The sequence below is a fragment of the Natator depressus genome, chromosome 2, assembly GCF_965152275.1.
Source record: "Natator depressus isolate rNatDep1 chromosome 2, rNatDep2.hap1, whole genome shotgun sequence".
Taxonomy (NCBI): Eukaryota; Metazoa; Chordata; order Testudines; family Cheloniidae; genus Natator; species Natator depressus.
This window is the reverse complement of record NC_134235.1, coordinates 121,029,587-121,317,944: the sequence shown is the minus strand read 5'-3', so window position 1 is coordinate 121,317,944 and position 288,358 is coordinate 121,029,587. Positions and strand designations below refer to the sequence as shown.

General features: G+C 42.7%; 1 protein-coding gene and 2 long non-coding RNA genes across 3 annotated transcripts; 2 read left to right on the top strand and 1 right to left on the bottom strand.

The window, feature by feature from the left end:
• The first annotated feature begins 133,405 nt into the window (after positions 1 to 133,405).
• Positions 133,406 to 258,760, top strand: CDH6 (cadherin 6). Its single transcript, XM_074944985.1, has 12 exons — positions 133,406 to 133,684; positions 184,611 to 184,964; positions 219,861 to 220,155; positions 222,602 to 222,721; positions 225,876 to 226,043; positions 227,486 to 227,673; positions 230,018 to 230,271; positions 237,055 to 237,191; positions 240,602 to 240,723; positions 241,590 to 241,707; positions 241,802 to 242,053; positions 252,242 to 258,760. Exons 2-12 carry the CDS (start codon positions 184,734 to 184,736, stop codon positions 252,730 to 252,732), a joined length of 2,376 nt encoding a protein of 791 aa, XP_074801086.1. The 5' UTR covers positions 133,406 to 133,684; positions 184,611 to 184,733; the 3' UTR covers positions 252,733 to 258,760.
• LOC141981538 (uncharacterized) lies at positions 194,080 to 204,090 on the top strand. The gene is made up of 3 exons (XR_012637815.1): positions 194,080 to 194,226; positions 195,452 to 195,517; positions 203,832 to 204,090. It is a non-coding gene; the product is annotated as an uncharacterized LOC141981538 (long non-coding RNA).
• LOC141982692 (uncharacterized) lies at positions 233,652 to 284,706 on the bottom strand. Its single transcript, XR_012638177.1, has 4 exons — positions 284,635 to 284,706; positions 281,091 to 281,240; positions 261,778 to 261,846; positions 233,652 to 234,934 (listed from the first exon to the last, which is right to left on the bottom strand). It is a non-coding gene; the product is annotated as an uncharacterized LOC141982692 (long non-coding RNA).
• Positions 284,707 to 288,358: the final 3,652 nt, after the last annotated feature.

Sequence of the window (288,358 nt, the reverse complement as noted above, 5' to 3'; positions counted from 1 at the left end):
GTGCCTAAATACCTTGGAGGGTCTGGTTCAAAAGTAAGGAAAAGGTGGTCTTTGAGCCTTCCTAGCGGTATAAAGCTGCTGTTTCTACCCCTAGGGATTTATCAGACCTTAACCCTTTCACTGGTCCAAGACAAAATATCAGAATATTGTCACTTTCCACACAAAGCCACATGAAATTTGGCAGTTTCAGCTGAGTTTCACACTGAAGATCTTGAATTGACTTCATGCCCAGATTTCAAAGCAAAACTTGGGGAATGTGAACCCCATATATGCCAAAGGAAACAAAAATATTCACATACACCCCTGTGAAATGAAGCTACAGAAGTAGTGGCTATATTGGGAATTTGCCCCATTTCCAGCAATCAATAGCCAGCCACATATGTAGCTGCACAAATGCAAACCACAAGTGTTGACTAAAGAAGCTATAATTTACCTCTGTTTCAATTATTTACCCTCGTCCTCTCTTTCCCATATGTCCAGAAAATATTTAAGGCCCCTTTGCACTGCCTGAAGAAGCACCATATCTTACATCACTGCACACTAGTCACCAACAGCTTTCAGATTTTTTCTCCCCATTGATTGATCGGGGTTGTTGTGTCCTGACTAGTCACTGCTAGGCAACATTTCAGCTCTCCAATGAGGCAGGTACAAAGACCAGGTATTCCAAGGCTACAGCTCCAGCCACAGATTAGAGTGATGTGGGCTACTTTATGAATTGCTTGAGCTCAGCCACTGCGAGTCATGACACAATTCCAACAGAATCAGAGCAATGTCTAAGTAATCCTAGATGATGGTATTCGGCTCTAAATAAGTTTGATGAGTTCTTGACATCAGGGTCTCTTGTTCACCGTATTAAATAGCACCATGCCTGACAGGATCCATAAGGAGGTCATGGTATGTTTATGGAATTAAAAAAATGCAGCATATTTAAAATGTATCCATGCATAAGTATTTTTATATGTTGAAGGATGGATTTTAATAAGTTAATTACAACTTCACAAAAGAAAGAATCATTACTCAATACACATTCAGAATCCTTCCACATCAAACATGTGTCTCTGAAATTGCCCTGTACATGTATATTAATGATACCGTCAGATGTTTAAAAGACATGCTTTGAATAATACATACTATTTAAATTAACTTCCAGTCTTACTGATCACAGTGAAAAGTGAAGGCAATCAAATTTTAAGTCAGGTTGCCTCACAATTACCATCATTAATATAGTATTTTTATTTATTATTAATATAAAATACAGTGGAAGGAGTATATTTTCTAATCTCAGGCATCAATCCTTAAATGTCACAAGCACTGCAGAACAGTTCAAGGCTCAAACACTGAAGAGAAAACTCCTGGATCTGAACGCTGAGAAAAGCTGTGCAGAGAATTTATAAAACCAAAGACCACTTGCTCCTCTTTTTTGGCGTCGCATCTTTCTGAAGATGTGACTGTCAATCTGTCCTGTAGTGGCTTAAAAGCGTGAGTACCAGCCTCAGGGCAGACTGTTAAGAGGCAAGGCACAAACCCCAAATTTCTTGTGAGTTCTACACTTAGATTTCACCAACCAAGTATCAAGTGTAAACTCCTCAGGCACTCTAACAGCCTAACCATGGAGTCACTGACAGTAACCTTGGTGCTCCAATTTATCTTGTCACCTAGAGAAGCTTGCCTTTGTGATAGATGGTCCCTGAACACACACAAAAAAAATCACAGAAATATTCAGGTTACTCCCAGTCCCAAAGGACTGGTCACTTACCCCAGGTCAATTGCACCTTAAATCTCACACCAAAGACAATGCTGGTAGGCAATCCTATAAATAAACTATTTAAAGATTTAACTAGGAAAAGGAAATAAGAGTTATTTACAAGGCTAAAGCAGATACAAATACACACAAACAATATAGTATAATAAAATGTATAATATAATAAGCAAGCTCTATATGTCCCTTAGGAATAACCCAAGCTAAACACTGGTGCTCTCTTGCTTATGCCTAGAAAACCTTGCCCTCAAGAACCCAAGATGCATAGAGATACAGTTTCTTCCTGTTGGGGTGTTTATCTCATTCCCCCTTTGTGCTTCTCACCCGATGGGAGGAATTCACTTGCAAGATTCATTTCCAGGAGAGAGGAAAGAGCAAATCAGTGAAGTCTTTTTTCCTCTTTAAGGTTCCACAATCGTTTGTCTGGCATTGATGGGCCTTCTTTATTAGGCAGGATGTAAAACCTTCTGCTGGAAGCCACCATTTCACACAAGTTAATGTCTTTCTCCTGTCTAGAAATGTACACAGTTGCAGAGGATTACAATACAAATACTTAAACATTACCTTATAACATGGGATACAGATATGATACATCAGATTAATGCACGCAGCAATATACAAGCTATTAATAAAGTCTAAACACATTTGTATAACTCTAATACCTATTGTAACCATGCTAACACACAGGTGAGCCAGACTGGTTCTAGCAATGGATCTGTCAGTGTCCAATTGAGACCTAGGGGCCTTGGCATGATCTGGCACCTGGTCTGTCAGCATCACAGAGAGATCCTAGGCTGCAGCAATCAAGTATGAATAGAAACAAGGTAATGACTAGGTTCCAATGTTACTTTCACAGCCCCTAACTTCAGGAACTTGTACCTTGTCATGGTGGGACTGCTTGCATGTTCTAATGATCCCCAGAGTCTTTGTTGGTGGGGGCTTTTTGCTCCTGGTAGGTTCAACCATGCTGGATTGATCTGTGCGGGAGGAGTCAGACAGAACAGACACCCTGGTCCTCCAGGTTGAGGGTTACACACAGGGCTAACAACCCTGTCCCTTAAAAAACCAAAATATATTACAGAAACAGTGATGGAGAAATTGACCATTACTGTGTGTGATGGCCTTCAGGAGTCAATGACCCGTATGAATGCCAGTAATGAAAGCCAAAAGGAAGCCACTGGCATGAAGACTGAAGTGCTCAACACCAAGACGAAAACCAAACTTGGTTTTTGGAACTTACTGACAATGTACGAAACAGGGAAGCTAGCTCTGGTCAGAGCAGAGATGAGACACTACAGCTTATACATCCTGGGTGTCAGTAAGAGCAGGTGGACAGGATCAGGAAGATTAACAACAGCCTCGGGAGAAACTTTGCTGTATTCTGGACAGGATGATGGACAACACCATGAGGGTGTTGCCATTCTTTTGAAGAAGGAAATGGAGCATTCCCTGCTTGAATGGAAATTCATGAGCATCAGACTTATGAGAGCCAGACTGAAAGGGAAACAATAATATCACCCTAATTCAGTGCTACACTCCGACAAATGACCGTGATGAAGAAGTAAAGGACAAATTCTACCTTACATTACAGGCAGAGTTAGAGAGAGTACCACGTCACAACCTAACTATCATCATGGGAGCCCTGAATGCCAAGGTCGGTAAGGACAACACAAACGACAGAGCAATAGGAAGACATGGGTGTGGCACCATGAATGAAAACAGAGAAAGGCTTGTTGCTTTCTGTAATATGAATGACCTAGTCATCGGCGGAACCCTATTTGAACATTGTGAAATTCACAAGCTGACATGGTGTTCTCTAAATGGCAGAGATAAGAACCAGATTGACCATATCATGATTGATGGCAAATGGCCTTCTGACAGATGTGAAAGTGAGAAGGGGTGCAGATGTTGGCAGCGACCAACACCTTGTGATAGCCTCCATCAAGCTAAAACTGAGAAGTGCGAGTCCACTAAACAAGGGACATAGATATTATGACATTGACAAGCTAAAGTCCCTTAAAATACAAAAAGCCTTTGTTCTGCAGTTAAAGAACAGGTTTCAAGCACTTGCAGGCCTTGATGAAGAGGAGGGGACTGCAGATGAGGAGATCAACAAGAAGTGGGACAAAGTAACAGCAATTTATAAACAGAGCAGTGAAGCCTGTCTAGGCTACAGGCAGTAGAGAAGGAAGAAGTGGATTACACCCAGCACATGGAATGCCATAGAAACCAGATGAGCCCTGAAGAAAAAAGTTTTAGACACAAAATCCCAGAAGCTAAAGGACAAATACCACGAGCAGTATAGCAAGGCACACTGGGATGTCAAACGCCTTGTGAGAGCAGACAAATGGCATTATATTGATAATCTGGCAACACAAGCAGAGGATGCAGCTGCTCGTGGTGAATGAGGAACTGTCTAAAAAATGACTTGGCTTATCAGTGATAAACGGCCGATACCAACAAGGATATCGTCAGGAACAAACAAGGCCACCTACTAACAACCAAAAAAGAACAAGAAATGTGCTGGATAGAGCATTTCAAAGAATTGCTGAACAGAGAGTCAGCTAAAGAGGAAGCAAACATTCAGGAGGCAGAAGAAGATATTGATATCAACACAGACACCCCAACTAAGGAAGAGATCATTCAAGCCATGACATCTTATAAAATGGGAAAGCTTCTAGCAAGGATAACTTGAATGCAGAATTGTTCAACATTGCCATGGACTGGGTAATGCAGCGTACAAGAGAAGACATGCCAAGAGGCATTAAATGGACACCCTTTTCATCTTTTGAAGACCTGGACTTTGAAGATGATGTTACTCTCCTATCACATACCCAACACCATATACAAGAAAAAACGACTCGAATCAACACATTCAGCCAGCAAATTGGGCTGAAAATCAAACACAATAAGACAGATACCATGACATTTATTATTGCCTCACCATCACCAGCATGGATAGAGGATTATGTTCTCACCAATGTAGAAACATACTTGGGCAGCACCATCAGCCAGGACAGTGGAACAATCCAGGACATCCGGAACAAAATCAATAAAGTCGGGAACACCTTCAGAAGCTTAAATACAGTCTGGAAATCATCCAAATACAACATCAAAACCAAACTCAAGATTTATCAGAACTGCGTACTTTCAATACTACTTTATAGTGCAGAATTCTAGGGAATGAGTAAGTCTGACATGTCCAAACTGTCTTCACTCCATACAACCTCCCTCAGAAAAATCCTCCGTTATCTTTTGGCCCAGAACAATCTCAAACCAAGATCTATTGACACAGTGCAGCTAAGAGGATCTGAGCAACGTCATTGCCAGGAGGTGTTGGAGGTGGATCGGTCATGTGCTTCAGATGGAAACTGATTCCATCACCAGAGTAGCAATAAGATGGACACCTGAAGGCAAGTGAAAATGAGGCCGTCTGAAAACGACATGGCGAAGAGTTGTGGAAGCTGAGCTAAAAAACCTGGGGCACAGCTGGGGAACCATTGAAAGACTTGCCAGAAATAGACACACGTGGAGGAGCTTTGTCACTGCCCTAAACTCCAGAGGCGTAATAGGAACATGATTGATGATGATGATAAACTACAGGAACATCAGAGCATATGATCCATAGCTGAGCAGTGGATTTTCTGACCTCTTGTCCCTGACATTTGGAGGTACAAAACCCTGCCCCTAGAAAGCATTCAAGAGTGGGAGAACTCCCAAGACTCCAGCAGCCTCCCTGCCCCATATAAGGAGAAGCATCCCAGGTGAGAGAGGCTAATGTAGAGGGAGGAGGGCCCCATCATCTGCAGAAGCATCTTTGGTGCTCAGATGGAGCAACAGAAGAATCTAGCTATATAGTTAGAGCTGTGGAGACAGCATGCATATGTTTTAAAGCAACCAAGAATACCAGGGAAATGGCTGGGGAGAGCCTGTATAGAAGGTCAGGAGAACAACAAATAATTAAATAGGCTGTGAGCACAGCTTCATTTTTTCTGGAGGACAAGGTTGGAACCAAAATGTTAAGAGAGCTTGGGGTGTAATGACCTGAATCTTTGCAATGATTTCCATCATTCCCTACCTTTTCAGGCCCACCAAGCCTGGCTCTGCAAAAAGGTCAGATAATCGCAAGATGAAGTCCTTTTTTTTTTTTTTTTTTTTTTGCGGGGCCTTTTGGCACTGAGTAATCCCCCTCAGTGTGTATCACAGGGTAGCTGCATCCAGCAGAGGGCCTGATAGCATGTTCCCACCCCTTGTCTCCCTATAGAACAATTTGGGTGGAATTCTGCAAGGGGAAACTCCCAGACTTCCTCTCTGATAGATCTTCTTGCAGGAAGGGATGATCTAGCTCTGAGTAAAGACTTAAAGGATTTGCCCCATAGCTGACAGCTATCAGTTAACTACATGGTAAATACGTCACTACATGAATCTTCTACTTGATAATTACTTTGATACCCATTAGAAGGAATCACCAAAGTAACAGTAATAAGATGTATTCTTTGGGAAATATTATAGAACTCTACAATAGTGGCCCCAAATATCACAGTCTGTAATAGTGTCATTGCATTAAAGCTAGGTGAAATGTTCTTCTCTTTTCTTTTAACAATCAGTGGTATGACTTCAAATCTTGGAATCCAGTCCGGCACCCAATGAAACCAATCAATCAAGTTTCAGAGTAGCAGCCGTGTTAGTCTGTATTCACAAAAAGAAAAGGAGGACTTGTGGCAGCTTAGAGACTAACCAATTTATTTGAGCATAAGCTTTCGTGAGCTACAGCTCGCTTCATCGGATGCATAAAGTGGAAAGTACAGTGAGGAGATTTTATATATACACACAGACCATGAAAAAATACACATTGTAAGGAGAGTGATCACTTAAGATGAGCTATTACCAGCAGGAGAGTGTGGTGGGGGGAGAGAAAACCTTTTGAAGTGATAATCAAGGTGGGCCATTTCCAGCACATTTCCAGGAGTTAACAAGAATGTCTGAGGAACATCCGATGAAGTGAGCTGTAGCTCACGAAAGCTTATGCTCAAATAAATTGGTTAGTCTCTAAGGTGCCACAAGTCCTCCTTTTCCTTTTGTGAATCAATCAAGTTTGTCATAAAATTCAGTGAGAGCAGGACTGGGCTACTCACTGCTACAACTCTCAGTGAAGTTGATCTCTGTTTTGTCATTGGCAATTGGAAAAGGTCCTTCAGTTTGGAGGGATTTTAACCAATAGACACCCAGTAAACTTATTGGGGGAGGGGCATAAAATTTTGGGCAAAAAATTGTGAAAAAAGGAAAAAAATCATAAATGTCAAAGATTTTCAAACACCTTGGGAACAGAAAAATTTTCAATTTTCAACCAAAAACCCTGCTCTAATCAGTGGCCATAACAAACCAGAACTGGTTGGCTTTTGTTTTGTTTTTCACTCCCAGTCTTTCAGTCAACGAACTGCAAGCAGCAACTCAGAAGACAGCAGGGTTAACTATGGCTTTGGCTTTACTGGAGTGGTTGAAGCAGAAGCACACAGGGTCACAGGCTCCGTCTCAAAACTCATTGATGGGGAGGGAGCATGCCCAGGCTGAGAACAAGGACTCCAAAGTAACTTTCTCTGTGTTACTGAAAGAGGTAGAAAAGGCAGTACGTTCAATTAACTTTAAACCAGAGCCACAACCTAAACACAACTGCAGCAACTTCATCTCATTCTAGCTGTGGCAGTCATAAGGGTACTTTGCTTGAGATTATGCTTGAGTGTGTCCCCTGGGATCTATCCTATGGGGATATAGCCATTCTCCTCTCTAGCAAATACCTATCTCAGTGGTGACTTTTTCCATCAGAACCCTCAGAGGCAAATCACTGATGCAGTTATTGGCTCTGACTCTGCAGCACTAGGCAACAGGAGTGACACCAGTGAGAAATGTGGTTATCTGCATACATCAAGGTATTTAAAATGGAAATGGAAAGTATATTACAACTCAGTGTGAACTCAGATTAAATAAATAAAAATCTGATCCAAAATAAAAAAGAAGATTAAATTTCCCCTTTTAAATGACAGTATCTGTCTGTTACAGGTGTTTGTATCAGGAGACTAATTGACAATTCATTTCTATATTCCTCCTGTCAAGCTACAATCTTGTAATATGATGACTCATGCATTCAGAGACACTGAGTACAGGAAAAAAAAATCCCAAATTTGAAATCTGACCTTTCTATCAGAGATCACCCAAAGATCATCTATTTCAATTAGATTTCTATTGCCCTTGCAGCTTATGTACAAGAGAGTATGAGACCTTAAATATAATTTCTGAGGTCACCAATTCTATTTATCAATGTTTAGATGCAAAAATTGCCACTGGGGAGGGAATGTGCCTGAAGCACTGCCTTAATAGCCACATCTGTTCAAACAATGGACGATATCAACTATCATTACCATTTACTTGGTTGTGAAACATACCCCACACATAGCTTGGTAAAACAAAGTTGGTTGACCTTCATAGCATATTGCAAGGTCAGTACCTTTTCACAAAAAAAATGGGTTGATCAGAATGAGTGAGGTGGAATGTTTTTAATCTTACTGTGTTTGGAGTGACTAAATTTTTAATATTTATGTGTATGTTTTCAAGATTGAAATATGCATGCACCTTTACCCTGGGACAGGCACATGTTATACATCAAAATAGATATACAGAGATACACACAGTGAAAATATATTTTGTCATAATAGCCAGACTCTCAGTTGTGTACTGCCTACCCTTAAAGCCATGTGTGGAGTTGGGGTAACAATGTGGTTTCCTTTTTTGCTTTTCTTCATTAGCTGGAAAATCATTACACTGATTCAGATACATTTCCAATAACTAAATAGCCAAACTACTCTTGGGCTTTTCTCTAATGAGATCACATGATAAAATGAAGGGGGATTCTCTGACAACCATTGTCATACTATCATAAGAGGGACAAGAAGAGCACAAAGACATCATCCTCTCTTCTTACTGCTTGCCCATATGGGAGTGCATCTCATAACTTCCAACCCACCAAAGCTCAGATGTAGAACACTGTACGGAACAGAGGGACAATGTAAGTCGACAGGGTTTATATCCATTTACATACTATCTGAATTTGATTCAAGGACATCAGATGAGGTATATAAATGAGAGATGTCAAGAAAACCAAATTAACTCCTGCTGTAACTCCTTTGGCACCAGAGTGACTTCTAGCTCAGAGAAGCTTAGCAGAGTTCCCACTGAACTGGTCATTGTTTGGCTTCCTTTTGATTAACTGCTTATGGAGTACAAGGCTCCTGGTTTGCATCTCACTTAGGCTACATCTGCACTTGGAACTAGGCATGTGATTCCCAGCTCAAGCAGACATACTCGTGCTAGCTCTCATCTGAGCTAGTGCACTAAAAATAACAGTGTAGCCACAGTAACACGGGCAGCGGCATCAACAGCCCTGGCTATCACCCAGAGTAAGTACCCATCGGGTCCAGGTGTTTTCAAATGCAGAGCAAGGAGCCAACGCTGCCACTGCCTGCACTACCATGGCTACACGATTAGTGCACTAGTGTGATGAGAACTAGCATGAGTCTGTCTACGCAAGCTAAGAAACACGCCTTGAATGATAGATAAGCCCTTCATCACATTTGTGTCTGCGGTGATGTACACAGTGAACAAGATTCGGATTTCACACAAGAATAGATTAGAGCAACTCTATCCAAATCTATGGAGTTAACTGGGTTCTACACCAATGTCGGGGAGATCAGAATCCAGCTACCAGATGATGGATTTTAAATGGACTTGTTAAATCTACTCTTTTGTCTACATCAGTTAGCAGACACAGCATCTGACTTATGTATTTAGTGTCAACATAATTTTCTATCACCTCAGTGCGATGATTCAACGTTAGTAATGTAACTAGTGTAAGACTTGTGTGAGAAAGGCAAGTTTATGTCTGTAAGGAGGAGGGACATCTTTCATGGAGTAGAATGGTTGAGTGGTATTATAATAGGTGGAGTTGGGGCCTAAGCCTGCTCTCATTGACAATAAGGGGACCCAATTCTCCATCATTCACATCACAGAAATTCCATAACATTCTAACTCTAGTGATAGAATTGAAGTTACTCCTGATTTACATTAATGTAAGAAGAAAATGAGTACCCCATTGACTCCCTGGAAGATAGGATCAGGCCCTCATTGCCATCAGCTTACAAATGCAGGTATACTGTTCTCAGTCAAAGGCAAATGGCCAAGGTTTTCTTTACCATTTCATCAGTGGTTGGTAATGGTTAATACAGTCTGTAATGATTACGTTGACTAACACCTGTTTCCACTTTTGGGAGGATGCGTCTGCTCAGGAAACCCAGAAGTTGCTTTTGCTCTGGAATGCTTATTTCTTCCTTGCCTAATTATTGAATACTCTGCACTAAGATATGTATTTTCATCTGTTTTCTTTATATAACTGGGAGAAACTAGCAAAAACCTTTTCTGGCAGATTTAGTAGTTTACACATTTTTACTATTAAAAGGTTTTGGGGGTTTTTTTGGTATTCAAACTAAATTAATCATAACAAGCAACATCTGATCTAATAATGGCAATTTTGTGACTCTTAGTTTCATTGCAGTTTGTTTAATAAAAAACTACAAAGGTTTGCCCTAGCCTTGATAGAAAGCAAAGTTCTGTTCCCAAAGCATTTTTTTCTTCTAAAATATGGTTTCTTAGAATTTTAAGACTATTAAACACGCTTAAGAACTAAAAAAAGCCAGCTTTTTAGGTCAACATTTTAAAGAGTGACTAGTAATTTTGAGGGCCTCGGTTTTTGGGTTGTCAATTTAAGACACCCTTGTGAGGGCCCATGTTCAGCATTTTCTGAAAATCGTACCCTTTTAGGGAGTCTCAAGTTGGACTGTAAAAAATAGAGACATACAGAAATCACTAATCCCTTTTGAAAATCTTAGCCATAATGAGAGAGGGGTTCTGAAAATGATCAGCTAATAGGACTGGTTTAAATCAGAAATAGCTTGTGCAGGTACTCTACAGACTTTCCAAAATAGTTCAGATATACTTATGGAAGCATCTATCATTTAATGGACATTTTTTTTAATCGAACCATCTTATAGAACATTATAGCAGAGATACAATGCTCTGTTAAATTCCAAAAGATGGTTCATAAAGCATATAGAAAACACCTATTGAATGTTTCTATACATTACCATACTGTAAAGCATAATGCAAAAATGTTTCCCCACTGTAGCTGCCAGCTTGGAAGAACTTTTAAGAAAACAAAGAGAAGAAGGAGGACTTGTGGCACCTTAGAGACTAACAAATTTATCTGAGCATAAGCTTTCGTGAGCTACAGCTCACTTCATCCGATGCATGAGCTGTAGCTCACGAAAGCTTATGCTCAAATAAATTTGTTAGTCTCTAAGGTGCCACAAGTCCTCCTTTTCTTTTTGCGGATACAGGCTAACACGGCTGCTACTCTGAAAGCTTTTAAGATAACAGTAATTCTGTGATGTGCAATAGATCACCAAGTTCATTTGTACTGGGGCATAAGACACGATTTGGACTCAAGCCTTCAGAGATGAACAGCTAAAACACCAGTCCTGTGGTTTTCTCATCCTGGGTACCCTATCCTGCTATTTTTTTCAGCTAGCTCTGTACTGGCGGGGGAGTTAAGACTAATTACATTATTGATACATCCTAAAACAGTAGCTAAAAGGGAAATATATTTTCCCCCTATAAATCAATGGAGAATAATTAAAAATGCTCAGAAAAGCAGTTCTAATCTGGTCTATATCCCACTATCAGCCGGCTTTGTAAGGTCTTGTTTTATGATGTCCCCGCCATCCTGCCTTTCACCTGACTATATCTCTGTTCACTCTCCTTGTGGATAAATGATTGCTAGCTATAATCTGCAGTAAAGCTGTTACATCTGTACCACATGCATTGCTTTATTCCAGGTCAGCTTTCACCTCCTGGGCATTGCCAAGACTAGATGTGTTGTCTCTGAACTTCTGTGCTTTTCATTCCATTATCTCAGGATCAGTTACAAGGTTTGCCTTTACAATGCTGGGTCTAGTGTTTCTCTGTGTCCCTGGTGACCTGCAGAAGGAGCACACACCTGATGAGAAAGTAAAAACAAGAGGAACAGTTTGAGTAATGTATGTACTGAAGGAGCAACTAATACACACACACACACACACACACACACACACACAGAGGAGAGAGAAATAAAAATTGCTAAATTATCAAAAGTCTGATAAGGAACAGATATGGTAACACAATCTCCTCCCTCTCCCTTAACTTCTCCTTCTCAAATTTCCTTCTCACATATATACTTACACAAATCTTTTCTTACAAATGTCAACACCTGAAACCTGGGTTCTGCCATCCTTTGCCCAGGTATTTCAAGCTGGAGCTGTGATTTTTTCCCTGCTCAGCCCCAGCAGCAAAAGCATAGAACCTGCATCATTCGTGTGGACTATAAAAGGTGGAGAAGAAAAGAAGACAATCAACTTATGTGTAGTCAGAGGGTCTCAGTTTTTGTTTTGGGGTGTTGGAGGAAAAGCATAATGAGTTAAGTCATTTGAGAAGGGGATTGTGATTTATCATTTCATTCATTATATTGTAAGATTATTACTATCATTATCATATTAGTCTACTCTTAGCCCCTTTCTTAAGAGAAATCTGAAAGCACTTGAAAACATATTAATTAAGCTTCACAAAGGCCTTAGAAGGTAAGTAAGCACTACTACCCCCATTTTACAGAAGAGTAATGGAATGGCACAGAGAGGTTTATATTTAGGGAAATACTGCCCACCTTTTTCATACACATGGGTAATTCACCAGATTTTTTAAGGGCTGTTAGATGAGGGCCAGAGTTTCCATCACATAAAAAAATGTGAATCCCCATCCTTCTGTATGAAGGAGGCATACCAGTAAAACACTACTGCACTGATCCAACAATGTGATTCACTCAGGCAAATTCTTACACCTAAACAGAGTTCTACTGAAGTCAATGGAGTTCTACAAAAGGGCATAGATCAGAATACAAGTTTAGGGACTACCTTTTCAGCAAATGCCTTGCAAGATAAACACGTGTATTAAGTATTTGCAGGATTGTGGCCTTAGTGTTGTTTCATGTGTATATCTATTTTAAAAACACCCATTACTGGAGTAAAGCCCCTTTACATAGACAAATGGAAGTTTCAACTTTTGACCCGAGGGACTCTTTAGTCTTCATCTGTTAGCTCTTAAAGATTTGGATGAGTAACCTGACACCTGAGTGCCATTTTGTGGTCATCTTGAGTTTGTGTTGAAGTACCACAGCCTCTCACAGCCTACCTACGTTTTAATCATTATTGAAATGCCTCTGATCAGCCCATGACGCTAGCCTCCATTGCCTACTTGTTAAATTCTCAAACAAGCACCTTTGTGTTCTCTTCCATGCTGCCCCTCATGTTTGGGAGGAGCTCCACATAAAATACACAAAACTAGCACACTATCCACCTTCAGATCTAAAGCTCTCCTTTGCTTGACAATAGCTAGGCTGCTAGTGTGCTGAGACCACTTCCAATTATGCTGACCAATATGGTCTCATCATTTCCTTGTACTCTCCCATCAGCCTATATCCATATGCTGTCTCTTGTCTTACACATAAGTTGTAAGTTCTTTGAGGCAGGGGGTTGTCTTTTTTATCTGTGTTTGTACGGACCCTAACACAATTGGGTCCATGGCTAGGGATACTGGGCACCATCTCAATTCAAATACTTGATAGATTTAATAAGCGCATTTGTCATTCTCTTTAAATAAATTGAATTACGTTATCTTAAAAATCATAAGTCCTCTGGTTTTGGTCACTTGCACAAGGGTAACCCAGCAAGTAGTGGCAATTCCAAGATTAGAATGAAGGAGCCTTGATTCCCATACTGCGGCTGTAAGTGCTGTCTCGGACTTATGATCAACAGAAGTTTTTTTTACACGAGCTACAATTGTTGGTTTTTTGCTATGGATATTAATCAAATTACTGTAATCTACTAAGTATTGTAAATCATAGGCATGATCCTTCAAACTCTTTACTTAGGTGAGTAGTCCCAATGAAGTCAATATGCAGCACGAGTCAAGTGAGTAAGGATTTGCAGGCTTAGTCCTCTCTACCTATTGCTAAAGTCTGTTGTCTGATTTATTCAGAGCTGTAGTGAGAATTTTCACTATTGCCAACCCCCCACCTTCAAAAATCATGAGTCAGGCCTCAAAAAAGATGACACTGAATTAAAATAATAAGATACTATAAAAATAATAAATTTGTGGTTCTTTTCTCTTGTCTTCTGGTATCTGAGCTTTCCACATGCACTCAGGTCATGTTTTCATGCTTTTCTCCAAACTTTTTATTTAAAACTTAAAGCTAAGATTCTCATGAAAACTAGAATCTGAGGATTGAAGAAAATCATCAAATATCACAAGAGAGCAATAAAATCACAACAGTTGACAACACTGCTTTTTTGCAAGGCTGATACCATGAGCAATATCAAACTAACTTGTTTCCATAAAAGATCCATTACCCATCAGTGCATTAGACTGTTTGTTTTGAGACTAGTTTTGAGAGAGCTGTTACAGTTTAATTCAAAGAAAAACGTATCCTGGAACCAATTAGAAGCAAAAGTTTTTAGACGCACACAAAACATTGACACACAAAGTGTTTTACAGATTTTTTTAATTTGTTTCAATGAAGATACTGGTGCCTTAAATAGGATTCCAGTTTTTTTTTGTTTCCAAGCCACCCACAATCTCTCCCCTCTTATTTTTTTCTATTAAACAAGCTAATTAAGTAGTGTGTGATTGTGATAGATACAATCCTAGAGCTCTCTTACTCTCTCTATTAAAAAAAACAAAACAAAAAACAAAAGAAACAGGTCCACAAAGCATATTATCTTTTCAAATCAAAAGACTTTAGGGTATTTGGGAAGCATGAGACTGTGCAAAGTTTGAATGAGATGCACTGCTGGCAAGCTTTCAAACTTACTTGCAGAAAAAGACCTCTTTTGCAAAAGTCTCCCCAGGAGTAAAGCAGTTAGGCACCTGCCAGTCGCCTACAGTGGCACCATCCCACTGTGATGTTAATGAGATGAACGAGAGCACTACCAAGAGCTGCAATAATTACAGGGTGAAGAGCTTGTCTTTTCCTGGACCTCCACTCTGGGCTGCCTGTTCTTTAAAGCAGGGTCTTTTGTAATACTAATTACAAATGTTAATTAAACATTTCTTTGGAATTTTGCCCTCCATTAATAGGTCAGATAAACAGGGAATAGCAATGACAGACACAAGTCGTTAGCAGCCATATGAGAAAAAATACAGTTTATTTGCTCCCTTGCAATTTTTGTTCCTGCTTTGAGATATTAAACTGATACTCTAAGCACTGAAGTATAGTGTTTGCTTTTTTTTTTTAATACAATAAAATAACAATAGTTTCAAATTTCAGAGTAACAGCCGTGTTAGTCTGTATTCGCAAAAAGAAAAGGAGTACTTGTGGCACCTTAGAGACTAACCAATTTATTTGAGCATGAGCTTTCGTGAGCTACAGCTCACTTCATCGGATGAAGTGAGCTGTAGCTCACGAAAGCTCATGCTCAAATAAATTGGTTAGTCGCTAAGGTGCCACAAGTACTTCTTTTCTTTTTGTGAATAGTTTCAAAGTTAATGAGAATATACAGCTATTACCATTTTACTCACATTGAGAAGGCCTTATTCTGCAAGTAATACCATTAATTTCAGTAGAACTACTTGAAGAAGGCCAGATTTGGTCTCCCTTAGTCAAGCTGAGTAGTTCTTATTACATATATCTTTCCACTGATTTCATTATTATAATCACATGAGAAATGTTAGCAGAATCTGGCCCATAGTAAGGTACTATTCAGCATGCCCTATATTTATTATTAATTATACTATTAGCAGGCCTAATCTGTTTTTTATGCACTCCTTAATCTAAACCATTCATTTCAAGAATAGTATTGTCTGCCTAAGAATCAATTTAAAGATTTGCCCCATTATTATTAGGCATGGACAAACCCAATTGGGTCATACTAAGAACAGACTCAGATCAATGGATGAACCTGAGATGAGTTTTGAAACTTTTGTAGAATCAGAAGATCTTGGTTAAGTAACCCCCACCCCAACCGTCTCTTTCTACCTTTACTTTAGAAGGAAAGTCACAACATAGCAACCAGGCAGACCCGCCATTTCTGAAACACTCTAATAAGCCCCACAAACCTCACCTACTGCCAGTGACCCTAACACTAAAGGAAAAAGAAAACAGCATTTTGACTCATTGCAGAGCCCATCGCATGTGGCAGCCCCTCTATACTAGCACAACTTCTGTGGAAATGAAATCTCACCGGCTTTTTGGAGGGCAAAGTTTCCATTCACTAGGACCCAGAAAGTAGACTAACAGACCTGCTTCTTCCTGAAGTTGCCACCCCAGCTGAGGAGTAGAATAAACTGGCCAATTCCTAGGGTAGAAATGGGGAGAGGTCTACCCAGTCTCACTCTGAAGATTACCACTGGAGGAAGGTGCAAATAGTTACCAAACCTCTACCCAGAGATCCTGCTGCCTTGCTGGAAGTTTATTCATGCTAAATTTACTCTTGACATCTTCTGTGGTTCACCTGTCTCTACTTATTTAGCTCCTGGATTCAATCTCCTGATCATTATTACTCAGAGGTGCTCACATCTTTCAGGATCCTAACATAAGTAGGTAATTTGTGGTGTAAATGTGAATCTTAAATGGATTTTAAGGCCAGAAGGGATAATTTTGATAATCTAGTTCAATCTCTTACATAACACAGACCATAGAACTTAATTGAGGAATTCCTGTATCAGGCCATATCTTCTGGATGAAATAGAGTATATCTTTCAAGACAAACATCCAAACTTGACTTAAAGACTTCCAATGATGGAGAATCCACTACATTTCTTAGGCAGGTTCTCCAATGATTTATTACCCCAGCTATGAAAATGTGCACTTTATTTCCAGTCTGAATGTATCTAGCTTCAGCATCCAGCCACTGGATCACGTTATGCTTTGTCTTCTAGATTAAGGAGCTCTTTTTTACCAGAAATTTCCCCCCTGTAGGTATTTCTAGACCAGGACCACGTCACCTTTTAACCTTCTCTATGATACGCTAAATAGATAGAGTTTCTTAAGTCTCACACAGTGAGAGGATGAGCCTCCCGCGACAGGGCAAGAGTTATTACTGCACTCAGACTCCCCTAATTATTACAGTAAAGTTCGATGTCATTTAATAGAAAATGATAATTTCCCTGCAGGTTTTTTAAACCATCGTATAAAAATAATAAAGCATTATATTTTATATACAGAATTCTATACGAAATTTAAAAACAAAACAAAAAGCAAGCTCAAGCGCAGTGGAGCTCTGTTATTTTTCCCCAGCTGCCTTTGGTGGAGCAATGCCAATTTACACCAGATGAGAATCTGGCTCCATGAGCTTAGGAAGAGATATAAACCCACCCCTAACTCATAAGGGTTCAGAAGAAACTTTACCTGTCAGCAAGCTATGCTATTATTGCCTGCAGTGCATTCCTCCACAGCATCTGGCACAGACCACAGTTAAAGATGTAACACTGGGCTAGATGTACCACTAGTCTGATCCGGTATGGCAATTCCCATGTTGCTATCATTAGAAAGGGTTTCATTCTTCAATAAATTCTAGGTTTTTTAAGAATAATTTATACAGCCTCTATTGGTTTCAGCCCTATTACATTTTACAAGACTTTACAATAAGGGGAGGTTACAGCAGGGAACCTAAGGCAGTTTCACAAGAGTGCTGGGAGAGTCACTGAATCAACACATCTGTCATCCGATCCTCTTACCTGGGAATGTGCCTGGCCTCCAGCAGAGCAGGGCTTGCAGGAAGCCTGTGCCATCATAACCTCTCCTTCCACCAGACAGACTTTCTGTGGCTGGAGACTAACGGCCTGGCTTGCAACCTAGCCTAAGAGCTTTGTTATGTTCATACCAGCCTCCAGTTCTGTTAACATTATTCTAATGAGCCTCAATCTTCAAACTGACTGAACTACCCCACTGGAATAGAGCTTTGAATGCAACATTTTGGATCAGGCGCAGATTGTCTAGTCCAATTCTGTTTTCATCATTCTGGCCTTTAGAAGTTATTTGAGAGGAAACTACTTTTGTGCTCACAGTTTTCAAATGCTTTCTCTGCTTCTCTAATTCCAGCACCATTCTAATGTAACACAAATTCACTCAGCTTACAAATGTGTACGTGTTCCTGTGGGTACATAAATTGAAGAGGCAGAGATACAGAGGTTTAAGAAGGAAGCACGGCACATGTACTCAGTGCTTTTTTATAGACCTTTTTAGTGCACACACTTACTGTGAATGCATGGTTTATTGTGTCAATGGTCTGTGGATAATACTCCCTATATACCTATTGGCATGATAAATTATAATGACTTTATATAATAAAGTTAAAACCCGAACACAAATGCAAAAAAGCAAGGAAATTTTATTCCTAACATATTCTTGTTGTGTCTAAAGTGGGATCTGTGTGTACCCATCATTTAAAAAAAAATGTGACATGAATGTAAACATTTTGAACATCTTATGCATTCTGAAACTTCTCCAGCTTTCAACAGACTTGGCCTATTTTCCATCATTTTGTAATTTGGGGAAAATGTTATCCTTGATCTCATTGACAACTATCCTGCATTCCAATGAGTCGAATAACTTGTTGGGTAAAAAAAAAAAAAACACCTAGTTTAGCTGCTTACACCATTGATCAACATTTTAATAACAGAAGAATGGCAGCTCATCTACCACCAGCTAACCCTGCATTGTGATGCATGTGACATTGACACCCAGGAAGGAGTCATAGTTCCAGCTTTTGGAAGCTGCTAGGATCAGTGGCATGCTTTAAAGTACACCTCAGCCAAGAAGAGTTTTTGTTTGTTTTGTTTTCTGAACAGGAAATGCTTCTAGCTGTGTTTCATTGTGCGACTTACTGATTGTCAGCAGGACTGGGAATCAGGAGAAAGAGCTCCACCACAGATTTCTTTTGAGACACTGAACAAGTCACTTGGGCCAATATTTTGCAAACTGTTCTTGGACATCTCATTTTCTAGGTGCTGGACCACTTGAGCCAGACTTTCAGAGATGCGAAGCATAATTCCAGCAGGTAGACAGCAGAACTGCAGGTTCTCAGTGCCTCTGAAAATCAAGTCCCAATGTCTCTTAAATTTAGCTTCTCCTCAATGTATTCAGCATGAATTAGGATATCAGAATCTGGTCCTATTTTGGTATTTTTCAGACTCACCTCTGGAATCTTATAATTATTGCTCCAAAAATATTTCTCACTAATATGTATCTTACCCCTTCCTACACAAGAAAAGGTAAGAAAACATTTGCATTTTATTAACTGGATCTGAAGCTGTGGGACAAGATTCTCCTGACCTAAAAGGGAAAAGTTTTCAAATTGTTGCAAAGAAAATCAGCTGAGAGACTTCTATTGCCTTTAGCGGGGCTAAATAAGTAAATTGTCAGGCAATGCTTTGAAAATTTACCCCAGAATGACTAGAAAGTGATCAGATGGACAAAAGAAAATCTAGTAACAGAAATGGATGGCATTTCCGACCCCAGCATGCTACAGTGGGAGCTTCTGAATCACCATACATAGTATCATACTACTTACCTATTGTGAACCAATGCATCGAGTGCAACTGGCTGTACAAAATAGAATGATATCCGCGTTGCAAGAATATATGATGCCAAAATCGGCTTCTTAGAAGTGCCATTACCAGAGCTGGTTGGGAATTTTTTAACAAAATGTTTTTTCATCAGAAAATGCCAATTTGTCAAAACTAAAACTTTTCTGATGAATTTTTCAACTTGGAAAAATGTAGATTTTTTTTAATTGTAAAATTGTTATGTTCCAACATTTTTTAAATGAAAAATTCCAGTTTTCTGGTGCAAAATGACTTTTCATTCTGAACTGTAAGATAATTATAGTTTAAAAATTAAAATACAAAATAGTAGAAATCAAAACATTTCAAAATTATCAAAATGAAACATTTTGGTTGACCTGAACTGATTTTTTTTTTTTTTGTATTTTCAATTCACAATTTTTTTTCCCAAGATGTTGATTTTTCATCCCAATTCAGAAAGGGAAAATTTTTCAATATCTTAGAAATGTTCACAAGACAACAGCTTCCCACAATGATCTACTCTATGGCTGTTGAGAATGCTGGTAATGTGCATTTTTAAGCACTTGTGATAGGATGCCTGGAAAGAATTTCAAAAACATCTGCATAGGAAGCAATGGGCATCTTGAGATTTTTGGCATCTGCCTTTAGCTGCAAATATGAATTTTACAATCTGAACAAATAAAGAGCTCTGGCTTCAAGCAGAGAGTGATGTTTTCCTGGTACTGTCACTAGAATGTAAGATACCCCGATACAAAATAAAAGTAACTTCTCTTCATAGAGGGGAAAAATAGACCAATATTACTATTTCTGGCTGTGAAATTAAAGCTGTGAAAACATCATTCTCTCCAATGACTGTGCTTTGCTGGTGACTCCCACTGTATTAGAAGCATTCATACTATCCCGTATTTAGGGCCTATTGTGTCCGTAAGGCCAGGGCTGGTGCACCAGGGAACTACCCAGTGCAGCTAGCATTCCAGCAGTCATTGCACCTCAAAGAAGCACAATGCAACCAGAGTCTCTCAAGTGCACAGTAAGAGTAGATCCATTGCTATACCTCTTAAGGGGATGCAGGTTGTCAAAGGTCATGCCGCAAGGTTGCCCTGTTGGTGTGAGGACGGATGCCACAGTTACCTCATACGTCATTCGTTGGGCAGCAACAACCCCGCAGTTTGGCTCTGGGTGATGGGGTACAGCCCTCCAGCTGTGCCTCTTGGTGTGTCCACTCCCTTACGAGGGATATAAAGCAGTTCAAACAAAACGGAAATTCTTCCATGGCCCTCAAAAGGCCAGGCCCTCTTCCTTGTGCTGGGGCTTTCAACAGATCAGCTTGTTTTCTTCCTCAGAGGGCTCAGGCTAGTGGCATTCACAGACTTACTTCAGTTAGTGCCACCAGTCTGAGAGCTCTGGGTCCTAGCTCTGCTTCCTCCAAGTACCACCCTTATTGCACTGAAAAGGCTCACAGGGCTGATTTGACCACAGGAGTTCCTTAACACCTGTTTTCCTGGTGGGTGGTAGTGGAGGTCACTGGGCCTACCAAAAGAGGACATTTATTTCCACAACTAAAAGAGATGGCTGGCTGATACAGGGGGAGGTCAGGTCGTGGCTCCACCTATTTCCAGCTTCTTTACTGGGTGGCTAGCAGCACCAACCAGGAACAGCTTTTGTACTCAGAGAAGTGCAAGGAAGGACCACAGTTATGTCTAGCTCCTCATGGAGAACCCAAGTGGGATCCTTGTGCCATGCCCTCTTCTGCAAATCCACACAGTGGTTGGGCAGATCATGTTCCATAAGAAGGGTGTGGGAGATCTTTATAACTTAAGCAGTACACACTGGGAAGTATAATAGGCTGGTTTGTGACAGTGGTCAGCGCTGGAAATAGAAAAGGAATAAGCTAACTCTCTGTAGTGGAAAAGAATTAGGTAGGGAAATTCAGCAATCTTCTGAGAAAATGTAATGCTCTGTTCTTGTTATTCTGTGATAAATTACACCATCAGATATGCAAAATCACTTCTGAAAAAGAACCTTTCATCATGAAAATGCAAGTTTACATTTTCATAATTGACTCACGTTGTAGAACTTCCGTATAAACCATGACATATATTCTCAACCTACTGCATGGCAAACACAAGGTAGTGATCATAAATATTTTATGTCAAAAGTTCAATATACAGAAAAAGGGATGATGTATCCTCATTCAAAATAGATGTTACCAAAGCATGTGCACAGGAATATCCATATGCAGATATGATCTGCTCCTCCCACAACACACAGCCACATACCACCAACAGTTACTTAGGGGTGTTTTTAAAGATACAATTCCATATTTAATATTGTAGTTGTAGTGGAAGCATGGTGTGATTCATCAACCACCATTCATATAAAAGGAGCAAAAAATGACAAAGATTAGAAAACATTCTGTTCTTCATACTAGATCTGATTCTGCTCCCACTGAAGTCATTGGCAAAACTCCCATTTTCATCAACGTGAACAGGACCAGTTCAAACAGGTAATTGTACAGAGGTTGAGGAAATTGCTGATTTTATGTGCCATTCTTATTTGAAATTCAGCTAGCAATGCCATCTCATTCTTTGATCAGAGCTCATCATCTCAGGCCTGCATATAAGTCTCTGAATCTATGTTCAGCTCTGCCGGTCTCATTCAGAAGGGACACAATTGGGTCCTATCCCACTCTGGAGGGATTTTTTCCCTATAGAGCTGCAGGCTGCAATAACTGCCACAGAAGCTTAAGATCACCATTCAAGTGCCCTCAACAACCCTTTTGGGCTAAAGTCCATTGTACATTTAAAAAACCTGAAGTTACTGTGATCTCCTGGCCAGTGGGTGATATGGATCTTCAGCTCCTGAATAACAACTCTAGCCTTTAATTCACCTTTTCAGAAAATGAATTCAATGCTAGTGAAAACTATCAAATCCATATATTGGGAAACTAAAGTCAATTTATTTCTAGACCAGATACAATATGGAGTGAGGCAGTGCAAGCTCCCCAAACACTGTACTGCCAGTAGGCTTCAAAGTTGTCTCTAGAGTTGAGTGAAGATTTCAAGTCACCAGCTAAATTCGGTCCTTAGGATCTTCTTTTGAGATTGGGATTAGAAGAGTAAACTCATGCCAAATATCCTGGGGAGTTTTGTGTGTGATGTGGACACTTGTGCCCTATGAACTGGACTGAGTTCACCTTATTAATTCTCTGTACATATCTATAGGTTCATTTTTCTTCAGTATTCCTATCCATCAATCTCAGAAAGCCCTGTCTCTCTGTGACAATGTCCATAACCCTAAGGCAGGCAGTAAAGCAGCTCTACCACTCCAATGCCTCCCTGTATTGAATGCAAGAGTTACAGTAGGAATATATTTGGCCCAGTGTCCTTTAAATCATCCCATATGGCCTATATTTTGTATTTAGAATACATTATAAGCCAGATCTTCAGCTGATGTAAATCAATGTGCCCACAGAAATTCATTTCTGCGTCCATATTCCAATGATTTTGTGCACCATTATTTTCCTCTTCCATGTGCAATAATTGTATATGTTAAAATATTTTTAAGAGAGATAAGGTGAGGAGATAATATGTTTTATTGGACTCACTTCTGTTGGTGAGAGAGACAAGCTTTCAAGCTACACAGAGCTCTCAGTTCATAGGGCACAAGTATCCACATCACACACAAAACTCCTCATGCTATTTGGCATGAGTTTACTCATCTAGTCACAATCTCAGCAGAGAGAACAAGAACTGAATTTAGATGGTGACTTGAAGTCTGCACTCACCTCTAGAGGCAAACCTGATGATCACTTTTGAAGCCTATTGGCAGTGCGATGTTTGGGGAAGCTCACACTACCTCAGTCCATTCTGCGCCTGGTCTAGAAATAAATTGACTTTAGTTTCCCAAGATATGGATTTGATCGTTTTCACTAGCATCTAATTTATTTTCTGGAAAAAGTGAATTAATGGCTTTGTGTAGCTCGAAAGCTTCTCTCTTTTACTAACAGAAGTTGGTCCAATGAAGCTATTACTTCACTCAGCTTGTCTCTCAAATATCCGGGGACCAAGAACACTGCAAAAAATATTTTTAAAATAAATAGCTTAAAACACACACTGTTTAATCTGATCTTCAAATAAGTATGATTGCAAATGATGAAGGAAAATATTTCATTTCAACAGCCATGGAAGAAACAAAAAAAACCAAAAGAAAATAAACATTAGAAGATATGTCAACACTATTAGGAAAGGCTGAAAACAACAGAAGACCCCAGAAAAGACAGTGGCAAATGAGAAGTAACAGCTGACAGAGAAAATGAAATTTGAGAAATTCACAGATAAGAGAAATGAGGATTTTTAGAGGGTTTGATATATGTAGTATGATGTCAGTGCTCTAAACTTATTTGTCAGGGCTTTAAAGATACCAGGACATTACTGATGTTTATTTCATCTCAGAATATTTCATAGAATCATAGAATATCAGAGTTGGAAGGGACCTCAGAAGGTCATCTAGTCCAACCCCCTGCTCAAAGCAGGACCAATCCCCAATTTTTGACCCAGATCCCTAAATGGCCCCCTCAAGGATTGAACTCACAACCCTGGGTTTAGCAGGCCAATGCTCAAACCACTGAGCTATCAGTCTTAAAACCTTAGCTTCACCTTCCCCACTTCAACACATATACTTTTGAATCCCTACAGGTCCTATCAAAGAGAAAAGAGTTTCAGTCTCCCTGCCACCAGCTCCAAGCAACTCCTGGAGGATTATCAGCAGAGTCTACTAATGTCAAAATATGTCTTTATACATGGTCTTCGAGAGAGCCATAACATGAGCCTCCATGCAGTTGGCAGAGGGGTGATTTGGCAGCATCTGATTTTACAGAACTTGAAAGACTTACATCTCAATCAGGCTCCACCACTGCTGAGTCACGCAGCCTCCTCACTCAGCATCTGCAGAGCAAGACTCTTAAGACAAACAGTGCCGTTCATAGACAACTGCAAGTCAGCTATGCTAAAGATTGTTACTAACCATTCCTAACCCAAACACATATAGAGTGTGATATCATTTTAAGCAGAAACTGCTTTGATGTTTCCATTAAAACAGTTTTAGAGGAAAAAACATACCAAGTTCAGAAACAGTGAAAATTTTCCAGATTAATCCAGGCTATCTGAGTCACATTTATTGTTATTTGCATTACCTTTAGCTTTTAACAAGTGGTTGGCAATGATGGTGGTTATTCAGTGGCCTATGTGAAAGGAGTTGGGCAGGTCTCTGTCCATTTCCCAGTGTGCAAATGTGAACATTCCATATCAGCATGTGGTTTGTTTGTTTTTTATAATGGGCTGGATTGTATGTGTAAGCAGTGTCAGGATGAGCTCCACCCTGACATCTGGTGGTGAGGTGTGGCAAGTTGTGGAAAAAAACTTCAGGGGCTGAGCTCATTTGCATAGGCACACTCACCCCACCTAGAATGAGGCCATAGCTGCCCAAATGGTCACTTTGGCTGCTGTGGGATCCCCAGTGTCTCTGTTATTGGGGCAGGAAGAATAAATTGTTATTACCCTGATTATGGGAACTGTGCTTGGAACTGTACTTGGCCTTTTGTTATGATGGAGGGACTCACCATCAGCTAAGTAGCACTCGCTAGGCAAGGGTCATGGGTTCCAAAACTCTGTGAATTGAGAGAGGTTGGGGATAAGTATTAATACTTAGTGGTATGGGCCCCTTGGTGAGGGCCTTACATGCTAATTGCACTTCCTCCTCTCTCCACTGTGGAATATCAGAGCTAATTTTGATTTCATTAGGAGTCTAGTTACAGGCTGCTGAGCTTACTTTGGGCTAATGGTGCACCAGCACTGAGGCTCCCCTACTACAAGCTGAATTCACCTAAGAGCTGAAATCACTGAGCATTGTGTTAAGTAGTGGGGGAGCCTGAAGATATATTGTGGAGAAGTTTGCGGGACGGCTGGAGTGCCTTGTGGACAGGCTGGTGGAGCAGTTCATAGGATGGCGGGAGCTGCTGGTGGGATGCGGAGCAGTTCGTGGACCGGCTGGTGCAGCAGTTTGTGGGACGGTGGGAGCTGCTTGTGGGCCGCAGAGCGGAGTGGAGCTGAGCAAAGCAGTTCGTGGAGCGGCTGGTGGAGCGGAGCGCAGCGAAGGCCTATGGAGCTGTGGGGCGGTCAGCTTCAGATCATGTAAGGTGCCTTTTACCCCCGCCCCCATCTCCACCCAGGTTGGGAGGTAAAGCTCTGCAGATAAACTTTTGAACTCTGGGGCTGCCCTGACCAGGGACAGAGACTTTTGGGTCATTGGACTTTTGGGACTTTGGGTGATTTGGGGTTGCTGGACTCAAGAACCAAAGGGAAAGGGCATGCCCCAATTTGCTTGGGGTGGGTTTTTTGCTCATGGGTTGTGTTATGAATCCTGTTGGTGGTGTTTCCCCAACATAATGCCACATTGTTTCTCTCTGTTATTAAAAGGCTTTTTGCTACACTCAGACTAGGTGCTTGCGAGAGGGGAAGTATTGCCTCTTGGAGGCGCCCAGCGGGGGTGGTATATATTTGTCCCAGGTCACTGGGTGGGGGCTCAAGCCGGTTTGCATTGTGTTATTGGAATGGATCCCCTAGATATTGAACCTGGCCCTTGTTGCTGCCAACTCTGACGGGCAGAAGGGTTACATATGCAAGGGTGGGTGGGTACTAGCATAAAAAGCTCCCCAAGTTTGTCATTCATTTAGGGGGCTGGCTGAATAGCATCCCTTGTAGATATCTGTGCAAGGGCTAGAACCACTAGGCACCCTGCAGGAAGTTGCAGAGAAGATGAGGCTATAGCCTTTCTCTACCACATTGACTGCCCCTATTTAAGAGATGGCAAAACAACTACACTTCCCTGTACTTCTTAGCCAGCAGAAGCTATAAGAGCCAATGTGCCTCAAGACGGCACCATGTCTGCTTGAACTCTAAGTACAGCTCTCACCATCCCAACACAGGGCAGTAGTGATAAGACATAGAGTCATACTATTATCATTAATAATACTATTATCACTAATGCAAAAAGCCACAACCTCAACTGGCACTAATTCACACCACTGTTTTCTGTCTCAGAAGACAGGCCAAGGGCAATGGAGGCTGAACTATAATCTTACCCATCTCCTGACCCAGGAACGATCCCTCCAGCTCAAGTTTGAGGCACAATGGCTGGGCAGTGTGACAAATTTCCCTGATACTCTCTGTGCTAGGTGTACTGTGTGGAAAAGAGGATTTCACTTTCTAGGGCTATTGATCCAGTACTTTTCAACAGCACTAAGTTCTCTCTCACACACACAGACACAAACACACAGAGAAATGGCAGAAATGTGTTGTTTTGAATTTTAACCAATTGCTCCGCAACATACAACAGCATTGGGTGTTATTCTTAATGGCACAGGAAGGGAGGTCAGGACAAATCTTTGTCCTACTGGTCCCATTGCAGGCAGACAAAAGGAGAAGCTTTTCTCTCTTTTTCATTCATTCATTCATTTATTTATTTATTTCTCTGAATAGCTTGACTGGAAGACTGGAGGATAATCCTGTTCACAGTTAATATGCAGTAACAGGATTGAGGAAAACTGACTTAAGCAGCTTTCATCTGGGTCAGGCCACATCGATATCATATTTAAAGATATACTTTCTGTTCTCCTGAGCAAAGATAAAGGACTCAACATCAGACTTTAAAAAGAAAACCCCTCGGAGACATGGTTACTTAATTATTTGACTGAACAACACAGCTTTCTCCCACAGACCATGTTTGCTTTCTTTACAGGTGATGGAGTAGTGTGAGCCAGTCAGTGAAAATGCTTTTCCTCCCTTACAAAATGTAATATACAATAGAAGCTTGATTTGCAGAGGTGCTGATAATCAAAAGCTCCAGTTGAAGACAATGAGAGCCTATGAGTGCTCAGCACGTCAGAAAATGAGGCCACCATAAGTGTTTATTTCCCAGAGTAGCCCATTATCATTGCCATCTGGTGACAGAAATGGAACCACTCACACTATGGGACCAACAGACTTGTGTCACTTCACAGGGACATGGATGGCTATTTCACCATCTTGGATTTTTATCACTCACAGACATGATTCACTCGGATAATTCCATGGGGAATGGGGGTTCTTTGTTGTTACAATAATGGCATTAATGAACTCCAACAAGCTCAAATCTTTCAGTCCTGGATTTCCTGTATGATGTTCGAACTGAGGGATTTTTTTTTTTTTACAGTTCCAAAGATTCACAGATTTTAAAAAGAAAATAGTAGGAAAAAATTCAGGCTGTAATAAAGCAAATTACATTTCCAGTCCAGTTTATGAATGGCCTTAGCAAGCTTTTCAGAAACCTTAATATCAATCTTGCACAGCTGGACTATAAAACATTCATATTGGACATTTGCTTTGACTTTGATCCCAGCGTCTTAGGACCAAATTCAGCCCTGGCAGAAGCGAATGCAACTCCATTGGCTTCAGAAGTGTTGAACCTACTTACATCAGGGTTGCATTTTGCTCTTAGGCCCTTTGCTTCCAGGAGTTACATTGGCACATTATAGTGGAGGTCAGTTGGTAACACTGGATGAAAATTCAAGAGCCAGGTAATTTTACTGGAGAATCATTAAGCTTATCAATGTTATTAGAGGACAGACAATATGGACCTGATCTATCTTCTGTTGAAGTCAGTGGGAGGTTTTCCATTAACTTCAGTGGAAATTGGATCAGCCTGCAAGAAATTTGTGGGGTGAATAATCACTAGCCACCTAACCAGGATGGCTATCCACACTCTACCTCCCTCCCCAACTTTGTATTCTGAGCTACAAGGTTTTTTGTTTGTTTGTTTTGCTTTGTTTTTGCAGTACCATAGCACCTGGAGCCAGAACAATCACTGACCAGGACCCTGTTGTGCTAGGTGTTGAAATTAACACTCTAACACTCGTCCTCCTGTAAAACAAAACAAAACACACTTGGGAAAGGATCAAATTATACATTTTTAAACAATTATCAGTGACTATTTAGGGGGAAACAAGCTTTATTAAAAATATATATATAGCAAAAATGACATATACCATTTTCCTTATTGGGTGAAATTCTGGTTCCATTGAAGTCAATAGCAAAACTCCTACAAATGTCAATAACACCAGGATTTCACACCTAATTTCCTGATAATATCACAGTATTCAAAATAACCATTTGTATGTGCCCTTATTCCTTTAACTACAAGGAGGCAGATTCTGACCCCATGCTCACATTTTTGTAGTATCTTACTCATATTGAGTAGTCCCACTGAATTCAGTGGGCGTGTTTGCAGAAAAGATACTATTCAGCATGAATAATGATGATAAACTGTCCCTATGGAAAGTATTTTTGAGAGCTTTGATACATTTGGTACACAATCTTCTCACACTAGCCTCAGTATGTTAACAATTTGCAATCAGCAAGTTTTTTTTTTCCTTGTTGCTGGATTTTATTTAACCACATGAGATTATATCTGATAATTATTTGCTAGAAACATTAATAACACTTCCAAATTAGCGGATGTGAAATTTGCCTTTATATTTCCAAATAAACAAAGGCAACGTCCTTCCAAAATAATCTGCATGGACTTCAGCAAAGGTCCCTGTTTGGCTGAAAATTTAACAGGAAACAGAATACTTTCAGAAGATAAGGACTTTCAGCTACTTTCATTCCCTGTTGTTGCAATGTGTGGCAAAGGCTGGAGTTTAAGGTAATCTCAAAACTGTGTAGTGCAATTTACAAATTAAACAACTTTTTGCTTTGCAAAGTCTTTTGCTGGAGTTGCTCTGGTGGGATTGGAGGGTAATCCGTCAAGAAGAGTCTAAGATTTCTGTGTTGCACTATATGGTGAATCGAGTACTGTTTGGGTATTGCAAGCTATCATTTTAAGGGTATGTCTACATTTGAGCTGAGAGGTGTGATTCCCAGTTCTCACAGAGGTACCTAGGCTAGCTGTTGCTTGAGCTAGCACCTACAAATACTAATGTGTCCACAGCAGGCACAGGCAGCTGCTTGGGCTAGCCACCTTGAGTACAATCCTGCCTGACTCCCTGGCTACGTGTTTGGGTGGCTAGCCCAATCACCACATGTGCCAGCACAGGCACACTGCTATTTTTAGGTCCTAGCTCATCCAGAGTCTGAGTATGTCTTCATGATCTGAGAAGTACATTTCCCAGCTCAGTGTGGACATTGGCAGGAGGGATTCCGAGTTCTGCTTGCAGGTTGCTGTAGGGAAGAGTCAGCCCAAAAAGAGAGAGCCTAGAACAAGGTGGATGAATTGTGCCTCTCAGCTTCAGGGAGCAACCTTATTGTGTCTCTTTGTTTTGGGGAGGTTTGTGTGTTGTCATTCTGAAGTCTAAGAAAATAAATTGCAACCTTCCCTCTAGATGACTTTGTTTTTATCTAAATTCTCTCTGTGTGTGCTGTGAACATAACACAGTAGGTGTACAAAATAAAAGATTAGAACTGTACTGTCTCTGATCTTTTAACCTTTCAAGATCACCTCTCTCTCCAAGTGGTCCGAAAGCAGAATTCAGAGCTCCTCTCAATAATCGCTAGGATGGCCACCACTTCAGAAATTATTCCATAACCTAAGACATCTTCATCTTAAATTTTCCTTTTTTTAAAAAAACCTTTATCCCTTTTCTTAATACTTTAACTTGTAAGTCATGTTGCACAGTTTAGAGATTACTTTAAGCCCCAACCTTTTCCACAGTGTGTAGCAAATGTGAAGGAAAGAATTAAGAGTCCTGATCATTATTAATACTTCTTGAAAGTATCCTGCCACATGTTACGTTTTTGGCTGGACATTACTCTGAATTATACTCTTTACTATGATTAATAAGTCCCCTGCCTCATTTGCGAATAGAGCCTTCCAACATTTGTAGATTTATGGCCCATCTTATCCATTGCTTAGTCATATATATTTACCTTATCACTTTGTACATATTTGCTATGTTGTATTGTACATATTTAACTCTTTCACTCTTTCTTCTTAGGTCAATTCCTCCAGTCCCTGATCATTTGGGGGAATTTTTTGAACCTCCCCCAGTTTGTCAATGGTTTTCTGGTAATGAGGTGCACACCTCTCAGAGTGTTATTCCAGAATATTGCATCAGACATATGAAGTTTTGTTAGCCGCTGGTAGGTGGTTTGCTCTGTTCACTAACAATGTAAAAACATGTCTATATACCTACCACTAGGCAAAGGGTATTCTGAGTGTGTTTTTGCTATATAGTATATGTACTGTAACAGTACTGAACATATTGAAATTTATCATGAGATAACTGTGAGGTAAACATCACTCATGAGAGGCATATCTGCTAGTGGATAAGGCAGATACCCCTACTGAATGGTAAATTCCAATCCTCAGTCAGTGTCAACACTGCATATTTAGTTTACCCAACTTCCTATCTTTAAATCTGTCCTTTTGGTAAAAATCCTCCAAGAGTTGTAGCTGCTACTATATGTTGAAAAAAAAAAAAACCCTATCCTTTTAGAGGAGGTCCACAAAGGTACATGCAAAAAATAAAGTAGAAAAATAAGAACAGATTCCTTAGCTACTCTCCCTGTTTTTTTAATGTTAGAGCCTATGGATAATTCAGTGTTGCCAACTCTCACAGTTTTAGTGCTAGTCTCACAGTAAGTGGTGTCTTTCTTAAAGCCCCAGTTCCCAGAATCAAGTGATTGTGGGAGAATCTCAGCTTTTTCTTTTTTTTTTCTTTCCATTCTTTCTTTCTTTTTAAACAAAAGTTTCTAGCCCCCATGGTTGTGGAGAAAAGCTTGAAAATGTGCTTCCTTAAAAGCACCCTGAAGGCTCAGAAACCCAAAGACAAAAATAATCCAAAATGAATTTTTAAGTCAGTTTCATGATTTTTTGAGGCCTGCCTCATTCTGTTTGAATGCTTGGAGTTGGGAACATGGAGATATAAACACATGTTGCTGTAAATGGGTGGAGTCCTTATCCCACTCTAAAGAAAAACACCGAGACATTCCAAAAGATACCTTTCTTGGGGACTGATTTACTGATAGAAAGGCACTTTTGGAATAACTGTATGAAACACAAGCCTAAAGACTTCTCTTTAGTGTTGGCTGCTCCTATGATTTCTTCTTTCAGGACCTGTCTTTCCCAAACCCTAGCTCCCTGTGCCAGAGGCCTACTCCCACTTCCTCTGCATTGGTAATGAGGCAGCTGCACCCCAGAGTCACCAGAATCCATTGAACAAGGCAGAGTGCCAGAGGCAAACATGGCTAGTCTATTACCAAAGCCCTGAGGTAAGTGGGGAAGTGGGATCCCAGTAAGAAGCACAAGCAGGAGAGCGCAAGAGGGGAGGACTCCTGCCTCATACTGAGAAAGCAGGACAATCAGCGAGTGATCTTAAGTGCCTATACACAAATGCAAGAAGCCTTGGAAACAAGCAGGGAGAACTGGAACAGTCAAGGAATTATGATGTGATTGGACTAACAGAGACTTGGTGGGATAACTCACATGACTGAAGAACTGTCATGGATGGATATAAACTGTTCAGGAAGGACAGGCAGGGCAGAAAGGGGGGAGGGGGAGAGTATTTATGTAAGAGAGCAGTATGACTGCTCAGAGCTCCGGTATGAAACTGCAGAAAAACCTGAGAGTCTCTGGATTAAGTTTAGAAGTGTGAGCAACCAGGGTGATGTCGTGGTAGGAGTCTGCTATAGACCACCAGACCAGGGGGATGAGGTGGACGAGGCTTTCTTCAGGCAACTAACAGAAAGTACTAGATCACAGGCCCTGGTTCTCCTGGGGGACTTCAATCACACCGATATCTGCTGGGAGAGCCATATAGCAGTGCATAGACAATCCAGGAAGTTTTTGGAATGTGTAGGGGACAATTTCCTGGTGCAAGTGCTGGAGGAACCAGCTAGGGGCAGAGCTCTTCTTGACCTGCTGCTCACAAACAGGGAAGAATTAGTAGTGGAAGCAAAAGTGGGTGGGAACCTCGGAGGCAATGACCATGAGATGGTCGAGTTCAGGATCCTGACAAAAGGAAGAAAGGAGAGCAGCAGAATATGGACCCTGGACTTCAGAATAGCAGACTTTGACTCCCTCAGGGAACTGATAGGAAGGATCCCCTGGGAGAATAACATGAGGGGGAAAGGAGTCCAGGAGAGCTGGCTGTATTATAAAGAATCCTTATTGAGGCTGCAGAACAAACCATCCCGATGTGTAGAAAGAATAGTACATATGGCAGGCGACCAGCTTGGCTTAACAATGAAATCCTTGCTGATCTTAAACACAAAAAAGAAGCTTACAAGAAGTGGAAGCTTGGACAAAGGACCAGGGAGGAATATAAAAATATTGCTCAGGCATGCAGGAGTGAAATCAGGAAGGCCAAATCGCAATCGGAGTTGCAGCTAGCAAGGGATGTTAAGGGTAACAGGAAGGGTTTCTACAGGTATGTTGGCAACAACAAGAAGGTCAGGGAAAGTGTGGGCCCCTTCTGAATGGGGGAGGCAACCTAGTGACAGAGAATGTGAAAAAAGCTAATGTACTCAATGCTTTTTTTGCCTCTGTCTTCATAAACAAGGTCAGCTCCCAGACTACTGCACTGGGCAGCACAGGATGGGGAGGAAGTGACCAGCCCTCTGTGGAGAAAGAAGTGGTTCAGGAATATTTAGAAAAGCTGGATGACCACAAGTCCATGGGGCCGGATGCACTGCATCCAAGGGTGCTAAAGGAGTTGGCTCATGTGATTGCAAAGCCATTATCTTTGAAAACGCATGGTGATCGTGGAAAGTCCCGGATGACTGGAAAAAGGCTAATGTAGTGCCCATCTTTAAAAAGGGGGAGGAGGAGGATCTGGAAACTACAGGCCAGTCAGCCTCACCTCAGTCCCTGGAAAAATCATGGAGCAGGTCCTCAAGAAATCCATTTTGAAGCACTTTGAGGAGAGGAAAGTGATCAGAAACAGTCAGCATGGATTCACCAAGGGCAAGTCATGCCTGACTAACCTAATTGCCTTCTGTGATGAGATAACCGGCTCTGTGGATGAGGGGAAAGCAGTGGATGTGTTATTCCTTGATTTACAGTCTCCTACAGTATTCTTGCCAGCAAGTTAAAGAAGTATGGGCTGGATGAATGGACTATAAGGTGGATAGAAAGCTGACTAGATCATTGGGCTCAACGGGTAGTGATCAATGGCTCCATGTCTAGTTGGCAGCCGGGATCAAGCGGAGTGCCTCAAGGGTCAGTCCTGGGGCTGGTTTTGTTTAATATCTTCATTAATGATCTGGAGGATGGCGTGGATTGCACCCTCCGCAAGTTTGCACATGACACTAAACTGGGAGAAGTGATAGATACGCTGGAGGGTAGGGATAGGATACAGACGGACCTAGACAAATTGGAGGATTGGGCCAAAAGAAATCTGATGAGGTTCAACAAGGACAAGTGCAGAATCCTGCATTTAGGATGGAATAATCCCATGCACTGCTACAGACTAGGGACCGAGTGGCTAGGCAGCAGTTCTGCAGAAATGGACCTAGGGGTTACAGTGGATGAGAAGCTGGATATGAGTCAACATTGTGCCATTGTTGCCAAGAAGGCTAACGGCATTTTGGGCTGTATAAGTAGGAGCATTGCCAGTAGATCGAGGGACATGATCATGCCTCACCAGTGCCGAATAGAGGGGACTCATCTGGAGTACTGTGCCCAGTTTTAGGCCCCACACTACAAGAAGGTTGTGGAAAAATTAGAAAGAGTCTAGTGGAGGGCAACAAAAATGATTAGGGGGCTGGAGCACATGATTTATGAGGAGAGGCTGAGGGAACTGGGATTATTAAACCTGCAGAAGAGAAGAATGAGGGGGGATTTGATTGTTACCTCCATTCAGGTAGTTGAAAGCAGCTAAGAGGATGGATCTAGACTGTTCTCAATGGTAGCAGATGACAGAACAAGGAGTAATGGTCTCAAGTTGCAGTGGGGGAGGGTTAGGTTGGTTATAAGGAAAAACTTTTTCACTAGGAGGGTAGTGAAACACTGGAATGGGTTACCTGTTTTTAAGGCCTGGCTTGACAAAGCCCTGGCTGGGATGATTTAGTTGATCCTGCTTTGAGTAGGGGGTTGGACTAGATGACCTCCTGAGGTCCCTTCCAACCCTGATATTCTATGATTTTATACCTATAATAAAGTATCATCCCATTACATTTGTTCTTTAAGGCTCAAAAATAAATGCATCTTCCTATCTACAGCCTGCAGTTTAATGCAAATATGTATGCATTGCTCTTGTCCACTTATGCAGAGATTGTCTTTGACTTGTGGCAAAAAAAGAAGTTGGACCCCTTCTACCAGAATGGAGTGACACTACTCAGCGTGCTAGGGCTGTGTCTTTCTAATGAGTCTTTTTTTATCTGGCAACTCCACTGATTTGGTACCATGGAGATTTGCAAGTTTGGTCTTTCTGCTGGACATCTAGAGACATGCAAGAAGTCAAAGTTCTGGCCCCAATGCCTTTGGGCTTTACAATAAGGGCACTGGCACCACTAATATAATGGAAAGTATTCTAGTACAATGAGAAGTTTAGCTTTTTGGTGCCTGGTGCTAAATTTAGACAAGGCCAACTGATGTAAATGAGACCTCTATTTGTTATTCTCTATGGACTACTGTTGAGTAACTGCATTGCCTCAAAATCAGTATTATTATCCTCTCTGGTCAGACAGCAGGTGAAGCAATACAGCTTCCCCACTGCTGTGGATATTCAAATTCATCTTCATGAATACAAGCTATACATGTTCAAGGGGAGGAAAAACTGCTGTTAATTAGAACTTGGTAAGGATTTAACTTTATATAAAAAAAATGATTTGCCTCATCATTTTATGCTTCCATACGATCTCATCCATCATGCAACCCTGCTTCCTGAGATAGAGAGGGACTGAGAAATAAAACAAATTCTCACACCAGTACAAAAGCATATTTCTGGTCCATATATATTAGCAAGATAACATCTTGCACTGATTCCTTATTAGGCAGGCTGCAGCACTAAAGTGTTATTCATGAAGCTATGCATAATGATAAAAGCCATCTACCTGACAATATTATGGGTAAGTAAATGTGGAAACAGAGTGGGGAAAAGTATTTCCTTGCTTTATGATGCAAAAAAATTGTTTTCAGCCTATTGGTCCTTGAAAGACAGATGGTTCTAATGTGGAAAGTTCCACTATGCAGCACATTCTATTAGAGCAAAGTGTAGCTTGAACCACCTGAGTTTTTAGGGCCACCCTGGCTCCCATTTCACCTGGGTTACTACAAATGCTGCCAAGTTTTGGCCAAGTGCAGCCAAGAGGAATGAGATGTCATACAGAGAATTGGGAAAAAGGTAATCTCCGCATTCCCAAAGATGTCTGACATGGAAAATATTTTGCTTTATTCCTCTTAACTTTGCGGCTACATTCACAAGCTACATTCTGAATTACTAAGGAGTTTAAAGACAACATGCCTTGGATAGTTTTGGAAGAAGGCAAAAAAATAAAATCTATTTTCTACTCCTAACTTCTATGGAGTCTAATGAGTGGATATGATCTAGTAACCTTTTAGAACCAGAGGAAAAATAATAAAGCACTGTTACTGGCTCCTGAATAGGATTCATTTTCAACTAGCTTGAATGTTTGTCATTGCAATAAGCAAGGTCCTAGAAACTGCTGTGCTCTTCAGTTATAAAACAGACATACCTGAGGTTTCTTCTCTTTTTTTTGAAGGGCTGATATCTGTCTGATTGGCAGACTGGCTGTACAAAAGGGGCAAGTGTCCGGGATTGGGGTGAACTGCGCCAAGTACATGCCCGTGCTCATGGCCCCGTGAAGGAGCCACCAACTGATATCCCCGGCAGGCCTCGGGACCAAGGTGGAATATAGGCCGGCCCACCGGGGCTCCTCACCCTCTAGAGGTGGCAGGAGGTCCTGCCACTTTGTGTCAGGGTGGGACACGAGGGTGAGGACGTGAAGGGTGTGGAACACGAGCGTGTATAGATGTTTCCTTGGCGCGGTCTGGAAACGGACTGGCTGCAGCTCATGTAGCTGGCTCACGGTGAAGGGGCGGGGGGGTCGGTTGGGTCCACGGGGCAGGGGCCTGATGAAAAGGTCCAGAGGGCCTGGGGTGGAGGGTGGGCGGGGCATGCCCTCCCTTAGGACCCAGTTGAGGTAGACCCGAACAGCGGGCGGCAAAGCGGCCCTCACCTCCTGAAGTACGTGCAGGGGAGTACGAGGTCTGGAGAGCCCCATGCGCTGAGTGAGCGTCAGGGGATCCAGCCAGTTTCCCCGGTCGTAGTCCAGGAGGTCTCCGACTCTGGTGACTTCTGCCAGGACCAACCTCTGGCGCACCGAGGAGGACTCCACCACCTGCACACGGAGCTGGGTGTTGTGTAGCAGGGGCTCCGTGAGGAGATCTTCCCCCACGGAGGCCGCCACAGACCTGCTCGCTGTGAACAGTTTCCAGGTCCGGAGGATGTCCTGGTAGAAGACCAGCAGCCCAGAGAGGTCTCATGGAAGACCTCTCGGATGGAGATAAAGGAGCTGCCGGTCATATGGGAGCCCTCGGAAGCGGTGCAGGAAGGCGTGCACCAGTACGCTCCACGCCAGACTACCTGCACCATAAAGGAGCCTCTGCAGGGCCTGGAGGCAGAAGACATGGACCTGAGTGCGGAGACACTTCAGGCCCTGCCCTCCCCCCTCCAGGGGTAGATGGAGAACCCCTGCAGAGACCCAGTGCAGTCCTGACCAGAAGAACTCCAGAATCAACGTCCGGAGTTTTGCCAGGAAATCCGGGGCCGGCACCAGAGTGTTGAGCCAGTGCCAGAGCATGGACAGGACTAGTTGATTAAGCACCAGTGCCCTCCCTCGAAGGGAGAGACACCGGAGTAGTCCTGTCCATCTCCGGAGCCGCTCTACCACTCTGCCCTCTAAACCATGCCAGTTCTCTGGCAGAGACGGATGCGTGGCAGAAAGGTAAACGCCGAGATAGAGCAGCGGACCCGCGCTCCACCAGATGGCCTGAAGCGCGGGTGGGAGGGAGCTCGCCTGCCGCCAGTCCCCTACCACCAAGCCAGAGCTCTTGACCCAGTTGACCCGGACGGAGGAGGCTGCCGAGTAAACGGCCTGGCAAGCCTCCACCCGCGCCAAGTCACCCGGGTCCTGGACCACGAGGAGCACATCGCTGGCGTACGCCAGCAGGACCAGCCGCAGCTCCGGCTCCCGCAGCGCCAACCCCATCAACCTCCTGCGGAGGAGACAGAGGAAGGGCTCGATTGCCAGAGCGTACAGTTGGCCCAAGAGGGGGCACCCCTGCCATACTCCTCGCCCGAAGCTGACCGGTTCAGTCAGGGTCCAGTTGAGCCTGACCAGACACTCTGCAGAGGCATACAGCACCTGGAGTAAACCCACAAACTGGGGTCCGAAGCCAAACGCTCACAGAGTGCTCAGGAGATACCCATGATCCACCCTGTCGAACGCCTTCTCCTGATCCAGGGACAGGAGGGCGAACGACAGATTGTCCCTACACCCGAGTTCCAAGAGGTCCCGGACCAGATACAGGTTGTCGAAGATGGCCCGGGACGGTGTAGGTCTGGTCTGGGTGGATCACGTCCGCCAGCACAGATCCTAGCCACAGCGAGATGGCTTTTGCTACGACCTTGTAGTCCGTGCTGAGGAGCGAGACGGGACGCCAATTTCGTAAATCGCAGAAGTCCCCCTTCTTCGGCAATAAGGCGAGCACGGCTCGCCTGCAGGAAAGAGGGAGGACCCCACTCTGCAAAGATTCAGCCCAGACGGTGACTAGGTCTGGGCCGAGGATGTCCCAGAACACGCGATAGAACTCCACGGTCAGCCCGTCCATGCCTGGACATTTATTGGTGGGCATGCGGCGGAGGACTTCCGAGAACTCGGCCTGAGTGAGAGGTAGCTCTAGCCGGTCTTGGTTGCCTGCGTTGACCATCGGGAGTTCGTCCCAGAGCACTCTGCAAGTGTTAGGATCGGTCGGATCCAGGGAGAAAAGGCCTGCGTAGAAGGCCCTGGCCCTCCCGTACTTCTCCGCCGGATCCGTGAGGGGGGTGCCATCATCTGCGAGGAGGCAGGTGATGTGCTTCTTGGCCCCCCTCTTTTTCTCCAAGGTGTAGAAGAAGCAGGAGCCGCAATCCATCTCTCGAAGGAGGTGGATGCGGGATCGAACAAAGGCACCCCGGGCCCGATGGTCCTCGAGGGCCCGGAGCTCCTCCTGCTTCTCCCAGCACGCCCCGCAGAGGGATGGATCCTTGGGGCTGGCAGCCAGATGCCTCTCCAGCTCTAAGACCTCCCATTCCAACTGCCCTATCGCCGCATCCCTCCGTCGGCTGGCGCCCCGGGTGTAGTCACGGCAGAAGAGCCGGACACGTGCACCTTCCCCAGGTCCCACCACCGCCGCGCTGAGGGAAAGGCACGCCGCTGCCCTCACCAGGCCAGCCAGAACTCCCAGAAGGATGCCACGAAGCCCACATCCTCCAACAAGCTGTTGTTAAAATGCCAATAGGCTGGCCCCGGCCTCTCTGCGCAGAGAAAGACCATCACAGTGGCTAAATGATGATCAGAGAATGGGGCCGGCCAGATGCTGGAGGAGTGGGCCAGTGAAAGGTGGAAACGTGATAAGTAGAGGCGGTCCAACCGGGAGTGGTGCGACCCATGGGCCTCCACCCGGACAAAGGTGAACGTCGAGACGTCGTCCGGGTGGTGGTTGCACCAAACGTCCACCAAGGAGGACGTCCACAGCGGCCAGGCACTGCTCGGTCCCCGAGCGGTCCCGCTCCCTGAGGGTAGTATTAAAGTCCCTGCCCAGGACCAGGCACTCACGAGGATCCAAGGTGCCGAGGAAGGCGGACTCCTGCTGAAAGAAACGCAGCCGCTCAAGGCCCGATGTCGGGGCATAGACGTTGACAAGATTGACCACGAGCCCCTCCATACGGACCCGGAGGTGCAGCAGGAGGCCCGGCACAGCCTCGGCGACCCCCAGCACCTCGGGCCGTAGGTTGGGGGAGAACAGGGTCACCACTCCAGCCGTACGAACTGTGAGATGGCTAAAGTAGACTCTGTCCCCCCATTCCAGCCGCCAGCTATCTTTGGCGGTCGGATCCGTATGGGTCTCCTGCAGGAAAACCACAGAGTAACTCCCTCCCGAAGGAAGGAGAGCACCTGGCACCTGCGGAGACCCATCCTACAGGCCCAGGTGTTCAACGTTGTGATGGTGACAGGTGCCATAGGGAGGGCTGGGGGGGATCCTTGCCGGCAGGGACGCTCGCGGTTCCCAATGGGCCGCGCAATAATCCGTGACCTACCCCGTAGGTGAGTAAGGAGTCACGGAAGAGGCGGACCCGCTGGTAGGCTGCGGCAGCCTGCTTCCCAGTCCTTTTACCCTCCCCCATGAGGGCCCTTGCGGCCCGGAGGATTTGATGGAAGTCCCCCCATTGCTGGAGAGCGAGCTGCACCTTGTTACGGGAGCCCCGGACATCTTCAAGGAACTCCCGCAGCTCCTCTCGCAGCGTATGGGGGGCCGGGGTCACTAGCCCCCGGCTTTCCTCCAGAGGGACCAGCGACACAGCCCCGTGGCCCACTGAAACGGACAGGCAAGGGGCGGACCCCTGACGTGGCGCCCGATGGGCTGGCGCCACGCAGCCCCCCTCAAACCCCGGCTCAATTGGGGGCGGCACAGGGAAGATAGAAGCCCCTAGTGAGTCGGGACTGGGAAATACAGAGGCCGCTCCCTGGGGGCTGTCCTCTAGGAGCGATTTGATGACAGCCCCAGGGGTGGCAATGATATCACCGGAGGTGGAGGGGGCAGGGACGGGGTTGACATCAGGGGCAGGACAGGGATCCAGAGTAGGAGCAGGGCAGGGGTCGGCTGCAGAGTCAGGGAGAGGGGCAAAGGCAGGATCCTGGGCCCCAGTAGCCAGGCTGCTGGGAAATGGCCCCTCGCGATCGAGCTCAGGGAGCTGGGAGCGGGGAAGGGGGCCCTCCGTGATGCTGGGCTCCGGCACCACGGCCGGCGTAGTAGCCACGGCATCTTCAGTGGGGTCCCTGCCCAGGAAGGAGGTCGGTCGCCCCATGCCCAAGAGGGACAGCCCGTGGGGCTTGGGTCCCAGCCGCATGGCACCGGCGGTCACCTCAATGGGCTCGGCAGCCAACAGCAGGGTGCCACCCGTGGCCGGGTAGATGGAGGAGCCCAGGGAACCCTCGGAGGCAGGAGCAGAAGCAGCAGTTGGGGGAGAGAGAATGGAGAAGGCAGGGCCCGGGTGAGGTCGCTCAGATTGAGGCCCGCTGGCAGAGGGTCATTCTCCCCCTGGATGACCGGGGTCAGACCCAGGGCCTCGATCTCCTCGTAGATGGAGGGGAGTTCTCCTTCCACCACCCTGGAGGTCTACCCGCCAGTGACCGAAACGACGCTCGCCCCGGGGCTCACAGGGGCTCCGGATGGTAATGGCACAGGAGGGGCTCTGTCGGGGACCTTGGAGGGAAGGGACTCCAATGGAGGGATGGTACTGCCCTCCCGTGCTGCCACGTTTTCCCCAGCTGGTACCGGGAGATGGCACGCGCCTGCCGGCAAGGCAGAGGGCTCGGCATTGGTGCCCCCCTTTCTGGTCTTCCGGGGGGGCTTCCACATCGGTGGAAAGGAGCAGAGCCCAAGCCTTCCGCTTGCCCCATTTCCCCTGGACTAGGGCCCAGCCCTCCATGGCATCATCGGGGGGCCGGCTAACAGGGGTCAGGGGGCGGGGACAATGGCTCAGGGACTGTGGGAGGCAGCAGTGGGGTGGCATGAGAAAGGGAAGATTCCCCTTGGGGCGGGCCCTCTCCCATGCTCGGCGGTGTCCCTGCTGCACTCTCCTCTAGGGGCCCCGCCAGATTGCAGGCAGCAAAGGCGGGGCTCTCCCGCTCGTCTGGGCGTGCTGGGGGGAGCACCCCTTGGGCCCAAGCGGGAGCAGTGGTGGACTGAGTAGGAGGAGGGGCGGCTTCGGGCGCCGGGCAGCCAGGGGCGCCGGTGATGACGAGGCTGGCACCCTGCTGGGTTTCGGGGGTCCCGGATGCCTCTCCGTGCCGGGCCAAGGGGCAGTCCCTCCGGACATGCCCCATCGCCCGACAGAGGTAACACCGGGCCTCCCCCGTGGAATAGTGCACCTGGTAATGGGCCCCCTGGTAGGGGATCAAAAATGACCCCTCAAGCACCTCTCCGTCACGCGCCGCCGGCGGCAGTTGCAGCTGCACTTGCCGGCAGAACGAGAGGACGTGACGGAGGGCGGGGTCCTTGCAGCCCAAGGAGAGAGGGCTCAAAACAGAGATGGGCTTCCCCAGGGTCGAAAGGGCGGGTACTAGGGCGACGTTGGGAAGGAAGGGAGGGACGGAGGTCAGGACCAGGCCGACGCCTAGGTCGTCCAGGGGCTCCAGGGGGACGAACACGCCCCCCACCGCCAGGCCCTTCTCCAGCACCTCCTGAGCGGCGGCCTCAGCTGCCAGGAAGAAGACCACCTTCCCATACATTTTGGAGGCTGCCACAATGGCCGTGGGCCCCACCGCACTCGCCAATGCCCGCAGTACGTCTCCACGTGGGGCAAGGCGGGCACCAGGAGGTGGGAAAGGGGCCCCGGCCGCTATAGCTGGTAGCGGAGGCGGTGGGCGGGAGAGATGACATAGCAGCAGGTGGGGGGGCTGGCGCCACCTGGGCATATGCCCTTGGGGCCGGGGGAAGGACACCCGCAGAGCTGGTGGAGGGAGCAGCGGGGAGGGACGCCGCGGCCGGTGGCGGGGCCGCGGCAGTGGGGGCAGTCCCTGCCATGGAGGGCCTGGTCTTTTTGGCTGGGCCCTTCCCCTTCTTCTTACCCTGGCCCTTCCTGCCGGCTTGGGGGGCTCCCCCAGAATCTGAGGGGGCGAGGGACGTGGCAGCAGTGAAAGTCACCCCGGTGCCCGCCGCTGCTGGCACCCCAGTGGGGGCGGTGGCAGGTGATTTGGCAGCAGCGGTTGAGGTAGAGGCTTGGGGGTAGACAGAGGGGCAGGTGGGGGAGGGGTATCTGGGGCTGTTGGAGGGGCCCCACCCGCGTGTCCCCCTCCATAATGAGCAGGGAGGGAGGGGAAACCACCAGAGAGAGGAGGGGAAAAGGGAAGCAGGTGTTGCCGGCACCCAGTGCCGAGAGGCTGAACAACAGCTTGAGTGGTTCGTTACCCGGTGTGCTACACCCAATAATCACAACGGGGTGGAGAAGCAGAAAAGTTTATTTGAAGCTTCAAATAGGTACAGGGAGATTTGAATCTCAAATCCTGTACCCAGAGCAGGAAGTTACACAGGCTTTTATACATCCTTTTTCCCAGCATACTTATCCAATAGCAAGCTGCCCCAAGTATCCATATAGCCAGCCAATCTAGTTCCCAGCTAGTTCCCTGGTTCTCTGTATCATTTGTTAAACTATACATAAAGCTGCTTTATTCAGCATTGTTCTTCCATATCTGCCCTGTGTGGCCTTGCTTAGTTTCAGGCAGTCTGACTCTGCAGCATATTGTTGCAGATTCTCGGCATAACTGCTGTGTGGGCCAAGGACACCTGGGCCTAGTGCGAGGGGGCTTCATCGACACTCGTGGTCTTCCATTCCCTCGAGTTACCTAGTGGCAATGCCCCAGTGTCCCCAACAACTCCCCCCTTTGAGAACACTCAACAACCTTGGCTCTGAGTTTTCTCACTTGGGCTACTTATTTCTTTACAATAGAACTTTGCATAAGCACTTTGTGATAGCCCTGAAGAGAATGACTTATTAACTTTTGCAAAAGGGCCCTAACACATGATACTGCACAGCATAATACCAGTAATACAAGCAATACAGGAAAGAGAATTTTCAATAGCAGGCTAAATAAACCACCAAGCCAAGACGACAAACCCCAGACTGAAAACATGGTTTGCAACCAATCGTTCTCTGGGGCAGTATAGGCAACCTGTGCTCCGGCTCGGGCATAGGCCTCAGCCTGTACCACCTTTTCATAGATCTCATAACTGCTATCATTTACATATACACAACATCGGGGCCCGACGAGGGCACAAACCCCTCCTTGGGATGCCAAGAGATAGTCCAAAGCCAGCCTGTTTTGGAGGGAAAACGTCCTGAGCTGCTGTACCTCTTTATTTAATGTTTTTACTGCTGACCCTGAATCACTAACCGAGTCCTCTAACTCTAAGGCCACTTTCTTAAGTACCATCTGCAGCCTTACAGTATAGCAGCCTATGCATGCCATGGCTGGCCCCGAAACCAGTGGCGCTATTCCCAGTACAAAGCACCTTACAAGCTTCTCAGTTGTGAGGGGATTCTTCATATTGCCCTCCAATGCCGTAGTCAGTCACCGCAGGGTCTTTTCTCATGACTCAACAGAGGTGTCTCGGGCATTTCTAATCTTTCCTTTGGGCAGTGTGGCAGTTATGGAAAGATGAGGAACTCCATGAGCTATATAACAGCTACCTGTCCAGTTGGCTGGCAGCACCTTGTAAGCCTTTTGGCCACATACAAAACAGTGACCCTGTAGGGCCCAGTAAGGACTGTTTCTTAAGGGGATTCCTGGGGTATTTAAGGCTGCTTTTCCAAACAGTTCATATGCCCCTAGGGGGGCATCCCATCCTCCTGACTGGGTACAAGTGGGGGCGTTTCTAATTGTGCCGTTCAAATTACACTTGTCATAGGGACCACTACAAACCCACCAGTGGCTTGCTACATTGGAGATGTTAACTGGATGGCAAGTTACATTTCCAAACCCCTCTTTTGTGGTAAGATTATTTGTAAGAGTTTCCCTAAAAGGGGAGGAATCATTACACCCACACTGTTGGCCTCCCCTGTTGGTCTTTATCCAATATGCATCAGCCCACTGTGTAATAACACAGGAGCTTTTTCCCACAGGATGCCCATAGTGATCAGATTGGTTTCGGGTAAAACATAACACTCCCTCAGTGAGTACTGCAACTGAATACTCCTGGTCCTGATAGGTGGCCTGCTGTAAAGAAGTCTTATTCCAATATGGTGAGTCTGTTCTTTCCTGCTCTTTGGTGGTGGCTAATTCTGCTAGGATCAAGGGCAGCATGTCAAGGGGCATTCCCGTTTTGGGGGACAGTGGAGTTGGAGCACATACCCAGCAATCAGTCTGGTTTGTTAAATTAGCAACATGGTGCGCAAGCGAAACAAGGGAGTTATGCTCCCGATATGCACAGTTTGGAAATACCCATACAGAGAATAACAATGTTACCCAATTAATTATCACCAGGGTCTTCCCAACCCAGGGTCTCCAGTACCGGGGTGGGCCCATTTTAGCATTAAGGTGCCTGCTATTTGTGTCTTTTAAACAGTAGCTTTAGCCCAAGATCGTCACTAGATGAGGAGTCAGCAGGTTGGACGGTCCACTGTTCTGCTGACGAGGGGGCGGGTACTGCCTTCAGACGAGAGTGATGGATCCAGTTCTTGTGTCCCTCAATCTTTGCCGCTGTATGGGAGATCAGCAGGACGGTATAGGGTCCTTTCCACTTTTCCTGGAGAGGCTCGTCTTTCCAGGTGCGAACAAGCACAGAGTCACCGGGCTGTAAGGAGTGGACGGGAGTGTCCAAGGGGAGAGGCTGGGAATCCTTGGTATACCTGTGAAGAGACAAGAGAACAGCAGACAGGGAACACATATACTGTGACAAAAAACCATTACCCAACTCCCATTCCCCTGACAGAACCGGGGTGCCATTCATAGGCCATGCCCTTCCAAACATAATGTCAAAGGGACTGAGCCCTAATCTACCCTTTGGGAGAACGCGGATACGGAGTAGGACGAGGGGCAAAGCACCAGGCCATCGCAGTGAGGCTTCTTGGCACACTTTTGAGAGATGCCGTTTAAGGGTCTGATTGGTACGCTCCACTACACCACTGGCTTGCAGTCTCCAGGGCGTATGGAGTTTCCAGGGGATCTGTAAGGCATGTGAGATGCTTTGAATGATTTTTGACGTGAAGTGTGTCCCGCTGTCAGATTCCATCCACGGGGGAGTCCAAAGCAAGGAATGATCTCCTTAACAAACTTGAGGGCCACTGTTCTGGCAGTGCAGTTACGGCATGGGAAGGCTTCTGGCCATCCGCTGAACCGATCCACTATAACAAGGAGATATTTGAACCCTTGGGTCCGGGGAAACTCAGTAAAGTCTATTTGCCACACTTGCCCAGGGCCCGGAGTGGGTTCTAGGGCAGCTGGTGGCACAGGATGTCCCAGTTGGGGGTTATTCTTTTGGCAGACTAAGCAGTCCGCTTGTACCTGGGCAGCCAGGGGTCGGAGTCCGGAAGTGATAAAGTATTTTCCCATTAGTTGGATAAGTGCTTCCCTGCCAGCATGAGTGGTTTGATGTAGTTTCTGCAGCACTGGCCGGATTAGGCCCTTTGGTAAGAGGACCTTCCCTTCTGGGGAATGGAGCCATCCCTCCTTTTCCCGGAGACCGAGTTTGCCAATTAGCTGTCTCTCCTCCCCAGAGTACTGAGGGGTTGGAAGCTCCCCTACTGATGGGATAAGGGCATGCATATGGGCTTTCTCAGTCTGAGGGGATGGCAGGGTGGCAGCATGCTTAGCCTCTCTATCTGCCCGGGCGTTACCTCTGGCCACATCTTGATCCTCCCTTTGATGGGCTTTACAGTGTACCACCGCCACTTCCGAGGGAAGTTGTACGGCTTCTAGGAGCCGGAGGATTTGGGGCCCATACTTGACTGGGGAGCCTTGGGCTGTCAGCATTCCTCTTTGTTTCCATAGGCCAGCATGAGCATGCAGCACACCAAAAGCATACTTTGAATCAGTAAAAATGTTGACCCGCTTTCCTTTTGACGGTTCAAGTGCACGGGTCAGGGCTATTAGTTCGGCAAGCTGGGCAAAGGTCCTAGCAGGCAAACCTTCAGCTTCCACGGTGTCATGGAGGGTCACAACAGCATAACCCGCCCTCCTTTGCCCATCTATTACAGTACTGCTACCATCAGTGTACCACTCATAATCTGCATTTGGGAGGGGTACATCCTTTAAATCCGGACGGCTGGAGTACTGGACATCTATGATCTCTAAACAGTCATGTTTCTGTTCCTCTGTTTCTGGCAAGAGAGTGGCTGGGTTAAGGGAGGGGCAAGGCTGTAAGGTGACTTCAGAGTTCTCTAACAGCTTAGCCTGGTACCGAGCAATCCGAGCCTGGGTGAGCCAAAGCCCTCCCTTTGCATCCAATACGGCTCGGACCATATGGGGAGTATAGATTTGCATAACCCCTCCCAATGTTAGCTTCTCAGCTTCCTTAAGCACTAGGGCAGTAGCTGCGACCGCCCGTAAACATGCCAGCCAACCCTTTGCAACCTGATCCAATTGCTTAGAAAAATAAGCCACGGGACGTCTCCATGCTCCTAACAGCTGTGTAAGCACTCCTAGGGCCACCCCCCTTCGTTCATGTACATACAACTGAAATGGCTTAGAGAGATCCAGCAGGCCCAGAGCCGGGGCTTCCATCAATTTTCTTTTCAGGATTTTAAATGCCCTGTCAGCCTCTGGGGTCCAATAGAAGGGGTCATGATCTGCTCCTTTTACACAGTCGTACAGGGGTTTAGCCCACAGTCCAAACTCTGGGATCCATATCCTGCAAAAGCCTGCCATACCCAGAAATGCCCTGAGCCGCTTACGGTTACTTAGGGTAGGAACTTGACAGATAGCTTCCTTTCTTTCATTTGAAAGCTGACGCTCCCCTTGCCGTATGTGAAACCCGAGGTACCGTACCTCTGGGAGGGCAATTTGAGCCTTACTCCGTGCTACCCAATATCCCCGGAGTCCAATAAAATTCAGGAGGCTCACGGTGGCTTTAAGGCAGGGGGTTTGGCCCACAGTGGCAATTAACAAATCATCTACATACTGCAGAAGGAGGGCCTCCTCATTATCCCACTCCTCTAGGTCCCTGGCCAAAGAGGGTGGGGGAGTTTTTAAATCCCTGAGCCAACACTGTCCAGCAAAGTTGCTTTTTAACCCTGTTTCGGTCCTCCCACTCAAAGGAGAAGATCTCCTGTGATGGGGTGGCAACTGGGATGGTAAAAAAAAGCATTTTTCAGATCAAGGACTGAAAAAATGGGTATACTGTCCCCCTATAGAAGCCAATAAGGTATACGGGTTAGGGACAAGAGGGTGCAGAGTCTTAACCCGTTCATTGACTGCCCTTAGGTCCTGTACCAGCCGATACGTGCCATCAGGCTTCTGTATGGGTAGAATGGGAGTGCTCCAGGCTGACTGACATTCCCGGAGAATACCATACATTAGGAATCGATCTATAGTTTCCTGTCAATCTTCTCTGGCTTCCCTCTTGATTGGATACTGTTTTACTTGCACTGGGCCTTTCCCTGGTATGAGCTGAATAGTAATGGGGGTCTGGTGGGTGGCCTTTCCTGGAATCCCTGATGCCCACATGAGGGGGTACACCTGGTCTTCCCACGGGCTCCATTCTGGGGCTTGCATGGCTGAGGGCTCAACTGCAAGGGTCATGATCCATGCATTCTCAGGGGGTAAAGTAAGGGTTATTTCGTCCTCAGTAAAACACAGGGTGGCACCGAGGCGACAAAGTAGATCCCGTCCCAGCAGAGGTGTTGGACACTCAGGGAGGTATACCAGCTTGTGGGATATAGTCCTGTTTCCCAAAGCGCATTCCACTGGGGCATACACTGGGCACTTGGTGTCCCTGCCTGTGGCTCCCACCACAGTAAGGGAATCTGCTACTGGCAACTGAAGAGGCTGATTTACGGCAGTTCGGGCCGCTCCAGAGTCCACTAAAAAAATCTATTTCTGAGCTTCCCACCCGCATCTTTACTCGGGGTTCCGGGGGTAGGGTGGTCCGTCTCCCCTGACACCCCTATTCCTGCTCCGCCATCGCCATCATAGGGGCACCCCCCTTTTCTTTCCTCTTTGGGCACTCATTTTTCCAGTGTCCCTCCTGTCGACACAGGGCACACTGGTTGCGACCCAGTCGTCTCTCCTGCAGGCCCGGACGGTCGCGTCCACGGCCCCTTCCTCCCCGGCCACTTCTCTTAGTTACCGCTGTTACCATCAATCTCACTTGCTTTCTCTCCTTCTCTGTCTCTCTCAGACTATAAGCTTGGTTTGCAGTCTCTGAGATTTGTGCCATGGTCATGCCCATTAAATCCTCCTTTTTTTGTAACTTTCTCTTAATAACAGGGGCTGCTCTGCTTGTAAAAATTCCCTTAATAATTGACTCAGTTGCCTGATCATTGGGGTCTGCATTAGTGTTCTCTCGAATGGTGTCCCGAATATGCTGTAGAAAGGCCCCTGAGCTTTCTTTTAAATCCTGCGTTACTTCATATGGCTTTGCCCAATTATTATGTCGGACAGCCGAGTGATGGAGTCCATGCAAAAGCAACTCCTTATAGGAGGTAAGGCAGGTCATATCCCCATGATCATTTGGATCCCACCTGGGGTCTGCTCGGGGGACTTGTGCATCCGGGTCAGGGACATTAATACGATCCCGGTCGTACTGTCTCTGCGCCTCCTCCCTTGCCTTGGACACAACCTGTTGTCTTTCAACCTCAGACAATAGGGTTCGCAGGAGGATGTTACAATCATCCCAGTCTGGCTTGTGACTACTGAGGCACCCTTCAAAGACTGATATAAACCTGCTTGGGTTGGTGGAAAACTCTCCTGCCTGTGCTTTGAAAGCAGCCAAATCCACAGGATTAAAGGGCACATGAGTATAAACCTGCATAGTCGTGGCCGGACGCCTGTCCGATCCAGACCGGGCGACTTTACTTTCGGTGATTAAGGGGTATAGGCCAACCATTGGGGACTTACAAGGTGTGGGTGTAGGGGCCGAAGGGGACACCGGCTCTGCCATTACAGTGGGGGTGGGGGTCTGGGGACTAACATTAGCTGCTACCGAACCAGTCGGAGTCAGATTACAGTGCTGTAAAATATCTGGTCGAGTACATAAAGTCAGAAACAAATGCGCATACATATGTTCATTCCATTTCCTTGTTCTCTGACAGAACAGGAGTAACTGAAGGATCATGTTGTAATTAATTGACCCTCCTAGTGGCCACCACTCCTGGTCCTCTAGCTGATATTGAGGCCAGTCAACTGAACAGAATCGTTTTAATTGGCTCTTAGTCATCGGATCCGCACCACATACCTTCCAGTTTGCTAGAATGCACTCTAGGGGCGTACACCATGCCCTAACCCCTGAGCTCTGTCCCTGTCCCATACCTACAGGGTAACTCTGGGCGTCCCCAGGTTCCAACAGAGCATACAATCCGGATTTCAAAAGGTTCCTACCTTATCCAAGGGACCAGTTCTTCACCGTCGTCCACAACTGCAAGGGACCAGTTCTTCACCGTCGTCTACCACAACTGCTTCTCCACTGTATGAGTGTGTTGCACCGTTGTGCCCTCCGGGGTCAATCAAATCGCGTTTCCTCCGAGGCCCCGGTGAACTCACCGGTGCGCACTGGGTGTTGGTTCTCGCCGCAATCCTCAACCTCCAGGAGGGGTCCGGGCAAGGCTAAATTGCAGCCTCTGGCCCACCCAGGGATGCCAAAAGCTGCTGCCAGCACCCAGTGCCGAGAGGCTGAACAGCTTGAGTGGTTCGTTACCCGATGTGCTACACCCAATAATCACAACGGGGTGGAGAAGCAGAAAAGTTTATTTGAAGCTTCAAATAGGTACAGGGAGATTTGAATCTCAAATCCTGTACCCAGAGCAGGAAGTTACACAGGCTTTTATACATCCTTTTTCCCAGCATACTTATCCAATAGCAAGTTGCCCCAAGTATCCATATAGCCAGCCAATCCAGTTCCCAGCTAGTTCCCTGGTTCTCTGTATCATTTGTTAAACTATACATAAAGCTGCTTTATTCAGCATTGTTCTTCCATATCTGCCCTGTGTGGCCTTGCTTAGTTTCAGGCAGTCTGACTCTGCAGCATATTGTTGCAGATTCTTAGCATAACGTTGCAGATTCTCAGCATAACTTCTGTGTGTGCCTCCAGGAGGGGGGGGCCCCCAACGACATTTGGGCCTAGTACGCAGAGCTGCTGTGAGTGCCTCCAGGCGGGAGGGGGGGCCCAAGGACACCTGGGTCTAGTGCGAGGGGGCTTCATCGACACTCGTGGTCTTCCATCCCCTTGAGTTACTTAGTGGCCACGCCCCAGTGTCCCCAACACAGGTCAACCACACCTCCCCGCTAGGCTGCAGGCAGGGGAGGAGAGCGCCAAAAGGGGGTGGGCTGGACAGGAGGGCTATCAAGGGCTTGTGGGGGACAGTCACCAACTCAGGATAACAATCCGGTTCCTCTAGCTGCACTAGGGGAGGGGGGTCATAACGTTAGGGGAGTACAGCGAGATCGGGGCAAACTCAAACAGGGGAAGGGCACAAGCGCATGGGAGGGGGCATGGACGCACTGAGTAAGGGGCCAATCAGGGCAGGGGTACCACATGGGGAGGGGGGAGAACTAGGCTGGAGGCAGGACAGGGAACCAAGGGGCTAGCTTCAGAGGCGGGGCGGGGCAAACAAACAGAAGCCAGCGAGGTGCTGGGGTAAAGGGGAGGGCAAAAAGGCTGCAAGGGACAAAGCTGGGGGCTTGCTGAAGGGGGCCAGTCCAGGATGGGGGGGGCACGTGCACCCACATGCGCTTGCAAAGAGTCAGTGCGGGCTGGCTGCTGCTTCAGGCCCAGAAGGTGGTGAAAGGGGACGGCAAGCCAAGCAAGCAGTGGAGTCCCAGAGGCAGGAGCTTGAGGCACATGGTAAGTGTCTACTGGGGGTGGTGGAGGGGGCAGCGACGACAGTGGTGGTGGTGGTTGGGGGGACACACACAGATGGAGTGGGGGGCAGGCTCCACGCCACACCCCCTGCATCCCCACACACACACACACAGTGAAAACCCCCACCACAAGAGCACAGTTCAGAAGTTGCTCAGCCTTCAGGCCCCCTCCACAGTGGTCTGCAGAGTCCCTGTGCACTCCCCCAGCAGCAGATGGCCTCGTCCCCTCCTCCTTCGGAGTCCAGCAGCTCCCAGGCAGCAAAGGCGGCAGCAGCCCGGTGGCCAGGCAGGCAGAGAGGACCCCTCACAGATGGTGGTGGTGGTGGTGTCCACAGCAGCAGTAGCAATGGCTGGGGCAGGGGTCCCTCACTCCCCCCCTCTGGGGAGCGGGCCAGAAGCCCCCCCCACCCCCACAAGGGGCTGTAGTTGGAGCAGCAGCAGCACCCAAGGGTGTGGGAGTCCAGCAGCTAGTCAGCAACCAGGTAGCAGAGAAGGGGGGTGGGTGGTGTCTGGCCCAGCCAGAGGAGTAGCTGGGGCAGCGACAGCAGCGGCAAGAGCCCAAGGCCCAGCAGCAGCAATCTCCCTCCTTCCTCCAGGCCACTTGGGTTCAGCAGAGCAGTCAAAAGCAGATCTACTGGCCACTGGATGAACAGGTTTCTGTTTCCTGAGTGACCAGAGCAGAGGCTGCCCTAGAGCAATCAGGAACCTGCTAGAACCAATTAAGACAGGCAAGCTAATCAAGAGACCTGGAGCCAATTAAGAACTTTCTAGATTCAATTATGGCAGGCAGGCTAATCAGGACACCTGGTTTAAAAAGGACCTCCCATCAGTTAGTATGGGGGTGTGCTGCTGGAGGAGTGAAGAGTTCAAGTGTGATCAGGCTTCAGGAGGAAGATCCTGCAGTGAGGATAAAGAAGGTGTTGGGGGGAAGGCAATGGGGAAGTAGTCCAGGGAGTTGTAGCTGTAGCTGTCACGCAGCTGATACAGGGAATATTGTGGACAGTGGGAACCCAGTGTAGAGGGTGGGGCTGGGTTCCTCTGATGCCCCCCAACTCCTGATTCAACACAGGAGGAGTTGACCTGGTCTGTGAGAAATACCAGAAGGGAAGGTCTAAATTGGAAAGGGATCTGCCCTGTCCCTGACCCACTAGATGGGGGACACAAACTGCAGAGATTGTTCTCCATTTCCCCCCATGCTGGCCAGTGATGAGGTTAGCTGAGTGGACAGCAGGTTTGAGCCACTAGCAAGAGTGGCCAAACTGAGGGCTGCCGTGAATCTCTGAGGTGAGCAAATCTGCCAATAAGCACAGGACCCACTGAGGCAGAGGAGGAACTTTGTCACAGTAGGTGGGAGATGGGTGGAAGACCGTTCTGCCTAGGCAAGTGAGCTCTCCTTCCCCACAGAAGTGGGGAGATCCAGGTGTGAGAATCCTCTTCACAATTGTTCAGGCGGGGGGGTGATCTTAGCCTCAAATTTGCTCATTTGTTTTGTCTTCATTTCAATGCGAGTTTGTCTGAGCAAGATCTGAGTGAGGCCTAAAAGCTAGTGGTGTTTTTAACTAATTTTATTTGTTCTGAAATTGAAATGCTGAGGTGGATGCTTGATACACAAACCAAATTACTGTTTGATTTACCTGCTTTTTTCATCATTTTAGTTTCTCATTAGTAATTTGAATGGAGCCTAATGACTGTGGAAAAAGAGAGACTTTTTCACTCCCCTTCCAAGTGGGCAGATCTTGGAATTATTTCTCATCATTAAGTTTAAAAAAAAGTTTTACTTTTGGCTGGCATGACAATGACCTAGGATCTCTCTACACCTGCTTCAAAGACAGCTAGAAATTGAAAAGCTTTCAGTGTGGGAAACAAGAGTCAATACTGTAATGTTAATGGGAGTGAGGTGGGTAATTCCCCAAGGCTTGAGATAAGAATATGCTTTATTCAGCATCAAATTAATAGCCAACATTTTGCTGCTTTCCCATGGCAACAATGAAATAATGGCACAGGAGTGCAGAACAACCTTGTAAGACAGATTGTGCATTGGGGACCAGGGCAATTAGGAAATTGGGGGCAAACAATGGTTTATATTTTAAATTCACTCCGATGCGAGATCAGCACAAAGATCAAGGAGAAAATATAACCTATGTAGCAATAATCAGTAGTCATTACTGAAATGTATAGAGGTCATTCCTATATGTCCCTCGTGCACTACTCTTTCCTGCAGGGTGAGACCAAGTATAGTAATGGAGAATTCCTTCAGGAATGGGCTGTGCACTTAATGATGGCCATTAACTACAGACCCTATATTCCCAGGAGACTCTGTATATCTGAGGCTAGGGAATTAAATGATTTACTATAAAACTTGCTTCAAAAGATCAAGTAAAACCTTTTACTTAGCATACCTCATAGTGAGTCACTTCTAAAAGAACACACTGTGATACCACCTGCAGAAGATAGCACAAATCAAAAATAGGGATTGGTTTATGGAAGCAAACAGCAAGGGAAAACACAATTTAATACTCAAATGCTACATAACTTACTATTTATTGGTGGCGTAGGAAAAAGGAATTTACTTTTCCAACTGCGTGCTATATAAGTTACATTATGTACATTTTTTGCTTCATATTGCCTAGTGGATAGATCACCAAGACTGGTTGCTCAGGACACCTGGGTTCTACTCCTGGCTCTGCTAGTGGCCTCCTGGTTGACCTGGGCAAGTCACTTCAATGCCCCGTGGCTCAATTTCTCTATCTTTAAAATGGGGTAATAATACTGATCTCCTTTGTAAAGTGCTTTGAGGCCTACCAATGAAAAGGGCTACATAAGAGCCAGTTATTAATGTTGTTGTTTCCACCAATGGGGGATAATTATGGAGCTTTGAGTTTGAGTGACATCGTACCATTGTTTATTTTTAAGCAGAATTCCCCATTAAAACAATATGCCCTTGAATTTAGGGTGAAATTCTGGCTCTATTGATAATGGTAAAATTTCCATTAAACAGGGCCAGGATTTCACCCTGAATATCCAGTACTCCTTCACTCCCAACGCATTTTTCATTAGACTCAAAATATGTTTCATGCTTCTGTAGTAGCTTCAAGTGGTTCCTCCTGGCCAGCCTCAGAGGGAGGCCACTAGGCCTCACTATGCCACCTAGCTATCAATAGTCAATTAATTGGCAGGGGATTATCAAGGTATAATATCAGTTAATGATCTGGGGCCCTGGCCCCCTGGGGCAGGGGTGGGTAACCAGCAATCTGTCACACAAGCTCCCTTGCTTGGGGACACAGTCCAGCACAGTCCAATTCTAGCCCTCTGGGCAGAGCAGTCTTTAGCCCAGCTTCCTGGCTTGGGCAGACTGTAAACAAACACAGGCCTTCAGCCTCAGGTGGGTAGGCTTCCCCCCAGGGGTGGGGTAAGCAGCAGGAAGCAGGGGGACCCAGGCCCACCCTACTCCACTGTGTCCCAGCCCAGGGCCCTAACAGTGGTGAGTGATCCTACCACTGGGTCAATGGAGATCCCACCACAACATACTGACTCAACTCCCAGTTATGCAACCAGACTAATGTCTGGTTTCCCTGTGCCACTTCTTACCCCAGTCTGGTCATAGAGCTCCATGGTTCATGGGCCCTCTGTCTCCTTGAGGTACTCGACCAACAGCAGTCCCAGAAGCTCCTCTGCCATCTACCAAATACCCAATCACAGCAGCTCTTCCCTGATGTCGGTCTCTGTTGTAGATCTAGCACTGTATCACTCGGTCCCCAGTCTGGTAGCAAGGCCAGGGCATCTGCCTCCTTCCCTTGCATTCGCCCAACGGAGCAGGAGGCCCCGCCTATTATATTTCCTGTCCCACCCCTCTGCTTCCAGCACTGGCCTGGCTCCATCTACCTGGGGGTGGGGAGTGGTTCCTCTGGGCCAGACTTGGAGGGAGGCCACTCCTCCTAACTCCAGATTTATAACCAAACAGGGTAATTATCAGGAGAAAATAGCCACGTGTAGAATCTTTATAGGCACAATGCTTATTCAAAGGAGTCAGTAAAAAAAATGGGAGCAAATATCTTTAAGATGGTGCTATGTATCTCGAACAAACTGGAGAGCATCCTACAAATTGACTTGTTTTGGCCCGGCCAGTAAATTTTAATCTTTGTCAATCACAATTGTATAATTCATGACCAGAGCAAGTCGATCATAAATGTATGATTCAAAAGAGCCATCACCATGTTCATCTAATTAATCTGAATTATATTTATCTATCCTACCCTAGCGATGAGCACCAGTACAAAACTCCAGATAAGAAGACAGATGAAGGGGGAAAGATATGAAAAGAAAAGGATTGAAGATTATAGAAGGGGGAAAATGTTTCTTCCACTGTTAACCAGAATGTCCTGGTAATGTCATAACTAGAGAACTTTGCTTGGTGCTGGCTTTTACCCATCATATAGCATCCAGAATCTTTCCCTATACAACCAGTGATAAATTCCAATAACCTCACATACACCCATGCCACTGAAGTCCATTTCTTGTTGGTGGGTTGTGCAAATGGAACTGGAGGCAGAGTTTGACCTCTCATCTCCTCTGATGAGTAACTATAGGGAGTGACACTGACAGCAGCCCTGGTTTACCCCCACAGGTTTTAATCTGGGATAAATACTTTAGTTAGGGGGTGTTTAGTTAGGTTTTTTGTTTTTGTTTTTTTTTAAATCAAAATAGTTATAATGGTAAAACCCAACAGTGTGCACACAGTTATATTGATACAAAGGTGCCTTATACTGGTATAGCTTATTCCCCTTACTGCACTCACACACGTGCACAAGGGGGATTCTACCACTATAACAACACCATTGTAGTTAAAACAGTGCAATCTGCAGGTTTAGACAAACCCTGAGTGGCATGTGGTAGTTCAGAGACTGTGGCACTGTCACTATTTTTTTTTTTATTTAGATCAGTATAAGTGCAAACACTAAACAAATCCCCCAAAATCCACTCATCTTGTTGATACATAAACAAAAAATGCCCTTGGGTAGTATTAACTCATGCATCGTTGACATTAAATTCTATGTTCACCAATGTAACAAATTGCAAAAGCACTCCTTTTTGATCTGTGCTTTATGGACTGATGCATACATTTAAAAATCCATGTTAAAATGCGGATAGTTTTCATCATCCTGTTTGTTTGTTCACAAGTAATTTCTTATTTACAGTTTCACAAGGAGTGCCTGATCCTTTTTTAGAGACAAAAATATAAAACATCCTGACTTTTATTACTTATTTTTGTCACCTTCTACAAAGCTCATACACCGCATGATGATAGATCGATATGAAACTTATGAAATGATTCACTTTGTAAATGCCTTTAACACACTGCTTTCATATGTAAAGTGCCATAATCTGGTATACAGGGCTGTTGCAGCCATGTGAGTCCCACGATATTAAGAGACAAGGTGGATGAGGTAATATCTTTTATTAGACCAACTTCTGTTGGTGAAAAAAGATAAACTTTTGAGCTACATCGAACTCTTCAGAAGAAGACCTGAAGAATAGCTCGATGTTGCTCGAAATCTTGACTCTTTCACCAAAGTTAGTCCAATAAAAGATATTACCTCACCCACCTTGTATGCTTAATATAATCCGGTATAAGCAGGTGGTAGGTATGTGTTATTGTCAATCTAGCCACAATATCAAGTTAAGATTTGGCTAAATATCTGTATCATGATAACCCATTTAAATTTTATCTTTCCTGCCATACCTTCAAAATTTCATCATCCTCTTGTTTCCAGGAACCATCCTAAGTCTTTCAGGCAGATAAAAAAGCAGTTACAGGAGCACAACATGCTTAATAGCTTCCTCTTGCCTGCCTGTGCCCTTTTCTGCTCAACCCTCTGCATCCAGTATCCTTTTGGAATCAAAATAATAACAGCCCTATATAGCAATGTGTCTCAATCTACTATGCCACTTGGACTATAGGTAGTTTTTCCTCCACCTCAAATATAACAGTCACCTTTTCTTAATTAATTCTTTAAGCAAATCTATTTGCCTTATCTCTCATTCCTTATGAAACCCTTTAATTGAGCAATGGCAAGGAACCCAGTAGTGTTGTGGTTAGCACATAGTAAGGATGTGTTTATTCCTCTGCTCATTTAAGCCTATTGAGGCTTATATTAAAGAGTTTTTAAAGACAAGTGAGGATCTCAACCTTTTTGTTTATCCAAGCTCTTGAAAACCTCACCTTCCTTTGACTTTAATCTGGTAAACCTTTGATGTTAGCTCTTAACCCGCTTGTATTTATCAACAGCTGAAAATCCACTTTACTTCAGGGATGCTGTAAGAATCCACTCAGTTCTTCCTGGGCTTCTGAGAAAGGGGAACAAAAGGTTTATTGAACCAATTTTCCATAAACACATCCATTACGCTTGAAGTGTTTCCTGTTACTGCAGGATATTTGTGCAAGTTACTGCCTTGAAACAGTGTGTTGTAAACACAATGGTGTTTATGGAGTGGGAAATCCCAAGACCAGCCATGATGAAAAGGTGCAGTTTCAAGGAAAATAGAGGTATAATTTAGCTGACAATTGTCTATTTCTTTGACTTTTCCCCCCTTTATATGCCACCAATTGCTGGGATCATTTTTGATTCCCTTTATTTTCTACAGGCATTTTACCATTTGCATTATAGAGGTTGTTTCAGCCTCCCTTCTGTGGGCCAGATTCTGACACCCGCACACACACTGAGTGGCTCCTTATTTCATGAATAGTCTTGTTGACCTCAGTGGAAGATGAGTAAGTGTAGCTGACTTTAGGATCTTTGTAGTTTGTTCTGCAGTGGCTCTTCTTCTCTGTCTACGACACAGGAACATAGGATTGGAGGAATTACCTTTGTTCTATCTTCTTTGGAATTTTCTCCAAATCAGTAGTCAGAGTCAGATTCTTCTGAGCAGAAGGAAACCACACATGGTGATGACTGGGTCTCACAGGGCATTTTTTTCTTTGTCTTGTCTTCTAAATTGTAAGTTCCCCAAACCGGGACTATCTTGATTACCTGAGCATGTTTTCTACATTTTATAAATAATCACCCTGCAGCATCTAGTGCAAAGTGAATCTTGCAGACCTGTGGGCTACCCCTGATAGTTCTCAAGCCCCAGTTCTCGTTTCTGCAATCTTCTGTCTGCCCCTAGCCCTACAATCTTTTTTGCAACATAGGGAACCACTTGCAAGGGCCTTTTGGACCATCCCAATTTCCCTCCTCTCCTATGGTCTTTCATAGACTTCAGTGGAGACAGAAAGAAGTCTGTCCTTCTCCACAGAAGCAACGAGAGAGAGAAGACCCCTCTTTCCTGACTCCCAGCTACTAGAACACTAAGGAGAATATGATTCACATTCAGTTGCTAGGGATTGCTTATAGGATGTCTGTGGCAGGAGGTAGTGAGTGAGCTGTACAAACAGCATTGACTCGCGCCGAGGCTTAAAGGCTTGGCCAAAACCACTCTAATTGTTGGTATCTATGGGGAGGTTAATGGATATAGGTGGGAACTCTGTGTTATAGGGCAATGAAAGAAGAAATATTTGCAATGGGAGAAACCACCAGCTATTCAAATCCCAACCATTGTGACTCTGGGAGGAAATTCAATACCTGTAGCATGACTTTAACTTTTCAGCAAATGCAGGTAAAACAAGGATGTTGTTGCTGCTCTCAGTAGGTGCCACTGAGCCAAATAGACCAGGTGTGATAAGGCTTCTCTGAGAAACATGCCATGGAAAGAGAAAAGGAAAATTGCAAAGGCACTCAGTGAAATTTGTTCATATTTGACTTAGAAAATGACACATGACTAAAACCTTGTTAATTACAGTCAGAGGCAGGGCTGTAGCACACTTCCTCTGGTCTCCCCTCCATCACCTACAATCTCTTAGATTTTGTCTACATTAGGAATTTGCCTGGACACCAGCAATTGTTACCCAGCCACTGACTGTCCTGGTGCAAAGCCTAAATGTAGAAAGGGAGCTTACTCGTGCTTGAAGTCACAACTTGCCTTGTCTGCTAGGGGTTTGCATTGGTGAAGCAGTGACTAGCCATCAAGAACTAAGGTCATCAAGTGTAGGGGAACATCAACCAAGCAACATCAAAATGAAATGTCTCCTTCCTCCTTTGCCATTCATTCATGCACAATATTTTTCATTCACTACAAGATAAAGACACCCCTCAGGGGAACCCAAAATCAACTCACTTGACCCCACCCAGAGTCAGTAGTATGTGTAGTTTTATGGTTACCAGGGTGGCTGTTCAAATATCCAAAGAATGGCCTCCTAAAGATCTAGGGAAGTGTGAATGAAATGTACTTCTGACAGACCACCGGGAAAGGTATATTTTATACAAAAAAGGTAGGAAAAGATAGTTTGGGTCAAAGGGAAACGCTAATTGCTGATCTTTTCAAAAGTCCTTCTCAAGGTTCTAGAAAGAGAACTCGATTCTCTCCCGGTGTTCAAAGCACCCTTGCTGGGCTGAACCAACAGAGGAACACAGTTTGAAGTTGAAATGAGAGATGGCATGTCTGCTGCTCTTTGTAGCATAGAATAAGTAGTAGCAGCATTTAAGAAGCTTGGAAAGGACTTTTTTTAAATATATACTTTTTTGCAGAAAAGAATGGTAGAAGTTGAATGAAAACTGGAAAAAGACGTTGAGTTCAATGCTACATTTTAACGCTGACTTCTTCTTCCTTCATTATCCCTCTGACCCATTAAGGAGAATCTAGGGCTGGACTGATTGAGGATTCAAATAAATTACTACACTGATTACTGTAATTTTTACCATTTGTTAATGAGTCAGGGATAAAATATTAGTCTTTCAAAGAATGTATTTATAAAATGCCTGCTTCTGACCTCACTTAGGCCTTGATCCAGCAGAACACTTGAGCGCACACTTAATTTGAACACAAAAGTAGTTCAATGGATTTCAAACTGGTTTAAAGTTAAGAACATGCTTAAATTCTTTGCTGGATCAAAGCTTTACAATGGTTTATACCTGTGTAACTATATTGACTTCTTGTTTTACCCCAGCGTACGTGAGATCAGAAATGGAACCCATATTTTTTTTCCCCAACTAAATGAATAGTTAAAACTCAGGTTTGTAGATAGTAGCATAAGAACATAAAAATGGCCATACTGGGTCAGACCAAAGGTCCATCTAGCCCAATATCCTATCTTCCAACAGTGGCTAATGCCAGGTGCCCCAGAGGGAATGAAGAGAACAGGTAATCAACAAGTGATCCATCCCCCGTCACCCATTCCCAGCTTCTGGCAAACAGAGGCTAGGGACACCATCCTGCCCATCCTAGCTAAGAGCCAGTGATGGACCTATCCTCCACGAATTTCTCTAGTTCTTTTTTGAACCCTACTACAGTCTTGGCCTTCACAACATCTCTGGCAAGGAGTTCCACAGGTTGACCGTGCATTGTGTGAAAAAATACTTACTTTTGTTTGTTTTTAAACCTGCTGTCTATTAATTTCATTTGGTGGCCCCTAGTTCTTGTGTTATGAGAAGGAGTAAATAACACTTCCTTATTTACTTTCTCCACACCAGTCATGATTTTATAGACCTCAATCATATCTCCCCTGAGTTGTCTCTTTTTAAAGATGAAAAGTCCCAATCTTATTAATCTCCTCATACAGCAGCCATTCCATACCCCTAATAATTTTTGTTGCCCTTTTCTGAATCTTTTCCAATGCCAATATATTTTTTTTGAGATGGGGCGACCACATCTGCACGCAGTATTCAAGATGTGGGCATACCATGGATTTATATACAGGCAATATTTTCTGTCTCATTATCTATCCCTTTCTTAATGATTCCCAATATTCTATTTGCTTTTTTGAGTGCCACTGCACATTGAGTGGATGTTTTCAGAGAACTATCCACAATGACTCCAAGAGCTCTTTCTTGAGTGGTAACAGCTAATTTATACCTCATCATTTTATATTTGGGATTAGGTTTTCCAATATGCAATACTTTGCATTTATCAACATTGAATTTAATCTGCCATTTTGTTGCCCAGTCACCCAGTTTTGTGAGATCCCTGTAGAGCTCTTCGCAGTCTGTCTGGGACTTAACTATCTTGAGTAGTTTTGTATCCTCTTTAGATTTTTGCCACCTCACTGTTGACCCCTTTTCCCAGATAATTTTATGAATATGTTAAATAGGACTGGCCCCGGTACAGACCTCTGGGGGACACCACTATTTACCTCTCTCCATTCTGAAAACTGACCATTTATTGCTACCCTTTGTTTTCTATCTTTTTAACCCATTACCAATCCATGCAAGAACCTTCCCTTTTATCCCATGACTGCTTACTTTGCTTAAGAGCCTTTGGTGAAGGACCTTGTCAAAGGCTTTCTGAAAATCTAAATACCCTTTATCCTATATCCACTGGATCCCCCTTTCCACATGCTTGTTGACCCCCTCAGAGAATTCTAGGAGATTGGTGAAGTATGATTTCCTTTTACAAAAACCATGTTGACTATTTCCCAACAAATTATGTTAATCTATGTGTCTGACAATTTTGTTCTTTACTGTAGTTTCAACCAGTTTGCCCAGCACTGAAGTCAGGCTTACTGGCCTGTAATTGCTGGGGTCACCTCTGGAACCCTTTTTAAAAATTGGCATCACATTAGCTATCCTCCAGTCATTTGGTACAGAAGCTGATTTAAATGATTGGTTACAAACCACAGTCAGTAGGCCTGCAATTTCACATTTGAGTTCCTTCAGAACTCTTGGGTGAATACCATCTGGTCCTGGTAAACAGAAAGGTATTATACTCGCAAATGGGCATCAATATGAAATTATCAAAATTATAATAAATACAAATATGCCTAATTCTCACTCATACTGATGTAAATCAGGAGTAACTACCTTGAAGTCAATGGAGTTACGTCATTCAAAACTGGGATGAGAGAAGAATCAGGCCCAACAACAACAAATAATTGAGGGTCATGTTAAAAATCACTCTTCGGCAGATAACATGGGTGGAGCTACTATCTACCATAAAATCTGGGGGGCCAAATTCCACCCTCAGCTACACTGTGGAAATTGATGCAGTGGCATGGATGTCTGTGAGGGGAGAATTTCTTCCTGTGTCTATAATAAATGTTTCCATTTGCTGTCATAGCTGTGTAGTGCTCCATGGTGAGAGTTTACATGTTGCTGCTGTCTGTATTATTTGCAACTTATTATGAATAAATAGTATCAGAGGGGTAGCCATTTTAGTCTGGATCTGTAAAAGCAGCAAAGAGTCCTGTAGTACCTTATAGACTAACAGACGTATTGGAGCATAAGCTTTCGTGGATGCATCCGACGAAGTGGATATTCACCCACAAAAGCTTATGCTCCAATACGTCTGTTAGTCTATAAGGTGCCACAGGACTCTTTGCCGCTTCTGTGAATAAATAGAGGACTTCAGCTTGCAATGTTAGTGAGCCTTTAGCTTCAGACCCAACTCCCCCGCACCACCATCAGCATTCTCAATACGATCTCCTAATCTGTACAAGAGTGGGGAGAAAGGTCAAAATGGCTTTGCTCTAGCAGTTCTCTTCACAAAGAACTGCATAGAAGAATATCTTTGTCCTTGCCTTCTAAGCTAAACTCTACTGCATCACATCACAATAGCGAAGGATTTACTGGGAAGGCATAGGATTTCAGTGAGAACAATCAGCCCCAATCCATGTCAAACAGGAACACAATCTGAAATTGCCTCCACTAGGATTCAAAAGCCTGTTACCAAAAAAAAAAAAAACCCAACAACCACAAGTTAGCAAATACTGGTCACTAAGGTGTCGGTATATTTTAAAATAAAACAGTGATTGTCCACTTGTACTTTCTGTTTGTTTTGCTGCATTTCATTGTGTGTTATAGTTAGGCTTGAAAGAATTAGTTTTATAATTGATAGATAGTATTGATAAGATTTTTTTAAATTTGTATCTATTTAAATTTTCACAGTTGTGCAAAATTACGGATATTAAGCATTTGTTTTGATTGGTATCTATTTAAATTTTCATAGCTGCAGGAAATCATGGGGAGGATCTAACAATGGGGGAAGGGGTTGGACAATAATTTTAATGACAGTAGATGTTGAGATTCAAAATGTTAAAGTGTTAAAACACAAACTGTCAACATCGCATTTCAAAACATACAGAGTAAATATCCTTAAATCAAGTTCTCAAGCAGCATTTTTTTTTACTTGTCTGTAAATTTTAATTATGATCAATGGAAATATTTTTTTCATCAGTTTGTGTGTGAATGGTGATATCAGTGTTTACAGACAAACATTTAATCCTTCAAAGCCTACTTACACTGATGTGTATTTCAGGATCCCTTCAGTGTAAGGCAGTAGAGAATCAGGCCCATGACCTTTAACTGGGTGTATAACCAGTGCCAGGCAGGAGGATGATGGCTATAGCCTTTTAAAGGGGAATTCTATTATAGGGCAAGACCATCATTTGTTCTATTTCTCTGCATAGAGGGACCCGCATCATGGGAACAGCACAGAGAAGAGCAGTTTCCATGAGAATGCACAGGCGCGCTGGCAGTGGGAGTGCAGGAGTAAGGAATAGGCAAAGCCTTGACCCTGAGCATCACCATTTAATGTGCCCAACAGCAGAATGGAGCCAACATGGATGGGGAGGTAATTTGCTACTGGTTTGGACCAATAACTGATTACCTCCCTACACGAGCAACAGGGAAAGACCAAGGAAGGAATTGTGCCTCCAATTCACAATTTCCTCTCTGGTCTACTGGGACACCACAGCTGAGCACTTGCCCTTAATCAGGATGGATTGCATTGCTACTGCTAGCCCATAGTGAGAGAGCATTGAATCAGGATTTTTGCTGATAACCGTTTTAAAAGCTGTCCATTAAAGCTGGTTCTGAATTCCTCAAGAGTCACCAGGCCTGAATTTCTCTTCCATCATTACAGTGAGCTCAACCTGCTCAGTACTGACAGTTTTTTTGCACTGGGGCTTGATCCAAAGCCTATTGAAATTAGTGGAAATCTTTCCACTAACTTCAGTGGGCCTGGGATCAGGTCATATCATTTGAACTGAGATGGGTTAAATTGTCTGAACTAAACTCCTACACAAAAACTTGTATTTGAGTTGATACTGTGTGAAAATAGTGGCATCATTTTAATGTCAATGACAGCCCGCATAGGATTGCCATTCAGGATCAGACCAATGGGCTATACAGGCAAGAATCTCATCTCAGATAGCAGCCAGTGCCCAATGCTTCAGAAGAAGGTGTAAAAAATCCTGTAGCAGACAATTATGCACTGACATCCCACTGCGGGACACGTCTTCTAAACCCCAGGCAGTAAATGACTGACTTATGTCCTTGAAGCATGAGGGCTGATTTCCCTTATGAATCTTTACTCTAGCTAGGGGAACTGCAGGTATTTTTTTATTAGTCACATGTAAGATCAGATCCCTTTTTCAGTGCTACTCAGTTCATTGCCTGTGTTGTAAGCTCTTTTACACTGCAAGCTTTTTGGTGTGGGGACTGCACCTTCTTTTATGTTTAAAACTTATTTAGCAGGTGGGGGGAGTACTGCTGGAAAGATGACGACAACAACAAGGTATCTAGCAGCAGATTAATTCTGTGTTATGTAAGAAATTTCTTTTTATGAGTATTAAGTGTATTGATTTGTTATCTCTTTGGGTCTCGTCTTTTTCTTGAACATGAAAAAGGGAAAATATCACACAGGAAAACCTTGGCTTCACGTGGGATTTCCAGCCCTCTTGGGAAGCAGAAGTCTGAGGACACACATGGATAATCTAAAACTCTGGAGAGGCAATGCCATTACCACTGAGATATCTTTCCATCTTTCACGAGGGCTGTCCAGAGGGAATATGCTGGATTGGTCCTATTAGGAAGATATTTGAGTTTGCATTATTGGTTAAGGCAAGCACAGTCAGAACCCCACACCCTTAAAGCTACAAACAGTAAGATTATTTTCAGCACACAGAGTGACTCTGCACATCCCATGAGCTGATTAACTCATTGAAAATGTCCCGGGCTAACTCAATGTAATTTATACATATTCTAGTAACTCATTCAAATGTCTAGGGCTTTCTTATGAGGTCCAGCACTTCGTAAAAATATTCGTGAAAGCAGACAGTAAAAGTTAGTCTGTAGCAAATGCATTAAGTATTTTTAGCAGAAGACACACATAACAATGCAGTTTGAGATCTTGGTTGTAATGCATTTTTTTTCTATTCTTTTAAAAAAAAAAATCATGGAAATTAGAGATCAAAAGAAAACTTATGTCTTGTACTCCATCCTTCAGCCTATGCAGGATTGTTCCATATTGTGTATATAACCTAGAATACACACAAACACGCACAATTTTAAACAACCCAGGTAATGGATTTCTACAATGTCTCTTTGGAAGCTATTCTACAGCCTAATAGAACTGTTTAATTTTTTTCTTGATATTCAGCCTAAATGTTCCTTTGTTTAATTTTATTCCAGTACTACTAGTCACAGCTTCTTTATTATACTAAATAATTCCTCACCCTCCTTGGTGTTTACATCCTTATGTACTTGATTATCCTAACTCATTTTAGATACCAGCACACATGGCACCAATCCCTACAGCATCTCTCTACATACTTCCCCCAACTCAGTATATAGTAGTTTTTATTTTTATACATTGGCCTTTGTGAATTGTGGGTCACTCAGCCATTTCTCACTCGATGCAATGGTGTTAACTTCAACTGGAATTACTTTTCAAGTAAGATGCTGTGGGATATTTACAAATGTTTCACAAACGATCATATATTTTGCACCCACTGCATTCCCTTCACTCACTAATTCTGTAATTCCATCCAAGAAAGAGATCAACTTTGGCTGGCATGACTTATTCCTCAGTATTTCTGTAAGGTCAAACTATAAAATGTAAAGCTGGTTTCAGGTTTCTGTTGAGAATCCTTTTGTACCATTCAGGTATGTGTTCTGCTTCTTCACAAACTCAACTCAGTTGCATTAATTTAAACAAGAGATTCCTGAGAACTAAGCAAAGCATGACTAAATCCTTGTCCCTGATCCATCTCAAGCCTGGTTAAAAATTAGACTTCCCTTAGAAGTTCCGGAGACAGAGAAAAGTCGTGTCACAGTATGGGGTAGTACATCTCATATTGGTTTTAACGGATTCCTTAATTAAGCTTCTCTGTTGTGTTTCACAGCATGTAGTTTGTTTGGGAAGTATGGGGGGTTGCGTTTTCTTTCAAAGAAGTCTGCCTTAAAGGACCAAATTTTATTGATGTCATTAGGAGTCTAGGCTGGTGATGGATTGAGCAAGGATGGCAGGATATGGCCCTAAGTCAACTTGGATATTTCACTGAACATGGTAGAGAAAATAACAAAAGCTACGAATCAGAAATTAGAAAGATCTACATCCAGTGTTGGGATTCTGCCAAGACCCACCAGGGCTGATGCTAAGTAAATCAAGCAGAAGCCCTGATACTTCTAATGACAGTATGTTGCACTGAACAATAGTGCCCTTCCTCCCAATCCCAATGAAGTTCCAGCACTGTGTGCCTCCAGTATCACGCTGATTAGCAAGCAGGGACAGCATCAAATTCCAGGGATTAGTGTCTGCAGATTAGACACTCAGATGGCTTGAGAAATATGCCTTATCAATCATTAGAAAAACATCCACAACTTTGAACCCTTGGTTTTATTTTGGAGTCCTGTTTCTTTTGACATGTGCTTGTGGTATCAGATGGCACAATACTGATGAAAGTTCAAAGGCCGTATACTGTCACTTGCACTTTGCAAACCAAGAACAAAAACCCAAATGGCCTGTGATGCATTTTAGGCTTGATGCACTTGCAAGCTGAACCTGCAGGTTTCTTGGCTCGATCATATGTTGATTGAGATATATGTTGTTGCGCTTTGAAAATCTGCCTCCGTGGTGGTGGGAGGACCGGAGGAGTGTGATGGGGAGGTTCCTTCCCCTTTCCCTTCTTCAGTTTAAAAAATGCATGTAACATAGTAAGCAGGCATTAATAGAGATCACATTCATCATCTTTAGAAATGAGCAATCGCTGTCTTAGCAAAGCTGCTGTTGACGTTTTGCCACCACTTTCTGCTGCCAGTAAAATTTGAAGCAAAGATCTAACAAACATGCAAACCTCGGTGGATTATTCAGCATCCAGTTTTGTATTACAGCATGTGAGGAAAGGATTAGAGAAGTACTTTTTAGTTATAGAGAACCCTGAGCTCTGGATTAAAGCAAAAAAGAGCTGGCAGAAAGGATTCTGTAGCTATAGAATTTGCTGGTAACCTGACCCTACGGTTTTAATTTCAATACGGAATATTTTTTAATCCCTTGTTTGCCATCAGTGTTGCTATTGGATTAGAATGACCGCCAGGCTGTGACTATTGACACAGAAATTAGACAAATGATGCCTTTAATAGGGAAAAAATTACATGGCTGCTGATTATTAGAAAGGTTTTATCGCTTTGAATCCTGCTGCTTCTGTGCATCTCTACCAAGTTTAAAAGATCACCAGGATTCCTTATCTTTCTTACACAATTACTTGATAAAGTTCCAAGGCTGAACCTATTCAGCCTTTGCTTATGCTCTCAACAAATGTGTCTTTGACGACTAAAATTGCCTTTTACTTAGCTCCAACTGCTGAAGCATCTCGTCACTGATCCATGGTTGATGTTTGAAGGACTGAGGACCCAGCACTGAGCTGACAGTAGTCAGCACTGATGACTTGAAACAGCACTATTCCTTCATCCAAGGAAGTGAGACTTCAGTCTGTAATGCTTTAATGGCCTTAAGTAGTTCAGAGCAGAAAGAGGTTGAATACCTCATTTTTTAATAGGAGCTTTTGTTTGGAACGGACTAATTTCAGCCCATTAACTGGCTGTCTTCTAAGTCGGAGGTGCATTTTGTCAGCAGAAGCTGATCACTGTCAAGTTCAGCCCCTTTGCAAACTCATACATCAGAGACTACTGACTACCAACCATTGTTAATGAGGACATGATCAATAACAGTCATGGTGAAACCATCTGGGCTATACAAGGTCTGCTTGTGAATCTTTGGGTGACAGAAGAGCAAATCAGTGATCACCATGTCATTGGGAACTGCAAATTCCAGCAGTCACTGCCCATTCTTGTTCTTTTTGCCCCATCCCAAACTTTCAGAAAGTACTTTCCCAGGATTCTCTAGCCTGTCAGTGGCAGATACAGGACATGATTTCCTGTCTCCACAGGAGTTCAGTAAGGCTGTGTTCTGTCACCATTGTTGTTTGATAAGATTGAGGAGACAGCTGTCAGTGGCATTGAGCTGAACATCATTCTGCTTTGACACAGTGAATACGCTGCTGACATTGTCTTGTTGGCTCAGTTTGGTGAATTGCTACATCTGATGGCCAATCTGGTCAGGAAAGAAGCTGCACACGTTGGTCTGGTTGTTTTATCTTGATTAATAATCCCTGGCCATTACCATCAAGCAGCCTGCAGCTCCAGATTACAAACAGCTATAATTACAAACAACTGTCTTAGTCTGTCCAGGTGGGACACTGAACAGGTGGCACCTGTCAAATACTTGGGCAATGTCATAGATGGTACTGGAGGTAGCTTGAAAGATGTGGACACTCATATAGCAGCAACTGCTGTCATGTTTCAGGCCTTTCAGCATCCTCTGTAGGGACGTCCTCACATCAAACTTTCTTCGAAGCTGCAGATCTATAGAACCACAGTTATACCAAGTTCAGAAATGAGAATATTCAAAGCTGAACCCAGCAACTGCCTCCATCAGCACTGGTTCAGTTTCAGTGGCTTTCTTGGTATGGATACATTATTAGAATGGAAGGCCAACGTATTCCAAAGTATCTGTATCAAGCAGTGCCACTTCATGGCTGGTGATCACATGAGGGTGAAAAGTTTTGGTGGCATGACAAGATTTCCAGAGACGGGGACAAACTGAATATAGAACTTAAGCACCTAGCCAGAGACTGATCCAGGTGGTGTTTGATGCTTAATTTGCAAGGAGGCCATATCCCTTTGTGATTTGTGATGATGACTGATGAAGAAGAAGCTAGAATGGAATAAGGAGCCAATCTCACTTGTGCCACTTGCATGAAATGTAACAACAATTGCAATGCAGGTACCGCTACCAAAATGTCCTCAGTGACAGGATGAAGTCCTGCTCCTGTCTTCTGCTCTGTCTACACAGACTGTTTGGAGACCTTCAGTTGTTAAAGGCCACCATGTAGTTTATTTACATTTCTCTTCCCACCATCTTTACTGATCCATACACCACAACATTTACAATATGTGTTCCTCCTCAGACTTCAACAAAGAAGGGGAGAGGGAAGAGATACCTCCTTAGTTCTGACTTCACAAGCCTGCCTCTCCCTCTAGCACTTCCTTCCTGTGCCACCTTCTACATTCTGTGCTAATGGGCTAATTAGCTCTTTAGTCTTTCCCAGACCATTCTAATCTGCTAATTAGGCACAGTCAGCTCCTCCCCCAGGGGAATTAATTGGTGGTTATGTGATCAGAATGCTGGCTCAGCCATTGATTCCCAGCATTCTGTAACACCCCTCCCATGGGAGCATCTCATTGGAAGGAAACAGGGGTGGGTGGAACTATGATTCTGTCCCTCTGCACCAGCCATTAGAGCTGGCTGGCCACATGGAATGGGGGTATGCCGCAGTTCTTAAAGCGGCACAGCAGATTGTGCTTCCCCAGCACACCATGTCACTCCTGGCGGCATTCTGCACTAATACATACTACATGCACAATCTATCCTGAAGTTCACAGCAGGTCTCACACGTGTTTATAATCCAGAAAATAGTCTACCCTTTCCTCATTTTCAGAATATGCCATTTCCCTTCACAGTTTTGTGCCCCTTGTTGTGAGCAGAATATCTCATGCTAATCCACTCAACCTTTTTTGGAATGAATGAATAGTTTTGATTCAGTCACCTCAGCGTAAGGAAAATAAGGGGTTAACCTCAATCTAAGCTTTTCTTGACACGAGTTCCTTAAAATCAAATATCACCATAATTATTTCATACTACAACATACCTAAGGCAATAACATTGTATATATTCTATAGCAACAATATCTCATACTCCTCTTAAAATCCTCCATTGATATATCTTTTTTTCAAAAAACTTACAGCTATTCCATGATTGATAGCTTCCAAGATCTTTCATCACAAACTCCAAGGGGCCAAATAATGCTCTCAGATATTTGTCTGCTTCTCCACTGGTGTCAATAAATTGCAACTGCATTCCACAGAATGATCTGTATGCATCACAGAGCAGAATTTGGCTCTAACATTCCTTTCCAGAGCATATGGTTTTATTTTGCATAAAGTGATTTTGCTATTGCAGTTTGTTGCCCCCATCATTTATATTTTACACCTGATTAAGCTAAATCTTGATTTACTGGTCCTTCACCAAACATTCAAATCTCTTTGAATCTAATTGCATTGTTCTTCATTGTTTGTTTGTCAGAGCAGCAGAGTTGCTATCATCAACAAACTGACATCTAAGATGAAGAGTTCAGAGACAAACATCTCCACGGTCTCACAATAGGTGCCAGCAATGATATTTACATCTAGATTAGAACTTGTTCAAGGTTGATAGGATCCAGGATTACGATTTTGGTCCGTCTTTATGAATACTATTTTGAAAGCTTTAAGGATCCTTTTCATTTTGTTTTTCTCCCCACAATTAACATTAAGCTATACCACAAGATAAGTTTACTTTTTTATCATGGGTTTCAGAGTAACAGCCGTGGTAGTCTGTATTCGCAAAAAGAAAAGGAGTACTTGTGGCACCTTAGAGACTAACCAATTTATTTGAGCATAAGCTTTCGTGAGCTACAGCTCACTTCATCAGATGATGATAGGGGGCTTATTCCTTCACCCACTTACTTCTCTGGTCCTTCTCGCATGAACAGAGAGCAACAATACCCGAAGTCCAAAGGTGCAAACAATTCGATGTTTATTGGGGTGAACTTCCAGCAAGCATGATTCCAGTTTCCTTCCTTAGTATCCTCCTTCCCAGCTCTGACACCACAGAGCCTTACACCTGTGTCCCTGTTCCCATTCCTGCCCTTAGCCAAACATTATTCCAATTTCCTTACCCACATTCCCTGTTCCCATCTCCCCCACCCGCATGCCCGTTCCCATCCCCCTACTTCCTGATTGACTGCAGACTATATAGTAAAACTTGAGTTCTGCTTGGCTATACCTTAACCAATCATTTTCCTGAAATTTAACTAACCAATCCTAACATGATTATGTAACCAATTATATCCCACCACCTTAATTAGTTTACACCCAGCAAAATTAATTATACAGCAGACAGAAACAATCACAGAACCAGACAGAGATTATACAGACAACCAATAGCAAAGTGGGAACTATAATGACACAACAATACAGAAGTGAGGATTTCACATCCCAGCTATTGATAAGTGAGTTCTTGCCAGACAGGATGCTATCAAACTAAGTTTCCTTTTATATTTTCTAGGCACTTCCCTTTCTCTGGAGGTCATACTTTCCACAGTGTGCATCCGATGAAGTGAGCTGTAGCTCACGAAAGCTTATGCTCAAATAAATTGGTTAGTCTCTAAGGTGCCACAAATACTCCTTTTCTTTTTTTATCATAGGGCTCGTTTCTGAACTATGGTTCTAAGCTGTCATGCTCCTCTGCTCAGAAACTTGATCCATGTATAAAGAGCTTTAAAATAATGGGAGGGAAGGAGTCATAACTGTTAAAACATCAAAAGTTCTTTCTTTCTTTCTTTTTAAAACCAGAAGCTGCATGCAGTAGCAGGTAGTTTATCTTAAAGAGGGCAGGCTTTCCCATTCTTATCTGTAAACGAGCTAACTCCTCCGATTACTTTACTGAAGGACAGGGTGGTTGACTAAACCTGCTCTCCATTCATTCCCTTCCAAAAAGGCAGAATCAAAATCATTGTTGAACAAATCTGCCCTATCCCTGTTTCTGTTCCCCACTATCGTTCTTATTGGACCACATCTCTCTTGTCTCTTCTATCTACTGTGAATATATTCAGTGAATCATTATTTTTTAATTATCTTACACATCTAACAGAATGCCTGTCTCTGGCTGTTGGAACCCTAAGAAAATTGTAAAGGTTTAATAGAGCCTTTACACTCAGTCCACAATAAAGGATGGCACATAATTGTTGTACCCCAGGATCAGCCAAGTATTTCTCTCCTGTTTCCCTCTTGCTCAAAGGGAAGTAATGACAGGTTTCAGAGTAACAGCCGTGTTAGTCTGTATTCGCAAAAAGAAAAGGAGTACTTGTGGCACCTTAGAGACTAACCAATAATAATTAAATAATTAGTACTTACTTCCCTTTACCACAAGTACTCCTTTTCTTTTTAAAGGGAAGTAAGTTACTGCTTCTCTTGAAAAGGTGCAGCTTACCTTCCCCTTGTTCCTGGCTAGCTAGTCTGTCCAGAGGGGGCAAAGCTAAGTCTCTGCTTGCTTCCCAATCCATTGTAATCTCTCTCTCTCTAGCCATTTGCTTACTGGAAAGGAGTGTCCATAAAGCAAGAGCCATCCTACATACACGATCTGGACTTCCATCCTGTGTAGGATGAGCAAGGGGAAAGGTCCTTGTTTAGCTGAGTAAAACATGGGCATACTCGAGCCCTATGAGTATAATCCAGAATAAAATAAAAGGGAATAGTTGAAAATTATTCTTTGGAATACAAAGGTAAAGCCACCTTTTAACTTACCTCTTCTTATTTCTCTATATCACCTTGTCCTCCTCCTTGGTCAGTTGATTATACTGTAGTTTAATAAAGCACCTGTTTACTACTTTGTGCCAATTTTGTTCTGACTTTTCCCCCACTGGCCTTTAACCTATGTAGATTTAACCAGGCTGCATTTTCATTGTAGTCTGTCTGACAGGTTTTAGGTAACTCTCACTTGTACTACAGTAGATTTTTTTTATATATACTCCGAAAGAATCCTCATCAAAATTCCTCAAGGCATTGTTCCTCAACATCAGCTTTGCTAACCCTCAAATACCTGTGTTTTCTCCTCAAGTACTCACTCTTTTTTTCCAACATCTTTCTTTTCGAGTATTAGGGTGATCCCTAGATACTAGCTTCTCTCCATGCTTAGCCTGAATTATCATACTTGGCTCAGTTTCCCAGGGCTAGGTCCAAAATAGCTTGTGCCAATGCAAGCTAGCAAACAGCATAAAAATGCAATCTTGCCCGAAACCTCTAAAGCATGCCCCCCTTGTTAATTTGTGCAGTTATTATCCTAATCAATATCTAAGTAATTAAAATCCCCCATGATCAATTTTCCAGCCTTCCTACAGGACTCTCTAAATTAGAAAAGCATTTCCTGATCTCCTTTCTCTGCCCTGATTTCTGTAGCAACATCCAAGAATCACCTACTCTATTTTTACTGTCCTTGGCTGTGTCAGCTAATATATTTCTAAAATTTCTCTCCACAGACTTAATAACATCACCTACCAATATCATCACATCCCTGTTTGATTCTGCTTACTCTTCACTAAATGCAGTATTGTGGTATTAAGTCCCCAGTCATTTTCCCAATTCAGTCATGTCTCTGTTATTTCAATAATACAAACCTTCTCTTTGAAACAATGTAGCTCACAGTCAGCAATTTTAGGCCCCAATCCTGCTCCAATTCTTTGGGCCATATACTTCTTTCAGGAGCACCACTGTAATTTTTTTTACAAAGTGTTTAGATGAATACTTTATTCATTGAAAAAACATAGTATTGATAGCCCTAAAACTATTCATAAATTTGACACAAATTTACCAAATAGTTTTGGCCAATTTGTGGGGGGGAGCAGCTAGATTCATGGGGGATTTGGGCACCATTCACAAAGGAGGAGTGTCTCTCTTTCTCTGGCCCATTGATTATTCAAGTATCTTACACAAAGCGGAACCACTTCAGCAGGAAAGATGCCACTCTAAAATACCCTATAGCCAGGTGGTTAGAGCACTAACCTTCAGGGTGGGAGACCGGGGCTCAAGTTCCTGTTCCAGAGCCAGACTTCGAACTTGAGTCTTCCACATACCATGTAGGTGCCCTAATCCAGTGGGCTAAAAGTTATAAGACCTTATACTACCTCTTCTTCTTACCTAACCCTTTTAACTAAATGTTTTGTCTGACCCAAAATGGACTCTTTTCAATTCAACAAAAATTCCAAAACATTTCAGATTCAGTTCAGCTTGACCCAAATTTTTTTCCCGATTTTTTTTTTTTGCAGAACTGCCACCAAAACAAAAAATCAGTTATTTTCCCAGCTCTAATTGTGACCCCTTTGACTTACCTAGTACCCATTAAGTGCAGATTTTCAGGTTTTCTTTCTGAGCTCTCTTTTTGATAACCACTGGCTAGGAATACTAGAAAGTTAATGTTAACTAAGGACTTAATTGCTTAACTAGTAATTTAAATAAAGGCAAAGGAACTTTCTGTCTATTGGACCCTATTCTCTTCTCATGCTATGTGAACATCCATTGAAGTCAATGGGAATTTTGTTCAAACATCCAGGGTAGAATGAAAATCTGTTTTAGCAGTCAGTCTTTGCTACACCACACTCCCCTTCCGAATGGATTACAGTTGTTAAACAATCCTTACCCTCTGACCATTACCAAGTGTTCTCATAAATGGGGATAGTAGTACTTACTTTATCTAGTCTCAATAATTTAAAGAATTGAAAATGTCTGTATATAAAAATTGACTATATTTCTTTCTTCTCCTACCTCACTTGTCTTAGATTGCTTACAGCTGTTCAGGACTGGGACTGTGTTTTGGTCTGTGTATGTACAATGCCCATTACAATGGACCCTAATCCTAATGGGGCCCTGTGGGTGCTGCTGAAATAAAATAAAATATAGATACATAAATGCATATTCACCCACAGACTCCTGCTTCTGAAACCATAACTTCTACCAACCACTGAGACCATACAATGCTAGAAAATATAAATGTAGAATTCCCTTTTTCTCATTTTCTGGGCAAGCTTCCCTTCGAATATCTCTGATCTCCTTTCTGTTAAATTATTTATATCAGCATGTACAACTGCAACAGAATTCTCCTTTTTCCTAACATACAAACTGGTTCAGTAATACCACAGAAATTACTTTTTTGGAACACCCTTTTAGTTTCACACTAAGAGTCAGGGCTCTTAATCCCACTCTGATTGAAGTCAATGACAAAATTCCCTTTCAATTCAGTGATCCAGGATCAGCCTTAATCATCTTCCCTGATTGCCAGGAGATGACTCCCCCTGTTTCTTTTGGTTGGTGTTGTAGTGGTTTGGAGATTTTATGGGACAGATCCTCAGCTACTGTAAATCAGCATAGTTCCATTGAGGTATGCTGATTCACACATTTCCTTAAATTTAAGGAAAAGTGTCCCCCTCCCTCCCCCCCCCCTTTTTTTTAAGCAATGGAAAATTAGTCACTCACTAATTAAGTGTCTACATTCTTAATCCGCTTCGCCCGTGAAGTTGATTTAATGCACCATGCACATTACAGAAGTAAGAATAGCAGCTGAAGTACTTACGAATGGGATTTTCAAAGGACCCTAAATGAGCTAGGTACTCATCTTCCTTTGAATTTCAACAGATGTTTTGCCATTGACTTCAATGGGGCCAGGATTTCATCCCGGATGTTCAAACTTTAGTTAATTTTGAATTTAAAAATTTGAATTCACCAGCGTGCCTGAAAATTCTTTAGCTGGAGACACAATGAAGTTGAACTACCATAGAGCTTTGATTAAACATCAGATTTTACCACTTTAGAGCGCTGAACATTATTTGGCTCCCTGGGAAGTGACCCAGTTAAGTAACATTTCCCCATTAACTATATCCTGATTAAGCAAAGTGCCCTGTATCTGTAAGAAATTGCACAGACTTCCAGTTGTGCCCTTGGCTCAGACTTACATTGAGAACTAGAACAATGACTATTCATGAAACAGAACATCAGGTTTGCTGCTGAAAATGTTCCACTCCACCTCACAGGTCCCCCATGCACAGTCCTGCATTGTACAATATTTCCTGTTAGCCTGTTACATTCAATAACTAGAATTTATGGAGCAATGGGCCTTATTATTCTAGTCATCCTTTTACCTCATATTTTTTCACCCTTACATGGTATCTTCACTGTGGTTGTTTCCTCCCTCCCCCTTTCAGGCATCCCTGTTCTTCTATGATGTGTTTCCAGTGCACTCATCTGCCAATTTACATGGCAGCTCTGCCACTTCCCCTGCCCAGAGATTAAAACACACATCAGCAGTGAAACTCTCATCTTAACTCGTCTTCTAAAAACACCATAGCTATTCAGCTCCCATATCATTGTATAATACTCTGCCTGAACTAACAGCCACAAACAAGGGGTCTCTTACCTCATCAGCCCCAACAATCACTAAACATCAGTGGTTACGGTGATGAGCCCTTTAGAAATACCTATCAAGAAATATGCAACCTAGTGTAACCTGTTGGCTCGTTAACGGGTACTTTCAATCCACCCTGGCTGAACTGGAGGAAAAGGACTAAGGCAGTGGAGCACACTGTTACACATTTCAACATCTCGCCTGTATGTGGCCCCATAATGACCAGTGAACAGGAAAAGGATATAATAACTTGAAGTCAGAGGGCAGAAGGCTCAGGAGGGAGCCATAATCTGCATGGAAGCAGAAGCAACAGCCTGGAAATTGGCTTTGGAGGGAAGACTGGTTAGCAGATAACCTAAGGTGCAGGATTTATAAACTTTATTGTGCCTAAGGTATTTACACCCTTTATTTCTGGAAGCCCTAGTAAAATAATCCTGCATTTCAATAGTATATGATTATTTATGGGGACCCACCAAGGGTTAGAACCTATTTCATCCGGTGGTTAGACCAACTACAGTACCTGCCTCCAAGATTGTGATATATGGCACTCTCTACTAGACATCAGAGGGAACTGGGATCTCTCTTTCTCTCTGGGTATGTCTACACTGCCATTAAAAATCCACAGCTGGCCCATGACAGCAGACTCAGATTCATGGGGTTCAGGCTAAGGGGCTGCTTAATTGTGGTATAGACATTCCAGTTCAGGCTGCAGTCTGAGCTCTACGACCCTGTGAAGTGGGAGGGTCATAGAGCTTGGGCTATAGCTCAAACCCAAACATCTACACCACAATTAAACAGCCCTGAGCCCAAGTCAGCTGGCATTGGCCAGCTGCAGATATCTAATTGCAATGTAGATATATGCGCTCTCTCTCTCTCTCTCACACACACACAAAGTGAAAACCTTGAAAATTTTCATGAAAAAATGAACTTTCATTTCCTGGCCAGTCCTACTAATGACCCACACCTCTTGGCTAGACAGCCAACATGTGGGAAGCATCAACAGCCAAGCAGGGATGAGTGAGACCTAGTCATGCTAGTGCAAGCACTCTACCCAGTTTCCCTTTTCTCAGTATCCTACAAACTCATAGACTTTAAGGCCAGAAGGGACCATCATGATCATCTAGTCTGACCTCTTGCCCATCACAGACCATGGAACCTCACCCATCCATTCCTGTAATAGACCTATAACCTCTGGCTGAGTTACTGAGGTCCTCAAATATTCATTTAAATACTTCAAGTTACAAAGAATCCACCATTTACTCTAGATCAAAACAGCAAGGAACCCATGCCCTGTGCTGCAGAGGAAGACAAACAGTCCACTCTTTTGTCTCTGCCAATCTGACCAGGGGGAAAATTCCTTCCTTACCACAAATATGGTGATCAGTTAGACCCTGAACATGTGGGTGGGACCTACCAGCCAGACACATAAGACAGAATTCTCTGTAGTAACTCAGAGCCCTTGCCACCTAGTCTCCCATCTCCAGCCATTGGAGATATTTGCTAATAGGTCGTGGCTGTGCCATATGCCATTGTTGGCAGTGTCATCCCACCACTCCCTCCATAAACTTATCAAACTGAGCCTTAAAACAAGTAACTGTTTTGCCTCCACTTCTCCCCTTGGAAGGTAGTTCCAGAGTCTCCTCTGATGGTTAGAAATCTTTGTCTGATGTCAAGCCTAAACTTATTGATGGCCAGTTTAAACTCATTTGTTCTTGTGCCAACATTGGCCCTTAACTTAAATAACTCCTCTCCCTCCCTGGTGTTTATCCCTCTGATTATCTCTATTTATAGAGAGCTATCATACCACCCCTCAGCCTTCATGTTTGTCAAGCTAAACAAGCCAAGCTCTTTAAGTCTTCTCTTGTAAGGCAAGTTCTCCATTCCTCCGATCATCCTAATAGACCTTCTCTGCACCTGTTTCAGTTTGAATTCATCTTTCTTAAACATGGGAGACCAGAACTGCACCCAGTATTCCAGATGAGGTCTCACCAGTGCCTTGTATAATGGTAATAAGACTTCCCTATCTCTACTGGAAATACTTTGCCTGATGAATCCTAGGATAACATTAGCCTTTTTTTTTTTTTGGCCACATCAGATTGGTTGCTAATAATCATCCTGGGATCAACCATACACTCAGGTCTTTCCCCTCCTTTTTGACTTCCAACTAGTCATCCCTATACTTCCCTAGTTTACAGCCAAAATTATTGTTGTTAGTCCCTAAGTGTATAACCTTGCACTTCGCAATATTCAATTTCATCCCATTTCTATTACTCCAGTTTTCAAGGTTGTCCAAATCTTCTTGTATGATATCCTGGTCCTCATCCACATTGGCAATATCTCCCAATTTTAAGTCATCCACAAATATTAACACATTCCCACTTTTTGTGCCAAGGTGATGAAAGAAAATATTTAAGAAGACTACCCCCAAGACCAGTCCTTGAGGAACTCCACTAGTACCCTTCTTCCAGCTTGAGATTCACCTTTCAGCATTTACCACTGTAGTCTCCTCTTTAACTAGTTTTTTACCCACTGTGACAGGGCACTCACTTCTTGAGTGCTGCCTATCAGCTGGGCGTGGTGCTGCAATCTTTTCCTTGCTCCTGGCATTCCCTCTATGTTGCCTACCTTGCTAGGCAGGTCTTCAGAGGTGCGGCCCGCCAGCCAATTCACACAGACAAATAGATGAACCCTTTCTGGGGTAGCAAACAGTTCAACAAGCTGTCGGCCCTCACCAGGGTCTTTAGTCCCGTCTCTGGACCCTTTAAATCCTGCCCTTCACTCAGGCTTCCCAATAGGTCCTTGTTCCCTTCTTGGAGCCTAGGCCATTTCCACAGTGACAGTGGAGGAACCCAGGCCTGCCAACCACTCTGAGTCCCAACCCAGAGACCCTGTAAATACCAGCCATATACCATTACCTCCAGTTCACTGCTTCTGTTCCCTGGGCCTTTTTCCCTCACAGCCTCTTTCTCTTCACCCTTACCTCAGGGCTGAAGTTCTCAGATCCTCTTCCTCCTCACTGAATGCACATGCCATCAAAACTCATCTTCTGGTTCTCTCTTTTCTGTGACCAGCAAAGAGCACCCTTCCTTGCTCCTCTGGTCCAAGTCAGGACCTGACCTGCTCAGGTCCTGCAGCTCCTTTGTATTGAACCTGTTAGTCTCTGATTGGCTAACTTCTGTGGCAGCATCTTAGGTAGGTCTGGAGGACCCATCTCTGATGCTACTTCCTGAGATGGGATGTAGTAGGACCACAGACCAGGACACACAAACTCAAAGCATCACCAGACCTTGCCAGAACAACACATGCAAAATCTGCGGACATATCTCCACTGCTGCAATGATCAACAGCCCCCACAGCACACCTTTCAAGATCCATCGGTCCTACACATACCTATCACAACATGTGGTGTACCTCATCCAGTGCACTAAATGCTCCAATAATAACTATGTGAGTGAAACCAAACAATAACAATGCTCTTCAATGAACTCACACAGGAAAATGATAAAAGGCAAAAAAACTGCGTCACCTGTGGGTGAACACTTTTCTCAAAAAGAAAAGGAGTACTTGTGGCACCTTAGAGACTAACCAATTTATTTGAGCATGAGCTTTCGTGAGCTACAGCTCACTTCATCGGATGCATACTGTGGAAACTGCAGAAGACATTGTATACACAGACACCATGAAACAATACCTCCTCCCACCCCACTTTCCTGCTGGTAATAGCTTATCTAAAGTGATCATCAAGTTGGGCCATTTCCAGCACAAATCCAGGTTTTCTCACCCTCCGCGCCCCCCCCCCCCCAAACTCACTCTCCTGCTGGTAATAGCCCATCCAAAGTGACCACTCTCTTCACAATGTGTATGATAATCAAGGTGGGCCATTTCCTGCACAAATCCAGGTTCTCTCACCCCCTCACCCCCCTCCAAAAACCACACACACAAACTCACTCTCCTGCTGGTAATAGCCTATCCAAAGTGACCACTCTCCTTACAACGTGCATGAAAATCAAGGTGGGACATTTCCAGCTTTTCTGAAAGCTATCACTCTATATCTGACCTATTGCTCCTCATTCTCAAAGGAAATCTGCACAGCACTTCCAAAAGACGAGCCTGGACACTGAACTTCAGAATTTTGCTAGACACTAAAAACCATGATCTTAATATAGACACTGGATTTATGGCTTATTACCACAATCTGTTACCCACTAAGACCCCTTTTTGTCCTAAGAATACAAAGGTGTCAATAGGCCACTTCACCTTAAATAGTCCCTTAGAATATGTGCTAAATACTTATGCTAAACTATCTGTTCAATCTTGTATTTAGCTGTGACACTCTGGGTATGTCTACACAGCAACTAGACTCCTGCAGCTGGCCTGTGCCAGCTGACTCAGGCTCATGGGGCTCGGGCTGTGGGGCTATTTCATTGCTGTGCAGACTTCACAGCTTGGGCTGGAGCCCGGGCTCTAGGACACAGCAAGGTATCTAGGCATATCCCCTGAGAACCTTTATCAGACCTGAGGAAGAGCTCTGTGCAGATTGAAAGCTTGTCTCCAGTCCAATAAAAAATATTACCTCCCCCATGTTGTTTTACTGAAATTCACATAGACTAGAACTACTGCATTTCCTTTGTCTAGAAAATCAGTTATCCTCTCAAAGAAAGAGAGCAAGTTGATCTGGCACAATCTACCTTTTGTAAAACGGTGTGGCATTTTATCCCAATTACTGTTTACCTCTATGTTTTTAACTACTCTATCTTTCAAAAGTTGTTCTAAGACCTTGCATACAATTGGGCCTGTAGTTTCCCAGATCACTTTTTTTCCTTTATTAATATAAGTATTATATAAGCAATTCTCCAGTCACAGGGTATGACCCCTGAGTTTACAGATTCATTAAAAAGCCCTGCTATTGGGTTTGCAATTTCATGTGTCAGTTGCTTTAACATTCTTGTATTTAGATGGTCTGGGACCCCTGATTTGGTCCTATTAAACTGTTTGAATTTGGCTTCCATCTGAGATATGGTAATTTCTACTTCCATATCCTTGTTCCCATTAGCCATTCTGCCACTGCTCCCAAGCTCATCATTATCCTTATTAAAAAATGAGGTCTAATATTCATTTAGGTGATGGGCCATTCCTAGATTATCTTTATTCTTTATCCCCATCCTCAGTGCTTAGTGGTCTCATTTCCTTTTTCTGTGTTTTCTTTTTATTTATATGACTAAAGAATCTTTTACTATTGGTTTTAATTTCCTCTGCAAGGTCCAATTCTGCTTGGCTTTTGTCAGTTCTCACTTTTTCCCCTATACTTTCTGACCTCCACAAGGTAGCTTTCCTTGCTGGTCCATCCCTTCTTCCGTTCCTTGTAGGCTTTTTGCTTTCTCTTAATAATTTGTTTGAGATTAAGTTTCATCTGCAACCCTTCCCTATGAATTTTTCCCCTTGCTTGGGATGCAGGGTTCAGATGGTTTCTGCAACTTTGACCTAAAGTATTTCCAAGTCTCCTCCACATTCATATTAGGGTTGCCAGGTGTCCAGTTTTCAATCAGAATGCCCTGTTGAAAAGGGACCCTGGTGCTCCGGTCAGCAGCACTGACTGGGCCGTTAAAAGTCTGGTTGGCTGCGCAGTGAGGCTAAGGCAGGCTCCTTGCCTGCCGTGGCTCCCAGAAGCAGTGGCATGCTCCCCACCTGGCTCCTACATGTAGGGATAGCCAAGGGGCTCCACACACTGCCCCCACCCCAAGCGCCAGATCTGAAGCTCCTATTGGTTGGGAACCAATGATGAGGCAGCGCACGGAGCCGCCTGGGTGCGCCTCCACATAGAAGCCGGAGGGGGGACATGCCACTGCTTCCAGGAGCTGCTTGAGGTAAACGCCACCTGAAGCCCACACCCCTGATATCCTCCCATGCCCCAACCCCTTGCCCCATCCCTGATCCCCCTCCCACCCTCCAAACCCTTCATTCCCAGCCCGGAGACCCTCCTGTACCCCAAACCCCTCATCTTCAGCCCCACCCCAGAGTCTGCACCCCCAGCCAGAGCCCTCACCCCACACACACATCCCACACACCCTTCCCCAGCCCGGAGTCCCTTCCTGCACCCTGAACTCCCCATTTCTGGACCCACCCCAGAGCCCGCACCCCCAGCCAGAACCCTCACTCCCTCCCATGCTCCAACACCATGAGCCAGCCTGGTGAAAATGAGCGAGTGATTGAGAGTGGGTAGAGCAAGCGACAGAGGGAGGGGGAGATGGAGTGAGTGGGGGCGGGGCCGTAGAGAAAGGGTGGGGCGGGGCAGGGGCGGGCAGGGGCGGGGCCCCAGAGGTGGAGTGGGGCAGGGGACAGGGCAAGGTTGTTCGGTTTTGTGCGAGTAGAAAGTTGGCAACCCTAATTCAGATCTTTGAGTTCTTCCGTCCAGTCCAGTTCCCTAACTAATTCCCTGAATTTTTTTAGGTTTGCCCTTTTCAAATCAAGGACCCTATATTTTTTTATGTTTCTCCTAAAATGGATGCCAAGGAGAGGCCTCATCCCCTCCCTTAACCCTCCACACCAGGGACTCTCTAGCCATGAGGGGGAAGAGGGATCACACTCTCTAAGAGTCTCTGCTGCCTGATATACTCAGGTGCCAGCTAGAGGCTGGGATAAGATGACAGACGGGAAAACTATGTCACAGATATTTTCAAAATAAAATTACAGAGACTATAGCTACCTTTGAAACAGTGAAAGTGTGAATAGAGATGTGAACCTTACCTTGGTATGTATCTATATTAAATGCATTCATTATTTTAAACTAGGGATTGGTGAGGAAAACCTTCCAATAAATAGGTTGGGGAAGAACCTTTCCTGGCTTAGTTCTGTGAGGGTGGCCAAAGCGTCCTTGCCTATTTCTGAAAAGCACCATGGGAAGACAAAGAATTCAATATGTGCTATGCTAATTTCCAAACAGAAAATTCCTTTGATTCACCCTCCGAAAAATAACTTGTGGCAGCAATTCATTACATTAAGATACCACTGTCCTCCTAACACTCCGCATCTGTCAGTAGGGGTACGTTTGCTTGAACAAATGCCTCTGGTGGAATGTTGCTTGGGCCAGCTCATTTCTATGGTGATTAGAGGTAGCTGGTGCCCATCAAACTCTGTTGCATTGTTAACGCATCAACAGCAATTCAGTTGAAGAGAAAAGGATTGTCATAATATTGCAGAAGGGAGAGAAGGACCATGTTTTTAATGCCCAAGAAAAACCATTTGCTTGTCTGATCTCTTTCTTCCTTTGGTGGTAGTAAGTCTTTGCAATCGAGTTCAGAGAGATTATATTTTTATCTCAGTTCAAAAATAAAACAGAAGAGCTGAGCTATCAGAGGAGTTCCAGGGCAGAGAAACACCTTGCAATTACTTTGGTTTAGAGGCATTAGATCACTGACATGGTGTTTCCTGATGTCTTTGTCTTTCAATCATGAAAGTCATTCTCAGGTTTCAGACATTTTCGGTTTGAAGTGGAAAGGCTACATGAAAACAAATGTGCATTCACAGATACAGCAGAAGCATTTTTTCATGAGCTCAGATTTATATATGGTAGTTTTGCCTGTGAGGGGACTACAGAAATGGGCCCTTGAAGGCCAAATACCAGTTCATAGGATAAGTTCATAATGCTTAAGTTCACAAAAACCAGAATTGCAGTTTGCAAGTTCTCATCTCTATAAACAATAAGGGATTTCCATTCTACTTTACTATAATGGAATTTCACTATGAGTGAATCTCACAAGCTACCTACCTCTTGCTCAGAGTTTAAATAGGTGAGCATTTTATGGGTGCCTGATACTACTAGGCGCCTGATCCTACAAGACTGCAGAGCTTTCTGAGAGGTACTGAGTGCCCTCAGTTGCAGGGACTTCATTGCGAGTTGAGAGTGTTCAGTAGCTGCCAGCATTTGCTCAGAACCTCACAGGATTAGGGCCTTTATGGAGGTGAAAAATTTGAATCCCTGTCTCCAGCCTAGAGGCAGACTTCAGCACAACTCCTTCACACCAGCACATCCAGAGTTAATGAACCCCATCTCCATGGCTTCTCTGCTCATGTCCCCTGATCCAGCAAACACTGACATATCGCACCAAATCCGCATTCCTTACTTAAATCAATGGGATTCTTGAGCAAGGTAAGCAGAATTTGCCTCAGATTTGCTGTGATGTAACAGACTTGTCAATGGTTAGGCCACTGGTGTGCAGAGACCAGTGCATCTCATGCTGACCAAAATCATATAATTGTTTTCTTGTATTCCACCATCAGTCTGTATCCATCTGTTGTCTCTTGACTCCCGCTCCTACAATCTAAGTATAAGACATCTTTTTGTTCTGTGTTTGTACAATGCCTAGCACAATGGGATCCTGGTCCATAACTAGGGCTTCTATGTGCCACAATAATAAAATTAAACAGTTAAATATATAGGTCATAATCCAATTTATATTTGTGTCACACTTTACTTTTTGTATTGCACTTGTAAAATATATAACCGTTCAGCTATATATGAACATATATGTTTCCCCATAGAGCTTTCCACTGTTTTAAAAGTAATAGCAAAGTAACCAGACAAAAAATAATGTATTCTGTTTTTCAAAATAGAAACTTGGCATATGAATAGTGTAAAGGGCAGATGACACAGTATAGTTTGCCATACCAGTTATCCAGGGAATGCATAAAAGGCAGATTCTGTAAGATTTTCTGGAGTATGGGTGATGTTTGGAAAAAAGTTGGGAAGTCTGAGTAAACCCTTTTAGTCAAGCAGAAGCGAAGTCCCAGGCTCATCTGTGGAGTGAAATAAAGATTTGACTACTTTAAGACTCAGTCATTCCTCCCAGGCAGTAATTGGCAGATTCAATTTTGAGTTTGACACCAAGGCTACCAATTCTCAAGAGAGAAATTGTGAGTTTGGGAAACTCATTTTATGAAGTTAGATAACTGTGTTCCAATCATGTATAATTTAACATTGTTTCAGTTTGGTATTCCTGTTCTTCACTGTTGATTCTTTTAGTGATTTATTAAAATATTCTCTCCAAAATGAATTGATTCTTCACTTCTGATTTTGGTATGCAGCCTTTTATCAGTGTTAGACTCTAAATAACTTTTTGTAGACATTTTCCCTTAACTGATGGAAGCTGTTTTATTTGATATAATTTATGATTAGTATTATAAAAAATGTGAGAGACAGGTCTTAGATGAGTCACACACACCCCTCCAATTCCCCTCCTTCTCCCACTGGTCAACTAGTTGCAGTGTTGACAACTTAGTTGTTTTCCAACTCCCCCTGTAAATTTGAACACCCCCTCTATTTTCAATTCCTGGGGAAAATATAGTCGATGACTATCTCTGAATCATGTTACTCAATAGCTCAAGAGGGATCTGGGGAGACAACCTTATTCCCAACTAACCTTAATCACTTAAAATAAGAGTTTATTTGGCGACAGCAAAAGCCTCAGTTATTTTCTATCTTTTAGCAGATCCACCAAATTGCACTGTGTGACTGGATGTTCAGATAGAGACCAAAGCTCATCACAGCCTAATATTAAATAAATTCTAAACATTTATAAATAATCTTGAGATCGTACCAAAGAGACATTAGTGTAGGCCAAAATTTGACCTAACTAAAGTAATAATAACTGGATGGAGCAAATGTTGTTTATTCCAGAGGCCTAATTCATAGAGTGAGTCTCGGAATTCAACTAAGTTGTAAAGAGTCTAACTGATGAAATGTTCAAAAATGCTGAAGTGACTTCGGCTTCTAAGTCACATTTTCAAAAATGGCTTATGTCCCACAGATTTTCCAATGTGGTTACCTCTAATGGCCAGATTTTTTAAAGAGTATTTAGACACCTAAGGATGAAGATAGGTATCTTATGAGATTTCCAAACTCCCACTGAATCAATGGAAGTTAGGGACCAGGCCATTTTGAAAGTCCCATGGGGCACCTATCTGCATCTTTAGGCACCTAAATATCTTTAAAAACCTGGACCTAGCTCTCTCTTGTAAATGGGACTTAGTCCCTTAGTCACATAGGCATTTTCGAGTAATTTTCAAAGTGAGTACAAGTTAGAATGAGTTACACCGTTAAATATCACCTTGATTTTGGAAACAAATATGTAGTTCTATTTAAAGAGTTGTTCTACTATCAACAAGGACTATGTAAACATTATTTTCTTGTTGAACAGTTCTGCTCCCTGTGTAGATTCCATTTTATTCTATATAGGTTCTTAGAACATGCTCATCACCATAGTGGTTGAGCCCTTTCTGGTAGTGGATTAAGCAATGTCACTAATATATATTATATGCTTGTTCTATCATGATTTCCCTACAGGGAGAAGCATATGCAGTTTTGGAATTTTATATTATATACATATACATACAGACAGCAGTGTGAGTGAGTGAGTGTGTTAAAGAAGGCAAGGTCAAATAAATGCACATTACACTTACAGTGGAAGGTAGATTCTGAATCATATCTGCCAAATCTAATGCCATAAATAAATTTCACTATTTTTTACTCCCACTAGCCCTGCAGAGCCAACATAGCTGAGTAAGAGTGAGATGGATTATATTTAATCCTGTGTATCAACATAACTTGTGTGCTAAATGTCAGTCAGTCAATTACACCTGCAGATAACTGGTTTACACAGGTGTCTCTGAGGGCACAGAATGCAGAATCTTTATTAGTGCTGCTGATGCCTAAGAAGAAAAAACCTAGCTTGACTCTCAGATCACAGGATAAGTTTACAGGGCTGGCAAAACACAGCATCATTTTTGCTTGAACAGTAAGAATATTTGATGTGTAAATTATTGTCAAACAACAAACATAGAACCGCATGATGAGTGTCTACAGTTACTTTTTAAGAGTGAAGCAGCACTTCAATCACAGAGAAACTAAACAAACAAAAACAAATAAATGATTCCCAAAATAAATCAAAGTTTTGTGCCAACTCTGCAGAACCTGTTAGCACAGTACCAATGGACAGGAAAAAGACAAGACAATAAACTGAAGATATGGCGCTTGTTAAACAAGCACACCGAACATTGTTCATTTCAAAACATAGAAAAAACCGACCAGTATTTGCAAATGAAAAAAAAAATAGAAATGAAAAGTATTTTTCTTCCTTATTATTATAATTTTTTGAGTTTCTGCCAGCATGGAAACAACAGAAAATAAATAATATTATAAAATATTACTTGACATTTCCCCCCTCAAACTTATCCACTCTATAGAAAGATAACTTCCAGAAGTATTATTATATTGTATAACCTTTCAGCCAGGATGACTACTGTTAATAAGAATGAGACACACAAAGAAATAGTGTATTCAAGCTTGAAGATATTCTAGTTTGTTCCTGTTCTTGAAGTTCTTTAAGGCAACATGTAATTTAGTAATGTGTGTCTACTTGGTAAACTTTGGTTGCTGGACAAAGGTAGATGACAAATATATTGCTAATCCAACTTGATCTATTTTTTAAAGACATCTAATGGGAAAGATAATTGAAGCGTATAGCTTTTAGTTTTGTCTTTTCACAATCTTGAAGGGCCCATTTTGATACCACCAACCAGTTTAATCTTCGAGAATCTATATACCTTTGTTTGGGAGGCTTTATCGGTGTGTAGAAACTTGTTCTGTGGTTGGAAGTTGTAATAGGAATTCAGACCTGCTGTGTTTTAAGGAACCAATGTTTATGCAATTTAGGCAGAAGGCCATATAGAGCTTAGCATATAGAGCTATATGCTAGGTTTGTGGAGATGAAGTGGTTAGGCTACCAACCTGCCAACTCTGTAGATGCCTCCAATTCTGTTGAAAAAGTCCCCTAAGTGCCTTTGTTTGTGTGCACCCCCACTACCTAAGTTATTGGGGTTAATTCCAAAGCCCTAGCAGGATACAAAAAATAGACATTTCCCCACCTAGCTCATCTGCAGAACCCAAGCCAGCAGATGCATTTAGAGTCCCCCTTCATTCACTAGAGTAAGGAGACTAGCACCTGAGTCTCCCATCTCCCAGGTGAATTCCCTAATTACTGGACTACAGAGAAATTCTCACTCTGTCTGGCCAAATGACCATTTAAGTATTTTATATAAAGTAAAATCATTTCAATAAGAGAGACACCCCCGAAGCTACTGTATAGCCGCATGGTTAGGGCACTCAGCTGGGCAGTGGGAGACTTGGGTTCATAGAATCCAAGGCCCAGAGATGGTGATGGTGGTCATCTAGTCTGACCTCCTGTACAACACAGGCCATAGAACAGTGGTGGGCAACCTGCCGCACACAGCCCGTCAGGGTAATCTGCTGGCAGGATGCCAGACACTGGGCACTGCTTCCCGCAGCTCCCATTGGCCGGGAATGGCAAACCACAGCCACTGGGAGCTGCAGGCAGCTGTGCAAATGTAAACACACAGTCTGGCAGCCCGCCAGCGGATTACCCTGTCGGGCCACATATGGGCCACGAGCCACAGGTTGCCCACTACTGCCGTAAAACTTCCCCAAAATAATTGCTAGAGCTGATCTTTTGGAAAGACATGGAGAATCCACTGCGACCCTTGGTAAATTGTTCCAATGGTTAATTACTCTCACTGTTAAAAAATGTATGCCTTGTGAATTCCACTGTGTGACAGGGTGCCTAAAGTTAAGAGCTGCAATGCTGAACCTGAGTCCTCTTTGCGGGTCTAGACTTTAGGCTCCCTGTGCCTCAGTTCCCAGGTGTAAAACAGGAATAACAACACTTCTCTGCCTCATAGGGATGTTGTGGGAGTAAACACATTTCAGATTGTGAGCTGCTTAGATACTACACTGCGGGGGGGACACATAAATACTGTAGCTAGTAGTACTCTGTACAGGGGGGAATTTTGTCCCTTAAAGATTTTACCTGGTAGAAAAGTCTAGCTGTTCTTGGGTACAAGCTGACTTAGGCATATTTTGACCAGCACTTTAAGATACATCTTCGTTAACGGTCATGAAAACTTCAGAAATTATTTACATTTGGCTGTTTTAAAAATATTTGTAACAAATCAGAATTCACATCAGCAATCAGCCTTCTTCGTAGCATGGCTTTTTTTATTTTTGTCTTCTAAAAGTAGGTGACTAGTGTATTCAGGCATTTATTTATAGAGGAAAAAACTGGTGATATTTTCTCCTAAAATAAGTAAATGTCACACACACACACACACACACACACACACACACGTCTGTATCCTTGTCTGTATCCAAGCTTTGGTTGCTACAGCTCAAGAGGAAGGTGGGCAAAGGTGACTTGAAACCACTCTCAGGGTTCACCAGCAAATGGGGTGACCTTGGCCATGCTTCTTTTTCCCTTGTCACAACCCCTACATTGGTCCTTTGGCACCAGAGAATTTACTTCCACAAAGGGAATTCTCCAATGGCTATTTAAGATGGGTTTAAGGCTGCTCTGCACTGCCAGAGTAGCATAAAGCTGCTTTATAAGAATTTAAGATGTAGCCCCTTACCCTTAGATCCTTCCATAACTTCTCCTCCAGGGAATATATTTTCCCCTTCTCTATATATTTTGCATTACCATTTTCTAGCTTTATTATGACATGTTATTTACCTGGGTCTTGAGCTTCCCTCACCCTAGGACTTTCATCTGTAAATTAATGAGGACATGTTAGGGAGTAAGGGAGTACTCAACATGAATAGGGTTGGCAGCACCGGGCCCTGAGTTTGGATCCAAATCTGCATTCCTTGTGTACCTAAAGTATCAGGGTGAATCGTTTGCATTCTTTGTGCTCCCAAAACACTCACTCATATCAATGGAAATTTTCAGTTTTGCAATGAGAGTGAAATTCATCCCTGTGCAAAAGGTCCAGCATGTACCAATTAAATCCCATGTAAACCCTGAATTAGTGGGGTTTAGGCCTCAGGCTAGGCCTCTGCAGTGGGAGAATTTCTAGCGGAATGCATTTATTTGATTCTCCCTAGGTATCTAGAAAATATAATCTGAAGAAAAATACATTTGCCTGCAATTAAGCTTATTTCTCCTACTTTCACAAATCCAAATTTCCATCTATAATATCATGACTTTGAAGGGGAGGGGGACGCTCCTGCATGTGCAACTCATTTTTATTTGTTAATTTTTAACCTTGTAATTGTGTTAAGATGAGTAAACTGTTTTCATGGGAGTATCTTTTTCCCATGAAGGGCTTATTTCCTTTGTTTTCCCACATCTTTGTCTTCCTTTAGCTGTTTGCCTTATTTAAACCTCCCAATTTTCCCAAAGACTTGCTGAACACTAAACTTTTTGGGACAGTTCCACACCTGGTATAAATCAACACAAGTCTATTGATTTCACCAGTTTATACAGAGACCTGTCTCTCAGTAGGTTAACAGACAAAAAATAAATGAACATAGTAGGTTTGCCTTATCAGGCAAATAAATACTCCATGCTGTGATTTACCCGGAGTAGCAAATATGACATTTTCCTTCAAATGAGAGGGTTAAAAATGACCTAACACAGTGTAGCAAAATACTGAAGGTAATCAGTAAGACTGTTGTTATTTCCTGAGATGGATGCAATCTGCTGTTACTAGCTTCCCTACCAATATCCCGAAAAATAATGATGTGATTTAAGACCATAAAACTTGCTGCTCAATTGTGGCAATTTATGTTCCTGTAAATGTGATATAAGCCTGAGTTGCCCAATTCTTTGACTGCATATTGTAAAGGATTTTTTCATCTCAAAGGTCAGAGCAATTTACACAATTTTACTTTCAAATTTTTTTTTTAAGTGAAAAACCTTTGTTTCACAGAAGGATGTTGAGATATGCCTCCATCGCAACCTGCAGAAATGGAAATATTTGTTCAATGGATAGATTTCTTTCAGGGTGACACAATTGAAAGACAAATCATAAGAAGGTATAATACAACCATCAATGTGTTGCAGTCCCCAAGTGGGAATGCTAAGCAACCTCTTGCTCTAAACTTTTCTCCTTCTTCACTGAATGCAATGTTTTCAGATTCTGTTAGGAGTGTGTCTAATTCATTTTCCCAGCTTAGTAAGACTAGCCCCAAGTCATTTCCTATTTGCTGTCTTGCTGTGAGTGGAGCCACATTCTCTGTGAGAAGTCACTTTGGTTCTAGTGATTATTTCTGGTGAATGAACATGCTCAGACCCGATCCTCTAGTCAATGGATTGAAAGGATGCCTGCTCATGCTGGGAATATAGCTTAACAGTATGTTAATAAACACACAGGAAATGTGTCATGCAAACAAAGTCACACAGCCCTGAGGCTACAAACATAGATTCAAAGACAGTAATAAACTTTGAAAAAATACACAATGTTATAATTTAAGGAACAGCTTTGTTATAAATGTGCCTAGGTTTGCAATGGGAAGAGTTAGCACGAAGATGCACTATCATTTTCCCTTGTGCTTGCTTTGATGAGCATTACAGTTAGGACTAGGAGGAGTCAGATGGATTAAAGGGAAGTAGGTCCATTCTCACTTTTCGGTGAAACAGTTTACAACACAAGGAATATTTCTTACCAGGCTATTAATTACATTCCATTAAATTCTTTAAAATGTGGGTGATTGAATGCAAACCTTCACTGTTTTCCTGCAAGAGACCTTCGATTTATAGGGTTGCTACTGTAGCTAATGCTAACATTGAAACTTGTCTCTCAACTACCGTCCTTCAAAACCTATTGTACAAACACATTTGTTCTAACTTGCACTCCTGTGCAGTATCAACATCCTGTTACACTCCCACAAATAAAACAAAAGTAGAAGCAGGCACTAATCTTACAAAAGGATAAAATGTTACCCCTCCACCTATATAACACACATACATGTTCCCCTTCCCCCACAATGATCCACTCCTAGACACTCAGAGAGAAATATAAAGTTTCTCATTTTAATAAATCACAATAATGCAGGAGAAAGTTAATTTTAAAGGAACTAAACACAAAAAAATGATGCTGGAAAGATAAGAAATATCCACTAACTGGAGACTGTTCTGAAATCAGGAAGAGAAATGCACAGCAAGATGCAGCATTTACACACACACACACACACACACACCACACACATACACCCCTTTTGTTTTCATTATTTGCATAATTAATTAGGATGGGGGAGGAAAAATAAAGCTACGTTTTACACATTTCTTTAGTTCTGAAAAGCAATCAAGATCTATAATAACCTCTTGGTTCTGAAGTTTAACATAAGCTTGTGTGAGTGATGGAGCAATTGTTTTTGCTCTTTAGAAAAAATGGAATTTAGAACAAAATAAACCATGGCTTTGAGATTAACAGCAGTTTTGAAAACCTGCTCGCGGTCCCAGTAGCAAGTAATAGACTTGAGAGCTTAGTGGCAAGTAAACGTTAAATAACTTGTATATTTCAGTTTAGAAATGTGTTATTTACCAGCCATTCAAATGGTATCAAATACAACAAAAGTAAATAAAAAGCCAACATCACTACATGCATTAAGAACTAATTCAAAGCACAGTAAAGTTGATGGGAATCTTTCCACTGACTTCTATGGGCTTTGGATCAAGACCTAAAGACAATGGTCCTATACAGCGGTGGCAGGAAGTGCTATGGGCCTCCTGAAAAAACTCTATGTTGCACACACCTATGGGCATGTTTTTACAGCAAGGTGTTTTACAGTAAACATGCTTTACTCCATGCAGTGATGCAGACACCTCTGCATCCCCAAAGGAGGAGGACTTGTTCTCAGCTGAAAAGCAAGGCACAAAGGTTTGGTCTTGGACCAAGAGTTAGCATGTCTCTTGAAAAGACTCATGTCTTTGAGTGCCCCAGGGATCAGTTCTGGGGCCGGTTTTGATCAATATCTTCATAAATGACCTGGAGGATGGTGTGGATTGCACCCTCAGCAAGTTTGCAGATGGCACTAAACTGGGAGGAGAGGTAGATACGCTGGAGGGTAGGAATAGGATACAGAGGGACCTAGACAAATTGGAGGATTGGGCCAAAAGAAATCTGATGAGGTTCAACAAGGACAAGTGCAGAGTCCTGCACTTAGAACGGAAGAATCCAATGCACCACTACAGACTAGGGACCGAATGGCTCGGCAGCAGTTCTGCAGAAAAGGACCTAGGGGTTACAGTGGACGAGAAGTTGGATATGAGTCAACAGTGTGCCCTTGTTGCCAAGAAGGCCAATGGCATTTTGGGATGTATAAGTAGGGGCATTGCCAGCAGATCGAGGGATGTGATCGTTCCCCTCTATTCGACACTGGTGAGGCCTCATCTGGGGTAGTTTGTCCAGTTTTGGGCCCCACACTACAAGAAGGATGTGGAAAAATTGGAAAGAGTCCAGCGGAGGGCAACAAAAATGATTAGGGGACTGGAACACATGACTTATGAGGAGAGGCTGAGGGAACTGGGGATGTTTAGTCTTCAGAAGAGAAGAATGAGGGGGGATTTGATAGCTGCTTTCAACTACCTGAAAGGGGATTCCAAAGAGGATGGCTCTAGACTGTTCTCAGTGGTAGCAGATGACAGAACAAGGAGTAATGGTTTCAAGTTGCAGTGGGGGAGATTTAGGTTGGATATTAGGAAAAACTTTTTCACTATGAGGGTGGTGAAACATTGGAATGCGTTACCTAGGAAGGTGGTGGAATCTCCTTCCTTAGAAGTTTTTAAGCTCAGGTTTGACAAAGCCCTGGCTGGGATGATTTAATTGGGGATCGGTCCTGCTTTGGGCAGGGGGTTGGACTAGATGACCTCCTGAGGTCCCTTCCAACCCTGATATTCTATGATTCTATGTCCCTATCCTGGCCTCCTTCTTCCCTGTTCACTACTATCCAGCAGTTGATGTGCACAATGCAGCAGATCCTCAGCTGGTGCATATTGACGTCAGCTGAGGATCTGCCCCAGTGTAAGAGGTGCTAAACATGAAAGTCCAGTCAAGAAGTTGGAGTAATAGGCACTGTGCAGCTCTGAGCTCACTCAGGAGAAACCCCCCGGTGGACATAGCTGGACACTGCAGCAGCATCTCATCCAATTAACAAATCCCTATTCCCTCAATGTGCCTGGCTTCACCAACAGCCAGGTATTATGAGTGGGAATGCTTTCCCTAAAACAGTCATACAAAACAACAATTCAATGGAGGGAGAAATCTGGATACATGAGCACAGTGCGTGTGTGTGTGTGTTGCCTCCAGGGCACAGTAACAAGGAGAAAATTGTAATGTGCGCTGGGAGTTGTTGGGAAACAAAATAAGTTGATTTTACATAGGCCTATTTCAAAGTGTTTTGCTTGGGTGATAAAGTGCACTGAACCACTGGTACCAATTTACCATTTTGCACATTGGAATCATTCATTGGTTGGCACAATCAAACCTACTTAGCTCCACCCCCTATGTTTCCTAGGGGGCACTTCACAGCTATGCCAGCAGTATCATTGTACAGTGAATGACTTACCTTAGCTGAAAAGCAGGTCTGTGATAACTCCTCTCATGGACATGCTGCAGCTTGCAGCAGAGAGCCATAACCGCTATTGCATAGTACGGCACTGCAAAAGGTCAGGCATATTGTATTGCTGGGATATAAATAATTCAGTGTTTGGAGATGTCCCAATAATCTGATGCAGAAAGCAAGAATGGGGCACAAGGCTGCTGTGCGGGCAAAGGCAGAGATTCTGTGTGCTGCTTCTGGAAGCTGCAGGTCAGAACTCCCAGCCCAGGGATAATAAGGGAAAGGTGATTGTAACCTCCCTTTGCTCTCTCCTGATTCCAGATTGCTCCAGTAGAAACCATGGCCCCCTGGAATAATTTTGGGAGCTTGATATGGGCTGGCAGCCCTACAATATTATTGCCACAGGCCCACTCCCTCCACCCCCTATGCTAGGGCTTGTGGTGAGAGGGGAGAGGTCATAAGCCGTCTATAGGAATTCTTCCATAGCTGGCTCTGGGGCTGTTCCAGCCCTTTATAAGGTCCTGCTGTAGTATATAAGAGGCACAGAGGTAGTCTCTCTCTCTAAGTCTTTAAAAGCCTTTTATAGCCTCAGGCACACAACACTGTGCCCATTACATATGCTTGGCCCATATTTTCACTGTGTGACATGTAGCGAGCACTGTGTAGGATATCTCTTTGTGGAACAATCTTTCCGGTTATCCTTTGGCACAGCTGCCAAGTTCTGTGTAGCTCCTTGAGCGACATTTTTCAAGGAAAGTGAAATGAACAAGCTTTTGATCCAGCCTGTCTCCTCTTCTGGTAGTAATGTCTTAATGATAATGCATGACACATCTATATCACCTTCCATCCAAGGTGTGAGAGAGGGATGGGCAACTCTCCCTAGTGTATGGGTGGAGAAAGTGAGGCACAAAAAGGGTGAATATGATAGGCATACAAGCCACTTCTCCTCACAGCCAGGACTCTGAGGGTTGAAAACTCAGGCCACATACTTAGGAGTCCTTACCCTCAAAATGGATTAAATTGCTAAATGTAGGCATCCGAGTTTGAAAATGTCAGCCTTTCTCAGTGCACTGCCAGGTAAGACAATTACCAAGAGGCAAGTTCTGTGTTTTAAATAATATCAAGGCCATGAGAGAGAGACCCATAAATGCAGCCCCAAATATTATTTGAACATAGGCAAAGCAGCTCTGCGTACAACTTCTCCACAATCCTCTGCCTCGCCACAGTATAATCCCCACACTGAGTTGTACATTAGTTAAAAGGCAGAGCAGGCTACAAGTTCTACCGCCCTTATAGCAGCACAGATCAGCCAGTGTTTTCAGTTAAATCATTACTTATTTACTTTTATTCCCGAAGCAGCATCTGGTCCTTAATCTCCGGAGCAGAGGGAACCATTTTCACAGATCGTAGTGACTGCATGCCAAGGAGACGTTTCCAGCGCTTCGTGCGCTGACCATATGCTACATCTTTCTCCAACTGGAGAAAAGCCATACAGCCACCACTTAGTTCTTAACCAGTATGAGTAAAAAAAAATTAAAGATGAAAGGGAAATCACTGTGTGGTGTGTGTCAGCATTGGGGTGGGGTGGGGGATCAACATGCAGTGTGTCTGTGTAATGAGAGAGAGAGAGAGAGAGAGAGAGAGAGGATTACACAGGTAGGAACTCTCCAAGAAATAAGGGGTCTTTGTTAGGGTTTCCACAGAACCCATAACCACCCTGAATCAGGTGGGGGCTGTAGTTCTATGATGCTTGAATTGAATGGGGATACACCAATTCAAGTCCTTCCAAAGGTTCGATTACTTAAGCAAACCTCAGACCACATTTATAGAAAAGGTTCCCAAATAAAAGTGAATGAATGATAGGGGGCAAAAAATGGAGAATAATTTAATTGAATGACTGATGGGGAAAAAAGTCAAAAATAAACTGGCATTATTCATTCCTCACTAGAGCTGTGTGAACAACAAACAAAATATTCTTGGATAATTTATCATTTGGTGGGGGAAATAAATCCAATCAAAAAAATCAGTCACAAATATTATTTTACCAGTTCACTTCCTATTGGTGGGACAGCAGTGGGGATCTGGCTAATGGGAGGATGGCTGGCGGGAGGGTGATGAGTAGGGCTGTGCAGACCCTACTTATCACCCTCTAGGCTCTGGGATTCCCCTCACCATTGCCAAAGAGATTATTAGAGCAGATGGGTCTGAGTTGCAAAATTTTAATCTGGATGCAGGTCTTAACCTTCCCAGTGTTAAGAGACATCTGGCTACAGGGTCTGATTTGAGCCCATCTCTGGGCTTGATAAGGGAGAAACAATGCTATCCTCCCCTATGCCCTTATGCTGACCTTCTGAGTCTGGTAGCCCCCTCTACTACCCTTGAGTCTAAAGAGGGTGCCGGTTGGCCAGTGGCACATTCTTCAGGGGTGGATGTAGCCACCAAATGTAATGGATGCACTTGACTAAACTCTTTTTGTTGTGGTCAAGGGGGTCACCGACCACCCAGAATAGCACCCTTTGCCCTGGCACCCGGCCCAGTTTGGAGGGCAAACCCTGGGTGGGTGGGAGAGAGGGTGCAGAGCAGGCCTGCTCTGGACACACCCTGCAGCAGCTCCTGTCCAGTGGGGGTGGGCCCAGCTACCCACTGCAGGCATTGCATCCATTATGACAGAGGGGCACTCAGGCCAAATTTCAGAGAGTGGTGTTGTGGGGTTGCAGTGCCACTCAGTCTGCAGCTTTAGTGGGGGTTGATGATTTCTGTGGAGGCAAAAGAACCCATGATCCCCCACACCTCCAAAGCCACTACTGCTAGCACAGAAGTAGGGTCAGCTTCAAACTCCAAAGACTCCTGCAATAAATTAGAACAATCCTAGTTTTTTGGGTTGGAGAGGACTGATTATGATGGTGGGATAGGAGGGGGGTGTTAAAGAGTGTTTTGCACGTTCCAAGTAAGCTTTCAGGAGTTGTCCAGAGTCAGTCTCTGCAAACAGACACTGCAGGATCTGGTTTGTGTGCCCCACATGAGCCACCCCTGCTTTGTAGCCATTTTTCTGGGGGGTGTTTGAGAGTAAGGTGTGTTCCTAGAGAAATGATATTAGAATCTAAAGAGAGCTGCTTTCCTTGTACTGTAGCAGATAGTTAATACAATAGCAAAGTAGTGTGACTGTGGTGATATTCACTAGGGAGCAGGCTACTTCCCAGGGCTCAACTTATCAGCACAATTTCACTGCTGCCTCCAGAAAGATATATGTAATGCTGGCAGATGCTGTTGAATTAGGAGTTTTTAAAATGAAGAGATATGTATGTATTAAATAGATATATATTTACACAAAGAAAAATCCCATTATGAAATATATGTGCTGGAATTCCATTGCTTAAATTTCTTAGTTTGAAATGTTACAGGTGGGCAGTAAATCATCCAGTGTTCAATCCTCCCCTCCCTACCCTCCGTTTGGTTGATCATATATGAATTTTGCATGCAATTAAAGTTGTGCCTATAGCTGCTTGTCCTTTATATCATCACCATGATGAAAACAGACCTGGTCCAAGTAGAATAACCCTGATTCAGACTGGTGTTTGCAGAGCAACAAGATTTTAATGAAATAAAAGGCACATCCTACCAAGCCCGGCTTGAGAACCTGTCAATGGCTACCCTGTCGCCATTACAGACAGAGAGACAGAAATATATCAAAGCCACCTAGACACTTAAAAGGGAATAGGAAATAAAAGGGATGTGTCCAAGCAGTGCTGGTGGCAGGTGTTGGAAAGCGAACATCAGCAGGATCAAATAGAAGAGTTTTTCTCTGTTGCTTCTTGAAAGGAAATAAAAAAATCTGAGACCCTTACATTTTGATTAAATACAAAAGTAAGTTATATTAAGGGAACACTCAAGAAGACACTGGTACCAATACATTGGGATTCAGAGTTTGGATCACTCACCTCCTAGTACACAATACAAAGGCACAACGCTAAGCTTCACACCTCTCTCCTGGCATGCTCCAGTGATTCCCTCGGGACTCCTGAACAAGTTTCATGGGTGGGCTGGGGGAAATGGCAAAAGGGTTTAAGATTCTTGGGATGCATCCTTGAAAGCTTCTTGACTGGTAAATGGCCTTTACTTTCACCTGGCTCAGTACAATCTTTTACAGTGCCCTACCAAGCAAAAAGCAGAGGCTCTATATCAGAGAGATAAAGCCCATTGGAGGATAGGATGGAAGAGATGAGGATTTGAATCTAATCTTTTAGCATAGCACCTTTACCAGTTTGCCTCTGCTTTCAAAGAACTGTTTTAGCCCCCCTTTGGTTAGTGAACAGGATGAGGGCTCAGGAAATCTGGGTTCATTTCTCTCCTCTGCCACTTACTTCCTAGGTGACTTGGGGAACTCACTTTTGCTCTGCGAGTACTGTAGGCAGGGCTGTTAGTTCCTAATTTGTGAGTGCTTGAAGTTACAGCCTCCGATGAAGTGAGCTGTAGCTCACGAAAGCTTATGCTCAAATAAATTGGCTAGTCTCTAAGGTGCCACAAGTACTCCTTTTCTTTTTGCGAATACAGACTAACACGGCTGCTACTCTGAAACCAGCCTTAATAATGTTCTTTTATAATAGTTTTGTGTGTGCAATTTCCTAGATTTTTAAAAAAGCAAACTGAAAATACAGTAATTTCATCCTGTGGCTTCACATTTACACCCACAAGGGTCATCAACATAACTGGAACTCTTAGATCAAGCCCACAGACTCCTCTCCCCCCGACCCTCAGTATGACTTCATCTACCCTGTCCTCTCCAACTGTCCTTGCCCCAGTCCTGTCTCTTCCCTACCTCTTGCTGCTCATCCCAGTCCCGTTCTCCACTCCTACTCAGTCCCATTTCTCAGGATTCTCATCACAGTCCCAGTCTCCTTGCCCAGCAAGTCCTAACCTCACCCCTTCTGGACTCTCTGTCCTAGTTTCCCCTCCACTCCCAACCCTAGTCTCTTAATGTAGCCATTCCCTGTTCCCCCAAACTCTTTTCCCCTCTCCTTTGCTTAGCCAGTCCTAGATCCACCCTCCCCAACTCATCAGCTGATCTCTCTCTCTTCCCCACCCTGGCTTCTAGTTGTCCCCCAAGCCCTGTGTCCATGTTCCCCATCCCCAGTGGCTCCCAATCCTTATCTCCATTTCCAGAATCCTCAACCAAACTCAGTGCTCCCCTCCCCACTTCTTCATCCCCCAGTTCCTTGTCTTAGTCTTTTTGGACACCCGGTACCAGTTCTCCCCTTGCACCCTAGCTCCTCATCAGATCTGTCTCCCATCTTCCAACCCCACTCATTATCAATCCTAGTATTCCCCCTCCGCATCTGATTTTAGTCACCCCCCAATTTACTGGCTCCTAGTCCGCTCCTCCCCTCTCCCTTGGCTCATAGTCTCAGTCTTCCTGCCCAGTCAAACCCTCTCTCCCCTCCCCACCCTAACTCCCGGTTACAGTTTCTCTCTCTCCCGCCAGCAGCCTTCAGTCCTAATTTCTCCACCACCATCACAAGGCTCCCTGTCTGAATCTATCCCTCCTCTGTCCCTCAGATCTGGCTTCTATTCTATCCCCTCCTCCGCATTCAGTTCTGGGAACTTCCTCCTCGATGTTGCATGGGCCCAGCAGAGAAGTCACAGAGAGTGAACCCCCCCCCCCCGCCCATCTCTCTGCTCTCATTTCAAGTGCCTGTACCTGCGTACAGAATATCTTGCAGCAGCCCAGAGCTGCAAGTGCAGAGAAAGTCCATCTCAGCCTTAGGCTGGAATATGCTCAGTATAGACAAATTTTATGAGGAATTTAGCTGTTAAAATTTAAGACGTTTCTACTGAGCACATGCAAACTAAGGAAAAAGGCACAACGCCACCCACTGCCAAACTTTAAGTCCCTGCTCCAAACCCTGGGGGCACTACAAAGAAAAGGTTGCACAAATGTTATTAACATGGAAAATCAATGTATTTTTCCCTAGCCTTGTTCTTGGAAATGGTTGACCCATTTTGACTGAATGTTTCCAAAAATATTCACCCTGAGTCAGATATCTGGCATATAGAATTTCAGCCTAAGTGTTAAAATTTGGCAAAAGTTATAAGCAGCTGAGAACAGGACATTATAAGTGAAAATGTCAGACAATCATAATAATAGGAGGTGCTACCATCTATAATATACACTCACTAAAGGTCTTGTAATATGAGTCTTGGGGTGTGAGCCAAAGTCTGTTGAAGTCAATGGGAAAAAAAAAACCCTCATCTTGATTTAAATGGGCTTTGTATAAGACCCTTCTGAGTGCTGGTTGAGGGGGGGAAAGGGGGAGTGAAATGTGAAGGATCCCTTTAAAAATAATAATGTAAGTGGCCTCATTGTGCTTTGTTTTACTGAAGTCAGCTGTATAAATGAGATCAGAATTTGATCCTCTGGATTTGAACATAAGGAAGTTTAGAGGCAAGGTCTCCCATGTAAGCTACTATAATACTTGGGTTAATTTTCCATGGACATTTGTGCGATTACATGTATTGGCCTGATTGTTTGACGGATGTGAATTTGAAAAGGGCATGCATAAGATTTTAAAAGTGTAAGTGCAGGTATTTATGCACAATTCATCCAGGCAGGAAAAAGAAACAGCACCCTGTGATTTAACTGACCAATCAGAACTAGATTCCTCAGCTGAAACAGCAAATAAAATATCAAATATTCAGAGAGAAGCATTCTTGATCAAATCCTAAATTTAAAATTGCTGCAAAAAGGTATCTAACAATTTCAAGCAAGGAATGGAGACTAAACTCATTAGATAAATTATTAGTTTCATATTATTCACTTAGATCTATTACTGATGACACCACTTTTCCTGACCTTTTTAGTATTTTGGTTTGTTGTTTTACATTGTTTGTTTTATGATTTTTTTAATTATTGTTGTTTATTTATTTTAGTAATTTCATTTTAATTGTCTTTGGAGCATTCTGATTGCTTTGCTAGGGAGGCACTAAATAAATAAAATCATTATTAGAATAATAAACATAATAGATTATAATAGTTATTTCACCATTTATGATTAGTAGGAAAAAAACCCTAGTATTTCCTGGAGGTTAGAATAGGGCAGGTAGGATCCAAGACCCCCAGGTTCTAATTCCACCTCTGCCACTGATTACATCTGTGATCTTGAACAAGTCACTTATAGTCTCTCTGTGACTCAGTTTATTCATCTGTGAAAGGATTATCATAATGTTTACCTATATCACAAGGGTAGGAGGAGAATTAGTTAATGTTCATAAAGCATTTTGATCTCCTCAGATGAAAGATGCTATATAAATACAAAAATAAAATCCTTAATCTTTTAGATTATTAATGACACTATATAGAGACACTATTACAATCTCCCATGCCAGTGGGAGCTACTGTAAGTATTGTTTGGTTGGTTTAGAATCTACAACGAGTGCATTTTACTCTGCTTACACAGCAAATGGGCTAGTTTTTCCTAGATGCACCTGTATTACCATTAACAGGAGACATGCATACACACTGGAAGGAAAACGAATTCCACCACAGGATTCCTAAAGGCAAAAACTGTTGCTGTGGAGTAATGATATAAAAAAAGTCAAAAAAGTACTGAACACCAAAACTAGGATAACCATTCTAAGTTTTTAAATCAAAGCCACTTTGAAAGTTATGGAAGCACAAAATAAACTTTGAAAATGCCCATTCTCTTTTTTTGTAGTTGTTATTGGAACATTTGTCATTTAAAAATACCCTGACCTGATTTAAACTAAATGTATTGAACTAGTTTTTCTTTTGGCACTGAAGCCCTGTGCCAAGCTTTAAACAAGAGAGACTTTTTTTTGTTAACAGCTCATTAGCAACTTGTAAAAACTGGAGGTTATTTTAATACCAGCTCCTTAGCTTTTGTGGCATTAGCAGGCACTACTAGCCATGCATTACAATCCTTACTCCACCTGCTGTCACAAACAGACGGCCCCAAGGTGGTGTAATTGAGGCAGCACTCCTCTGTATGCTGCCTAGAGGCCAGTATAGTGCCCTTGTCTAAGCCACCTGGGGTGGCCAGATGTCCCGATTTTATAGGGACCGTCCTGATTTTTGGGTCTTTTTCTTATATAGGCTCCTAGAAACACTCCCAGCCCCAGTCCCGATTTTTCACACTTGCTGTCTGGTCACCCTGAAGCCACCAGACGTTGGTGCAAGGATGTCCTGCCTAGAAAGGACAGTCAAATTCTAAACTATTCCTATCACAGGGTGGTTTGGCCCCATTAAATGAAGTAGGTACATCTCTCCTGTGCCAGTTTGGTCAATTATAAGAACATAAGAATGGCCATAGTGGGTCAGACTATGGTCCATCTAGCCCAGTATCCTGTCTTCTGACAGCAACCAGTGCCCGATGCTTCAGCATGAGTGAACAGAAGAAGGCAATTTATTGAAAGATTCATCCTCGTCATCCAGTCCCAGCTCTGGAAAGTCAGGGCTTTAGGAACACCCAGAGCATGGGCTTCCATCCCTAGCCATTGCTGGACCTATCCTCCATGAATTTATCTAATTCTTTTTTTAATCCAATTATACTTTGACCTTCACAACAAACTCTGGCAATGCATTCCACAGATTGACTGTGCATTGTGTAAAGAAATACTTCCTTATATTTGTTTTAAACATGCTGCCTATTAATTTCATCAGATGACCTCTGGTTCCTGTGTTATATGAAGGGGTAAATAACACTTCCTTATTCACTTTCACCACACCAATCATGATTTTATAGATTTCAATCATATCCCCCCCGTAGCTGTCTCTTTTCTAAGATGAAGAGTCCCAGCCTTATTAATCTCTCCTCGTATGGAAGCTATTCCATACCCCAATCATTGTTGTTGCCCTTCTCTGTGCCTTTTCCAATTTTAATATATCTTTTTTGAGATGGGCCAAGCAGAACTTCACACAGTGTTCAAGGTATGGGTGTACCATGGATTTATATAGTGTCAATATGATATTTTCTGTCTTATTTTTATCCCTTTCCCATGGTACCTAACATTCTGTTAGCTTTTTTGACTGCCACGGCACAGTGAGCGGATATTTTCAGACAACTATCCACAATGACTCCAAAATCTCTTTCTTGAGTGGTAACAGCTAATTAGATCCCATATTTTGTATGTATAGTTGGGATTAGGTTTTCCAATGCACATTACTTTGCACTTATCAGCATTGAATTTCATCTGCCATTTTCTTGACCAGCTACCCAATTTTCTGAGACCTCTTTGTAGCTCTTTGCAGTCAGCTTTGGACTTAACTAAACTGAGTAATTTTGTATTGTCTGCAAACTTTGCCACCTCCCTGATTACCCCCATTTTCAGATCACTTATCAATTCATTGAACAGCACAGGTCCCAGTACAGATTGTATTTACCTCTTTCCATTATGAAAACCATTTATTCCTAACCTTTGTTTCCTGTCTTTTAACCGGTTACTGATCTATTAGAGGACTTTCCCGCTTAGCCCATGACTGCTTACTTTTTTAAAGAGTCTTTGGTGAGCAACCTTATTAAAGGTTTTTGAAAGTCCAAGTACATATATCCACTGGATCTCCCTTGTCCACATGTGTCTTGACCCCCTCAAAGAATTCTAATAGATTGGTGAGGCACGATTTCCCTTTTCAAAAGCCATGTTGACTCCTCCCCAACTTATCATGTTCATCGATGTGCCTGATAATTCTGTTCTTTACTATAGTTTAAACCAGTTTGCCTAGTATGGAAGTTACTTTTGCCCGCCTGTAATCGCCACGATTGCCTCTGGAGACTTTTTCAAAAATCAGCCATAGTTATCCTCCATTCAGAGGCTGATTTAAGCAATAGATTACAAATCACTGTTAGCAGTTCTTCAATTTCATATTTGAGTTCCTTCAGAACTCTTGGAGAAATACCATCTGGTCCTGGTGACTTATTTCTGTTCAATTTATCAATTTATTCCAAAACTCCTCTCCTGACACCTAATATGGGACAGTTGCTCAGATTTGTCAGGTAAAAATAATGACTCAGATTCATAGATTCATAGATATTTAGGTCAGAAGGGACCATTATGATCATCTAGTCTGACCTCCTGCAGAACGCAGGCCACAGAATTTCACCCACCACTCCTGCATGTGGGACTCTCCCTCACATCCTTTACAGTGAAGACTGATGCAAAGAATTCATCTAGCTTCTCTGCAACAGCGTTGTCTTCCCTGAGTGCTCTTTAGCACCTTGTTCATCTAGTGGCTCCACTGAGTGTTTGGCAGGCTTTCTGCTTCTGACGTACTTAAAAACCAAGAGCAATTTTTTTGTGTGTCTTTTGCTAGTTCTTGTCAAATTCTTTTCTGGCCTGCCTAATTATGCTTTTACATTTGACTTACCAGAGTCTATGTTGCTTTCTATTTTCCTCAGTTGGATTTGACTTCCAGTTTTAAAGGATCCCTTTTTGTGTCTAACTACCTTTGTTACCTGCTGTTTAGCCACTGTGGCTAGAAAAAAGAAAAGGAGGACTTGTGGCACCTTAGAGACTAACCAATTTATTTGAGCATAAGCTTTGGTGAGCTACAGCTCACTTCATTGGATGCATACTGTAGAAAGTGTAGAAGATCTTTTTATACACACAAAGCATGAAAAAAAGATCTTCTACACTTTCCACAGTATGCATCCGATGAAGTGAGCTGTAGCTCACGAAAGCTTATGCTCAAATAAATTGGTTAGTCTCTAAGGTGCCACAAGTACTCCTTTTCTTTTTGCGAATACAGACTAACATGGCTGCTACTCTGAAACCTGTGGCTAGGAAGTCAGTGGAGGTGCTTTCCAGCTGTCCTTCCTGAGCCAGAGAGCCAAGGACAGAAAAGGATGGAAGGGGATGAAGGCTAAGAGTAGCAGAAGGGTATGCTTGCTCGCTCTCAGAGCCAGAGAACCACAAGGGATGCTGTGGTTGCATAGGAGAGCCGGGGCAGAGTAAAGGATGCTAGGGATGCTCTTGATGCATTGCCTGAATTAATAGTGTTAGGATTTGTTATGTGCACTGGGTTTTCTTCTGTAATAAATTAACCCCATTATATCATGATCAGTGGAACTAATGTCAGAAGGCCCACGTTCTCTGGAGGATTGTTATTGATGTGACACCATGAAAAGACGGAACGTGAGGAGTTGGAAGCAACTCAACTACATGGCAGAGCAGTGCACAGGATTTAATAAAGTTCCACATGGTTAACATAACCTGCATTCAGCATCTCTCTTTGTGAATGAAACATGGTGGCAGCAAATGGAGTTGTGAGTTCTCTGCAGCACAGCAGCTGGCAGCATGAGCTGTAGAACTTGGTCTGAAGACCCCCCCCCCGGTCCCTGGATTTTCAAGACAAAAGCATAGTCCAGCAATGAACCTGGTGGAAAGAAAAGTTTGAGGTGTACACAGATCTGGCTGTGCAGAGGATGATGACGACAACAGCAGGAGAATAAAACTGTTATTTTACCTTATTTGGGAACAAGGTAGAGAAATCTGCACCATTCTGAAGCTTCCCACTGCCTCAAGCCTCACAGCAATCCTAGGAACCCTGGAAACCTATTGTTCACAAAAGCAGAATGAAATTGTGGAGTGACACATGTTTTTCACAAAAGACCAATCTGAAGGGGAGGGCATAGACCTTATATTTCCTTATGCACACTGGCTACTACATGCAATATTGGGAACTTGACAGACCCCCTGGTATGGTACAGGATAGTCTGTGGCACTTGGGATCAAGATATCACATTAGACAGATACTTAAACATGGGGTGTGCAGAGGGAGCCTCAAGAGAAACGATGAAAGCCCTCGGAGGCGCCACACTCCCAGAAGTACATGCAGTGAGACAACGGCAAAGGAGAGCTGGTGGCCAGGGTTCCCTACCCAAAGTGAGATGCATTTACTGTGAGAGACAGAATGACCCACACATTAGGATGGCAGTGCAAAGAATGTAGCAAGCTGATTGATTTTAGCAGTGTGTGCAAGAGCAGAAGAAGCTCTCAGAAAGATTCAGTCAGTCTTCCACAAGAAAGGGATGGCACATCAGAGAGTGGTGATGATCATGACTTTATCTGTGAGTCTGTGAGCATATCAGGTTCAGGCTGTTGGGACAGGAAAGCAACTAGGGGTAATACCAACCTCCATGCATGTAAAAATGTTAATAGGGAAACACAACATGCAATTTCAGTGGGAAACTCTCCTGCAATGTGATTCTTCGGAGTGAGTAGAAGTCAAACACGCCCATTACAAAAAGCAGTTGCAATCTAATAAAGTACAATGACAGCATAATGTAGCCTGTGGGGAAATGTGATTTTGTAGTAACTAACTTGAAAAATAAACGTACCAACTGAAGTTTGTGGTGCTGGATGGTAAACACCACAGACCCTTCTTAGAGAGCACAACCATATGAGCCATGGATCTGATCATGGCGCAGCATCAGAATTTTATAGCTGCAAGGCAAGAAGAAAAATGGGGAGTCCCAGGGACACAGGAAACAATTTTAAAAGCATAAAAGGATGTTTTCAAAGGTGATGGGTGCCTTGAAGGAAAGCTGTGATTAGAGGTAGACACAACAGTGGAACCTATGTGCTTAGCATGAAGGAAAATTCAGTGGCATTACATATTTGTGTATGTAAGGATTGTGAAAATCTGCAGGCAGGGGGTATCATAGAATCATAGAGGTCAGTACAGCCTGCGTGAGCAACATGGTGATGATAAAGAAGCCACCAGGCAAAATACACATCTGCATAGACCAAAACCTCCTGAAAAGGCTTTGAAAAGATGCCACTATGCACTGCCCACAATTCATGACATCTTGCCAGAACTCTCCAAAACCAGAATCTTTACAGTCTTGGACGTAATGAATGGGTTTTGGCACGTAAGCCTGGATAAAAAGTCCAACACACTTTGTAATGCCATTTGGTTGCAACAGATTGCTGTATATGCTAATGGGCATAAGGCCAACACCGGAAGTATTTCAGAGGAGACTCAGCCAAGTGCTGTATGGACTTTCTGAGATGAAAATAATTGCAGATGATATCCTCATTGTATGAGAAGAAAGTTATGATACAGAAGCTGAACAAGACCATGATAGCAAACTACAAGCTTCGCTACATCAATGCAGGAACAAGAACATAAAATTTAACCCAGAAAAAAATGCAACCCAAACAGTGTGACGTATCATATATTGGACATCCGCTCACAGTAGAGAAACTGAAAGCAAATTCAAACAAGAGCAAGACAGTCAGAGACATACCAGCTACATTGGATGTGAAAGGGATATAGCATGTCATAGAAGTGATACATTTTCTGTCCAAGTTCTGTCCACACTTGGTGGCTATAGCAGAATGCATGTGTCAGCTCAGAAGCCAGGATGTTGAGTGGGAATGGGTGGGTTCCCAACAGCAAGCATTTGACATACTGAAATAAGATAATGGCTGCCTGCTCCTGAAGTACTACCAGCCAGGAGAGCCACTGACATGCTAGCGTGAAGAACTTGAGGAAGGACTGGGTGTAGCTCTTTTGCAGGAGCAGCTGTCACTTATGCCAGCATAACCTTACCAGAGACCGAACAGGGGCACACCCAAATAGAAAAAGGAGCTTCTGTCTGTGGTATTTGGAGTGGAGTAATTCCATCAGTACACCTGTGGCCCCCCAATAATAGTGCAATCAGACCACAACTCCTGAGAGACAATCATGGCAAAATCCCTTCTTAGTTCTCCAAAGAGATTGCAGTGCATGTCGATACGACTCCAGCAAGTCCATGTGGAGATCAGATATTGTCCAGGGCGATTACTGACACCCTTAGCAGGGCACATATACCCAACATCAGCAAGCTGGAGGAAGGGGATCAGAACAATGAATTCATTAACATGTGCACTATCTCCCAGTTTCAAGAGTGAAGCTGGTATAAATCAAAGAGGCTATGGAAAAGGACATCGACTATAAGCAGTCAAGGAAGTGATACTAGCAGGGTTACCAGAAGACAAAATCCAAGTACAAATAGGAGCAGAACCAAATATTCAAATTAAAGATGAACTGGATATGCAGACTGGAATCAGATTTCAAGGACAGAGGGCTATTGTCCCTGCCTCGTTACATAAGCATGTCACGCGAAAAATACATGCCTCACAACTGAACATTGATGGGCTGAAGATGTGTTTATTGGCCAGGGAATGAATTCACAACTGTGCTTTTTGATAGAAGGATGCAAGACTTGCCAGTTGTGTGATAAAATTGCCAGCAGAGACTCTTACCACATGAGCTGTGCCCCTCCCCCTGCCCCCAACCATGGAAAAAAGGTGGGAGTGGACTTACTTATCTCCAAGAAAAAGCAGTACTAGATTAGTGAACTACTATTCAAATTGTTGGGAGATTGATGCCCTGCCTGATACAAGAAGCAAGTCAGTGATTAGCAAACTGAAAGACCACTTTGCAAGAAATTGCATTCCAAACTCCGCATTCACCCACAACAGATCCCAATGTGCCTTGGAAGCATTCAAGGAATTCGTGTGCAAATGGAAGTTTGACCATCATACCTCCTTCCCAACATACCCTCAGAGCAATGGTACAGTGAATCAGCTGTGAAAACAGCTAAGAGACTGTTACAAGGCTATTTCTTGTGGTTCAGCCCCCTTGTTAGCATTTTTGGTACACAGGAATACCCCATCACAGGATGACAAAACTTCTGGTGCAGGTGCTGTGAAGTACCAAAACCCTTCTGTTAGGCAGAAAGATGGAGACGCCGCCAAGAGGAGAAGGCCAACAAGCAGGTCACTTAAGAGGTCAGCAAATGACCTACCAGCCCTGGATCCAGGCACTCATTCGAGGATCCAGCTGTTAGAGAGACACCAGAAGGAGCAGAATAAGGTAGTCATGAGGGGTGCAGTGGCACCCAGGTCATACAAGGGAGTTACCCAAGAAGGGACAAGTGATCCAACAGCGTGACAACAAGATTCCAACTTGGCTATGTGCTAGCAACCTCTTGCTGAAGGGACATATGGTCTGGGCATCAATTATTTGTTTTTAATGTTCATATTAAAAATATTTGTGAAACAGGGAAGATATATCAGGATCAGTGGAAATGGAGTTAGAGGGCCCCATGTTCCCTGGAGGGACTGATATTGAGGGGATACTAGAAAAATAAAATCAGAGGAGTTGAGCTGGAAACAGCATCGTCACAGGAACAGAGCAGTGCACAGGGTTTGATAAAGTTCCACTGAGACAACTTAAACCTACGTTCAGCTTCATTCTTTGCTAATGTAGCACCCACTAAGGACATTTACACTAAGGCCTGGTCTACCCTGGCGGGGGGAGGGGAATCGATCTAAGTTACGGAACTAAGTCAACGTACTTAGATCTACTCACCGCGGTGAGTCGACTGCTGCCGCTCCCCCATCGACTCCGCCTGCGCCTCTCGCGCTGGTGGAGTACAGGAGTTGATGGGAGAACGCTCGGGGGTCATTTTTGTCGCGTCTAGACTGGACGTGATAAATCGACCCCTGCTGGATCGATCGCTGCTGGTAGTATAGACATACCATAAGAAAGACTGTTTGGACGGTTTCTGGTGACTCTGAAGGAGGGAAAGTGCTGCACAGGGGCACTCCAAGTGGGGCTGCTTTGTGACAATTCCTCTTTCTGCGCTCAGTAAGCAAATCCACCAGCTTTCTCTGTTCTGAGATACCCAATTTATTTACTGTTCTTTTCCTCCTTTATCCCCTTACTCATGTGTGTTTCTCTTATATCTTTTCTTGTGGGGCAATTAATGACCAGCTAAATTCCAGCATCAGAAAAAACCCACTAGCCAATACAAAGTTTATTTCCCTGCTATATAAAAGGTTCTCTTAACTTCACCTAGATTCATACTTCTTCTCATTTCAGCAGTCTAGATCCAAAGACATGATGCTCTCAGAAGTTTGGTTAGAAAATGATGACTCATCATCCACAGCTGCTTGTTGCTTTGCAGTTATTCCCCCCCTTTGATCTCCTCTGTCTTGCAGTATTTCACTTGCACACATCAATACTGATGCCTGTTGACAGCCAAATTGCTGTTCATACTCCTATTAATTAAAAATGTATGCAGATGATAATTTGTTAACACTAAGAATATTGCAGTTATTATTAATGACATTTGGCTTCCAATATTTTCTCTCTTGCTGCCATTTGCGGTCTTATTAATATCACCAACAGGTCATTGTCAAGACAAATCTGCAAAAGCAATTTTATTTGTGTAGGTTATATGTCTAATGAAATTAAATAAATCAAACAAATATTGTAAAATATATAATACTTTGAACTTATACGTAGGGCCCTCCAAATTCACAGCCATGAAAAATGTGTCATGCACTGTGAAATCTGGTTTCCCCCTGCCCCCCCCCCGGTGAAATCTGGTATTTTGTGTGCTTTTACCCTATACTATACACATTTCACAGGGGGAGACCAGCGTTTCTCAAATGGGGGTCCTGACCCAAAAAGGAGTTGCAGGGGGAGTCACAAGGTTATTTCAGGAGAGTCATAGTATTGCCACCCTTACTTCTGCACTGCCTTCAGAGCTGAGTGGCCAGAGAATGGTGGCTGTTGGCCGGACACCCAGCTCTGAAGGTGGCACCCTGCCAGCAGAAGCGCAGAAGTAAGGGTGGTAATACTATACCATGCCATTCTTACTTTTGCACTGCTGCCTTCAAAGTTGGGTGGCTGGAGAATGGCAGCTGCTGACGGAGGGCCCAGCTCTGCAGGCAGCAGCACAGAAGTAAGGGTGGCCATACCATCCCATGACATTCTTACTTCTGCACTCCTGCTGGTGGCCTCTCTGCCTTCAGAGCTGGGCTCCTGGCCAGCAGCCGCCACTCTCCAGCCGCCCAGCTCTGAAGGCAGTGCTGCCGCCAGCAGCAGCACAAAAGTAAGGGTAGCCGTACTGTAACCCCCCCTGCAATAACTTTGTGACCCCCTCACAACTACTTTTTGGGTCAGGACTCCTACAGTTACAACACTGTGAATTTTAAGATTTAAATAGCTGAAATCATGAGTTTTACAATTTTTTTAATCTTATGACCATGAAATTGACCAAAATGGACTGTGAATTTGGTAGGGCCCTATTTATATGGCACCTTCCATTCCAGGATCTCATGTAAATTATCTTAGGGTCAGGATACCCCAGTTAGATAGGTAATATCATCCTATTTTATCGTGGGAACAAAGATACCAAAAGGTGAGGCCTCTGATTTTGGGTGACTACACTCCTGGGTGTCTAACATGAAATACCTGGGGCCCAATTTTCAGGAGAGCTCAGCACTCAACTCCAATTGAAGTTAGTGGGAACTGCGAGTGCTCAGCACCCCAGAAAATTAAGCCCAAAGTTACCGTAAGTTGGGCTCCTGAGGAACACAAAATCTATGGCTTCTTTTGAAAGTATTCAATGATGCAACTTGCCCAAGGTCACAGAGCAGGTCATTTGCACAGCTGGGTATATAGTCTAGGTCTCCTGACTTGCAGTTCCATGCTTTAGCCACGAGACAATATTCCCTCTTAATAAGAAACATGGTTGTCTTTAGTAGTGTATATCCTGCAAATCCAGTGCTGGAGTGCTTTTCACCCAAAGACAAAAGGATCTTTTCTCCCCCTGGATCCAAACCCTTGACTCCTATTAACTTCCAGCAAGGGCTGAGCATGCTGGCATGTAGGGCCAGCCTTAGACATGTGCGAAGTGTGAGGCTGCGTGGGGTCCTGTGCTTGAAGCAGGTTCACTCTGTCAACATCCTTCTTAGCAGGCATCTACACAACCCAATGACCTCCCCACCAGGACATCTCACTTTATTTGTACAGGCCCCCTGCCAAACCTAAGGCTGACTCTTAAGGAGTCTATCCTCCCCTCTCATTAACATGAATGGGAGTCATATGCTGGGGTCTGTTGTCCTCTTCTTACATGTGAATAGCTCACCTTGATATTTATGGGGTGTATGTACATTTAGAGAGAGAAGAACAGAATCCAGCCAATCTATCCTTGTCATATTGTGTGCTTTAGTTTAGACTTCAGAAGTATTTCTGAAGCACGACTATCCAATATGAAAGTTTTAGATCAAGTTCTTCCTCCATGGAAGCAATGCTTCTTGAATGAGAAGGGTTACAAGTAATTTCTTTATTCTCCAGTACATCTAAAGGACCAGATTCTCTCTGTGTACACCCATCTGCAACTCTAAGAATTCATGAGTTTATGAGTGTAACTAAGGACTGGGCGACAAAACCTTTGCTGGAGTAAGTGGGTACCACTCCATTGACTCAATAGAGCATCTCTCCAAGGTCAGCATGTTTCCTTGCACATGTGCTTTTTGTAGCTAATTTTATCTGCCAAATGATTATATGATTGACAGACCTTGAGTCATTTAGCATTTTCCTGAAAATTTACTACTTTAATGGCGCAGCTCTACCGATGGTAATAGATTAGTCACCAGTAGAATGCTCACTGTGACATCACCAAAGTTAGGTGATATGGTGGTTAAAATGATTGCAGCTGGCCTATATTAGTCCTTTCACTCCTGCTGCCATAAAAGGGAGTGGAATCAGTGCTGGTGCAATGGTAGGCAATCTGAAGAAAATGTTAGCGTAGACACTGGCAAAGAGGCTTAATTGAAGTGCTGTTGAGAATACCTTGGACAACAAGAACTGAAATCACTGCTAGAGAGAAAAAAAGCTTTCTGGGCTTGTTTTTATTTTTTAAAAGCCTGCATGAAAGTTTTCATTAGCCTCTGATTTAAAGTTTTGAATATTTTTAAGGTTTATGGTTCTTTCTAGTCTGTGAGCTAGCATCACTGGTGTGATCACAATTTACAATTGATATCAAAGGCAACATGTAAAGATTTCTTCTCTCTTCTTCACATTCATGCCAAAAGAAAGATATCTGCAGATTTCTTTAATAAATGGGTCCAATATCTCCTTAACTACATGATGTCATCTATCAAATGTAGAACTGTGGGAGAACAGTCACAATCCACTCTGACTTAGCCTAAGTTAAAGGTCTGACACAGTCACCAGGCAAGAGAGAGGATGATCACCCTTTGCTAAAAGTTAACACACCTCATGTGACACTCCCAGCTCAAAGACTGAGAGATGGTGATGATAGATCTTAGAGGAAGGTCAAGGATAGGACAAATGCACACCCTCTCAAAACAAGATATCTACTGTAAGGTCCTGGAGCTTGTTGGGAGGAAATAAAAAAGGGACTTTGCAGAGGGAGGTGATGTTCCCCTCCTCAGCCCCTCCCCCCTTTTTTAGAATTTGGAGGTCACTGAAGTCCAACTGCAAAGTGAACCTGGAGGAATTGGTTCTCTTCCAATGGGAGAACAAAATGGCAGAGCTCATTTTGAAACCAGTTGCAAACCACACCCTGCATGCTTCACACAGCTATAGTCAGGTTGCTTATCTAATGAAAAGACATCCAAGCTTGTGAATCTCTTGGGGGGGGGGGGGAGGGGTGGTAGTGTCAGAGAGGTATACTAGGCCAAAGTCACTTTAACTTTTGTCCCTTGGCTGAGGTATTAAAGAGGACCATTCTGCCTACCAGGTGTAGCTATGGAGGTAAAAAACAAAACAAAAAATCTCATGGCACAACCTTACCCCCTTAATTAAACAGATGTTAATGTCCAAAACTATGAATGAGCATAGCTGAGCTGAGAGTGTAATGGAAGCTCAATTTGCCTCCTCACTACAATATTTTGCAATATTGCAAAGCACTTTGAGATACACCTTAAGTATGAAAAGCACTGTTTACAAAACACACTGTATTTTCTTCTCCTGATTATGTTTGGTGAGCCCAGAGAAGAGCTGTTTCAGTACACCAAGGTCTGCCGGCCTCAGAGTAAGGTGATATAGATGAGAACTTGGAACAATTAGCTCCCTGTTCTAGTTAGGCCCCCATCTACACTACAGCTGGAAGTGTGATTTTGTAATCAGTGAAGGGCACAATCAGCTTAAACAAGTTAGACAGGTCAGTTTGCATCCACAACCGTGTCCCAGCTCTTTGCCTAATTATATTTTTAGCAGTGCCTCCCGGAAGTTGTCCCATAGTCCCTCAGCAGAAGCAGCTGCCCAAACCAAGACCATGCTTTAGAGTGCCTCCTCTTCCACTGAAGATTATGATGTTTCCTACTCAAACCACACAATCACCTGCCTCACAAGTCACAGTGGCCGTTTTCCATCATGGAGATCCCACTGACATTGCAGATTGCTGCACTGTTTGACACGCACACCAGGGCAGAAATGGCATTTCAATCTAAATGAGAAGAGAATCAGGTCTTGTTTTTTTAGCTAAGCATAGCCCTTCCCAATTAGTGGAACAATAAAAAGATGCTGTGTGGAAGGGGCCTTAATTACACCCAGAATGGACTGGTAACATTGGTAGTCAATTATCTTGAAATAGGTGATCAATAGTCTAGTTCTTCTGTTTTAAAATCACTATTGATATTACATCTTAAATTAATCCATCAATTGGTATATCTCCACCTCTTTTAGAACAAAAGCACACTTTCTAGATGTTTAATTTCTCTTCACTGTCTTTTTTTTACACCACCATATACTAAAAGCAACAATTGAAAGGCAGTGAAAATCTAGCTCAGGATGTATTTGTTGTGCTGAAACATTTGTAATTAAGCATGGTAACCAATTACAGAAATACCTAGAGTAACCCAAGTGATTCGCTCTCACACATCAGAGGCTTCCTAATCAATTTGAAATAACCAGACCCTGCTATAGAAAATAAGCAAGATCACAGCACTTGCTAATGAGTCTCAAAAAATGGATTTCACTGCATGAAAATGTTCATTGTCAGGAGAAAGACTGTGTGTGCCCAGAATCTTTAGGGTCATTTTCATTTGCATTTGATTGGAGAAAAGTCCCCTTTGTTCTTCTCGGTTCTCACATCCTCTGCAACACTGCCTCCCCCTGCCCCCTTCAGTGATTTAGTATTATTGTATCAACATGGTATATCAACTGCTAAAAATATACCCAAATAAGACCCTTTGTGCTGAAGCTGCTAGTATCTACTTCAATTATTACTTAATTTCACTCTGTTACAGTGGTTTCCTTGAATATAAATTTGCAGATGCAGGACTTTTGGAAATTGTTTGACAGAAGATACAGTGGCAGAGCTATGAAGCACACACCAGAGTAGTGTATTATGCCATGAATAATACCACTTAAACATTTGAACGATTTAAAGCTGCTCTGAGCTTTTCCCCATGGGGACTTGAATTCCTAGACAACAAGCAGTTCCAAACTCACCAGTCTGATGAAAACCTACCCCAATAAAACAGTGTCTAAAAATCACAAGGCTTGCAGGTCACTTGTTCTTTTCACAATAAGAGTGAGGTATCCACCTTACCTACTCACCTTCCCCAACCCAGCTGCATTCAGAACAAGATAAATTCATTATTGTATTTCCTTTTAAACAGGAACTGCAAACTATCGGCCATACCCTCTGGTCACCTATGCATGCGAGTAACTCTGAAATCAGTGGAATTACTCACAGGGGTGTCGTTGGCAATATCAGGACCCAGCTCAGAAAAAGAAGACAGAGACAACATAAACCATGAACCTTCTCCAAGTCTGCTTACTTTTTTTTTTTTTAAATTCTTCCTTGTCCTCATTATTGTTCATTTTCATTTGATAGCCGATTTCCTAGTTCCAGCTGGGACTGGAAGTGGAGATGCCAAAATACAAAGAGAGAAGTTGTTCTTATGCTTAGCTGGAAGAGAAAATATCAGAAATCTCACAAGACAGACAGACATTTCCAGACCAGACCTCAAAGGCCCGGATAAATCAAAGAAACTTCATGTAATTAGTGAGGGAAAGAAGGGGGGAAATGGTGAGTTGCTGGTGTACTGAAATTGGTTTGCATAGCATTCTTGTACCTAATGTCTAATATCTCCCTTATCGCTGCTCCCCAAGTTGATCAGTAAGCTTTCTACTGGAAGGAGGCTTTATCTCAGCTGAAGGTCGTACTATGAATCACTATGAAACTTGCATGCCAGCTACCTGTAGCTTGCATGCTACCATGATCATCACGTGAAAAATCTCTTTACATTGTCAAATTCACAAACACATCCTTATCTAGGCAGTTTTTTTCAATAGTCCTTTTTCTGCGTTCTGTGCTTTACTGTACGTTTTCTCCGTACTACTGTCATAGGCTTTTTAGTTCAAAGCAAAGTTCATTCTAGTTACAGGCATAATAAAAAAAAGGGGGGGGGGGCAATTAATACAATCCATGCTCCCCGAACACTAAAACATCAACCAACAATTAACTATAGTAGCATGATGTTGCTCATGCTTCCTGAGAGGCGGCTATATTGAGTGTTAATACTTTTCTGAACCCAAAAAACACCTCCCAGAGAAAAGCATTGTGATCTGAGAACTATTCAGATTTGTGTAATGGGGTGGAATGACAGGAATAGATCCAACAGAGGCATGCTTGCATGTTGTGAAAGAATATTTAAAATATCATTGGTGTTAGGGGATTTTTTCTTCCTGTTAACCCACCTCACCCCAACCTCTCTTCCTCCCCCCCCCAAAAAATCTGGCTGCAGGCTAGTTAAATTCAAAATTCTGGGGCAACAGCCAACTCCCATAGATGGCAAAATTTGCATAGACTTCAATGGGAGCACAACTGACCCCCCGCTAGTGTGCTAGATATTGCTCCCTCTGCAGCACACAACACATTTCTTCCCCTGCTTAGAAAGTGGTTATGAATAGAAAAAGCCCACAACATATAAGGTGCTCAGATACTCCAGTGATGTGGGCCACATAAGTAATTAGTGGATAGATAAGACTAACTTCTTTTTTTTTTTTTTTTGCATATTGTGGTCACATTCCCTTAATCTGATCACTGCGAAACTCACTCTTTTTATTTCACTCAAGAGCTTTAGAACTAAGTCACTTTTAGAGATTCAGTATCGTCACAATTTTTCCATGAAATGTATTGTTTTAAAAAATAAAACAGAACATATGTATATTCTGCTTTATTTTTTAAAACAATACATTAAATGGAAAAAAGTGTGTGTGTGTGTGTGTAGATATATATATAAAGGACCATTCAGCCAGGAAATCCAAAGATTCATTAAGAACTGAAGCTTAATTGCATAGTAGGCATGTCCTGGGTCTGTTTCATGCATAAAATGTTGACCGAGAAGTGAAACAAAAGGTTGCTATTGAAAGAGAAGACAAAAGTATTCCTTTGGTTCTTTTTCACTCACTATTCTTGAAGATCTTTAGTTCAGTGCAAATTGGCAGCACACTACAAATTAGACCAGCCTATTGTTAGTGTCTTGTGAAAGAACAGAAACATGATTCTTCAAGGCTACTCTAGCAGAGTAACAAATGCAAACCACAAACATTAGGAAATGATGTTGATGTAAGATACTGTCTCTCTTCATGTGTAGCAGTGCCGGGGGCGGGGGGGGGGGTGTAATTTCCCGTGAGATTCTCAAAGGAAAGGATCACAAAATTTCTGAGAAATTGGGCTATTCTGGGTTTGTGTCTAATTAAAGCTGGTTGTAATCTTTCAAATCACAAGACAAACATGGTGCACATGGACAAGGATAAGGTGACAAAATTGACTTTGATTCTTACATGGCATATTTTCGTTTTGGGGACATCTACACAATAGCAATGAGCTGGAGCTCAATTTTGTTTGTTTGTTTTTAGAAAAGACTCACATAGCATATTTGCTGTATCCCTCCAGTACAAAAACTGTGCACTTCTCAAAACACAAATACTGAATCAAGAAAGAGTTTTTCAAAGCACAGAGAGCAATTAGGCGCCCATCTACCATTAAATCCATCTGCCAACTAGATCTAAGTGTTTATATTCATTTACATCTACTTAGCATTTTTACTTATTACAGGCAAACAGACAAAGTCCCATAAAGACATAAGAATTACCATACTGGGTCAGATGAATCATCTAGTGTCCTGTCTTCCAATAGGGGCAAGTGCTAGATGCTTCAGAAGGAGTGAACAGAACAGGGCAATTATTGAGTGATTCATCTCCTGTCGTCCAGTTCTAGTTTCTGGTGGTCAGAGGTTTGGGGACACCTAGAGCATGGGATTGCATCCCTGGCCATATTGGCTAATAGCCATCGATGGACCTATCCTCTATGAACTTATCTAATTTTTTTTTTAGCCCAGTTACACTTTTGGCCTTCAGAACAACCCCTGGCAATGAGTTTCACAGGTTAACTGTGTATCGTGTTAAGAAGTGCTTCCTTGTGTTTGTTAATTTCATTGGGTGACCCCTAGTTTGTCGGTTATGTGACACTCTATACCTCAGAGTGGCACCCTGGAACCCCCATATTCACCAGTGTCATAATATTATGATGCATTTTGTACAAAGTATATCTTGTGAGGTTTCATTTTAAAAGTCTTGAGCTGTTGAACGTTAATATCCTGTTTGATTGTATGTGCTATCACTGTACGTGAAGTTATGAAGCTTTGCTATGTGTGCGTTACTGAAATATGTTTGAGGTTAGGAACACCCACAACCAGCCTTTCAGGTACAACAATGGAGTAGCCGGAAATAGCTCATCAACACTCATCAAAGAAAGAATCCACTATCCCAGAAACTGTATACAGAAGTGTCTTCTTAGAGGGAGCACATATATAATGGAGACTGTTTGACCAATGGAAACCGCCTGTTCCCCACGTCATAGCCAAAGATCTTTCCAGCAAGCTGGAAGAAACTATAAAGGAGGAAGTGATATCATCAGTTGGCCTCATTCCCACCACAACTCAACACCTAGAAACACATCTGGAGGACAAGGACTTTGAACTAGAGGAGAGTGGCTTCAGGCTGGAAAAGAGTCCCAGCCTGTATATTGAGGATCTGTGACCTTTTTGTACCATCTGTCAGGCTGAGACACTGTTTGATTCAAATCCTGTTTAGTTTGTAGAACTCAGAGTGTGAATTTATTTTTATTTCTTAAGTAACCAATTTTGATCTCCATGCTTGCTACTTATCACCACTTAAAATCTATCTTTCTGTAGTTAGTAAATCTGTTTTATATTTTACCAAAACAGTATGTTTTGGTTGAAGTGCTTAGGAAATCTCAGCTCAGTTTACAAAGGCTAGTGTGATGTCCTCTCCACTTCGAGGGAAGTGCAGACTGGGTAATGAACTTACATTGGCCAGGCTTCTGACCAGTGCAAGATGGAACAATTCTGGGGTGTGTGGCTGGGGAACTGGTGTGGGGAGGGGTATTGGCTGGAACATCCCTATTGATGGTTTCTGCATGGCTGGGAGATCATATTACTCAGTTGGGTGTGTTCCTGCCTGTGGATGTTTGTATAAGTGCAGTACCTGCCAGAGGTTTGTGGCTTGACACAGCGTCACAGTATGAGAAGGATACCCCTAATTGGTGGGACAGAAGGCTCAATACTCCCTAAGTCTAGGTTTCATCCCGGGGACCCTGTCACAACTTCCTTATTCATTTTCTGCATATCAGTCACCATTTTATAGCTCTCTGTCATTATCCCCCCTTAGTCATCTCTTTTCTAAGATGAACAGTCCCAATCTTTTTAATCTCTACTAATATGGAAGCTGCTCCATACTCCTAATAATTTTTGTTGCCCTTCTCTGTGCCTTTTCCAATTTTAATATATCTTTTTGAGACACTGTGACCAGAACTGTACATAGTATTCAAGGTATGGGCGTGTCAAAGTTCCTTCCCCACTCTCGACTCTAGGGTACAGATGTGGGGACCTGCATGAAAACCTCCTAAGCTTATTTTTACCAGCTTATGTTAAAACTTCCCCAAGGTACAAACTATTTTACCTTTTGCCCTTGGACGTTATTGCTGCCACCACCAAGCGTCTAACAAATATATAACCGGGAAAGAGCCCGCTTGGAAACGTCTTTCCCCCAAAAATCCTCCCAAACCCTACACCCCCTTTCCTGGGGAAGGCTTGATAAAAATCATCACCAATTTGCATAGGTGAACACAGACCCAAACCCTTGGATCTTAAGAACAATGAAAGAGCAATCAGGTTCTTAAAAGAAGAATTTTAATTGAAGAAAAAAAGTAAAAGAATCACCTCTGTAACATCAGGATGGTAAATACCTTACAGGGTAATCAGATTCAGAACACAGAGAAACCCTCTAGGCAAAACCTTGTTACAAAAAGACACAAAACCAGGAATATACATTCCAATCAGCACAGCTTATTTTATCAGCCATTTAAACAAAACAGAATCTAACGCATATCTAGCTAGATTACTTACTAAATTCTAAGACTCCATTCCTTTTCTGTTCCTGGCAAAAGCATCACACAGACAGAGAGAACCTTTGTTTCTCCCCCCCCCTCCAGCTTTGAAACTGTCTTGTCTCCTCATTGGTCATTTTGGTCAGGTGCCAGCGAGGTTATCCTAGCTTCTTAACCCTTTACAGGTGAAAGGATTTTTCCTCTGGCCAGGAGGGATTTAAAGGTGTTTACCCTTCCCTTTATATTTATGACAGGGCGTACTATGGATTTATATCGTGGCATTATGATATTTTCTGTCTTATTATCTATCCCTTTCCTAATGATTCCTATCATTCTGTTAGCTTTTTTGGCTGCCTCTGAACATTGAGTGGATGTTTTCAGAGAACACCACACGATGACTGCAAGATTTCTTTTTTGAGTGGTAACTTCATTTAGAACCTATCATTTTGTATTTATAGTTGGGACTATGTCTTCCAGTGTGCACTAATTTCCATTTATCAACACTGAATGACATTTGCCACTTTCTTGCCCAGTCATCCAGTTTTATGAGATCCCTTTGTAACTCTTCACAGTCAACTTTAGATTTAACTATCTTGATTAATTTTGTGTCACCTGCAAACTTTGCTACTTCACAATTTACCCCCTTTTCCAGATCATTTATGAATATGTTCAGCAGCACAGGTCCCAGTACAGATTCTTGGGGGACCCTGCTATATATACCTCTCTCCACTTTGAGAATTGTCCATTTATTCCCTCCTTTTGTTTCCTATCTTTGAGCAAATTACTGATCTATGAGAGGACCTTCTCTCTTATACCATGACAGCTTACTTTGCTTAAGAGCCTTGCGTGAGGAACCTTGTCAAAGGCTTTCTGAAAGTCCAAATACACTATATACACTGGATCACTCTTGTCCACTTGTTGACTCCTCTCAAAGAATTCTAATAGATTGGTGAGGCATGATTTCCCTTTACAAAATGAACTTGAGTCACCAATTAAATACCCAAAGACAAGATTTTTTTTTTTAAAGAAATATTGTTATTAGCCAGTTCTGTTGATTTATTTCAAAGAGAATTTTGTACAGGTGAGAATGGGCTAGATTAGTACCCCTGAAGAATAAAGTTCTCAGTTTATCTACAGCACAGGTACAGCATAGGCAGCAGCATTATAAGCTTCCTCACCAATACTCCTCAGCTCTGAACCTGAAGGGATTGTCTGTGGTCTGAGCACTGAGATATTGTTTCCATTTACCTGACTACTTGGTCCTCTCCCTCTTTACTGAGACTGCTAATAACAGTGAGAAGCACTAGTGTAAATACAGCATTGTTTTCTTCAGGTGTAACCACTGGTGCAACTCAGACAGAGGTAGCAGCAGTGGGCCTTGTTCAATAGAATTTTAACTACTGTGTAATCTAACCCTGCTTCGGGCAGTTCTCGAGGACGTGGTACTAGAAACACTAATACACTGGTGGCTCTATATGGGTGGTTGTGCCACATTGCGAAGCCAGCTGTAGTGCTGGTTTGGTGATATAATCAGTTGTCCACAATATGATTAACAGAGACTGGAAACTACTTTCTAACAGGCAGCTGAATGGTTCCCATATAGGGTGAGAATGTGCCATCTCTACAATAAGAGAGGGAAAACGTTCTACATACTTTTCTGCTGGAAGCCACAAAGATGCAATGCCAGGAAATGCCAGTGATGCCTTCCTTTGGGATACACCTGCTTTGCTCTGACAGTGTTAAAAGGACAGCCTGAGAAAGGCCTGCTGGGGAAAAAAAAAGAACTTCCTATAAGAGGGCAACTCTGCAGTGGGGAGAAGAAGTAGGTATTACAGAAAGATGCTTTTTGGGGAAGAACTTCTTTGGGATTTTTTTCTGTCACCTCTAGATCATACATGGAATCAAGTTTTGGCCATGATCAGGATGCACCAGATTGAAAACACTACCCTAGAAGTGAAAAGAGTGAATAGATCAATCGCTACCTGCAATATTTAGAGACATTACTTTGCACATTTTAAAGGCGGGGGGAAACAGATACAACAGTACCCACCCTATTGACAGGTTAGGCCCTTTGTTACATATTTTTCAATGTGAAAATTTTGGAATCCGTGAAGGCCTCCCCTACAAATCTTCCTCATACTGTATTTTTCATTGGTTTATGCCTCCATTCCTCCCAGATTTTCAAGAGTGAAACATGTGGCCTCTTTTTCTCTTCCAAAGTACCCAAGAAAGAAAGAAAAAAATCCTACAAATGCTCAAAAAAAAAAAATTCAACAGCATAAGCCAGCAGCCATATAAGAAGTAAAGGAATTGGAACATTCTGCACATAAAATGCAAAGGTGGAAAAGAATTCTTGTGTGTTTTTCCCCCCAAGAGCAAGTAAAGATTCATTGCAATGATTAATTGCTAGTGGGGGTGAAGGAAATAGAAGGGTTGAAAAAGTGGACCAGAAGGAAACAATAATAGAAACCTGACCAGTAACAGGAGTTGATCACTGTTGGCAGCATATATGTTTCAAATTCACACTGTGAACTGAGGAAATAAGTCTTGGCTGGGATGCATTTTTCTGGGATATCCCTAAGGAATATCCATCAGTGATTCATCTAAGCAGCCACTGGATATCATTACTGCTCTACCAAAAATGAAGATAAAACAGCAACCCAGAAGAAATAAGAGAAACAAGTGCCCCAGATTTTTTCTCAAACTATTGCTGGGAGATCATAAGGGCGGTGAAGAAGGGAGGGGGAACGAAGAGAGGTTTGAACTTTTCATCTGTAAGTCCTCAGTTTGCCTTTAAGCTGTGCACATCTAGTTTACTCTCGTCAGAAGCTACAACTATACTTTGCAGCCCTTAAAGAATGAGATAATTGCTTTTTTGAATCACATGCTTACTAATACAAAACTTTAGTTTTTTTCTTCCCCAGTCCTACAAGGTAGGACCTCTATCGGTCAAAATAACATATGCGGTGTTCGAGATGCTAATGCACCATCCAAAGCAAATATAATGCAGCAGCTCTGACAGGTTCACATTCTGAAGTCCTCTTTGAACTCAGAATCTCTCTCTTTCTTGCTTCATAAAGAGTGGTCAATTATAAAATATGGGAAGGGAGAAGCTTCTGCGCTCTCCACAGCCCCCACCTTGGAGCAAAATTCAATTTTGCAGTGTGCTGTCTCTAAATATTTTCTCTGGTATGTTATCTAAGACAGAACAAGCAGCAGAATACACAGAATGGGGAACGTTTACGGTAACAAAGAACCAAAGGCATACCAACCAACTTCTTTTGTATCTATAAATATAGAGGGTCAGAGGCTCAGCTGGACTTAATGGCACTTCAGTGTTTTACATCAGCTGAAGATCTGGGCCATAAGGAATATTTGATTTGCACACCTAAGTAATAAATTATAAACTGTATCTGAATGCCTTTATGTAAATAAATAGATGATTCAAGAAGAAACCTAAAAATCTATAGCAAATTATATCCAGACTGAATCCCCTGCACCTTTCCATTAATAGTAGGAATTAATAGTTTCTTAAAAAGAGTTGTGATATGAAAAAACAGTACTATTCAAACAAGACAATTAATATTGCAAATATAAAACCTGTGTATCCAGAAACGATTTCTTCACCTACTTAAAGGGAGAACTTGCAAATTAATTTCTAACTCTTTACCTATCTTGGATTTACTATAGCACCCCTTGCCATAAAATCTAAAGCCCTGATTCAGCAAGGTATATAGAGCACATAGCTAATTTTAAGCATGTGAGCAGTCCCGTTGATTTCACTCGGACCTTCTCATGTGCTTAAAGTCCAGCATGTGCTTAAGTAACTTGCTGAACTGTGGCTTAAGTACTTTGACCAAGATTTCAGTGGGAGCTGATGAGTGTTCAGCACTTTTGGGAAAAAAAAATCACATCACATATTTAAGTCACTAAATATCAGTGTAGGAATCTGCACGAGGCACCCATGTTTAAAAATCTTGACCTTAACCTTATATTACCCTAGGGGCATAGGCGCTGACTTTTACTTTTCCCCAGGGATGCTCCACCCCTGAACTGCCCAGAGGCAGTGCCTCAACTCTGCCCCTTCCCCCAAGGCCCCGTCCTTGCTCCACCTCTTCCTGACCTCACTCCATCCCCCTCCTCTGAGGCCCACCCTTCCTGAGCCCTCTCCACACCATTCCCAAGGCCCCACCTGCCTGATGCTCGCTCGTCTCCGCCCTGCCGCAAGCCCCTGCCTGAGCTGCCTATCAGCTGTTTGGCAGCGTCCCCAGTCAGCTGTTTGGCAGCGTCCCCAAGTAGTTGATCTGGAGCGCCACCAAACAGCTGTGGCCGATAGGTGCTAAGCACCAACTATTTTTTTCCATGGGTGTTGCAGCCCCGGAGCACACAGTGTTGGCACCTATGCCTACAGGGACTTGAAGCCTCACTGTCGAGATTGCGAACAACTGACCCTTGCGATAAGCTAAAAAGCTCACTGTTTGAGCTTCAGTCTGGTGTTTCTTTTTGGCGGGTACTTTGCCATTTTAGATATTGCCGGCCAAATTCAAGATGGTCCTTTTCTTGTAAGGCCTGAGTCTACCACTCTACTCACAATACAGCTTATTCTGCAAAGAAGGCTCACTGAATAAGGGAGACTGAGAATGTTTTTGTGCTTCAATATCAAGACAGCATCTTCTAATGGGAACTAGGTACATTTCCCATAGGAAGGAGGAAAGGTAACTCTGGAATAAATAAAATGCCTCACATAAACTCTCATCTTTATGTTAAGGGAGAATTTTCCAGTCCTTGTGCTGGAGCCGAATACCAAAAAAAAAAAAAAAAAAAAAAAAAATCAAACATAGCATGTCCAGCATATGTAATGCCATATGATCAAGTCTTCCGTTTTAATTTTTTGTAATGTATTCCAAATTAACCCATGAACTACTTTGGATTTTCCAGACTGTATTCAATTCACAGATAGATACACATTCAAAATACATGCACCGGGTATGCCCATCTATTAGATGATGTAGACAGACTCTGCATATAAACATACCACATAAGTGCCGGAGATATCCAGGTGACAAATTGTAGAACCAGCTTATATGTTGCCTTTACCATGCAACTTTGACCATTTCAACACTGCAAATCTCTGAACAGCTTCACATAATCACTAGTTTTATTACAACACAATCTGACTCTTCTCCTTCACCAAAAAGTAGAATTTTCCTCAAAAAGTTACAAAAAGAAGGAGCACACAAATCCAGATATATTTATATTATAATATATATGCAGCATAACTAAAAATAAATCAAATTACACACACACCCCTGAATATACAGAATACCTGACGATGTGGTATAAAGATTATGTTGACATGAATTTTCAAAGTCTGTACTCCTTGCAAGTGGCCCAAGCATGGGTGAATTTTGCAGATCATCTCAAGTGAGTGCCAATAAAAATCTACTTCACCTTCATGTGATTTGTATATAGCTACATATTTTACAGAAAAAAATCTTTCAGAAATATATGAAGAGACTTTTTAAAATTTGAATGGGTTCTATTTTACCTGCCTCTCCATCAGCACAGGCAGATTTCCTTAGTGGTCATGGGATAAATTCAATAGAATTCAGTGGAGTTACACCTTTTTTTTTTCCTTCTTGGAATTTGATTCGGATTCATAACCCAGAGTCCATCTCTCATGGAAGAAATATATGTTAGAAAACACTCAGAATGATCTAAAATATCTTGTCTATACACACTAATCTTGCTCTCCCTCTCTCATGTACACACAAAGGTTAGTAGTGTTTTCCATAGAAGTTTGGAGTATGTAATAGTCTTGATATGGAAGGATCTAATTGGTGGAGAGGGACCCATTAGGGATTCTGATTTTTCAGCTGTATCATTTAAGAGGTAGAAGACTTTGTCAAAACAAACACAAACCCCAGAACTTTGGGAAGGACTAAAGCAGGGAGGCAATGACCTCTCCTAGATAGACACTGCAGGCAGTCACCTGATGTGTGAGCATGGGTACACTTCACTTCTCTGGTTCCCCTCCCAACTGCTTTCTGTCTTGTCTATTTAGAGTGCTAGCTTTTTGGGGCAGTGATTCTCTCTCCCTCAATGTGCTTGTAGAGTAACTAGCATAATGGGGCTCTGGTCTCAGTTGCGACCTCTAGACACTATTGTAACACAAATAAATAATGATCACAATAAAATGCACTGCAAAAGCAAAGCAGTTATGTTTTGGCTTTTTGCTAGCTTCAGGGATTCAGGGAATAAGAGGGTCACTTCCTCCCCCCTAGCCAACAAAACAGCTCTGCAGTATTATTTTGAGTATTTTACAATAAATGACCATTCTGGAAAACGAAGCACTTCATGAAAATAAATGAAAATTTCATAAAATGTTCCCAAACTCTCAACGTTTGACAAAGCTAGCAAAATTTCACTGTACTTTAATGTCATTGAAATAAGTTCACAAGGAGAAAACAAAGTTTTACTTGAGGAAGGGATGACATCTCCAGCTCATCCTCTCAGTCCTTATGCCCATGACTAACTGCTACTATAACATCAGACTTAGAGGATCACTGATAAACGTGTTACCAGTGACAGGGAAACCACCAAGATTCTAAGGACTTATGGTGGAATTTGGTCATAAACTGATTGTGACTTGTAATCATTATTTACCTAGAAGAATTTAATCTGACATTCAACCAGCTACTATCCCATTAGTGTAGATGTATCTGCCCCTTGCTTATCCTGATCAGTTGGTGCTTTTGGTTTTAAAGATCAAACTTGAAAGGATTTATTTGATTTCATGGTATTTTTTGAGGCAAGAAAATTGTTTGCATTCTAAGAGCCATTCTACTGAAAGTGGAAATGCCAACAGGCTGTTGGAATGCTGATGAGAGCCATTATAACTTCATTGACCTGCCTTGGCACTAAAACACCCAATATCTTCACTCCATTGTATTTGTGATGTCCACACTCTCCTGGGTCTGCCAGGAGCAATGAATCAGATGTAAGAATATGGAGGTAAATCTTATAAACATAAATTTAAAATTGGTTAAGAATGAACCTCAAATGCTAGTTCAGATAAACAATCCAAAATGTGTGTGTTTATGTGAAGCTTAGCAGACTCTCTTTAGCTAGTACTCTCATGAGATATCCTGTAGTAGTGGAATGATAAACACCAAAAGAACAACTTTTTTTGTGATATTTCAGTACTAGTGAATTTCCTGTTTATCTCAATTCCAGAGGTGTGTGACATTTTTTGGAAAATACCCAAGTCAGTATGAATTTCATGAAAAGGCTGTGTTGGTTTTCCCATCCCTACACAAATGTCATCATGAAAAGGCAGAGGAAGAATTTGAGGGCGGGGGGCGGGGAGGAATGTTCAATTTTTAAGTGGTAATCATGTAATAAATGAATGAATAAATACATTTCATGATGTCTTGGCACATTTCAGATGTACACAAAACAGCACAGAAATATACAGTGGGAGTCATAACAGAGGTGACTAGGCCCATCAAGTAAAACTTGTGGCTCTGACACATCAGACTGGCGTTCCAGCCCCTCTTATTTCACGTTATTTATACACAGCCATTACAGATGTTTTGAGGATTCTCCTGAGCTTGGGGCTCCGGTACAATTGTCCTCCTAACTCACCCTCTCGTCAGTGCTGGAGATAACCATAAAAAACAGAATTTTGCTTCCATGAAAATTTTTGATTTAATCTGAAATCAGGATGAAAAGCCAAAAATTTGAAGTTTGCAGGAGCTAAGTTCATTTTGGGAGAACCAAAATGGAATTTTTTTACTTGCTTCCATGCTGCCTGATTCCTTGGGGATCTGGCTGCGTGGAGACTTGCCAGCTGCCATGGAGATGGAGAGCCTGAAAGCCATGGAGCTTGGGGACTCAGAGTGCTGAGGCGGGTGAAGATCCAGGCAGATTTCCATCAGAAGTTTTGATGGAATTAACATGATCTTGTAGAACATTTCAACTCCATTGAGTTTCCCATATAAAAAACTGTTCCATCAGCAAATTTCTGACCAATCTACCACATAGTCATACCTACAATCAGAATGATGTAGGCACCCCTAGAAAGGGCTTGTGAAGCTTTGGTAGGATGCATGGTAGGTAAGCCACGATTTAGTGTTACATTAAAGATTTATATTCTAAAAGGACGACAATGCCAAAGATATCAAAACAGAATAATGCATTATAATTCATTGGACTAGTTTTGGTGCCCAACTTTGGTTGCATCTGTTCAAGAAAGATAACAGAAAGGGGAAATGTCCAGAAAAGGGTAACAAAAATGCTGAGTGGGTTTCACATGCAAAATACTGAGTTCAGTTGTGCAAGCTGTTATTCCCATATACAGTCCAACGGGACTTCAGAGGAGAGTAGCTATATGCATATGAATAATTGTTCACAGAATTGGGTTTAAAAATTTGAAAGACTGGGGTTAATCAGTTTGGGAAGGAGAAAAAACTATGAACTTGATTAAGATACCGAGGATGATGAAAGATATAGCGAAAACTGGCCAGGTGCTTCCTTTCACTTGCTCCCACAACACAAGAATAAGGAGACGCTCTTTGAAATTAAGGGGCGATAAATGTAAAGCAAACCAAATGGAAATATTTATGCAGTGGATAGCCCACCTGTGGAACTCATTACACCAGAAGGTCAGTGGGTCAAACACAGCGTGTCTGGATTTTTAAAGATATGGATAACTGTGACTATCAATAACATTGGTAGTTATGCTACGAAAAGATAATATTATTCTAGCCTCATCTTTGCTGGCATCAGCTGATTGCTTGCAGTGTTAAGCCAGAAATCTCTTTCCCTTCTTGTGCAGCACTGAAGGAAACTGGAGCGGTGCATTATGGAAGGTTTCTGACTTCCTCTGGAGGATCACAGAAAATAGTGATGGGAAACGCATATTAGATCATCCACACCATCCCCTTAAAAATGCAGTCACAGGATAGTGGATGTATTAGATCAGCAGTTCTCAAACTTCCTTGCACCGTGACCCCATTCTGACAACAAAAATTACTACACAACCCCAGGAGGGGGGACTGAAGACCAAGCCTGCCCAAGCCCTACCACCCTGGGTGGGGAGGGAGGAAAGTAAAGCTGAAGCCCAAGGGCTTCTGCCCTGGACAGGGGGTATGTAACCTTAGCCCTGGGCAATGGAGCTTGGGCTTCGGCTTCAGCCCCGGGCAGTGGGACTTGGGCTTCCGACTTGCTAAGGCCCAGGGCCAACACCAGCCTGGGCCACTTTTGAGGATCCTGACCCACAGTTTGAGAACTCCTGTATTAGATATTAAACTGCTCATCAAGTAGAACAATGAGAACTCTGCAGCATTCAGTTCAAATAAGGATTTGCAAATAAAGATCTGCAGATTGGTTTACAGGGCCAGGAACATACAGAGAACCATAGCTGGCCTCTGCCGACCCCGAGACACTCCTTCACCCCAAATCAGCATTAGATCCCACCTTTTTATCTTAGATTCCTTTTGGACTGGGGTGCCAGGATTTCTTAGGGCTTGGCAGGTACGCTGACTATGGAAGAAGCTGGGTGGAGAAAAGTTCACAGGACAGCTAACGTATGTTTAACAAATTTGAGAGATAATGACAGTTTCATAGACAATTCAAATTCAAGACATAGGAACATAAGAACTATCATGCTGGATCAGAACCATGGTCCATCTATTCCAGTATCCTGTCTCTGACAGTGGCCCACACAAGATGCTTTAGAGGAACATGTAAGAACCCTACAGTAGGTAGATATGGGATAACCTGCCCTCTCCTAATGGTCTCATCCTAATCCTTAATAGCTGGAGATTACTTTAAAATGTGAAAAATGAGCTTTTTATTTCCCATCCACTACTCTTTTAGTAAGCATTAACTATAACAACTCTGGCTACTCTTGTTAGCCACATAAACATCCAATCCTTCTTTGAATCTTGCTAAATTCTTGGCCTCAGCAACAGTGCTGTCAATTTCAGACAATGCTGACTTCGGAGTAATTTTTATAAGGCTAGCTGAACATTTCACTCAGCTCAGGTGTCAGGTACGGGACACTTCATGGACTAATGACCTGATCCAGTATGGGAATTCTAATACCATTATGATATTTAAATGATGAATGGCGAGGAGGTAGAACATGACCTTGACAAGGTCACCTTGAAAACAAAAAGAAAGAAACCTCTTCACATATCCATGAAAGTGCAATTGTTAGTTGCTATTCCTATCTACCCAATCTGTATGCAGATTCTTTTGAGTACACATTGAGTACGCAAAGGAGAAATCACTCACTTTTCAGCACAGTGCAGAAATCCATCTTGGAAAAATGAAAAGTGGTCTGAGGAAAATGGGAAAAACAATGTAATTACATCCATTCAGCATGAGGGAAAGACTAATACCAAAAAGAGATCTTACATTTACAATGTGACACGGCAGGATAATGCATATCCATTCTGTCAAAAAGCGGGGAGGGAGAATTGTCTCCATAGAAAGTTCTGAACCTGGAATATTGCATTTAGTCCTGGGCTTTTAACAAAAAGATATTGGGAAACTGGAGGAAGTTCAAAGAAGAATGACCAAAAGGATCCATATACCTAGAGGAATGATCTGTGAGGAAATTTAAAATGCTTAAACAGGTACAGCTTGGCTAAGCGGTGACTGCTACCGCTCCTTTACATAAATATGGTCTGCAAATATTTGAAAGGTGGACTCTAAGGGTGTCTCAACCTCACTCTGGCCACTTTATGCTGTTCTCATCTTTTTACCAAACTAAAGGGGCTCTAAAATCCCTGTGTCTGGCTGAGGGAGGACACCTTAAGGCTGCCTTCAAGGATCCCTTCACAATGCCTGGCATAGGAGGGTTGGGAGTGGAGGGAGGAAGGGCATGCTGGGGGCAGGGCCCAAGCACTGCAGAGATTCCAGGGTGTGGTGTGACCTATATGGCAGGCCTGAAGAGACTGCTGAAACTCAGACCCCCAGCACTGTCTAAATTATTCCAGAGTCCCTGGAAAAGGGCACAAAGGTGGCTTAAATCCACTTCAAGCCAAACTCCCCTGGGCTGCAAGGGCCGCCTCCAAGAAACTCAGCACACAATTTTCCCCTAGAATGGGGGGGAAAATAACTTGGGTTTGTACTGCAGGGTGTAACTGGGAATAATAGAGAAAAATTGAGAAGGCCAAATTTATAGGCTGAATAATCAGGGAAAAGATTCATAATAATCCCACACTGGGCTATGGAATCCTCTCCAGGGCAAGTGTTAGAAGCTGCACAGCTTGCAACATTAACAATGAAACTGTTCAAAGCATGAGAAAAACACTATTATAGTGAACAATGATATACATATAAAGGGGATACACTAGGCTCCTGATAGGCAAAATGTAACTGACCATTCATTTCTGTCGTCATGTTTATATTTATTACCCAAAGCTTCCTTTCAGGGCCACATTGTGCTAGGTGTGGTACACGCACACCTGCCTCGTGCCCAAAGGGCAAACTGTTTTTATGATTCTATGAGCTGTCCACATGACCTAGACAGAAGCTGCACGCTTGTACTCACATGCCACCACATCTACGTACTGTCATGCAAGGTAGTATTTCACTGGGAATTCTTGATTTGAAGGTCCAGGAAGTTAGCAAGGGGAAAAAAATAATGCAGTCATTTTTGATGACAAAAAGGGCAGAAATTTCATTTCAGGCTTAAACACCCCTTGCCCCTCCCGCCAAACAGACGCACACAAATATAAGTTATGAGCATGTCTTAACCTCTTTTCCATTTTCTGCTTTTACTATCACTACCAGCAGATTAGACAGAGCTGATTGCTTTAGGCTTCAGAGTCAGTCACGGGGGGAGGGGGGGGGGTCCTTTAACAAAGCCCTCCCCCCTGTACCCTCCCACCGCATTCACTTGCAAATCACTGTGTGTCTGGAAGTGCCTGCTTTCCCCCAGCTCTTAACCTTCCCATACCGACTGCTGCTGCAGAAGCAGAGCACTCTCTGTCTGTGTGTGTGTGTGTGTGTGTGTGAGGGAGGGTGGTTTCCTTTTTTTTTTTTTTTTTTATTATTATTATTAATCAGGAGCACTGAATGGAAACCAATCAGATAGAGAGCCCCCCTCGGCTTCGGCTCCCTGCATGCCAGAGTTAAAAGTGACGCTGGGAGAGAGCGAGCCGCACTTAGACGCGAGTAGATCCAGGCGTGGAGGTAGCAGGCAGCGTGGCGGGCAGCAGGCGGAGACGCAGCACGGTGTCCACGCCGGCCGCTGTATGCCTGCCTGAGGCTGAGCACTTGTCCTCTTCTCTTACCGGTAAGGAGATCAAGCTTTGGACTTGTTCAGGGCGAGTTTAACGTAGGAGCAGCCGCCTTCCCTTTCGTTTGGTCGGGTGCGAATGCTCCTGAAAAAGCCGCCACTTTGGCAAAGTTGCCAGCTCGGTGCTGGGGGGCACTGCGCGCCCCGGCCGCTGGGTGTGCGCGCCGGCGGCCGGCGCAGGTTGGGCCGGGCGCCGCTGGCAATTCACGTGCATTTGGTGTCATTTTAAGGAGGGCAAAGAGACGCGGCGTCTTGCTGCAAATTCAGGGGCACTAGGAAGACCCTTTAGCCAAAGGGGGGGGCGGCAGCAGCAGCAGCTTGTTCAGAAAGTACCTGCAATGATACCTGGGCTCGGGAGCCGAGAGCAGGTTGCGAGCGAGAGCAAGGAACGCGGGGCGGGAGCGCTCGGGTCGCCCGGCCGGGCGGAGGCGCCGCGGAGCTGAGCGTGGCGCGCGCTTGAAGTGAGGGGCGTCCTCGAAGGAGAAGTCGGGCCGGGGGGTCGTGCTGGAGCCGTCTAGAAACCGACACTCGTGAAATTCTTGAGGGGATGATGGGGGGGAGGCATTTGACCGGGGGTGCGTGATCACAGAGAGACACTGAATTCATACCTCGCAGTGAATGAGGCTCAGGCACTGGTGTCGCCCTGTCGCTACCTGTTACAGAGTGAAATTATATTTTATAGATAAATAAATCTCACCCTGTTTTATATGCTTCTTGTGCAAAGAGTTGTATCCGGCAGTCCCTGTGGCGGTCAGGGGCTGTGGAAAGCATTCCTGTCACTGCTGCAATAAAATCCATATTTTATGGAGAGTTAAATGCAGTACTCTGTAAGTGCAAGTGGATGGTCACCTACGTGACTCCTGCTGACATTCAAGGATCAAGAAGTTTAATGACCAAAATTGCTCCCGGCTTGACACCAGATCTGCTACTTTTCTCCAAAAAGAGACAATGAGGCACCTTTTTTTATTGACACCTAGGATTTAGAGTGATAGCAAAACCTTAAAGGGTATCAGGTAGCCAACTTGCTTACTGAGTGTAAAGTCAGCCCTTTGTTTAATTTACAGTTGTTGAAACAAAACTGGAAGGGAAAGGATGCCAATTCAGGAATAGTTAATGACAACGCACATACCCGTGTATTGTGCGTGTATATAAATACATATATAGCATTGTTTCTGTTCATCCTTTCATGGGACCATATTTAATAGCACCTTGGAACTATTGTAATTCAGGATGGAATTTGGGTAGGAGTCCCTAGTTTTAATCAAAATAAACATAACTCTCCCCATCAAGATAAAGGCTTATTTCATGCATTTTCTATAGTGAAATATCGGTTGTGCAGTCAGTTCCATGTGCAGGTGCTTGCATGTTAGTTTAAGTAATCCATAAATATGATTAACAGCTGCTCATGAGCAGTATAATGTGAGGGTACTGGTGCATCCCTATTTTTAAAAAAAATTCCTTTTAAAGGCAATTGAGGCAATACATTTGCGTGTGTGAAGAGCGTGGAGGGCTAGAGATCTAAATTTAAGTAGATTCCTTCTTCATGGATATAAACACACTTTTTTTTTTAATAGGCCTGGCAGCAGAGAACTAATTGGATAGTTTCCTTAAACAGCCCAAATGTGCTAATAAATATTTCAGGGAATCTCTTCTCTCCCCCCCCCCTCCAATGTTATGTTCCAGGGCAACTGTAAAAATATAATCTCATATGCTTGTGACTTTACACTGCATTGCAAAATTTTTCTGGACATATTTCTGCTCGCTTGTGATTGACTTTGGAGATGGGGGGGGAAGCAAACTATCAGAAGTAGCAATACATTTTCAAGGAAAATGGCACTGATTTAATCTAGTTGTAATTCCTTGCAATTATTTTTGCAGTCATTTCAGGACCTGGCAACCTGGGGTCCCTGTAGGGGATTTATTAGTCTCTCAAGCTTAGTGGTTCTCAACCTTTTTGATACCAGGGAACAGATTTCTGCCTTCCTGAACTATGTCATGGAGATCTCAGGGACCAGTGCTGGTCCACAGCGTAGTCATTGAGGAATGCTGCTCTAGGTATTTTAGCTTTCACACCAGTTCATGGCTCTCGTATAGTTCAGTGCTAGCACTCCAAAGGTTACAGTTATAGGCACAGTCATCCTTTTCTACCCGGTCGTTCACTGTTAGAAATATGCATCTGTCTTCTGCCTCTTCTCCACCTGCACAGCTCCCCCCTGCAAGTAGTAATCTGGTGCTAAAGATAGTTTTTCCTTTTGAAAAGTAAAGTTTGCATTTTGCACTCTGCTGTTCAGAATATATTTAATTGAGAGACTTCCTTGAAAGCAAACACCCCCATTAAAGAAAAATATTTTTCTCTGCTGAAAATGTTTCAATTTATAGAACTTCTGAATGGTTAGCAGAACATACACAGACGGCAGCCCCTACAAGCAATAAAGTTAATGTGCAACTCAAGGATACGATGCGTCCCTCAAGTCCTGAGCCTCCCCAATCCTCCTTCCACTCAGTTCATTAAATTTATTTTCATCTTGCAAGAGATGATGTCAACATGTTGATTTTCTCCTAGTTATAGACTTGAGGAATGGTTAGATTTGGATGGGATCTCTGTTGGCTCACTTAATCCATGCCTGCCTCCACAATAGTAGCAGGGCTGCTTTAATAATCCATGTGTAGGAGAGCATTGGTATTCTGTTCGTGTTTAAATGACAGTGTTGTCCAGCTCTTGCCTGACTTATTGGTGTGCTGTCTGCATTGACATTTGGTTTCTATTGGAATTTCCCAGTGCCAAGGCTCAAGATGCTCAAAAAATTGCTTATGAATCTCACCAGAAATGACTAACTACAAAGGTAAAAAGCAACTAAAATCTATAAAAACAAAGTTGATAAAATACTTTGGGAGCAGCCTGCTGTGATGGTACACAGCATGTTGCATAATGATGGTAATTTCTTCAATGAGTCTGCTGCAATGATGCAAAAAATAAAAAAATAAATGGTTTAAGGTGGCTTTTGATTACCATTATTATACGTGAGAGGGAGCATGGAGGAACTACACGACTGAAGCTATTGTCCTTGACAGATTTCTTAAATTAACCCCCTGAAGACTAGGATAGCTAGCGTAGCTGTGCGGCTTTGCTCAAGGGCTTTTAGTTTTTGTAATCACTTAGCCACACAACTCTCAAAAACTAGCCAGTTAGCGTCAGCTGTGATTAATCTTCCCTGCTGTGCAGTGCCATGCATTGTTCCTTTGCTGTATACCTTACAATATTTAGGATGAGTCCCTGAAACTATGAATTAGAATAGATTAACAGCTCTGCATGCTGGTGAATCAATCTCTTCTGCTGCCTCTGTGCAGGATTCGACTTGCAGTTTAAATATTGGTTCAGAAGTTTGAAATGTGTTCCAGGCAAGATAAAATCTGGCAGAAGCTGGTTCGCTTAGTCATGGCAGCCCATTTTGAGGCTCTGGAGAAATCAGGATCCCTGGTTAATAAGGACAGAGAAGTGACTCAGTTTGAAATGTAGGGTTTTCTTTTTTTAATAGTGTTTCAACTCAGCTGCTATCTGCCTTATTTGCCTAACAAAAAAGGCACAAAAGCAGATCATCAGTCCCTATTTCAATTAAATAATAAAAAAACCACATTGAATAATGCATAATAAATGCAAAGCATCAGGAGCATTATGCTAACAAGGGAACTGCAGAAGAAATAGTTATCTGTCAATTGTATTGTTTGCGACATTGCATTAGAACTTGATGAGAAACCACTGCCTGAAAACAATACAAAAAGTTGTGTTTTGGGGTTCCTCCCCCATCCTGTTTTACTTTCGTTATAAATCTCATTTTAAAAACCTTCTCTCTTCTCCTTTCCTAGGGCCCATCCTACATTTGTTAGAGGCTATGGCAGCACTCCCCTTGTCTTCCGTGGGCGTAAGAACAAGCTTCTCTAGTGCATTTACGTTCCTCCTGTTTGTCCTTGTCCTGTTAGCCCAATATTCAGCCTAATTCTGATCACACCTTTATCAGCATTGCTCCATTAATTTAAATTTACACTGGATTAATTGGCAGCAGAATTGAGCCATGGTCTCTACACTGGGTGCTGCCAATTGTCAGTATTGTCTTTTCTTCAACGGATTGGTATAGCACTGGTTCCTTTGTAAATCTTGTCCAGCACTGGGTGTTGAAGGTTGTTTATAAACAGAAATATGACTTTGTTGCAGAGGGTGTCCCATGATGAGAATGTCTCAGATTATACGGATTGTTCATTAAAACTCTCCAAAACCTAATGCATTTTACTGGAGTCCTCTTACAACCGCAAGGATCTTCCCACACCACCGGTCATTTTTTCTCCCTCAGGAGCCTACATCTTAGCAGTCATCTTGTGTTTCAGAGGAGTGAGCAGGCAGGTCTACCTTTTAGGAACCCACAACCTCTCTAAATCCGCTGCAAGGAATAATGCTAGGGTGACCAGACAGCAAATGTGAAAAATTGGGACTGGAGGGGGGGGTGTAATAGGAGCCTATATAAGAAAAAGGCCACTATAAAATCGGGACATCTGGTCACCCTAGGTAATGCTGAGAGATGTGAAATTGTCTTTCCTTTTCATGGGTCTTCTAGCTGGCAGGGTAGCCTTCCCAGCCTGGAGAGTCTAAACTTAGGTCTCCTTTCTGAGTTATTGCAAGGCCACTGCTCTCCCAAAAAGCATCCCAAAAAAGGTGTTTTAACAAAGAAGTGATGACTTAACTGTGATGGAGCCAGACCACTTGACAGCACTCAGGTGAGCAATCCAGGATTACGCAGATACTGCATTCCCTCGTCCCACACCCAGCCTGAAAGACACAAGCCAGACATCCCCCCCCTGCTCTGCCAGAAGCATAGCATATACATTTCCATCTGCTCCCATTCAGGAACTGTGCTCACCTTGTTGTGTTAAGTAGCCTGTGTAATAGTGGCTTTGTTTTGGCATGGTGGGCAGATATTTTATGGATTAATGAGGTGGTTTTGCTAGGTTATATATACACACACAGAAAGTGTTTAATTGTAGCCATGTGATTTACATTTAACTGCAATATAAATGTCCACCGTCTCCTCCCAATCCTTCCCTAGTGACACACCACAACATAGTTTTGCAGTAATAGGTAGTGTGTCTTTCCAGCATTTCCGCTTTTGCACCTAATGATGGAACCAGAGCAGGAGGACCTCGGATAAGGGTCAGTGGAGATTGAAAATTAGCACAGAAATTAAACACTAGTCGAGCTTCCACAGGTATTGCAGGTGTGTGCTTATTTGTGTGGAAGATAGAGACTCCTATCCACTCCTATGCACTTCATCCAGCAGTTAATAGCTCCTGAAACAACAAATGCTGTTCAATCAACATGATCATTAGCATGGAGCTCAGCTTTAGTGTGAAGTGTAAAACCTAACATGAAGAAAAAGAAAATTGGGATGCAAATATCTGTCTATGAAGGAGCCTCCACTTTGTATTCCATAAGGAGATGGGAACAAAAATCTGTTCTGCATTAAAGTTGGTTAGGCTGCCTATACTCTGCTGTGATCAAGAGGATTTGAATCAGGATTTTAAGACTAAACTTGGTTGATCCCAGCTACAAACACAAAAGTTATAGCCTAAGGGGGAATGTTCTTTCTTACACCTTGAAAGGGATCCAGGTATTTTTCCATCATATTTTTAAAAAGCACATTGCTAACTTTAATTTCTTCCGGAAGCTTGCAAGTGAAATCTGTTTTCTTTCTGAATTTTTTTCTTTTTGTGTGCACAGTGGTTTGTTATTGTAGGATTTCTGATAAGTACCATCTTGCTGGCATTAATGATTAAAAATGAGTAATTTCTTCATAAATATAAGAAAAGAGAATTAGAACTATCCTCGAGCAAATAGATTGCTTTGTATTTTCACAGTGCTCTATAGATACTAAGGAGTCAGCTTATGTATTGTCCCTGATGCAGGACAAAGCCAAGTTCTATCTGATCACCCCACAATCTTTCAATGTGTTTATCCTCATAACATCCCTGTGAGATGGGCAATGCTTAAGCATAGAAAAGCTAAGGGCTTGCCTAAGGTCATAGAGGAAGTCAGGGGCAGAGCTTGGGTTTGAATCTAGGTCAGCAGAATCTCATGGTAGCACCCTATCCACTTGATCATCTTCTCTGTTCTGCTCATTTATGCTGCTCCTGGAGCAAACTGGAGCTGGTCAAAAAATTTCAAAATTTAAAAAAAAATTAAAAGTATGGGGGGTTGGCTAATTTTTTTTTTTCCACAAAAAACCAAATACCTTGCCTTTTTTTTGGACTAGCGCCAATACTAGCTGAAACGTACGAAAGCTTTGTGAAAGATGTATCCAAGAAAGTGTTCCCTGTTTTTTGACCAGCTTTAGAATAGACCAGGAACTTGACTGAGTCACAGTCTACTCCTCCTTTACTTTTTGGGGTAGAGATCTGAGCCCATTATCTAATGGCACTGATCACTTCTCCATCTGCGCTGGCTCAGCTGCACTGGCCAGCAGGTTGGGTTGTGGAGCCAAGCCTTTGCCCACTTTGTGTGGGGGTGGGGGTGGGGGGGGGTTGAGGAAGTATTAGACCCATAAAGGCTGCTCTTTTCCTCCCCAAGCTACATTATGGGCATGCAGTGCAGGCTGAGTGCAGCAGACGAAGGAGTCACATTATGACCCTTTCTCCCCTGCACATCAAGACAATCACACTTTAACGTCCCTGTAACGTAGGTCTGCATTATTGGTTCTATGGGAGAAACAAGGTGGGTGAAGTAATTGTTCAGAAGTTGGTCTAATAAAAGCTATTACCTCACCCACTTAGTCTCTCTAATATCTTGGGACCAATACGGCTACAACTTCACTGCACACAACAGTGGAGGATATAAAATTTAGCCATCTGAAATGGAAATGCCACAACATGAAGAAACAAGAAGCAAAAACCTTAGTGGCAACATCTACTTCCTGAGCAAATGCAAGAAACAAATCATCATCCCCAAAGGTCTCACCAGATGTATGACACAGAAGTTGGTCCACCCACCTTGTCTGTCTAATATCCTGGGACTAAAATGGCTGCAACAACACACATGCATTATTTCCATTGCACAGGTAGGTAAACTGAGCCACAGGGAGGTTGCTTGTCCAGGGACAGTGTGTCAATAGCACGCAGGTACTGTGGCACTGAAAGTAGTGTAAATGCAGACAGATTAAATGGGATAGTGGTAGGGCTGGATTAGTCCTAAAAAGCACCTGTCTCAACTTTGCACTCAACCTACTAGACAAACAGATCTGCAGTAATAAGAGCTAGAGACAGCATTCGGCAAGATCACAGAGGAGGAATACACACATTTGGAATCCCTTTCATGAAATGACAATTTCCTTTTGTGAAATGAGAGCTCACTTTAGCTGTCATTGCTGCAAGGGAAAAGATTCAGAAGAAAGGTTTGAGTCCACTAACCTTGCTCTTTTAGACAATCAAAGCCGTGCCAAATAATTTTTCAGAATTGTATATTTTGTCAAAACTCCTTCTAAGTGTAAGTAACTGTTACTGTATTTCCTTTCCCATCATTGCTGGTTATTAAGCTTTTTCTTTGTAAACATAGGAATTTTTTCCTCATGCTGCTGGACTTTCTGGCCTCCTTCAGCCAGGCCCAGATCTGGAACAACACTAAGCACATGCTTAACTTTAAGCACATCAGTAGTCCTACTGAAGTTGACAGGGCTAATAATTTGCTTCACTGTTTCACTGGAAGGTTCTCGTGAGTTTGCAATGCAATGTGTGACACCACCACAATTGCTTCTATGGTGACCATATTGTGACCTCCAAAACACTAGGCGTGGTATCACTAAATAATAACTCAGGAAGGAGGAGGAAATTAATTAGAAATGAGAACAATTCACCGAAAACTTTGCTAAATGTGATACCCACAATGAACCCATAGAACAACTTGCACGGCATGGGGTCAGATTCCTCACCACAGATCTGCAAGGATGAGGTGGCCCTTGTTAATTAGCAGTGATGGGGCAAGGAAGTGAAATATAGAAGACATACAGAATATTTGGGTGGGGGTGGAATAATATACTATAAGGGTTTGCCTGACTAGCAGGGGTTCCATTCTAGAATATAGCCATATTCAGGAGCTAGAGGTTTGGACATATGTATGAAGACTTCAGAGTGGGCCAGATTTTGTCTTCAGATGCCCATGTCTCCATTTAGACTTTAATGGAAGCTTTGTGCACACATTATTTTGGTGGCATTCTGCACCAAAAAATTAAAAATTCTGCACACAGTATTTTAAAATTCTGCAAATTTTATTTGTCAAAATAACACTACATAATCACACCAATTTCAATTATTTTGGTAATTTATTTCAAAATACCTGTCAGTAAATATGTCTGTAACACACACACACACACATTCCCTCAGGAGTAGAGAGGGAAAGAAACCCCTATGACAACCCAGTTCCTGTGTCTCTACCTCCCCCCAGAGCCCAGTCACAGGGACCCCCTTGCCCAGACACCCGCCCCCCCATCATAGGACATCAGGGTTGGAGGGGACCTCAGGGAGTCCTCTAGTCCAGCCCCCTGTTGGTGACCAGCAGCATTGCAGCCCGTTTCTGTGGGGGAAAGGAAATTCTGTGCACACATTAATTTCTGCAAAATTCTGCATTGCACAGTGGTGCAGAATTCCACCAAGAGTAACACATCCAAGGGCAAAATTGGGCCCAATGTATCTTATTTATTAATATTTACACGCGATGGCACTATTTCACAGCCATCTTGTGATCTCAGGTTTCTTTGAATATGTTTACTGCTTTTAAGGCAGTGCTTCCCTGTCAGAAATAAAAGGGTGCCCTTTGATTTCTAGAAAGGGCTTTTTTTCCCTTTCTAAAAAAAAATAAATAAAAAAAAATCCAGGCTTCCACTTGTCTCCACACATAATTTATTCTGCTGTGAAATGAAATATCATATTTTAACACTTTTAGGATGTTTTTTGCAGGATTTCTTAAAATGGTGCCTCATTAATTTACTGTAATCCATTTGTTAGATATGCTTCAAGCTGCCAGATATCTCATTCACTTTAAGGTATCATAATTTTCCTTAGCAACAGGTTGTAATTTCAACCAGGCTGGTAAATGTGAGGTAAGAAGCTGATTGTCACAAATCTAGGTTAAAATACAGCACACATCCTCATTTTCAGGGGAAATATTACACTGAACCCTAACAGAGCAAATTTACACAGCAGGATTTCTCAGGATTTGCTTATAGCTGGTTATGACTGCTCATTTAATATTAAATAGGCAAGTATATTGTGTGTGATTACTGATGTATTCAAATTTAACAAGACAGACATTAAAAATAGCTTTCCATCCGAGATCAGCATTTCAGCTGTAGATTTGTTTCCTGCCCTCACCACCCTACTGTCTGTCTGCTATCTTACAAAGGCCTGGGACAGTCCCTGATGGTCAGAACACAAGAGGGTTAGTTAATCTGTGGTGTCATCTAGGAGGAAGACTTCAGTAACTGGCTTCAGAACGCATTCAGGGCTTGCAGCAGCACAAGACAATCTGAAACCACTCCCTAGAATTTGAGTCCATGAATGTTCAGCATGTACTGTAGATTGTTGTCAGAGACCGCAGGTTCAAAAAGGGTAGCATAACACTGTGTTTGACTGGAGCCAGGTCAGTATGGTCCAAAAAGACTAGATGATCTAACAGGTATTTTCCATCTCTGACTTCTATGAAGGGAATACAATAAATCTTTTTTTCCCAAAGAAATAAAGAAGGAATGAAGTGCATTTAGCGTGCATGTTTTCAGTCACTGTCCCCCTTCATCTTTTCTCATATACTTACTGGTTGCTGTTCTTTCCCTAAACCTCTATGTGCTTATCTATTGTTTGATTCTTTTCTTTTTTAAAAAATGACGAGCCCTATATTTGGTGACAGTCCTGCCACCAAAAAGCAAAAGGGATGATACACTGTAGTGGAGAGCTGTGTCACAATTCTGAAAATTCATTAGACATCTGCTTGTTGAGAATGAGACTGCTTGTCCTTACATGAAGCATCAAGGGCCATATACTGCTTGCCTCTCTCATGCTCCTGGCCCATTGACTCAAGTAGGATGACTCACAAGAGCAGAACAAACAGGATTCAGCCACAAACTAGCAAAAGATGAGTAGAGCCCTGCAAATCCACGGATGTTCGGGGACCATTTTTGAAGATTGGAGGCAGATACAAATTTGTATTCGCCCAGGGCTCTAAAATGAGTTATTGTAAATAGCAGAGTTGGGCCATCAGAAGTAACTTTCTAATGCAAGCAAGATTAACTTGATGCGCTGTCTGCAATGAGATATTAGAGATGATAGGGAGAGCGAGAAAACTTTCATTTAGATGGAAACATGACTGATTAATTAAGCAGTAATGAACAAGGAGCCTTGCTATGCATGGATATGAGGTTCACAGTGCTAATTTAGCACAAAGTACAGATCCCAATTTGTTGTTAAATTAAAATGGCTTTTTAAATTGTTTACATTTTTTTCTTATCTGTTTCTGTGTGGCAAAATGATTATCCTGCTGGTTACGGAAACCAGTCAGAGCCACAGAATGTGGGCGAGCGGGAGGGATTGTCCTGTTTTGTAATTAAGAAATACACTCTAATATCTGTGGCATCATGAATAAGCACTTCAAAGCAATGAGTGTGCTTTGTGTTGCATATGAAGCCAAACAATTAGCATGCTAACAAGCAGCTCTGGACATAGAGCAAAAAATGCATTGTATTTAAGGATTTTTTTAATCCAAAATCTGTTCACCTGACAAGTAAATAAAGGGAAGACATTTTTTAAATATTCAGAACAGCTTCTTTTTGATAGGCATCATGATTATGTCACACGGTGAAACTTTCCACCCCATTAATGTATGATGGTATAGAGAGATTTTTCATAAGTCAAGCCCTATGGAAAATAGGGGGATAATAAAAAAAAGCAATGTCACTACAAGGTTAAGTCACAAAGAAGTTTCACTATGACAGGAATGATTCTTTGTAATTTATTGCAGGATAGCTCGACAATAGCAATTTGTCATGCATTGTGATATAATTTGATGGGTTCATTTCTTAAATGAATTATAAATTACCTCTGTATATCAACAACAGAGCTGGATTTTTTTTAATGTAAATATTCCCTCAACTTTTCTTCCTTTTCTAATCCATTTTCCTTCATACAGAAATGACTCCCCTCCCCCCCATCTAATCTTTCCACTAATAAGGTGTTTAATAATTTAGAAGCCTAAAAAATGAGCATATTTCAAAGAGGTTGGTATCAATGTTAGTCTGAGAGCCTCAGGCTATAAAAATGTGGACGCGGCTACCAAACTTTTATAGAGTCAGAATCCCAACTGTCTTTCTGCTGCAGGCAGCTATTTTATTAAAGTTGGTATTAAACAACACTGCCTAGAGTCTGATTAACAATTTATGACTGCCTAAGAAGGATTAGCAGAAGCCTATCATTTTGATATTTAAATCTTAATTTGCATCTAGGAAAAAGATCGACCTTATGCAGGTTTACAGTTTCATTTATTATTTATTTTCTGCTGCATCCGAAACAAATACTCATCTGCGCATTTCAAGCACACTTTGTTTTACTGCTCTTTCAGGATCTGATCCCAGTCCCATTTTGAAGTAAATGAGAGCTCTTCTATGGACTTGGGTGGGAGAAGAATTGGCCCCTGCCATCATGTGATGGGACACATTGTGCAAAATGAGAATTGCCTCCTGCTAGGTGCCAAGCACGTTACCCCTGCTGAAATTAATAGGAATTTGGAGTGCTCAGCACCTACCAGGATTGGGCCCCAGTTTTGCATGCCTAAGAACTGACTGCATCCAGCAAATGTTATTCTAAAGAATGGAATCTAGACAGACACGACTAAAATTTACTTGGCAGAGAATCCCAGAGACCAATTCTCTTCTCCTTTGGTCATAATTTATACTGTGCAACTAGTTAATCTGTGTCAGTGACTGGCCTGGTACCAGACTAGACTCCGATTGGGGGAATACTGCTTCCACTACCAAGAAGGAGTGGGGAGGAACTGAGCTGGACCTGCAGCTGCTGGGTGGAGATGGAACGGGAGTAGGAATAAACCCCAGAACCGATACTAGGCGAAATTGTGCTCATTTGCACCAGTAGAAAACCAAAATAATTCTATATATGTTGTAAAGGAGGTGCTCCTCATTTGCAGCACCTCCTTTACAACATATATAGAATTATTTTGGTCCATTTGTGTCAAGGCTATTTTTATATATATTTCTAAAAATAGAAAAATGCTAAATTTCCAGTTCTGCAGATCTTTATTTTAAAATGACCTTAACGTCCCCATGTCCCAGACCCCCTCAAATTCAGGTCCTGTGCAGAAAGATTTATTTCCACTTATCTATTCTTCAGTGGACTTAATGCTCATGCTTATTTTAGGGGTTAGACATAGTGGTCATACCCTGCAGTGCTAAGGGAAAAGAGAGTGTTTACTAGAGGTTGGTAGCTCAACTGGCTTGCAGTAAGAAAAACATTTCGGTCGCTTGAGTTGCACTAGTCAGTGAAATACTAAAAGATTCAAAGGAGATGCTGTTTAAGCATCACTGATGTTTTCCATGGCCCTGATTGAACTCTTAGCTTTGACTCTGCAGCTTCTCTTTTAATCAACAGCTTGGTTTTGTCTTGAGCTCAAGGGCTTTAAGTTCTAAACGCTAGATCCATGGTCTGGAAGTGGCTAGTTCTTCTTCAAAGAAGAAATTAATATTAAGCCCATTATAAGGGACATTTCTCATATTACTTCTGGCTTTCCAGAAAGTGATCAATTAACTGTTTTTATTTTTGTTGTCTTCTTTGGTCTATATTCTCCTTTCAGAGTTGTCATGTGATTATCTCCATGCATTGCAATCAGAATATTCTCCTCGTTGGACTTCATTTAAGCACATGCTTAAATGCTGTTATGTCCCACTGACTTCATTGGGTCTTAAACTAAGTACTTAAGTGTTTTGCAATCAGGAACTTTAAGCATATCTGTGAGGAGTAAGTCCTTTAGATTCAGAATTTAGCAGAGCTCAAGAGTTTGTTCCTCTTGTGCTTCTGAATAATTTTTTAATCAAATTATAGAGGCAGATCCTCAGCTGGTGTAAATCAGTATAGTTCAATTGACCTCAAGGGAGCTATGCTGATTTACACCAGCTCAGAATCTGGCCCATAAAGTAAATCAGCAATAGGAAATGTGTATATAGAAGTTATCTACTGTTGAAGTTCCCAACCATTTTCATAATGTGGACCAGATCTTAATGGAGATCATAGGCAGCTCCCCTCGCATTTGTGATGGCTCAGACCAATTTACCTCCCATTCATGATTCTGGGGAGAAGCTCCCCTTCCATTCACAATAACGCAACAGCTCCGTATTCATAGCATTTTCATTTAAGTTGCTATTAGTGTGTTAAGTGTTTTGTCCTTTTTCAAAAAGTTAGTCAATGGTTTATTTTTGATCTGCCTTCTCCAGTTTAAAAATTCTCCGTAGTTGAGCAGAAGCAATACGATGTGGACTTCATTGACCAATCACACAATATGAACAAACAGCCAACAGTTTATGATCAACCTGGAGGATGAATTATTCATCCAAAGTATTCTGCAGATAATTATTATTTATATTACATTAGTGCCCACATGCCCCAGTCATGATTGTGCATGGCAGTGGACTAGGAAAATAATCTCTAGCCCAAAGAGGTGGCAAATATGTTTACAGAAATAGAGTTTGGTTCAGGGATTATTAGCTGACCAGAAAATGTTATTAGAAAAAGACTGGCTAAACTGACTGTTTAATTGTAGCTTGTAAGCAACATATGTTGTACATGCCTTGGTCAATTTTGAAATGCATTTATTTTTACAAATACATCTTGTACTTTAGTTAATTCCTTCTTATTGGGCCTGATCCAGAAAATCTCTGCATTGTGAAACTCCCAACAGATGTCAATGGGATTTTCACACACAAGGGGATTGTAGGTTCCCTTTTAATAAGGCATGACCCAAAGTACATAACACGCTTGTGTAAGAATGCCTGATGTGGAGGGCTGCAGGATCAACCCCAGTGTAAGGGCATCATGCTGAAACAGGATAAAAGCAGAACACAAAATTGCAAGAAGTGTACTATAAAATGAGAGAGAAACAAGAAGCACATAAAAAGAGCCTTTGGGAAACAGTGTGAAGGTCAAGAAATGTGCCTGTAGAGCTCTTCAGGCTAAATTCTGCCCTCAGTTACACACACCATTGTCTTCATGGGTAGAACGGAGGTTAGAAAATGTCCCATATTTTGTTAATCCTCAAACTCCAGAGTGTTCGAAACCAGGCTGCATTCCTGTTTTACTGATACACATTCCACATCAGACAATAGGCTTCTCAAACCCACGTCCCTAGATATTTTATAGCTTTCTCTGGTTGATTTCTGCATCAAGGAGAACCGAATCCTGTGGCCAATTTTGACTTCATTCTACAGCAGACTCTGATAATCTGTCACTTTGCAGTCACAGGCACAACCTCTTCCCTCCCAGCAGAACAACTACTGGATAAAAAATTCTGGGAACATTGGCTTTCCACAGACCCAAGCCCAAGCTTTGGATACTGGTTGTAAACTTATTTCTACCATACACCAGTGCACTTCAATGTCTCATATAGGCCACATTTTCAAAGGAGTACATGGGATATTATGTGCCTGATTTCCAGTTCAGTCTCAGCTAGAGATGGACTTGAATCAAAACCCTAATTTCAAATACCAAAATCTGAACCTGTGTCTAAAGTATGCAGATAGCCCATCACATCTTTATAATGGGCAGAAAGGAAACCCTAGATCTAAACAACCCCAGACTTTTCAGGAGGGGAGGGAGATTTGAAATCAAAATACAAGAAGAGAGTCTCAAACTAAAAATTCATCCCAATCCAGCTTTAAAATTTATGCCTGCAGTTTAGCATGCATAGGCATAAACTCCCCAATGAGCACAGTCAAGCAGCCATTGCCCATTACAAAAGTGGTTGACCTGTGCACATTATGAGTGTGCAGATAATTACATGAAAAAAAATCCTTAGCTGGTATAACTCAGTGTATAGTTCTATGACATAATTGGAAGACTCTACAGTGAGGATCTAGCGCTACAATTGTAAAGTTAGAAGATGGTTTGGAAAATTTGCCCCCACCCCATTGTTCCTTCCTGACCAAAAATGTCCAGAAAGTTCTAGAACACATTTTTCAGAGTGGCAGACTTCCTTGTGTGTGCTCAGTTTGGATTAACAAAGTTTACAGCTGGAATTCAGAGCCCTCTGCACTACCCAAATGGGGTGCAATCCAAGTACTTAAAGGTGCAAGTGCACAGCTTTGCTCAGGTTGTCTTAGGTTTTTCTCTGCCCCAGAGTCAAAAGTGTGGCTAGCCACTGTGGCCCTCAGTCTGTCTGGATATATAGCTGTGTCATAACTAAATGCGGGGGGAGAGGAAGAGGGAGGAAGAAAACCTCATGCTAGAAGTGTGACTTTGGATACTTGCGTTTTTTGCCTTTGAAAAAGATAAAAAAAGTTAAAACAGCATCACCAGTTCTACTGGAGACGGGGGCTGGGCTCTTTGTCCTGACTTCCGCACAGCGCAAGTCGTATATGACGTCAGTCTGTCTCATACCACTGCGTCACCATTCAGTCTGCCAGTGCAGAAGGAAAAAGACAAGAGACTGTCAGGGGAATGTGTGTAGAGGTGGACTAAGGAGTAAACTGCTGTTTAAACAGGTTTATGGGGAATGTGATATTTCTTTTTAACAGTCTTTTTTAAAAGACTTTTAGAGAGCAGTTTCTTCTTCCCCATAGTGCTGTCAGTTGGCAGATGCCTCTGGGCGGGGGAAGCAGAGGACACCACACTCTTAAATGGCTCTTAAATGACATTGTTAAAATTTACAGCTGCATTGTTTAAAAGCCATTTCAGGAGCAGTTTCTCATCCTTACCCCCACAGACTGCTTTCACCTGCCAGTCTTTTAATAGGCTGTATTCTGCCAGCCTCAGTGGTGACATGGCAGCACCTGACTTGCTGGCTGGCATTTTGCATTATTCAATATACAAATATCAACATGGGGAGTAGGAATAGGCTACACAAGGCATTTTACCACCAAGTCCCCTGCTCACATGCAGCCCAGTTCAGATGCAGATGACCAAAAGCCACTACCACCTGATGGCTGTTCAGGGGATTATGTAAAAGCAATTAGTGGTTTCAATCTATTTCTTAATGCAGAAGTGTCCATATCACAAATGCCTTTATTAGCACCTTTTGGGGTCAGTCTCTGAGGATAACTGAAAAGCGTGGGGTACAGAGCTACCATCTTGCCCCAGACACGCTCCCGCAGAACAGGGTTGTGGCACCTATGCAAGATAATGTGAGGAAACCTAAATAGAGGTCTTCAATCCGCAGGGCTGTGAGTCTGCTACACTGCACAATCATTACATCAGTACAGGAAAAAAAAATTAAAACAAATGCTGATGCCAGATCAGCTGATTTACAAGGATACAGGAGTGGGAGAGATTCCTGAATATCTGCGGTTCTGTTCGGAACGCGGAGTTATTTAAAAGGGCTATTTATTAATTACTTCTCAGAAGAAAAGTCGATCACAGGAGCAAATTTACTTTTCCTATTCTCCAGCCATGCAGGTGAAAGACCTACACTAAGTATACCCAAGGATACTGGAGCACATTTTCAAGTGTGCTCTTTAAACATTGCTTGCAAGATTTCATGGGGGGGAGGCACAGTAGGTCATGATTTTGTAAGCACAGACTTAGAGGCCAGTTTTGAAAGTGTGACCTAATAATGTAGCACTCAATCATGCAGGTCCTTACTCTTCTGGTGTAACAGCAAAGATCCAATGAAGACCATAAAGCTATGATCTGACCCCTAGTCAGGGATGTATAGTTTCTGGTGAAGTCACTGGGCCTGGATTCTGAACTCAACAGTAGTTTTACACTATTGTAACTCCATTGAGTAAAATCCTGGCCCAACTGAAGTCAATGGCAAAATTCCCATGGACTTCCAACGGGACCAGGATTTCACCCATTGACTTCAGTAAAATGGGGATAGTGATGATAGTCTCCTTTATACATGCTTTAAAAATCAACTGTGTAAGAGGTAGGTATTGCTTATTATTAACACTGGTGGGAGGGGATATTTACTTAAATTTTTTTTACTTTCCAAAAGCATGGATTTCGTTTTTATTATTCTTTTACAGTCCATTACACATTTCATTCAGTATTGCCAGCTCTCATAATTTTATTCCAAGTCTCACAACATTTGTTTTTCTTAAAGCGCCAGCTACTGGAGTGATGTGATTTTAGCTTTTATTTAAAATAAGTGTCTAGCCCTCATGATTGAAGAAAAGCTTGAAAATGTGCACCGTACAAGATAGAAAATAAAAAGAATCCAAACTTTATTATTTACAAACAAACAATTTCTTGATGGAGGGGTGGCTGGTTTGTTTGTTTTGTTCGCTTTGATTTGTGGGTTTTTAGGGCCTAACTCCTGATTTTTTTTTTTTTTTAGCACATGGGTTGACAGTCCTATTTATTTGTTTTGATTATTGATGAGTTCCTACCTAAGTCATATTTAGCATAACAGCAAGGTTTCCTTTCAACTGACCAGTTACATACAAGAATTTGTAACCTTGCAATCTCCATTTTGATTGCCTCACAGTCTTGTGCATGTAAATTTACACTCGTGTTCCAGACACCTGGATTTCATGGTCACAAGTTGTTAACAAGGAGGAAAGTGCAGTAAAGAAAGAAGAATGCTAATAACGATAACACTTAGTACTTACATTGCTCCGTGCAGTCCAAGTGCTTTTCAAACAGTAGCTAATTATGATATGTAAAAAATGATATGTTCAGTGTCTAAAGGGTGATAGTTGATTAGGAGGACAGAATGCTAAAGGTGACTAGAGATATTTTTAATTACTGTAACAGTGATAAGTGTTTATAGAGAAGTTCTTAGGGACTTGTTAAAAAAAAAAAGTTGCTACAAGGATATGTTCATATTTGGAAAAAGTTGCACATTTCACAAATAAATAATCCTAAATCCACTCTTTTGTAAGAAAAATAAAGTCTTTGGTTTATATGTCTAGACCAGTGGTTCCCAAACTTGTTCCGCTGCTTGTGCGGGGAAAGCCCCTGGCAGGCCGGGTCAGTTTGTTTACCTGCCGCGTCTGCAGGTTGGGCCGATCACGGCTCCCAGTGGCCGTGGTTGGCAGCTCCAGGCCAATGGGAGCTGCTGGAAACGGCGCAGGCTGAGAGACGTACTGGCCGCCGCTTCTAGCAGCTCCCATTGGCCTGGAGACGTGAATCACGGCCCAACCTGTGGACGCGGCAGGTAAACAAACCAGTCCGGCCCGGCAGGGACTTTCCCCGCACAAGCGGTGGAACAAGTTTGGGAACCACTGGTCTAGGGAAATGCCAAGGTGCAAATGAAGGGAATTTGGCCCTGTACCTGTTTTTTTTTTTAATCCTGTAACAATAGATGTAATATGGAATTCCCATGGAGAAAAAAAGTTTCTTGTATAGAAAGTTTGTCCATAAAAGTAAAATTGGGTTTCATATATTCATTATGTTGCATTTTAATAGGAAGGCATAAAATCCAATCCATTTTCATTACATATTCTACTTATTTGTAGAATACAGCTACAAGTGGAGAGTTAAAAATCAAATCTGAGACCACCTTGTAAAATATTGACTCCAGTTGTCAATTATATGCTGTTTAGGCTCTTCTCCCTGTAGAACCACAAAATACAGCCTGTTTCAGGAGGTTTTTGGTGTTGCTTGAAAGACTCTTCTCCTCTAAGGACTCGTCTACACTGTGGGGTAATGTGTGCTAACATGTTGCACATCAGTTGGTCAATGTAGAACCTGCTCATTTGCACCAAGTTTTGCCTACTGCATGTTAAATTGCATTAGGGAATGATTAGAATGCACCAGCATGGTCAACATGAACTAATTAATGTGCAACATATTGATGTGCTTCAGAAATCAGGCCCTGGTAGTGTGGATTAACCCACCGTGTAGACAAGCTCTTATACACACGACAGCACTACCACCATGGTGATCTTTAGTCCAGATTTATCCCTGCTCTGGTTGAGGAATGTTGTGTCCTCACTTCAGTGGACTGATGCAGGGGCACAGAATCACTGGAGCACAAGCCTACCTTGACCACACCTCCTGCTGCCCCTGACATTCCCCTGCACTACACTTAGTTGCAGGATTCCAACAGGAGTAACTTCGCTAGACACAAAATGCTCCCAGTATCCATGACTCCTCTGGAAGTGATATACATACAGGCCCACAGACCTCCCCTCCTTCTCCCACACAGTGTTATTCTCCTGGGCCCTGGCTTTGTACCTACCCTGTGGCCCCCTTGCTCCAGTTTAGCTGATGCAAGAAGGTCTGTAGGGCAACAGCAAATCGTGTCCTTCCTCTTTTACATGCTGGTAAGCAAAGGAGGGATGGGAGCCAGAGAACCGTTTGAAACGGACCTGTGTTTGAAAAAAGTTAACTGGTAGTGGTGGAATTCTCTTGCACATTTCAGGATACAAAGATAAAATTCCTGTCTCTGCTGCTCTGCTCATATTGCTTTAGTGGAGTCATCTTGTATTTTCTCTTTGAAGAATGTGACATCACAAAAATTAGTGTGTTTACCAATTAATAAAAATTAGGATGGGGGGGGAGGGAGCAGCTTCATAAAATGAGCCTGATTACAAGTTACTGGTAGAAGATTATTTTCTGCTCTCCTTGAATTTGGGAGGGGGTAATCTTGTCTTAAAAACTTCATTATTCACTGAGTGTTTTCCATGTGTCATTAGGATTTTTAAGGATCGTGCGGGGGAAACTTGAAAAATTAGTACTCCTTTGCAGTGGATTTGTAGATTTACTTTACAGTGATCCACATTTCAGTGTCCATTTAAAAAAAAAAAATTAGCTGATTGCCACCATTTCATTTTAGGCTTCTTTGGTAAAATATAAACATTTTAAAATCCTACAATAAAATGGTGTATTTGATTCAGATTACAGTGTATGCAGTGCTTTTTATATTGTGGTCTATCGGCTGGAATAGCAGACGGGCTCAAGTACTTATCACTTTGTAATGGTCTCCCCCACTAGTGGTAGAGGACTAAAAACAAAGAGGCTATGACTAACCACTGCATCCAACCTGCAGCTACACAACCCCCATGCCCTCTGTGTCCTGAAGAAGATGCATGCATTAATGCACATGGAGGAGTTGGGAGCATGAGCCCCTTGTCCCCTTTAGAAGCTTCACTTGACCTGACTGCTGTTGATCAATTTGGGCTGACCTGTCCTTTCTTCAGGCTTAGTTAGGCCAGAACAGAGAGCTTATCAAAGAGAAAACAGTATAGGTCACTCAAGCCCCTATGCAAAATAGGGCCACAAGTGGGAACAAAGTGTGACATCATGGACCACAAGGGAAAAAGGTAATTAGTCACTGAGCTCCTAGTTATTAAACAGACTTTGGAAACACTGATGAATAGGCCAGCTCCAAGACCTAAAATCTACAGCACTTTGGTGCTTGCAAACCCTACATGACTAAGATGTATTTGGCTGGAGCAAACGTAAACTTGACATTTTTCATGGTGAGGATTGCACACAGCTGAGCCCTCACGCCCTAGTGTATACTTCCAGTGTGGCTGATTATTAAGTTGTTATTTTTAAAGAAGTGTTAGAGGTGGAAACCCAAGTTACTGGTAGTACTCAGTGGTATAGAACAACCTCCTCCCTCTAAATCATTTCTTGTTAAAGCAAAAACTACAGTTCTAATCTGCAGTAAAACAAAATTAATAGTCATAAGAGAAGGAGCTTCTGATCCTCTTTATTTATAATTCAGACAACGGAGAAAAACCTTGCTGATTTTGAGGTTGCAATGTAGTTGACCATCCATTCAGCTAGCCATTGTTTAAAGGGCATTTGACATTGAGTTACGTAGGGCCCAATCCTGCAAGATACTGAGCCTCCTTTGCTCCATAAGCATCCATAAGAATGATGGGTGCTCAGACCCTTACGAGTTTGGACTTTTATGTGATGATGTAGCTGGAATGCGGACTGGAACAGATTGAAAAATGGGATTAAGTTCTTTTATTTGTCCTCTTCTACCATCGAGAAATGGGAATACTTTCAACCAGCTCTAATGTTGACATTCAGAGTCCTCTCAATGCTGTAACTTATCACTTGTAGAATTCTCATTTGTATTTGGTGAAGTTTACCAGAGCATATATTGCATAGTAGTGGATAATGCAGTTTAGACTGCAAACCTACTGCTGTGCTAACCTCCTGTTTTTACTCATGGCTTTCTGAAACAATAAGCTTTTTAAACTGAAATGCTTATGCTTTTCAGTCCTAAAACCACAGAAACTCCTATAAATATACACCACACAATACGTAGATAGGCAAGTGGATAGAGAAGATATGTATTATGCTAATTGGAAGAAATAAATAGTTAACTTTCTAAAACACAATCTTAAGAAAACTATGGTAAACAGGAGGTGTCTACATCCAGGAGACTAGGGTAATACATTTATCAAGAAAGAAAACCCAAAAGAGAAGCTAAAAGAAAACAACAAATATGCTGAGTCAAATGGGGATGATTTAAAATAAAATCTATGATTTAAAAAAAAAATCTGTATGCTAATCCTAATGTTTTCAAATGGAACAACAGTATGGGGAGGAAAAATTCACATTTAAAAAGAAATGTGTGCAGCAAACAAAAATAATTATGAATGGAAAGATCACCATGAAATAAGAAGCAGATTGAATCTGTGTATTCTTTAACAGTGGGGCATTTGCCAGTGTGAAGGTACATTCAGCAGTGTGACTATTAGAATTAAAGAATGTCAGCTTAGACAAGATGTTTAAAGCCATCTTGTTTAACACAGAGAGAACCTGTTAAAATACTACTTATAATGGGAGAAAATTTGTATTTTTCCTGTACTTCCAGCTTCCTTTGAATGGTGTAATACATTTAATTGCTCATGTCTCTTCCAGGGAATGTTTACTAGTGGCACTATTGATAAAGATACCAAGGTGGTAGGTGTCTTAGGGCTTAGAAACACTAGACAGACAGAACTCAAGCCTATAAGTTCAAGCCAGTGGATGTTTTGCTGTTAGTTTGAATAGGAGTCAGACCAGAGGTGAGAGAGGAGTACATCTCTAGCTTGCCATGAAATATGCAAAGCAAAGCAAAAATCTTTCATACCTCTAAATTTTGGAAATCATTTAAGATTGAATTACAGTTACAAACAAATCATATTCCCGCATAATAGCATGGACAAATATGTTATATTCATTTGATAGCAAACAGTTATAGCTGCAAAACCATTACGATTTAACTTTTTAAAATAACTTTCAAAAAGAGTCTGGTCTAAAATTGTCCGTGACTGACCCTGATCTTGCAAGTACACCTGCATCCAAGGATATTTCTGCAGGAATGGTCCCAATGCAACTACTTATATGCATAAGTATTTGTAGGATTTGGATCTAAAAAGGTGAATTACTATGAAAAGGTTTGAGGAGACTCTGTTCAGACATTTTTGAATTATGGAAGGCTTAAACGAAAAGAAAAAACAAAAACACCACCACCACCACCCCCACACACTTTTTTCTTTGCCTGTAGATAATTCAAGAATGGCTGAACTTTGAAACATAGCAGTTAAACATTGAGGTGTATGTCCATAATAAAAACCCGAGAAGAATTTGCTAGTTAGTAATACATTTATAAGCAACTGAAAAGTCACTTCTGGGCTTGCTTTGTAGGCATGTGTTAAGATTTTTAGCTGATCTCAACAGCTGATCTTTCCCTCCCTTTCCACTCTCTATGTGAAATCACAGTGCAACTTCTGTTGTCCATTATCACTACCTTATTTGTTACTGATGGGACAGCTTACATAAGGTAATTGATTTTTTCCTTTTCCTGATAAGCATAGAAAAATGCAGCTATTTTGGATTGTATGCTCTTTCCATAGTTTGTTATATTATGCAATACTTGTTAAAAACAATTTTAAGTTTTTCTCAAAGTGCAGTCACAACGTATACAAAGAGGTGCTATGGCCCTGTCCTATATCTCTAGGTTTCTAGCACTTTGGTCATCATGGCAGTCATACCGTTAACCCAACCTTGCAGAGTGTGTCCAGCCAAACAACAAACAGTATGAATTAGTCCACTCCATGACTCATTCATTTTAGTGAAACTAAATGCCTCTGTCAAACTGTTTGTCACAGTGAGAGTGAACTTCTGAGCCTAATTTGGATCAGATAAATACTCACAATAGTAACCATGTGTCTCCTTTAAGAACAATGAAAACACAAATGCAGAGAACTAGGTCAGTCAGTGTTAAGGTTGAACAACTTAATTTAAAAAAAGTCAGGAAGTGCAAAACTTGACTATCCAACAGCCCTGGTGCAGATGTGATTTTTTTTGCGTCATGAAAGGCTAAAAGGAAATACATTTCTTTTCCCACTGTTAAACTTAACTGAAGTTTTTTTTCGTTTGACAGATAAGTCAAAAATGGCAGAACTTTTGAACATGCCATGTAAAGAGGAAGGTGTGCATTTCATATGCATTAAACAAGAAAGAAAGAAGTGTAGCAGAAATATACAAGATACACATGTAACTAGACAAACAGGAATAGAAAAGTACCTTATGTCATGCTACCAATAGCTCAGTGGTTTGAGCATTGGCTTGCTAAACCCCGGCTTGTTGTGAGTTCAATCCTTGAGGGGGCCATTTAGGGATCTGGGGCAAAAATTGGGGATTGGCCCTGCTTTGAGCAGGGGGTTGGACTAGGTGACTTCCTGAGGTCCCTTCCAACCCTGATATTCTATGAAAGTTAGTTTTTGTAAATGTAATTTATCCTCTTAATTCTCTTGTGCTATATCTGCCTTTTCATCATATAGTAACTTGTGTTCTGGCCTCTTAAAATTATTGACCTTGGACACCAAAGATCAATTTTTCTGCTTTTTCAGAGTCCATTCAGTGCCATTTATCAGTTATTTCTGGTTGCTCACTTTTGTTTTAGGTTACTTAATTGGAAGTAGTTAATTGGCCTGAGTGTCTTACGGCCAGGAAAATAATGAGTCTTAAGCAGTACTAAGCTCCCATAAATATTTCACTTTATGCTAATTTCTGTGCTTCCAGCTGAGTTGTTTGAAGTGCTCAAAAAGCTTTTTTGTTCACAGTTAAATACATAACTAAAAAAAATGAAATGTGCTGTCACATTTAAGTGTGTATATTATATCTCAGTGAGGAATCCAATTCTTTATTTAAGATTGACAGTCATTTCACATCCATAATCAAATTATTTGTGTAAGTGTGAGGCCTGTTAAAGCTCTGATTCTTGAAATGCCACTGGACAGGCTCTGACTAGAAGGCTTGTCCTTCGAGCATAGCTGTTTGGAAAGCCTGGAGCTCCCTCAAGCGGACAAATGTTGGTGATTGTGACTTAATGAATGGAACCTCTATCTGTCCTTTTATTCAGTGGGGAAAATGCTTCTAGCTACATGCCTAAAGCTTCGCACAAGAAAATTTAACTTTGAGAGGGCTTCTTCTTTTGCACTTACACACAAACTAAAGAGATGCTGTCATGGTACTTTTCATCATTATAAAAAGGGGTGCGTGGGGAGGGTTTCCTTTTACTTCTTCACTGTTCCTAATAAAAACAAATTGGTTTCTTTACTAGTTTTTCTGTATTTAGTATATTCTCCCCCACCCAAACATGCATGCTCTGTATATTTGGATGAAGAAGTACAAGAGAGAAGAGAGGGGGGTTTAGAGAAATACAGGTTCTAGCAGTGCATCCGCAGTAGGCAGTATACACTCAGGCTATTAAAGGCTGTAGAGTTGTCAATCCAGACACTGAAAACTGCAGCATGGTTCAACCTAATAACCAGCATGAGAAAGGAAGAATGTCCACTCCTGAATTTCTCCCAACAGGATATTAATAACTCCCCTAGGCTATTTAGTTGGTGTTACTCATCCTGTGGAAGCACTGCGATTCAGACCCCTGGGTTCCCAGCTGTAGCCATATCCAGCCTACGGAGCAAAACCTGGCAGGGAGACGTATGAATGCAGTGTAGGTAGCAAAGCGTAGGGCATTCCCAACCAGGAACAGCCCAGGAAACAAACAGAACATGGAGTAAAGAACATAAAAATCCCACGGGTGACTGTGGGGTCCTGCCAAGTGACGTACACCCACAGGATATGGTAAGTCATGTAAGAGAAGATTACAGTGTGCTATCAGTTTAGCACACCAGAGAGGTAGGGGCATGAAAAACACCACAACAGCACCCAGGATAGGGCATGGGGCACTCAACATTAAACACTTCTTCTGTTAGTACACAACAGCAGCTGTGGTGACACAGAACCAGCTTCACACATGTATCAGATGCCTTATCACCCTGGCTGAGGTCATGAAGGCCCCTGACCACAGCCCACATGTCAGTACCATGTAAAGGACACAGGGAAAGACCAACATATAAGGACTCCCTGGCGAACAGAAAGCTTCATGCAGGCAGCAAGCACTGGGAGTCACAAGGGCAAATGCTGATAGCACCTCCTCTTGCTGCAAGCATTCCAGCATCCCTCTTTCAAACACATGCAACAAAGTGGTGCTGTCTCTCAAGTTGCCTCTGGCTTCTTCAGTTAATGCTCTGTTAGCCTAATTACAAAGCACTCTGCTCTGAAACCTGCATTGAAGCACAGAGCATAGCTAGTTTTCCTCTAGGCACACCTTTTCCTCTGACCCTTCCTGCTTTCTTAGTGCTGCACATGGCCAGAATGCAGCTGAGACCCTGGACTGTTCTCCCTATGTTCTGCCCAAGGGCCAGGTAACAGTGCTGCTATTTTGCCTATCTTTTTCTACCAAGCAGTTCACTTTACACCTTTTCATTCACTGGCTTGGTACACAACAGAATAAGCCATTTGGGCCATATCGTTTTATTGCTAAGGTAACCATAATTGGTCTGGAATAAACAATCATTTTAAATAAGTGAAAAAGCATGTACCAAACCACCAGTCAGATACATGTTATCTATCACACCTCAGCCTTATTAAACTAATTTTGTTGTTGTTATTCTGCTTACAGGGGCAAGTCCTGCACTGTGTTAGTTTTAGTTAGCTGTGTTAGTTAGTTACCATTTCAATGCCCCTTCTTTCCCTCCCTGCCCCCCACCCCCAGTACCAAGCTTTTAGGCAGTTCCCCCTGTCGTTAAATTGTCAGGTGGTGTAGAGCCAGCATAGCAGCTCTTACACGACCGTCCTTTGCTGCAGTCAAATGAAGGGAAATGAAGGCATGGTGTAAGTGTCCTTTTATCGTTATGTACCACAGCTGCCTTGAGGCTACTCTAAGTTTTGATCTGGCTGTCAGAGGCAGATCCATGAACCGGGGTCCATTAAAATGGCTCAGCCACTTTTGCACCCTGTCCTTCCTCCCCAGGCTGTGTCCCCTGCTCTTCAGCCACTGTTCTGAATGTAACAGCATCCATTGTGTTTATTTCATGAGAGCATGCTTACCTTGTTAAAAGAAGATTGTATAAAATGCCCAAGGATTTCAATGGCAATTAAAATAAGATTGGATCCCCCACACACAGGGGGTATATACTATGTTGTATATTGACTCCACTACTCCAAATGATGGATAGATAAATGGCATCTTTTATTGCATAAAAATAAGGATCTAAAAAAACCATGTTTCAAAATGGGTCCCTGTTATTTCTATTCTTCTGTAATACTTTCACTAAAAGTCACCCTTCAGTAATTTAATATATTGATTGGCTTTCCAGGCCCATGGGGGAAATGTTGCATTTGTGTCAGTCACTGCAATGTCTTTTAATGAATATGTAAAACTGTGAATGAAGTACATTCAAAAATACTCAGAATTTTATTTACCCCTCTCCATCTTTTCCTACTTATCTGGAATGACAGTGATAAGTTATTGATCACCCTGTTAATGTCCCATGCAGATAGTGGGCTGGGTGTCAAGTTTTCTGAGTGGATGAGTGATTGGATCCTTCCCTTTTGAAGAAATGAACCCAAAAAGATACACAATTCATTGTTTTCAAAGTTGCTGGAAAAGTCTAAATCACTCATTTTCCATTATATTTATAGATTCTATCTGTAGATAGAGCTGAAAGACAGACTTATTGGTGCTGTGAAATACATATTTCAGTATAAATATGCCAAAAAAAACAAAAACAAATCAAAGGCATGGATGGCTGTTTGTGGCAGTTATAACACCTGAGAACGATCTTGATGTATCTCTTTATGTACAGAATAAAATGATCACAAGGGTTTAGAGAAATCTTCAAGAAAGCTAATGTAATAACTCTGATGTGCAGCACACACACACTAATGCAGCCCTGTAACATTTTATTTGCCATTTCTCCTGGTGTGCATAATAATTTTTAATGAGTGAGAAAAATATTTCTCCTTCACTTCCTTTCCCTGCTTTTCCCCCCCACCCCCATCATCACCACATGGGTAGACAAGGAGATGGGACAAGTTAAATGATAATCTTGTAAAGACAGGATAAATAGATAGTCAAACCCTCTCTCATCCAACACCTCGTTATCCACATTTAGTTTATGTCCTTGGAGATTCATCAGCTACATGAAAACGTGCCTTTCTTATCCACACCTAATGAATCAATATAAAATGTTTATTCCTTTTAACTGAATGAAAAAGCGTGTACAAAACCATGTTGCAGATATATATGATCTGTCAATACTCAGCCTTATTCAATTTCATTGTTGTTGATCTACCTACAATGTCCTGTGTTATGGCAGCTTTGCATTGCTCCTGCAGCACAGAACTGGATAATGCAGCTTGGAAAGTTTATCGGAACTGATAAAGAGAGTGTAGTTTTTCCATGCAACCTGTAATTAGACTGTGGAACCCATTGCTGCAGGATGTTGCTGAGACCAAGAACTTAGCAAAATTCAAAGAGGGATTGGACATGTACATGGATAGCAAATGTAACCAGATGTAATAGGGAATATTAGAAATATTAGCATTGGAAGGGTTATCAAACCTCATGCTTCAAGCCAATTTCTGTTATGGTTAGGATGAAACCTACCTGGGGATAGAGGAGAGGGGTTTCTTGCCTCTTCTTCTAAATCAGCAGTTCTCACATGGGTCAGGCCTCCCAAGGGAGGCCTGGGAACGTAGCAAGGGAGGTGCAAACTGTGTGCCTTTTCTTCTCTCTTTGTCTTTTTTTTTTTTTTTTTAATTAAATGTTAAGAGCTCTGGCTGTCAGCCCTGGGTGGCTGGGGCTCGTGCATAAGGATTGTACACACGCGGGAGGCAGGGATAAAAAGGGACAGTCTGAGCACTGCCAACCAGGCTTACCCACACCACCCCCAAATCCCTCACTGGGACAGCCCAGGATAGTGACAGCTGTCACTTTTCACATTGCCTTCCTGAATTCTGTGCTGCCTTCGGAGCTGGGCCCTGGCCAGGAGCCACTGCTCTCCACTGTGCCTTCGGAGCTGGGTAGGGATATGTACTTGTTGGGGGAAAGGGCTGTAAAGAACTACAGACACACAGAAGGGGCACCTGCTCAAATAAGTTTGAGAGCCACTGCTCTAAACCATTTGGTGCTAGCCGCGGTCACAGATTGGACCAGGTGAGCCTGTAGTCCATGTAATCCTACGCCCATGTTATTTATGTACAGTGCCCAGCACAATGAGGCCCAAACCCTGACTCAGACGGCTCACTGCTGTAACAGAAATAAGCAGTAATGGCCCGAGTGTGTCAGCGTGGGACTGTGGCTGAGTCTCCCACACACTGGTGAGAACAGAGGAGGGCAGCACAGGGACAGCTCGCTGCAGCAAGCCCCCATGCAGCAAATGCCTCTGCACAGCATGTTCCCCCTAGTTCTCCTGGAGGAGTCTTGCCTTTAAAAAGCATAGTGCCCATAAGCTGTGGGGCAGTGCAGCTCCCCTCCTGCCCATCTACAGTGCAGCTCTGTCTCCTAAGAGGCATAACTGACCCCTTTGCTTTTTCTCTTCTAGCTGGTTTATGTTTTTGCAAATCAAACAAATAGGAAAATTAATGACAGAACATGAGTGTGCCACAGAATAATACTACTCAATGACTGCTGTGCCTTTGGCTCAAATTAACCTCAGTTTTCTTTAGAGGTTGCAGCCAGCTGCATCAATCATGGTTTCTTCAGCTGAAGAAAAAAAAAATCCATCATTACTGCAGTCACACACAGATATGTACATTATTCCCCTAAAGTATCATAATCCTCCACTTACCAAAAAGGAGTTGTGATAGCTGGGAGGAGATTAAGCTCAATTGTCCTTCACATCTGCTTGATTCTTTGGTATAATCAGCACTGCATGTGCCAGGCAAGGTCATGAACTGTGGCAATGTTCATCACAACATGCAGTCTCCCAGTTCTAGGGCCATTAAATACTCAGCAACCGGTCCCTCTCCAGCCCACTGTTTTTAATCTGCTAGAGCCCTTCAGTACAGGAACAGGAGAGCTCTGCTCACAGACCTGGTTCCAAGATTACTGTCATAGACCACAACTGGAGAGGGAGTCAGCTGTGAGCTGCCATTCCATTTGTTTCCATGGAATAAGAAAAAGAACATCACAGTGGGATTTTATTTCATGTTTGCTGCCCAACACCTGCATCTAGGAAGAGGTCCTGATGTAACTCACATTACAGTCTAGCAACACCACGCTCCATAACTGCCTTTGCCTTGCTCCAGGTGGTTTCTAAAAACCTGGAGTTAGTATGGAATCAGTGTTGTAAACAATGTAGCTTATTCTGTTTTCCTTTTTTGGTTAAAAACAACACCCTATCAAATCTGTACTTTCACTGTCCTCAGTTCTGAAATAGTTTATCTGCATACATTTATGAACATTTATAAAACTTTGGTTGTCCGATAGACAGTTCGCTTAAACTGCATTGTTTCAAAGCTTTTGACTTGGTTCAAACCACATAACAGAAGGGAAAATTTCCACAAAATCCTGTGAAACAATCCGGCCAAATTTCACACCACTAGTTGTGATGGGGCTGCTTCTTTTTTGAAGCCAGACTGCAGGACAATTGGATTTATGGGTTTTTTTTTTTCCTTTCAAGAGGGACTAGGATTTGCTGCCTACATATTCCCTCCCAAACATCAGAAGTTTAGATGATCGGAGATAAATCTGAGCAACTGATATTTTTACTGTAAAATCATTTACTGGGGTGATTTATCTGGGGGCACCTGAACCAAAAATGAAGGCCATCCTGCAATTTTCAGGATAATCAGCAATCCTCATTCACATTCTTCAGTATCTGAATAAAATCCAGAATGGGTATTTGGCTATAAATAAAAAACTAATTTTTAAAATGTAGCCATTTGTTTCAAGGCGTCAGACATAAGATTGCCAATCGCTTGCAATCCCCATTGCTTGTATGTACAAAACCACCCCATTGCTTGTGTGTGCATTGGCGGGGGAAATCTTTCCACCAATGTCATGTCATCTTTTCACTCATTGGACAAGGAGTAGATTCTCCTCTGTTATGCTTTTCAGAGAAAAGAGATTTTTACCAATGGAGACCTCAGTTCATCAATGCATTCAAGCATGTGCTTAAATTTAGGCATACCCATTGATGCCAACAGGACTACTCCTATATTTCAGGTTAAGTAGGTGCTTGAGTGCTTTGCTAAAACAACACCTTAGACACCTCTGAAAATACTAGTAGAAGAGTGTGCATTCAAGTAACAAGCCAGCATCACTTTCCTCCCTATTGCCTCTGTTTTGTTCCCTTGCTCTTGCTGTGTACAGCTATGGATTGCAGGCAATCCATTTGGATGTAGTTTGGAGGATTTGCAGGTTCAGAAGATTAAAAACAAGGCAATATTTAACAAGCTTCTTTCCTTGTAAATTAAGGAAACACCTATCTCTCAGGTTTCAGAGTAACAGCCGTGTTAGTCTATATTCGCAAAAAGAAAAGGAGTACTTGTGGCACCTTAGAAACTAACCAATTTATTTGAGCATAAGCTTTCGTGAGCTACAGCTCACTTCATCGGATGCATACTGTGGAAAATACATAAGTTGTTTTTCATACACACAAACCATGAAAAAATGGGTGTTTATCACTACAAAAGGTTTTCTCTCTATTACCAGCAGGAGAGTAGGGTGGGGGGTGAGAGAAAACCTTTTGTAGTGATAAACACCCATTTTTTCATGGTTTGTGTGTATAAAAAACATCTTATGTATTTTCCACAGTATGCATCCGATGAAGTCAGCTGTAGCTCACGAAAGCTTATGCTCAAATAAATTGGTTAGTCTCTAAGGTGCCACAAGTACTCCTTTTCTACCTACCTCTCAGGCATCTTTAGGTACTTATACCTTGTAAATCTGACCCTCTGTACCATGATTTCCCCATCTTTAAATGGGGAGAATACCTAGCTGAAAGGCCTCACTCAGTGCTCTTAACTCATCAGGTAGAGGGGATATATTCACGTAGAAGGTAACCATGACATTTTAATGACTATCAGACAGAGCGCTGTGCCATCAAACACATTTATTTTCAAGTCTCCCTAGTGTACATGTTATATACTGAGAGGGTGTGGAATCCCCTGGGCTCCACACATCTTTGGCATTGTGATTACCTCAGTCCCTATTTCATTGGTTTCTGTGTGACTGAAGCAAGAGACATGGTTTCGGGGTAAGACAACAGGAGGTCTTTTTGTTCAACCAACAGGGCTCATTCTTTGCTTACTTCTTATTTGCTATCTTCAAAGAAACAGCAGAATACATGTACAAATCAACACACTACAGATAAAAGATTAGACAGAAACTGGGAAATGTACTTGTTTGATAACGTGGTCATTTGTCAATGGGAATATGGAATGCTGCATCTTGTTTATCAGACTGCTCCATTAACCTCTAATAGGACCCATGATCTAGCAGTAATTGGACTTTATATTTTATTATTAGACATTAAGGGCTAGATTGGCACTGTACAAGCCACACCTGGTAATCATGAACAGGAACAGAGATTCTCAGATAGTTGGATTCACATGCTGCATGTGGGATGTAAGATGCACCAGCTCTTTTCCTAGTACAACTTACTTCCCTCTCTCTACTGGTTCAGTTTTGCTGGCTAGTACACTAGTGGCGGGGAACCAGAACTCCATCCCCCACATCCCCCTCACAGGTTGGTGGAGGGGGGGAGTAGCAGCCTGGATCCATGGCAGGAAAAGGACTCCAGGAGCCACCCTTCTTCTGGCTGGCAACACCCTGCAGCGGGAGCCTCTCCCTGCAGCAGGAAAGGCTTTGCTTTGCATTGCTGAACGTAGCTACACATACCCTACATGCCGCTACAAAAGGCGTGCAGTATAGCTGTAGGCTTAAATGGAATTAATCCGCTGGATAAGCAAAGCAAATTAGAGAAGAAGTAAATATTAGAAATGCAAATGTTAACTTGATACGTAGCAATGCAAGATGCAATGAGGCCCCTTTGTACACCTCCAAGCACAACGGGGTCCTATTTCATGACTGGGGCTACTGCAATAGAAATAATAAATAGCGACAACAGTGAACAAAAGAGAACATCTTAGTCACTGACGTTCCCTGAGAGGAAGTATAATCTAGTGGCTATAGCAGGGAAAGATGAGGAACATCACCCCTAGGAGGAAGCAAAGATAGTCTGGGAAGCAGGGGTTCTCCCCCCCGCCACACACACACACGCACACTCAAAGAGATGCAGAAGAGCAAAACGGAGCAGAGGTGCAGAAAATGTTAGTTTCTCACACACACATACTTTGCATGGAGTAAAAGTGTGCAGGACCTTCCCATAGTAGATGTCAATGCTATTTGGCGAGTTCAGTGTGGCCTGTGGTGGCAACAGTTCAAAGTCAGCAAGTTCAGAGGCCCTGAACTTGCCCTCAAGAATTGTTGCACCACCTAATACAAGTTTTTAAGCATCACTTTTCAGTTCTGCCCCCCTCTTCTCTGCTGCTATCCTGGGTCACCTTGGGCCAGTCGTCATTTCCTTCCACATGCCTCAGTTTTCCCACTTGTAAAATCGGGGAAATTGTACTGACTTCCTACTGATGAAAAGTGCTATATAAGAGCTAGGTATTATTACCCTCAGTCATCAGTATATTAAGACATGCAATACAGTTTTTTCCTGCTGTATTCTCTCTTGATAGGATGAGTTGAAAACTAACTACTAAAACTTGTTCCCAGACCTCTGCCAAATTGTATTATCAATTATGCTTGGGAGAAAAAAAGGGGCTAGATTTACCTAAATCATGTCAGCAGATGCAAATCCATTGATTTAAATGAAGCTGCATCCATTTCAGCTAGTGGTGAGAATTTGTTGCAACCCAGTGCCAAGCTGGTGTGTGCACCATAAGAAATAACAGGTGGGAGGGAGTAGTAGGAAGGGGAAAAAAATAAATATTTGTTAAGTGGAAATTGTTCAAAAGCCAAATCACGCTCCTGACAAAGTCAATGTTGAAAAATCCATTTGATTTCAGGATCAGGGCCAAAATTGCAAAATATTTTGTTGTATATTTAAGCCTCTGAGAGGCTATTACTAAAATTATATGGTGTGACAAACACAAAAGCTGTAGAAAAAGCTCTTGACATGAATGTCCCTTTAAAAACAAACATTGTTTAATTATCCTTAATCCAGTGTGTAATGTTTAATATGGCAAGAGAGATTCTGTTCCATTTGTTCTCAGTATGGTTGGCATGGAGTCAAAATACTGTTACTTAAAAGGCACATTAAAACAAGTGCCAAACCTGTAGTGGAAAGTCCATTTCTTTTTGCAACAATTTAAAACTGATCTTGCCAAGGTGATTTTTCAAAGGATGTCAAAACTTCACCAGAGTACTTATCTAAAGGATGTAAACTCCTTGCAGTGACCTCATTTGCCAGAGCTCTGTGGCATGCAGGGACCTCCATAAAATTGTCATTTTCAGAGAAACAGGTACAGAGGTCTGGAATGGATCCTCAAATTCTGCCCAGCTACTAAGTATTTGAACCACAACCACTTTTTTTCTTGGGTGTAGGGTAAGGAGGAGGAGGGACTCCTTAAATAGCACAGAGTCGAGGAGATGGTTGGTGAGAGGAGTGGGTGGAATGTCAGCCAGGTGTAGACATCCGGAAGACAGCCTATGATTGAGGGCAGTTTGTGTGAGTGAGAACAGGACTGAGGGTAGAGCAGCAGAAAGGAGAAGGTCAGATGGAACAAAACCTTTGGTAATCACAGGGGCAAAGGAAAAATATTACGGGAGCCAGCATTGGGCTGAAGGTGTCTGGTGGACTGGGGAGCTTGTGTGTAAATGAGCCATGGAAGGTTGTTGTAAATTATGAAAAAAAACCCACCAAAACAGAACAAAAACACAACTGCAGTACCAGTAATTCACTTTAACCTTTTCATCTGAGCACTTTCAGAGTGACAATAAAGCGAACTCTTGAATCCTAAGTGTTAAGCAAACCAATCTCTCGAGGAAGCTATTTTCTCAACTCAGAAAGAATGATAGTAACTCTTCTCTATCTGTCATGTGTTCCCCTATAGTTGCCTTTGCTCCTTTTGGGTACGTATTAAGCAAATATTTTCTATTGTTCTTCTAGAGGTCAGCTGAATTTTCCTCTCTCACCCATATTATGATCCATCACACAGCTCCTTCCTTCTGCCCTTCCATTTTTATCAATTGCTCTGAGGTCCCACACATAAACTTAGTGTTGACCACCCCCAAAAGCATTAGACTTGCTTGAAAAGTCATGAGGATTTTTTTAAAGACACCTTGAATTCTTTAATTGCCTTCTGGTTTTTTGAGACTTTAGAATGTAGTCAGGTCACACTTTCAAGCTTTTCCCTGCAATCAATGAGCTAGAAAGTTGCTTTCTTAAATGAAAGCTGACATTTTCATATAATCACTTGTCTCCAGGATCTGGGGCTTTAAAAGAAATCCAACATCACTAACTTGTGCCTTTTTATTGTGATTCTCATCAGACACACACTTTTAAAGAGGCAGCAGTCCTTTACTCCTAAGACTACTCCTACACTTTTAAGATATTTGTACAGTAGAGGTCTATAATCTTGAAGCAGGATCTTCTCCTTAATTTGTGTTCATTCACAATCAGCAGAGAGAATGAAAACTTTGGCAGTGAAGCAAACATTTCAGCTCCAGCACTCTGCAGCTTAGCAAATGTTATTTGTGTAGTTACATCTCTTCCTTTATTGAGCACATCTATAGCAGTCATTGAATCTGAATGTTTCTTTTATGCCACCTTGTATTGTTGAATTAGAGAAATCTGCATATAGCCTGCGTCTAATTATGTGACCACAAAGCCAGATAACTCTGATCCAATCAATCCTCAACTAGAAAGTCACCAACAAAGAAAGGGAAACAATAGCAAAGAGTAATGTGCCTGCAACAATTTATTAGTTACAATCTTATTCTAAAAGATTTTCTCATTAAGGTTTAATGCAGTTTGGTGGGGGTGGGTGGGAAGGGGAGATCAATCCTATAAATAAAAGGTTTACGGCTAGCGTAAGATTTACAGATAGCAGTTAGAGAGCTTTTTTTCATTAAAAATAAATAAATCTGAAAATATTTATCCTACCCCCATAAGATTTGTTCTTCCCTGGGAGAGTGAAACAAAAAACTGATACAGTAGCTGCAAGTGCACCTTTAAGTCATCTGGGGGGGGGGGGGGCACCACCATAAACACAATGGTCCAAATTATGCCTGACTCCGTACATCTGCATAAGGGAGTAGGAAGGGGGCACCAGGAGTCTCACCACCCCACTGGTTAGATACTGGGACACAGGCTCTGCTCCTTACTAGCACTGCTGCCAAGGCTACCCACTAGGAAGGGATGAGGAGCAGGATGTGGCTGTGTCCCAGCTGGCAAGCTGATCAGGTCTGAGGAGTTTATGCTGCACCCATGATAATCGGTGATGGAGCTGTTTCTGCAACATGCACACACAGCTCCAGGAGGAATTCTAGCTAACTCAGCCATAATTCCCACTGGGCAGTGCTGTGTGGAAAGAAAGCACAATTCCCCCCCCACACACACACACACACAAAAGCTGTCTACATTATTTCCCGCCTCATGAAAATATTTCACTGAAATTTTGGCAATTAAAAAAAATATATATGTTGACCACCTGTCCTTCAGGTTTTGCTGCTGTAGTGCAGTTACATCAGATTACAAAACCAACAAAAACAGAATTTAACTCACAGCTTTGCATAGAAAGAGGCAGAAAAGAAATTAATCTAGTCACAGTCTCTCAAAGAACATCTTCCAAATTTCTTAACTTGAATTTTCAATCTGTTTATTGTTTTAGTTCCCCCCCCCCCCCAACATCCCACTATTTTAGAAAGAGAACATGTCAGTTAGCTGTCTCATTTTCATCCCACTCACCAAACAGTCTTAATAAAAGATTGCCCTGATAAATTGCTCATTGAGCACAAAGGGAAATCTCTTCATTGTATTACATTCTCTATCTTTAAGTAGAACAAATTCTGTTATATTTCATACTAGACCTTACCCTTTAGGACTCCCCCCAGACCCCAATTTATTGCACATATATGCAGTAAGAGATTACTACCAAACTGACAAGGCTTACACATTTTCTCTAGGAAATCTCCTCGTATTAACTGGCCTGCCTCTACAAATATAGGAAAAAATTGCTGTGGGTGAAAAAATATTAAGTTCCGATGCTGGGGAAAGAATGGAAGCTACTAGCAGCAACAATGACCAATAAAAATACTAGTGGTGAAGTCTGTGCTCTATTAAAGTCAATGACAAAACTTATTGACTTCAGTGGGGCCAGGATTTCTCACTAGAACTCTAGTGTGAGTGAATAGCATTTGAGAGAAACTCAGAAATACCTGTGGAGTTTTGGTTTGGCACAAGCAATTAAAGAGATTCTGAATGTTTAAAGGTAGATAAGACCTTCAGGTTAGTCTGTCACAATGGGGAAGAAATGACAGACCCGCCTTTTCCCTTTTATGGGGGAAAAGAGCAGCTGCATGGAATTCCATTAAACACACCTTTGTAGGTCAAGTTATATTGCTTTATGGAGTTACTGTTCTAGAGAGCTAGCTACACCTGTGACTCTAATGGCAAATTATTTGTAGGATTAAATGACATTATGAGTTAGTTTCCCCTTTGATTAAGGATTTGCTTTGTAAGTGACAACTTTATAAACTGGTGCATTATAGCAGAACACCCTTTACACTAAAGAGTTTCTTAAGCCAGAAGAAAGTCCTCCTCATCCAGATTAATGTTGTTGTTCTTTAAGAATAAAAAGCTCTGTTTACTGGAGTGAAGTTATGCAGAAATAGAATTTCTTTTATTCTGGGCCTCCAAACCGCTTCAGCAGTTTCTTTGATTTTGCTTGGCCACCCTGTCTTTGATTCTGAATTAATTCAATAAAATAAACATCTTTCCCTTGAGCTAAGAAGGCCAATTTCCCAGTCTTTGGTGGTTTACATGGACTAATGTGCCTCTAAGTCCTGAGCAGAGAGCAACCACTTGCATCAAGTACTTTGAGGACTTAGGATAAGCTTCTTCAGATGTCTGAAACTAAGAGTAGAGCTTTTCTTGGAAGTGCCTAATCCCCATTTTGCCGCATATGATGTGCACATAGTTATTTAGCATTAAGAAAGTTGCCATTTTACTCAATTTTTTCCATCAAGAACATTCAGCAGGGAGTCTGGTGTATTAGATTTAAAGAGGCAGGGCTGGATTCTGGTCTCAATTGCACAACGAAAAAATCCATAGTAATTCAACTGAAGTTATTCTCTCCTTGCTCTGCCCCCAAATTTGCAAATGAGCATACACACCAAACACATTGTAGATGCTACTGAAAACAAAACAAGTAATAATATGATTACAGCTCAGTAAAACTGAGATCAGAATCTAGCACAATATCCGTAAGATTAGAAGAATCAAACTTAACGAGGGCCTGGTCCTGCACCAAAGCAAATAAGAACTTTCCATTGGGCTTCAATAGGCAGAGGATCATGCCCTATCTCAGTGGTTCTCAGCCTGTCTACTGTACCCCTTTCCGGAGTCGGATTTGTCTTGCATATCCCCCAAGTTTTTTTACAAAATCAGACATAAAAATACAAAAGTGTCACAGCACATCATTACTGAAGCATTGCTTACTGTCTCATTTTTTCCTGTATGAAATTTTATTTTGTACTGACTTCGCTAGTGCTTTTTATGTAGTCTATTGTAAAACTAGGCAAATTTCTAGATGAGTTGATGTACCCTGGAAGACCTCTGTGTACACCCAGGGGTATATATACCGCTGGTTGAGAACCACTATCTGATTACAGATACAAGCATATAGAATTAGTTACCGTTGTCAAGTAACCTTTCCTATATTTTTGTCTATATAGGAATAACTACACATACCCAACCACACACAGGAAGAGAGAAACCACACACTGTATTTGATTTTCTCAATATTTCTAAGTGACTTGTTAAGGACTTTCTAATGTACTAGCATTTAATAATACTGCTTATGTCACCTCAAAATGTTATTTGCCAAGGAGTAATGTTGTTCTTATTTTTAGTCTTTTGTGGATTTCCAAATTTTAACAAATATGAAATAACAAACACCTTAAAAGGTTAAGTACTTTGGAAAGCAAATATACAAGTATTACATTAAATAATACTTCACACTTACCTTTAAAGAGCTTCAGAAACATTTAGTCAGTTGCTCTGCACAACACTTCCATTAGGCAGGTAAGTCATTATCAACTGATTTAGACACAGACACAGCAGGGTTAAGTAACTTGACCAAAGTCTCAAAGAGAATTATAGTGTAAACTTTCATTAGAGCTTAATACCTCCTGGCTTTAATTGCTGTGTTTAGACCCCTAGAACACACTTGGTTGAATAGGACTGTATGTAGTCACTCTCTATGAACAACGTGTGTGGCTCATCCCTATTTGCTATTTAGAGTTGCTGACGCTGAGGTTATTAGGAAACCTTCACACCATCTGTAACACTGCTGCAGGTTCATTTGCACTCTCCATTGTGGGCACACCAGTGAAGATTACCCACAGGTGTTTTTACCCACCACGAGGATATGGTGGTTAAAAAGAGAAAACAGAGGCAACTGGTCTACATTAGGGGTCATTCCATGGAGCTATACCATTGTTAGAGCAATGTTTGGAGACTTTTCCCAAAACCACAGCCTTCTAGTACAGCCAGTTAGTGCTGGTGTCAGAGAAATAAGGCCCTGATCTCAGAAAGAGTGTCTGAACTAATAAATGAAGTACTGCTAATATAGGTCTTATTATTTTTAATACTATATTTGCAATGGAGCTGAATTTTCAATAGGCCTTCCTATTTTTTCCTTGTGTGCTATTGTTTGGTCACCTACACCTCAATAATGTGGGTGCAAAATGCTAATGCTGGTGTAGGTGGTGTAATCTGACTTGGTAGCATTCTAAATCCATTTTCACTGATGTGACTCCACAAAGTACAAGGCATATCAGGCACTGAGCCAATGTGAAGGACTATCCTTGTTCTTCACCAATTTGATGACTCATGCTCCCTCTGACTATTGTGCTCAATAAACATCACTAAGAGAATGTACCATTTCCCCTTAACAATAAGAAAATAAAAACATCATGAGTACTTACCAGATGGCAAAGAGAAGATTACAAACATAAGATGATAAATACAAAATGGCCATTCAAGGACTACAACGGCTATATTCTTATAAAAGAAGTTACTTTTAACTACATTTTTGTCTGTATGCTGGTGAACCAGCTATCTACTGGAGTCAAAGTAGTTCGGCTTTGATAGGAAAAATCTCTTCTTCCTATGGAAATAAGAACCTTGTCTTCTGTCCTGGTATTCTATTGGTCAGACATGTACCTGACGTTCTAGCCTTTGTTTTCATTAACATGTTGAGGTTGCTTCAGAAGGAACAGTTGAAACAACTGTAAGACCAGTTTGCACATGGAGGAGACTGGCTGCCTATAGGTCGCCTTGGTTCTGCTGGAAATGCTCAGCAGGAAATCTGCAAAAGACTCCTGGTCAAAATTTCCAAAAGTGACTCATGATTTGGGGTGTTTCAATCATTCGGTCCCCAATTTAAAAGATCCTAAAGGGGCCTGATTTTCAGAAGATTGGAGCTGAGCACTCTCCAAATATCAAGTCCCTTTATGGTGGCTCAAATCCATCACCTAAAAATTGAGGCACGCAAAATCACTAGTCACTTTTGGAAATCTTAGCCAGGACCTGTTGCTGTGGGGGCATAGGATACCAGAGACCAGAGAGAAGCACAAGGTATCCACAGGTCCTGGGGCAGGCTGGACCTCCTGCTTCTTAACAGCCAACTCACTGATTTCGCACTATATTGTCAAAGAAATGAGAGAGAAAAAGCCAACCCTTTAAAAGAGATATGTAAGTACTGTGGGTGTTCATTGCATGTCTGAAAATGGATGTACTATTCACACACAGTGATGACAAAGCTGCAAACTTTCATGAAATGCAGCATGTTTTGTTTTCTGCAGCATTCATATCACTTCAAGGATCGTTTTTCATCCTGCTGCAAACCTTTTGCAAATTGAAAGCCAGACCTTGTTTCACCCACATCTGCTGCTATCTGGCTAGCAGTATTGATTGAAGATAAAAGACACACGCACTAGATATATCCAGTTCTATAAGTACTACTAATTTGTTTTTCTATTAAACATAGTTGATTCCTGTACTCTTTTAGCCTACTCTCTATCAAGAGACAGGCTAATGTTAATTAAAGGATTCCTCTTTACTACATATGAGTCACATACCAGCCCCTTTTTTAGTTTATAATACATTTAGGAAACATTGCATCAGACAACCCTGCTAACATAGTACGGCAGATTCTGGTAGTTCCTGGTGCAAGGTCACAACGGTGTGACATGGATTGCACAAGAGGTTGGCTTTGCTCCACAAGGTTGGGCAAAAATCCTTCGGTAAATCCAGCTCCTGCTTCCTGCTAGAGCTAGCACTCCAACAGGAAGCAGAATGGGATCTCATGATGGTTGGGAAGTGTCATAGCCTGCGCCCTGCCCCCTCTACTTCACTGACCAGTATACAGAATTAATAGCACACTATATCCCCCATAAGGTGGTGGAGCTGCTGCTCTGGTCTGCATATCCAGCCATCCCAATAACTCCTCCTGGGGATCCTACAACACTCCCTCCAGTATGCAGACAGAATCTTGCCTAGCACATGCAGTCAAGTAGAATTGCACTGACTAAACACAAATATTATGTCTTGGATGACCCACTGTTTCTTAAGAAGAAACAATTGCTTTATGATTAAGGTAATGGACTGTGACTCAGGTTCAAGTCCCTTTTCTGCCTCAGACATTCTTGTGACACCTTGGGCAAGTCACTTAATGACTCTCTGCCTCAGTTTCCCTTCTGTTCAATGGGCATAATGCTTCCTTTGTCTATCTTGTCTACTTAGATTGTAGGCTTCTCAGGGCAGAGACTGTCTATCATGATGTGTATGTACCATACCTCACACAATGGGACCTTTAGACACAAAATAAAATAATTATTATGAATAATAAAGTTATTTAAAAGCCTCCTGGAATGCTGAAAATATGTTAAGAGCACCATCACCATTTGATCGACTTATCAACCACTTCATGTTCTCATATCCAAAGATTTCCTAGTCATGTGATTGTCTCCCCTTCAACCCCACCCCAACAATCACCAAGAAAACTTCTTGTTTTTTTTTCTCATTGTTTTTCTTTTACGTGTGTTTTTTGCATTAGGACCAGAGGAGCTCTAGCATGTTTTCAGGGTCACTAGTGTTAAGCCAACAGGACTTCTCCTGGGGTCAGAGAGTCCAGGCTAGCAGATCCCGAGGAAGGATGTGGGGCTGTGGTTGTCTTGAGGTTTCTGGTGCATTGATTTATTTTCATAGCAGTTCTGTACCATCTTCCTGCTGAGCGAACTGAGTAAAAAAATTCCTTTGAAAGACAAACCATTGATGGCTGCAATGAGATTGTGTGTTCAGGGTCTTGACAATGCACCTATAATTTAAAACACACACACCTTTTGGTTTTCATTCTCTTTTAGCCCTGTCCTGTGTCATGATTTCAATGTGTATGTGGAATAAAACTGACACTACATCATAGGGATTTGTATTACCAAGATCTCATAATATAGGTGCACATTGCAAAGATTAAACTTTCAACAAGATATCTGTTCTCTAAAAGAAAACGATGCTTTCCTTATTTGTGGTTGTTATTTACAAAGGATAGAGAATGAAAGAAAATGCCATTTGGATTTCAAAGCTGTAAAAGCTAATTCACACAAGAAAATAATTAGATGGCGCCTTTCAGATCTAGCAGCTTGTAAGTTCTAAAGTGGGCTAAAACTCAACCACAACCATTTAAGTCCAAGTCCTTTATGGACAAGTCTGCAAGAGCACCTGAACAACTGAAACTTAGCCATTACCCGAACTAGCTGTCAAAGAATTCTTTAATACACATGAAAATGACATATTTGGAGACCTCCATTTTCTCAGAAGAGCTGCAATACCTCCCTTTTGCTTCAGTGATTGCCACTTCACCCCTTTCTCTCTCATAAAAAGGTAGTTCTGTTACGGTCTTTCCTTTGTATCTGAAGTTGTCTTTAGTAGAAATAGGTTATCGTTGTGTGCGTTTGCAACTTCTAAGTGGTTTTCTATATATTTGCATGTCCTGAACTGTGTGGATGGTTAGGGCTCTGATCACTGAAGGGCACTGTCCTTCCTTATGGCCTTATAAGAACTGGACTTATACATCTAAGCAAGTATAGGACCAAATCCTCAACTGGTATAAATCATGCTACATCAGTTTATACCAGCTAAGGATGTGCCCCACAGGATTGATCAAGCTATATAAACAGCATAGGTTATATTCAAACTCTGATTACGCCACCTTCTGCCAGTGTAACCCAGGAATGTGGTGGATTTTCCACACCCAAGTGACTAAGTTTTGCTAAATACCTGAAACCCCTGCTCCGCAAATTGGTGTTGGCTAAAAAAGGGGGGTGGCCAGGGCACCTAGTAGATACGCTAATTCAGGTTATCCCCAGTGCAATATCCCACTGTGTATCTCCTATGAGGTCCCGGCTATAAATTAAAGGTGCCTTGGTAGAACCCAGTGGGAGGGCAGTGGATGGCAGCTTGCTGTCTTCTCTAGCTGATGCAGCGGTCATTGATGCATGGGGGCAATTTGCCTCATTCTTGCAACAGGGAGGGTAAATCAGGCCCGATGGTGGGGTCAGACAGACCTGCACACAGACACACATACAGAGCATTTACTTCTTGAATTAAACAACTGGAGCAGAATACCAGCATTTTTTTCCTAACAGAGGCTGACCTCTGGCCTTGCTGAGTGAAATAACGGGAAAATGTTTCCATTTGTTTCACACACAAACCAAAATCTAAAAAAGAAAAACTATTTATTCAAGGGTGGATTCAGACCCACTCTACAGTACTCCAGCAGCACATTTATATCAATTCCCTGTGCACTGCTCCCCAGCCTACACCCACACGGCTGCATGCCAAGCGTTCTACCCATTTGCTTTTCTACCGTGAGAACAATTGGGGTTCACCAATCACCGGGAATACAAATAACATTAATCATTAATAGGGATTAATGAATGTTTAACATAGATGTAATGTGTATGGCCTTGGACCCAGTTTTGGGGCAGTGAAGAAGCGGTTAGAGGGGAATGAGCTGTCTTGTTGAATGGGGAAGTGAAACTGCTGCCAGAGTCTCTGCTAAAATTGCTTAGGTACAGACTCATAATGGACATATTTGCTGTGGTGGACCCAGACTTGTGCACACGCGTGCACACACACGCACGCAATCTATATGAATACGTGGTCACGAATGGCGAAGTCAGCAAGCGTCTAAAGAGGGGGGGTCACATCTGGCTCCAGAAGTTTTAGAAATGCTGATGGTTGGTGACACACTTAGAAGTGCTGACCTGTCCTGCTGATCTGAGAGATTCTGTGATTTGCTGGAAATTACCAGATCTAGATTCCTATTGGCCTGTATAAAATGGCTCCAAACTGGGCCCAATTTCAATTTGTCAGGGGCCCATGAAGGAGATGCCATTGGGAGAAGTAACAGAGAAGCTTGTGGATAAACACCAAAATATTACTTCCAAGACCAAAACACCAGGGCATTACTTCCTGAATTTCAAAGCCAAATCATCATCAAGCTAAAGCGTCTGAGAGAGAGAGAGAGAGGCATGGGATAGGGAAGGATTAATGACCAAGCTTAAAAAGGACCTGGGATGCATTAACACTGAATAACTCATAAGAACATGAGCTCAAAAGAACGCCTATACTGGGTCAGACCAATGGTCCATCTAGCCCAGTATCCTGTCTTCTGACAGTAGCTGGTGCCAGATGCTTCAAACGAAATGAACAAAACAGGGCAATTATCGAGTGATCCATCCCCTGTTGTCCCGTCCCAGCTTCTAGCAGTTGTAGGTTTAGGGCAGCATTTCTCAAATGCAGCCACCATGGCTGCATTCAGCCACCAGGGGCTTTTCTTACGGCCACAGCCTAGTGGGCGGTGATTGCGGGGGGGAAATCGGCCCCTCTCCCAGGGCCGTCAGTAGGGGTTGGGCCCTGTTCCAACTCTGGAGGCACAAACGCTGGAGGAGCAGGCATCCAGTGTGAGTTCCCCACCTTCCCGGGGACGGTGGGGCTCAGGCTTCCAGCTTCTGCCATGGGGTGGTGGGCAGCAGGCTCTGGGTGTGGGGCTTTAGGCTCTGGCCACATGGTAGCGGGCATCAGGCTCCAGCCATGGGGGTTTGGGCTCCAGCCCCAGGCTCACCCCTACCCCCATCGCCCTTGGCCCCCACTGTGTCCTATGGCCGTGGGATTTGGCTGTGCAGGGGCAGGCTCCAGTCCCCGGCCGCAGGGCTTTGGATTTCGGGCTCCAACCCAGGGCTTGCTACCCACCCACCCCCGTTGCCCCTGGCCCTTGCTGCCTCCCTATCCATCTCCCCATCCAGGGCTCATTTTTGTTCCTCAGCTTGCCGGGATTGAGTAAATCTACCGTGAAAAGTGATATTTGTATGTTTGTTAATAGTGCTTTTCATTGCCACCCAGCTAGCTAGCAAGTCTGCTAATGTGAAAAGAGATATTAACAAACATACAAATATCACTTTTCACAGCAGCACACTTACTAGTTAGCAAGTCTAAAGCAACCAAAAAATGAAAGAAGGAAAAACAAAAGACAAGAATGTGCAAAGCACCTTATTTGTGTTTCTATTCTGTTTCGGTTCAGTAAAGAATAGGAACAACAGTACTTTATTTTTGAGTTTGCAAAAAAACCCACAATCCTACATAAAGAAATTACAATGATTTGAACATGTATATGTGCATATTTATTTGTTTTTCCCAAAGTTAATTAGGTATTTTAGGAAAAATTGTCAGAGTGGTCACTAGCAAGAGTTGGTGGCTTCACTCTGAGGCCACCACAAAATTTGTTGCGAGAACCCCTGGTTTAGGGACTCAGAGTATGGTCTTATATCCCTGACCATCTTGCCTAATAGCCATTGATGCCTCTATCCTCCATGAACTTACCAAGTTCTTTATTGAGCCATTATACTTTTGGCCCCTCGCAACCGTTTCCACAGATTGTGCGTTGTATAAAGAAGTACTTCCTTACGGTTGTTTTAAGCCTACTACCTACTAATTTCATCAGCTGAACCCTGATTCTTGTGTTACGTGAAGGGGAAATAACACTTCCTTACTCACTTTCTCCAGACCATTCATGATTTTACAGACCTCTGAATGGTGTGGAGAAAATTAGTAAGGAACTCGTAAAGCTTACTCCTCCCAAAGTCCTGTTTAAGGGGGACCACTTAGTGAGCTGTGGTTAAAGCAAAGGGGAGATGGGAAGAGCACAGCTCCCACTCTTTCCTGACTAGTCTGGTGAGAACTCCACTCCCTGTTTCAATCTCCTTTAACACTTCCTGGAAATGACAAAACAACACAGCTGTAAATACCGCCAAGACGAAACCTCAGCTGAACTTGTTATCTCAAGAACCAGCCACTGACAGTCTGAGCTGAGGAACCCATCCCCGTGTCAGCTGTCCACGATGAATGCCAGTGACGCAAGTGCGTATACTTTCTTTCATTAGGTGATGGCTCTATTAATTAAATACTTCCCAGGAAGTATGTAAATATGTGCATATATCTATAGCATAGGTGGCTTAAAGACATTATCTATATATGTAAGGTTTCACATTTGATGTATTGGTGTGTGTGTGTAAATTAAAAGGTGGTTTATGAATATTACTACCAGGCAGAGGTAATTTTGAATAAAGTTGGCATTTTTAGCAATTAAGTAATTGTCTAAGGTTTTGATCCTGCATGTTACGCATGTGCTTAACTTTAAGTGTGTGAATAGTCTCTCTAAAAACTGTACTCCATGTGCTCCATGAAAGTGCTCCCACTAATTTTTAGATTTCTGGATTTTCAGGGTTTAGGCACCTAGCTCCTTTAAGGCACCTATGAACATCCCAGCTTCACATACTATTTTACATTTGGTCTGACAGAGCCAATCCAGTTGTTTCACATAGTCATATGAGAAACAGTAAAATAGCTCTGCACTGATATTTTAGCTAAATAATACACTGAGTTCCCAAACACCTCATCAGCTGGAGGTTGAGAAAGAGTCACTTTAAATGTCTTGCTTATTGTTTTGTCGTCTGTTTTTGTATTATTATTTGAAAAAAAAAATAAGGGGAAAAAAATTGTAAAGAGAAAGGATCATGTGACTTATATTTTCCTACACCCAAAGCGCAAAATATTCCTCTGCCTGAATGACCGATTTTTGGATTAAAGAAACAATGAACAAAAGAAAGTCTTGCTTTAAAATCTAATGAGGGAAGAAAGAAAGTCAGAACACAGTGACAAACATTCTGCATCGGAACTGAAAGACAAAATGTCAGCTGTCGCACAACCACCAGCACTGAGACTCGTCTGTATTTAAAGGTGCAGCGTAGAGGACAGAGAATGATCACCTCTTATTTCAGTTACTGAGCTAGGTACATCACTATGACCTGGTCTGCAAGAGAGCGCTAGCCATGGACAAGTCCGAAACTACAGCATCCCTAGGGCAAAAAGGCCCTGGATTTAAGTTACTTAAATGGATTCCACATTTGAGACCCAATTTTAAAGGTACTGCTGACTACTTGCCACCAATACAGAAGTCAATAGGGGCTGAGATATACAAAGTACAGATAGCTGGATGGATCCTTTCAGGATCATACCTTCACTGCACCATTTCTGGCACATCTCAGCTGGGAAAAATAAGAAGCTGTATTTCACAGCTGTGATATCATCCTCACAAGCTATATTTCAACAAGAGCTGCTATAAAACCGCTCCCATGACCTCACAGCTGTGAAGTATAACTGGCTTCAAGTGCAGAAAACTCCCCCTTAGGAATAATTGTTTCCTGGCAATTGACAGAGGACTGATTCTTTAAATGGCTGGTGTGAGCCCTGTCCATATTGTTCTGCTCTTGCCAGCATTGCTGAGGAAGGGTTATGTACAGGAGCACGGAGATAATGCCCCTCTGCAGGATTTATCCACGGGGGTAATGAAAAGAATGATGGGGATGCCTGACAAAATGATGATTTCCACTATCCTGTGCCCTAGTGGCACATCCAGACTGCACTAATGGCTAAATAATAGGTTTACTCATATGCTGTGCTCCATACCTCAGACCCTTCCTCCCCAGTAAGGGGACCCATGTGCACACAGCCAGAACTAACTTATCATCAGTCATTTCACATCTGCACTTGGAGCAAATATCATGACAAGCATGCTGTCAAATGGCAGTTTGCCAGAGCTGCAAACAGCCATGGCACTAATTAAGTCACCTGTGGAATTTGTAATCACACTCTAAAGCTTGCTGCCAGGAAGATTCCTGACCAGAAAATGAGAATTGCAAACACCGTGAGAGATGGAATATTCTGTTTCATACCACACCAGCAAACAGACCCATTTGAATGGACCAAACTCAGAGGTCGTGCATGAGTAGGAGTGTACATTGGAACAGTGGTGAGTAGGGGGAGTCTTAGGGTATATCTATGCTGCAATTGATGGGGTGAATTTAGCTCAGGTAGGCATACAAACACCAGCTTTAATCTAGCTAGTGCACCTAAAAATAGCAGCGACACTGTGGTGGCCAAGGATTAAGCATGGGCTATATAGGCCCACCCAGAATGCTTAGTATGCATTCTTAATATGCACTGAAGCCTGTGCTGCCATGTCTTCCCTGCTATTTTTAGCCATTCTAGGTAGATTAAAGCTATCTGAGCTGCAATCACACCTTCAGCTGCAGCATAGATACATCTATAGTGAGTCTAGAGGGCATTTAAGGTGATGTGACATGTACATTGTGCGGACTGGAAGAAGGTATAAGTTATACCAGTTCAGTCTCTGTCTGTCTGCCTAGCTACCTGCCTCGGCATTTATGTTAGTATTGCACTTATCATTATACGTTCAAATGCCTTACACATTCCAGAACTTAAAGACACATGATTATTTCTCCTTTTCACCATCTATTCCTCCAATCAGTAGGATATCTTTCTTTGCAATTGCAGAGAGGGTACATATGTTCATCTGCACTTGGATGCACATATTTTCTGATTGCTACATCTGTGATTGATGGGACAAATTCAGCCTCAGCCTAATGAGCACAACTCCCATGGACAGCAGGGCTGAATTGTTCCTGTTTATCTAATGAATGTTAATAAGAGTTAAGTGCAAAAATCCCCTATGCATCAAGAGGGGACTAGGTACTGTGTCTCAGTATTAAACATTCCCTTTTCATTCTTCCTGTTAAAAATGTCTTAGTACAACAGAGACTTTTCACAGATTAACTATTTATTGCATGTTACCTTGCGGAGTAGTAAAAGGGCATTATTTTAAGCAGGCTTGCTCCATTACCAAGTGTGCCTCTAAAATAGCTAAATGGTATTTTTTATAGAGAGAATGATTGTCAAAAAATGTAAAAGATTTGGGGTTATTTTGTGAAGTTTATAGACTAGTGACAGACTGAAAACAGTGGCTAACACCAGACATAGTGCATGGTTTCCCATCCAACTCAATCGCTACATCTCAAGGACCAAATTCAGTCTCACTTACATCTTTGGAAGCAAAGAGATTCAATTCAGTGCAGAATCTGATCCTTAATAGATATAATTACCTGAATACAGCTTTGTGAAATGTTTACAACAAAAACAAAAGTATATTCTCTCCTTGTTTTTGATACAATATTGAACCATCATCATAAAAATCTTCCTTTGCAAACATTGAGAGATGCTATGCTAAATTTTAAGCAAACTCAGAATGATTTGTGGTTTTGTATTGTGACTGAGCAAAATAAATTGTTGCATTTTCTTTGCCAGTGATTCTCAAACTTTTGTAATAGTGACCCCTTTCACACTGCAAGCCTCTGAGTGTGACCGCCCCCCCCCTTATAAATTAAAAACACTTTTAAATATATTTAACACCATTATAAATGCTGGAGGCAAAGCGGGGTTTGCGGTGGAGGCTGGCAGCTCACGCCTTCCCATGTAATAACCTCGCAACCCCCTTTGGGTTCCCGACCCCCAATCTGAGAACCCCTGTTCTTTGCAAAACCAGGTGAAACCAGCCATTTCATCCATGTTTTGTTCTGGATTTGTTTGGGCTGAAACTAGGCAAACTAGACACTAAAAAAAACATTTTGTAGGAAACGTCTCTCTCATTTGTGTTTGGTATTCCTAAATGTTCTCTTTTCATTACTCACGTCACACAATATCATGTCTGCTCCCGGATTGGATGCCTGAAACTTAAAACAAAACAAAAGAAAAAACAGGAAAACTGCAAACACACATGTGGATTACATTTTTGGGAAACACATAATTATTCATGCTGAAATTCATGAAATTTTTAGGGTTTGTGATAATTTTCACAACTACTCAGTGGGTGGCCAACTAAGGAATAACAAGGATAATACAAAATAATGACTATAAAGACCCCACAAATCATAGTGAACCATCTCCATGCTTTTATTCATAGATAGCTAGACAGATATAGGTATTTAACTATTTAACCAGCTCTAGTTTGGACCTAAAACTCAAAATGAAACTTAGGCAATAAAATACCTAGTAAATCAAAATATTCAGCAAATGTTGTGCAAAGCAAAATCACTGAGTTTCACACATGTCTAGTACTCAGGCGAGATTGACAACTGTGGCAACTTATCCAATTATTTCACTAACCCTTTCACCTGGACTGGTGCCCTGAGGTGAAATCCTGGCACAACTGAAGTCAATGGCAAAACTCCTATTGACTTTAATGTGACCGGGATTTCCACCTCTGATATAGTAATTCTGTTCTAATCAGGTTCTTCAATGACATCCATCACCACGGTTTCTGTACCCCTTCCAGTAGTGTATTTTGTGATGTGACCAATACCTCTCACATGCTGTGTGATCTGGCTGAGACCACCAAACTCAGTTGAATCCTGAAATCCAGACACGAAAGAGACAGTGAAGTAACCCAATTCAGCTCATCAAGACAATAACCCAAACTAGTATTTTTAAGTAATGGAAGAAAGAAGGAAAGTAAGTAGCAGAGCTGCTTCCTCCTACTCAGCTCAGATATTACATTCAGTGTATCTGAAGGACCACTTGCAGCATTTTAGAACTGAAAGCAGCTCAGAGCTTTTCAGCAATTACAATTACTGATCTACCTTTTTTTGGCTTATTTGCTCTAGCTCTGAATGTTAAGTACCTCTGCAAAATGCTTAATAAGTTGTCATTTTTCCTTCCAGAGATCCTTTGAGACTGCAAAGAACATTAAAGAAGGAAGAAGGAATGAACCTGGATTCAGTGCAGTAAAGTAGATTGCTTTGAGGCCAAGAAAGAAATCGCTGCGTAGACCCATTTGTGCTGTCATGATGATAACTTACCATTGCTTCTGGCTGCTGTTCTGGGTTGGTCAGCCTCACCAAAGTTTTTCATCTCCGTTATCCAAAAGGACTAGGGGATTTCCGGAAAAGGAAAAGGTTTTGGAACTGTCCGGAAATAACAGGAAGGAGCTTACTCGTTCCAAAAGGAGCTGGATGTGGAATCAGTTCTTTCTCTTGGAGGAATACACAGGCTCTGACTATCAATATGTTGGAAAGGTAGGAGTCTTTTATACAAAGTTATGTTCTGATCTTGAAAGCTTTAGGAAGCCAGTAGTTGTGAATGGACAGGAATAATGCACCGTACGTTTCCTCTGATCACTTTGTTATGATGAGCAGTTCAGCTGAGACGATTGCACCGTGAAGCTGAGCTACACTAAAAACAATACAGAGAAATGAAAATGCTCCGATCTCACGAATGAGTCCCACAGCCATTCATGTGTGTTTATTCTAAAGCTTTTGATTATTATTTTTTTTTGTCTTAAAATAAGGAATGCAAAGCATTTGTATTAGGAAATTCTGGGCCATATTCTCAGCTGATGTAATCTGCCATCTCTCCATTGACTTTAATGGAGTTATACCAATGTACATCAAATGAGTATCTGGTCCAAGATATTTTAACTATATATATAATGAATGTATGTGCGGTCTCTGAAGTGAGCCAACACCTGTGTCAAGATTATAAATAAAAAGGCTCAAACTAGAGAGCACTATACGCTTGAAGTGCCCTTATTTTGACAAGAGTTCTTTCCACTTGTCAAAAAGTAACTGTTTCACTGCTCATTCCCCACTTCAGCTTCTCTGCTGCTGCTGCCATTTTCTTATAGTGTTGGGAAGCTCCACTGAAATCTCAATAACTTGCTGTGGCATGTGCAGTATGTATGGCACTACTGGTGGGAGGAGCAAGGGCACTGCAGGCTCAGGGGAGTGGGCGGGAAGGGGGGGAGTGGGGGCAGGGCCTGCGGCAGAGCCCGGGGTTTGAGCAGTGAGCTCCCAGCAGCACATTGGAAAGTTGGCGCCTGTAGCTCCAGCCCTGGAGTCGGTGCCTATGCAAGGAGCCGCATATTAACTTCTGAAGAGCTGCATGTCGCTCTGGAGCCACAGGTTGGCCACCCCTGGCTTAGATCATTCCCATCAGAGTAAGTGCCTGCTCCTGATGCTTGCTGATCAGCTATTCAGCGAGAGGTGAATAGGACATCCCACAACCAGCTGAAAGTCATGATTCTAGTAAAGGAAGAGCTATTCACCTGCTACAATATTGCTCCAAACCAGGAAAATGAGCATTCATGAAAAGTCCTCCCAACAAGGCTATATAGGAGTGAGTGGTCAGGGGGAGGAGGAGGGAGAGGATAAAGAAGAAGCCAGGAGAGGGGAGAGCTAGGAAGAACGGAGGATGAGGAGGAAGCTTGGGGGAAGAAGGAATCAAGAGGAGAGAGAACGAGAAAGAAGTTAGAGATGAAGAAAGGGGAGCAAATGAATGGCGCAAAAATTTACAGTTGGGAAAGATTTCAGAGTAACAGCCGTGTTAGTCTGTATTCTCAAAAAGAAAAGGAGTACTTGTGGCACCTTAGAGACTAACCAATTTATTTGAGTATAAGCTTTCATGAGCTACAGCTCACTTCATCAGATGCATATTGTGGAAAATACAGATGTTTATATACATACAAACCATGAAAAAATGGATGTTTACCCCCTCCACCTTCTTCTGACGGTGCTTGTTAAACCCTGGATTTGTGCTGGCAATGGCCCACCTTGATTATCATACACATTGTAAGGAGAGTGATCACTTTAGATAAGCTGTTACCAGCAGGAGAGTGGGGTAGGGGGAGAGAAAACCTTTTGTAGTGGTAAACACCCATTTTTTCATGGTTTGTATGTATATAAACATCTTCTGTATTTTCCACAGTCTGCATCCGATGAATTGAGCTGTAGCTCACAAAAGCTTATGCTCAAATAAATTGGTTAGTCTCTAAGGTGCCACAAGTACTCCTTTTCTAGTTGGGAAAGAGAAGTTACCCATAGACAAAACAAACTGAAACGACTAAAGATGAGACTGTGAAAAAGGGGAAAAGAACAAAAGAAAAATCCATGGGGAAAAAGTAAGGTTTTTTGTTAATAGATAAGGTTTCTTCCACAACCTATGACTTTATCTGTATAAATACACATTATATATATATGGATAGAGTAGGGGCAGGTTCTACATATTGCCCTTTGGACTGTAAGTTCTGACATCAAGCCCACACAAATCCCAATAGCCCTCTTCTCCCCAGTATAGAATTCAGGTAAATATCATTGACTCCTATCCTGTGCGGGGAGAGAATAGGACTTCAGGATGAGTTTGCAGAGTGGTAGTCACAAAAAAGCCTCTTTGGACCCATAAACCAAGCGAGTCTGATGTGGAGTCACTGAGCCAGAATAAATGTGGAGGGCCAGAATGTTATTTTTAGAGTTACTTTTCTGTCTGGAACTGACACTTTACTATACTTACTGTGGCAAAGCATGGAAGTGACACATAATATATAAATGTCATTGATTCCGTGTCCCTGGGCTGTTCAGAAGTGGCCTTTCACACATCCTTCGAGTGCCAGAGCTGCTCACACCCTTGTCTTTGAACAATTAGCCAAGAGGCATGAAAGAGGAGCCATTTGTTATCAGACATAGCTGTGTGTTGGACTAAGGGTAAAGGTTAGAAATAGCTGAATGGCTACAGACAAGGTAACCAGGCAGTTTTAGTGAACAATTAAATTTGACTGGTGTGGATAAATGAAGATTAACAAACTTACTTTTAAAAACCCTATTTTTTTCACCTTTGCAGGTGACTAGTTAAGGCTCACAACCTTTGAGATAAAACATGCTTAATAAAAGTGTTTTGTTTCTTTATGCTGTATAAAGACAACAGCACAGTGTGTGTATATTGGAGAATTTGGCTTGTATTTTATGTTAAAAATTCAATCATGTCTACTCTGTATTTCTGGGAGACTACAGATGGCTGGGGAACTGGTTGGGCTTTGACATCAGAGACATCATACACATGATATCTGATTTAACTTGGAGGAAAAAATGGTTTTACTCAGATTGTTTGAAAACCTCTTATGTTTAAGATCTATTTAACTCAAACACCCAAATAAAAAGCTAGGAGAAAAGCTGTCTACATTAAAGATTCCACACCTCTGACAATGAGTCAGGAATGGATTCCCCCTTATTCTCTGGGTCTGTCAATACACCATCATTGAGCAGCAGTAAATTCACTTTTAAGATAAAGGTACAAGTGTGAGAGAGGGAGATGATAGGACTCAGAGAGCAGGAAGGACATTATAGGCTAGTTTGAGTCCTGATTTTCACAAGAGCTCAGCATCCACCATCAGGGACAGATTTTGGTGACAAGGTTGGAATAAAGCACTTTTAAAAACCTGCCCCGATGGTGGATGCTGAGCTCTTGTGAAAATCTGGCTGTTAGTGTCACAATTTCAGCAGCCTGGGATGCTGGCTAGTATTATTATGGTTCATATTGTGGAGCCCTAGGCATGTACCAGAACCTCCTTGTGCTAGGCATTGTACAAACATACTGTCTCTGCCCCAAAGAGCTTACAATCTACATACTTTTGAAAATGTGTTCCTTATTTAGGTGCCTGAAAGAGCACAGAGCTCTTTTCGAAGTTGGGCCCCAGTTCTGTGTGCTGAGCACTTGACAATGAGCCCTCAGAAGCTGTCATATCGTACAGGCCGTGATTTTGCAAATGCTGAGTACACCCTATTCCCATTGACATCAGTGGGTGTTGCTCGTATGTGGTGTGGCTGCATGCTTAGATCCACAGTTCTTATTATCCAGTTACTGCACATCTGTGTTTCATTCCTGTATATTCAAGAAATGAAGACTTAAGAAAAAAAAAAAGTCTCCACTATAGGTTAGTCCCAGACATAATCACAGAAGGAACTTTTAGAAAAGTTCTGGGCTGTAATTGTACATTGTGCTGCTGACTAACTTGCAAGCTGTGGCTATTTACTGGAGTGTGATTGACGGGTAGTGAGACACTTTAACCTGAAGATGTCTTTTCTTCTGGTTCAAGAATTATGACACTTGGCAGGGACTCAGTCCCAAAATAAAATACAAGGAGTATGTGAGCATAAAATACAGATGTGCCCAGTGCCACTTTACAACCTAAAGCATAAGTCAGCATAAATCTGAGTTAGGTTTAAAAAGGAACCTGACCGTACAGGTACCTCCTTAGTGAGAATTAACTGGGTTGGGGAAATGCTCCTTTAAATCCCAGGGGGAAGTTGGGGTGTGGGTGGTGTCATGGAAATATACATTTTGTTAAGATTAAAGTAGAGGATGAGCATGGAGAGAACATGTGGATACTGTGTTCAATTTGTATATGGTTTATGCCTTTAACAAGACAGTGTTATATGCTACATGATGTCCACCAAAAAACAACATCTGCAGCATATTTCCATTCATTGGCAGGATAAGTAGGTTTGCATAAGCAAGCCCACACTTGAAAGTTGCTGTCCAATAAAAGAATAGGATACCTCTTCTTTTTGACTGAAGAAATATCTGAACAAATCTTAATTCTTATTTATCCACCAAGGAATAGCTTTCAGTACTGGTTGGGTTTTTGATAACATGGAGGACAATTGTAGAACTGTGTTGTCACATTCTGACAGTCTGGCACCCAAAGGAACTTCTAGCCTTGCTTTTCATCATCGCTATGTCTTATTGATGTTCATCTATTTCAAGCAGCATGTTTGCCTGTAAGCTATCAGATGTTACTACCTGTACACCCCATCATAAACCATCTTCTGACAACTATTTTTCTAGAAAAATAAAGTCAAAGTCTCTCCTCTGCTATGTGGTTTTACAATGCAGAAAGAATCTATTGCATTATTTTGGCCAAAACAAGAATCTTTTTCTTTAGGTCAATTTCTACCTCTTTGGCTGAAATAGAAAGGATCGCAAGGAAAGAAAGATACTGAGTTTACCTTTGGTTGTGTCTCTTTCAGAGGCAATTGGAATAGCATGGTCCCCTCAAGACTTGTAGCTGACCATGTTTTGCAGTAATCCACAGAAAGCTAGTTAGAATTTCAAAAGCAGGGAATTTCATCCTTATGCACACCAAAGAAATGGGCTGCCTGAACTGTGTGTTTCCAAAAATGGTGGAAGTGTAAGATTTTCTAGGACTTTGTAGCAGCCAGCATAAACTCCTGATTGGAGAAGAATCAGAATCCAGTTCCAAAAAGCTCAAGACTTATTTTCTTAACTGGAAGGAGAGGCAAAGTTTACAACAGCTGATGTATCCAAGCCACGTTACAGGTGGCATTTAAGCCATATTTAAAAAGAAAAAAAAAATTACTGTGAGCACACACAAAGGGCACAGAACTGACAACCCAGGAAGAGGGAGCTGTTCCAGGAGGTGGAAAGGCCCCCAGTGTAACTTGGGCAGCACTGGGAGCCTGTCTATGTTATGGTAGCCCCCCTGAGACTACCTGATGGGCTACAGAGCTGCCTGGAATCTCCATAGTGCTGTGGCTCCACCTATGACACATCCCTCCCACCATCAGCCCCTGTACACCACCTATGGCAGGCCTTGCAAGGGAGGGTGGATCCTTGGAATGCAGCCTCATGACTGTACCCCTGTGCCTCCACTGGGGGAATCCTCCCATGTCTGGACACAGGGGTTTTCAGGCCTCTTTATGCCTCTCTAACCTTTTACCTGGTGAGGATCTCACCCATAGGGTTTCATGTGCTTTTCAAAGCAGCGTACAAACGTTAGTTAATTACAGTGGTATGTATGATGCCCTTGTGAAGTAAGTATTAGCATCAGCCTTTTTCCGAAGGGGAAACTGATTCACAGAGAGGTTAACAGTTGCCTACAACCATGGTGCAAATGAGCAGCAGAACCAGGATTAGAAATTAGGAGTTCCTAGCTGCTGATGCTTTTATTCAGGCTAGCGTGCCTGTGTTTTGCTTCAACAGGCTGAGCAAAGGTAGAACAACTGTCATGGACACTTCTGCACTTCCTTTATTCTTCCTCTCCATCATTCATATTTTATGTTCTATTTGACTTTCCCAACAACCCTTCAGTCCCACACTGAATCGCACAAATACATGCCTTTAATGTATATTCCTCTTTGAAAGATTTACTCGTGTCGATGGAAGCTCTCTGCATTGTCAGCTCCTGTGGAATAGAGAGAACTTTTGAAATAAGGGACAATTGAGAGGTCAGAGGCCCAGGCAGAGAATCTAGAAACAGTTTGCAAAGTTCAGACTGTCCCAGTTGTGCTAAGAAAGTGAATGAGACAAAAGGGTGGGGCAGGTGGAAATATGGTTCAGAAAATGACAGGGCAGGAAATGAAGATTCTTCACTATATCTGATCCTCCTCGTTATTGATCTGTCTCAATTTGTGTACTTCAGACATCCTAGATTCTAGGTGCATTACAGCATTGCATGAAAGCAAATTCAATACCTTGAGGGCTCACCAAACCATATCTCCTCCAACTCCAAACAGCATTTTCCAACACTACCTCCCTATTCTCCTCAACCGCCTTCCCAACCTAGAAAAGCCTAGGCAAACATTTAGAGTGATTTAATATTTTCTCTCTGTTAACTCTGGCCTACTGACTTAGTTCCTTGCTTTTTATCTTTGAACTAAATTATTTCTACCTGTACCTTGCTAATGAGCCACCCATTCCATTACTCACATTTAGGGCCACACCTTAGTCATCAGAAGAGGTTCCTAAAGATCTCCTTCTGGGCCCTGCTTCCTGGTAAAGTGCTATAGTGTTGCCATGAATCATATATAGCAAAGACTTTCAAACTGTTGTTCACAGGCTACTGGTAGTGTGCAGAGTATCTCTATCTAGCTCTTTTAGGTAGTTAGGTGGCCCCATTACTGTAGCATCCCACACTCTTTGATGTTCTTACTCTCAACACACTTGTTAGATAGGGACGTTGATGGGGAATGGAAGCAGAGGGAGACTAGGTTGGGATTCACAAAGGTATTTAGGCATCTAACTCCCATCACTTTGAATAGGAGTTAGATGCTTAAGTACCTTTATGAATCTTACCCTCAGTGCTTAATTTGTAATAAAAAGTTGCCAGGGCTCAAGCCATTTTTTACATTCATAAACTGTGCTTGCTGTATCAGAGGTACCAGGGCTATGAATTGCCAAGCCTAGAGGGGCTGGGGCTTAGCCCTGGCACACATTAAGCACTGCTTACCCTAGGGTGACTTGCCCAGGGTCACATAGGAGGTCTGTGGCAGAACAGGGAATTGGAGGTGCCTAAATCCCCTAAGCACTGTACAATTCTGCCTCCCTCTTGCTGGTGTTTTGCATTGATCTGGCTTGCCATATGGTTAGGGCCCTACCAAATTCACAGTCCATTTGGTCAATTTCATGATCAGAGGATTTTAAAAATTATAAATTGCACAATTTCAGCTATTTAAATCTGAAATTTCACAGTGTTGTAATTGTAGAGGTCCTGACCCTACAGGAGGGGTCACAAGGTTATTGTAGGGGGGGTTGCAGTACTGCTACCTTTACTTCTGCGCTGCTGATGGCAGCAGTGCTGCCTTCAGAGCTGGGCAGCTGGAAAGCAGCGGCTGCTGGCCAGGAGCCCAGTGCTGAAGGCAGAGCTGCCACCAACAGCAGCACAGAAGTAAGGAAGGCAGAGTATGGTATTGCCACCCTTATTTCTACACTGCTGCCTGCAGAGCTTGGTCCTCAGTCAGCAGCCGCCACTCTCCAGCTTTCCAGCTCTGAAAGCAGCAGCACAGAAGTAAGGGTGGCATGGTATGGTATTGCCGCCCTTATTTCTGCGCTGCTGCTGATGGAGCGCTGCCTTCTCCAGCCACCCAGCTCTGAAAGCAGCACAGAAGTAAGGGTGGAAATACAGTGACCCCCCCCAAAATAACCCTGACTCTCCTGCAACTCCCTTTTGAGTCAGAACCCCTAATTTGAGAAACACTGGTGTCCCCCATGAAATCTGTATAGTATAGGGTAAAAGCACACAAAGGACCAGATTTCACAGGTGGAGATCAGATTTCATGGTCCATGATCTGTTTTTCATGGCTGTGAATTTGGTAGGGCCCTACATATGGTGCTGCCTCTCCTCTAGAATTCCAGCCACAAAAATACCTTTAAAGACAGCTAAAAATGCATGAATATTTTCCCTGGTACACAGCATCATACAGTGCATGAAAAAACTACATGACTGCAGGTGAAATCAAAGTCTTAGCTTATTTAGTCTGTAATCTCTTTGGGGAAGGAGCGATCTTTTTGTTCTGTGTTTGTATAGCACAGAGCACACTGGCATCTTGCTCCATGATTAGGGCTCCTAGGCATTACCACAATACAAATAATAAGTTAATAGTGATCATAATGTCATAAATGAAGTACACGCAGAGAGCATGGTTTAACCTGTAAAAAGTCCCTCATTTCAGGCTCAAAGTTCCCTCCATTGGCAAAGCTCAACTGTTATTCCACTGTTAGTGGCTGTAATTTATTCTCCAGGAATATTGAACCATGAGGTTTAGGGAAACTTTCTTTTAAAAAAGTAAAGTCCCAGCATTTCCAGCTACCTACTTTACTTTTGTTGTTGCTGTTTTCCTCCTTTGGGGACCTTGGTTCACACTGGGGCAATAGTAGATTGAGAACTCTGGTCAGTCAGCATAACATTTCAAAACAAACTTGAAAAAATGTGCTGTAATGTGACTAGCCGCTGTCAACCTCAATGCAGCTTGCCAGCTGGCAACTCCTTTTTGCTTTTGTGTGGTGAAACAGAAACCTCAACATACACTACATGTGTTTCAGTGTTCAACGGAGCTTGCATTTCTAGGGAGAATCTGAGATGGCAGAGGAAGGAAAGTGAAGAATCCCCCCTGGATAGTGGTGGAGGGAGCCCCAGTCCCCTTGCTCTGATTTTTTTAATCTCATGGAAAAAGATCAACAAAGGTTGTGGAGGAATAAATTGCTAGTTGGGGCTAAGAGTTCAAGATGTAAGTCAGATTTGCAGAGGAGTGGGAACAGCAGTTGCGGGAACCAACACTCACTCTGCTATGGTTTCACTGTTCATAGAACAAGTGCATTCTTGAGTTACACCATCCAAAAAGATAACCACAACCCTTCCACACCCAGACTTCTGAAACACAGGGATCAACGTTTTTGATGGTGTCTTACTGAGGAGTACTCTACAGGAGCCTTGCTGGATTGGTTACTGCACATGAGAATGATCTCTACCGATCCGATACTTTTAGAGCCCTCAGCCCTGTAGGATGTGAGCCGCACCCTCTCCCTTCACTGAACCATAGGTGTTGTCATTCACCAGGAGACGTCTGTTGGAAGGAAGAGGCTATTTACTGCTGCCATTAGTCATGCACTCACTCATGTTCACATAATCGGCCCAGAGTCTCCGTTGGGATGTCCTTCCAGCCTGGCCCATTTTATCTCTTCATGCTGGAGGGCAAAAGGAAGTCAAGCAAGGTAACTTGTAATATCCTTTGTGTGTGGCTAAATAGAATTCAGCAGATGTATTAGTAATAAAAAGCAGGAGCGGATTTACCATGGAAAAAAAATTCAGGACAAATCTCATCTGACAACCTGCCCCCGAGTCCTGACTGGAGGCACGGCAGGGCTCAGGCAGGCAAGCTGTCTGCATGGCCCCACGCCGCTCCTGGAAGCGGCCAGCTGCTGGCAGGTCTCTGTGTGCCCCTGGTCGGGGGGAGGCGACTCTGTGCGCTGCCCCAGCCCCAGGCAGCGCACGGAGACCCACTGCCCCCATTTCCCCAAGGGGCGTGCAGAGATGTGCCAGCAACGCTAAGGCAGCTCCCTGCCAGCTCTGCCTCCCTCCCTCCACGCTGCACCACTCCCGGAAGTGGCCCCTGGCGGGTGTCTCTGCACACTGCCCCCTCCCCGAGCACCGACTCTGCAGCTCCCATTGGCTGGATAGTGGTGGAGGGAGCACCAGTCAGCGCCTGAGGGCAGCAGCACGTGGAGACCCCCGGTCCTCCCGGCCTAGGAGCTGCTGCCAGAGGGGGGTGTGTGCTGGTCACTTTGGGAGCCACGCTACCCAAGGTAAGCACTACCCTCCTGCCCCCCAACCCCCTGCCCCAGCCCAGAGCCTGCACCCCGTACCCAAACTTCCTCCCAAAGCCTGCACCCCCTCACACCCCAACCCCCTGCTCCAGCCCAGAGCGCACACCCAGTACCCAAACTCCCTCCCAGAGCCCGACCCCTGCACTCCCTCCTGCACCCCAACCCCTGCCCCCGATCAAGGTACCTCACTTTATTTTCATTTGCTTCCCATTACTTATAATATAGGAGAAGGATGAAGAAAAAAAGAATGAAAAACGGGAGAGGGAGATGAGAGAATGTTCTTTTTCTTGGCTAGGTCCCAGGGAGGGGGTACAAAAAGGAAGCTATGCATAGGACCCCACTAACTCTAAATCTGCCACTGAATAAAAGATTAAGTTCTCCCGTCCTCTTCCAGCAGAGGATGGGGGAGGGCAAAACAACTAGAACCTGTGGCCCAAGCCATATTTCCTCCTACCTGGGACCCCTTGGAAGCCACTCCACCAGAGCCCTATAGAGTTGGGCTTCCACAGATCTAAGGGGCCTGAAACAGGAGAGATTGTAGTGGGGAGCAGCCATAGCTACTTTCCACAGCATGGTACCCTGCTGATTTCATACCAGATTTGTCTTCTTGCAGGTGGGAGTCAGCAACTCTCAAGAGGCATAATGATGGGGGTCAAACTCCCTGTCTAGAGGAACTCTGGTAAATACAAGATGGTGTTGTCTGCACTATAGTTTGTTAGCATGAGTTTGTGCCTGGCTGCATTACTGCTGGGTAATGAAACCCCTCGTGAGTTATGCATGTCATTCCAAACGAGCTCTGATAAGACCTTTTCACGCCATCATATATTATTCTCCTTCTGGAAAATATTTTACAGAAGACTAGTTCGTTTCTTAAAAAAAATACTTAGGGTGCTTGGTTTTCTATTGTTCCAACATACAGACTTCAGAGGGAGAGAACAAGTATAGCTCATAAACATTAGGCACCTCCAAAAATGTATTATACAGAATAATACAATGAAGCTCAGTACTGCACAACCCAGCAGGACTAGATACAAATGCTGCCGTCCCACTGGGAAGATTGGGAAAGATTCCTGGGTCTTCAGTGGAAGTAAACCCTCATTCCTAGTTCATGAAATATTGACTCCTAAGTGGTCAGTAGCCTAGGACCAAATATCACTCATCCTGCACTCTGACTAATGTAATTTGGGAATATTCGGTAGGTGGGAGAATGTAACAAAGGGCAGTGTTGGCCAAGGGAATCTCTGTTAACAATGTTCCAGTGGAGCCACTTTCCTGGGCAGGGGAGCGTCAGGGACCAGAGCTTAAATGGAAGTAAAGGGCCTCCTTTGAGGACAGCCGTAGGTCTCTGTAGAGCCCTAGGGATCTGTCCAGTTTGGGGATGGGCCTCACAGCTTTTTCCACTAGGGGACAATATTGTGGAATGTGATGTTATGGGGGAATTTTCACAAGGGAACCCTTGCAGAGATTTCCTCCCCCAGATTTCCCCTTCCCTAGATCTGGTGCAAGGTGTGTTTATGTAACTAGAGACATTAGAGATTGGAGTGAAGCAGAACTGGGGCTCTAAACACTCCCTCCCTCTCCCAACACTGGGCAAGTTTGGATTTGAATCTAAACATATATCCTCACTTGTTTGGCTCCAGCTCTGTGTTTATATATTATATAAAGCGCACACACATACAGCCGGACATGATTGTCAGCATCAAGCATTCAGACTATCAAGGGGTAACCTTTGACAGTAAGCAAAGGCTGAGAGTTTGCTTTCAAGCGCATCCATCAGGGAGTAGTAAGAGGCTGTTACCTGCTGAAGCAGCATAATGTTTTATTCAACCATCTCCCAGTAAAAACATTTCTGGATTTTAAGACCAAGGGATTGCTTTATATTTATAGTTCATCTTTATGAGTGGGTCTCCCCATGAGGACAGCAGTTCTCCATTAATCTATATTTCATCTAACCCCCTGAAGCCACGATACTCCACAGAGAAGTAAAATCATAGTTGATGCAATAGTATTTAAAGCTAGAGCACTATGTTTCTCCATTGCTTGACTGATTGTTGGGGCTTTTTCAGAGGATGGGGAATTCACAAGCAAAACTAATATTATTTTGGAATTAAATAAATCAAGCAAAAGTTAAAGTGAATGATTTGAAGAACAATTTTGACACCTGATAAACACTGAAAAGTTTCCCAGGCAAGTGTGTCGAGACAGCAGAACAGTCTACGGCCTGGTTTACACTACAGAGTTAGGTCGACTTAAGGTGTGGAGTTCCCTGCAAGACAGCTGCCAGGCTCCTGGAGGGGAGGCGGGAGCCTTGAGGGCAGCTGGGCTCCCAGGAGGAAGCTTGGGCAGCAACCCAGCTCATAGTGAGGAAGCGGGAGCCCCGGCAGCAGCCCAGCTCCAAGCCCAGGGGCAACAGGGCTCCCAACGTGGAACCCGAGTTCCAGCCCAGCTTCGAATGGTGAGCCAGGGGCCAGGGCGGCAGCCCAGATGCAATCTAAGAGCTCTGGGGACAGCCAGGCTCTTGCTGGAGCCCTCCACCCACCCACCCTGGGGTGACAGCCCAAGCTGTGAGCTGGGCGCGGGGTTCACAGCAAAGAGCCAGCCAACCTTTCTTGTCAGTCTCAGGGCTCCAGCATGGAGCTGTGAAATTGAAAAGAATGAGAGCCAACAGCTGATATAAGTAACACAGTGTCTACATAGAGACTGCATCACCCTACCTACACTGACACAAGCCCTACATCTCTCATGGAGGTGGAGTTACTATGTCGGTGTATTAGGGCACTTACATAGGCAGGAGCAAGACTGTAGTATAGACACTGACATAATTAGGTCGACGTAAGCTACCCCTCATTCCAGCACCACTGCCTGCGTGACCTTGGGCAAATCACTTGTCAAAGTGCCTCTACTTCGGTATCTATAAAACGAGGATAATTAGTAGTGCCGAACTCACACAGGTGCTGGATTAATGTTTGTTAGGTTATGAAAGCCTTAGCTGGAAGGGGCATTTTTTGAGTTTGTGGAAAGAATACTTGCATGACCAGGTTGTAGGACTGGACTACAGATTACCAAGGGCTGAACTATGGCTTTGACACAGCCCCATGCATGGGGCAATGTTTAGTTTTGCTGCCTCAAGAGCAGATCAGGAAACAGACTTTGACCCTGTGAGTCACAATCTGCCTCAGTTTTCTTCCTGCTCCGAGAGAAACACACCCTCTAACAGCCCTGTGCCGTGCACAGAGTACAGGGGCTACAGTGTGGTCTAGTGGAGAGAACAACAGACTATGATACAAGAGACCCAGGCTCTATTTCTGGCTCTGCTACTGGCCTGCTGGGTGACTGTGAGCAAGTCACTTCAGCTCCCAGCACCTCCATTTTCCCTTCTGCAAAATGGGGATAATGATACCTACTTCCTGTGTAAAGTGCTTTGAGATCTACTGATGAAAAGCATTATATAAGAGCTAGGTATTATTTATTTAATTTTTATTTTATTCCTCCTGGCATATCATCAAAGCTATGCTAGCCAGCACATTGGAGTAGTGCAGTCAAGTCTCCGCCTATTCCCCATCTGTGCAGGAGGGATATTAGAAGATCTGCGAAGGCTGCTTCTTCCCTGTTCTACAGCCAGCCAGCCCAAAGCAGGAAAGAAGCACCTTGCGGCAGAGCCACTAGATGAATATCACTCTGGCTCTGCATTACATAAACCTCCTGCCTGCCATTTAGGAATGGAAGCTCCAATACTTACATAATTTAAAACTAGCCTGAACAAATTACGGCAGGAAAATTTGCTACACTGACAATCTGGAGGATGGACAAGATATGAGCTAATAGATTTTCCATGGCTCAGTCCTAGAGTTTGTAATCTGGTCATTTTTGTATTTACTGGATTTTGAGAAACATGCACAATATGCAGTGCTTCAATCCTACAAAGATGTGCTGGAACACACTTCCATCCGGACAGAAGAGATGCTAGGAATGTACTTCCGGTAACTGACAGTACTAGAAGTAGTGGGATGCCACTGCAGTTCCCCAACCAAGTGCCAGAATGGCATTCTGGAGTGTTCCAGCATGACTTGAGCTCTGATAATACGGATCATTATTAAATCAGATGAATGCCCTCAGGGAGATTTTTTTGACAGCACGGTGACTGGCTAGGAGATTATCCTAAAGTCAGTGCTCAAGGCATAGGAGCCAAAATGTATGCCCAAAGTTACAAAGAAAGAAATTAATACATGTGTGTATCTGGGGCCTGTTTTACACTAATGGGAATGTTTTTTTTCCAAGGCACAACTCCCAAAGACTTTTAATGGTAATCCAAAGGGAGCCAAACTACCATTTCTGCCTTAGAAAATCCCTCCCTTAAACCCACAGTACTGCTTCAATGGGTACTGTGCATACAGCGCAAGAATGCCTAGCTTTTATATTCTGTTTTTCCAAATCAGAGCACAAATAGCCCATATGTATTAACATCTCTGTATAACTAAAAGGCAAGCGTGCAGGTTGACATGCACAAGAAGAAATATCTAACTGGATGGTAATATTTATATTTAATATGCCTCTGCTGCATAAACATTAGTGAATAAATATATTAACTGCACTCCATTGTTTTCTCCATTAAATACCCCACTAGATAAAAGGCACAGATAGCATATCCCTTCATTTTTAAAATCCCACAGAAGCAGAAACCAACTGACCAGGTTTAAATGTACACCATTTTACAGCATAGTATTTTGTGGGTTTGATCCAAAGCTCACTGAATTAAATGGAATGTCTCTCACTGACCTCACTGGGTTTTATGTCTGGCCCTGTATTATCCTGTCGCACCCCCTGGCTTGAAGTAGTAATAAGAAACACGAAATATATGGTTTCCACCATCAGCACCCCCACTATAAAAAATAGTTCCAGCACCCCAGCCAGTAACAAACACCACCAGTCCTGTATTTTAGATATAAGCTTATCCTTCCCCTTATATACTTTGTATTCTGTCACGGAGACATACATGGATGTGCTTCATTCCATTTGTGTGTTTTTGTTGTTAACAGACAAATAATCACTGATATTTCGAACTAATTTTCCTAGTTAGCCTTGAAGAATCATACTTGAATGCACTATCTGACTGTTGGATTGTAGTGCCAAATTTGTATGATGGGAAAAATCTGTCTGTCTCCTATAACAAATGACTTGTGTGCTTTTTTGTGGCTTTCAAGTCTTCAGAGGCTTGGATTTTATTTCCTGACCACTGAAGTGTACACACTTGTAATAAAAATCATTTTTAATCTCTCCCTTTCTTCTCCCTCATATATAGATATAGATATAAATAAAATTGAGAGAATACTTATGAAACAAAACTTGTCTATTGAGTTCAGGGATGACCTCATAGCTCTGCTCTTATACATTTTTAGCAAGTAAACACTGATGCCTTTACTAAAAGTCATCTATAATATGTATTATTTATACAAACAGTATGAAAAATGAAAAAGGGATGTCAGTCAAAATTACAGTGACATGCCAAGTCACATGAAACAAACAGCCATTGAGCATAAAGTGTTGAAATATATGTCAAACATTTAAATATAGTAGTCCTGGTCCTGGCCTGCACTCTGATTAGCAATGTAAAGCATTGCTAAACCTGGTGGATCCAAGTCCTGGAGGAGCCCTCCTGAATCCAGGGATTAAAAACTGACTAATTGTTAGATCTCCAAAAGTGACTGTAAATGGGGAATCATCATCCTATGGGGTTGTTTCAAGTCGAATCCCACTCAGTGCTATTCAGTTATGCCCAGTGCTATTCAATAATCTTTATGAATGATCTAAAAGAAAATATAAAATCATTGCTGCTGTGGTTTACAGATGACACAAAAATTGATGGAACAGTAAATAATGATAAAACAACAAAAGTTTTTACACATTAGAGCAATCAAGATCACATGGTAAACTTAGCTCATTTGAACAACATGAATTGCATCTCTTTCTAGCCAAAGCTCAGAACCAGTACTTCATCCTCATCCCTTCTTGACCTGTCAGCCACCTTCAACATCGACAAAGCTTTTCGTGAAATCTTGTCCTCCTTCGGTTTCCATGGCTCTGTCCTCTCCTGGTTCTCCTCCTACTGCTCAATCTCAGGTTCAGTGTATCCTTGGGGGATACTCCTCATCTGCCTTCTAACTTTCTGTGGCAGTTCTACAAGGTTCTCTCCTTGGTTCGTTTTTCTTCTCCCTCTGCATCTTATCTCTTAGTAATATCATCCACAAGCACAAAATCTACCTCTCTAATCCATATCTGTTTCCTGCTGTCCAAATTACAACCTCAGCCTGTCACTTTGACATCACCTTGTGGATGTCTAGCCATCAGCTCAAGCTCAACATGGCAAAAAGAGATCTCTACATCTCTCCCCCACCCCTTGATCACTGTGGGCAACACCATCATCCTGCCTGTCACACAGCTCTGTAACCTATCATCTCAGATCCCTTTCAGGGTCCTCACATCTAAATCCTGTCAATTCTTTCTACATAACATCTCCATGATATAGCCTTTTCCATCCATTCAAAACATCTCCTCAAGGCTGTCATCTTCTTCTTTCTGGCTATGACAAATGCAATCCTGCCCTACACATACCCCTGTGAAATAAGGGACCTGAGGTACAGAGGGATTAAGTAACTTGTCCAAAGTCACAAAAGGAAGTCTGTGGCAGAGAAGGCAGGACTCCCAAACAAAATACTCTTTGCTGCAAAGATCATTTACCTAGCCTGTTGCTCCAACCAGGTCGCTCTCTGTTTCCATCACTGTACCACCTCTGTTGCATAAAACATAAGCTACTTGTCTTCACTTTTAGGGCCCTTCATGACCTATCCCTCCCCTACTTATCATTCCTCATTCAGTATCAAGAGGTCAACTGCACCCTTTGACTAGCCCATGATGTCAGCCTCCCTCATTCACTTGTACGGTGCCTAGCACAATGGGGTCCTGGTCCATGTCTAGGTCTTTTGGGACCTACTGTAATACTGTAGAAGAAGCTCAGTCTGTTCAGTTTATCCAAGAGAAGGTTAAGAGACGATTTCATCATGACCTATAGGTATCTTCAAGAGAAGAATATATATAATAGTAGAGGGCTGTTTAATCTAGCAAACAAAGGTATAACAAGAGCCAGTGGCTGGAAAGTTGAAGCTAAACAAATTCAGACTATAAAAAAAAAAAAGATACCTTATTTCAAGTGATGATAATTAGCCATTGGAACGACTTACCTAAGGATGTGGTGGACTCAGTGTCACTTGCAGTCTCTAAATGAAGATTGGAAGTCTTTCTAAAAAAAGATGTGATAGCTCAGTCAGTAGTTTTTCGCTGTGATATAAGTATTACTCGGTGAAATTCTATGGCCTGTGCCAACAATCCCTTCTGATCTTACAACATTTGAAACCCTGGATGGGATAGGGCCACTCAATGCCGGGGCCTGCGTGGCATGGCTGGGATAACCCACTTAGCCCTGGCCGTTGCAATAGCTCCTCAGTGCCGTTGGCAGCTGGAGCAGATTACAGTAGCCTACAACAGGGGAGTGGACCAGCACAAAGCAGTCCTAGGATCAGAAGAGCACAAAGGTACCTTTGTCTGACAGACTTCAGCTGTGCCATACATCCTTTGCGTACAGGTGAGGATCTGGCCCAACAGAGGCAGCCAATAAGAATAAGAGACCTGTATAGTCACATCAGTCATGGGTTACATATGAGCACAGGACCAGCACTGTGCTGTGCAGAACAGAAAACACCTGGGCCACTGTCATTGCTTAAACCACCCCAGCTGCGAAGTCCAAGAGAGAGAGAAAAGGTACTAGGCTCTAGGAAGTGAGAGTGCTTACACCTTCCAATTGCCTTCTTGTCCTATCCCAGTAAAGCGGATTAGCTGTGGAACTTTCTGGGCAGGGATAGGCGCTCAGGAGCACAGTAAATGATGAAAAGACAGGATGGCTTGCCACAGCCTAAGGAATCATGACATTTTCATTGCAGAGGTGTAGGTTTACAAGAATTGCATGCAGCACCATGTGGATCACAAACTATTCTCTGCATGGGAAACAACCAGGAAGAATTGGGAGGCAGGTAGCTCCTCCTCACCTATGCACAGCACTCCATGGGAGAAGGAATGAAAACACCTGCAACCACCATTAATTGGGTGGAGGGGTTGAAAGAACAACAGTTGCCCATCAAATCAAGAACATTATCCCCAAGAGAAAAATCATCTATCTAAAGTACTTACCCCACCATTATCATTGTATTGGAACACTTAATGTATGTATCCTAACAATATCCTGTGAGGTAAGGGACCTGAGGTACAGAGGAATTAAGTGACTTGCCCAAGGTGACCCATGAAGTTTGTGGCAGAGCAGGGAATTGACACCCCTTCCCCCCCCCCCCCCCCAACCACCAGACCATCATGCTTCTCAATTTAACACCTATCAGGACCTAGCATTCCAGGGTCATAGGGTGAACAAAGGAGGCTGCATGATGATAATAGAGGAAACATAGCAGGGGAGATAGAAAGGGATGGAATGAGTAGCAGAGAGAGAAGGAAGATGGGATGAAAGTAGAGAGACAAATGGAAAGGGATGTGACGTGACAAAGGGAAAGATTTTGGGTGGCACAGGAAGGGAAAGCAAAAAAAGGAAAGGGAGATGATGCAAGGGGAGTGAGATGTAATGCCAAAGGAAGAAGTGTGATAAAGAGAAGAAAATGGAAGTGATATCTAATAGGAAAAAATAAAATATTGAGAGATAGATAATGGGAAATAAGGAACCTGGGGGTTGTGCTGGGGTGGGCAGAATCATAAAAGAAATGCATTTGGAGAGAAAGGCGACATGAAGGAAGAATGGTCTTAAGGGGAAAACAAACTTGTCTGAATAATACCTGCCTCCTTTGTGATGTGAGGATTAGTTAAATGTTTGCACTGCACTCTGAGGCTGAAGGTATAAAGCATTATTTAAGAGCTAAGTATTGTTATTTTACCTTGAAAAGATTATTAACTGAAGAAAAACAGTGAAAAAGCCAGGAGCAATACCTCAAGATATACAGCAGAAGCAAGGGAAAATGGGAAAGAAAAGGAAACGCAAACGCAAGAGAAACCAAATTGGTCAAATTCATCCTGGGTCTAGCTCCATTAAACTCATTAACACTAGGGGTGACTGACACAGTAAGTTTGTTTTATAATTTTTAGAAATAAATAGCAAAATCCACAATGAAATGCATGTATGTGTTTGATTTAACATATCCATGGATAGGAAGAGGGTGTACGCCTATTTATTGCTGTGATTTTGAAGGATGGGTCTGATAAAGGTGTGACACACAACAGTACTGATATTGGTTTATTGATTCACATTTTTAAGCAGACGTATAGGTGCCCATCGACCTATCCCATAAATCAGGGGTGGCCAGCCTGTGGCTCTGGAGCCACATGCAGCTCTTCAGAAGTTAATATGCAGCTCCTTGTACAGGCACCGACTCCGGGGCTGGAGCTGCAGGTGCCAACTTTCCAATGTGCTGGGGGATGCTCACTGCTCAATCCCTGGCTCTGCCACAGGCCCTGCCCCCACTCCACCCCCCTCCCCTGAGCCTGCTGTGCCCTCACTCCTCCCCGCCAGAGCCACCTGCACGCTATGAAACAGCTGAGCGGGAGGGCAAGGTGCTCGTTAGCAGGGCTGCTGGTGGGTGGGAGATGCTGGGCAGCTGCTGATGTATTACTGTGGCTCTTTGGCAATGCACATTTGTAAATTCTGGCTCCTTCTCTGGCTCAGGTTGGCCAACCCTGCCATAAATTGTCAATCACAGAGGATTGCCAGGTCTCCACTTTTTGAATGGAACACCAGTCAAAAAGGGATCCTGGTGGTTCTGATCAGCACTGCTGACCAGGCCGTTAAAAGTCCGGTTGGCAGCGCAGTGGGGCTAAGGTAGGCTCCTTGTCTGCCCTGGCTCCACGCGGCTCCTGGAAGCAGCCAGCAAGTCCCCGCAGTCTCTAGGCTGTGCGTGTTTCCCCCACTCCGAGTGCTGGCTCCGCAGCTCCCATTGGCCGGGAACCGTGGCCAGTGGGAACTGTGGGAGTGACAGCGAGCGGAGCCCCCTGGCCGCGCCTCCGCCTACGAGCCAGAGGGACATGTTCCTGCTTCCCAAGAGTTGCCTGAGGTAAGCGCCACCTGGAGCCTGCTCCTCTCACCCCCTCCCATGCCCAAGCCCCTGCTCCACCCCTGAGCCCCCTCCTGCTCTCTGAACCCCATGTCTCCAGCCTCCTGCACCCCAAACTACTCATCCCCAACCCCAGGCCAGAGCTGCACCCCCAGCCAGAGCCCTCACCCCCTCCCACTCCAAAACCCCCTGCCCCATCCTGGTGAAAATAAGCGATTGGAGGGGGGGGGGAAATGGAGTGAGTGGAGGGTGGGACCTCTGAGAAGGGGCAGGGTAGTGGCAGTGCCTTGGGGAAGGAGTGGGGCAGAGGCCCAGAGCAAGGGTGTTTGGTTTTCTGTAGTTAGAAAGTTGATAACCCTACAAATCACATCGTAAACAAAAGAATTGCCCTTACCCTTTTCTATCTCAGCCCTCAACATCCTCAGCTGCCTTAACAAAGAGGCAAAGAAGATAGGCTTTGCAGTGTGCCCAGCAGATATAACAAATCTGGGCAATGAGAGACTGATCTTTTTTCCTGGCCCCCATCACATGACAGAACTACTATCCCTATCATATGGCAGAAGTCATGAGCACTTCTGACACCAAATGGCTACTATTTACAACTCCTTGTTTTACTTCCACTTTCTTTTGACAATCAAATGCCACCATCTTTGATCCTCAGTTTGCCTTCTGATCACAAAGCCACTTCAAGAAAAGGAGTACTTGTGGCACCTTAGAGACTAACCAATTTATTTGAGCATAAGCTTTCGTGAGCTACAGTTCACTGCATCTGATGAAGTGAGCTGTAGCTCACAAAAGCTTATGCTCAAATAAATTTTAGTCTCTAAGGTGCCACAAGTACTCCTTTTCTTTTTGCGGATACAGACTAACATGGCTGCTACTCTGAAACATAGCCACTTCAGAGTCTCAAAACTATCTTTCTGCTCTGGACTGTTCAGTCACTGAGGTTGTTCTGTCATTTTTTGCTTCTCAGTTCTTGGTACTAATGTTTTTTCCCCTCAGCCTATTGCTCTCTGAAGTGGTGATCCTAATAAAGCATTTTGAGTTGTATTATAATATTTCAACAGTATTATATATTGAATTTTCCTGCTGTTTAGTTTTTGCATTGATTTTTCTGCTCACCCACCTGACTCTGCAAAGTCAGAGTTCGATGTGGTGTGCTTCAGACTTGCCAGAATTAGGAAGGTACTTCTGAATGGTGGGCCATTCTCGGTTAATGGAATTCACGTGGGATCCACCGGTAAACAATCTGAGACTTACAGTGAGTTGATAATACTACTTAACACTTGATTTGCTGGGCAGCAGGTCAGTTTAAACACAACCAACCTGAGTGCTAGTTCACAAATAAGACTTTTTTTTCTGTTAACTTCAAACAGATCTGTGTCAAACTTGCACCAAGAACAAACAGGAATATTATACAGTCTCATTGTTTCCTTTGCATTCCATTTACTGTGATTATTATAGAATTCACACATACAGCCCTTATCCTCAATAGTAACATTCAGACTGGCCAGAATATTACATGTTAGGCTCAGTTTTTATACTTCTCAATACCCACATGAGCACTGTCAAATATCTTTAGCCTTTCTGACATCATGCTGTGTAGTATTATGACAAAATGGGGGGGGGGGGGAAGAGAGGGTACAGAAGCTCATTGTCATAGAGCAGCCCCACCTCAAAAGCCCTCCAGCCACAGGCTCTCATACAACAGGTGTGCATGCCTCAGTTTCCCTTTGGCCCAGCTATAAAAAGAGCATTCTCTCACTGTCCAATTCAAAGACCCAGGCATGATTTATTAATGTACAGATACAGTAATTCACTGAATCCTTGTGATAAAAGGTGATTTTCTATTCCACAGTAAAAACATTTTAAAATACAGAAATTTTCTGTTCCTCTCACCAGAGACTTCACTTCTACATCAATCACCCAGGAATTCATCAGCATACGGTGCCCAGTTCCTTTCTGTCCTTGTTCCAGGACAGCACTCCAAGCCACTGAGAGTGACCAGTTTCATAATTCTTCTACCAAAACACAGTCCAACAACTCAGCCCTTTTCAGCCTCCAGCACTGGCTCTCCAGCTCAAGAAAACCCACTGGCTTGCTGATAGTTTCTCCCTATTCCCAGAGAGGGCCTGTGGAGCTTCCTTGTCTCTGCAGCTTCCCCTCAAGACCTCTTCCAGTCCCCTGATCTCTAGCTCTCACCTGTCAGTCTCCTGACTAATCCACTCTGTTATCACACTTTCCCAACTATATGGCCCAGATGCCCTCTCTTAAAACCCAATTAGGAAGCAGCTGACTAGTCACAGGTGCATGGGACCCAACACCCTCTTAAAAGGGGCTAGCCACCTTGTCACACCCATCACATGCAGAAATCCCATCTCTATAATCCCATCTTTATGTTTGGAAGTACCTGAGCTTTTTCTGATGGCCATCCATCTAGAATTACTTTCTCAAGCTCTTATAAGGTTGGGTCATTCTGTGTTTCTCATTTGAGCTTGTCAAAAAAAAGAATAATGTGGAAATGGGTAGTACTTGAGTCCTGTTTACTTCAAACCCCTGTTCCTGCAGCTCCCAGGGGAATGCACTGCAGCTGTCTAATGCTTCTGCACCTGCCACATATTGCAGTATGGGGGACTCCCCTACTGTGGCTTCTCTGCAATGCCATTTGCTTCCAGGAAAATTTGGAAGCAGAGCAGCTACTTCCTCCCATTCTTTGCCAGGATCCATGCCATCCATTCTATTTTTGCTGAAGATTTAAGCCAGCATTTTCAAAACTGTGTGCCTGAAGTTAGACTCCGAAGTTCATATATAGTCACCTAAATATGTAGCCTGATTTTAAAAACTGCGAATACTCAGCAACTTCTTAGCCCCTAAATCTGTAAGCTCCCTTTTTTTAAATATTGGCCATAGTTTTTTCCAGATACTATGTAATAACTATGTGATTAAAAGACCATGAGCTTATTTCCTGGCTCCAGTAACAGTTGGGTCAAGATTACCCAGAATACAGGAGCGTAGTGGTCCTATGCTCTGAAAAGGGGACAAGCCCGCCTTAGTATGTGGAAAAAATCTTATATTGTTTTGAATCAAATATTTGTATGTGTTTTTGCAGTGGTGATGCAGGATTTTTATATAAGTTTTTGCATATGTTTGGCAGGCAATTCAAAAGCATATTTGGAACTTCATGGATTTAGTAGAACCTTTTTCTCCCCTAAATGTGGCACTACCAATTGAAGGGAAAGGATTGATGCTGGCTGGGGCGATTTATGGAAGGGATGAGTTAATGCTGGCTGGAGTGCCAAGCCTCAATGGACCAAGGGAACGTTGGGAAGAGTTTATGGTTTTTAAATAGAAGCAGGTATAATTCTATAGTGCTGGCAGATCTCATTTCGAGTGTTTGGAATTTTCTGAGTGCCGCGTAACCTCAGATTACACACAGGATTTAATCAGTTCACAGCTAGACAGCAGACTGTTAGTCTGTAAATATCCAGTTTGAAATGAAGGTATTAGCTGGAAAAGGAAGTGCACAAGTGACTCCAGGTCCTGCCAAGAGTGAACCAATGATTCTATCTGCCATCTGCCTGTCATCTATTTAATATTTCAATCAGTTGGGCACATTTTCACTATCAAGTTAGTAGAGAGACAAAAAAATTAATGGGGGGAGGGATAGCTCAGTGGCCTGAGCATTGGCCTGCTAAACCCAGGGCTGTGAGTTCAATCCTTGAGGAGGTCATTTAGGGATCTGGGGCAAAAATTGGGGATTGGTCCTGCTTTGAGCAGGGGGTTGGACAAGATGATCTCCTGAGGTCCCTTCCAACCTTAATATTCTATGATCACAGCAGAACTACAATAGTAACTAGTATCAGGGGTAGCCATCTTAACCTGTATCCACAAAAACAACAAGGAGTCCAGTGGCACCTTAAAGACTAACAGATTTATTTGAGCATAAGCTTTCATGGGTAAAAACCTTGCTTCTTCAGATGCATGGAGTGAAAGTTACAGATGCAAACATAAATCTACTGACACATGAAGAGAAGGGAGTTAGCTCACAAGTGGAGAACCAGTGTTGACAGGGCCAATTCGATCAGAGTGGATGTAGTCCACTCCCAAGAGTAGATGAGGAGGTGTCAATTCCAGGAGAGGCAAAGCTGCTTCTGTAATGAGCCAGCCACTCCCATTCCCTATTCAAACCCAAATTAATAGTGTTAAATCTGCAAATGAATTTTAGTTCTGCTGTTTCTCTTTGAAGTCTGTTTCTGAAGTTTTTTTGTTCAAGTATAGCTACTTTTAAATCTGTTATAGAATGTCCAGGAAGATGGAAGTGTTCTCCTACTGGCTTTTGTATGTTACCATTCCTGATGTCCGATTTGTGTCCATTTCTTCTTTTACGTAGGGACTGCCCAGTTTGGCCAGTGTACATGGCAGAGGGGCATTGCTGTTACATGATGGCATATATAACATTAGTAGACATGCAGGTGAATGAGCCTCTGATGGTGTGGCTGGTGTGGTTAGGTCCTCTGATGGTGTCACTGGAGTAGATATGGGGACAGAGTAGGCAATGAGGTTTGCTACAGGGTTTGGTTCTTGGATTAGTGTTTCTGTGGTGTGGTGTGTAGTTGCGGGTGAGTATTTGCTTCAGGTTGGGGGGCTGTCTGTAAGCAAGGACTGGCCTGTCTCCCAAGGTCTGGGAGAGTGAGGGATCGTTTTCCAGGATAGGTTGTAGATCGCTGATAATGTGCTGGAGAGGTTTTAGCTGGGGGCTGTACGTGATGGCCAGTGGTGTTCTGTTGTTTTCCTTTGTGAGGTAATTATACCTCATAAATACAAGTAAGTAATAAGACATAATCTGCAATATATATTTCTGGATTATTATAAGAGAGACTGACTTTGACCTTTCAAGAAGTGCAGTAACTGCTCTGAAATTTAATGAATAGACTGTTCTATTTGTGCAGGAGGTCAGACTAGATCATCATCATGGTCCCTTCTGACCTTAATATCTATGAATCTATTTGTAATATGAAATGGAATTTAGACTTTAGGGTGGAAAACAACATTACCCATAAAGTTTTCAGGCAATGTAAAGAGGTCTGTGGCAATAGTGACAACTAAACAGGAAGCTGCCGTGCAATCCAAAGCCATTTAAAAAATGTGATTAGTTACACTGTTTAGAACAGAGTGTGGTAAAAGTTGTTTGCTGCTCCATGTCTGAATATGCCATTAACATGGGATTTAAACTCTGGGGCAAGGACCATCTTTTTGTTTTGTGTTCATACAGCAGCTAGCACAATAGTGTCTTGGTCCATTTCTGGGGCTCCTAGGGGGTACCCTAATAATACAAATACTACTAATAATACTGTTGTTCTTCCATATCTGCCCTGTTTGGCCTTGTTTAGTTTCAGGCAGTCTGACTCTGCAGCATATTGTTGCAGATTCTCAGCAGAACTGCTGTGTGTGCCTCCAGGCGGGGGGGCCAAGGACACTTGGGCCTAGTACGCAGAGCTGCTGCGAGTGCCTCCAGGCGGGAGGGGGGGCCAAGGACACCTGGGCCTAGTGCGAGGGGGCTTCATCGACACTCGTGGTCTTCTATCCCCTCGAGTTACCTAGTGGCCATGCCCCAGTGTCCCCAACAATACTTAGCAAAAAGTTATGAAAAGCACACACTCCCTAGCTCCCTACTGCGAATAAGTCTGCGCTTTATTACATAGTCCTTTAAAATATATGCCAAGCATGTAGAGCCTGATCTAATTCCCATTGAAATAAATGAGAATCTTCCCCTTGAATTCACTTGGGTTCTAGATGGGTTCTCATTTTCATTGAACAATTTTTTTCCAAATTAGGGAGGTTTCCCTTGAAAATTATTGCGATTGCCCATCAAAATGACATTTTAAAGAAAGTATCGGTGTTTCCATTTCTCACAGTTTCCTGGTGAGTCATGTGATTTCAAACAGGACTGCAGCCAGTCTCATGATGATGATGTTAGGTGCTCCAGCTTCTCATGAATGGGGTAACCACCCTTTGATTGGCTGCCTTCCCCACTACCCTGCTTCCTCAGAAAGAGCAGTCAATCAGAGCTGCTGCAGGAGCCAGAAGAGTTTTTAAGCAGGAGATGGGGGGAAGAGGAAGCAGCCAACACCATTCTCACAAGTTGGGGGAGGGAGCAGAAAGATCCTGGCAGCTTAGGCCAGTCTCATGATTTTGGGGGGTTTGTCACATGGGTTTTTAATGTTTAGGGTTGGCACTACTGAAATGCACTTCCACAGAGCCGCATGAAGAGCAAATTTTCATATTAGAATATGTTATCTTATTCCCAAAAGTATGTGAAAGGCACATTTAAATTCTTTCTGCATACTTTGTTGGAATATTTTCCATTTGTGCTCTGTGGATCAATTTTTTGTTTTTAAAATCTCAGTAAAAATTTGCTGGCATTTTTGTGTTAAGTGAAATTATTTATTCAAGATAAATAGACAAGCTGTAAATATATGCATGCACCTTAAAAAAAATAGTATAGATACTTTGGCCAAAATTTTCCTTTATGTCTTTTTCTTTCTTGTGTTCTTTGTATCTCTGTGCATATGTCACTGTCATTACTTTTGCTTTAGGGCAATATTGCCAATGACATTTCTAAGGAGGAAGCTATTAGTTATCTCAGATTGCAGGCAATTTTGAAACGGTACTACTTTTTAAATAGTTATTCATCTCACAAGAAAAAAAAGTCAAGTGTAGGTGCTTAAACTTAGGCTCCTAAATCCATATTTAACCAACTATAGAATTCTCTAATTGGGGTGGCTTAATCTGGATCTAAGAGCCTAACTTTAAGCACCCACATTTGAACTTTTTGGCCCTGGACAATTCTGGGGAAGATGAAAGGGGAAAAACTGAATAGTTTTTATTTGACAGTGAATCATTAAAAGTGAACCAGATTGTTAAATTTAACCATGGTATTAAAGTGAAATTAGGTAAAAGTGTGCTGATAGTATCCTAAAATCTTTTTATTTGTTGTTCATCCTCAGTCTTTTCCAGTTACTGATGATTTAGCAGAAACAATTCCAATAAAATTTTGAATATTAAGCAAATTAATTTACTATAATATAAGTATGATATAATTGCTTCTGCATTCACTTTCCACAGCAACAGCATTGTCAGAGCTTCTTCCCCTTGGTTTTCTTTGTCACATTCAGTTCATTTGACCTGAGAAGTGAATACTGTTGAATAACATTGAGTTCCTGTAAAAAAGGTATATTCTTCCTGTAGAGGAAGAGGAGTTACAAAGGGCTTGGACTGAAATGGCTGTGCACTAAAGGAACAATAATGAGATACAGCATAGCTGAGAAGGGTATGGGGAAATAATGAACATGCTCTTCCAACATGTGACTTAGCTCTTCATGACTTCATGACTCCACAACTCCTTTGCTATCCCACCCCTAACTTTCACACCCTCCCCTCTGCAGTGTGCCAGAGAGTCCACCACAACATGCATAGAGGCATAGAATCCCACAGAGCAGTATAAACCATACAGACCCTAGAACATCCCTAGCAGCCTTATGTGCATGGCTGTCTAACACAACAGAAATATTGTTCAGTGTTATTGAAGTAATGTTGGGCCCAGGATATTAGAGAGACAAGCTGGGTGAGGTAATGTCTTTTATGGGACCAAAAGACGTTTTTCCATTTTAGTTGTGCTTACATAGATATACATGTCCTCTTAGAAACTGGAGCAGTGGACATAAGAGATGATAGAAAACTAAGGGAAATGAGAAGGATTAACCATGCAGTGAGGAGAGATAAGCCATGCAGTGAGGTGATGACAAATACTGAGTTCTTTTCCACTTACCTAGGAAACTTTAGAGTAAACTAATACAGCATAACCCTTAAAATGAACCCGGACATGGTAAAATTGTATTTAAAAGGCCCAGCTTTGGGAGGAGCTGAGCAATCTCAACTCCGACTGACTTCATTGAACATGCTGAACAGTGGTTCCCAGGGGTCACTTAGCACTTCACACAGTCCAATTCATAGTGAAGCAAAATTCTTCCAGCGTATTGTAATGTGCACAACTGCTGATGAACATTCTCTTCTAGGGGCAGATCATCAGTGTGTGTAAATTGTCCCAGCTCCATTGAAGTCATCATATTGAATGATGGCAATTTACACCAGCCGAGAATCTGTTTTATTACAAGAATGCTATAGTGCACTGTAATGATCTTTCTACCACCAGCTAGCAGCAAACTCCACCACATGACACGTTGCTAGTGCTCAGAAATTTCAATGCCGTGACTGACTATGATTGAACTGGGTATGAAACCATGATTGGCCCTTTTGGTTTGGGTTCCCCAAATGACTCAGCTTTTGACATTGTGTGCCACTGACTGTTTGTCTGTCATGGGCTCCTGGTTCAGGTGGACCATTGCTGGACCTGGATTTCAAATAATGGATGTGCCATGAAAAAAAATTGACCACATCTTTATCAAAAATTGCTCTATAGCGAAATTCTCACTGGGTCTTCGGTGGCACAGTAGCTCCAGCAAACTATGACCATAGACTAGTTGCCGCTCAGTTCTCACTGCATCTTCCAACTCCTCACAAGCCAGATGGTCAACAACAGTACAATGTGCAACGTCTTTCTGCGGATCCTGTTGAAATACACACAGGCTATCGAGGATCTCGTACATAACTTTGGTACCCACTCTGATGACAGAGATTGCATGGCATGGTATACATACTGCTATATCACACACGGCCACTGAAACAATCAGTTTCAGATTGTCTTACAAGAAACACTGGCTTTCTGAAGACCCTTTGATATATTAGCAAAAAGGCAGATGTATGCAAACAGGGAGATGTCCAAGAACATAAACAGTTGAAAGGCATTTCCGGGGCCATGGCAAAATGTGATCATGTGATCTACATCAACTCTGTGGTCAATGAAGCAGGTAACAATCTAAAACAATCTAAAACAATCTGGGTCCTGCCTCCAGAACGATCATATGCCTGACTGGCAGCCATAAATAGCCTTCTAACATTCTCTCCCTGCTCATCAATGGATGAGGTCCTGAACAGATAGAAAACACATTATGAAAGTGTGATGAACCATCCACCTGCTCATGACGGTCTGGAGCTACCTGACTTGGCAGACCCAGGGATGGACACTGATCCTTCATTACTAGAGGAAGTACAAAAGGACATCCAAAAGTTATGGAATGGATATGGTACTGGTCCTGATGATATTTCACCTTAGCTGCTCAAGGGTGCCTAGGAACCAATGAGCATTGGCCTGCATCAACTACTTGTAACAGGGTCAGCATCCACCTCTCACAAGCACTCCCCTTTTGGCCAATGCGTGCCTGCAATCACTCAGTTTTGAATAGGGGTAGCACCCACTTTTTGCAAGCTCCCCCTTTCTAGTCGGGTGTTCAGTGACTCAGCCTTCCGGCCGAGTCACACACACTGTCCCCTCTTCCAGGATGTACAGTCTCTAATTCTTTCTCACAGCCCTGGTTGGGGCTGTAGCATCAAGGTTTCCTTCCTGGAGATACAATCTTCTTTAACAGCCCAACAGGGGTCCATCTTGGTCCCCTCAATTTGTGTCCTTTCAGCAGCTCTCCCTAGGCTCAGCCTTCAACCAGACCAGCAGGGCCCATCCTGAAACGCTCACCCAGTCTGGCTAGGTTCTGGGCTCAGTCCTCTGGACTCAGCCTGCCTGCACTGGCCTGTCCATGGTCCTGATGCTTTTCCTGCCAGCCAGACACCCATTTCTCCCTCTTCAAGCTCCAGGCAGAAACTGACTGCTCTGCCACTGCTGCTTCCTTTTATGGGGCCCTTCTGGCCCCCAGTTGGTCACTCCAGCAGCCCCTCTGATTGGCTGCTCCCCTGCAGCCACTCTATGCTGCCTGGAGGTGTTCACCAATCAAGACAGTGTTGATGACACAGCCTTGCTTGTAGAGAATCCAGAGAATTTCAGCTCCGCCCTTCAAGTTTTCCAAGACATCATCCCATCTACACTATGAGGTTGAACATCTTCTGGCAGAAGACCAAGGTCAAGAACCTCAGAGCTGGGCCACCAGAACTTCCAGTACTGGTGGGATTGAGCACCATGCAGAGCTTTGACAATTTGCATCTACATAGGTGCAAGCAGAGTTCAAACAGTCACAGTAAACCAGATGCCCTCTGATGAATATGTCTTACCACTGCCTGATGAAGTCAATGTCTTGTCCACAACTGAAAAAATGTTTCTGCATTGAGACAAAGTTTAGGTTCTGTCAAACTTTTGTATTGCATGCACTGCTATAAGGGTCAGAAGCCTGGTCCCACTTCCAGGCAGATTTGGAACAGCTAAAGGCATTCCATATGCTCAATAAGTGCCAAATTGTGAACATAAAGTGTTTCAGTTTTGTGCAAAACGACACAACATCACAGAGATCTGACCTTCATCCAATCACTCACTACATTCAAAAGCAGCTTTGCATTTGCTTTAGCCATGTTGCCAGGATGGACAAAAACACCCCAGCATGCCATGCCTCAAACTCTCCATCAACACACGAAGTGGTGCATGCTTGGACCATACCTGGAGTCATCGGTGGGACCACCCCAGAGATACATGGATTCTCAGGATTGAGCCAGAACTGGGAACTTCACTCTCTGATCCCTAGTACAGTGCTGGTACAATGGTCTTCAGTAGACTATGTGCATTTGATGATGATGAATGGGCACATCTGGTTATAGTGAACGTCCTCCTATAACGAGTCTTCTGTATGGGGAAAATGACTTCACATTGAGAGGGATATTTTATTATTACTATTTACTGATTTTATTCTACATACCAGCCATTGTGCTAGGCACTGTGCGGGCATAGAATACAACACTGTCCATTTATTTTTAACTGTATCTTCAGGCCTAATCCTTTGGTTTTCTTTTAAGGTTTATTTTTACAACTCTTCTACATGGTTAGAATGGCAATTTTCCTCCTCATATCGATCACATAAACAGCAGATCGCTGCTAGGACATCTTGACACATAAGAAAAAAAAAGAAACAGATTGTTTGGTAGAGAAGTTTTTATTCAGGCAAAAACAAATAGTCAAGGACAAATGTAGATAACAGAATCTAGAATAACAGAACAGGTTTTCAGACATTCTCCTCACAGGAGAATGTTACAAATTTATCCTCTGCAGAGATAGTTTTCTTTTTAGAGAATTAATTTTTGATTTTTTTCTAATATATACAAGTGTATGTTATTAAAGAAAAAGACCAAACTCAAAACTACATATTTAAAATTCTGTTCTGATGCTGTAAGGATCATCAGATCTTGAACCCAGGTTTGCATGGCTACCAGGCAGTTAACAGCCCCACACTGCCATAACCTGGCTGCTCTATGCAACCCACAATCCACAGTAGGTGCACACCCCAGGACATTCCTCCTTGAGTAATCTGATTGGCAGTTGTCTTAGCAATCCCTGATTGGCTCCTTGATCATATAGACGCTAATGGGGCATAGTACAAAGTACCCAGGCAACAATGTGGATCCTTAGCTAGCTGGAATGACTGCCCTGCTTCTCCGTTTCTGAACCCCCAGTACTGACTTTGGCTCTGACTTGGATTCTGACTCCCAATCAACACCTGGAAGCCCAATACAGAATCTGATACCTGATATTGACCCTCACCCTGATTCCTGACTCTGTCTCCAGCTCTAACACTCAGCTTGATACCTGATTCTGATTCCGGCTTGATCCTCAGCATGGCTCTGACCCTGATACTGGCTCTGACCCCAGGCTTCAGTTCCTGGCTCCCAAAATCCTGCCACTAGTCCTGTCTTCCTTTACCCAGGATCCTGACAGATATGAGAAGGTTGATGCAAGGCTTATTTTATAGACACTTCCCTCAAATACCTATTATCAAGGTTTTAGGGAAATATCCCAATGTACTGAATTAAACAGATTCCTATAAAACCTTTTTTAGAATTTGTATGAATCAGATTCAAGGAGACTACTCATAATAGCAAGCTCTATCTTCAGTAGTTGCATACAAGATAAGGATAATAGCTAGTCTCAGGTCTATGCAATATGTGTTGTTGCATGGACTGTGATCTGTTGCACTTCTCTGTCATGTAATAAATAAATAATTTACATACTGCTTTGCCAACAAACTGGTGTCACTAATTTATTCGCTCAGGTCTTTGGGAAAGTGGTAAGACTGGATGCAATTACAAATCTGTCTTAGCTATAAATGTGTGTTTTCAAAAAAACTAGAACAAGATTTCTGAAATATTTCATCCTTAACATATTTTGGTCAGGTTGCTTACTACCCCAGAACCTGAATAGAATAGATTGTCTGTTATTTACATGATCAAAGATTTTTCTTTTTCACATTTGTTTTGTTACCTTGGAAGTAACAGGAATGGCACAGCTGGTCTTGTCTTCCCTACCTTTGCTGGACAAACTGTTGGCAGTTTCAGAGCATGTTCATTTTTAGCTTTAATCCTTTAGCCGAAGAGGTGGAGGTACTGAATCTTTAACTAAGACATGCAAAATGTTAATTAATTATTGAAGTCAAATATGTGTTGTTCCAATGTATGGAATCAGAGTCCATCTTAAACAGGAGTCATTTATTTAAGAAAACTAAACAACTAGTGACAAGATCAAAAAATATTATTGCTTTATCTCCTCTTGTGCAGCAGGGACCGCATCTGATCTGGATCTCTTTACAGTAAACAAAGATAACTAACAGGTGAATAGCATACTCAAAATGAGCATATCATTATAAGTATTAACAACAACAAAAAACCCACACAAATAAAAAATTTAAACTGTGATTAAAAATCCATTAACCTTTTTACTTCCTAAATTTCACTCTCCTAGTTCTTGGGAATATCCTACTTCCACTAGTTCTCCAGTCATTATAGGCTATATCCATACTAGGAAATGTTATGAAAAAATTCCCACTGGAATGGTGGGAGCCCAAGGGTAGACAAGTTTTCCATGACTGGACTTATTTTTACCATGATATTGGCTGAAACCAGGCTTAATTAATATGGTGATAAAAATGAGACTGGTTCAGGGATCCTCATCTGCATTAAGGCTCCTCCTAGCACTATCAACGATTCAGCTGAACTGGTGGTAGCACTGGGGAGGGGAGGAGGTTTGTGGTGTTCATCATCTGACTAGAAAGGCAGGAGGAGACTCTAGGGGGAAAAGAGGATGGTTTGGGCAGTAGTAGCTCATGCTATGTTCACTGACCATCTGCCATCACCCCATGATCCTCCGAGGGTCTAGAGGTCTTATTTTTCTGCAGGAAAAGATGTTGGAATCTCCACTGCTGACCTCTTATGTTGGCATCCTCCAATGACCCCAGCTGTCTTGGTGCTTGGACTGCCATGTGTGCTGATTTCTTATTATTTGTTGCTTCTCCTCATTGAATTTAGCATACTGGTTTGCTGTGTGTTATGTGTGGTCTTAGGGCTCGTCTACAATGCCCTGCACTTTGGACTAGGGGAATGCAAATAGCAGTGCACACCAAGGTGCTGTGCGATAACACCCCTGTGTGGATGCTGTGGGCATGAACTCAAAGTTTCTTAGTTTGCGTTAAGTTACTCCTTTTCAAACAGATGCTGCAGTGAATGTTTTTTGTTTGTTTGTTTGGACTCTAGGTCCACTTACCAGCAAAGACACAATTCAGTTTGACCTGTGCTTAGCTTGCCATTGTTTTGGAGCCTTTTGGTGATGGAGCTGTGGCTTCAAGTTCTGGGGCTTCCTCAGAAAGTTTCCTATAGTGCTGTAGGCAGTACAAATCTGAAGATGCTGAGAAATAAATAGACAGCAATGTAGGATCGTTCTTCCACTGTTGCATCATCCTACTCCCCTGATCCTCCTGCAATACCACAGAGCATTCTTTCTTTCCACTAGCACTGGATAGAAATCCACAGTTAATGTTGACAGTAAAAACACCGTTAAATTAGATTCTGCAACTGAGCATCCCTCAGAAAGAGACGATCTTGCAATGGCATGGGTTGGAGGGCCAATAGCAGCATGGCTCCTGTGAGAAGGACCACAGGAGCAGCAGAGTTACCATGATACCAAAGGGGGGGACAAGCAGGGCTGAGTGCCAGAGGTCGGGGAATTTCCTTCCCAGAGGATTTCTTGCCTCTTCCGCAGCCCTCCAACATTCTTTGATGGGAAGACTGGAAGAAATCTTTTCAAACTACAGCAGAGTTCCTTGGCCAATTGTCATCCTGTCATGGGTATTTGTTTTGGAAAAGTACAGTTTGGTCCCAAGTGCTTACTAGTGTTCACTATATACAGAGAACAATAGTTAAGAAATTGGGCCAAATTCACTGCTGTTATAAATTCTATTCAACGCAGCTGAATTCAAAGCAGCAGTGCATCTGGCCCCCTAATTCCCATCTGAAGCTGGAGTCTCCTTGCACAGTGTAAAGAACCGATGGTGCATTACTGTAGCTTGCTTGGTCATGCTGTAGCCTGCACAGTGAAAACTCCCTGAATCTGTGTCGCTCACCTTCAGCTAAAGCGAAGCCCAGCAATATGCTAGTTTGTTCCCATGTGACATTTCTGTGAGGTTGTCCTGCTTTTCAGCAGTTATGCATTTCCTTGGAAGGTGCACTAGCCACCTTCTTTTTAGGACAATTCTCTTCAAAATAAAGATCACCCTACTAAAATGTGGCTGATCTGAGACACTGCTTATTCCGTTATAGAGAAAGGACTAGAGAGGATACAAATGAATAATACAATACAAAAGTCAGGTAGACCACTATGACTTGGAATGAATACTAGTAAATCATGCCTCATGATGACAGATATAGACCTTAGAATAGTGTCTCAATTATTTATTTTTCCTTTTTTTATTATTCTCATTTCACTACTAGCTGCATTCGGACCAGGACAGAGGAGATGGCTCACTTAAGTACATCCTTTCTGGAGATGGAGCAGGAGACCTCTTCATTATCAACGAAAACACTGGAGACATACAGGCCACAAAGAGACTAGACAGGGAAGAGAAGCCTGTTTATATACTTCGTGCCCAGGCTATAAACAGGAGGACTGGACGACCAGTGGAACCAGAGTCTGAGTTCATCATTAAGATCCATGACATCAATGACAATGAGCCAATGTTTACAAAGGATGTTTACAACGCCAGTGTTCCGGAAATGTCGGATGTCGGTAGGTGGCAGCTCAGTAATTCACTGTCTGATCTGGGTTCTTTTGGGGGGTTTGCATCAGTGTCCATTATTCAGAGGTGCAGGGCAGATACCTGCTATTTAGTTTATTTGGAGTTGTGGAGCATTCAGCATCTCTGAAAATCAGATCCCTAGTATTTGGGCTGGACCTGGAACAGAAGTCCTAATGCTGGTCAGCTCTGCTTGTTTATGGTTTAGGACAGAAACAAACTGGAAAAAGGTGGGGGAGGGAGCATGCACCTCCCACAAGAGAAAGTCAGTGTACCTCTCAGCTCTTCCCTAATTTTGGGATACATTGCTCAATTCCCTTTGTCCCTCCATAATCTTTTGTTTCTCCTTGAACACAAAGGGTGTTCTCCATTGCCCATTGACGTGAATCCATATCTTTCCACTGACTTCACTGGGCTTTGGCTAAGGCCCTCAGAATCAATAAAAGAACATAAAAATCAGATTTTAAATGAATGAATTAAAAATTCACCTTTCGAGATTCAGGGGGCCCCTATTTAGAGGGTTTCACAGGTTCACATTTCTTTGTCCCTTGTTTCTTTTTAGAGAGAGCTGGGAGATTGAATAGCAACACAGCACATTTGTAATCTGAAACAATGTCCAGTGAGAGAAGCATTAAACAAACAGCATCAAGTAAAGGATTCAAATAAACCACAAGCAATATGCAGAAAAGGACTAATGGGCATCTTCTCTCAGCTCATTCATGGGGTTTGTCATGTGAATGAAACCTTACCCCCATCAAAGTCAGAGCATCCCCCTAACATTTTACATTAGGACATGGCATTATTTAATCTGTGGAGTGGATACTTTGTTCAAAAATCTCTCCTCAGTCCCAAAACCAGCACTGTTTTTGGTACAATAAACACTTCATCTAGAACTGAACAGTGGTTATTTTTCTGAGAGCGGGATTCAAGATTCCGAATTTCGATACAGCCCACAAATACCAGATCCAAGGTTTTGGTTTGACCGATTACAAAGATGAGGCACTTTGCAAAATTCAGTTCTTGACTTGGGTTCAGATTTTAAATACCGACCAGAATGGGGGTGTTCAGATCTTTGGGTTTTGGTACAACTGTACATTTTATAGAAAATATGTAACAGAATTTAACTTCCCTGTAGAGTCTAAACAATTGACTTTTTTTGGCTCCAACAGCAGCTGGAGTTTGTCTTTCCCTACAGTATTGAGCTGGTGCTCTTTAAATAGGGGAATGGGCAAAGCAGCTTAGATGAAATAAGAACATAGCTTAAGCTTTGCCCAAAACTTGAATTTAACCAGAATTGCATTATTTTTTAATCCAAAAAACTTCAGCTGTGTTTAAAAATATACTTTTTTTCTTTCCTTTTTTTCCATGTTACCACACTCCCAGGTTCCCACTGGGACTCGAAGGAGAACTGCCAAAGTGTCACAAATAGAGGCTGGTTCTTGAGTTCTCAGAGCAGTTTTCCAAACCTAAGATACCCAGCTAGTTATAATAAACACCCAAACTCTGGTCTTGATGAGATTCCTCCAGGACTAAATTAAACAGTATATTCTGGATCGCAGATGTGTTGTCAGTAGAGAAGGAGCTGTTCAGTGCTTCGTGATTAATAGATTAAATGCAGTGCGGCTTGATCTTTTGGCTCCCAATTAAAATACCCACAGGCGAGTATTTGAAAGGCCTTATTCAGTTTCCCCAAATTCTTTCATTGAGGACATAGCATTTGTCACCAGCACTCCAGTCCCTAAGTTTTGTAGATCTCACAGGTTTCCCCTGAGGTACAGGGCCATTTGCGCAAACCCGTCCACATCAGGGTCCTCCATGGCTCCCTGGCACTATAGCACTAGGGATTCGGCAGCTTCATGCTACTCCCCATGAAGGGAATTTCCCTTGGACAGAAAAATAATAATAATACAGAATAAGGCTGAATTATAGTTTTAGAAGATTAACCACAAAGGTCTTCCCACACCCACTCCCAAGTCCCTTTCACACACGGGGGAGCCACTGATTATTCCGGTCCAACTTGGAAAGACAAGATTTATATGCGCAGTACCCCATCTTCAAAACATCTCCTTAATGCAAGAGACAAATTAATGAAACTGTCTGTTAGCGCTCACGTGGGCAGGGAGACGGATTTCTCAAAGAACACAGTACTGTTCTTGTTTGTGAATTTACATTGCAGTAACTGTACTATATTCAAACCAAATGTTTTCTATAAATAAGTAAGCAAACATCAAGTACAGGGAAAGAATATTTTTCATCCACATAAATTGCTGTTTGTTGAAATAGTTTAAAAGCATTTTCGGCCCCTGTCAGAGTAGCAATATAACGATGAAAAGAGCAGGAACATTAAAGCATGTCCAGATGGATAAATGTACAGGCAACTATGCTATAAATTACTCTGTCCACCAACAAGAGAGTACATGTTTTTATTTATCATTGCAGGTACATTTGTTGTGCAAGTCACTGCAACGGATGCCGATGATCCTACCTATGGAAACAGTGCTAAAGTTGTGTACAGCATTCTCCAGGGACAACCGTATTTCTCAGTGGAGTCTGAGTCAGGTCAGGAGACCTTATATCTGTCATTCTCTGACAGTGTCTGTAATTTAAAATGACATGTTAAGCCAAGCTAGGACATATTAAACAAAAACTTCAAAGAGATTACATTTTACTCAGTGCAGAATCTGACAAACCCAGTAGAGCGATACATCTGTAAACATGACACCTACATTATTTTAATCTTAACATCAAAGCCTAATAAATATAATTAGACCTGGATGTGAACTAGTTTTCAATCATTTTCTATAAGCAATGGGCACGGACACTTTGCAGAGCCTGAAATTAAACCAAGTGTTGCTCAGTTCAATAGTTTGGCTCCAATGAGGAAAGAAGAAGGGAAGGCGGGTGGAAAGATTACTCATGGATCATCATAACAGCTGAATTAAGCTGAGTTTTCGTTTCTTCTTCTTGGTGTTTATTTAAAACTTGTGCCAATAAAATGATTAAAGTTATTTTTCTGTACATCTGTAATGTAGAGAGATATTTTATGTTAATCTTCTGGGGGGAATCTTCATTTAGAATCATGATAGAAGAAGTACATTTGGCTTTGCCCCACTCAATATAATATCTCTCAGGATCCAGCCTTTTTGAGTTCTGTCTAGGGCTTTTTGGGAGATTTTCATCAGAAAATATTGGTTTGTCAAAACTGAAACTTTTTGTGGCAACGTATCTGTATCAAAGAAACTTTTGTTAGGAAGGTTTCTCAGGTCCAAGGTGGAATTTCTGGAGAAAGCGAGAGACACACACATAGATCCAGAATAGCCCAGGGGTTAGTGGGAGACCCAAGTGAGTGCTGTAACCACTGGGCTATTGGATATTTTAGCAAGGGTCTTTCTCATTTTCTGAAAGGTTTTGGTATCATTCCGATGTGTAACACAAACAGATTTTGAAACCTCAAAATTGTTCATAAAATGGAATTCTTGTTTTTTGGCTAGCCCTAATTCTGTCCTCAGGAGGGCATCAAGTCAGATAGTGCATGGGGATAAATAACATAGGACTAGGGGGGAAAGGGGGAGGATTTACCACATATTAAATTTACCATGGATTTACCACAACCACCACCCCCCATTTAGGGATCGCATTAATAAATAAAGGAAACACCAAGTTTGGAACAAAAACTCGTTTATCTCACTTTATGAAAAGTGGATGAGTTTACTCATGGTACAAAATTACTCATTAAAGTGATATGCAACAGCTTGTTTATTATTTTTAACTGTAGACACACACACTCAAAATTTAAAAAAGTTGTCTATACCCCTGTAACATGGCTGATTTTGTTGTTGTTGGGGGTTGAATAATCATATGTCCAATAGCTTCTGTGGTTATAGGAGGCTGTGGGTTCACCTTTCTCTGAAGCATAAGATACTGGCTATTGAAGGAGGTAGGATTCTTCTCTTGATGGACCAATGGTTCTAGTTTGGCAGAGTATATCTTACATTCTTCTATCCAAATGGATAATAAAAGTGAGGGATCATATGCTTTAGCTGGTAGTGCAATGGTTTCTTAGCAGAGAGTGTATGGGGAAAAATAGATACAGCAAAGGTTTGATCCTTCTCCCACTGAACTCAACAGCAAAACTAGGGATTTCAGTGGGACCACAATTTCATTCCTACTGACTACAGAAGAGCAAATGATCTGGTCTTAAGAGACCAGATAAATATAGAGACACAAGATGGGTGAGGTAATATCTTTTATTGGACCAACTTCTGTTGATGAGAGACACAAACTTTCAAGCCACACAGAGCTCCCCTTCAGGTCTGGGAAAGGAACTCCCAGTGTCCCAGCCAGGGGCTGGTACCACCATGTTGCGCGAAGGACACTTGACAAAATTACTGTACTTAGTGACAGACATGGGGGTTTATGTCATTCAATTTTTTGAAAAATTACCACAGACCTCAACATTTTTACCATGGACACGTTGCTGACCCCTGGTCCCAGCTAAATGCAAGGTGGAACAGATTGTTTAGCATAAGTAGTTAGTACATATTATAGGGGCCAGTCAAGGTAGAGTGTCCCATTAACACCTCTGCAGTCATAGGACAAACAGAGGGAGTTAGCGGGTTACAGATTCTTGTAATAACTCATAAATCCAGTGTCTCTGCTCAGTCCATGATTTTCAGTGTCTAGCAGAGTTATGCATTTGAGCTCCCAGGCTTGTCTTTTGAAAATCATTGTGCAAGTTTCCTTTGAGGATGAGCACTGATTGGTCAGGTATAGAGTGATCACTTTGTGAAAAGTGTTCACCCACAGGTGATAGGATGTTTTTGTCTTTCATCGTTATCCTATGTGAGTTGATTCGAGAGCATAGTGATTGTCTGGTCTCACCTACATAGTCATTATTGGGGCATTTAGTGCATTGGAGGAGGTACACCACATGTTGTGATAGGCAGGTGTAGGATCCATGGATCTTGAAAGGTGTGTTGTGTGGGGCATTGATCATTGTAGCAGTGGAGATCTGCCTGCAGGTTTTGCATCTGTTGTTCTGTCAGGATCTGGTGCTGCTTTGAGTTGGTGTGTCTGCATACAGATAAATATAAACATTTTGCTTTATTATAAATATAAAGTATTGAATTTCAGTGGGAGTTAGGTGCCTAACTGACATTTATGCTTTTGAATAAGAAAGTATTTAGGAGAAGAATTTCAATCACTGTATAAATAGAATTAGATATTGTATGCTTGGGTGCTTGCTGCTTTCTTAATTAATTTCCCTGCCATTTAATGTCTCTGTACTGCCTCTTAATGATGCCTTGCTGAAGTTTGCTTGTTTTTGCCATGTCTGTCAAAATAAAAGTTGATGGGATGGGGAAAATAACTGAAGTACCTTATAATGAGAGACAACCCTTCTTCCAGTTTAACAAGAGACTTTCATGCCGAGTTAAAGGGGGATAAATAGTCATATAAAACAACAATGCATGCAAATTGCTTTAACATTTTTCTGGGGATGTCATTAATATTGTGTCTGTCACGCAGGCAGCAGCCTGAGATACAGTGTGACAAGTCTGTAATTTAATATGCCATCTCATAACAGTAAATATTTATACTGGGCAAAGTTTACTGATTACGCAGAGACTGTCATCTATTTTTTTTTAAATAAGCATTTCTGTCAAAGTCAGTACACTACCAACTATGTTCCCCTCCTTAATTCCCACCTTCCCAGGTATTATCAAAACCGCTTTGCTCAACATGGACCGAGAAAACAGGGAGCAGTACCAGGTGGTCATCCAGGCCAAGGACATGGGTGGACAGATGGGTGGACTCTCAGGAACCACCACGGTGAACATCACACTGACTGACGTCAATGACAATCCACCACGATTCCCACAGAGTGCGGACCATTTTTGTTTCTTTGAAAGTCTTTAAGGAAATCTAGACAGAAATTAATACTTTTTCTCCCCAGTTATTTCCGCTGTCATAAACTGTGAGCCTACTGCATATCGGGCTTCCACAGAACGAGTGAGCAGTGGCTTGATACTAGTGCTTAACTCCAGTGGATGGAAAATGTTTCTTGTAATGTTTTCACTGCTTTGCTAGAGGAAGTCTGAGATGAACATTACTAAACAGAAAACAACCTTATTTTTTCTTCTCATTAAACGGTACTGCTGGGGACCTCCTATCACATTCTTTGTGTTAGCATGTGTCTGCAATTATTTTTAGAGCGATTTCTGCTTTATTCTAATGTCTGTGTTGTGAAATATACTAATTTAAATGACTCAAATCTGTCCCTGGAGTAATTCCATTGAAATCAATGGAATTTCCCTGCTGGTGTGCTTCAACATAGTGCTGTTTCAAATAGTACTATGTGAAAATGCACTAGGAAACCTTTAGCATGCACCAGCAGGGTCTACACGACCAATTAATGTGCAACATGATAGTGCACTTTAGAAATTACACCACCATAAAGCGCATTACCCATCTATGTAGACAAGCCCTTAGAATCAACAGTCCTTTGTATTATTGACGGATTCTGGGCGTAAACTGATTAAAAATCTCCCACACAATTTTTTTGCTTTACCTAACCTTTGCCATTTGAGCCAAGAGCAGTAGCAGCTGTCTGAGATTCTAGATGCTATCAGACAAATATGAAAGCTTTGACTGTTAAGTCACCAAAAATGTTATTGAAAGCAACTTGTCATTTAGGTCCAAAGTCTGCCCTTGGCTGTGGGCCAACAGCTCCCATTTAAATTGGTGGACTTAAATTGAAATGTAAGTCTCTGCCCCATAAAGTATATTATACACCTTTATGCATGAGCATCTCTTATTGCCTGAATCATTGATGCATCAACACAATGCCAACATTCCCCAATAACTTTTCTTAGGGATGTTGGGAGCAGTTTGCAGTGCAGCACATTTGCGGTAAAGACTGGTCTGGATTTGGTTTTAATGTCACTATATCACACAGGCTACTGGCAGTTCTCTATATTTTGTGCATTTTTTAACATCTAGAGGTTGTCTTTTCTTTTCCTATTCCATCTTCAACTGGCCAAAAGGGACCCAAGATATTGTCTGACATCACTTGCAGGTAGAAAGGGAAAAAAAATTCATTGTCATACTAGGGTCTTGTCAGGGAGTCACTTACTTCTCTTGTTATGAAACTAAGGCATGGGGTGAGCTTTACTTCTTGCTAAAGACCTGGAGATCAGCAACTTCTTAAATCTACTGATCAGAATATTGGTGCATCTGTGTCTGGCAAGCAAATACAGCTTTTATATCCAGACTCCAAAATACCATGGGTCTGGCTAACCAAAACTGCTTTCTCGTTTATTGTAGGCACATACCAGTTCAAAACAGATGAATCTGCTCCACCTGAGTCACCAATTGGCAGGATAAAAGCGAATGATGCCGATGTGGGTGAAAACGCCGAGATCGAATACAGCATCACTGAAGGAGATGGATCAGACATGTTTGGGGTTATCACTGACAAGGACACACAGGAAGGAATTATAACAGTCAAAAAGGTACACATTTTAATAAACTTAATTCCAACTTTTAGAGTCCCTTTAAGAGCCTTACATGATGTACGTTTAATTTGTCATGCAGTTGACATTGTTCAGTGATTTACACATTATTTATTAAGAGTCTCCTCCAAATCCTCTGTACAAAGTCTCTTTTACCAAATCAGTTAGGATTCCTTCCCCTTCCCACCCTCCCCAATCCTGTTTCCTCTTAGAACCACTTCACAAAACCTGCTTGCACAGCCTTTGAATGGGGAGGAGCAGCATGTAACCTATAAAGAGGGGCAGGTCTGAGAGAAAGTTCTACTGCCTCAGAAAGTTCATCTCCAAGGCTGGAGAAGTGCCCTTCAGCTGTGCTTTTTGTCCCTAATGTGCGTAAAAAAATTTAAAAAAAGATTTGTTCTACTCATTAGGAAAGTGCTAGGTTAGTCAACAGAAATAATCAGGTTTCAGAGTAACAGCCGTGTTAGTCTGTATTCGCAAAAAGAAAAGGAGTACTTGTGGCACCTTAGAGACTAACCAATTTATTTGAGCATGAGCTTTCGTGAGCTACAGCTCACTTCATCGGATGCATACTGTGGAAACTGCAGAAGACATTATAATCAGTGTCCCTGTACTCTTTTGCCTATTTAAATTACCGTTGACCTCTCAGAAGGTGTTGAAAAATATAGATGCTCTAGTAAATCAAAGGACATGATTTATTGATGTACTTTTTGCATATAATGTAATTAATAAACCATTTAGTGTACATTCACTTTTAAAAAAAAAACACAGTGCCTTATTAGATCACAGTGTGCATCATCTAATAGATGGCACTTTGGCTGTCGGAAAGGATTTGGATAATCTTGTTAATAGTGAGTTATCAGGCAAGTGTGATAAGGTTACAGATATCAACTTCCATCAGTTCAAGTTTAGTCAACATGAAACAGACATTGGGTGGATTTTCAAAATATGCACTTTGCTTGTTGATATCAGTATGACACCCGTCATTACTTGTTCCTTAAGAAACGCCTTGTAGGGTATGATCATCGACATCAGTCTAATTCTGTTCATGTTCCTGTCTGCTTCTGACAGCAACTTTGTTCCTGTTAGTCTTGTTCAACAAAATGAAAAAAAACCAGGGTGACTACTATCTGCCTAAGTTGCTATAAGTACGTGTGTGCGCGCAGCCCCCCAAATGTTGTTTCTTTTGTATTTTTTAAAAGGGCATTAGAACCATATAATATAGTCATAACCTATCATAGCATGATACTCTATTTGATGAGTCACCCTAAATCACTTTTGACACCACATGACATAATGTTACATTTCAATAATGGGCAGCCAATATTTTAGCACAGGGCTCTCACAAAGATTTTCCCCCTGAGTGTGTGGTACTTAGGGAGCAGGGGCAGGAGGGGAAAGACAGTAAATGTGTTGAGCCTGTTCCAGAATGAGGAATTTGTTTTCCAATGATTATGTCTCATAATGAGAACAGTCCAGGGAGGCAAATTCATTTGGGAAAAGTGTGTATGTTAAGTGCACTCTTCCTGACAAATATTAAGGACTAGATTCTTAGCTAGTGTAAATCAGCATTATTCTGTTGCTTCCGCTGATTACTTCTGTTGATTTCAATGGAACTACACCTATTCACTCCAGCTGAGAATCTGAACCTTAGATAGTAAGTGCTTCAGGGCAAGACTGTGTCTACTCCCAGCTTCTAACACAATGTGCCACAACCTGACTGGGGCTTTTGGGAGCTACCACAATAGAAAAATATTGAGGTATAACTATATGCAGTACAGTATTATTATCATGTTATAACTTATTTTCTGGTGGCAGCACTCCAAGGTCCCAATCAGGATCATGGCTCCCTTCTGTTGGGCCTTAGAAACATACAAGACGACACAGTCACTGCCCCAAAGAGCTTAATTTGAAAAGGGGTGTGTGTAGGAGAGACAGAGAGAGACCATTAATCAGAGATGAGACTCAGGGGCACTCTCCTGGAATTGATTTGAAAATACCTGACAGCAGGCACAATCCGGTACAATGCCAGTGTTTTGTATTGGCTCAGCATAAGTTTGTATGGGTCTCAGCCATAGCATGCCTCTCTGGCCAGTGAGGTTCTTATAGTACACTCCAGAAGTAGCAGGGAGTTAAAAACAAAAAAAAAAAAGCACCCACCTGATATCATTGTCTAGTAATGGATTATTAAGAAGAGGGCTCCATTAGCTCTCAAAGCCCCCTTCAGTTCATCATCAGTTCATTCAGTACATCTAGATGCTGCCTGAAGTGGCTTTAAATGGTGAGTCCTCAGAAACCTCTCACTGGTTTTTTTGTGTTTCATGACTCTTATTTATTTTCCAAGGCTTTGGATTTTGAAAAGAAAAAGCTATATACTCTGAAAGTGGAGGCTACCAACACTCATGTGGATCCCCGATTCCTCTACTTGGGGCCATTCAAGGACTTCACTACAGTCAGAATCCTGGTGGAGGATGTGGATGAGCCCCCGGTGTTCAGCAGACCAGCATACATACTAGAAGTGAAAGAAGATGTGGCCATAAACAGTATTATAGGAACGGTAACAGCCCAGGACCCTGATGTTGCGAAAAATCCTGTCAAGTAAGCATAGACTATTTCAGCTCACCTCTACTGTCTTTTTGAATGCTTTATATTTGTTTCTATTTGAACATCTGCATGCAAAAAAAAACATTCCCTTTAATAATGAAGTGTATGTTATGTACTGTACATGGCATAAACATATACACATGTACACATTCTACATACATGAGTGTGTGTGCATGCTCATTACATACAACTCGATTTGCATTTCAATTGCTTTTGTAACTACTCACTACTCCTTAGGCATTAGCGACACTAACTAACAAGAAGAGAATCTTAAAGAATATCACAATTACGTTTTCTAGTTGCAGAAAGGCAAAACTCAATAGTTCCGGTACAATCTGGGTACAAACTCAGATTCACACACACGGTCATACATTGTGAGCTCATTTATATCAATGCAATTCCATTCACTTCAGTGAAGTGATTCACTGGTGTAAGCAAGTTTACAATCAGCCTCACAGACATCGTAAATTAGGCAATTAATTTTTAGAGGAAATTTGAAGTTCAGAATCATTAAAGTTGAGCCCCTGTTTTTCATGAACTAGCAAGTGTTATGAGAAAGAACATAACTACAGTGTAGTTTAGACTATGAAGGTCTTTCTGAGAAAAATGATCAAAAAGTGATTTTTTTTTAAATATATGAGACTCTTCTTTTACACTGAACAGGAGAAGAATCTTACAGTGTGACACCCTCTTGTTAGGGCATTATAACAGGTCACCAGCTGGGATGGGGACATGGAAAATATGCAAAGTAGTTACATGCAAAGCAAGGTACATTGCCACCAACATTTAAAATCCGGGTGCATCTTGAGTGCATCTTGCATCGTGGGTGGGAAAACTCAAAACTTTCCTAAAATGGGTTGGGGGGGAGGGGGAATACAAAGGAGAAAAGGGAGTTTGATAAAATCAGAGGTCATAAAATTAAGGTTTATGGGTAATACACTGCACTTCTACAAAGTACCATCCATCGACATATCTCAAAGTGCTTTTAAAACTTTAATAAGTTTCAGCCCACCTTGTGAGATAGGTAAATATTATCTCCATTTTACTGATGAGGAAACTAAGACAAAAAAAGATTGTAAGATCTTTTTGTTCTGTGTTTGTACAGCACCTAGCACAAGGGGGTCCTGCTTTGTGTTGGAGTCCCTAGGTGCTTTTTCAATACAAATAAATAATAATAAGTAAAATAATAATCCTGTGTCTGAGGCTGATTCCCACACTTTTGTTTTAGCCACCCAGACAATCTTTCCTGTCATAAGACAAATTTTACATAAGAACATAAGAATGTCCATCCTGGGTCAGACCAATGGTCCATCTAGCCCTGTATCCTGTCCTAAGACAGTGGCCAATGCCAGATGCTATAGAGAGAGTGAACATAGCAGGACAATTATCGAGTGATCAAGGCCCTGTCATCAAGTCCCAGCGTCTGGCAGTCAGAGACTTAGGGACACCCAGAACATGGAATTCCATCCCTGACTATCTTAGCTAATAGACATCGATGGACCTATCCTCCATCAACCTAATTCTTTTTGAACCCACTTATGCAGAAAAGGACCTAGGGGTTACAGTGGCCGAGAAGCTGGATATGAGTCAACAGTGTGCCCTTGTTGCCAAGAAGGCCAATGGCATTTTGGGATGTATATGTAGGGGTATTGCCAGCAGATCGAGGGACGTGATCGTTCCCCTCTATTCAACATTGGTGAGGCCTCATCTGGAGTGCTGTGTCCAGTTTTGGGCCCCACACTACAAGAAGGATGTGCAAAAATTGGAAAGAGTCCAGCGGAGGGCAACAAAAATGATTAGGGGACTGGAACACATGACTTATGAGGAGAAGCTGAGGGAACTGGGATTGTTTAGTCTGCGGAAGAGAAGAATGAGGGGGGATTTGATATCTGCTTTCAACTACCTGAAAGGGGTTCCAAAGAGGATGGATGTAGACTGTTCTCAGTGGTAGCTGATGACAGAACAAGGAGTAATGGTCTCAAGTTGCAGTGGGGGAGGTTTAGGTTGGATATTAGGAAAAACTTTTTCACTAGGAGGGTGGTGAAACACTGGAATGCGTTACCTAGGGAGGTGATGGAATCTCCTTCCTTAGATATTTTTAAGGTCAGGCTTGACAAAGCCCTGGCTGGGATGATTTAGTTGGGGATTGGTCCTGCTTTGGGCAGGGGGTTGGACTAGATGACCTCCTGAGGTCCCTTCCAACCCTGATATTCTATGATTCTATACTTTTGGCCTTCACAACATACCTTGGCAAGGAGATCCACAGATTGACTGTGCATTGTGTGAAGAAGTACTTCCTTATGTTTGTTTTAAACCCTCTTACTATTAATTTAATTGGGTGACCCCCCTGGTTCTTGTATTACACAAGAGGGTAAATAACAATTCTCTTATTCACTTGCTCCTCACCAGTCATGATTTTATAGATCGCTATCATATCCCACCTTCGTTCTCTCTTTTCCAAGCTGAACAGTCACAGTTTCTTAATCTCTCCTCACATGGAAGCTGTTCCATACCCCATATCATATTTGTTGCCCTTCTCTGTACCTTTTACAATTCTAATATATCTTTTTTTTTCTGAATTTTGTCCAAGGAGAATAAAATGACAAAGTAAAAGAAGAAAAAAATAAAAATTTACTAGAGAAAAAAATCTCTCATCAGCACAACCTCATGGTGAAAGAATGGTACCACATAGGCTGTTTGTCCTCTATCGCCATGTTGTGCCATGGCCTCTAGTGCCATGTTGGCAGATCCAATTTTTTTAAAGAAAGGTTTTATTTTGTTTTTACAAAAACTTCCAGTATACAAGCTTCCAGAAGACTAGAGTGTAACTCTACAATCTGCCTGTTGTAAGGGGCAACACACTCTTGTGCCGGTCCTGGAGGAACCCTGTGAGAAAATAAACTGCACTGGGTCTATACCTGGCACAGTGTATGTTCTCCAGCATGTCAGCACACAGACATGATGGCTCATGGAAGGCCCCACCCGGACCGCATCTCCTCCAACCATCTCCCACCCAGTGGCACAGGAGGGGCTGGGAATGTAGTGCGTCTGTGGATCCCTCTTCCTGTATGTTAAGAGCTGCACACAAGAAGCCATATGCAGCACACACCAAGAAGTTTTATTTGCCCTACAAAAACCAGGAACTATGCTGTATAGTTTTGAGCCCTATGTACCTTATCTATAACTATCTATCTATAACATATTCTTGTAACACCCCACCTTCTGCAGATTACTCACACCATGGTATCAGACATCTTCTTACTTCCTTGTATAGCCATGCAAACCAGGCCATGATTTGCCCCAAAAAGAGCAGATGGGACAGAGTCCATACAAAGGGAATTGACTCATACCAGCAGAGTGGATCTGACCGACTAATACTATGTGCAAACATAACAATGGATTGAAAACATCAAAGGGAAATATTTAGATTTACAGTCCAAGGTGGTTGATATTATTTAGACGGAACAGCATTTAATTTGCAACAGCATTTTATTTGAGAATAGGGTAATGAAAATCAATTAACATCTTATTGATTTGTCCGAAATGAAAACCAAAGGAGGAAAAAGAGAGAAATGAGGAAAAGATTGAGACACCAGAAGGAAGTGACAGGGGAACAGGAAGAAGAACAAGAGGGAAGAGGAAACCAAGGAACCACTAGCCTATGAGATGTGGGCCTGCCAATAAATTATGATCCTAATGGGGCTTTTATGGTGCCGATATCTTGTGGGATCTCCCAGGATGTGGGAGGACAGTATGCGGTTCCATATTCTTGACAGGGTGATTTTTTTCCATGAAAAGTATAGATGCTAAATCTGACTTCCACTTTGAGCTTGGGGGAGGATGCAATTAGACTGTATATGTAGGACTTGTCACTTACTTGTCAATTGCCCTTGACAGTCAGAAATAAAATCTTTAGACACTTGACGTTACAGTGAAAACCTTCCATTTTTCCCCACTTAAGCGCAGATTTTTCCTTTTTAAATAAAATGACCCCTAACTCAGTTAGCTGAAAGACCCTTTGATCTTCCATTACAGAATCCTTCATAATATCATTATGAAAATGCATTATGAAAAATTCACACACACATCCCTTCCTGACCCACAAATCTGCTTGACTTGTGGTTGCATTAGACAGCACGCTGCTGAGTATCAGAAGACAATGAAGCAAAAGAAGACTAAGAAGTGAACTTTGCAGAAATATCTGCCATAACCAGAAATAACGGATCACCATCTACACAATTTCAGTGGAGCCACATTTCATCAGCCTAGACCTGACCAATAGGTCTCCTAGCTGCAGAACAACATTAAGAAAGGACAAAACATATACAATTAGTGTATGCATGGATATACAAATACTGATATACAGCCAATATCACTAGAGTGTTAAATAAGACTCCACCATCCAGTTGTTAGTGAAAACGTGTTGTTTGCACAACGCTTACATTCAAAGTAAACAGAAGTAATGTACTGAACCTGTGAATTCTTCCCATGTAAAAAAATTAATTGTGCTGCTTCCGGCATTATCAGATCTTTCTTTAAATCTCTAGTTGAGTTTTTTGCTCTTGTAACTCCTCAGAGGCATAATGTAGTTCATCATTTATTGGAACTGCCTCCCTGCGGTGGCTGATTTATCAAAAGTATCCCAGATGAAAATAATCTGCAAATAAATGCAAGGCTTTATTTTGTTTGTGTATTTTACTGACAACTTACTTGCATGTATTGGCTTTTCTCTGCTCCCTCCCTCCCCCCCCCATAGTTATGTTTAAGGGTACAGTGGAATATGCATATATTCATTAACTTCCTAGCTTGTCAATTACCCAGGGTTTGAAGGGTATAAAGTCCTGAAATCTGACATATATGCACCAGTAATTTCATTAAAGAAATGTAAAAACAAGTTTGATGTTGTCTGCTTAATTCATAGTAGGCTATGAGCCATAAATTAGAATCACCACCGATTCCACATAATTAGTAGTCCTTGATCAAAAGAGACCCAGGGTTATATAAACTCAGACAGAAATGACAGTCCAGCTTATTAAAAGCATCCTTCTAGGTCAGGGTTAATGGTATAATTAGAATACATTTGTAACTGCACTGATCTTGTATGTATTTTCACTTGAATATGAAGAAATAAAATTAGTGTTTCATCAAGACACTGTTCTCTATTATTGCTTTATTGAGTTCAACATCCTGCTGTACAAATGACCTAATGTGCATAGAGACTTGTGACAGCTCATATTTTGAAATAATACATATTAATATATTGAAGGAAGTCTCAGTGTTATGGCTGTGATAAACTCAGAAAAGCTCAAGAATTGGACACAAAAGGTTTCTCCATTGTTCCCAGACACTGTATCACATGTAGGGCTAAATCCTGGGAGTTTTGCTAGAATAAGGACCATGATCACAGTGTCCCACAACGCTAAAGCCCCAATTGAGCAAGGTATTTAAGCACATGCCAGACTTTAAGCATGAGTAATCATGGGGGGTGGGGTGGGAAATAAATGCACTGCACACTGCTTAAAGCTAGGCACATGCTTAAGAATCTTGCTGAACCAGCACCATGTTCCTTGAGCTGGTAAGAAAAGGGAGTTTCCATTCTGTGTGAAATTCCAATCTTTTGTAATTTCTTTTCATTCCAAATGAGCATGAAAGGGTCAAAATTTTCTGTAGGATGGAAATTCTGAATCTGTGAGGGAAGTAAACTTCACCATCCATTTTTCTGGCATACCTTACTTCCCTCAACATGCTGCCTCAACTAGGCTCTGCCCACTCCCCACCTCTACCCGCCCAGCTGCATAGGAGATACCACAGTGGCTGCTCTCCTCAGATTGTGGTGACCTGTGATGCAAGTAGCCCACACAGGAGAGTAAGGGAGCACTTTAGACCTCTTCACTTACGTGCACAGGCATATAGGTTGGCTCATGACTGAGCCCAGAGCAAGAGCAGAATAATAGTTTAGTTCTGCCACTTCTTTGTTCTGTGGCCATTTCATTTTAACAAGAGATGGACCTGAGCAGTAACATTTGGATCTGGATGTCAGAACTCCCTCACAGGCATCAGGGACATTCATCTCCAAGGTTTAGATTCAGCTCAGTATAAAAAGAGAGAGAGGCTAGATAAGAAATTCAAATCCATATTCAGATTCTGAATGCCCCCGAAGTTCAGTGGTGTTCAGATCCATCTGTACATATTACCAAGGAAACAAGTTGGATTATCCTTTAATGTGCTAGAACTTACATTTACATGGCATTTACCATGGAATGAATCATCGACTACACTGATCTCTGTACCTTTCTGTTGTTGTTTTTTAACCAATACAATTTTGGGAGGGAGCGAAGGCAAAAATTGCACCCCAGCTAACAAATTTTGTATCAAAAGTGATTTGAAAGAGTTGAGATAGCAAACTATGAAAAGAGGGATTTATAATGGGAAAGCCAATTCAGCCTGAAAATAAGTGAATGTCATATCTTTCAAGATACAGACTCCACATTTCTCACTAAAAGGCAAATCTTTGATGCTTCTCAGAAGTATGTAAATTCTATAGTAATTCATTTATTCAGTGACAATGCCCCACCTTCTAAATCAAACCCTCCAATATGTCATTATCCAACAGCTCAGAACAGACTCTTTGTATGAATATATCAAGATGCCGAAGTCTGCACTGAAAACAAAAAGGCAGCTCATTTACTAGGTATTTGATGTCTAGTCTTAGGAAACAGTTTCAAACAGAAATTAAAGTAAAGGCATTTTTTCTAACCACGGTCTCTGTATTTGCAGATATTCCGTAGATCGGCACACTGATATGGACAGAGTATTCAACATCAATTCCGGAAACGGTTCAATATTTACTTCAAAACCCCTTGACCGGGAAACATTGCTATGGCACAACATTACAGTAATAGCAGCAGAGATCAGTAAGTCAAACCTAAATACCACCGCTCTCCCTGATGTAATGAATTTAGCCTTCTAGCTGAGTGTGTGTAAACTACTGCTGGGAAGATGTCAGGCTGTATGGATGGGCCCGCTCGATACTAATCAAGCAAGGGAATGGCTGAAAAAGAAGCTCTGCGCTTCCTTTTCTTTTTCCTAGGGCGACAGCTTATGAAGAGACAACTTTTGTACCTGAACGGGCGGCAAGTTAATGCTTACGTGTTTCTGAATCAACCTGCCTGGAAAAATGCTCATAGCCATTCTTTAATACAGTAGGATTTGCCAACTTCTGAAAAGTTGTATACAGCAAACAAGATAATCGGAAAATAGTCCATACAGTGTGGCCAAAATCAATTCTGTACCATAGCCTAGGAATTTTCAAGTGAGCCCAAAGGCCCCCAAATTCCATTAACATGCAATGAAAATTTGGCATCTAACTCCCATGCATGCCTTTGAAATTCCCATCTATAGATACAAACCCATTCCATTATTTTAGCCCAGACGTAGGCAGTTTCTCTCTGTGGTGACACCACGTGTGTTAATTGTTTTGCGAGCTAGACAGCCAGAGAGGTATACCGGTTCTGTGTGAGACAGGCAGTCTCAATAAAAACATCCCCTTGATACTAATATTTTAATGACATGTCTCCTTTCTGTCCTGCGGCATGCTGCAAATGCTGGCATCAGTGGGTGCAAAGTCGATTCATTTCTGTGGAGTTGCATCCTCTTGTGCTAGGGATGGATTTGATTGAAGCAGGGTGGAATGGATGGATCACTGGCTGTATAAATGTTCAAAAATTTGGATGCTGTTGGGAAGCTTCAGGGTATTTATTTTTAACTTGGTATGAAAACAACTACAGGCTCTACTTTCTCATATATTGTACATAAGTAGATATATAGCTGAAGATGACCTATGTCCAAGCCAGGCTCCAAGGCCAGACTAGCCCTTTCAAAGATGGGCAAGCTTTATAGTTTCTTAGCCGGGCCTCCACTAAAGCCATTCGGCAATTGGAGTTAGTCGTGGACTGTTCCATCAAATTGCAGATGCATTTCATTGAACTCAATAAAGTTAATTGAAGCTAAAGAAATATTGAGACAAATTAGAATAAGCAAGTACATTCCCACTGAAGGGTACTCCCTTCACATTAATTACCAGTACATTTGTAAACTCAGAAAGAGAAACGCTTTACAATGGTGAGTATAGTTATCCTCATTTTACACAGGGGGAAAACCATGGAGATACAGAATGGTTTTGGCCAACATTTTCTAAAATATCTAGTAAGTTTGGGTGCCTCAATTTTTGGGTGATCCCCTGGAAACACTTTGACCCAGATCCTCAAAGGTATTTAGGCAACTAATTCCCATTGAAATCAATGGAAGTTAGGTACCTAAATACTTCTGAGGATCTGGGCCTTTGGGCCTGTTGTTCACAGATGCACAGCACCTCCAACTCTTAAGTGAAGTCAGTGGGAGCATCAGATGCTTCCAATTCATTGCCACTGTACCATACTGCCTCCTTACTGAAATTCTGAGGGTGGTTTAAATCTTTATACTTACATTGGGAAAGGTACAGTAGATGTTGCACTGCAGAAGATACTCGACAACCAAAATCAGATAAATTTTAGGATTTCAGTCTGTGGATTGACAAAAGCTACATCCAGAACTAAGGAGATGTGTTAACATTATGCACCAAAATGAGGAACCTGCCTGCTCCATACAGTAGCCCTTTTTGCTGGACAGTCTAATAACAATAAGTGATTTGTGAACAAGGAGAAATTAAGCATCTCTTATGCATTCATGTAAAAGGATTTGGAAGGAGAAAAAAGAGCAGTGAGGCTTGAAGATTGTATAAATATATTGTATCTACATACCTGTTATATCTCTCTGAAGAAAAAAGTGTGAGAGAGACTTGGAATTATATATTTTTCATGGAAGTTCTCCTAGTTACTATATTGTTATTTTGAAATTTTTTTTGACTCAGAGCCAGCTAGAAACAAATAAAACTGTGTAGTTATTTGTACAAAGCAGCATGCAGAATAAGTATAATTAAGAATGATAGGAAAACCCTCACACATATTTGAGTGAATTCCTAGAAAATACATATGGGTGTGAAACCTTCATAGCCATGAAAATTAAAATTAGGAGCTGGGATTTTGCCTGTTATAAAGATTCAAAATTTGTATCTACCTTTTAGTGTAGATTTCAGCTTGGTCTGTATTATTCTTAGACCCTTAGTGTTATTTTACACACGGGATGAATTTAGTCCAATGGCCCAAATTAAAAAATGCTTTATATCCAATTCAATCATATTAACTTCAATGCAACTGTAGAGGTTTAAAGCACAATATTTGGCCCAAACCACTAAGTTCTTAATAAAGTACAGAGCAGGCAGTTCAAATTTTGTGACTATAAAGTAATAAAATAATAGGTGAGTATTAAAACCAAATTCTACCAAAAACACTCCAGTGAATTCTTTTAGATATATAAAAGGCTCGAGAATTGCTGTATTTTATTCATCTTTTTTATTATAATATTTTTGCCTTTGACCCTTGTTTAAGATTCATTAATAATCTGTATAATCAGTATTATGGAGGGTATGGTTCTTTGGAGCAATTTAAACCAATCCAGGAAATGGAGAAATCCCAATAAAATAAATGGCAACCTGTATTTGCAGATTTTTTTTTTTTTTGGTTGTGATGATGCTCTCACTAAAACAAAGGTTTTGTTGTTGTTCTTTTTAAACTTGAAGAGCCAAATTCATTGCTTGCTTTTATTTTTATATCATTGAAGTTGATTTGGATTTATTGGAATTTTCCAAATTGCTTCTTTTTTACGAAATAAATAGTATTTCCATAAATATTTTTAACTCAAGAATTTTTTTTAAAGAAGAGTATATCACTCTTGCTGCCTTATACAGCTCCTGTGAGAGAAGTAAGCAATGCACTACATAGGGCTTATGTTTCTCAGCTGATGTGTTTTAGTGTCAACTCTGGAATAGCAGCAAACAGAGATCAATCCACAAAAGGTCAGAAAGCATCTGTCATAACAACAGTTGGTGTTTATATAGCACTTTATATGAAAGCACTTCATAAACATTGGGCCCATTCCCACCACCCATTTCTCACCCAAGTAATTTATCCACATATAGGACCTGATCCTGCAAATATTTACACATATGTAAAGGTGAATAAAGATATGAGAAATGCATAAAGATATGAGGCGTGGCTCCACAATTAGTCCCATTGACGTCAATAGATTGCATGAACATGAATAAAAATCTCCATGTATAAATAAAGACTTGAATTATTCAGCCCCTGTTCTCTCCTTTTCTTCCCCAGCACTGAGTCCTATGCGCACTATGCAGCTTTCCCCTTTCTTTCTATTTTTATCATTGCAGACAACCCAAAACAAAGTAGCCGGGTCCCTGTGTTCATTAAGGTTCTGGATGTAAATGACAATGCCCCAGAATTTGCTATGTTTTACGAGACCTTCGTCTGTGAAAATGCAAAGGCAGAACAGGTGTGTTGATTGTTTGCACTCCATAATAAAAAAACACTATTAAAAATGAATTCTGTTTAGGCATTACTCTTGCACCACCTCATCAGGAGGTGTACTTTGTGTTGCCACAAGCTGTCACCGTGCAAAATTAAATTAAGCAGTGACTGTGTCATATCTGATTATATTTAGCATTCTTGTATCTGAAGTGACAGTGTGTTTTACATAGTTAAATGTGGTTGCTTCTTGTAGTGTGTTATCTACAATTCAGTTCCGTCTCTCTTCCCTTGAAAATGGGATTCTGCATCTGTATGTCCGGGTGCTTCCATCATCTCTCTTGATTCCAGGTTACAGGTCTCAACAAAAGTCCTGCCTTGTAAATTAGCTCCAGGCTGCCACATTGCTCTAGTTCCTAGTTCACATTGCTCTGCAAGACCTGTTGCTTGATGGTTCAAAACAGCAGATATCCCAGAGGATTCAGCCACACAACTCCCGTTTAAAATGAATAGGATTTGTGTGGTTAAATAGCCTAGTCGGCTTTGCTCTCTCAGCCTTCGTTTCTGCAGCTTGTTCCCACTGGGGATTTCCCACCCACTTGGGATGGCACCAATCCATGCAGTCCCTGGAACTCCACAGAATTCTCAAGTCACTGCCCAAGTCATTAAGTTATTGGGCTGAAGGGCTGCAGTACAACAGCTTGGTGACACACACACGGGCCCAATTTTCATTCATGGTAAGGCCCCTCTGGCAGCATCAAGGGCCTTAAAGCGGAAGAAAATTATATCTATCCCCGTTTTAAGACCATTTAACCGTTCTAGAGCAGATAGCCTTAATGTAAATGAGAATCAGCCCACAGTCATCGAAGGGTAATGTTGCTTTTATCATTTCAGCTGATACAGACCCTAAGTGCAGTTGATAAGGATGATTCTTTCAGTGGACACCAGTTTTCATTCTCCTTGGCTCCAGAAGCAACCAGCGGCTCAAACTTTACAATCCAGGACAACAGAGGTGAATTCCTAGGAAGACTTTATTTTGTTTTTTATTCTTTGTGTTTTTCAGCACATAGTTGAGAACTCCTGTACCATTTGCTTTGTGTTTTCAGACAACACAGCAGGGATCTTCACCAGAAGAAACAGATATAACCGACATGAAATGAGTACTTATCTCCTGCCTGTGGTGATATCGGACAGTGACTATCCAGTCCAGAGCAGTACTGAAACAGTGACAATCCGAGTGTGCGCCTGTGACCGTCGGGGGAAGATGCAGTCTTGTAATGCAGAAGCTCTGATCCATCCAACTGGCCTTAGCACAGGGGCTTTGATTGCCATTCTTCTCTGCATCATTATATTGCTAGGTAATAGACCCAGATGAGTTTCGTTCCTGGGGGGAGTGAGGGGGCAGCTGGAAGGAAGAGGGAGCATTACACATTAAAGACACATTGGAGAGATCTTTCCTGCATTATTCTGTAACAAAGGAGAAGTCTATAAAATCAGTGCGTAGTGGGTGGAAGATACTCCCAGATCACAATTCTCCACTCACATAGGCAGCAGTATTTTACGCCCACTTTGGGCAGATGCAAATGACTAAACAAGGTGCAAGGCAATATATCAAAATCAAAGCCACCAGATGTATCATGCTGCATTTACAGTGCTACATTGCAGATTATGAGGCATGCTGAAGTTAGCATGACCAGACAGCAAGTGTGAAAAATCAGGACAGGGATGGGGCTTATAGGTGCCTATATAACCCAAAGCCCCAGATATCAGGACTGGCCCTATAAAATCAGGACATCTGGTCACCCTAGCTGAAGTAGACACCTGTTGGGGTGCTGGAGAAGCATATTGAGTTGGGACAACAACAACACCCTTTAAAAGGACACAACATGCTCTCCTTCCAGCACCAGAAGATACAAATGGGGTGGGGCCCTTTTGGGGTATGCAGCCCTCAGGCCAAGCTCCAGCCCCTCTCCCTTCCATTCTGGGTAGATGAGGACTGGTATTCTGGCTGCCCCCAGCAAGACAGTAGAGCTGGGAGAAAAAAACCCCTCCCCTCATAGCCCTTCCTTACCTTGTACACCCCATGCAAACTCAGGAGCAGTCTGGCCCTTAGCCTTTCGCTGCACTCAGTGCCCACTTTGGGAATATGAGGAATTTTGAAATTTGGTGTCTCTTAGGGAGACATTGTCAGATGCTCTACCTACCTGCCCAGGGAAGTAAAGGGGGGCATGAAGTAGGGGCAGGAAAGGGGACAGAGCCGCCTCTGCAGTGCTGCTACTCCCATTCCTATGCATGTGGGCTGAAAATGGGCAGGGGTAGGTGGGAAGTAGGTGGCACAAGTGCTGGACCCACCCCTCAAACATGCTGGGCAGCACAGCTGAATCACCTTAGCCAAGGACGTAATCTGCTAATGATGTTTACTGGTAGCAAATGACTCCCTTCTGGAGCAAGAGGATGGGAGGGAACCCAGGGACCACGTGGTGGCTCCAGACATGCACTGCCCCTTAATCAGGGCAGATTGCTAAATGACAGCCTTGCCCATAATTTGCAATTACAGGGGGTTTTTTTATGTCATTACTTTTAAGGGTGGAACCCACTTAATATCAACTCATGGAACAGGAAAAATTGCCCTATGCTGCAAACCATTCTGCATGCGTTTAGTACAACTGTGCTCAGTAATATCAATCTGACATTAAACGATTTCCAGTTTAATGTCAATTGAAAATAATTGATTTCCTGCTCTCAGCAGCACTTTATGTCAATTATTGCGCATGTCACCATGCAGCATAAGCAGATTTTCAATTAACTAGACTATATCATTTTCTGTTTTACGTCTAGCTGCAGGGTTTGTAGGTGCAAACATTACTCCACGTGATGCAATGACCTGTGCAGATCCAAACCACAATTTCAGTGTTTATAGTAACTAAAGGTGCCTCCAGATTGGTGATTTTATTTGCATCTTGAGAAAGCTCAGATTACTTCCTAGAAACTGCCAGCTCATGTTGAAAATTGATTTGGATATGATTGATTTGGATAGCTTGACTGTACTTCGATTTTTGCATCTAACTGGTCCAGAGATTTTTATTTGCAAGTTCAGCATAGAAGAAAATTCTTGGAGTATCAAGTACCTAGTAGTAGTTATTGTTCATGAATTTATCATTCTACTATCCCTTTGTGGAGTAACATTTTTGTTAGCAGGATGCCCCAACAGTAATTACATACATAAAATACAAAGAAGCAAGAACACATTATCCCTCTTTTCTGAAATGAGAGCCAGTGGACTTTCTGAATCCCATTAAAAAACTGACCTTCTTGTTTTTCAAATCCTTCATGGTTTTCTTTAGACTACCTCATAGACCTGCATTGCCTCTTTCATCATCTTCCACATAGTCTCTTAGACTGTATACTCTTTAGGACAGGAACTGTCCTTCATGCTGTGTTTCTGTGGCACATACAGAGGGCCCCCCCGAGTGGATTAGGATCTCAAGGGGCTACCGTAATATAAATAATAAGTTGTTGTCTTCATCATCATCGTGTGTGAGAACCTGCAATTCCTGCCATCTAGACCAGCCTCCATCACCACCACTTCTCCCAGCTTCATCAACTAACCTATCCTTTTCAAATCATAGCTGACGCTATCCTCTGTTACCCAAGCAGTAAAGACATAACAGCGATTTTTTTTAAAAAAATGGGAATTTGCACCTGTTCTGTGGATAGAGTTGCCACTGACTTTGATGGGAGTTTAGCACAGGGGCTGCAGAAGCAGACACTGGCACTATGTCCTTTACCTTATGTGACAGGGTCGGGCCAGATGGCTACAGGAGAGTGATAGAAGGCAGATATATTAGCCCCAGGTTAAGTAGGTCCCTTTTCCCTGGGTAAGGTAACAGGGAAGTTTCCAGAACAATCAGGAACTTTCTGGAAACAATTAAGGCAGACAGGCTGATTAGAACACCAGCAGCCAATCAAGAAGCTGCTAGAATCAATTAAGGCAGGCTAACCTGGGTTTTAAAAAGAAGCTCACTTCAGTTTGTGGTCCGCGTGCGAGGAGCTGGGAGCAAGAGGTGCAAGAAGCTGAGAGTGAGAAGGCATTCTACTGGAAGACTGAGAAGTACAAGCATTATCAGACATCAGGAAGAAGGTCCTGTGGTGAGAATAAACAAGGTGTTGGGAGGAGGCCATGGGGAAGTAATCCAGGGAGTTGTAGCTGTCACGCAGCTGTTACAGGAGCCACTGTAGACAGCTGCAATCCACAGGGCCCTGGGCTGGAACCCGGAGTAGAGGGCGGGTCCAGGTTCCCCCCATCCCTCCATCCCCCCAACTCGATACTGGAGGAGTTGAACTGGACTGTGGATTCCACCACAGAGGGTAAGGTCTCTGGCCTGTTCCTCGATCCACTACGTGGATCAGCAGAGACTGCGGGGATTGTTCTTCTTCCTTTCCCCATGCTGGCCAGTGATGAGGCTAACTGAGTGAACGGCAGATTTGAGCCATGAAAGTGGCCAAACTGAGGGCTGCCGTGAATCTCTGAGGCAAGAAAATCCGCCAATAAGCGCAGGACCCACCAAGGCAGAGGAGGGACTTTGTCACCACTGGTGTTAGCAGTGGGATTTGGTGTGCACAGCGCGGAGGAAGAAGGGGGGTGTTGTTATTATTTAAAAAAAAAAAAAAGAGAGAGGGTTTATTGTTTTTTCCCACCAAATGGAGGAGGTAGTGCGGGCACTGATACAAGCCATGGCTGCCCAGCAGGAGGCTACCCGTGTCCAGGCAGCTGCCCAACAGGAGGCAGTGCAGCTGCAGCAAGAGACTAATCACCTGCTGATGGGCCAGGCTGCTCAAGACCGGTCTATGTTGCGGGAACCAGTAAACCAGGTAAAGGCCCTTACAGAGCTCAACTGCGGCCATGATGGGACGCAGATCATGCGGGCCAGCAATTGGCTGCAGCAAATGACGCGGGAGGATGATGTAGAGGCATACCTCCTGGCCTTTGAGAGGATAGCCCTGCGGGAGGCTTGGCCCCGAGAGCAGTGGTCTGGCATCCTGGCTCCATTCCTGTGTGGGGAGGCCCAGAAGGCCTACTATGATTTGCCTGAAGAGGCTGTGGCAGACTACCCCCACCTGAAAGCAGAGATCCTGGCCAGATCTGGGGTAACGACCACAGTGCGGGCCTAGCGATATCACAAGTGGAGGTACAAGGAAAACAAAACCCCGCGGTCCCAATTGTTTGACCTCATCCATCTCACACGAAATTGGTTGCGAACTGAGTCCCGGAGTCGATACTAGAGGTTCTGGTCATCGACCGGTACGTGACAGGACTACCGCCAGACCTTCACGCCTGGGTAAGCCAGAACGAACCCTCCACCTATGACGAGGTTGTCGCACTGGTAGAGAGGCAAAGGACGGCAAGGGAGCTGACCCGACCACTTAAGGAAGAAGCACCCCTGGTTAAATCAGCAGCACCAAGCCCTAGAGCTCGGGTGTCTGGGCCACCAGGAGAACCCAGGTGGAAAAAGAGAGAGGCTGAAGGCCCACTGGAAGCCACAAAGAGTCGGAGCACTGAGGGGGAAGAAGATCATGATGTTAGACTGCCCAAACCAAGAGACCAGGGAACGCCTAGGGCTCCATACACAGGTTACACCTGCGGGGAGTGGGGACACATAGCTGCACAGTGTCTCAATGCTGAGGAGCCTATGCAGTGTAACCTGGGGAACTGGGCAGACCCATGCTCCCTAATCCACCTTGTGGGGGTCTCACTAACCCCACATATGTACACCAGACCAGTGAAGTTAAATGGGGTAGAGACCACGGAAGTGGTTGATTCGGGGAGTGCTATCATGCTTGTCTCGGGGAAGCTCGTGAAGCGTAGTCAGCTGCTGTCAGCTAAGCGTACGGGGATAACATGCGTCCATGGGACAGTTGGTTATTACTCCACCATCCCAGTAAAAATCGAGATTCAGGGGAACACTACTGAGGTAGCAGCAGGTGTAGTCCCTAAACTCCCATACCCGGTACTCATAGGGAGGGACTTCCCAGGGTTTGGAGACTTACTCCCGGTAGGGGAATTGGAGGAAATCCTGAAGTCAGTGAGGCATCCACAGTAGACTGTCAACCCCCAATCTTCTCTGAAATATCCCCAGATTTGTTCTCCACTCCCAGACAGGGTAGAAAGTCAAAAAGGGAAAGGAGGGCAGCTAAGGCCTTGGGAACCCGAATAGTGACCCAAAGCCAGAGGGTCGCTCTCGTAGGTAGGCGGACCCGAGCAGCTGAAAAGGAGGCCACCCAGGAGGGAGAAGCACCCGAGTCTGACCCACACCCTAATGCCTCTGAACCAGTAGAGGCAACAGAGACTGGCCCCTTAGATCTCGGGCAGATTAGCCCCAGAAGAGGAAATTTTGAACGGGACCAGGCTGAAGACCCAAGGTACGACAACATTAGGAAGGAGGTGACCGAAATAGATGGGGTCCCCGTGGAAGGGAAAACCCAAGGACCAGGACCCTACTTCATAATGAAGAAGAATCTCTTATACCAAGTTGCACCAGTACAGGGGCAGAAGGTACAGCAGATCCTAGTACCTCAAAAACATCAAAATGCTGTATTAAGTCTTGCCCATAGTCATCTTTTGCGTGGGGGCATTTGGGGGTAGAGAAGACCCTGGCACGGGTCCTGCAACGGTTCTTCTGGCCCGGAGTACATGAAGAATTGCGGAGGTACTGTGCGTCCTGCCCAGAGTGCCAGCTGCACAGTCCCTGTCCCAACTTGAGGGCACCTTTAGTACCCCTTCCCATCATAGAGGTCCCCTTCAAGCGAATAGCCATGGACCTAGTGGGACCCATGGAGAAGACAGCCCGGAGCCACCAACATACACTTGTCGTTCTGAATTATGCTATTCGCTACCCAGAAGCCGTCCCACTGCAGAACACGGCCTCTAAAACAATAGCTAAAGAGTTGGTGGAAATCTTTGCCTGAGTGGGGCTATCAAAGGAGATATGGACAGACCAAGGTACCCCATTTATGTCAAAGCTAATGAAGGACCTCTGTACGCTGCTCCATATCCATACCCTGAGAACTTCAGTCTATCATCCGCAGACCAATGGGCTGGTAGAAAGGTTTAACCGAACCCTGAAGGCAATGATAAGGAAAGTGGTAAGTCGGGACTGGAAGGATTGCGACACCCTACTACCCTACCTTATGTTCGCAATCCGGGAGGTACCTCAAGCCTCAACTGGGTTTTCCCCCTTTGAGTTATTATACGGACGCCACCCCCGTGGCATACTAGATATCGCAAAAGAAATCTGGGAAGAGGAACCCAATGAGGGGAGAAATATAATTGAGCATGTGTTGCAGATGCGAGAATGGGTAACCCGGGTCACCCCTATTGTATGGGAATATTTGGAAAAGGGGCAGGAGGCCCAGCGAACCCATTACAATCGCCAGGCAAAAGTCCGACACTTCCAACCAGGGGATCGGGTGATGGTGTTGGTACCCACGGCAGAAAGCAAGCTTTTGGCCCAATGGCAGGGGCCCTATGAGGTGGTTGAACCCATGGGGGAAGTAAACTACAAGGTGCGGCAGCCAGGATGCCGGAAATAAGAACAAATTAATCACATTAACCTCTTAAAGCCTTGGCACCAACGAGAGGCGTGTGTAGTGGCCCAAGAGACCCCGATCAGGAAATAACATGCAGGAGCAAATCAGGATATCCACTGATCTGACACCAAACCAGAAGAAGGAGGTATCTGAGATGATCAACTGATACCAAGACGTGTTTTCAACCAAACCAGGTCAGACCACCGAAGCATATCACCACATTATCACAGACCCTGGGGCAAAGGTAACTTTAAGCCCCTATCGGCTCCCAGCGGCAAAAAGGGAGGAGATCAAGGCAGAGGTAAAAAGAGTGTTGGAGCTGGGAGTCATCGAAGAAACCCACAGTCAGTGGTCAAGCCCGATTGTGTTGGTGCCCAAACCTGATGGCACCACTAGATTTTGTAATGACTTTCACCAGCTGAATGAGATATCCAAATTCGATGCATACCCCGTATCAATGCGTTAGGTGGCCGCCTGGGCAATGCCCGATTTTTGACCTCCCTTGATTTAACAAAGGGATACTGGCAGATTCCCCTTGCCAAAGATGCAAAAGAAAAGACGGCATTCTCTACCCCAGAAGGTCTGTTTCAATATACTGTTCTTCCTTTTGGACTGCATGGGGCATCTGCCACCTTCCAGCATCTTATGGACAAGCTCCTATGGCCCCATACCAGTTATGCAGCGGCATACCTGGATGATGTGATTATTCACACCCCCAACTGGGAAACCCACTTGGAAAAGGTGGAAGCGGTTCTGGACATGCTAAGATGGGCTGGCCTCACAGGGCTAACCGAGGCTAAATACCTTGGCTACATTGTAGGAAGGGGCATGGTCAAGCCCCAACTAAACAAACTAGAGGCTATCCAAAATTGGCCCCGGCCGAATCGGAAAAAGAAAGTCCAGGCATTCCTGGGTGTCGTGGGGTACTACCGATGATTTATTCCCCATTTTGCTACCAGAGCGAGTCCCCTGACAGACCTGATAAAAGCCCAGGGTCCGGACATGGTGAAGTGGACAGGTGCCGCAGAGAAAGCATTCATGGATCTACGGACAGCCCTCTGCAGTAACCCCATGCTTATAGCCCCAGACTTCAACAAATAATTCATTTTACAGACAGATGCATCTGAAGTAGGATTGGGAGCTGTCCTATCGCAGATGGTCAGAGATGAAGAACACCCAATCCTCTACCTCAGCAGGAAATTCCTCCCAAGAGAGCAGAAGTATGCCATGGTTGAAAGAGAGTGCCTAGCTGTGAAATGGGCCAAGGGAACACTACGTTATTACCTTCTGGGATGACAGTTTACCCTTGTGACCGACCATGCACCCCCTCCAGTGGATGCAGTGAAATAAAGAGAAGAATGCAAGGGTGACCAGATGGTTCCTGTCCCTACAACCTTTCCAATTCACCATACAATTCACCGGTCTGGAAGCCACCATGGCAATGCAGATGGCTTATCACGGGTACACTGCCTGACGTCCCAAGTTGCCCAACCCCGTGGTGTTGAGCAGAGGGGAGGGATATGTGACAGGGTCGGGCCAGATGGCTACAGGAGAGTGATAGAAGGCAGATATATTAGCCCCAGGTTAAGTAGGTCCCTTTTCCCTGGGTAAGGTAACAGGGAAGGTTCCAGAACAATCAGGAACTTTCTGGAAACAATTAAGGCAGACAGGCTGATTAGAACACCAGCAGCCAATCAAGAAGCTGCTAGAATCAATTAAGGCAGGCTAATCAGGGCACCTAGGTTTAGGAGCTCGCTTCAGTTTGTGGTCTGCGTGCAAGGAGCTGGGAGCAAGAGGTGCAAGAGGCTGGGAGTGAGAAGGCGTACTACTGAAAGACTGAGAAGTACAAGCATTATCAGACATCAGGAGGAAGGTCCTGTGGTGAGAATAAAGAAGGTGTTGGGAGGAGGCCATGGGGAAGTAGCCCAGGGAGTTGTAGCTGTCACGCAGCTGTTACAGGAGCCACTGTAGACAGCTGCAATCCACAGGGCCCTGGGCTGGAACCCGGAGTAGAGGGCGGGTCCAGGTTCCCCCCATCCCTCCATCCCCCCAACTCAATACCGGAGGAGTTGAACTGGACTGTGGGTTCCACCAGAGGGGAAGGTCTCTGGCCTGTTCCCTGATCCACTAGGTGGATCAGCAGAGTCTGTGGGGATTGTTCTTCTTCCTTTCCCAATGCTGGCCAGTGATGCGGGTAACTGAGTGAATGGCAGATTTGAGCCATGAAAGTGGCCAAACTGAGGGCTGCTGTGAACTTCTGAGGCAAGAAAATCCGCCAATAAGCTCAGGACCCACCAAGGCAGAGGAGGAACTTTGTCACACTATGTAAAGAATCTTGGAATACAGCTGGCCTGAGAGATGATCTATAAAATAAGGGCTGAATCCCTGAAATGCTTGCATACACTATTGGGAGTCAATAAATGTTTTCAGAGCCAGGCCCAGAAGGGTATATTTATATAAAAGTAAAAAAATGTACGGAGTGATATTTAATAGAGCTGGGCAAAAGTTTTCAACAGAAATTTTTTTCATCTGTTTCTGAGACACCAAAAGATTTCACAAATTCATGTTGATTTAACTGAACTGTTCATTTATTAAAAGATAAATTAAAAAACTGTAACATTTTGTTCTGACATTTTGATTTTTCAATTCAAAATGACCATTTACAAATTTCCTTTTATTCTGTTTGGGTTTTTTAATTTAAACACATTTTTTAAAAAAAAGCTTGAAATCAAAAAGTTTTATTTGGTGTTGAATTAAACATTTGACCCAAAACAATTTTTTTTTTATTTTTCAATTTGCTGAAATTAAAAATGTTCAACCCCAAACAATTATTTCCCAGTTTTTCAGAAGTACCAACAACCTGAAAGATCTGTTATTTGAACAGATCACTATGAGCACTGTAGCAAGAACCATCTTTCTGTAATGTGTTTGTACAGCACCTAACACAATGGGGCCCTGGTCCATGACAGCATCCTAGAATACAAATAAGAAGAATACCAGTGCCAGATTGTGACTGTTTATATGTTTTCAGTGATAAACATTCATATGTCATTTTAAAAAATGAAAAGTAGAGTCAAGATAAGTAACTAAAATTTGGCTTCACAAGGTAATAGGAAAGTTTGTCTTGGGCCCTAGTGCTGCAATGAGTTCTGTGCGAATGGACCTCTGTGCCACCGCAGAACTGCAACGATGCTAGTGAGACAGCATGCAGGTACCAGACTCTGCCCACGTAGAGATTGTTGCAGTATCAGGGCCTTAGGTACAAACCAAAAAAGATTATACACCTAAGCATTAAAAAGTGGGAAAGCTGTTTGAGAAATGTTGTGGGGGGGTGGGGGGGGTTGGTGATTAAATAATAAAAAAAAATACTTGTTCTCTGGGGACAGAGCTGCAGCTTGTGTAAATTGTCAACGCTCCATGACGTCAACAGAGCTACAACCATTTACACTAGCTAAGGATCTTCCCCATGTTCTGCACTTCTTTCCAGGAAAAGAAAAAAACTACTGAAAAAAATAGTTTAGATATGCAGCTTTGCTAAACTTTCACCACACCCCAATAGGAACAAGCCTTGTCCTTCGAGCAAGTTTTGCAGCATTTTAGGTGTTCGGTCTAATTTGCACTCTCTATTACAATATTTTGAGGGAGGGGTTTGCCTTGAGACTAGGCTGGCAATTTCAAAGGAGCAAAGCTGCTACACGACTAAAGGAAAATGCAACCCGCTGACAAAATATGACTTCCCACTAGCTTGAAATCCTCTTTCTTCTCATATTTATCCCACTCTCAGGTCCCAAAGTGATCACAGGCAGACAAGGCACAAACAGAAATTTTGCAATTTTGCAGCGCAACTTCTGAAAGTTAGAGTTCAAGCAGCACAGTATTTCTTTCTGGCTTTAATTGGTGGCAAATTAACTCTTCCCCGCTCCCCTCCCCCCGTCTCTCCATTTTATTTTTGTTTCCAGTTACAGTGGTGCTGTTTGCAGCTCTGAAACGGCAGCGGAAGAAAGAACCTTTGATAATTTCTAAAGAGGACATCAGAGACAACATTGTCAGTTACAACGATGAAGGCGGTGGAGAGGAAGACACCCAGGCTTTTGATATTGGCACACTGAGAAATCCTGAAGCCATAGAAGACAATAAATTACGCAGAGACATTGTGCCAGAAGCACTTTTTATGCCGCGCCGGACTCCAGCGGTACGAGATAACACCGATGTCAGAGATTTCATTAACCAAAGGTTAAAGGAAAATGATACAGATCCAACCGCGCCCCCATATGACTCATTAGCAACCTACGCGTATGAAGGTAATGGCTCTGTGGCAGAATCCCTCAGCTCCTTAGAGTCGGTGACTACGGATGGAGATCAGGACTACGATTACCTCAGTGACTGGGGGCCTCGATTTAAAAAGCTGGCGGATATGTACGGCAGCGTGGACAGTGATAAAGACTCTTAATATGTTGCCTTTGTTGATTTCCAGAAACAGCATTGAGATATATGAAGTAGCTATTTCTTTCTATTTATCCATGGCTCTGTGATAGGGCTCTCTATTCTATCGGTTCCAGTTGTCTAATGACTGCAGTCTGTGTGGATCAAATGTCAGAAAACTTTTTTCTAGTATAATTTTATGAGCTTCCAAGAGGCAATTTTTTTTTAATGCATCCACTTTACCAAGCCAGTCTTACAGGCACCATGGTAGAGGAGGGAAACAGGAATGGAGGGAAGCAATATTTGTACTTGTTCTGCTTATATTGTAAATTGGAGTATATTACTGTTCCAGCTCACTTAATCTTCTTACTGTATTCAGATTATTCAGCTCAGATGATTGCTCTGTCCATTTTGTATTGCACATCCTAATGTACTGAGGTATTATGGTTTAACCTAAATATTATAGTAAAAAGTAGTGGGGGAGGAATTTATTATAAAATTAGAATCAGCTGACAAGGCTATAAGACAACATGAGAGTAAATTTTATTCTTGAATTTAAAGACGTCTAATTGCCATTTAACTATAAATATTTTTCTTGAACCTGCCATTGGCCCCCAAAGCATAAAATCATACCTACTACATGTATATAATTCCCTGTGGACCACTATACCTGTATCCTTCTTACCCAACATTCACAGAGAGGTGTGTGTGGTCTGTAGCTCTGAGCAGAGAATTGCTAAGTACTATCCCAGTTCTGACACTGACTCGCTTTGTAACATTGGGCAAGTCACCTAATCACTCTGGATTAGACTGTGGTTTTGAAACAAGACTTGAGCAAGGAGCAGAATGTAGTTGTGCTGTATCCTATGTCTGGTATAGATCACTTCCTCCAGGCATACCAGCTCAGTGTGTAGGGAGGCAGAGTGAGGCTCCACCCATTCTTCTGCTTCTGCCCGCCCACCCACATGGAAGGGGAGTAGCAGCTTTAAGAAGGCTACCCTCTTCCTTGTGACATGGATAGCGAATGCAAAGGAGAAAGAGAGTACCTTGCACCCTTTACTTCCCTGCATGTGTGCATAAAATGGGTCACAGTCTGACTCTGTCTCAGTTTTGCCATCTGTAAAATGGGAAAATAATGCCTACCTCACAGGGATGTTGCAACGGTTAGAGAGAGAGTTTGAAAATTGCTTTGAAAGAGGAAAGTGCTAAACTCTCATCTCAGTAAGTCATTTCTAATGGCTTTTTTTTTTTTTTTTGGTGTGGATTTGAGCCCTGAATGCACAAGTAAATGAGAAACGTTCATCATTCTGGTTCCTAGAACCAGGAGGGTGTTAGAACACTGTCTTTACAAATGCATCAGCCAGAATTGTTATAGGTTTCAATTACACCAAGAGGTGGAGTTTTAAACATGAATCTTTCAGTTGGTTTCCTTAATTTCCTTGCCAAACCTACCATTTTTGCCTAAGCTAGATCAGTGGTACCATAGGACTCAGTACGGGCCAGTGTCTCTTCTTTGCAACTCACATGCATGAGGCAAAAGTAATCAGCAATGTATTAAAATGACAAGAGGAATATGTCACTGATTATGTTTCAGATCCAGTCATCTGAAATAGATTATTTTGAAATAGATTATTACAGCTTTTATAACCCTAAGGTCATAGCCTTATGACACCTTATTAGGAAAGAGTGAAGTTTCTCTTTATACATCATATACAACCAGTCTCATTCATTCAATATAAATAGAATAATTTACATAGTAGAATAATGTTATGTGATCTGTTGCAGTTGCTAGGTATTTGTGTTCTTTCCTTGAAACTATAAAGAAATTAGTTTAAACACCATTGAGTAGCTCCAATTTACCCTTTCCAATAATACAAGGATAAGACAAACATTAAAAGGCAGCGAACTATAGTTTATGCCATCTGTGGAACTCATTGCTACAGGATAATAAAACAAAGGGTTTAGTAAGATTCCAAAAAGGATTAGATATTTACAAGCATAATATATGCTTAGAAAAAACTAGGATTCAATGTAAAGGGCTATCAATCTTTGTGTGTTCAGGGCATAAACTGGCATCAGGAAGGCATCTCCTCCCCATTGTCCAGCACTGCACAATTGGGAATTAAGCAACTAGACCCTTTTGAAAAATCCCACTGGGTACCTACCTGCATCTTTAAGCACCAAACACCTTTACAAATCTGTCCCTTTATGTCTTCGTTTCAATAGTCTGGCAAGTAGCCATTGTCTGAGGCAGAAGAGCAAGTTAGATGGTTACTGGTCTGTTCTGGTGTAGTGTGTTTCCTATGTTCTTATCGTTTCAGATGTTTTGTTTTCTCTTAATGATACTTAGTAGCAGTTCAGGCTAGAATTTTGCATTTTATCGACCAATGGTTTTATCTTGTCAGGAACATCACATAGTGTACAGAGAATGCGCCACACAAGCCTGTTGTGTAAATATATATAAAAGTGTGTAATCTACTGACACCAAAATTATTGTGACAAACTGAATAGCAAGTGACTTCCTGGAAGAAATTCTCATGAGGCAAGTGCATCATTACTCACATCTGAATTATTCTTTTATCCATCCAGCCTATAAGTGCTGATTTTTCCACGAACGAGACTCATTTACCATCACTCACACATAACAAAAAGGGTCCAATTCAGTCTTGTCTTCTTCGTCTATAGCTCCACAAAGTGCAATTAAAAAAACCGTGCCATTTAAATGGTCATATTGCGGTAAATAAAATATTCGCAGTAATATTTTTTACTGTACCTTGTGTACGGCAGTGGCAGAGGATGGAAATCACTGTGCCACACTATTTTTATTCAATGACAGGGATGTTTAAATTGTCCATTATAGACAAAGAAGTGTCAGATTACAGCCTGCAACGTGGGTTTCTGGGCTGTGTTAAGGAAGTAGACTGTTGCCTTAATCAGTAGGATGTCTGTTCAGGTGGAAAGAACCCCTGGCACGATGCTAGGAGATTCCACTGAGATGAGCTACACAATCAGCTTGTAGTCTCGATAGTGGCAAACTAGATGACCTAATAATAAGAGAGGTACTGAAGGGTACCAAATAGTCTAGTGAGATGAGTGTGAAGAGGAAGGAGGGACATGGCATAGCAATAGCAGAACAATTATTGGAGTAATTATTCCAGAATAAAGTCGTTTTTATTCCAGAATAGTGTCCACACGGGGAATTATACAGGAATAGCTATAGCAAAATAATTACTCCACTACAGCTATATAGGAAATTTCCCATGTGGACAAGCCCTAGGAGGAGATCTGAGGCTGGATCCTGCAATGAGCTCTGTGCAGGAAGGATCCCACTGCCCAAATAGATCCCCACTGGCGTCATAACAGGATGGGAGTTCAGTCCCCAGACCTGATGTTGCCTAATATGCTATCTGACCATGGGAAACTCGTGATCTTGGTCATTTCCGTTTCCTTTGCGATAAGCCAGGAGGAATAACACTCACACCCTTTTATAAAGTGCTTTGAGATCCTCAGATTAAAAGGCACTACATCAGGCAGTGCCCATAGCAACATTTTCTGAATAAGCCTTAAAAGTGGGCAGACTTTTCTTATTTATTTTTTGGTTCACTGCCAGGTCTGTCCTGATTATATACAAACACATTTCGTATTTGTTCAACATGAAAAAAATTAAAAAGCAGTTTTCAGCTCTCCTAATTTGTCAAGTAACAGACTACCTCTCGAGGCACAGGTTTGGCATCTATCTGTCATACTGAATTATGCAGAAAAAATTAAATTGGGTGTTTATAGCTCCCATGGTTGTAGCAAATAATAAGCAATGTATTAATAGGCAAGTAGGTAGAATTAGGTATGGAAATCTGTGTGTGTGTTTCTATGCATGAGAAGGAAGAAATAATGAACATTTTAAAATAAGGCATATTTGTAAATTAGATATTTTCATCTTCATTGGGGACAGTAATGAATGCTTAGTCAATTCCTTGGGGCCAGATCTTACACTTTCAGAATTCCAATAGGAGTTTTGCATGTGTGAGGAGCAAAACAGACTCCTAGCTGTCTTGCTCAGGCAAAATAATTCAGAATCGGTGCCATTTTGGTGCAGAGCTCTATTAAAAAAAGACCCCACAGCTGGAAAGTTTAAACTGCTGTAAGACAACATTTTACTTTTTTTTTTAATTATGTTTTAATTTTATACATCATCTCTATCTCATGATCGCTTCTCTGGATGTTGCCATGCTAGCAGGTGGTCCAAAGTCCCAATGGCCCATTGTGTTTAAATTAACACTGCAATCTGGATTTCTTTATCAAATTATGAGACCTGACAGATTAACAGTTGCTATGTTTATCTTGACTGGTGCAAACTGTTTCATAAATTTTGAAAAGGCAATTTTACTTTCAGCCCTCCAAGAATTATGGCGCAGCCACTTCCTCCCCCTCCAATGAATGTTAAAGCTGCAGCATTTTAAATTTCCCTTCAGTAGTTAGAAAAAGACATTTGTTAAAAGGATTTTTCTATAAAAAAGGTAGAACAAAACCATATTTAATGTCTGTGGCTTCATGGTTTATTCTATTAGGAGGGAAATGCAGTAGCTGTCTCACTTGTTAAAAATTAATACAGCAAAGGACCTTTTCAGTTTAATTTAGACATAGCTGAGACAATCTTTAACCTGCCCACCATTTTGTAATATCATGCTTATGGCCTGGTCCTGCATTCTGTGCATATGCAACACTTTCCTTGAAGGGGAAGATGGCAGGGTTGAAGTCAAGGGGAAATTGGCTGGCTGTTCAGGGAATTCAGCAGCAGGTGGTTATGGTTCGTATTTGGGGATTGTTTTGTTTTTTAACGAGATGGAGGGTGGGGAGTTGCAGGGAGGGTAGTAGAAAATGGGGGAGAAAAACTAAGTAATCAGTCGTATGCTAAGCAGGACCATTGTGACACTTAAAGCAGCAGAGCTACCATATTACACACAGTATTATTAAAAGAAAAGGAGGACTTGTGACACCTTAGAGACTAACACATTTATTTGAGCATAAGCTTTCGTGAGCTACAGCTCACTTCATCGGATGCATTCCATATGAGCTTTTACAATAACTGCAATTTCTTTGCAAGTATTTACTTTAAAAGACGACTGCAAACTTAAATGTCTCCTTCAACAGGGTTGATTTGACAAATAAGGCATAAGCCCAGCATTTAGGGAAATCCTTTCCACACCGGTGGGCTTTTAGCCTTTCCTACAAAACTGCACTATTGATGTAGATACATCTGGAGACACTTTCTAGAAGCTCTTAGTTTTCTGTGATCTATTAGTTTAGTGTTTATTAAAGAAACAAAAATGTATAGAATTATTGGACATTCAGGTGAACACAAGAAACAACACAGCAAACATGACATGGCTCTAGTTTTTGACAAAAAAAACCAAAACGAAACACCTCTTCAAAACCACTGTACTATTTTATTTCTGTGATTACTTTCATTGCTTTGCAAATTAAACTTAAAAAAAAAATAGGCCTTATAAAAAAAGGCTATGTGCATCCTAACTGTGCTGCCGAGCTAAGTCAATCTGGCAAACCCTATTGTGATTTGTGATTTTTTTCAACCCCTAAAATAAATGTTTTTCGGTATTGATTTTTTTTAATTAAAAATACTTCCAAGCATAAATTGAAATTGATGCCACTGCCCAGGAAGATTTACTAGCTGGAGTGCACCAGTCATGCAGTTACTCTCAGTTGTCATTCCCTTGTTCTGCAGAGAGAGCACAGAGTCAGATGGAAGTAGTCACTGTTCAGCACAGAGGAACGTTTGTGGGTGATAAGATTTTCATCATTTAAAAAGTTTACATCTGGAAGGTTCTCTGTATTACAAAGAGCCCCATGCTGGAACAATTACTTTTATCTCAGTGTGGCTGGGCCATTTGTTACAGTCAGCTGGCAAATGTGCATTCTTTCCCCCTTATATTTCTTATTCACTGTAATGGCTTTTCTCTCTTTTTTTGGGTTAAGATTTAATGAGAAACCAATTTGAACAGTGATTTCTCACAGAAAGAATGAATTTGCCTTTTTGCAAATCAATTTTTGTAACAAGTTATTTATATGATACTAAATAAATTGTTTTTTTTCTAACTCGCTTTTTTTATTCTCTCAGTTTGCAGTCTATATTTATAAAGTTAACATAAAATAATGATATAAATCTTCTAAAGTAATTCTGCATCCACCATCCTGACACTGCTGCCAGTTGGCTCAGCCCATCAAATTTCATTGGTAAATGCTTGGCTTCTAACACACTGTGTGAGCAATTGGGCTGGTCTTGAGATTGGTGGGGCCTCAAGGAAGAATGATGTAATTGGACAAGGAGTCACTTCCCCTTAGGGACCCTCACTTGGAGAAGGAGATAGGAATGACCATTATATTGACAAAAGCATAGGGTTCAGAGCAGCTACTTATGTTTATAGGTGACTTCAATTAGAAACAGCTCTCATTGAAGTCAATGGGAGTTTTGCCTCAGTATTGGGTGTGGAATGTCCTCCATCTTGAAGCATATGAAGATCATAGCAGAGAAGTCAGATGTAATACACTTATACATGTTACTCCTTGGTTATTTCTCTTTTGTTAGAAGAGGGTCTCAAAGAGAATTTAGGCACAGGGCTAGGTTGACCATATATTGAAGATGAGCACAAACCTCAACTGAGATATCTTCTTATGCAAGCAGAGCTACTCTCTGAGGAAATTCTTCGTTTTAGCACTTCATAAAGGAAAACACCCCATCTTATTTAACAAGTTTTGTGAGGAAAGGGAGGGAAATATCGTTGCAAAGCAGTGCTTCGTCAATAACATGGGTAAGGATACATTAGACCTACTCAGGCGAAGTAATTGACCTGAATGACTGACTCCCCTAAGTGGTTTATGAATTACGATAAATCAAGTGACTCACATAGGCCAGTGACTGGTTGGGCCATATGGAATGCTGTCTTAGATGCACCTCAAGAATACAGGTGAACATTTTATGTGGTGATCTTAGCAAAACAGGGTGGTATTTTAGTATTCATTACTGGGATTGCATTTTAGACTAATACATTCGTCTATGTACAAACTAAAAATAAAGGAGATTAGTTTATTACCTGTATTACAGTACACCAAGGCCCCAGCTGGAGCTCCATTGCGGTAAGCCCTGTACATACAGGATTTTATCTATTACGTACACACATATAAACCTTAGTTCACCTGTGTGTCATAACTATTATTTTTTTTGTATTTCTGTAGCACTGGGAGAGTCCAATCACACCGAGGCCCCATTGTGCTAGGCCCTATGCAAATAGAGTAAGAGATAGTCTCTGCCCCAAAGAGCTTCCAATCTAATTAACAGAAGATGCAACAAGTTGGCATAACAAACTAGCAGGGAGAAGTGGATGGTAACAGTGACAGGAGAACAGAGTTATGTATAATGGCTGTGGTCACAATTTGCCAGCTTGAGGGTTTGTTTTTTAAAGAGACCATAATGATTTCAGTAGGACTGCCACTTGGCCATTTTTTGACCAGCCTGGCCAGTTGCTGGTCAAAAGATGTACCATGTCAGTTTCTTTTTTGTGTGCACATGCTGCCACGCACATAGAAATCTTAGCTACAGGCTGTACACATCATGGCTGGGAGTGTGCCGCAGCCTGGACAGCACCCAGGTCCTTTTCTGTGTGCCAGGCCCTCACCTGCTGGCTGCCGAAACCACGTGGCTCCTCTTGCACTGGGAACCAGCCGGGAAGCGGGACAAACCATCACCTGAGGGTGAGGCTTATTAGCATGGATGGGTAAGGAAGAGGGTGGGGAGGCAGGGGCTCCTGGGAGGGGATGGTAGGACGGACTCTCTTGAGGGCTCCAGGAAGCAGGATAGATGAGGCTTACCAGCAGGGAGGGGTAAGGAAAGGCAGTGGGAGCCCTGCCTCCCCCACCCTTCTCCTCATCCCTCCCTGCTGGTAAGCCTCTGGTCTGTCCCATTTCCCAGAGCCCTTGAAGGAGCCCTCTACCATCCTCTCCCAGCAGCAGGGGGGCTCCCTCTAGAGCTGAGGCCCCTGGTGGGAGTGGGGTGGGTGTAGGGAATCATGGACCAGGGAGGTAAGGCTGCTGGTGCATCTGAGAAGGGAAGAGGAGGATCAGGCTCATGGGGGGGCCACTGTGGCATGACCAGTGGCCAGTTTTTCTGTGCCTCAGAAGTGAAACCAGTAGTTTCTGCTGGCCCCCTGCCTAGGTGTTAATCTAGAATCCTCAACATCTTCAACATTCACTGGGAGCTCCACACAGCAGATCGAGGATTGGGATGCTAGAACTCTTTCCATTACAGGTGACGACAACCAGTCATACTTGGCTCCTGTGCCATTACACCTCGTTTACCAGGGGGCATCCCCATCATGAAGGAAACCCCTAACAAAAGGCATCCTAGCAGTAAAATACACTGTTCCCAGACATTCAATCACCATTTTTATCTGTGTAGAAACCAAAACAAATCAAACTCATGCCTCCTTGCTCCATCCAGGTTATCAAAGGGATAAGTTAGACTTTAACTAGACAAGTCATTAACTCTTATAATCTGTGATTACTGGAGAGATATAGTAATTCAAACAGCAATAGGTTTCCCACAGTTTTAATCTCTATCTAAGAACTATGGTGCAGATCACTAATGGAAGTGGCCAACTTTTGACCTTACTCTTCAGGAGCTAGATTGGCCACACATTGCCTACTTTCACTTTTGTATTGACGAAGACACCTTCTCTTTCCATCTCATGCTTATGTTCTTTCAAATATAGAGCAGCAGTATTTGCACATTAAATACAGCTCTTTCAGCAAGAGCCAAACCTTCTTGGGGTTCTCTATGAGAATCACCATAATCTCCATTTCTTTGGCAGATTTTCCAAAACACTAGATAGACCCATAAACCTTAAGGCCAAAAGGGAGCATCATGATCATCTAACCTGATCTCCTGCACATTGCAGGCCACAGAACCTCACGAACCCCGTCTTGTAATAGACCCATAACCTCTGGCTGAGTTCCTGAAGTTTTCAAATCATGATTTAAAGACTTCAAGTTACAAGCTACTCACCAACCGTTGCATTCAACACCGATGCCTCCATGTCTAGTCACAAACTTCTTTGTTCTCACTGCTGCTAATCTGTGAAGAAAAGTTACAGATGTTTAATGCTATTAATGCTAACAGTAGGTACAATATACTTCAAAACATTTGGTTCAGACCTAAAAACAAATCATCATAGATCCTTATCTTAATCAACTGAAATTTTCTGTTTCACATTGCTCTCACTCTAACTAGGCCAGCCCCTCTTCCCCTCCTTTCTACTGCAATCAGCTGCCCAGCACACATCCATCCCCTTACTCTTCTTTACATTCCCCAACCTGATCCAAGCCAAGTAATGAGATATTCAACAGCTGTCTGGCCACCTTTCAGCTCCCCATTTTTTTCTGATATCCCACCAAACCAAAGGTGGGCTTTACGCAGGTCTGCCAGTCTTGACTGCAGTCTTCAAATCCCTCATTCTGCATGTCAGATTTGCTCCAGCATACATTATACACTTCTGACTCAAGGGAACCACAGAGCACACAAATATTTGCAGATACCCGTTTGCTTAGCATGTACTCTCAACCCACTAAGTTCCCACCATGCATCTTGCAATGTATCAGCAAATGGGAAGAGACCTACTGAGATGGGCACAGAATGAGGAAGGGTGTATATTCATCTGAAACTTCCTAAGGGCTTGGGATGGCTTATTCCTTTCTCTCTCATGAAAAACACCAACAGTAGCCTGTGCACAATTTTGTCTGAATCCCCTGCTGAAGCTTTTCTTTTCTTAACTCAGAATTTTCCTGGCTGTCTGCTCATGCATGCATCTTAATTAATAAACAAATGAATACATTCCCGCGAGATTGCCTTTACATGTTGTTCTAAACATCTGTTTCTACCTATATCCTTCAACAAAGCAGCTCTAGTCTGCAGCTCAGCTAGGGAACATCTCTCTCTCTCTCTCAGGACACAATCAGTTTTTATTTCATGTCAATTATCTTAATTGGTAACAAGCTTAACCCATTTCCCAATTATGACTCCAGTTTGTTAGAACAAATAACTCCTCAAACCTTCTTAAATAGAAATATTTAAAAAAAAAAAACTTTCCTAACTAGTCTTTAAGAAAACATTAATTGAAGGGATGGGTCCTTCCTTTGGAACCCAGGTTCTGAAACAATCAGAACCCTAGGCCCATCTTTCTAATGGACAGAATGATACACACACACATCCCCAAATCCCATCAGACTTTATCATTCAGGTCTGCCTCTAATGAAAAGTAGAAGCGTAAAGAGAAGGTACGAGGAATCCAGATGTGAGAGGGCCACACTTGCCTTACTGCACCGTCCGTTGATAGGTTAGCCATACCACTACCTTCATCTGGTCCTGTTCATTCTTGCTCATCTGTTTCCAGTTATACAGCCAAATACATCAAAGCTGTCTCATCTTTCCTGTGCCAGCTACGCCCATTATTACAGACTTGAGCGGAGGGCAAACTATATCTCAACTTCTGCCCTCCCTTCAGCTTCCTCTAGGATGGGGCACAGCTTTAAATTCTGCCAGGAGGGGGCATGATGCTATATTCTGCTTGGCCATGTCCCCCATTTCAATGAATACCACCAACTTTTGCAGAGACACTGGCACTTTACATACACCCTACCCTGCCCGGAGAGGCTGTGTCCACAACCTGCCCCTCCCCTGAACTTTCCTCCATCATTTATACTGATATGATATGGATTAACCAGGCAGGGAATTTAGCCCAGATTGTTATGATATCCTACTTGATTACAGCACTTGCCATGCAGGATTCCTATAACCTATGTGGGTCCTCCTGCCAAGTTCAGAATCAGAAGTCATAACTACAATAGTATTTGCTACTCTATTGCTTTCAGATATTGTTCACAGTTCTTAAAATAGTCTTATGGTTAGTTTTTAAATTTAAAAAAGCCCAAATGAGTTGCATGTTTCCAATAAGTCAGCATTTAATAAACCAGCCATCTATCTGGCTGTGATATGAAGTTGCTTTTGAATGCCCTGGAGACAACAGCTTGTTATTTTTGTTAATATTTAAACATTGCATTTCGCCTTTTATTTCAGAAGGAACTGTTTGAATGTCTTGGTAACCAAGGTGGATATTCAGCACATGAGCTCAGTCCTCTTCACATTGAAACCAATGAGAATTTTACCATTGATTCAAAAGGGAGTGGCAGTGGACTTCCAAAACACAATGCATATCACTGAATTTCTGTTGAGTAAAGTGAAGCTTGGCGGACAGCAAAGGAACTTACCGGATACATCAGAGGAAGGCTGCCAATGGGCACTGAGAAAATAAACCAAGGGGACCATGTGCAAACAAGAATCTTCAGGAAAAGGAACACACCTCATAAGAAAGCTTTTCTAAGGCTTCTGGATTTCAGTTCAAACCAATATTTTCTAATAATTATCTCACATAAAGAAAAATTACCAGTAAATATTAGCTTGTTCACTAAATCATGCCAGTTCCCCGTCAATTCCTCTCCACCAAAATCCCTTGTCTAGGAGTTAATCATCTGGTGCTCCATTCCCTCTATACTTTCTCAGTCTCTCCCACCCTCCACCCCAATGTGACCAGCATTCAGTTCTGAAAATTATCTTCCACATTCAGCCCCAGCATCTTGTGTCTTCTTTCATGCATTCCCCCACGTTGCCCATATAATGTCCCTGCTACTCATCTAAATGACCAACTATTCTTACAGTTTTGCTCAACTCTGCCCATTTTTAAACCTCACAGTACTTAACGCACGTTTTGTTATTCTTGTCTTATCACAGGACCAGTCCTGTTGACATTCCCTGATGTGCTCACTGCTGAGAATAGCCCTAATCATTTTGTAGCCAATGGTCTAATGGTGTAAAGGCCTGAGACCCAAGCCTGTAAAAATGTATATAACAAGTTTGGGGAAAGCACTGTGCTGATATAGTATTTCTTTCCCTGCTGCTGTACTTCAGCTTACCTCTCTGGTGGGGTACAGACCAGAGCTTAGCCTTTTTAGGACTTTGAGATACCTATGTATTGTATATAGTGTTACATCGCTCAAAGAAGGAAAGTGACACAAAACGTCTAAAGGAGAAAATATTTGCTATATGTAAGTGCAAATGAGATTTCTTATAGCTTATGAAACAATGACTTTATCATAGGCAAACTAGGGAAATATTGGAAGTGGAAGGCAGTTTGGGTGAAAGTGATCATGAAATGATAAGAATTCGTGATTCTAAGGAATGGTAAGATGAAAAACAGCAGAATAAAGAAAACGTACTTCAAGAAGGCGGACTTTAGCAATCTCAGAGAACTGGTAGGTAAGACCCCATGGGAAGCAAGTCTAAGGGGAAAAAGAGTTGGCAGTTTTTTAAAGAGACATTATTAAGGGCACAAGATCAAATGATTCCAATACATAGAAAAGACAGGAAGTATGGTAAGGGACTGCCCTGACTTCACCTGAAGATCTTCAATGACCTGAAACTCAAAAAGTCATACAAAAAGTGAAAACTAGGTTAAATTATGAAGGATGAATATAAAAAAAACAACACAAGCATGTAGGGACAAGATTAGAAAGGCAAAAGCAAAAAAATGAGAGTAAAGTAGCTAGGGACATAAAGAGTAACAAAAACAAAACATTTTACAATACATGAGAAGCAAGAGGAAGACCAAAGACAGGGTAGGCCCATTACTCAATGGGGAGGGAAAGACAACAATGTTAAATGCCCTTTTTGTTCTTGTTTTCACAAAAAAAGTTAACAGCGATTGCATGGCTAACATAGCGAACATCAGTGTCAGTGGGATAGAATGTGAGGCTAAAATAGGAAAAGAAGAAGTTAAGAATTACTTAGACAAGTTAAATGTCTTTCAGTCAGCAGTGCCTGACTAAATACATACTAGAACAGCGGTTCTCAACCAGGGCTGAAGCCGGCACCCCCCAGCCCCAGCCGGGAGCAGCTCGGGGCTGAAGCTAGTGTCCCCCGCTCCCCCAATCCAGGAGCAGCGGATGGCGGAAGCAGAGAACCCCTGCGCCCCCACCCACCAAAAGCTGGGATCCGCACTGGGAGACCCCGCAACCCTGGCCCATGCACAACCCCTAGCTAGCTCCTGAGCTACCCCCACCTGCATACAGCCCCTAGCCATCCCGTCCCTGCACCCTGAGCTGCCCCCCTGCCTGCACACAGTCATAGAATCATAGAATATCAGGGTTGGAAGGGACCTCAGGAGGTCATCTAGTCCAACCCCCTGCTCAAAGCAGGACCAACAGTCCCCTAGTACCCCCCTCCCTGCATCCTGAGCTACCGCCTGCCTGCACACAGCCCCTAGCTACCCCTCTCCCTGCATCCTGAGCTACCCGCCTGCCTGCACACAGCCCCTAGCTACCCCTCTCCATGCACCTTGAGTGGTTTTCAAACTTTTTGAACTGAGCCCCCACTTTGAGTTATATTTTTGGTTGCGTCTCCCCACAGTCCAGACAGGCTGGGTGGCCTCCTGAGTGAGTCAGGGGATGGAGGCGGTGCTCCCTTCCTGGACCCTGCTGTGTGGAGTTGGATCGAGCCCCGCCAGCCCTCCCCCCACCCCCCCCAATAGAAGTAAAACTATGTCTATGCCCAAAGGGCTGTGCACTCCCCACACACACACACACACAGGCCCTGGAGTTTTTATAGTGTGTTCAGGGGGAGCCTCAGCAAGAAAAAAGTTGAGAACCCCTGGCCTAGACCCCTTACTGAACTGGCTGAAGAGATTAATGAGTCATTAGCAACGATCTTTGAGAACTTGAGGAGGATGGGAACGATCCCAGAGGACTGGAAAGAAGACAAGTATCACATCTATCAATAAAAAGGGGAATAAGGACAACCCAGGGAATTATAGACCAGTCAGCTTAACTTGAGTACCCAGAAAGATAATGGAGCATATAATCAAATAATCAGTTTAAGCACCTTAAAGAAAATAAGGTGATAAACAACAGTCAACATGCATTTGTCAAGAACAAATCACCTCAAACCAACCTAATATCCTTCTTTGTCAGGGTTACAACCCTTGTGGACAGGGGGGAATAGCTCGTAAGTAAATATATCTTAGTAAGGCTTTTGAAACGGTCTCACATGACCTTCTCATAAAAAACTAGAGAAATATAGCCAAGACAAACCTGCTACAAAGTGGGTGCACAACTGATTTGAAAAGCTTACTCAGAGAATTCAAAATAATCTTGACAAACTAGAGAAATGGTCTGAACTAAATAGGATGAAATTCAATGAGGACAAATACAAAGTACTCCACTTAGAACAGAAATAATCAATTGCACAAATACAAAATGGAAAAAGGCTGCCTAGGAAGGAGTACTGGAGAAAAGGATAAGAACATAAAAATGGCCATTCTGGGTCAGAGAAAAGGTCCATCTAGCCCAGTATCCTGTCTTCCGACAGTGGCCAATGCCAGGTGCCCCAGAGGGAATGAACAGAACAGGTAATCATCAAGTTTCCATCCGCTGTCGCCCATTCCCAGCTTCTGGAAAACAGAGCCTAAAGACACCCCCTAGCCATGATGGACCTATGCTCCATGAATTTATCTAGTTCTTTTTTGAACCCTGTTATAATCTTGGCCTTCACAACATCCTCTGGAAGAGTCCCACAAGTTGACTGTGCATGTGATCTGGGGGGTTATTGTCAATCACAAACTAAATATGAGTCAACAATGTAATACTGTTGCAAAAAAAGTGAACATCATTCTGGGATGTATTATCAGGAGTGTTGTAAAGAAGAGAGGAGAAATAATTCTGCTACTCTTCTCAGCACTGATGAGAGCTCAGCTGGAGTACTGTGCCCAGTTCTGGGCACCACACTTTGGGACAGATGTGGACAAACTGGAGGAAGTCCTGAGGAGAGCAACAAACATGGTTAAAGATCTAGAAAACATGACCTATGAAGAAAGCTTGGGTTTGTTTAGTCTGGAGATGAGAGGACTGAGTGCGCACATGATAACAGCCTTCAAGTACATCAAAGGTTGTTATAAAGAGAAGAGTGATAAACTGTTCTCCGTAGTCACTGAGGACAGGACAAGAAGTAATGGACTTAAATTACAACAAGGGAGATTTAAATTAGAATTAGGGGAAAAGATTCCTAACTGTAAAGATAAGCATAAATTACCTAGAGAGATTGTGGAATCTGTTATTGGAGGTTTTTAAGAGGAGGTTAGACAAACACTTGTTAGGGTTGGTCTAGGTAATATTTAGTCCTGCCTCAGTTCAGGGGACTGGACTAAATGACCTATCAAGATCTCTTCTATTCCTATGTTTCTATGATTCTTTGAATATTGTAAATCACTTTTTTAAAGAGTCAAGGTGGGAGAAGTAATATCTTTTATTGGACCAACTTCTTTTGGTGAGAGAAACAAGTTTTCAAGCCACACAGAGCTCTTCTTCAGGTCTGGGAAAGGAACTTCCAGTTTCCCTGCTAAATGCAAGATGGAACAGATTAACTATTTATGCTAAACAAACTGTATGCTCAGGGCAGCTCTGGCTCCCTTCCCACTCCCCTCTTATGAAGAGTGGATCAATTTCCTTGTCCGCCCATCCCTAGAAAACCAGCCCTGGGAAGGGAGAGAAGCGAATCCCCTAAAGATGCTTTTTGTGGAGGGGAGTGAAGAACTTCCAGAGCTGGAGGAGGAGCAGAGATGCTCTGGGCAACCAAAGAGTGGGGAAGTCGGGGCGGAGGTGGGGAGGAAGAAAGGAAGGCAGAGTTGATATGGAGACAGGGTAACAAAATGAATTGATGTAGACATATTGTAGCCAAAATCCTATTTCACCTATACAGTTATGACACTAATTATCACACACAACAGGGGGGTTTCAAAAATCAGAAGACTGATCCAAAACATTATTTAATTTGTTTTTAAAATCTTATAGTTTGGGGGCTAATATCAGGATTTTGAGGGGTCTAACTCCTGATTTTTGAAGGGTTGGGTGGCAGTCTTGCACATGCTTAACTTTACTCACATGGTAGGCCCATTGAAGACAATGGGACTACTTCTAATGCACACAATTAAGCCTAAATGTTTGCAGGATCAGTGCCTTATTTTGTAAAGTCTTCAGGGCAGGGACTCTGAAGCTATTTATTTTGAAAAGTACTTTGTACATTTATATTGCTAAATAAATAAGCAACCACTTCCACATCCAGGAACTGCATAAAGATTTTGATCTCTGAGTCTCCAAGCTCTGATTTGAGCCACCCTTCGGGTAGTCTACAATACAATATTAGGTCAATTTTATAGAAGTCGATTTTTAGAAATCGATTTTATACAGTCGATTGTATATGTCCCCACTAAGCACATTAAGCTGGTGGAGCATGTCCTCAATACTGTGGCTAACATCGCTTACGGAGCAGTGCACTGTGGGTAGCTATCCCACAGTTCCCGCAGTCTCCACTGCCCATTGAAATTCTGGGTTAAGCTCCCAATGCCTGATGAGGCAAAAACATTGTTGAGGGTGGTTTTGGGTACATGTGATCAGTCGCCCCTCCCTCCCTCCCTCCTTCCCGCCATGAAAGCAATGGCAGACAATGTTTCTCGCCTTTTTTCCTGGGTTACCCATGCAGGTGCCATTCCATGGCAAGTATGGAGCCTGCTCAGCTCACCACTGCTGTTGTGAGCATTGTAAACACCTCATGCATTATCCTGGAGTATGTACAAAACCAGGCTAAGAGACGCCATCACGAGGATGATTGTGATGAGGACATGGACAGAGACATTCCTGAAAGCATGGGCTGTGGCAATTGGGACATCATGGCGGCAGTGGGGCTGGTTAATACAGTGGAATACCGATTCTGGGCCTGACAAACAAGCACAGACTGGTGGGACCACATAGTGTTACAGGTATGGGATGATTCACAGTGGTTGTGAAACTTTCACATGCATAAGGCCACTTTCCTTGAACTTTGTGAGTTGCTTTCTCCTGCCCTGAAGCACAGGAATACCAAGATCAGAGCTGCCCTGACAGTTGAGAAGCGAGTGGCAGTAGCCCTGTAAAAGCTTGCAATGCCTGACTGCTACCAGTCAGTCAGGAATCAATTTGGAGTGGGAAAATCTACTGTGGGGGCTGCTGTGATGCAAGTAGCCAATTCAATCACTGACATTCTGCTATCAAGGGTACTGACTCTGGGAAATGTGCAGATCATACTGGATGGCTTTGCTGCAATGGGGTTCCCTAACTGTGGTGGGGCGATAGACGAAACACATATCCCTATCTTGGCACCAGACCACCTTGCCAACCAGTATATAAACCGCAAGGGGTACTTCAAGCACTGGTGGATCACAAGGGAAATTTCACCGACATTAACGTGGGATGGCTGGGAAAGGTGCATGACACTCACATCTTTAGGAACTCAGGGCTGTTCAAGCAGTTGCAAGAAGGGACTTACTTCCCAGACCAGCAAATTACCATTGGGGATGTTGTTATTCTTAGGGGACTCATGACTCCTGAAGCCGTACACAGGCAGCCTGGACAGTAGTAAGGAGCAGTTCAACTATAGGCTGAGCAAGTGCAGAATGGTGGTAGAATGTGCTTTTGGACGTTTAAAAGCTTGCTGGTGCTGTTTGCTGACTAGGTTAGACCTCAGCGCAACCAACATTCCCATTGTTATTGCTGCTTGCTGTGTGCTCCATAATATCTGTGTGAGGAAGGGGGGGACGTTTATGGAGGGGTGGGAGGTTGAGTCAAATTGCCTGGTGGTTGATTTTGAGCAGCCAGACACCAGAGCAATTAAAAAAGCACAGCAAGGCACACTGTGCATCAGAGAGGCTTTGAAAACCAGTTTCATGACTGGCCAGGTTACGGTATGACAGCTGTGTGTGTTTCTCCTTGCTAAAAACCTGCCCTCTTTGTTGATTTTAATTTCCTGTAAGCCAACCACCCTCCCCCCTTTGATCACAGCTGGCAAAGGAAATAAAGTAACTGCTGTTTTGAAACCATGCATTCTTTCTTTATTAATTTTTTTAAAAAAGTGAGATAATTGACAAGGTAGCCCAGGTGGGGTGGGGTGCAGGAGGAGGGAAGGACAAGGCCACATTGCTTATTGTAGCCACACTACAAATCAAAACAGTTTGAATGACAGCCTTCTGTTGCTTGGGCTATCCTGTGGAGTTGAGTGGCTGGGTGCCCGGAGCCTCCCCTGCTGCGTTCTTGGGCGTCTGGGTGAGGAGGATATGGAACTTGGGGAGGAGGGCAGGCGGTTATACAATGGATGCAGTAGGGGTCTGCGCTCTTGTTGGCTTTCCTGCAGCTCCAACAGACACTTCATCATGTCTGTTTGCTCCCCGATTAGCCTCCGCATCACCTGCTGCCTCTGCTCTTTGCACTCACTTAATGCTTTCCTGGCCCCTGCCATTGAATGCCTCCATGCATTAAGCTGCACCCTATCAGTGCAGGAGGACTGCATGAACTTGGAAAACGTCATCGCGAGTGCGCTTTTTTTCCCGCCTTCTAATCTGCGATAACCTCAGGGACAGAGATGATATGGGGAGCATAGAAACATTTGCACCTGGGGGAAGATAAAAAGGGAGAGTAAAATTTAAGATGATACATTTCTGAGAACAAAAGGGAGATTCTTTCACAGTGAATCAAGCAATTCACAGCAGACAGCACATGTGCTTTAGGTACAAGGTCGCATTTTGCCTTTTATATTGAGCGCCTGCTGGTATGGCTGAGCAACGGAATTTGGTTTCCAGGCAGCCATGGTAAGCCTTTTGGTATGTGGGGTTGGCTTCTTCCGCCTTCATAACACGTGGGAATGGTTTCAAACTGCAGCACCCTCCTTTCCCATAGCAAGCAATGCTGGTTGGGTTTCACATTTAAAAGGAGGGGTTGCGGTTTTGGGGTGAATGTGCAGCACACACCTCACCCCACACATGGCTATTCTCTGGGATGATCCCTTCACGCCTCCCGCCACCGCGTGGTTATTCTCTGGGATGAACCCTTTTAGCCAAGCGCAAACAACCCAGCATGAACGGGGTCCTTTTACTGTTCCCTTACAAAAATTCCCCTATTTCAACCAGGTGACCATGAATGATATCACTCTCCAGAGGCTAACGCAGAAAGATAAAGACCGAATGTTGCTTGAGTGTGACCAAAACCCAGGACCATTCGCTGCCATGCTTTGTGCTGCAATGATTCCAGACTACTTGCTAGTGGCTTGGCATGGGAAAGTGTCCTACCATAGAGAACGAAATAAGGCAGCCCTTCCCAGAAACCTTCTGCAAAGGCTTTCAGAGTACCTCCAGGAGAGCTTCATGGAGATGTCCCTGGAGTATTCCTGCTCCATCCCCAGACATGTTAACAGACTTTTCTAGTAGCTGTACTGGCCGCGAATGCATCCCAAGTCTTCAGGGCAAATCAAATATCAAACACTATTGCTTTTAAACCTTATACTGTAGTTACAAATGTGCACTCACCAGAGCTGCCTTCTCCGGCTTCAGGGTTGGGGATCCCGCCTTGGCTGCTGGGGAGAACAAATTCACTGCTTGCCTGCTGCACTATCTCTTTCTCTTCCTCCTCCTCCACTTCCTCATCCACAAAATCCTCCTCCCTGTTGCGTGAGACTCCCCCCTTGCAGATGTCCATGGAGATTGGTGGGGTAGTGGTAGGGTCCCCCCTAGAATGCCATGCAGCTGATCATAGAAGCGGCATGTATGGGGCTCTGACCCGGAGTGACCGTTTGCCTCTTTTGTCTTTTGGTAGGCTTGCCTGAGCTCCTTAACTTTCACGCGGCACTGCTGTGTGTCCCTGTTATAGCCTCTCTCCACCATGCCCTGTGCAATTTTGGCGTATATATTAGCATTTCTTCTTTTTGATCGGAGTTCGGCCTGCACAGATTCTTCTCCCCATACAGCAATCAGATTCAGTGTCTCCCTTTTGGTCCATGCTGGAGCTCATTTGCGATTCGTTTGCATGGTCACCTGTGCTGCTGAGCTTGTTACGCTGACCAAACAGGAAATTAAATTCAAATTTCCCAGAGCTTTTACTGTGTACCTGGCTAGTGCATCAGAGTTCAAAGTGCTGTCCAGAGCAGTCACATTGGAACACTCTGGGATAGCTCCTGGAGGCCAATACCTTCGAATTGCATCTGCACTACCCCAAAATCGACCCAGCAAGGTCAATTTTGGCGCTACTCCCCTCGCCAGGGAGGAGTACAGAAGTCAATTTTCAGAGCCCTTTAGGTCGACGGAACAGGGTTGGTTGCGTAGACGCATTCATTTTAAAATTGACCTAACACAACTAAATTTGACCTAACCCCCTAGTGTAGACCAGGGCTTCGTAAATTTCCACATAGGGCAGTATCATAGTAGGCTGAGAGCTGGAATCAGGTATATCAAAATCAGGCAACCCACACACACATTATACACAATTTTTATTTGAACGCTCAGAAGGATCGGTTCTTTATGGTTTTAGGCTTTTCATCTATTTGTTAGAATATCCCCTCAACTATTTTTACAAAGTAACTAATGTCAACATCAGAAAGTGTGCATTGTTCTGAAGATCTAAAAGTTTTGCAGAAAAATTAGTGAATGTTAGGCCCCAATCCTGAAACACCATGTATGTACTAACACAGCTGCTTCTGCATAGAGACCCTTATCTTCAAAGTGGCTCTACACAGGTGCAGCAGTGTGCCCAGTTGCACTGAACTGCAGGGTTGAGGCCATCCTCTATATTCTCTTCTCTACCCCTCCACAAATTTTTTTTCTTTTTTTTCCACCAAAGCTTGCTCTCCTTCATTGCTAGGCATTTCACAGCTGTATAATGGCGGTGGTTGTCCATCCACATGGGGTTTGTCCTGCCTCTATCTTGTGTTGACAAGGTTTGTTTGTGTGTTTCATTACATTGCAGTAATTGTTTTGGAATTAGATTGGGCTACACAATTATTAAATGAACTAATAACACTTTGGGATATATTTGCTTTGCATGTTTGCAATGTTAATTTGTTTTAAAAAAAATAGTAGTAAGAAGGACTTGCCATTTATTATGTGCAGCTAGACTACTGCTTCAGGGAGGAGACCCAGACATAAAGTCAGGAATAACTACAAGGTTATTTAAAAGGTTAAAAAAAGGTCCAAGCATTTAGTATTATTGAAACACTTCAGACCCAATCCTGCAAACACTTCTGCACGTGAATACTCCTCATTATCATACTGGATAAAGTTACTCACATGTTTCTTTGTCTGCACGATAAGGGCCATTTGCTGTTATAGATTAATCATCTGCCACAAGCTGTTTTCTAAAAATTTTAAAAGGCCCTGTTTTCCTAAATTTAGAATGGTTTCATACATAGAATATATATTTTGTCATCAGATTTTTTTTTTAATCAAGGAGATTTTCTATTATGTTTTGCTGAACTGTAAATCGACTTATAAAAGTGCTGTTTATTCCAATCCAAGGGTTTCATTTCAGAGAATGACTGTGGGCCTGATCCAAAGCTGTCAGGGTTCCCTCCCCACTCTGAACTTTAGGGTACAGATGTGGGGACAAGCATGAAAGACTCCCTAAGTTTATTTCTACCAGCTTAGGTTAAAACTTCCCCCAGGCACAAATTCTCCCTTGTGCCTTGGATTAGGTAAACACTGCCACCACCAAGTGATTTAACAAAGAATCAGGGAAAGGACCACTTGGAGTCCTATTCCCCAAAATATCCCCCCAAGCCCTACACCCCCTTTTCCTGGGGAGGCTTGAGAATAAACAAGATGAGCACAGACCAGATTCTTAAAAAAACCAGAACTTTATTAGAAAGAAAAAAGGTAACAGAAGCACCTCTGTGAAATTAGAATGGGAGATAATCTCACAGGGCAATTAGATTCAAAACACAGAGAATTTCCCTCTAGGCAAAACCTTAAAGTTACAAAAAGAAAAACCAGGAATACACCTTCCTCTCAGCACAGAGAAAATCACAAGCCAAAACAAAAGATAATCTAACGCATTTCCTTGCTAAATACTTACTAAGGAGTTGGAGTGTTTGCTTTCTTGTTCTGTCTCCAGCAAAAGCCACATGGAACAGACAAAGCCTACCCCCCTGCCTCCCCGAATTTGAAAGTATCTTGTCCCCTTATTAGTCCTTTTGGTCAGGTGCCAGCCAGGTTACTTGAGCTTCTTAACCCTTTACAGGTAAGAGGTTTTTGTGCCTCTGGCCAGGAGAGATTTTATAGTACTGTATACAGACAGGTGGTAACCCTTCCCTTTATTTTTATGACAAAAGCCCATTACAGTTAATAGAAAAACCACCAATGATTTTAATGGGCTTTGAATCAGGACCTATATTTCTGTTTACGTTTTAGTAATTTAGGCCCAGATCCTCCTGGGAGTTAGGCACCTAAATACCACTGAGGATCTGGGCCATAGAATTGTGTATTCTGCAGTTTGGATCTTTTAACATATAGTCAATGCAGTGAATTGCTAATACAGACTGCATTATGCCAGTTAAAATGATTCATTATTCTACTGTGTTTTAGGTTCTTATGTGGTGCCCAAACACCTTGCAATCTGCCAAGTATTTATTATCCTCACAACAACACTGAGGTAGAAAAGTGCTAGTATCTCCACTTTACCTCAGAGGTATTTATGCTCCTAACTTCCATTGAAATCAATGGGAGTTAGATGCCTAAAAACCTTTGACGGGTTTCCCAAACTCACAAAGGAAGCAGTGTGGGGGAGCAGGAATTGAACCTGGGTCTCCCACTCTCAGATTAGCATCCAGATCTCTGGGTTAGCTAACATTTTGCATGTGTCAATGACAGATGGTAGGTTTGTGCCTACCCACAAAAGAGCCCATATCAGTGACCTTGAAAAGACTAAGATACAATCTCACCTCAATTGCTTTTAAAACAGCACCACACAACCAAAAAGACCTTACTATATTAGAGTTAAAAAACACCAAATACTGTCACCCAGGATATCAGACATGAAATGTATGCCACAGGTGGTGGTGGTTGTTTTTTTCACATGGGTATACATGTTGTCAGTGATATTTAATGCTTAAGAGCCAGATCCTCAGCTGTTGTAAATCAGCACTGCTTCATTGAGGGCAATGGAGCTATGCCAATTGGCACCACCTGAAGATCAGGCCCATAAATTTGAGCTAAAGTAATTTTATCTTACTTGCATAATTTATCATTGTAACCTATTTTTCATTATATTGGCTATGCTCTTAGAATCATAGAATGATTTGTTCTCGTCAGCTTTGGCTCTTAAAGTGTAACTCTGCTGTGAAAAGCAACTGTAAAATTAGCACCTTTTTACTCAGCAGATCCCCTCCCTGTGTGAAGTCAGAAGCTTCTTAATTTAGGGGAAAATGTAAGATTTTATTACTTTTTACTACTCTTCCAGCCTTGCAGAGTCAACACAGCTGTTGGAGAGTTAATTGGACACTTTTCTGGCTTGCACATTTACAGAACTGTTAACTAAGTTCCATTTGCAGGGGCACCTGTACAATCCCCGCGTCTTCCAATTATGTCCTCAATTACATCTGCGCAGCCCACTGGTGTAACTGAGGGTGGCATTTGCCTGCAAAATCCTTGATACTGAAGATGACGTGTGCGCCAGAAAGAAGCCAGCTTGACTTTTAAATCCCAGACAATGGCCCTGATCTTGCAGATGCTTAAGTATGTGCCTAACTTTTCATGGAAGTCAATGGGACTGTTCACATGCTTAGTTAAGCACATGCATGAGTGTTTGCAGGATCAGGCCCATCATCTGGGATCTGAAAGCCAAACAAAGATCTTTCTAGATCCTCTGCAAAATTATCCCAGAGTGGAGGCCTCTTGGCCAGAGTGGAAGCCTGAGTGGATTCAAGGACTTCTCCATACAGAACAGCTTTGTATTTTTTAAACCAAGATTTCTGGGCTCTTTACATGTTAGCAAAATGAGTCATAAGTTCATACAGGCAAACTGATTTCTCTCACAGAGGCAGACGTGAGTACATTTTCCACTTGATATTTTGCTATGGGAGATAATTCAGCTATGGGAGACAAAAATATCCAGTAAAATCCAAATATTTTTCAAAAACTGTTTATTTATTGAAAACAGGAATAGTTTCATTTCCAAAAGGCAAAAAGACTTTAAAATCTAATACTAATCAAATACTCAAATAGTCAAATAGTCAAGAATTTAGCGAAGCTTGCACAGTAATTAATACATTTTTTAAAAGTGGGGCTTTTAAAAATCTTAAAATATTCTTTGCAATAAGAAACCATTTATTACTAACATTTTCTTTAAGTTTAGCCATATCTAACAAAAGACTAAATTTTAAGGTTTGAGTTAAAAGCTATTTTGTCTACCTTTTGACTACCAAAAAGGGCAAATGAGTTATAAGGGCAGTTGGGTCATCAAAAGCTTCTCTCTCAGGACCCGATGTTGCAAAAAAATATCCTCAACCTTCCCAGCAACTAAAGACACAAAAGGCCACATATCTTAGCTTGCAACAGGCCAACCTATTCAACACAAAGGTCACTATCATTAAATGAAACAAACAAACCAGTTCTGGTGCCACAAACGGCACAGCTGCCCAGGAGGTGAAGAATTCTTGTAGATGTCTCTCTGGGCCTTTTCACTCCCATCCCTCCTAAACCTTTCTATACACATCAGCAAACACAAACAAACAAAAACAGGCAGGTAAGAAAAAACATGGCAGTCAGGCATGAGGTTATGTATCTACAAATCAACATGGAACCAACAAGATGTGTGGCAGCCATTGAGCTGTTCTTTTTGCTTGTAGGTTGTATTCCCCACCCCTCTTTTGTCTATTTTTCATCCTGACAGGTGCTGGAATTAAGGGTGCTCAGCATCTCACAGGACGGAGCCCTTAAACTGTGAGCATTCAGTAATTGCCCTGTTCTGTTCATCCCCTTGGAAGCATCTGGGCTAGATGGACCATTGGTCTGATCCAGTATGGACGTTCTTATGTTCTTAAGGACAGGGACTATACAGTGCTTGGAACCATGGGGATCCTGATTGTGGCCTTTGGGCACTACCATAATCTAAATAAAATACAGTAACAATAGTATGTGCATTCCCACCACATGCTGCCTAGAGTTAAAAAGTCAGTGTGTACATGTGTGGGAAGGGGCATTCTCCCTTCCCCCTGCTCCCTGATTGCTATTATTTGAAGGGATTGAGGCTTTGGGCTCCTTTCTTGCCCTTTCCTTGTGGTCTCATCAGTTCCTGTCAGTCAAGGGCAGACATCAGTAGTTGCTGGTCTACCTTACCTTCTCTGTTGGCGGGCTGATCATAAATCATTTCAGGAAACAACCTGTCTTCCTGTTCTTGGAAGCAAGAAGGTTAGGGATTCAAGTTCCTCACCAGGAGCTGGGTTCAAACATCCAGGGCTTATAGGGCTCAGTTTTACAAGGAACTAAGGACATTCAACTCTCATTAAAATCAGTGGGTGCAAAGGGCACACACCATCTCACAGGAATGAGCCCACGCTCCCCTAAGAAGAGGAGATGGTATTTTCTCTTTAGATTACATGTTAATATAAGACTCCAACTATGATGGTTGCCCAGGAGGAAGGAAAACATGTCCCAGCCAGCTTCCTTTCAAAGAAATAATAGCTCCAGAGCCCTAGGCAACACTTCCTGCCTTCAAGTTTACTGAGGCGCATCCCTTGGCTGTGTGTGAGCTAGCATTAAGCAAATAGTTATTTTGGCTCTAACTCTGCATTGTAACCTGTGCTGGAGAATTGCTGCATGTGCACAAAGCAACATTACTTCAATGGGGCTCTGTATTTCATAGAGGCCAGAAGTGCCCTTTAGATTATCAAGTCTGACCAGTTTATCACAGGCCATTAATTTTCACCCAGCTACAGTTATATTAAGCTCAAAGACTTCAGTTAGACTAAAGTATTCCAGTCCTCAGGAGACTAGTCTGTGTGACACAGATCAGAGCCTCAGACTGTAAGCTCTTCAGGGCACAGACTGTCTCGTCATGTGTATGTACAATATCTAGCACAATGGGGGCCTCCATGTGCTGCTGTAATACTTTAATATATAATAAGAATTTTTACTGGTTGTGTCTCACAGCCACCATTTTGGCCATCACACTTGGGACTGAACCAGGGTATCTCCAGAGCATGAGCTTCTATATGTGTTAAAGAGCCAAGGTTCTCTAACTGGGGTTGTACCAGCTTGGGTACAGAGCGGGAGCTGGCACACACACCACCAGTGGGTTACATTTGCTTATTCCCTCATTGCATTTTTAATTACTTTTGCGTAGGCATTCAGCATAGAAGGGATTGTATAAAACCATATTCTAGCCTACAGTCAATGAAATTTAAAATAGATACAATTGTGCTGAAAAGAATTAATGATTCATTACAAAGTCAGATGTTGTAAACAGCAGCATGGTGTAATGACTCGGATACTTAGTTGGGACTGGACAGACCTCGGTTCTGTTCCCAGTTTGAGCACTGAACTGTTCTGCAACTTTGGGTAAGTCACTGTCCCTTTATGTGCTTCTCTTTCTCCTTCCCTTCATCTATTTTGACTGTAAATTATTTAGGGGGCAAGGACTGTGTTACGCTCTGAAGCACCCCGTCATAAATATAAAGGGAAGGGGTAACAACCTTCCTGTACACCATACTATAAAATCCCTCCTGGCCAGAGGCACAAAATTCTTTTACCTGTAAAAGGTTAAGAAGCTCAGGTAACCTGGCTGGCACCCGACCAAAAGGACCAATAAAGGGACAAGATACTTTCAAATTGGGGGGGGGGTGCGGGGGGAGAAAAAGAAGGTTTTGCTCTGTCTGTTCTGTGTACTTGCCAGACACAGATCAAGGAAGCAAGCAATCCAACTCCATTACAATCAGTAAGTACTAACAAGGAAATGACTTAGTTTATTTTTGTTTTGGCTTGTGATTTTCTCTGTGCTGAGAGGAAGGTGTATTCCTGGTTTTCTTTTTGTAACTTTAAAGTTTGGCCCAGAGGGAAATCCTCTGTGTTTTTGAATCTGATTGCCCTGTAAGATTATCTTCCATTCTAATTTTACAGAGGTGCTTCTTTTACCTTTTTTCTTTATAATAAAGTTCTGTTTCTTTTAGAATCTGATTGGGTTTTTTTTTTTAGTGACCTAAAAAAGCCCAAGGTTGGTCTGTGTTCCTCTTGTTTATTCTCAAGCCTCCCCAGGAAAGGGGGTGTGGGGATTTGGGGGGACATTACGGGGGAGCAGGAACTATAAGTGGTCCTTTCCCTGAATTTTTCTAAATCACTTGGTGGTGGTGGCAGTGTTACCTAATCCAAGGTACAAGGGAGAATTTGTGCCTTGGGGAGTTTTTAACCTAAGCTGGTAGAAATAAGCTTAGGGGGTCTTTCATGTGGGTCCCCAAGTCTGTACCCTAGAGTTCAGAGTGGGGAGGGAACCCTGACAACCCCAGAATAGCAAACCAAAACCAAATGCAAGAGAAATAAAACAAGGCACACAGGTAAGTTGTCAATCAAAACATGTAATAACCATGGACCAGTTACGTCAGAGATAATCTGAATTAAACGTGACAACAATCTGAAGAGCAGATAAGTAAGAGTGGGCCCTGAGTAGTTTCACACACCCAATGCTATGCACACACACATGCAGCCTTAAACAGGAACAGGACTACTGAGATCAGCGAACAGGAAACAAAACAAGAACAGCAAGCTGGAAGGCAAACACAGACACACAAATACGTCATCAGACTGTCTGTCACCATGTGCCAGTGCCTAGAAAAATGAGGCCCAAACTCAGCTGGGTCCTATATATTCTATTGTAATACAAATAAATAATATTCTAATGCCAATTCCACTGGCGATCAGCACAGGTGAAACCAGGAATGTCCCAGTATTTTTAGTTTGGTACAACAGATGTTGCTGTAATGAGCTGGCAAATTAGAGAAACGTAGGGCTGGAAGACACCTCAAGAGGTTATCAAGTCCAGTTCCCTGCACTGAGGCAGGACAAAGTCAACTAGACCATCCTGCTGAGCGGTGTTTGTCCAAACTGTTCTTAAAAATCTTCAGTGATGGGGATTCCACAACCTCTCTTGGATGCCTATGTCAAGGGAATATTAAAACATTAAATTCTGGATACCTATTATACATTTGCTAGAGTATTTCCCTCTCTTGTGCCTTGGGACATTAAAAGAAAATATTACCTCACTTTTACTTGTAACAGCCAGTATTGATTTCACTGTATCTTATTTTTTAGATTCATTTTCTGGTTTTGCAAACCATTCAAATCCTAACGTCATTTTTAAAACTAGTCAATTATCTCAAGCAAACAGCACATCATAATATTTATATTCGACTGAAAAAAATGTATTTTTATTACTTACTTGAAAGTGGCTAATATATATCTTTTGTGCAGTCTATTAATCCATCCTCAGTGGTCAGGGTTGATGGAGCCCCTCTTTCTGAGTGTTTCAGGTAATAGTTCTTCTCCCCCCAACACTTTCTTTATGTATGTTATATACATGCACTGTCAGCTGAAACAGATGATAAACTTGACCCAGTTTCAGGAATTCACACCACAGGCTGAAGAAAGCACTTAGCAAAGTGTCCAAAGTCCTATTAAGACCCCTACAGTATCTCATAAAGCACCCCACAGGGAATCCATGAAATTGCACCACAAGGATTAAGGCAACAAAAAACCACCTGATTAAGATGCCTTTGTATGTACAGCACCATTCATTTGGAAGCGAGCCTTGCAACTGCAAGGTGCTTAACATTATCTGCTTTTGCGCATTATGAATTAGAAACCAATTCTAAATCTGCTAACTTTAAATAAAGAAAGGGAAGCTCTGAAAGCCCTAATGAAAGATAATACACCATTGCAGCAAAAACAAAAAATAGTCTTGGAGAACAATCTCAGAGCAAAAACTCTGCTGTTTGGAAAGGCTTCAGGATACATACCTACTTGGTAACAGCCCAACCCCTTTGGATGTAATTTTAGGCCCTGATTCAGCAAAATACATAAATACGTGCTTGACTTTAAGCACATGTGTAGTCCCATTGACTGATTTTCAGGAGTAGGACCTTAGTTCCAAAATTTGACAGGCCTTTTCAAATGGAAAATGAATGTCAGATCTTTGCCTTGGTTTTTTGGAGCCTCACGTTTTAAGTTTCTCAAGTCTTAATCTAGAACAGAGGTTGTTTTTAATAGTACTTTAGATGAAACTGAGTTTATTTTTCATAATTATGACAAAGTTAAAATGTTTTCATGATACATTTGACAATCTTTATGATCCCAGGAACAAAAGGCCGATGAAGCAATTTTGGCTGACCTGTCCAATAGGTCATTATGAACTCTTATCCTCCAGAATTTTAATTGTTTTTTTCTGGGTACTTTGGATATTGGATAACATTAGCATTTTTAACTGCTGCTGTTTTTTAGGATGGCTGTTTTTGGTTTGCCAATTTAATTATCCCTCTGAAAATTGAGTTATGACAGTTGAATTATAATTGTGGCTGGCATTAAATAAATATTTTAAGCTAGTCACAATGTCAGAGCTGTTCTAGCAAAGCAGTTGTAAGACGTAATAACAGGATACAGCCTGCAGAGGCATCATAGCTTGTTTGAAGTGTTTCTTCAGCCTTCCTGTTTTCCTGGGGTCACTGACATCCATTAGGCCAGGATTTCACTCTAGGTCTTAATGTTAAAACTCCCCTCAAATGAGGATTTCTGTTTTGTTCTTCTCACTTGTCACTGCCACATCAATTTGGGGCATTTTCACTATGAGTTTGGAGCTTCTGGAACGAATAGAAGTTCATGAGGTTGCCTGGTTAAGGGACTGCTTTGTTATGATGCTCCCATTCCAAATTGATTACTTTTGAAATGTCTGCATGAAGGGAACGGCCCATGGTTATCAACATTCATCTCAGCACCTAGGGTGCAGCCTATGAGAAGTGTAAGTCTGAGGAGCCAGGCGTGAGACAGTAATACATGAGGACAACATTTACCTCTGTTCCCTGGCATAGAAGGACTTTTTAGTTTTGACCTCCTTTTAAAGCTGTTCAGTCCTTCTCCCTTGTGGTGCTTCCTGGGAGGTAGATCAATCTGATTGTTCTGCTGAACCTTCCCCAGTACTCTGAGCTGTTGATCCAGGTTACTGCTGCTGCTGGGCCTTCCTCTCTCTGATGCATTATTTTATGACTCTAGCCCCAAACTCCCAGTGTTTTAAGCTAGTGTTTTACTGCACTGTTCAAGTAGGTGCCTATGAGAGAAGGTACAGATATGGCCAGGAAGAGTGGCTCTTTGTACCCACCTGAGAGTTGTCCTAGAGAGGAAGAACAATGCACAATAAGGCGGGAGGAGACCATCAGAAGGAAGAAGAGGTACGACAGAATGAAGAGAGCATGCAGAGAATCAACACACATGCCTTTCTATGGAGAACCAAGGTTTTCAAATAGGAGTGCCCGAGAGACACCAGATAAAGTGATGCTATGACACTGTAACTGATTATCTTACATAGCTTTTTATTGTGGTAGTCGGGGTAGTTTAGTAAACATGGAAAAGTATGTAAGTAATGCACCATCTGAAATACAAAATAGACCAGAAGATGAGGGAGAGAGGGGCAGGACAATAATCCTAAAAGCCACTCCAAAAAACTTCAAGTCTCCACCACACCATATAATTCAAAGTGAGCAATGTATCTCTTGATGTATGCAACCAACTTCTAGCAACTTTAATGGGAGTTTTGATATGTAAATATCAAAGGGAACCTATATCCCCAAAATATGTGAACTTATTTTAGCTTTCAATTTTATTTTAGCTTTAGATTTCAATGATAGATGGTTTAATGAGCCGTTCAGCAGCAAGGATAAAGGATACTGGGATGAGTCAGTGACAGATGAGAGCTCTGGTTCCCTGACCCGCCTACTATATTGTTATGGTAATTTTCTCTTTTATTCTAACAAGAAATTGTGAGCTCAGTTTGGAGTCAGCTACTTTCTAAATGTTCAGCACAGCACCCTAATCGAGTGGACGAAATAACACAGCTAATAGAACCTAGTGTTCCAATTCCTATGGTCACTCTGGCCCCCTCCTTCTTGAGGAAAACAGATAATCGGCCACGGACAACCCCCCATTTCCTGATCTATGACCCGCCTACAATCAAATTTCAATTATGTTGAAGGACCTGGTTACAACATGTTTCATTCTTGTAGTGTAGGTGGGAATATCAACGGTGTTCTCAGGTCTATGCTAAACCTTTAAATACACCCAAGACTTCAGCAGTGCTTAGGGAAACAGAACAAAAACTACCCCTTGGCTAGGTATTCCTTATTTAGGCAAAATGTCAAATCATGAACAGGGTACAAATATACAATCTGTAGAAAATGTTTTAAGGATCTGATTTTCAGAAATTCTAACCACCCACACAATCCCAGTTAAAATCAATGGGAGTTTATCAGCACCTCTAAAAGTCAACCCCTAAACCTCTACAGACATCTACATACATCTGTTTAAACACAGTCTGTAAAATTAAGTATATTACCTCACCTAGGAAGAAAGAGAGTAAGGACTCTCCTTTTGAGCTTTCTGAATGAATTATAGTAACTGATAGCCTCAACAGCTTTCCTAACAGCTATGCTTAAGATCTCTATTACAGAGTGTTAATAGTAATAACAACAACAACATCAACAAACAGTGCTACAGTTAAGGTTATTCTCAGTATTGTCATTATATGATTTTATCAGAGTTTTAAATTTCAAGAGGCCAAAGCTGGGCATAACAAATAGAAATGATGAATGTATGCAAACAAAAATCCCATTTAAGGGCCAACAAATAAAGCAACAAGACATTATTCATTTCAGCTTTTAAAAATGTGCCCATCAAATCCTCTAACACATGGACATTTATTAAAAAAGAAAAATGCTTACAGTTTAGTCCAAAGCTCTCCTGCTTCATTCACCAGCCTGCACTGAGAACAAGCCTAAGAAAACATGGACCTTGCATACTAATTTCAAGGTCAGAACATTTAGTCTTTGGCACACTGATGCAAGAATCTCCGTCCATCATTGAGGAGCTTTCAGTGAAAGCACCTTGCCAGCAGATCCCCTTCATAAGTCAATCAAAGGTTGCCTATTAGTAAGCTATAGAGGCTTCCAGTTGGTTAACACATATTTCAAGGGACCATCCAAGATGAGGTGGTCCATTAACACTCCTTTAGTCATAGTGGGGGAAAAAGAAGAGGAAAAAGCAGCTGGGAGCAGGCATAGTGGGTTATAGATCGTTATAAGCAGCCATAAATCCAGTGTCTCTATTCGATCCATGATTGTTAGTGTCTAGCAAAGTTATGAATTTAACAGTGTTAACGGGCCACTTCACCTTGAATGGTCCCTTGAAATACGTGTTAACTACTTATGCTAAACAATCTGTTCCATATTATATTTAGCGGTGACACTCTGATTACGTTTTCCAGAGCTGAAGAAGAGCTCTGTGTAGCACAATGGCTTTTCTCTCTCACCAACAGAAGTTGGCCCAATAAAAGATATTACCTCACCCATCTTGCCTCTCTAATATCCTGGGATCAACACGGCTTCAACAACACCGCATATGAAAATTTAAGGCATCTTAGAGCAATTATGTTGCCTTTTTAAGTGTTTTGTAAAGCCCTGTGTCCACTTCTGGAATTCTATACATCACATAATACTCATTTTGAAAGGTTAGAGCCCTTCACAGTTGGATGTGGGTGTACTGATGTGACAGCACCAGAAAGACCCACCCAGCCAATCAGAACATGACTTTCGATAATTGGTGTACAGAAATACACTTTAGTTGTGATTTAGACATATTTCCTTCTCCTGCGTTTCTTTCCACTCTCCCCAGAGTTTTTGCATCCATGCAAATAAAATGTACATATTTTGCAATAAGTGAGTTCTTTGATACTACTTTTTCAGATGCCCTGTAGGTCAATGCTTTTTATACATGTTTTGGAGCTGAATATGCAAACTAACCACTTCTCATATCTATTTTCTAAAATGTATATTATATACTTGTGATAGAGGATCAAGCGTCTGTCAATAATTCGTTATTTTAAGATAACAAATTAAAAGAATATTTTTATTCCAAGCTATTTCTGGGGGTGGGGGACTTCCAGAGGTGATTAGGAAACAGTCCTGTGGCCTTCCTCCAAAGCAGGACTCCTGATCAAAGAGTCTTTTGTGTAAATGTTAATGAAACCTCACCTTGATGGGTTAAATGGACGCTAACAGCTGAAAGGTTTCAGAGTAACAGCCGTGTTAATCTGTATTCGCAAAAAGAAAAGGAGTACTTGTGGCACCTTAGAGACTAACCAATTTATTTGAGCATGAGCTTTCGTGAGCTACAGCTCACTTCATTGGATGCATACTGTGGAAACTGCAGAAGACATTATATACACAGAGACCATGAAACAATACCTCCTCCCACCCCACTCTCCTGCTGGTAATAGCTTATCTAAAGTGATCATCAAGTTGGGCCATTTCCAGCACAAATCCAGGTTTTCTCACCCTCTGCCCCCCCCCCCCCCACACAAACTCACTCTCCTGCTGGTAATAGCCCATCCAAAGTGACCACTCTCTTTACAATATGTATGACACACAGACAGCAAGAAGTGGGATGTTTAGATATGTACACCAACGGACAGGTCAGTTGACAACCAGATATGGGAACAGGAGAGTTGCTATTTAGACTGCACAATACTGACAAGCTCACCAAAGTTCTGGAGGTGAGAGAGAGAGAGAGAGAGAGAGAGAAATGGAATATTCTCAAAGAATGAAAGTTATGAGAACTGTAAATTCAGGTGGGAGAAGCAAATTGTTTCTTTTTTTTTTTCATTCCATGTTCTCTGTTTTTAAGAAATCTTGTTTTTGCTCAGATTACTGTTGGGTGGGTAATTTCAGGCAGACCTCCTCAAAGAGAAGACAATCCGGTAGGTTCTAAGGAGAGGTGCTGAAGGGTTGTGACGGTGTCACAGGCCCGATGATCTGGAACTGCTCTGTAGGAAGCCAGCCAGGACTCTGGGTGACTCCCCTCAGGGCACGATGTCCAGGGCAAACCTCCTTGGCTTCGACCTTCCTGGTCTGACAGTGGAGCATTCAGTATCCCTGTTCACACTGCACGCTTCCCCTTGGTGGGAGAAGCCAGAGGGCCCTGCACCTCAACTCCGCAGTCAGACATGACTCGCAGCTAACGTTGTAAAGCAGAAGGGTTTATTGGTCAACAGGTACACAGCATAGAACAGAACTTGTTAGCACAGAAGTCAGTGACTTTCAGCGAAGTCCATCTTGGGGGGACCTGGGCCAGACGGCCTGGTCTCCTTACCCTTCCAGTCCCCCACAGCAGACTGCCCCGGATCTCCCTGCCTGGCCTCCGACCTGCCTGTAGCTCCTCCTCTGGTCTTTGTGCTGCTTCCTGGGCAAAGTGTCACCTGGTCGCATCCCCCTCCTGGTTCTCAGGTTACGAAGGGTATCGGCCATCACCTACATCCAGACAGCTAAACAGCCTTACCTGCCCTGAGGGCCTCAGCAAGAGTCACACACCCAATTCCCACCACCTAGGTATTGGTGCAATTGGTGCAATATACAGGGAAACTGAGGTACCACACAGTATTAGTATAGGACAGTAAGACTCACATAACAAGGTGAATAATACCCCACTTCATCACAAGGGTAAACAGTCTGGAACCTACATACGGCTCTCGGTCTCACTCAAGGGGCTTAAAAGGAGGCTGTTTCGAGAGAGTCGTGTTACCATTAAGTGGTGGCAGGCAAACAAGAAGAAGAGACCAAGATGAAAGTTGGGGTGGGGTTGGTCATAATATCACAGATAGTGGGTCGCTCCATTCAATCCTGCTAGCAAGGGGGTGTGCAACTTCTCCTCCCTCCCCTTCCAAAAAGGTTACTGTGCCCTGTGGAGGGAGGGGAGATTCTTACTCAGGGAAGCACAGGAAGCATTTGCAGCACTGACCTACCTGAAGGGTTCCACTTGCTGGTGGCAACTTTAAAGTGCTACTAGGGCTCCGCATGCTGAATCCAAACAAACCTCATGTACACCTTCGCAAACTGCAGTGCCAATTGCTAGGGCAGGTAGGCCAGCTCCAGGAACTCTGGCAGAGGAGGGATTATAAGTGACCTTGCCAGGCAGGCTCGCTCTCTGTTGATGGACCCCTGGAAAAATGGGAATCTTTCAGATCTGAGTCAAGCTCATGATCTTTAATGGGAATGTGCGTGTTAAGATTTGCAGTGAAATCAGAGTTGCTTGATAGGGTTAACAGAAATATCATATAAATATGTAACTAAACTAATGCTTATAAAGTGTTTTGGGATCCTCAGATGATACACACAATGGAAGTGGAAAATATCATCATACATTACTGTCCCAGTGGCTACTGGAGTCAGTGGAAACGGACCCAGCGCCATGTCATTGGGGCCAGGAAATGAGGTAACCATGACTCCCCGTGTCACATTGTCATTACATGTACTATGGTCAGGAATGAAGACTCACAGTCAGCCTGCTAACATTACACCCAAGCACTCTAACAAGCACAGCTGGGCCCCACTTGAGCCACCTGATTGGCCGAGAGGATTAGCAAACCTGCTCTTAAAATCAGCAGCAACAGCA

What these genes read in the sequence shown, in the direction of transcription:
- CDH6 (XM_074944985.1), top strand. Translation starts at nt 184,734, where the DNA reads ATGATGATAACTTACCATTGCTTCTGGCTGCTGTTCTGGGTTGGTCAG. An exon ending in TCCACCACGATTCCCACAGA is followed by an intron (nt 226,044 to 227,485) that starts GTGCGGACCATT and finishes CGTTTATTGTAG; the next exon opens with GCACATACCAGTTCAAAACA. An exon ending in GAATTATAACAGTCAAAAAG is followed by an intron (nt 227,674 to 230,017) that starts GTACACATTTTA and finishes TTATTTTCCAAG; the next exon opens with GCTTTGGATTTTGAAAAGAA.